Source organism: Dipodomys merriami, unplaced genomic scaffold, assembly GCF_024711535.1.
Source record: "Dipodomys merriami isolate MVZ:Mamm:240054 unplaced genomic scaffold, mDipMer1.0.p SCAF_6, whole genome shotgun sequence".
Lineage (NCBI taxonomy): Eukaryota > Metazoa > Chordata > Mammalia > Rodentia > Heteromyidae > Dipodomys > Dipodomys merriami.
Window position 1 is genome coordinate 56,818,622 of NW_027206179.1, and position 288,358 is coordinate 57,106,979.

A 288,358-nucleotide genomic window follows, 5' to 3' on the forward strand; every position below is an offset into this window, starting at 1 on the left:
AGTACAATTCTTTGAGATATCTTGCTTCAAATAGAAAGTGGAGAAATAAGAATAAAAAGGTTAAATATGCTGCTTGTTGATGAAGTTTCATGACAGATATCATAGCATCTTGACACCTGGATCTCTTTGTAGGAAACTATTCTGCAGTCATAATCAGACACACAGACAACAAATCATGGGCAAGCCTTTCAACGAAGTCTTCTAAGGAGGGATAAAATCATACAAACAATTCACATCTTCGAGACTTGAAAGCATTTAAATGTTCCATAGAGAAATGTAATTATTCATTAAAATTAATATTTTTGAAGAAAACTTGACAATTTAGAAAATACATTCTTTTGTATTTGAACACAACACTTAGATTTACTCAGCTGTGCTTGACCTCTTGAAGGATGCCTCCAAACCAGAGTTTTGATGGTTTTTGTCTGACTCCAGTTCTGCATAGGCTGGCTTCGAACCACAATCCTCTGGATCTCAGCTTCCTGAGTAGCTAAGTGTATAGTCGTGTCATTGACACTCAATATAATGTAACTTATTTGTATTCATGTAACCTATTACACATTATTTTTGTTGTTACTTATACAAAGCAGTTTTAGATCCACAAGTCAGATTATGAGTATAATGTATCTTGATCAATGTCACCCTTCCATCCGTTTTCCTCTTCTCTCCTACCCCTGTCCTCAGGTTATGTAGTTCAAATTTTATATAACGTACATTGATTATAATGACTTTGCATTTGCTCAAAATATACTTTTTAAACAGGCAAGTAGAAAGGTTATGTTCATTAGCACTGTGAAGCACATTGAATCAAAACATCCTTACAATTGATGTCATGACAAGGGATGATGTCATGACAAGGGATGCAAAGCCCTGCAGGAAGAAGCACCTGAGACAGGTACGTGGAGGCTGCTGTTCTTTAGGGTGGACACTGAGTGGGCCCAGGTTCAAATGAGGGAGGATTGCACCCACATATGTGATTATAAGACACTTTTCAAGCTTCAGAGACAATGCTCACTTACTTGCCAATTTTTCTTAAGATCAGAAAAGGCCTTGATCATCTTCTTAATGATGGCATCATCCACGAATGCATTCCTATTACATCAAGGTAAGATAATGGGATATAGAATTAAATTTTCTCTTTCTTTCTTTCTTTCCTCCTCCCTCCTTTCCTCCTTCCCTCCTTCCTTCCTTCCTTCCTTCTTTCCTTCGTTTCTTTCTTTCTTTCTTTCTTTCTTTCTTTCTTTCTTTCTTTCTTTCTTTCTTTCTTTCTTTCTTTCTTTCTTCCTTCCTTCCTTCCTTTCTTCCTTGTCGGCAGTGGCGCTAGAACTCTGGGCTTGGGTGCTGCCCCTGAGCTCTTCAGCTCAAGGAGAGCACTCTACCACTTGAGCCACAATGCTACTTCTGATTTTCTAGTGGTTTATTGGAGATAAGAGTCTCACAGACTTTCTTGTCTGGGCTGGCTTTAAACTGTGATTCTCAGATCTCAGCCTCCTGAGTAGCTAGGATTACAGGTGTGAGCCACCAGTGTCCAGCTAAATTTTCTTAATACTTCCTCTATCTCAATGAATGGAGAAAGGAAAGGGGGAAGCAATGATAATATTCAATGTACATATGTGAAATGAAACTGGGAAGTTTGAAGGAAACGGGTGGGGTTGGGCAAGATAGAAAATGTGACAGAAGGGTTGACATCAAGCAAAATGCATTGTCCCCATAACTTGACAGGGTGAACCAAAACCAGTTTATACAACTTCTTAATGATAATAATTTAACATTTTTCACATGCTTGTTTTCTTGTAACTTGGCCTCTTTTTTTACATTTTGGGAGAAATTATTTTACATATACTACATATCAATACATACACGAGAAAATAAATTGAAAATCGAGTCCCTAAAACTAACTTGGACATTAGTTCCATGATATATTGTTTCTATGAGCAAGAACTGCACATAATCATTTTTATCTCTATCATCCCTGTATTATCTGTTTTTTTTGCTCAATATAAAACAGGAGTGTTTTCTTGAATCTAGTATTGAAATTAATATCCAAATAAGTATACTGTATTTTAGTGTTCATTTCTTTGACTTCAATGATGCACATTTTATATACCATAAAGACTTATGAAATAATGCTCTGTTTTAAAATGATTAATATAAGCAAACTTCTCTTTGGACTGCTAATGATAATGCAGTTCACAGGACGGTTTCCATAGACTTCAAATAATTTTCCTGTAATTGCTGATTGTTTTGTGAATGACATGAGATCAATGATTGATAGTCACATGAAGCTGGTGAAAAGAAGTCTCACTGATAAACAGAAATGCTTCTTTCCATGGAACATAGCCTGCTTAGAAGACTGACGTATACAATGTTCTTTTCCATTTTGTTTATAAATAGTAGATTCATAGCTACCTTTCTCATTGACAAAATACTAAATTAAAGGAAACTGGTAAAACATCTCTCACTGACATCATGATAAAGATGGTATTTATCATATTTATCATAAAGAAGGGATCCTAAGAGGAAGGGAAGAACATTTAATTTGGTACAAATGTTCAGGTTGCAAAATAAACAGCTCTTGACACTGTGTAGAACATTCTGCCATTATTTTCTTTTGCATGTATTGTGTGTGTGTGTGTGTGTGTGTGTGTGTGTGTGTGTGTGTGTGTGTGTGTTCATGTGTGCCAGTCCTGGACTCAAGGCCTGGGTGCTGTCCCTAAGCACTTCAGCTCAAGACCAGCACTCTACCACTTTAGCCCTAACTCCACGTCCAGGTTTTTGCTGGTTAATTGGAGATAAGTGTCTCACACAATGTCCTGCCTAGGCTGGCTTTGAAGCACAATCTCCAGATCTCAGCCTCCTGAGTAGCTACAATTATAGGCATGAGCCTTCAATGCTGCATATATTATAAAGTGCTACACTCATCACAGTATGTGGAATTATGTCTACCAGGGTTTTATTTTCAAAGGTGAATATACAAATACAATATATAGTAGTTAGCTTTTTTTTTCCAATGAAGCATTCATTAATCAATATTAGCTTCATTGTTTTCTCGACACTTGCTGATCTTTGAGAAAACAGGTTACTCACAAAGAAATAGAAAATACTTGTAGATATACTGCATAAAACAAATTTCCATTTGTATTGTTCCCCCTCACTTGTTAAGCAGAAAGTGAACTTGAAGTTATTATAAATTCATTCATTATCATATCTACAGGTAGATGTGTTTTGCATATTTTATGAATATCTATAGTTTAATGCAATAAAAAATAAAGGACACTTAAAGATCTTAGCAGATTCTTATGGTAAACAAGAAAGCGACAACGAGGGAAGAAAAGAAATAGTATTATTGTTCTCCATTTTCTGGGGAGGCGTGATTGAAATCAACACAATTAGTGCTCTGAATATACCTCAGTACTTTTGAAAGATGGCCTGGAGTTCATGCCTCCAGAAAAGTTGAATATGGATCACGTGGCCCAGACATAAACCTAGGAGAAGAGCAGTGAGCTAGGCAAAAGATCAACTGGACAAATAAAAAAAGTGGTAATATTCCATGCATATCCGGGAAGAATGAAACTAGGAAAATTGAGGGGATGGGTAGGGTTGAGAAAGATTGGGACCAAGATGCATTGTACTCACAAATTGGCAGGTTGACTTGAAATCTTTGTACGACTAAAGATAGTATTAGGAAGCTTAAAATGGAAATACTAAAAAGGATTTTTAAAGGAAGCCTCATGTGTGTGGGTGATATCTTCTTTCCTCATGAAAATACTCTGAAAAGATAAATAGTAATCAATACCTCTGAAATATAGGGTAGTGGATAAACAAGAAGAAAGTTCTTTAATTTTATATGTTGGCATCTGCATGTGGGTGCTCCAGGTTTAGTTGTTTCCATTCCTTGGGAAATATCCTGCAGGTAGGGAACAACACAGATCCTTCTTTGGGTTAGTCCAATGTTGGGTCCTAGAAAGTGTGCAACCTGGGAGACAGTTGTGGTTAATCTGTTGCACAAGCATGAAACCAGTGCAGGTACTTTCTGGGATTTCATAACACCTCACCCATCCAAGGGCTTTGGGGAAAATAAAAGAGAAACAAGTAGTAACCAAGAGTGGAAAGGGAGAGAATCTCTCCCTGTTAAGATTCATTTAGGATGCTGCCGTCTTTGTCTGGGACATGAGGTCGTGACCAAGAAGCCTTCCAGGTGAATATGAGTGACAGACTCGGACACAGTTGAAACAAGTTATGTTACAGCCAACTTTGACCATATTTCCTTTCCACATCCTGATCTTATTTTCGTGTTTGGACACCGAGGAGACTAAGAGCCTTTATTCTGCAATCTCAAATCTTGTATGTTCATGTGAATCACAGACCACACACACACACACACACACACACACACACACACACACACACACACACACACACACACACACACACACACTTCTTGGGGTGTTTCTATCAGAGAAACTTGCCGATTTCCTATGGCTGTTAGGTCGACCAATCTGGAGGGCGGTGGGCAGAAATCTGGGGCTCATCATTTATTCATTGTTGACACTAGCCATACACAGCATCCTTACTCTTTCAAGGGAAGTCTGACACCTTGAGGCTGAGAAAGAGGGTGCCCGGAGTCCGGCACAGCACGAGTGGGCGCAGCTTTGAGAGTTGTTGGGAACAGGGACAGAGAGGAGTGTGTGTGTGTGTGTGTGTGTGTGTGTGTGTGTGTGTGTGTGTGTGTGTGTGTGTGTGTGTGTGTGTGTGTGTGTAGGTGGGAGGGGGGGATACCTTTCTTTCTTTCTTTTTTCCTTGTCGAGAAGACCAGCAGCAGCATGGGTGTTTGTTTACTAGGGTGGGAGCCGAGCTTCCCAAATCGGTCCTGATGCAAACTGAAGTCTTCTATCCGTGAAACGTTCCCCAGAAAGCCTGGAGGTGTGTCTGGCCGGCATCCCGCACGGCGCGGCGGCGAAGGCAGGGGGTAGGTTCTGGCCATCACCGACTTGGCTGGCTTGTGGTCCGCTGTCCTGCCCACTGGCTTGACCTCAAGGGCAACTTGGCTGAGGCTCAGGGAAGGTGGAAGCTCTTCAGGGGCCGAGGGTAGGGCGTGGGGGTCGAGGGCTCAAGGAAGGTCAGCTCTGGACTGCTGCGCGCGCGGGTCCCCTCCACCGAGCGCAGCTGCGTAGGACGCGCGCATCCATCCGACCAAGGCTGTCCCTCTCCAGCGGCTTTAGGTGCGGACCCCTGGGGTGGTGCGCGGGGTGGGGGGCGGTGCTGGCAGCTACAGGGGGAGGGGGGTGAGGAGGGCGCCCTCCCCCACCCCGAGGGCTGGGTTCTGTGCTTCTGGGCTCCAAGTGCTGTCCACCGTGGGAACTCTTCACTTTCTCTCCCCTCCCCCGGGGGGTGTGGGGTGGGGGAAGAGGGGGGTGCGGTTCTGGTGCCCGGCGCACACCTCCCCCTCCTGGAGCGCCCCTCCCCCGCCTCCCCTGCCTTCGCTCTCGGCGAGCATCCTTACTCCGCCCAGTTCGGTGCCAGCTGCGTGGGCTCCAGCGTTCGTGCGTTTTTCTTTTTCTTTTTCTCCCCCCCCCCCCCCGCGCGCTCCCCGTTTGCTTGGAATGCTCCAAAACTCGGCAGCCACGAAGGAAATCCCATTGGCATGTAGCGGGCGGGCTGTCACCAGGGCCAGAGCACTCAGTCCCCCCTCCCATCCCCCCCCCATCCGCATCCGCAGGTTCTCAGATCGCCTCACTTCGGAGAGAAGATTGCAACTTTTTCAGGTAGAGTGTGCGGCTTTCGGAGCGGGGGGGGGGACACCCGGCCCCCAACACGGCCCGGAGGGGCACCTCGCCTCTTTTCTAGGCAGGTGTCCTCGGTTAAGTTTTCTCCAGCCTCCAGGAAAAGCGGGGCTCCATCCAGGGAGGCGCACATCCGTGGGGTGCTTTACTAGTTGTCCAGGCTCTGGAACGCTTGGCGGCTTGGTAAGGCATTGGGGAGGGACAGGTCGGTAACGCTTTCTGGGGTTGCCCTGGGCTGAGCGGGGAGTTTTTTTGGGGAGAAGGGGGCGCTTCTTAGTAGCTCACCGCATCAGGGCTTTAAAACACGGAAGAGGGCGAGAAGTGAACCCCTGATGTGACTTATATGGTAAACAAAGAAGCAGCCGCCACGCCGCGGGGCTGGGGCTGCGGAATGTTGGTTGATTTTTTTTAAGCCTTTTATGCGTTTGTAGAAAATGGAGATCCTGGTGGCCCCTGGGCGCAGATAAAGGGAGCCCTTGGTTCTTTCAAATCTAAACTGGGGGTAGGGGGTGGAGTGAGGGAGGGGGAAGGGGGGAAGAAGGAAGAAGATCAATATCCTGCCCATCGATTCAAGTCTGCGTCATTTTCGTTCTCTACCAGGAAACACCAGCACCGCACTTTGATCCAGGTGGCTGGACCCATCAGGTCCGGTGATTCCCTTCCCAGTGTGTCTAGCAACCTAGATTCCTATTAAGCCAATGTCCCTGTTTGGAACTTGAGCGATTCTCTAGGATTTTTGAAACAACTTGTTGTTCCAGCTGGGAACTCGGTTTTTGTGTGTGTGTCTGTGACTATGGAGAACACTAGAAAGGCTGGGGGATGGAGGAGAGGGGTGTTGGAAGAGCCAAGGGAAAGAAAGGAGAATTCTGATCTTGCCTGCCTATAGCCACAAGTGCTTTCTTAGCAAGGACCTTTCCAGTTCAATTCCACGGCTGTAAAGTGTAGCAAGTTAATGGAGTAAGCACCGAGTGAGAAAAGCTAGAAGCAAGCTTTACTTGTTCTATTACCAAGAGAGAGAAAAAAAATGATATATAGATAGATATAGCTATTCATAGAACAGACTTGTAAAACTAAATTAGGCTCCTGAAATTCATCTAATCTCTGGCTTTCTAATCAGCGTTACCACAGCCCAAAGCATTTCTTTTAAAAGTAAAACTAGGTTGTGAGAGTAGAAGTTGGGTTTGTTCAGCCACCAGTCTACATTGCTGTATTACAGGTTTACTAAAGTTATCTTTGTAATGCTTACGTCTATTCAACTGAACAGTAGGCCAGGAAATAGTTTCCTCGCTTTAACTATTTGGAAGCAAATAGTGATAAGAAAAATAATTATGCCAGAAATGCAGAAATAAAGATTCATCATGTTTTTAAAGAAGTAAAAAGTATATGAATTTGATAGAGTTGTTAGTGAGATCAGCTCATTGGTTCAAGTTAAGTGATTTTGCATGACATACCTGTAAATATCTTGGAGTATTAAAGATTAATGCATATGTAAAGAAAGGATACCTTGTACTCTGTGACAGTAAGAGGGACAGCCTTGCCATGTTCACGGGCTTTACCAAGAGATTTAATCAGCAATCAAAGAATCCACAGGGCTGAGAATCCAGGGACAGACAAATTTATGCCAGTAAAGTCACCAAAAGAAATACAGGTGGGTGGGATTGATTCATAAAAAGTGCTTATGCTTATTGAGCAAATAAATATGTAGTTAGTTAAATCATCCAAAAAGGTCTTGCAGTTTCAAATTTAGAAAAGTTCTCCCTGTTCAGTAAAATCTTAAAGGAGCATACACATTCTTCAAAGCATAAACTACCTAAACTGGAAGGATGGAAAAAGCATGTCTCTATGTAGTAAAACCTGTCAAGTATTAATAATGTTTCTGAAAACCTCGTTGAAAAGCAGAGACATTTAATGTGCCTCCAGTTATTCCCTAAGATAGGAGAGAGACTAGCTAGCCATTATTTAGGAGCTTTAAAACCATCTAATTTAATATTGTTTATTATTCTGTTGCATAGGTCAAGATCAAAATGCATAGAGAAATCTATGAAAGCAATGAGAGTTCTGCCCAAATTTTATGGCCAGATGAGTTGTTGAAATAGTAACAGACCAAATGACGTTTGCTACAACTTAACCTTAATCAGTACAATGTTTTATTCTTTCTGATTAGAAAATGTGGAGTTTTTGATGAGAGCACACATTGAAAACTTTCTTTCCCATGCTCCATGGATTGCCCCAGCTACCGAAGCTAAAAATTTATGTGGTCCAACCTCCTCATTAAGGAAGTTGAAGCTAAATAAACTTTTCAAACAACTTGTTTTATAAACTATGACATTATTTTGTGTTATTATGAATGTGAAATTTTGATGAGATGCTTCAGTTTTTGAATAGCTGTATCTATCAACATTTGAACAAACTAGATGGTATAAAAAACTTGTAATAATTGACCTAAAAATTGCCCCTCAGTTGTAGATGAAAAATAGAAACAATATGTTATTATCGTTTTAATTTTTCTTTCATGACACCAAAATATTAAGATATGTGATTATCATCTAGTCAAGTACCATCAACTTATTCTGTTTTACACATGAGTCAACATCTGTAAGAAAATGACATGCAGATTTTAACCCTACAGAATTAGAAAATACTTTCAAAATTTATTTTGAAAAAATTCTGTCTTATATTTATGTCTGCAATTTAATTGCAGAACTCTTTTACTATAAATAAAACATCAGTTCTGTTAATATATATAACATATATCAGATGCAAAGTAAAATATTTATTTTTTGTAATCAATATAAATATTGCAGAGTTAGAGATATGTGAACACTTTTTCCAGCAGTATATGTTATAAATGATTGTGTTCAAAGTAATAAATGATTTTCAAGAAAGGATAGACATATGAGAAAGAAGAAACAGTAGTAAGATGTAAACCAATGAACTAAATATTTTCTTATGAAGATGTGATTTGTTTATTTTTAAAACAAGCCAGGTGAAGGGAAATGTAATAAATTGTTACATTTCCTTCTTCTAAAAATCGTCACTGGCAAACATTTCATGAGATCAGATTTCAATGCACATCTTCACTTCCTAAGTTGAGTTGTCTGGACTAAATTGATACTGTGCTACTGACTTCTTATAACTCAGAAAAACTTACCGTGAGGTTTTGTTTCTCATTAGACGTAAGATTGAGGAGACAGCCCACAATAAAAATCTTACCTTCTCCCCTTTGTTATACTTGATCTCCCCCTCATAAAGTAAACACTAAAACTAGTTCAGTTCAACCCAACTTCAATTAATTGTTCATTCATTTCCGTCTAGTTATCCTGAAGGATTGCTTTAGAATTATCTTTCTTCTCCTTATGCTTTCTATTTCTAACTCTCCCAGATGCACTGAGATCTCAATATTTTAAAAGATACGAGGATATTTTGACCAGATATCATAGCTGTATTTTTAAAATCGATACAACTATAGATCTGATCTCTAGTACAGCCAGAAAAATAACCTGATGATGAAAAGATACAGTTAGGAAAAGAAACTGTTCATTTGGAAGACTACAAATTAGGGACATTAATTTAAAACTACCTAATTCCATGAACTATTTGGTAAATACAGTGATGTATTTAAATTTTCAATTATTCAAATAATGCTTCTCCAAAGTTCTGCCTAAGTAAGGTAAAAAACATAACGGTTTGGGTATTTGATGTGCTATTACTAAATTTAAGGTGATGTCCATTTAATATTAGCATTTATTTTGTTTCTCTTTACAAAAAAAAATCCATGTCAAAGAATATCTTTTTGTGAGACAAGATAATACACACAGGAATGGTTCTGCAAATAAAATTAGAAATGTTAATTCAAACATTACATTAAAAAATATGCCTTGAATAGCTTTAAATAGCATAGTGAATTCTTCTTGAGCAATGGCAAATGAACTGCAAGGACTGACAGGCATTAATTAAATTCTGCCTGTGGTTTGCTTGTTATATTTTTGAAATATGTTGAAGAAGTCCTACTAAGAAACTCTTCCAATAAATAACACCAAGAGTTGAAATTTAAGGTAGCAGGAATTATTATGAAGAAAGAAAGGAGGAAAGAAGTAAGGGGATAATATTTACTGGCAATAAACATATGCATAGGACCATGCTATTCCCTTGTTATGTTCACATTTATTTTGAAAGTTAAGCATTGTGTTAAGAAAGACTAAATTTCCAAACATCACAAAATTTTGTTGTGAGGAATCTGGGACTTAGTCTTATGTGAATTTGATTCTATAGCCATAGTTTGGGACTCAGAGCACTGGAGAGTTTGAGGCAGGCAGATCTCCTGTTCAGGCAAACTTAAGCTATAATAAGGAGATCCTATCTCAAAACAAAACAAAACAAAAAATACCCCTCCAAATAAAAAGGATGACCACATTTTCACTTAATTCTTGTGGTTTCAAAAACCAAATTAATCTTTCAACAAGATTCCTACATATATTGTACCTCTGCAACTGTTTATTCCTTTAACTTTTCAATTACTGTAACATTAGGCTATACTGAGCTACTTTCTTCCAGAGAAGAAAATGTGAAACAACAGCCTGTTAACTAAAGTTTCATCAGTCTTGAAGGAAAAAGGTCAATTACCTCAAGCAGCTTTTTTTCCCCAAAATTTAGCCTTGCCCTTCCCCTCCCCTCCGCTTCCCTTCTCTCCCTTTCTCTCCACTTCCCTCCCTTCCTCTCCCCTTCCCTTCCTATCCCTTTACTTTCCTTTCCCTTCTTTCCCCTTTTCCTCCTGTTTCTTATCTTTTTGTGGTATTGAACCCAGAGCTTTGCACATGCTAAAAACCTGCTCTGATATTAAGCTCTACCCAGAGCCTCCTACTCCCTTTCTTACTCTTGAATGTGTGTGTGTGTGTGTGTGTGTGTGTGTGTGTGTGTGTGTGTGTGTGTAAAAGAAAGCTTTATTTTCATAGGTTAAATTCAAGATTATAGCTGGGCGCTGGTGGCTCACACCTGTAATCCTAGCTACTCAGGAGGCTGAGATCTGAGGATCGTGGTTCAAAGCCAGCCCAGGCAGGAACATCCATGAGACTCTTATCTCCAATAAGCCACCAGAAAACTGAAAGTAGCTCTGTGGCTCAAGTCGTAGAGCTCTCCAGCTCAAGGATAGAGGGACAGCACCCCAGGCCCAGAGTTCAAGCCCCACAACCAACCAAAACAAAAAAAAAATTTCAAGATTATAATTTTTTCTTAAGTCATAAGATTTAAGATTATAGTTTTGAATTAAAAAGTCTTTTTCTAATCCTCATGACATTTATCTCCTTTTTTATGAGGTATCTATAATAAAGCAGTCACGCTAGGACATGTTAGGTTGATATAGCATTTTATCAATGTTATACAAGGTGTTAAAGCAAAACAAATGTTTCTGTATTAATTTTATATGAAATTATAATTGTTTAATTATTGCAAATTCCCTTGGCAATTAATGAATAAACTATCTTGGTAGCTGGTAACAAATGTTAATGTATCATGATAATTTTTAGACATATGCATGCATTTAATACTGACATGAATACGCCAAAAGTCTACTGAAATTGGAGTAGCAATGTCTTTGAGTAAATGTAATACCATTACAAAAAATTAGCACTAAAATGATATTCATTCAGATAGATAGTTATTAAACATTACTAAATAAAACATGGAATGACTATAAAAATGATACACTGGTAAGTGGATGTTTTAGCAAAGCTATCTCTGGGCCAGAATAGGGCTTTCCTTTTACTCTGTGTTAAAATACTCTCCAAATATTAAAGCCTAGTTAGGACTTAAAGCCAATATTACTAAAAGTTTTCTGCAGATGTCCCACATAAAAATACAAGCAATGTTTTTATTATATTTTGCCTTACAAGTGGGTAAAGCTGTCCTTAGAGCAAGACAGTAAACACTTTTAAGAAATCAAGAGGATGTCCCAAACTGTGTTTGTAACCAAATTATGTTACCATAAATACAATGCTTCTGTTATTAAGAATAATGAGTTTTTGATGTATTAAGTATATCTGATATACTTAATAAATGATATATTGTATCATAGTTGCCTCCTATTTAGCATATATATTTATATAATGAAGCCAGTTATTATAATAATGTTGCCCTTACATGGCATAACAAATGCCATCTTGTTTTTTATGATACAAAAATAACTCTACCACTTATTCCATTGTATAACGTCTAATAAGTGAGTTGCTTCGATAGTAGTAATTACATTTGTCAAATAACGGTGAACTTTTATGTCAGAGACTTGACAGGCCATGGTGTCCTGTTTTAAGTGGCATGAGTCTGTTTTTATCTTCCTTTGATCTTTTTATTCTGTATCATTGGTTTTATTAATCAAGATTTATGGGAAGCATGCTAATAGTCTAATTGATTTTGAGCGCATGTCAACCCTAAATTTGAGGGGAAGTAATACAATTCCAAGCCATTACCTCGTACTTGCTATGACCATAGTTCATGGCAGAGTGTGTTTTAATATTTTCATTTTCACAGAATGTGTATGACTATGAATACTACTCAATGTATGAGTTTTGAATGGAGGAATAAGAAATACTAATGCATGGATGATTGGTGTGTGCTGAGATGTTGTATTTTAATATATTGGTCTTTCAAGTTACTGGTTATACAAGTAGAAATCCTTCACAATACACTGGAAGGATAACAAAAGAGGCTCTGTGCACGTGAAGTGAACAATGGAGAGCCTAGTATGCCTTAGGTATAATCATCTTTATGAGCACTGTGTGATGAAAGATGTCTTTCATGGCAAAGCAAACTACAACTGAAGAGCACCTTGGGGTCCCATTTTCAATAAGTATTCTTATGAAGTAGTTGTAGTTTAACAAACACAGCTGGGTCATGTTCAATTTCATTTAGAACCATGTATGAGTATATATTTGCATATATATGTGTATTTGTTTACATGTATAAAGAGTAGATTACCCAGTTTTTGCAGAATTGTTCCTAAGAGTTATTATGCCAAATAATTAGAGTGCCCACCACTAAGCCACTGTCAGCCTCTAAAATTAAACAGAAGGAACATTGAAAGCTCTGTTCCTTTGAATGTGCTGTATAAAGAGAAAATGTTGGCTGACAGGAAAGACTTATTTGCTTATCTGGTTCATTTTAACCTCACAGCTTAACGTTTTGATTTGTAGTGAGCAAGCTACTTGGAGAGCTGAGATGCACATTTTCATTTAGCACTCCAGCACGTCCTTGGAACAAAGTGAACCAGCAAATGATTTTGTCCTTTCATGAAGAAAAGAAGCTTTAATGGAGAAAAATCCACTTAATTATAATAGAGCTTATACTAAATATTTTTCTACCATGTAAAAACATCAAACATTTCAACTTGAAGAATAAAAATTACTTTGCCAGGTGCCAGTGGCTCATGCCTATAGTCCTAACTGCTCAGGAGGCTGAGATCTGAGGATAGCAGTGTGAAGACAGCCATAACAGGAAAGCTTATTAGACTATCTCCAGTTATCCATTAAAAAGCCAGAAGCAGAGTTGTGGCTCAAGTGATAAAGAGCTAGACTTGAGCACCAAAGCTCAGAGAAAGTATCCAGTCTCTGAGTTCAAGCCCCCAAGTCCACCACAAGAAAAACAAAATTGCTTTGCATTCTGTTGTACTTAGCAATGAAACACTAAGTCTAGGGCTGGGAAGGTGGTTCAGTGGTAGAGTGCTTGCCTTGCATGCATGAGGCCCTGGGTTCGATTCCTCAGCACCACATAAGCAAAAAGAAAAAAGCCGGAAGTGGCACTGTGGCTCAAGTGGTAGAGCGCTAGCCTTGAGCTGAAGAGCTTAGGGACAGTGCCCAGACCAGTTCAGGCCCCACAACAGGAAAGAAGGGAGGAGGGGGAGGAGGAGGAGGAGGGGGAGGAGAAAGAGGAGGGGGAGGGGGAGGAGGAGGGGGAGGGGGAGGGGGAGGAGGAGGAGGAGGAGAGCTTAAGGACTAATGATAATTATCATTAGTCTTACAAAAATATGGGAGAATCTAGTTTAAATTGTAATACTTTAACTCCTGGGTTTTTTTAAATGAACATCTACATTCAGCTGAGAAAAAGTAAACAAGTTGGCTGAAAGAACCCATTCTTGTATATCCTAGGTATCTATGACACAGAAAATCTAATTCATTTCAATTTATTTAAAGAAGTTTTTTTTTTTTTCAAAAAGGTGAGCTACTGCCTTAAAATGGTGTTGGTCTGTAGAGTCAAAGCAAGATCTTCCCATCTTTAATACATAAAAGGATTATTTTCCAAAGACTGAAAGTGATTAGTAAGGTTTTTTTAAGTACTAAAAGACATTGAAATTTAACAAGCCTGCCAGAGTTTACTTTGATTCAAAATAAAATTGACAAGCAAACCAGAGACAGTAGCTTGGGGAGGATTTCATTGACACTTTGCTTCCTTTGCAACATTTAGTAATATTATTCTTGCCCTACATCACTCTTCTCTCTAATGATGGAATTTGCCATTTTCTAATTGGTCCTAGGACTCGGCTGCTCCTTCACTGTTGGCAGGACTATATAAGAGGGATTACTAGCTAAAAATCCACATTCCCTATTACCTCAGCCCTGATGGGCACACACACACATAAGGATGCGATGAACATTTAGAAAATGGTGTCAAGGTTATATTTTCATGGGGAAGGGTAATCTAAACCTCTAACGTCTGATGAAATTCCCTCCATAGACTATTTTATATTGGAGATAGAGATTTCTTCCTGATCTAGGTAGGAGAATTTCATTTGAAGAAAGGATAAAGTGAATCACTGTAGGGAAAGGAATTTCTAAACACTCCTTGGTGTGTAAGAGAAGGGCATTTAGTCTGTTGTCCTTAAGAAAGATGACCGACGGTCCCACTGCTCCATCATAAAGGAAAAATCACAACACAGTTATTTGGGGACTTCCTATTCAGTTTTGTGCTTTACAGTAAAATGAGTGTTCACTAAAGTCCTAAGGAAAAGTATTAAAAATATTCAATGTAAATATTATCAAAACACTGAATAGCAAAATACTTGATATATTACTGATACTATTCATAATTTATTTTTTAAAAGTTTAAGATTTTTATCTTAATTTATTTAATATGTAAACTCAGTTTATTTTTCTAAAACAGGACAGTCTTTTGAAAGTTTAGCAATTCCCTGAAATGTAAATCAACTGCTACAAACTACCTCTAGCCTCAGTGGACTACTTTTGTCTTTATTTCTTACTCAAAAATGGGTTAAAATTAAAGATAAGTTAAATAAGTCATTAAAATAAAACAAAACTAAAATTCCCATGTTTTAGCACATATGCTTCTTTTGTTGAGCTGATGATACAGGGGAGGCTGTGATTAATTGTTTTTCCAACATAATTATAAAATAGTTTATTCTATAAGAAACTTCATTCTGTAATTACTAAGTGCTTTTTAGATGGCCTGAATAATACTACTAGGCTTTTCTGAGAAGAAGAGAGATTTTTCTAGTGCCATTTGAGTGTGTATTGGCAATGAGGTTTCTGGGTCTGACATTTTAATCTTATTTTTAAATTACATTCATGTTTAGAGTGCTCCCAATTGGAAATTTCTTTTTTTTCCCATACTTTGTAATATACTATTCAGTTGTCACTTGATTTTCATCCTCTCTGATAAGAAGTCAGCTGGCTTTTTATTTTACTTGTTTCATTTTTATTTTTAGTGGTTTTTGTGTTTTCTGTAAGTCTTCTATTTTCAGCAATTGTACAGGAATGGGCCTAGATAGAATATCATGTATTTCTTTTATTATTATTATTATTATTTTTATTTGTGAACATACTGTACAGAGGGGTTACAATTACATGGGCAAGATAATGCGTACATTTCTTACCAAGCATTGCAGCCTCCTCCTTTGTTTAACCTTCACATCCCTTTCCAGCCTCCCCCCTCCCTCCCCCAAGTCCCAATCCTTCTCCCCCCCCCCCCCCAGACATTGTAAAGCTCGTTATGGACATGACAACTTTTCTTTTGCTTAACCTTTGGAGCTTTTAAAAAATAAGGCTTCAGGAAGTGGAACTGTAGCTCAAGAGGTAGAAGGAGTAAGAGAGCTTGGGGACATCACCCAGGCCAAGTTCACATGTGCCCGCGTGCGCGCGCGCGCACGCACACACACACACACACACACACACAGGACTCTGTATCAGTCATTCAGAACTATTTTGTTTTTCAATACAGTTTTGGTGTTTCTCTTTCTTCCACCATAGTGTCTAATTAGACAGGTCTAGGCCTACGTCATGTTCATATTATCTTTCAACACTTATTATAATGCTGTTTGTGTGCATTTGTGTGTGCACATATGTGCACACACACATGCACTACTACTGGGGCTTGAACTCAGGACCTGGACACTGTCCCTGAATGTTTTTGCTCAAGGCTAGAGCTCTACCAAATGAACCAAAGCTCTACTTCAGCATATTTGTGCTTGATAAGATTCTCACAGACTATTCTGCTTAGGCTGGCTTGAACTTTGATCCTCATAGCTCAGCCTCCTATGTAGCTAGGATTTTCCCAGCTTTATAGTTTACTTTTTAAATCACATTTTATCTCTGTAGGACAAGTTGACTATTTTATAGCCTTTCTTCCATTCATATATCTTTTTTCATTATACTTTATCTTCTATTAAACAATTTCTGGTTAAGAATTTCTATTTCTATATTTTTAGTTTTTCTTTTTTTTTACTTCTAGGCTGTTCTGTGTAATTTATTTTCTTTGATTTTAGATATATCATAACTCCTATTTATTATCCAATTTCTAAAAATTCTTGAATCACATTTAAAGTTATTTACTTATTTATTTAAATAAATAATGATCATGTCTTCTATTGGCGATCAAGCCCAGAGGTATGCATGGTAGACAATCAGTGGACCACTGAGCTTCATCCCCATCTGCCTATTTTTTCCCCCATAATGCTGTTTTCTTTTTAATTTAAAGGTGAACACTGGGTATCCACATTGACCCCCCCCCTCAGAGAAAATACAGTTCATCCTCTGAAGGCACATAGGTTGAGAGCTAATTATCCTAATCCAATAGTAGACTGGGGTGACTCAGAAGGCAAGTCAATTATGTAAGACTATATAGTTCTGATATAACCCTTTTTCCATTGCATAGGATCCAAGGGCCATGAAGAGGTGAACTGTTTAATAACGTTACTTTTCCCTTGTAGATTTGTGATAGTATCTTTCTGTTGCTATAAACACACACACACACACACACAAAGAGTAAAGATTTATTTTGGCTCTCAGTTTAGCAATTTCAATCCATGATCAATTATGGTAGATGTAGAGAAATTACATCTACTAATGGAGGAATATACCATTAGGATTAAAAAAAATTAGACTCATTCATCAGTGTTTTTCTATTGCCTCTGGAGTAAAATTACTCTTGAAAAGTTATCGTGTCTTCGATATTAGGAACTAAACAACCATTTCAAAACTGTTTTGTATAAAATAAATACATTTTTAAATGCAATCATTTTAATATGGCACAAATCACTTGTAATTAAAATTCCATTAGTAGCTCATATTTTTGAAAGAAAACATTATTAACTGAGCAAAACCTAGAGGCTAAATAAAGCAGAAACAATTTGACCTTTTTTGTCCTTGAGCTGACAGTTCCTCAGGCTTGTAGTTTTCTGAGTAATCTTTATTTTTCTCATTTTAAATTTATTATAAAAAGTAGAGAAAGTGATAGAGTTCAGTGCTCTTTATGGTGCAATTATTACTGGCATTGCTAATATTGCCAAAGGCTTGAGAATATATTTTCTTAGAGTCTCTGCAGATGGAGCCAATACTCTATTAGACCCAGATCATGTAGTACAATGAGCCATCCTCCATGTTATTGTCAACAATATCATTGCAATATCTGATTAATGCATATGCTCTTTGTTTTCATCTGATCCAAATCAGACCCTGTTTTCCCCATGTGGCATGTGGAATCTATTCTGCTTTCTTCATTCGAACCGAATTCTTCACTTTTAGTCTGTGATCTGCAGGAGAAAATCCCAACACTTCCTGGTCTCATCTCAATCCAGATGAATTGGCCATCAGTGCTGAACATTCTGGGCTTGGGAGAATCCAAGTTTGGTTTTGTTTTCCCAGGCCCTTCCAGTTACAGATCAGTTTCTAGTTCAAAGTAAGTTTTAAGTTCAATGAGGGCCCGGTGGGTGACTTAAGAGAAGGATCATTTAGCTTTGCTCAGAAAACAGAGGAGAATTAGATTAAATTCTAGACCTACTACTGGCTGGTCAGCCCAAGTATGATGTCAAGAATTCAAGAATCAAGATTGTGAAGTTTTGTTTTTCTTGTTTTCTTTGGTTTGGTTTTGATTTTGTTTTTTGTTTTTTTGGCTGGTCATGGAGGCTTGAACTTGGGTCCTGGACACTGTCCTTGAGCTCTTTTGCTCAAGGATAGTGCTCTACTACTTTGAACTACAGAACTGCTTGGGGTTTTCTGGTGGTTAACTGGAGATAAGAGTGTCATGGACTTCCCTGCCCAGGCTGGCTTTGAACTACAATCCTCAGATCTCTGCCTCCTGGGTAGCTTGGATTACAGGTGTGAGCCACCAGTGCTTGGCAAGATTGTGAATTTTATCTTTAGCATTACCTCTAATCATCACAGATAGGAATCTATTGTGTGGTCACCAAGAAGTAATACAGTCTCTGAGCTTCACCATAACGAAGCTAAAATCAGACTTCCTTTCTAGGGGAGTATCCTGGCCACCAACAAACTCCAAGATCTATCTAGGTTTTTTTTGTGCTTCAATAGCTTGTTTATTGTCCAGTTGTAACATTTTGTTCTTTTGATCTGTTTTGAGTGAAGCATTCTATGTTTTGTGAAGTAAACAATTAACTTCATGCTTTTATATGTGTATATTAATCTTCCCAGAACCGTTTCTTGATATTTTTCTGCATTGAATTGTAGAGACATGTTTGTTGAATATCAATTGACCTTTGGCATATGAATTTATTTCTATTCTAGATAGGTTGCTCCTATTACATTGCCTTAGTAAGTTTAGAAATCAGATGATGCAAATCCTTTAAGTTTTCTTTAAAAGTAAGATTGTTTTGGATTTTTCTTCACAAATGTGAGCTAGAGTTTCATAGGGTTGGCATTCAATTTATAATTGGTTTAGCAAAGAGAGTCATTTTTAAGTCTGCTGTGAACGTGAAATGTTGTTCAGCTTATTTTGATCCCCTATAATTTCTTTCCATGATATTTCATAGTTTCTGGTATATAAATCTTTCACTAAAACTTATGTGAAATAATCCAAGACTGTATTTTTTTACTATACAGTTTCTTTTGTATATTATAAATGAAATTGATTTATGCATTTGTATTTGAATTATTCATGGACACTCTATAGAGTCTTCAAGATCTTCTCTATCAGTGCTAAATTCATTTCATAAGTTGTAATAAGTTTTGAAGAACTCTTTAAGTTTTTCCCTATAGAAAATTATATTATCTCCATATACAGTTTCACTTCTTCATTTCCTAGCTGTAGGCCTTATTTCTTCCTCTTGTCTAGTCCTTTAGCAGACCCTATAGTACACTGTTAACTCAAAGTTGCAAAATTGATATCCTATTTTTATTTTTTATTTTAGAGAAAAAATGCTCAGTACTCTTTTAGTGATATTATTTCGGGCATCAGTTTTCTAAGATGCCCTTTTACCAAGATGACAAAGTCTTTTTCAGGTCTAGTTCATTGAATAATTTTTTTTGAGGGGGGGGGTCCAGTCGTGGGGCCTGAACTCTGGGCCTGGGCACTGTCCCTCAGTTCTTCAGCTCAAGGCTAGCACTATACCACTTGAGCCACAGCGCCACTTCTGGCTTTTTTTTCTGTTTATGTGGTGCTGAGGAATCGAACCCAGGGCCTCGAGCATGCAAGGCAAGCGTTCTACTACTGAGCCACTTTCCCAGCCCTGAATAATTTTTTTGTTGTTGTTGGTCATGAGGCTTGAACTCTGGACCTGGGCACTGTCCCTCAGCTCTTCAGCTCAAGGCTAACACTCTGCCAGTTGAGCCACAGTGCCACTTCCAGTTTTTAGTGGTTTATTGTAGATAAGAGTCTCATGGACTTTCTTGCCCAGGCTGGCTTTGAACCATAGTGATTCTCAGATCTCAGCCTCCTGAGTAACTAGGATTATAGGCTTGAGCCACCTGGCACCTAGCTCATGAAACTTTTGTCCTAAATTTTCCAAATATTCATGTGGGGCTAACTTGTTATACTATACATATTTTTTTCTATATTGAACTAAACTTGCATTCCCTGAATTAGTATGCTAGACTATCATATACAAGCAGTTGTCCTTCTTTCATGAGCTCTGAGGATTTTGGTTTGAAACTAAACAGAACAGGAAAGCCTGTAAAATTCTGGTTTTCAGTTAACCACCAAAAAGCTAGACATTAAGCAATGACTCAAGTTGTAGAGCTCTAGCTTTGAGTGAAAAATAACTAAGGGACAATGCCCAGGCTATGAGTTCAAGTCTCAGTACCAGAACAACAAAAAAAGGATGATTAAATATTCATTTAAGGTGCTCTTTTATAGTCACTTGCATTCTCTTCTTACCATTGTTTTCACTGCATCTTATAAGCTTAGATATGCTGTTTCATTTTTGTTCATCTCAAAAAATTGCTTCATTTCTGTTATAATTATGCTACTGTAATAATGACCTTTCCAGGATTATTTGTCAGTAAGGTCACTCTTTCTTCTTAACATTACCATTGTACTAGGCATCCTCTCTTCCACTCTCAAAGATTTTTTTTTAAAAGCACATGCCAAAGTGCTTTGATGAGACGAACCTACTTATATTTTAATTTTCTTTTCCATTTTATTATAGATCTGTTGAAAGGCCATGGCCTTCAGTCATGTCTGTAACGAATTTCAAGCTAACTATAATTTGGGATCATAGTTTTGATTGTATGGAACATTATTCCTTCATCGTTGGCTCATTATTTTCTCTCATTTCTAAAGAAAATCAGTCACTGGAGAACAATGGAGGTAAATGGATGGGAGAGGAATGAGACCTTTGAGTATCTGTCAGATGGAAAGAAATCTGCAACCAAAGGGTGTCAAAAAATCTTTGGAAAATAAGCTAAAAAATATTGAAAGCAATAATTTGCAAAACTTAATTTATATAATTTAAGATCTTGTAATATGATGTTCAAGAATTTTTAAAGCCTTATATTTATCACCCAAGGCTAGATGAGTTTTTTTCCTGTAAAACAGTTTGTTCCCTCGCTTAGACACAGAATGAACACAAATGAAAACATAGGTCTTGAGGGCTAGATAAACATTTTTATTGACCTTACCTTCTACATGAACATGGCCTTGCAGTGGACATCTGCTCATCTGTCCCAGATAAATCTACCCCCATTCCATACTAGAGCAGTTCTAGAGTAGACACATTTACCCAGTGAGATGGTGTATCAGTGAAAGTAAAGCCATGTGTCTTGCCCTCAATCCATATTTGGCTATATTTTTTTTGTCAGTTATAGGGTTTGAGCTCAGGGCCTGGCTGTTGTCCCTAAGTTCTTTTGAACAAGGCTAGCACTCTACAACTTTGAACCTCAACTCTAATTCAGTTTTTTGAGTGACTAGTTGGAGGTTAGAGTCTCAAAGGGACTTTTGTGCCTGAGCTGGCTTCAAAATGTGATCCTCAGATCTTAGCCTCCTAAGTAGCTAGGTTTACAGATATGAGCCTCTGGTGCCCAGAGCAGCTAAATTTTTTTCCTTAAAAAATTGATTGTTATAGCCTGGCATTTTTTCTTCTTTCCTTCCCACCCCCCCCCCCCCGCCCCACTCATTGCCAGTGGCTTATGCCTGTAATCCTAATTGCTCAGGAGACTGAGATCTGAGGTTTGAGACTCAAAGCAGCCCAGTCAAGAAAGTCCGAGAGACGCTTATCTCCAATTAACTACCAGAAAATAGGAAGTGGCACTGTGGCTCAAGTAGTAGAGTACTAGCCTTGAGCTGAAGAGCTGAAGTACAGTAGTGCCCAGGCCCAGAGTTCAAGCCCCATGACCAAACAAAAAAAAAAGAAGTTGTAGGAAGAGGTTGCAATCCCATAAATCAGACTATGAGTACAATGTCTCTTCATTAATGTTATCCCTTCTTTCTTTCTCTCCTATTATTCCCATTCCTACCTTCAAGTTCCTACCCTACATAGTTCTGTTCTACCCATTCCTATCCTCAAGTTCTTATCCTACATAGTTCTGCTGTTATATCATGTACACTGTATTTAATGACTGCCCATATCCAGCCTTCCTACCTCCATTTGTGTCCCTCCTCATTGTCCTCCCTCCCCCAAACATGTTGCAGCTTCTTCTTGAACAGTTTAGAGGAGTTATACCATGGGAGTCCTCCTCTAAATACACCATCTTTTAGTCATTTTTTTGTGTGTATTCATACAAAACCTTGTATATGTTATTATGTATGTTTGCATTTTAACTCTAGCTTCCACACATGAGAGAAAATATGCACCATTTGTCTGTCTAAGCATGACTTATTCCACTTAACCTTATTTTTTCTAGATCCTTCCATTTCCCTGCAAATGACATATTCTTTCTAATAGATGAGCAAAATTCCCTTGTATAGATGTAGCACATTTTCTTGACCTGCTCATCCATTGTAAGGCTTCTGGGCTGTTTCCTTAACTTGGACATAGTGCATCAATGAACATCAAACATGCATGTACAAGTGTCTTTACTGTATCCTGATTTTAATATTCTGGGAAGGTGCCCCAGAGAGGTATTGCTGGATCATAGGATAGTTCTGATTAGTTTTTGAGAAGGGATCCTTTTATAAACTAATTAAAACAATACCATAAATAATATTTTTATTTTGTTGACAGAGTCTGAAAAGTATGACCCAAAATATCTATGTTTTGAGACACTCTGTTGTTTTTATCAGTTTCAAACACCTGGATGTTCCAATGGACTAATGATTGTATAAGAGTTAATCACTCTACCTGGTTGATATATATCTAGTTATGAGCATCAATGAAAGCCTAGGAGGGTTTTGAGCCTAGGAGGCATGATTGTAGCTACATGTCTGGATGTAGAAGTAGAGGAGAAAGTCCAATTTTGACTCACAAAGTTCTTATCAAATGTGAAGAAAGGGTGGATGTTTGCACAGTTAGTAATTATTTTTCTGCCAGAGAGCATCTGAACATATAAGATGTCCCAGAAACTATGTTCTATAAACTGATTTAAGTAATTTTACTGGTTTCCTCATGGGTATTACTTTAGATAGAGTTTTCCTTGGATAATTCTCTGGGAATAAAGGCTTAAAACCCTCCAGGAGCTCTTGCCTATAATCCTAGCCTCTCAGGCTGATGCGATCTGAAGATCATGTTTCAAAGCTAGAGAATAGGCAGAAACATCTGTGAGACTCCTATCTCCAGTTAACAACAAAAATCCAGAAGTGAAGATATGGCTCAAGCAGTAGAGCACTAGCCTTGGATGGAAAAGCTAACAGGACAGCACCCATGTCTTGAGTTCAAGCCTCAGCACCAGCATACACATAAACACACACACACAGACCCTTAGCCCTCTTGAAGAATGGGATAGTTACTTGATATGTCCTGATGCTATAGACCACAAGTAACTAACAGAGAAGAGCCAGAGCCCCCTGGAACAATGAGAAGAGAGGAGACACAAGAATTTATGTGTAAGCTTAGAGTTTCTGGAATATTCTTTCTTCCACAAGCCTGATTACTAAGAAAGAAGAAGATAGCAATTATTATCATGCTGACTTCCCACTTTTGCTTTGAAGATCACTCTGCCTAAATGAACTCTGCTTTTAATCACAAATGCAAATCTGTCCAACATAAGTTGTACTAAACTGATGGCTTAATAAGGCAAAGAGGATGCCTATTTCAGACTTGGACAGTTTGGATCTAGAATAACCTGACAAAATACTGAAGGCTTGGTCCACAGCCTGTGATGTAACTGGAAGTGATTAAGCCTTTAAGAGGAATCATCTAGTGGCAGGAAGTTAGGTTAATGGAGGTGTGCCCTTACAGAGCCTATAGGGACCTTGGCTCTCTTGCTTCAACCAGAATGCTCCGCCTCATCAAAGACCTCCAAACAATGTTGTTAACCTACTGTTGACTGACATCTGATGCCAGGAGTCAAATTAAATATTTCTTTCTTATAGGTTGAGTCATATCAGATATTTTGTCACGATAATGGAAAGCTAACACAGATATATTAATGTCCTACAGTTGCCCGAGGATGTCTAGATGTCTGGCATATATGTCTGTAATTAGATATTTGAGTTTCTCTCATATTCGAAAGGGTTCAGTGAGATACTAGAGTCACCAGGGAACAATAACAATGCCAACAGCAAAACAGATTTTTTTAACTGTTCCTTTTGTCTTTAATTAGACAAGGTAAGTATCCTGTGCTCCACAAGAGCTACCTTTTGATTTGTATTGAAATTGAAGCTAGCAGATGGAGATCCAACTGTGTAAGATGTTCCTATTGGCAACAGCTCAATGTATCAAAGATGAAGATAGCAGCAAAAAGTGAGCTGTTAAGCCATGTGTGGTGGCAAACTATTGTACTCAAGAGGCAGAAGTAGGGAGGTCATGAATTCTAGGTTAACTAGGGCTATGTAGTGAGACTGTCTTGAAAAGTGAAGCAAAATTTCAGAGTATGTTGCTTACTTCTGAGATGTAATAGTACATGGGGTGATGGTATTGGGGGTTGAATTCAGGGTTTTCCTCTTGCTAGGCAGGTACTCTTCTACTTGAGCTACGACCCCAGTCCTTTTTACTTTGGTTATTTTTTGTCACTTTTTGTCTAGGAAGCCTTGGACCATAATTCTCCTATATATGCTTTCCACTAGAGCTAAGATAATAAGGGAGTACCACCAAGCTCAGCTTTTAATATTGAGATTGGGGGAGGGAGGTTGAATCAGAAAACTCCTAATCCCAGGCTCTCATATATCTGGGATTACAGTTATAAGGTGCCACAACCAGTTGAGAGATGATATTCTTAACTGTTTGATGTTCTTAAACTCTAATGCGATTGTATGGTTGGTACCTCTAACAACATAGCCAGAATCTTTTTATAGTATACGAGATATTTCTTTTCTGATACTTAAATTCAGAAAACTCAGTAAAGGCATCTGTCCTTTCTACTAGTTTTGATTTTATGAATTTTAGGCTGTGAATTTATTCTTTATTTTTTACCTTACTTTTCATTCTGACACTATGCTTCTGTTGATGACATCACTGATCTCTCCAATATTTTTTTTTGGAAATGTATCTCAACCTCAAGAAAAATGTGTGGTGTTTTAAGACATTTTTTTTAAATTATTGAGTTCACATACAGAGGGGTTACAGTTACATGCATCAGGTAATGAGTACAATTCTTTTTGAACCATGTTTCCCCTTCCCTCTCTTTCTTCTAGTTTTCACTTCCATCCACCCACAAGATGTAAAGTTCATTTTCCACATAGTGTCTAGTGAGTACCACTGTTGTATTTGTTCACCCTTTTTTTCCTGAGAGTCTGTCAGTTTTGTTAATTTTTTTCAAAGAACTGGCTCTTTTCTGTTAATTCTACTTTTTAAAAATTCTCTTAATTCATTTATGATTTAATTTTATTATTTGATTCTGTCTATTGATTTGGGGTTTGGTTTGTTTGTTTTTCAGGGAGCCTGAGGTGCATCATTAAAGTGTTGATTTGAGTTTTCTTCCATTTCTTGATGTAGTCATTCATAGCTACAAATTTTCCTCAGAGTGCTGCATTTGCTATGTCTCAGAGGAGCTAATATTCTGTGTGTTCATTTTATTAAATTCTGCAAATGTTTGAATTTCTCTTCTAATCCTCTCAGTGACCCACTTATCATTTGTCCATATTTTGTTCAGTCTCCATGAGTTTTCTGTGATGGCTTTTGCTACTGAGCTCTAATTTTATTCTATTGTAGTTGATAGGATGCATGGAAAATTTTCAGTTTTTTAAAGTTCACACAGATTTGCTTTGTGAACTAACAAATGATCTATTTTGGAGTATATACTCTGGGCTGCTGAGAAGAATATATATTCTGATGCTGTTGGGTGAAACAGTCTATAGATGTCTATTAAATCTAGTTGCTCACTGTATTTATTTAGGTCTGAGTTTTTAAGTTTTCTTTGCTGAGTTTTTGCCTGGATGATGTATCCAGAGGTGGCAATGATCTGTTGAAGTGGTCAATAATCAATGTGTATTCAAATGCTTTTTTCTTTCATGTGATTGTTTCTAACACATTTATAAGATTATTTCTTTGTTGCTTTGTATGTCCCTCCCCCACAGTATAACCCCTGATTTCACTGTATTTGATGTCAGTATAATTTGTGGAAGGGAAGGGGAAAAACAAATCATTTAAATAGGGATACAGGTGGACCCATTACAAAAATGAGATGTACAAGTCGTTATGTTGAAAAATGAACTTTACAACTTTGGTGTGGGGGGGCAGGGAGGATTGGGGGGGCGAGGGGAGGATGGGAAGGGATGGGAAGGGGATAAGAATGTACTCATTCTTGATAAGAAATGTACTCATTATCTTGCCCATGTAATTATAACCCCTCTATACAGTATTTTCACAATAAAATAAATAAATAAATAAAAATCACAGAGTAGGTGGTTTAAACAGCAAAAAAAACCCATCAATGTGTTTTGGAATATGTGTACTTTTTTTTCCATCCTAAGACTTGAACACAGGGCCTGAGAAGTGTCCCTGAGCCTTTCTGTGCTCAAGACTAGTGCCTTACCACTTGAACCACAGTACCACTTCTGCCATTTTCCATGTATGTGGTACTGAGGAATCAAACCCAGGGCTTCATGCATGCTAGGCAAGCATGCTACCACTAAGCCACATTCCCAGCCTGTATGTATACTTTTAAATCAAGTAGTATGTATTTGATGAAGTTGAGTGATCCATCATTTGGTGCATAGGTGTTTAGAACTGTCATATCCTATAATTTTGGGGTTCCCTTTATTAGTATGTATTGACCTTCTTTGTCTCTCTTTACTCATTTTAATTTGAAGTCTATTTTATCTGATGTTAGGATTGCTATTCCAGCCTGTTTATTGGGGCCATTTGCTTGAAAGATTTTATTCCAGCCTTTCTCTTTGAGGAAAACAACAAAAGCAAAAAACCCTTGAATTCCACATTGAAGGAAGTCAGGTAAAGAAAAATTGGGTTAAGCACCCTAATGCCAAAATTGCTGACTCCTATCTAATTACATTTCTACTTTTGAACAGAGAAAGGCAGCATACAGAAGAGTAGGATAATATACATGTATATATAACAAACAACATTATATATTGTATGTACAATATATAATCTGAGATATACATACCTCAGATGATCACATCAGTACATCCAGAGTATTCAACTTGGAGATTTGTGTTCTCTAAAGATAAAAAGTAAAGGATAGGGGCTGGCAGTTTAGCCCAGCAGAAGGGCGCCCACCTGGCGCGCAAAGCCCTGGGTTCGGTTCTCAGCCCTGGAAAAAAAAAGAAAAAAAAAAGTAAAGGATAGAAGGAGAGAGAGAACAAAGGGAGGGGCTCTTTGCTCAGTGTGTCTGAGATCAGGACTGTTCTGTACTGCAGCTTCAATGGGAAAGGCTCGACTTAGGGCCACTTTTGAGGAAGTACCTCAGTTCAGAGTTGTATGTTGACTCTGGTTGCTCCTGGAGGTATGCAGCAGACTTGGTGTGTTGGGGGCTGGGGAGGGGGTGCTGTACTTGCTGTTGTTTTCTCATGTGCCTCCTTAATGCTTGCTGCACTAAGGGGCATTGCTGTCCACCAGCAAGAGTTTGGGGGAGAGTTGGAAGGTACAGTTTACTGGTACAGGGGTGGAGCTGTGTCCCAATGTTCTTTCCTATGTAGCTGTGGAAGGTGTGGGAAAAGTTTGCTTCTTTCCCCTCTTCAAATATTTTCCCTCCCTCTCAGGCAGGGAATCCAGTCTGGGCTTTCTGGGTCACCATGGGGAGTTGGTCCCCAAGGGTTACTCATAGTTACCAGAGTTGGTGTAGAGCTGGCCAGTGGGATCTTGGTGAGACATCCCTGTCTCTGAGTATGATGGTCTCAAAATCCTCTTCCTGTGCTTTGCTCCTGCGAGGGTGTGGCTCTTCAGGTTTGTTGCTCTTGCATGCTGCCTGGTTGTGCCTTGGCCCTTGCTGCTGAGCAGGGGTCAGCATGCTGATTCTGAAATCTTGGGTTTCTGTGGTGTAATTCTTTATTACTACAATGAGTGTCTGTCTGTTTATAGTTTCATTGGGGTGAATCTCTTGAAGTGATGTGTGTGTTGAGACCCTAAATCTCTGTTTGGTCAAAAGCAAATAGGGAATTTACCTGAAAATATTCTTTTTATTTATTTTTTTACTGTAAATATACTGTACAGAGGGGTTACAATTACATGGGAAAGATAATGAGTACATTTCTTATCAAGCATTGTAGCCTCCTCTTTGGTTTTCCCTTCCCATCTCATCCCATCCTCCCCCCCATCCCCCATCCAATCCTGACCCCACACACCAAATTTGTAAAGTTCGTTTTCGACATAACTACTTGTACATCTCATTGTTGCAATGGGTCCACCTGTATCCCTATTTAAACGATTTGTTTTTCCCCTTCCCCTCCACAAATAATACCGACATCAAATACAGTGAAAGCAGGGGTTATACTGTGGGGGAGGGATACAAAGCAACATAGAAAAATCTTATAAGTGTGTTAGAAACAATCGCATGAAAGAAAAAAACATTTGAATACATATCTTAGGGTTCATTTCCTTAGCATCAATTTATCTGACCTTTTCTGCTTGACTCAGACATATACTAGATATTGCAAATAAGGGAAACCATGGGACCTATGTTTCTTTGAGCGTGGCTTACTTAACTTAATATAATTTTTTCCAAGCCTTTCCATTTCCTAACAAATAGGGCAATGTCATTCTTTCTGATGGAGGCATAGAATTCCATTGTGTATATATACCACATTTTCTTGATCCATTCATCTACTGAGGGGCATCTGGGTTGGTTCCATATCTTAGCTATGGTAAATAATGCTGCAATAAACATAGTTGTGCTGGTAGCTTTAGTGTGGTCTTGTTTGTGAACATTTGGGTAAATGCCCAAAAGTGGGATTGCTGGGTCATAGGGGAACTCTACGTGGAGTCTTTTGAGGAACCTCCATACTGCTTTCCAAAGTGGTTGAACAAGTTTACACTCCCTCCAACAATACAGTAGGGTTCCCTTCTGTCCATATCCCCTCCAGCATCTGTTGTTATAAGAGTTCTTGATTATAGCCATTCTAACTGGGGTGAGGTGGTATCTCAATGTTGTTTTGATTTGCATTTCTTTTATGGCTAGAGAGGTTGAGCATTCCTCATGTGTCTATTGGCCGTCCTTCATTCCTCTTCAGAGAAGTTGCTCTTTAAGTCTTTCGCCCACTTATTTATTGGGCAGTTGTTTCTTTGAAGATTTGTTGTTGGGTGGTTTAATTTTTTGAGTTCCAAGTATATTTTAGATATGAGACCCTTGTCCGTTGTATGGCTAGTAAAGATCTTCTCCCAATCGGTGGGCTTTCTATTGATCTTGCTAGCTATGTCCTTTGCCATGCAGAAGCTCTGCAACTTCATGCAATCCCATTTGTCCAATCTTTCTTTCATTTCTTGTGTTTCTGGGTCTCAATTATTAAGAAAATTTCGGCCTGTGCCCATAAGACCTAGGGTTTTTCCCATTCCATCCTGTAACATTTTCAGAGTGTCTGCTTTGACTCCGAGGTCTTTGATCCATTTGGAGTTGATTCTGGTGCAGGGTGATATATAAGGATCTAGCTTTAGTTTTCTACAAGCAGTTAGCCAATTTTGCCAGCACCGTTTATTGAGGAGGCTGTCTTTTTTCCATTCTATTTTTTTAGCTCCCTTATCGAAGATTAGACGGCTATAGGTCTATAGGTTCATTTCTGGGTTTTCAATTCTATTCCATTGGTCCTGAGGTCTGTTCTTGTGCCAGTACCAAGCTGTTTTGATTACCTGAAAATAATCTTAATCAATTAACTTTATCACAATTAAGAGCACCAAGATTTTTATACAGAAGGACTCAATGAAATATTTTGTGCTTAGGTCACATTGGTTCTGCGATGTAATTGACAGTGATTTATGTAATTTATAATAAATTTCCCATTTACAGTACTTGTTATGACAGAACCTTGGGAAAAATACAATTGGGTTAATATGGGGTCTGCTAGCATTACTGACTTGACTTGCTATCATGATATTTATTATCAGCTGTGAGATACAAAGCCCTCAATAGCAAACTAGAAGTCACAAATTTCAAATTTTTGAATAGATGTAGGTATTGCCAGAGTACCATCCTTTCAGATAAACAAGCATTCTCTTTCAAAATATCATGAAATATCCCAAGAATTGAGAGAAAAATCTCATAGGTAATCTGGGGAGAAAAGTCCCTCTCTAACCAGGTACTAGAATCTTATATTTATTTAATATCTGCTTCAGTAAGTAGGAAAGAAAGTCATGGATTTATAAAAATAAAAGCTATTAATTCAAGAATTTCCCAGTAAAGACATCAAGGGAAGGAGATAAAGTGTTTGTAAAATATGGTAGCAAGGCTGTATAGTTCCTTATCATGTAGGTCAACATGTACTTTTTTACTGATGGAGTAGGAGGCTGCTTAGGGCATGTTAACAGCTCCAGAATTTATCATCATTAAGCTAATTACCACCCAAACACAATACTTGCTGCCTGTAGAGCAGAAGATATTAATTACTAGTATTTATTTCCTCATATACCAAAAATGGTGCAAAACATCTTCAGTTGGATTTCTGTCAGGGCCATAAATTTTCACACACAGAGTATCCTGAGGAAGTTGGCTCTCTTCCAGATATGAGATTCCATTATCTATCTATGATATATGTGTTATAATGTTTGACAGATGAAAATATAATATTACCTTTAGTTAGTAATTATACCCAATTAATTTCTCACTTACAATTTGCTTGTGTAATTTACAGTAAATTTCTCATTTACAGTACTTAGTTGTTAAGAAACACTTGTAAAAAAATACCAAAAATATATTTTCTGTGTCTTTATGTATGAAATCACCTGGACATATTAATCCCAATCCTGACTCCTTTCCTGTAAAACAAACGTTCTTTCTCACAGGGCTGGTAAAAGAACTCAAATATGTGAAAACTCTTTGGAAGAGTTTACTCTTTCTAATTGTCTACAATTAAAATTAAATATTTATGTGTTATTCAGACAACTCAAAACACTTTGCTGGTATTATAGATTCATAAAGTGAAACTTGATGTTGTGAAGAAATGCTTTCTAGCTTATAGAATGCAATATAACCCTTCATAGTTATGACTATTTCTAGTTTGCCCAAGTGTAAATCAGTATTTCCCCCTCTATAAATCCGTGAAAAGTTTATTTTTTTTTCATTTCATTCACTTTGAAGGATTCTTAGTAGTTCACACTGTTGGTAACAGAGAGAAAGAGGGATGCATATGGAGGCTAAAGATCTCAGCCCAGAGGGCTTTGGTTCAGACCAGTTGCATTTGTCCCTAGTTGTGTGACTTTAAGGTAGTATCTTAAATCTCTTGATGTTTTTGTTTCCTTATCCACACATCTTTTGGAAGTGGAGAGAATAAAACCAGATAAGATTTGTAAACAGCCAGCATAGAACCCAGAACATTGCCTACCACTGAACTTCAGTTTTTACCACTTTGGATTTTCTCTGAAAATCTCTAACAAGTTCCCTCCTCCGGCACTGTTGCTGCCTTCTAATGTACTATTCTAGACATCAAGAATATACGTTTTCCGGACTGAACCTTCCAAACAGTTTTGATCTTTAGACTGTAGTCCTCAGGAGTTACTTTCAGTTAGCATGAAATCTACCATTAGCAAGATGAGTATCTACATGGTCTTTAATGTCCCCAAGAATTTCTCCAGGGCCTTAGGAACGGTAGCCCTAATTTTTTATCCAGCAGAGCACAAGACAAACTCTTTTTCCCTGTAGCCACCTTGGTAATATCTCCACCTCATGTGGGTGCATTTGTTGGTTTTTTCAGACCTCAGTCCATTTCTGATCAGTTTCTCCCTATTCATTCTAACATAGCATCAGTTTTGTAAGCACCAATGGAGGCACACCTCTATTTCCAGCTTTTTGATGGTTATTTGGAGACAGTAGTCTTTTGAATTTGTCTTCCTGGGATGGCTCTGAACCATGATCCTCAGATCTCAACCTCCTGATGAACTACATGATCTTTCATTCTGGTTTATTGCCAACCATAAGTTTCACAGTAATGGTGGCCATACCCTCTTTATTCACTTACTGTAGTCTTTCATCATTTTGTGGCACCTGATACTCACTAACTACTCAGTATGTACTAACAGAATGGGAGAGCATGCTTCATATATGTGGAATATCTTTCCCTATTTGGCAAAATCTACTCAGCCATATAGGAAAAATCAATGTCTCTCTCCTAGGTGTTTCTATAACGGATAGCTCTCACAAACACAGAGGATTTTTACATGTTTTATATAACAGGAACAACTTACTTGCTTGGTAGTTTAATAAACAAATTGAGAATTATTGTACACTATAGAAAAATAACTGCATCAGTCTATTGTACTGTGAGTAAGCATATTTATATAAATTTTAAAAAATCTATAGAGCCATCCCTTAAAAAAACTATTGAAACATCTATATTTTTTTGCTAGAAACTTGATGGAGGTTTTTGGTGAATATGACAAAAGACAGTATTTCTGACAAAGTCTAGATTCTATTTTTGACAACCTATTTATCATCATGGACGTTTCCACTTTAGTAGTCTATGTAATTCTTCTATGAAGTAATCTTTTCTTTGACTAGGAAGTGCATGACAACTATATTTATACTTAACCTTCATCTGCTCATGTACATAGCTGATGCTGATCCATTCATTTGTGTCATGCAACAGAGTCAATTATTACAGGGTATTTAATGGGTAACTGAGTTATTGGCTCAGAGAAGTAGGAGAACATAGAGGAAGGAAGTTAAATGCTGCCTGGGGTAGGGAGCACCAGAGTAATTCTCCCAAGATGAGGAGATACTCAAGTCAGTTTTTGAGATTTAGATGGAGAGAACTAAGAGGACCAAGACACAAAACACATGAGGAAAGGCATTCCTAAGTAGCCATTATGTTCTTAAAGACCACGCTACTGAGTAGAACCATTCAATGACACAACAGCCATAGTGTCTGTACATTAATGGCTTGCCATTGGCCCTGGTCTACTTCCTTTCTTCAAATTCTTTATGTACAAGCATTCAGAGCACTTTCTTAATATAAACTGTCACTGTGGCCACCAGATGTTAGTAGTTTTGATCTTCGTTACAGAGAGAAAAAATTTTGAAGACCAGCTTGCAAATGAACCCCATTGTAAAATAAACCCCACTGCATAAAAGTTGTTGGCCTTTAACTACTTTTAGGCTGTGAGAATTTGATGTGTGTGTGTATGTATGTGCATGCATGCACATGCTTGTGTCTGTCAGTGCTAGTGTTAGAACTCAGGACCTCACATTTTTGCTTAGATTTTTCACTCAAAACTGGTGCTCTACTATTTGAACCACACCTCCAGTTTCAGCTTTTTGCATGCTAATTAGAGATGAGGGTTTCTCATATTTGACACACAGTGTACATGTTTTCTCTCATATGTGATAGTTATATCTAAATTATAAATGTATATGAACACATACACAGGATCATATGCATCCATGCACAAACAAATTGACTAAAATATGATATCCATAGGAAAGGAGCCCAATATTATAACTCCTTTGAACAACTAACTTACAGTTTAAGTGAATTCCAGGAAGCTGAAATATGTATTGTTGGAATGGAGCAGGTCAGAGGAAGGGGAGCACATGAATGGACAGAAGAATGATGGGTGAATACATTCATAATATTCAATGTACATATGTGAAAATGGCACCAGGTAATTTGTGGGGATGGTTGGGAAAGAATGATGGAAGGGGTGATATTGATCATGATTCATTCCACTTATAAACTAACCCGCTGAGAGAATACCTTTGTAAAAGCACTTAGAGATAATACAAAAAGATGCACTGTACTTATAAATTGACACCATGAATTGAAACCTCTTTGTGCAATTACTTAAAAGATATAATTAAATTCTTTCAAAATTCAGGTTTAATTCCTTTGAAAGGATAACTCATAGTCCAACAAAATGAATAACAGGAAACTAGTATTTGAAAGGTGGGGATGGGGCCCAGGAGAGGAGCTTAGTTACATGAAGAGAAAAAGTGGGAAAGAGTGCAATTATAAAACTCAATGTATAGTCTACAAAATGAAGAAAATTGAGGGGAATGGTAGTGTCAGAAGGGGTGGGAAAAATGATGACACGGAGACATTGGTCAAGATGCATTGTATTTGCAAACTGATTTGTTGAATTCCAATTCTTTGTACAACCACATAAACATTATATATACACACACAGACACAGACACAGACACAGACACACACACACACACACACACACACACACACACACATATATATATATATATATATATATATATATATATATATATATATATATGTTTTTAAAGTATTAAAGACTTGTCCCTGCAGGCTGGCCTTAAAGTATGATCCTCAAATCTCAGTCTCATCAATAGCTAGGAATACAGGGTGAGCCACTAGTGCCTTCCTCGCTGAGTTTAGACCTTTATTCATTGTTCTTTATACTGGATCATGTCTCATGGCTGCTGCCTTTGGTAGATGTTCCTAGAATTGCACTTAACAGTATCCAGACACTTCCACCAAGGAAGAATGTCATCCTACACACCCACCTACCTGAGACTTTACTCAATGTTCTTTAAGTGCACAAATATATTTTGTTTTATCAAGTAACAATTTAATGGTGTTTTGTGACATATATTCATTATTTTCTGTGTACTAGTATTCCCCATAACACAGATACACTATGACTTAAAGTACAACTGGTTTTGCATCATTATTAATGTAAAAAGAGACTTTCACTTCTAGTTAAGGAATGCAGGTCAAACTTTATATCTTCTGCCCCATACTTTAATTAATGTACAATAGAGCCTGGATTATGGACCTCATACTGGAAATGGTAGAAAGAGAGAGACTCAAATAACTTTGGAAAATAACCTTTTGTTGACATAACTAGGCAGAAGCAATGGATTAACATTGGTAAATTATATCACACACGGGTAGAGCAATTCTGAAACTATTACATACATACAAAGAAGTTGATGTCTTGTAAATAATCAGAATTAGGTTGCATATTGTCAGAAAAAGAAGTTACAAATAAGTAACAGTAAATGGTAGATAGAACCCCATTGTACTAAAATGTAAATTGAACTATCATCACTATTTCTTAAGTGTGTCTTTATGTGTATGAGAAAGAGAGAGAGACAGAGAGAGAGAGAGATGAAGAGAGGGAGAGAGAGAGACAGAGAGACAGAGAGACAGAGAGAGTGCTTACAGGTACTTAGCCAAATGTGTTTGTATGTGTAGGTTGATGTCCCTGTGTGTATTTCCTTGTTCTGTCCACTAACAGAGGCTTGAGTCAATAATTCTCAGGAAGAACATGCATATTCTATATTGAGTCCTAACTACTCTACAAGAGCAGATGGTCTCCTACTACTTCTAGGACAGAGGCAGGGGGAAAATGCAAAATGAGTCTAAAGCATCTTCTATACCAAAAAATCAGAGAAATGCTGAAAAAGAAGTGAAAAGATTGAAGTTCCTAAAATATATTAACAATAGGAAAAGTTAAGGGGTATGAATTAATTCTCCAAAGTGTCTTTACAACAGTTCTGTAAACTGAATTTTTATTCTTAAAAAAGTAGATTAAGCATTCAACAAACTTATGTGTTTACTTATTTATTTATCTATACATTCATTCAAATAAATAAATAACAAAGTTATTCATGCTTTCTTGTTATTTCATTCATGCATTTTGTGGTCCTGAAAATCAGTACTTTCTGCTTGATAGATAAGCACTCTATTACTGAGTTACATCCTAAGCCCAACAATCTTTTCCAATAAGTTAATTTGAGAATGGGTTTTCTTACTGCATAAAAATATAAAATTCCCTAAAAGGGAGAGTCATGTTTATTCTTTTAACACTTACTGACTGAATTTTATTTTGTCTTTCTGGTTAGAAGTCTATGCCTGAGCTCTACTTAATTGCCAGGTATTGATTAAAAGGCATATAAAAGGAATATAGAAGACCTTGTAGTGAGACAAAAGACTCAGGTATGGACTGAGCTTTAAGACTTTAGGCAAGAGATGATCAGTACTAACATCAAGAAAATAAATGACTATTATAAGTGTTTGACTTGTGTTACTGAACTGAAAGATTCACATCCATTTTTCTTTCTATTTACCTTTTTTACTATTTCTTTTTTTTCTTCTTTGAATCACATTTAGCAGGCTATTTAATGCTATACAATGATGATTTTTAATCACAGCTTAAGCAGAGTGGAGGAGTGGAGTGAAAGATGAAAAGTCGAAGCAGTGTGACTTCCTTTTTTCTGCCTACTTTATGAGGAGGGTGACTATAATTTTTACTTACTTTATATCAACCTTTTCCCAGAACACAAAGATGCTCAGGATTTAAGATATTTGCCATTTTAAGGTTATCTTCCCCATCTATATAAAACAACTTCAGAAAAATTTTATGAGTTACACATCATAGCAACAGTAAAATATGTTTCATTTTAGAGCATATTGCTTTATGGATGGCAAAATAAAAAATGGACTGATTAGATAAATGTTCTTCCAGGCTGGGAAGGTGGTTCAGTGGTAGAGTGCTTGCCTTGCATGCATGAGGCCCTGGGTTCAATTCCTCTGCACCACATAAGCAGAAAAACCTGGAAGCAGCACTGTGGCTCAAGTGGTAGAGCGCTAGCCTTGAGCTGAAGAGCTCAGGCCCCACGACTGACAAAGGAAAAAAAAGGAAATTAAATAAATGTTCTTCCAAATAATTTCCTTTTAGAAAAAGGTGATAAAATACTTGATCAATTAAAACATTGTGAAATTGATAACTTATTATTGCATTATGATTTGTTAGTATGTATCCCTCCATTGATAAGTCTAAAATTGTTTATTTAAATTAAAATTTGAAGTTTTAGATCTGAAAAATCAAAGCATTCAATAGGAAGGAAATTCTTTCATAAAGCCTTATGATAAAATGTATATAAGTTCATATTAATTCATACCATGGAATGGATAATATCAATGTTGTGACTGTGAATTTTATTATTTATATTGGCTGGTGATATAAGCATTATTTTTATTTAGTGTCTTGTTCTATTAATCCATTAGTTCACTGAATGAAAACCTATAAACATTTACAAATTTAAATATCACTTCCATCTATTTCCACAAACATCTATATTCCACCCTAAAAGATATAATTTATATCTCTTTATAAAATAATGTTTTATGCCTTCAACTTTGTAAATGAAGACTACAAGAACTAAATTTTACATATATATAGATGACTTGACATTGATCCTCTTATAAACTATCAATCCAGAGGAGCTAGCTTCTTAAATAGTCTGGAAGTTGATTGTTTCCTGCATTCAAAAGAAAACTGTGAAGAGGTGTATATCTGTCCTAGAATATGATTATGTGCTTATATTAAAAAGGAATATAAGCACAATTTAAACAAACGAAATGCTTTCAAATTATTCTCCTAAGGTGACATCCAGAAATGGAGCAAAATGAAATGATAAGAAGAACCATTGAGGAGCTGGGAAGATGGTTCACTTGCCTTGCATGCCTGAGGCCCTGGGTTCGATTCCTCAGCACCACATAAGCCAAAAGAAAAAAGCCGGAAGTGGCGCTGTGGCTCAAGTGGTAGAGCGCTAGCCTCGAGCTGAAGTGCTGAGGGACAGTGCCCAGGCCCAGAGTTCAGGCCCCACGACCGGACCCTCCCGTCCCCCAAAAAAGAACCATTGATTAAATTCTTGCATATCAGGTGTGTTATATACTTTATATCACATTTACTCAGGAACAGGGCTGTGTGTAGATCCGGTTATTCACCTGCACTGTGGTACACACTGAATCTCTAAGAAATGACTGGGCTCAAAATAAGATTGAGATTAAAAACCTAATACTTTGGCTCCAAAACCTTGGCTCCAAAACCAATGTAGCCTTCCTCACCAATCTAGAAGCCTGACGTGAGTTTAAAATCCTTACAAGAACTGCAAAATCACCCAAGGTACTTCAGACCAAAACTTCTGGATTGGAAGTGGCGCTGTGGCTCAAGTGGTAGAGCGCTCACCTTGAGCTGAAGAGCTGAGGGACAGCTCCCAGGCCCAGAGTTCAAGCCCCACGACCACCACCACCACCAACAACAACAACAAGAAAATCTTCTGGATTGTGAATTGTTATTGGATTGCAATGCTATTACAGGAGATGTAAGGTTAAATTAATTCTTGAACATCTAAAAAATTACAAGAGAGGAAAGGTGTATGCTCAAACCACATGTTTTTATTTTGTGTCTTCTGGGAATCATGTAGTGGGATGGATTCAGCACATATATGCACTCAGTTCTTTTAACTTCAGCTCTTGTTGACAAACACATCTCACATTTTTGAAAATCACAAAATGTGGACAGCCAAGAAGTCTTTCACAATTTGATGCACAAAGATACAGACGAAGAAAAGTAAACAACGCAATGATCAGATCAAAAAAAATGTAACCTTCTTAAGAAAATTAGGCAGAGTTAAACTGCATACATTGTTAGATGTCAAGGATAAAGCAGTGCTTAGTTATTGTTACTGAAGCATATCCCCACTTATCAAGATAGCCTCTTAGCATATGTTCACTCAGTATACAATACTTAATCAAAACATCTAAACTAATTTTCATTAACTTTTTCATTTTATTTATTTTTGTATGCTTTTTATTGTAAAAATGTTGTACACAGGGCCTACAGTTACGTGAGCAAGGTAATGAGTACATTTCCTATTGAACATTGTTGCCTCCTCCTTTGTTTTCCCCCCTACCAGTCCTTCCCTCCCACCTCGACAACTACCCTCTATCCAAGCCCCCCCACCCCCCCCCACCCCACCGTGGCTGAAGTTGTAAAGTTTGTTTTCAACATAGTTTTTTGTAGATATCTTTGTTACAATGGGTCAGCCTCAGCCTGTATCCTTATTTAAGCATTTTGTTTTTTCCCTTCCCTTCCCAGAATTAGAGAGTGTATATACAAGATGCAGGGCACCGACATCAAATACACTGAAAACAGGGGTTAAACTATGGGGAAGGAACATACAAAGCAACAAAAAAAAAATCACACGGTACATTATAAATGCGTTAGAAACAATAGCAAGCAAAAAAGAAGATATTTGTGTCCCTATCTTGGGGTTCATTTCGCTTAACATCATCTTATGTGGTCATATGTACATAGCTTTTGGCCTTTTCTGCTTGTTCTATACATGTACTAGTTATTGCAAATAAGGAAAAGCATGGGACCTATGTTTCCTTGGGCCTGGCTTACTTCACTTAACATTTTTTGTTAGAACCTTCATTTTTGTCCTGGATGAATCTCAGACTATGATCCTCCTACTTATGGCACTAGTGTAGCTGAAACTACAGCCATTGGCTTATTGATTCAGAAAGGTATCTCATTTTTTCCCCCAGGGTATCCTTGAACCACAGTCCTCCTGATCTCTTCTTTTTGAGTAGCTAGGATTTGTAGCCATTATCCAACTTGCTGGTACTAAAATTCCTGATATAACATTTTGCACATTTTTTATTGTAGAAATAGTGTACAGAGGGGTTACAGTTACATGAGTAAGGTAATGAATACATTTCCTATCAAGCATTGTTACCTCCTCCTTCGTTTTTTTCCCTTACCATCCCTTCCTTCCCCACTTCCCCAGCTCCTCCTTCCCCCAAGTTGTAAAGTTCATTTTCAACATAGTGTCTTATACATCTTATTGTTACAATGGGTCAATCTGTATCCTAATTTCAGCATTTTGTTAATTCCTTTCCCTTCCCCAAAATTAGAAAGATATATATATACAAGATGCAGGACACTGGAATCAAATACAGTGAAAACAAGGGTAATACCAAGGGTAAAGAACATACAAAAGAAACATTTCTTAATTCTCATACAGCTGTACACACAAAAGGTTTCAGAATATGCTTTAAAACAACTCTTTTACTTCTGAACACTTGTATGGTTGTTTTCAGCAGAAGATTGTAATAAGAATATGTGAATCATTTTTTCAAGTAAGAAAATCATGTATTTATCGCTATCTTGGTGTGAGATAATACCTAATTGATCAAAACACCTTATTGATCATTTATTTTCACTTTTTTTTGGTTGGTTGTGGGTCTTGAATTTGGGGCCTGGGCATTGTCCCTCAGCTTTTCAGCTCAAGGCTAATGCTCTACCATTTGAGTCACAGAGCCACTTCAGTTTTCTGGTGGTTTATTGGAGATAAAACTCTCACAGATTTGCTGCCTGGACTGAATTTGAACTGAGTTCCTCTTGAGTAGCTAGGATTACAGGCATGAGCCACTGGTGTCCAGCTATTTTCACTTTTCATCTAAGCATTCCATCAGTTCATGCTGAGAATCCAGGAATCTTTGAGTATCATGACACTATAAGGATTCTAATTTTGAATGTCTATGGAAAGCTCTTAACTTCCTCAGGGAATTACTAAATGGTTGTAAAATAATTTTAATAAATCGGGAATTGGTTAAACAAAATAATGAACCTAAGTCAATGTGAAACACCATCCAATGGAACTGGAATAGATTGAGGTAGGTTGAATTCCTCTGTTTCCCTGAGAGCAGCTAGGTCCCCAGGAAGCAGAGGAAAAGAGCTGAAGGCTGAGAACCATTGCTGATGGGCAGAGATGTTGTTCCATTGTCAGAAGCATGTCCTTTCATGCCATAAATCAATGCTTTATGTGAGCTCGTGTGGCTCCGGCAATACCAGAACTTTGACTTGCAGGAAATCCATTTACAGTATTAATGAAGATTGATGGAAAACCAACAGTGCTGTTTATGTGCATAATCCTATTGCATCTGCTGAGTTCTCTAAGGCATAGAGGTCTTGAATTTAAAACAACATGTTTGCTGATAAAAATGTTTAAAGTCTTAATTGTTTCAATTATAATTTACTGATAAGATAAACCCCTGGAATAAATGTTTAAGAATCATGATACAACTTTGCATCATTTAAAAAGATCACAATGTCTTAGGATGGAGAATTGTAGAGGATAACAAAATTCTCTGGGCATCAAGTGCATCATAAATCTGCACAATAACCAAATGCCCTGTAAAAGCATCTGCCAGGGAAATGGAATCTGTTAAGTTTCTATGGCAATAGCTGTGTGTGTTGGGGAGAAGTTAGGAGGTGCTGAATTCCTTGAGCATAAGGGATCTTTTTGAAGACTTTATGAAGTGTATTCTCAAGCGTGATAGCTTTAAAAGTTTGCTTTTGACTTGCATAAATGGTGTTTGAGCTCAGTATTTCAAAGGGCATTAAGTGATTGAAGTTTGTGGTAAAAGGGGTTAATATATGTGAGGGAGACAGCCAGAGAGTATGTCCGTCTACGAGAGGGAGAGAGACAAACCTCAGAACCTTGTGTTTGCTAGGCAAATGTTCTACTACTTGAGCCATAACTCCAGACTTTTTCTTGCTTTTGCTTATTTTTCAGACAGAATTTTGTGCTTTTTGCTTAGGCTTGCTTCCAACTATGGACTTCCTACCTTTGCCTCCCACATAGCTGGGGTTATAAGAGTATACCACTACTGGCTAGTTGGCTGAGAGTTGGATCTTGCTAACTCTTTCTGGCCAAAAATAGCCCCGGAACTATGATCTCCGTAGCTGGGATAACAGTCATGAGTCACACACTGACCTTGGTGTTTGTCTTTCTTTGTTGACTCCTGTAGTGAGCTGAGCCTGACCCTTGTCGGACTGTGATTGAGAATTGAAGTGCGTGCAGATTACTTGCCTTGGGTTTGCTCTAGGCCTTTTTTGGACACAAATGAGCAAATATTTATGAGCTTTGAAATGTCCCCTAAGTAGCTGAGAATTCAATGAAAGAGAGACAAGTAGGGCTGACAGCAGTTTCTGTGAGCATTGGCCTGCACTGTAGCTGAGAATAAAAGATGGTAGTAAGATTAGAAAAGACAATGGGGCCTTGTCAAATTAGTTAATCCCTGCACTCATTCATAAAACACCAACAGTAGTACTTTCCCCTTACTTTCTCGTAAGGTACTCAAGCATAAACTAAGAGTTCTGCCATTAGCTTGTTTCATTCTTGTTCTTATAGGTGACTGAGGTTAAGGCAGAATCTAAATCCTTGGAGAGCTAAGCAATAGAACCAATACAGTTATTCGAGACCACTCATTATGGAGGAGTTCTGACAGAACCCTTGCTCCTGTTTGCCTTGGCCAAAAGTTGGGGAAAGGGGATAGAATTTAACCTGAAGAGTTTTTTTTCTTTGTTTTGTTTTTTTTAAGAAACTATGTCTGATTTTGATTTCTCACTGAAATGATCTGCAATTCACTACTCAACTTTTTCCTGTCTCCCTTGGATGCAACACTGCCTGGCTGTGTCACCTTGTTGGAGTTACAAAACTTCTGTGAGCACTTATTTTCTGTGACTTTCCAGAGTGCTTTCATAGCCCCAAATTTATAAATTACCTAAAAAGTTTGGCAAGAAGAAAATAAGAAAAGTTCCTGTTCTTTTTTTTTGTTTAAATGAAGTTAAAAATAATGTAAGAGATGCAGCAGGAAGGTCGCAGTAGAAAGTTGGGACTAGTTATGAGCAATGACAGCTTATTATAGAAGGAGAAATTAGCATAGGCTGAGAAAACACTCTCATCTCTGTCAGTTTAAGAATTCTACTTCCTCTTCTTGTAACTCTTTCACTTCTCAGTGGTCATTGGGAAAAAAATACCTGAGTATAGTCAATCATGTTGACAACGCTCCAAGTCCTTTAGCCATTATTCCTTTCCTCCAAAGTACAATTATAGTGAAGCCTAGCCCTCATTTTGCTCATAAGATCAGTTTTGGAGGTTTCAGCTACTCAAACTTACTATGTATACCTTCAAAGTAGAAAATTCCAGAAATGAATTCTAATTACTACTTCTTGTTTTCCTAAGTCCATAAGTAATTGTTATCTCACAGAATAGTGTGTGTGTGTGTGTGTGTGTGTGTGCGTGTGTGTGTGAGATAGTACTATGGCTTGAACAGGGCCTTGTGCTGTTACTTGGCTTGTTACTCATGGCTAGCACTCTACCACTTGAGTCACACCTCTAGCCCTGCTTTTTGCTGTCTATTTTGGAGACAGACTCTTGGGCTTTTCTTGCTGGGAATCTTGATCCTCTGGATGTCAGCTCCCTGAGTAGTCAGGTGTGACAGTACCTTCCTGAACTAAATTAATTTTCACTGGCTTTTTTAGGTTCTATATTAATTAGATCAGTGAAATCCTTGTCTTTTTGTGCCTGACTTATTTCACTTAACATATTAACCCCCAGTTCCATTCATGTAACCAATGGTAAAATTGTTTCACTTTTAAAAATAAATGTAAACTTGGTGCCAGTGGCTCATGCATGTAATTGTACCTACTCAGGAGTCTGAGATCCAAGGATTTGGGTTTTAACCCAGCCCAGGCAGGAAATTCCTAGAAACTCTTAACTCCAATTAACCGCCAAAAAGCCAAAAGTGGAGCTGTGGCTCAATAGGTAGAGTGCAGCTTTGAGCAAAAAAACCTTGGGCTCTCTGCTTTAAGCCTCATTATTAATAATATTGTTGTTATTATTATTATTACATTATTTATAAATAATTAAGCAATTTTTAGAAATAAGTCATAGTCAAAATAGTTTCACAATACAATAAATGTTTAAATTGAGGAATACCAGAGAATCTAACTGTATAATGTTCAAAAATGGACTTTCACCATAAAACAGATACACTTAAAACTAACTCTCATCGTTTTATTATCTGAACAGGAACTGTACTTCAGATAGTCTTATAGAAGTCCCAATCATATCCTAATGAGGAGACACCAGGTTTGTGATGGAAAGCAGATAAAATTGCCACAGAGCAGAATATTAGTATTTTTTTAATTTAGTAAAACATAGAACTTGAAAGGTGCTAGATTGAGTTAACTAACTTCATTAGAAGAATAAAGTTAGGCTCAGGTCATAATTATTTAAAGTCACATAGTTACTTTTTTTAAAAAAAAGCAAAGGAAATGACAGAAGATTGATAAATAGCATCAGTCAGTTACAAACACTATGAAAGATTGCTTCATTTTCTCAAGTCTTGGCCCTTGAATTCTCTACCATACTCCCTGTCTCTTCTCTGCTTGACTACTTCCTGCCACAGGGAATTTACACCTTTGAGAAAGACTGTTCTGTCTTTGGGCAGATTTGCACATTCAAAGGTCATGGTTTTGTAGAGATGAAAGCTTTGACTTTATCACTTCTAACTATTCATCTGAGTCTTGGCTTTTAGGTTTCCTTTTATTATGAGAGTCCAGCTAAATATTAAGGATAGCAGAAAGCTTCTTTTAATGTCACAAAGATTTATTTTGTGTTTGAAGAATGTTTGCATTTTTACCAAAACGTATTGTGTGCTCTCATCAGTATCTTAAATGGGGTTAATGAAAGACTCACTGATTACCCATAGTTCTCCTTTCTTAGCAGTGTAATGACCTCTTTCCTACTATAGGTTCTCCTATTGTTTCAGTTGCACTCTTACTGTGTTTAAAATTTCACCACATATCATACTATGACTATTTTTCCATGACAGCAAAACGTGCTGCATATTATTTTCATACCCCCAATTCCCCTCCCCCACTAAATATTCAGTAAAACGAGCTCACAGTGTTTGGGATTTGAGTCTATTATTTTTTCCCAACAACAGTTAGATTTATTTTAGTGCATCTATTGCCTACCTTGTAAAATAAAACTCTAGAGTATATTCTTGCAAGAGATATTCCTGGGTAAATGACATGAACATTTAAGAAGACCAATACACATATTTCCAATTCCTTTCCAGTTGAAAGTACCACCAATGGTTTACAGGAGAAGTATTGTCACTACATTATTTTGGACTTCAGGTTTCTTGTTTTGTTTTATTTTGAAATATGATCTCATTTCAAGGCAGTATCTTTTACCTATTGACACACACATACAGTGATACTGTATGCCTTTTCTTTTTCTTTTTGTATTTTTATTTTTTGGTGTCTGAGACTGCCTCGATCTGTAGGTTAAGCTGCCCTCAAACTTGTAATCCACCTACTTCAGCTTCCTAACTCCTGGAATTATACTAGGGCACCATTTTCAGGCTTGTGTCTAATATTCTTCTATTGTATTTCCTTATTCTCTTTATTCGCTTTATTATTTGAGTCTTACTGGTTTTTCCTGAATATTTAGGAGAATTCTATTTCCTATTTACTTTGAATAGTTCGTAGTTATTGTGTTAATTTTGTGTATTATGATTTATTGCAGTAGTAAGAAGTTTTAATGTTAAGTATGTATATCGTGAGTTTTTCTCATAATCATTGCTCTATTATTTTGCTTAGAAACACTTCCTTATCAGAATGATTAAACAATATTATTAAGATTATTTCTTTGTTGCTTTCTATGTCCCTCCCCCACATTATAACCCATGCTTTCACTGTATTTGATGTCGGTATAATTTGTGGAGGGGAAGGGGAAAAACAAGTCGTTTAAATAAGGATACAGGTGGACCTGTTGCACCAATGAGAAGTACAAGTTGTCATGTCAAAAACGAACTTTACAACTTGGGGCGGGGAGAGGACTGGGTGGGTGGGGAGGGAGGATGGGAAGGGATGGGAAGGGTAAACAGAGGAGGCTACAATGCTTGATAAGAAATGTACTGACTATCTTGCCCATGTAATTGTAACCCCTCTGTACAGTATTTTCACAATGAAAAAAAGAAAAAAAAGAAAGAAAAAATACTTCTGCAAAAAAAAATATTATTTGTTTCCTTATCAGTTTATTTTCCTATTATTTAACTGTAAAAGTCATTTAGAATCGACTTTCATGTTACTACAAATGATCCCTTCTAAAACTTCTGAATAGTTACCTCAACATTATTTATCTTTCCCTTGTCTGTTCTGATTGGTCTGCTTCTGTTGTAATATGCAGCTTTGTAATATGGGCTTTGATTCTCCTCTCTGGAAGGAAGGAATGCATCTTATAAGGATGCACACCATCACTACTATTGTGGTTACCATCCACAACAAAGTAAAAATACAGTAACAAATCCTACACCACGCGCAAGCATTTCCTAATGAGTCTAAGTGTTATTTACTCAAATAAAAAAGATTACATATTTATTGTCTATGTGTATTTGAGTGTTTTTTCTATAATTAAAATGTGTATCTCTTCTTGTTTTGGAAAATACTTACCATTGCAACTGTGATTATTTATACACATACATACACAAACACACATATGCACATGCCAAATACACACACATATAAATGCACAAGCACTTTAGAAACTATAGGTCACTATGGACTTCTTAGTTTGGTGATTCATATTTTTGCTTTAGAAAATATCATTCTTAAGAGAAGTTATTTATCTTTCTTGATGTGATCTGGTAAAGTATATATTTGGAAAATATATTGCCCCCATTCCTTCTTATATTATTTCCTTTATGACAATTCTGCTTTCATTATAAATAACAAGTCGTGACATGTTTAATCTGATGAAATGTTTCTGATACAGGAACAGTAAAATATGTGTAGGTAAATCTCTTTTAAATTACACAGATCCATACTCCTAGAAAATTTTAAATTTTACAAAGCTATGAAAAGCCTTAGAGGATAGAAAGAAGAGGCTTAGGGTATGGTAAGATTAATTAAAATAAATTTATAACCAGAACACTAATATAAGCATGAATAAGCTTATAAGCTACAAGCAGAGATGTAATTCTCCACAAATAAGGTAGTATCATCATGTTTGTGATTTTTGCATTCTGAGCTCTTTCACTTTGATAACACTCCCTTGATTTTTTGCCACAAGGGAAATGAACTTCCATTTTTGCACAATGCCTTATTGCATAGCCTTGTGAATAATCTTTGAAATCAGAAATTGGAATATGTTGTTTCTCCAAAGCTCTTCTGTAACGTCTCATTATTTTTTTTTAAAGAAAAGTGCAGCTAGATGCAAATGGCTCATGCTTATAATCCTAGCTACCCAGGAGGCTGATAGCTGAGGATCAAGGTTTAAAGCCAGACTGTGTAGGAAATTCCATGAGTTTCTTGCCTCCAGTTAACCAGAAAAAGTTCTAAGTAGAGCTGTGGCCCACATGGTAGAGCACCAACATTGAGTGAAATCGTTTAAGTGACAGTGCTCACACCATGAAATCAAGCCCCAGTTCTGGTAGAAAATGAAAGAATGAAAGAGGAAAGAAAGAAGGAAGGAAGGAAGGAAGGAAGGAAGAAAGGAAGGAAGGAAGGAAGGAGGGAAGGAGGGAAGGAGGGAAGGAGAGAGGGAGGGAGGGAGGGAGAGAGGGAGGGAGGGAGGAAGAGTGCTTACTCTGAATCCTCTAGCTACTGCCTAGTTCTTCAGACTTCTTGTGGTTTTTTGAGTTTAAAAATATTTACTATCGGGGCTGGGAAGGTGGCTCAGTGGTAGAGCGCTTGCCTTGCATGCTCAAGGCCCTGGGTTCAATTCCTCAGCACCACGTAAGCAAAAAGAAAAAGCCGGAAGTGGAGCTGTGGCTCAAGTGGTAGAGCGCTAGCCTTGAGCTGAAGAGCTCAGGGACAGCGCCCAGGCCCAGAGTTCAAGGCCCCACGACCGGACCCAAAAAAAAAAAAAATATTTACTATCATTCATTGTGATACAGTTGTGCTTAGTGCACAAATTCTGACATGTTCAATAGGGATTTCATTCATTCAACAAACATTTTTTGCACTTCATGGCATTGTGATACAGAGGATGAAAATCTCTTGACTCAACAAAAACCTATCTTGTCATTTCTTTTTTTAAATGTTTTTATTGCAAAAATAGTGTACAGAAGGGTTACAGTTACATGAGTAAAGTAATGAGTACATTTCCTATCACGCATTGTTACCTCTTCCTTTTTTTCCTTCCCCAACTGTTACCCCCAAGTTGTAAAGTTCATTTTCTACATGAAGTCTTGTACATCTCATGTTACAATAGGTCAACCTGTATCCTTGTTTAAGCATTTTGTTATTTCCCTTCCCCTTCCCGAATTAGAAAAATGTAAATATACTATGCAGGCACAAGGCACCAACATCAAATACAGTGAAAACAGGGGTTGTATTGTGGGAAAGAACCTATAAGAGAAACAAAAAAGTCACATAGTATTTTTTTGTCTTATTTCTTTGTCTATACATTCTTTTTGTTGTTGTTGTTGTTGGTCGTGGGGCCTGAGCTTTGGGCCTGGGCACTGTCCCTCAGCTCTTCAGCTGAAGGCTAGCACTCTACCACTTAAGCCTCAGCCCCACTTCCAGCTTTTTCTGTGTACATGGTGCTGAGTAATTGAACCCGGGGCCTCAGGCATGCAAGGCAAGCACTCTACCACTGAGCCACCTTCCCAGCCCTGTCTATACATTCTATATGGTGTTCTGATTCCAAATATGGTTTTAGAGTGAAAATTAAGACTGTATTCATTAAACCAATTTTGTTCTTCATTTAAATAACTTTAATCACATGCAATTTTCTAGTTCAATTCATAGGATTTTCTTTCCAATTTTCTTTCCAATTTTCAAAGCCAAACCCAAACATAGTCTTTGTGGGGTGTGTGTGTGTGTGTGTGTGTGTGTGTGTGTGTGTGTGTGTGTGTGTGTGTGTGTGTGTGTGTGTGTGTGTGTGTGTGTGTGTGTGTGTGTGTGTGTGTGTGTGTGTATACCAGTGTGTGTGCCAGACCTGGGACTTGAACTCAGGGCCTGATGCTGTCCCTGAGTGTTTTTGCTAGAGCTAGTGCTCTACCACTTGAGCCACAGCTCCAGTTATGGAGTTTTTATTAGTTAATTGGAGATAAGAGTCTCAAGGACTTTTCTACCTGGGTTGTCTTTGAACCACAATTGTCAGACCTCAGTCTCCTGAGGAACTAGGATTATAAATATGAGCCTTTGGGAGTCACCTAGTTTATAACTTTCTTTTAAGAGGACTGATGCTGATCTGACCCTATATCATTTTTGCCTTTTAGATTCCATATATATATATATATATATACACACACATATATATATATATATATACACACACACACACATATTCTTCTAATAAAGCAAAGATGTTCATTAAAACTGAAAGGGGGAAAGGAGACTGTCTCTTGACTGTGTTTTTCAATGTTGCCTAAGGGAGAATCAGAATAAGATACTTATAGAGATTTCTAGCCTGTTCTCAGTTGGTTTCAGGTGGATTGCTCAAGATGAGGTCATAATTTGGAAATATTTGTGACATAATAATTGAGCATTGATACATTTAGCAAGTTAAGAGGAGCTGTTTGACTCAGGAAAACTCATGTTATCTCAGATAAACAGATATGCAGAAATTTATTAATATCAACATCTGAGTAACATATATTGGCTTGCAATTTCAGATTTCCTGGGAAAGTATCTCTGGAATGTTAATGTTGACATAACTATTCCTAATGAGGCAGAGGTACCTATCCTCTTTAATATCTTTATGTCTATAAAATGGTCATCTGTCTATATGCTATGACTAGTTGGATTCTTATGATCTGAAGGCTTACATTGTTGGTTAGTGTGTGTGTGTTGGGGATGGGGGTGTTTTGGTCTTGTTGCTTGAACTCAGAGCCTTGGTTCTGTCATTGAGCTTTTTACTCCAGGGTAGCACTCTACCACTTGAGCCACAGTTCTTCTTCTGGACTTTTTTTTTGTGGTTAGTGAAAAATAAACATCTTACAGACTTTCCTGCAAAGGCTGACTTTGAATCACAATCTTCATCTTTCAGCCTCCTGAGTAGCTAAGATTATGAGTGTGAGCCACCAGCACATGGCACATCATTTTTTTAATTATGAAAATTATTGATCATTACCCACTAAAAACACTTCCCATACTCCATTATTTTATTTTTATTTTCTGCCCTTCCTATTTCATAGATGCCCTTGTGATTCTATCCTCTATTTCTATTAACTTTTATTTTTTATAAGTTGAGATAGTATTATATCCAGATCATCATTCTTTTCTCATTCTACATAATAATCTTCAATTATATCTTAATGGTTTCTTATTTTTTTCTATTTTTTGTAATGTTCTAGAGCCTAGTACACAAATTTTAGTCTCTTGGTACATAAACTCTACCTCTTCTATTTTAGGGTATTAAAATTGCTTTCCTAGGATATCTTGTGTTTTTTCCCTCTGCTCCTCTTCCCCCAGAAGGACCAACCAATGACTAAAATCTTATGCCTTTCTGATAATTAGAGGCAATGTTGATGAAAAGCATGTTCCAGAATTGTGAGATATGCATCCATTAATTTACATATCAATTACCATTATTCATGTAGTTGACAATCACTGGGCAGTAAAAATTTGCAGAGAAGAAAAATAGGGAAAATATGAAAGTATCTTGCATGGGCTGTTTCCTAGCTTAATAGCTATTGACTGGAAGTGTTAAACCAATTTTAGGCAAGTGTTTAAAATAATTGGACTTTCTGATTTTATTTCTCTTTCTAAAATGCTGTGGAATAACTCTAAAAGCATAGTCATTAATTCACTAACTCATTAAATTTTAAGGGCTATGCCAAACTGCATGTCATAGTTATATATGTGCAAGCCAGTAAGGAAGGTGTTAAAACTAATCAATCCTTAGAGTTTTATGAAGACATTACAAAGGGCCTTCCTTGTATTTAAAGGAAGGGAAGATAATCTTCAGGCTACAATGCTTCAGATAAGGTTTAAAACTTGGCAGAAATTGCTTGGGGCTCAAACAGAGGAAAAAGATTAAAGGTAGAAATAACTATATAGGAAAAGGCTTGGAGACATGGTAGTCAAATAGCTTGGTTTTCTTGTCAGTGTAATATAGGGTTTTCCAGAGGCTGCCTTGAAAACCACACTATGGAGGGCCAGTACTACATAAATAAGTCAGAGTTTTCCTGTGAATGAAATCAAACCTGGAGGGGCCACCACTGGGAAAGTGATTTAAAATTTTTCATTTTAGAAAGATTCAATGTATGGTATTTTGGAGGATCAATGGAAAGAACTCACTATTTTTGTGAATAGGGGGATTCTTTAAGAAGGATATAGCTCACATCAAAGATGATGTGATCATGAAAGTCCACATTGCAATTGGCTACTGATTACTAATTTGGATAGCATAGATCTGGAACTTGAGAGAGAATGTGGTCTGGCATAATGGATTTTGCAACATATTTTTATAGCCTAAGTGTATATTTCGCAGCATTTATGAACATTAAAAAGTGGTAAAAGATAAGAATCAGGAATTGACAGAGCAAAGTTCCACAAGCAGAACCATGGCAACATAATATTTCTAGGTTACTAATTGAAAAGCAAACCTAAGGAAGTGGTTGAGTTGAGGTAGGAGATGCAGTATAAGATGTGAGTCCTAGAATCTGTCACAGAACAAGAGAAGATAAAGGTAAAGTTTTAGGAAAGTGAGAACAGATGAAAAAGCAGAGAGTAGAATTAGTCTCTGGAATGAAGAGAGAACAACTTTTCTCTGAAATTGGAAGGGGGACATGAAATACATTGATGATAAATTCTAACTCTCAAAGTGAAAATCCAAACTGCTGATTCTCTCTTTTTTTTACATTTTTTATTGCAAAATGCTGTACAGAGGGGTTACAGTTACATCAGCAAGGTAATGAGTACATTTCCTACCAAGCATTGTTGCCTCCTCTTTTAGCCTTTTCTGCTTGTCCTATACATATACTAGTTATTGCAAATAATGGAAACCATGGGAGGCAAGCACTATTTTTTTTTTTTGTCGGTCGTGGGTCTGAACTCTGGGGCTGGGTGCTGTCCCTCCGCTCTTCAGCTCAAGGCTAGTGCTCTACCACTTGAGCCACAGTGCCACTTCCGGCTTTTTCTGTGTACGTGGTGCTGAGGAATTGAACCCAGGGCCCCATGCACGGGAGGCAAGCACTCTACCGCTGAGCCACCTTCCCAGCCCAGAAACCATGGGAACTATGTTTCTTTGGTCCTGGCTTACTTCACTTAATATAATTTTTTACAAGTCTTTCCATTTCCTAACAAATGAGGCGATGTCATTCTTTCTGATGGAGGCATAGAATTCTTTACCCCACTTATTTGTTGGGCAATTGTTTCTTTGAGGATTTGTTGTTGGGGGATTTAACTTTTTGAGTTCCAAGTATATTTTAGATATGAGACCCTTGTCCATTGTATGGCTAGTGAAGATCTCCCAATCCGTGGGTTTTCTGTTTATCTTCCTAGCTATGTCCTTTGCCATGCAGAAGATCTGCAGCTTCATGCAATTCCATTTATCTAACCATTCTTTGATTTGTTGTGTTTCTATATACTTTAAGAAATATGTTTTCAAAATCCTACAACATAGGAAAAAAACAACTAAGTAAATATCTTATTCTGTGCTAATACTTCTTTTTCAAATGCAGCAGTGATACTCATTAGACACCATGTTGAAAATGAATTATACAACTTGTGGGTGGGGACTAGAGGGAAAAACTGGGAGAGAGCAAGGGAAGAGGTTATATTGTGCAAAAAGGACCGTATGCTTTATCTGTCTTGTATCACTGTCACCATTCTGTATATCACCTATATAATAACAATAGCAATACAGGAAAAAGAAAAAAACAATTTAAAAAATTCATATATTGCCAGGTGCTGGTGGCTCACATCTGTAATTCTATTCAGTTGCTGAGATCTGATGATCATGGTTCTAAGCCAGCCCTAGCAGACAAACCTGACAGACTGTATCTCCAATTAATCAGCACAAAGCTAATAATGGTAATAATAGAGGCATGTGTGGCTCAAATGGTAGAAAGTTAGCCTTGAGTGAAAGGCAAGAGTGTGAGGCCTTGACTTCAAGCCTCACTTTGGAAACAGGAAAAAAAAATAAAAACATGTATTGTATTGAGCACCTAATTGTAAATTTATGTGGATTTCAGTTTAGAAGAACAGTCTCAACTTCTCTCTTTAACATTTGAGGATGTAGTATTTTAAGTAAAATATTTTTTGTGTGTTTTTGGCTATTTCACATCATATTTCAGCACAAGTGAAACATAAAGTGTGCATAATAGTGGCCAACACGTAGAAGTTTTCAATCTCCATGGAAACATAAACATGAAGTCATATGGTGAAACACATCATCCGACTAAGAACCACACAAAGACAAGGGAACAAAAACAAGACCGGGGGACCCCAGTCAATGTGACCCAAAGGGAGAAATTTCTCTAGTGTCTCATTCCACAAGTTCCTTGGAATTAAAATTCACTCTATTATCCACTGTACAGGGAGGCTTCAGGAAACATGTCTTGCAATCTACATAGATTATCTATAATTTTTCTTTTCTTATATATCTGATGTTGTTTATGTAAGTATGATTTTCCTAGTTAGTGACAAGTTAATTTTCTTTCCTTTTGGAAGCAATGGCAAAATAAAACTCTTTCTACATCTTTGCATTAAAAAAATAAATCCCTAACACACTTAAGAGAAATTAAATTATAATTAATTTGAGGGTTTCCCACTCGACCCCCACCCATCTGTTTTCTGAGTCTTTGAAACATAATTAGATGAAGATTTTCCAATTTTTTATATTATTAAGGGGCATTGAATGAAAGGTTCTGTCACATTTTGTAATCTTATTACAGACTATATATATATATTTCAATCCAGAAAATTTATTCTGGAAGAGCAAAATGAGGAATAGGCTTTCATTTTAACATTTCAGCTCAAGTTGCTTTCTGTATCAGCTCCTGTGTTCTTCCACTGATTTTTCCATCCAGCAGCAATTCTGTAGTTGCTGATAAGTGTGTCAGCTTTGGAGTCTGTCTGCCTTATCTGTACTTTCCACTTGCTTGTGCATTTAGACAGCGCAGTTTTCAATGTTGAACTTGGGTTGTGTCCTTCTGTTAGGATTCCCTGCACCTCAAGTAATCACAGAGGACAATTCTAGCATGGAAAGTTATATAATCTCCTCATTTTTTTAAGGTTCTTACCTTCAGTTATCATTTCCTCTCTCTCTCTCTCTTTCTCTCTCTCACTCTCTTTTACTCTCTGTTGAAACCCTCATGTGCATGTTTTAATATTCCATTGTAAATACCTAATTTTTACTTACTTAATACACATAAAATTTAAAAGTACTTTAAATCTCTTCAGCTCTCTCAATGGTAAGTTCTTATAATTTTTCAAATCCAAGAGACCAAAAAAGCTTTAAAAAGACCTTTCTCATTGATTCCTGTCTTCTCACCCATTCCTTTGTACTTGTCCATTTCCTCACTTTATGGATGGAGAGCAGATTCTCTAATATCATATCTTATGCTCAGCTTAAATCTGAAATACAGTGTTGGCTTGTAATTTTCTTTCAGCATACCATCACTCTTTTAAAAATGAGCTGTCTTGTTTACATTCACAGATGTTAACTGGATTAAATGAGCTTGCTTATAATTTAGTTAAATTTCCCTTCTTTGTTCTCTTCCTGTGTTCTGGGATTCCTACTGTGCTGGGCATCAACCTGTTATTCTCACTGATGTCTTATACTTTGAAAACGAGAAGTAAAAGGTGGTTCCCCATCGAATTCTTGGTTTGGTAACATCAAGGTCTGATACAGTACATGGGCTGTGTCTGCATCTGCAATTGTGTGTGGATGCACATGTATTTTCATTTCAGCCTGTAATTTGAGGACCTGCCAACCAAAACTTGTTTCAAGTAAAAAAATTATTAGTACTAAGAAAATTTGAATTCAGCTCTAAAAGAACAATTTGTGTATCTCCCCAAAAGTCATAGGTAAGGGCAAAGTGGGATTATAGAAATGGACTTTGCAACTTTGGCTGGGGGGGGGGGAGGGTGGGCATGTGAGTAGGGGGTGTGGGGGGGAGATGGGAAGGGATGGGAAGGGGAAACAAAGGAGGAGGCAACAATGCTTGATAAGAAATGTACTCATTATTTTGCCCATGTAACTGTAACTCCTCTGTACGTTAGTTTCACAATTTAAAAATTTTAAAAAGAGAAAGTTATGTAGCATGCTATAATCAACTGTAAATACTGATTGTTATCACTGTGAACCCCATCGTCTGAGCAAGATCACACTGTGAGGGTCTTGACATTGAAGCCAAATGTTCTTCTGAAGCCAAATCTTCTTCTACTTGGGGCTAAGAAAGAGTTATTGGGGAAACGGGTTACCACTGACTAAGGCAAATATATGAATGCCACTACTGAGGCATAAATGTGGCATTCAGATCACCTATAATTCACTTTAGTATATAAGGATACATTATAACATATAAAATTACACTATATAATAATTATTTAACAATTATATATTATGTATGCTATATGTGTTATATATGATATATAATGTCATTATACGTTATAATTACATAGTATAACACTATGATTTAAGTTTACATTGAAAGCAACATTCAAATCATATTAATTTGCTCACAAAATGAGGTCTATGACTATGAATTAATACGAAAATATATGCAATCAAATTGGGCCATTTATTTTAATTTTCACATAGTAAATATAAAAAAGCCAAATGCAGATTTAACTTACATATCAAACAAGAATAAAATATTTCAAGTAACAAGTGTGAAATGAGCAATTAATTACAATAAAGAAATTGGGTTAAAATATGTTGCATTTTCCACAAATTTTTATCACTAACTAAGCCCTGCTAATATGATAGTAAATTAATGTGGTGACTTTATTAACTCATTTTAACTTTTTTATTTGAAATAATTTCCTCATCTTCATATCTTTACTAAATCTTTTGAATAATACATTTTGTAATAAGTACATCTTGCCTCATGGCTTATTTTCCACCATATAAAGATAAGAAATGTAAAAGATAATCTTTTCTTAATGCACTCCTTCTCTGTTTAATCCTTTTCCAACTCCTTCATTTAGAAAGTGAATTGCTTATATTTATCTTAATAGTTGATATAATCAAGGCATTACTATAATTGTTCATCCAAAATGAATTAATTTACCCACAATAAAACCACACTTTCATCAATGTGTTTCAGGCATAGTGTTTTAATGACTTTAATATTATTAATTAACACTAAGTTTCAAAGCTTACTAACATTAAGAACAGACTAGATAATGCTGAGAAGTATTTGGTCAATATAATTAGCCTCTATTGTTACAGCAGCAAATATATGACTCACACAACTGATGACCAATGATGAACTTCAACAACCAGATCCAATTTGGAAACCTCAGAGAGGAAACACAGCTTGTGATTTCCAAAGTATTTTGCTAAAACTCTCTCTCTGTACTTATGAAAATATGTGTAAATAATTTCTAAAATTCTTTAGTTGCAGTCACAATGAAATGTTTATAGTAGGGTGATTTTAAAATCCCTTGTCAGGTACCTCTTTTTATTCCTTTTACATTAAGGCTTTGTGTTTCTTGTTAACTGGATAAATACTATTTTTATGGACAAAGATGTGTAGTTCACCAGCTAATAATAATAGTGTGGTCATAGATACCATTATGACTTGGAAAGGAAGTACAATCCCTAACAACACATAGATGAAACTAACCTTTGTGTTTTCTTTGTGTCTTTTCAGAGCTAAAAAAAAAAATAGCATGGCATGAGACATGGCTCAGTTCTATTATAAAAGAAATGTGAATGCCCCTTATCGAGACCGCATTCCTCTAAGGATAGTCCGAGCAGAATCTGAACTTTCTCCCTCAGAAAAATCCTACCTGAATGCAGTGGAAAAAGGAGACTATGCAAGCGTGAAGAAGTCCCTAGAGGAAGCCGAGATTTATTTTAAAATCAATATTAACTGCATTGATCCTCTTGGAAGAACTGCTCTTCTCATAGCAATTGAAAATGAGAACTTGGAGCTCATTGAACTGCTCTTAAGCTTCAATGTCTACGTGGGAGATGCTTTGCTACATGCCATCAGAAAAGAGGTGGTGGGAGCCGTTGAGCTGTTACTGAACCACAAAAAGCCAAGTGGAGAAAAACAGGTACATGTGACTTGTTCATTAAATTTGACTGCTAGTAGTATGTCTAGATCAATTTCCCTCAATTCTAAATTATCTAAGCATCCAGTAGTGTGTGTGTGTGTGTGTGTGTGTGTGTGTGTGTGTGTGTGTGTGTGTGTGTGTGTGTGTGTGTGTGTGTAAGGTAAAAGGAACCCTATTGTACTATTGGTGGGAATATAAACTAGTACAACCATTCTGGACAGTCTGGAGGGTCTTAAAATCTTGACATAGATATTCCTTATGACCCAGCCATATCAACCCTGAAATCTACCCAGAATATCGCAAGGCAGAACACCATAAAGACACTTGTATATCCCTGTTCATTGCTGTACTATTCACAATGACTAAGCTATGGAAACAGCTCAGATGCTCTACAATAGATGTGTAGATCCAAAAAATATGGTACCTACACACAATGGAATTTTACACAGCCACTAGAAAGAATAATATTATATCATTTAGACAGAATGGATGGACCTAGAACAAATCATGTTAAGCCAAACCCAGAGAGACAAACATGTTTTCATTCATATGTGGAAGCTAGACCTAAAATACACTGGGACATACAGGATTCTCGGCCTTCACACACAGTGAGACCAATGGAGGAAAGTCTCAGGAGAGGAACACAAAGGCACAATGCCTCTGTGCCTCTTATCATATAAAAGAATATTCATCAAAATGAACTCCAGGAAATGGAAAAGAAAAGTAAGAATCTAAATCAAAACTGTGAAAGTAAGAATTATTGTTAACTACTATATGAACTACCCTTCATATCCTTCCACTGTCCCCACCCCTGTACTTCCTGCCCTGGCTAATCAAAGGTAATTATGAGGACTAAAGAGCAAAACATAGCACCCAGGGCAGACATTGATGAATGGTAAACCGTTCACTGCAATATACAACGTGTTACAGTGTTTGTAGCTGAATGTCTGTATGTGGGTGTCTTTACTCAGTCTTTTATTTTCTAATGTTCTACACTCTTAAACTGATTTGTTTGGTTATTTCTCTATTTACTCTGCCTGCCTTTTCTTGAGATTCTAATTTCTTACTACAGATTTCTACCATCTAATTTTGAGATTGCCCTTTAACATACTCTAGTAGATTCCTTTCAACTGAGTCAAAAAGAAAGAAACAAAATGATCACTAGATAACAACTGAACTCTGCCGAGAAGCTTAGATCAAATTTGCTAAAGGCAAAAGTGTAGCTACAGCTTATTATTATATATAGTGATAGCTTATTATTTTGAGTAGAAAATTAACTGAAATGGCACTCAAATCCAGTGTGCTATGATTATCTATCTCCCTAATTTTTTAAATCACTACTGAGTGGAGATATCAGACAGGAAAGGATAGGAAAATGCTTTTGTCTCTCCATAGCCTTCATTTTGTCTCTGACTTGTGTCTGAATTGACTGTGCCATCTTGTTTCCCAACACACAGAACCTTTCACTTTCCTGAACCAAGGCTAAAAGACTAATTTAAAGAACATTACAGATGTCACAGTAGCTCAAAATCTGTCTTTTCAAGTAAAATCCTTTAAAATGTATGTTATTACAACCTCCCACTATTTCTGCACTATCTGATAACACACAACTCTGCTCTAAATGGCAGACAATGGAGAAGTGTGATGTTATTTGAAAGCAAGCTCTGCTGTCCCTACTCTAATCTGTCCTTCCCTGAAACAATTTTACCAAGGCCTTTGCCATTATGAAGATGAAAACTTTGTGACACAGTGCCTTTCAGCCTTCTCAGAAGCCTATGTTCCATGGTCTACTCTTACGGCTCATCTGTTTTCACACATTTCCCCTTACCTGACCTAAAACACTGATCAAACAACACTCCACAATAATAATAATACTTCTCAGTTCATTGAATTGCTTGTTTGTTTGTGGGTTCTTGGTTATATTGCTAAAACTTTACTGATACAAAAATCTTTGTAAGCCGAGCTCTAATGGCTCAAGCCTGTAATCTTAGCTACTCAGGAGGCTGAGATCTGAGGATCGTGGTTCAAGCCAGCCCAGGCAGGAAAGCCCATGAAACTCTTATCTTCAATTAGCCACCAGAAAACTGGAAATGGCGCTGTAGCTCAAGTGGTAGAGCATTTGCCTTGAGCTGAAAAGCTCAGGGACAGTGCCTATGCCCAGGCCCGAGTTCAAGCTTCACAAATGAAACACAAAGGTCTGTGGGTCCCATGTACACTTACACACTTGAGCAAACCTAGCTTGGTATAATAATCTATTTAATATACTTAATAATAAATAATCTATTTAATATACTTAACATGTATTAAATGTATGTAAAACATACTTCATATTATTTCCAAGTGCTTCACCACAAAGGAAGCACAGAATACTTAGCTGAAAATAACTATTGGGTTGTTTAGCTGAAAATAACCGAGTCCTTTGTGTGTGTTTGTAAGCTAAGGTGCTACTAAGTGTGTTAATTAGCTTTGCAACACAGTGATAAAATGCCCAAGAGAAATGATCATAAGGTGGAAAGGTTCATTTTGCCTAGCAGTTTCAGAGGTTTCTGTCTTCAGTCATTTGGTTTCATTGATATGAGCCTTTGGTGATGCAGACAAATATGGCAGAGAAAATGTAGGAGAGAGAGAGAGAAGCTTCTCACCGAATGGTGACCAGGAAGCAGAAAGGGGAGAGAACAAGAGGAAGAGGTTAGCCCAGGGAAAAAATAAATACCATTCAGGACCCCACTGTGAATGACTTTTATCCTCAAACTAGACCCTACGTCACCTAACAATAGCTCATTAAATTATGAATCTATAAGTGGATTAATCCATTCATAACCTTTCCTCAAAGCCCAACTTTTTAACATTGCATCCTTTGCAAACTTTTAACACCTGAGCTTCTGAAGTTGCGATTCAAATCATAACAATTAGTCACTGTACAATTTTGACATTGTTATATTTTACCCCTAAACCATTGCATTATAATTGTACACCCTCATTTTTAGGTCTGCAAAAGTCACTGTGCCAGTGGTATAGAAAAGTTTAAGTGGCAGGAGGTGTATAGAAGAAAATAGCTACTAAATAAGTGACTCATGTTTATTCATTAATATTCTTTCTTAGTTGTCTTTCTAGAGAGCACTCATCATATACATGTCTATGTCTCTTTAGACAATGTCATCAGCATTGACCAAAGAGTTTTGGTGTCTGGAGAAAGATCTACGTTAGGAGAGAGTTCACTGGAAGATGTTCAACTTCTGAACTCAACCCTAGTCTCACAAGTAGGTCCTGGCTCCTTATAGGCACTTGATCTGAGCCATGATTAGTAATAAAAGGCAGTAAAGGTTTGTAATCTGTCAGGACTCTGAAGAATTCCAGACCATGGGTTTCTGGAAGCATTCTCTAAGATCAGTCAGCTGGCCAAGAATCCTTTTCTATTTAGACATTCTAGAATTCCTTTTCAGTGAAAACATAGAGTAAAAAGAACAATTATATCTTTTTGTTTGAATTTTAGAATTTTGAAAACTCAATTCCAGTTAACCTCAGGGTTCCTGGAAAAATGTATAATGAGGGATTACTTACCAATGTGAAATTTTCTGTTTACATACAATGCACTAGAAGATGTATACACGGCTTGAGCAGTCCAAGCCCAGCAGAGCTGTGTATCTATGATTTGACTTTCTTAGGTAATAAATCTCTTAAAAAAGCTAAGATCTTTTGGAATGACAGTTCTCATAAATCAAAGTGGTTAGTAAATGTGATTTAGTTAGTAAATGTTTTCTTGACAGGACATTTTTCTCTCATAAGGTGTACATTTTAGATAACTCTTGTGACTGTTGAAGGTATCTTTGGTATTATTATAATTCATCCAGTTTCTAGACCCATAGGCATTAACCCCCCAACAATCCACATGTTGTTATTAATAAACCCAACCAACTAGCTACAGTAAATATAACTCAGATAATATTGTCAACAACTGGGACCTAAAATAAAAACAAAAAATCTTGCTATTAGAACATTTACTAATAGCCTAAAACATAGTAAGAGAGTAAACTAGAAATATACTCTTTAAAAAAAACAAATTGACACATATTAATTTCTCGGGAAGCAGATGCATATTCAGATCACAAGGCCTACAAGACTTTAGGCAAGTTGTGTTCTCCTTATGTACATTCACTAAGGAATACTTTTTAGAGGCAAGTTCTGGGTGTTAAAGAGACATCACCAGTATTCTCTAAGCTTAGAGTCTAATTACAAATATAAATGAGAAGTAGAAGAAAATAGGAATAAAGAAGATGAAAGTGGACTAGATAAGAGGAAAATCCAGTTAGTCATTGTGAAGTTTAAGTGACTGGATGTGGTAAATCACAGTTACTGAGAAAAGAGGGGAGAGATTTGAATAGAAAAGAGAAGGTATATTTACAGGCTTATACTTTAGGAAATGTAACACAATCAAGTGAGACAAAATCTATGAGAGAATGTCTAAGGGGCTAAATTGGGCATGTTTAGTTTTTTCATCCATAGATAATGACATCGGGAATATAATTAGAATGTTTTATCAAGGATGAGATCTAGAATGTTGGAAGAGGTGACATTGATCAATACACACTGTATTCATAAACTGCTTCAATGAATGGCAACTCCTATGAACAACTACTTAAAGCTAATACACATATATGTTTAGGAAAAAGAATGGGGGGTAGGTTGAATGCCATTGGTTCACACCTATAATCCAATCTGTTCAGGCTGCTGAGATATAAGGATTATGATTGAAAGCAAACCCTGGCAGAAAGTCCTTGAGACTTATACCTCCAGTTAACCACCAAAAAGCCAGAAGTAGAGCTGTGGGTCAAGTGGTAGAACATTATCCTCAAACCAAAGAAGCTCAAGGATAGTACTCAGGCCCTGAGTTTAAGCCAGGACAGGCACCAAAAAAAATAAAAATAAAAAAGCATGGGATCTAGGATGTATACACAAACAGATACACATATACGTATGTGTATGTAGTACAAACATACACATACAGACATTAATATTAAATGGAAAGATAGAAAAAATAGGGAAGCAGATATCTTCTGTCTTTCTGTGTATTTGATATTTATTTTCTCTTTTAGCTCTTAAACACTGTTTAAACATTTCTGATTAAAAATAATATATCATCCAGGCACCGGTGGCTCATGCCTGTAATCCTAGCTACTCAGGAGGCTGAGATCTGAAGATCACGGTTCAAAGCCAGCCTAGGCAGGCCAGGTTTATCTCCAATAAACTGCTAGAAAACTGGAAGTGGCGCTGTGGCTCAAGAAGTAGAGTGCTTGCCTTGAGCTGAAGAGCTGAGGGACAGAACCCAGGCCCAGAGTTCAAGCCCCATGACCATCAAAAAATAAAAAATAAAAAATAAAAAAATATCAAATAATTTTCTCAATACCATATTTAATGAAAAGATTTAGGTTTTGCCAGGTAATGGAGTCATTGATAGTTAAACATTTCCTACTATATTTAATATAGACCTTCATAAATCAGAAGTTTGAGTTCTTAGGGTTTAAAACAATTTGTGTAAAAAAAAAGAATAGCAACTTGTCTCACCTTTTCTGCTTGTCTCAGACATATGCTAGTTATTGCAAATAAGGGAAACCATGGGACCTATATTTCTTTGGGCCTGCCTTACTTCACTTAATATAATTTTTTCCAAGTCTTTCCATTTGATGTTAGGCGAAATGTACCCCAAGATAAGGACTCAAATGTTTTTTCTTTCTTGCTATTGTTTCTAACATATTTATAAGATGATTTCTTTGTCATTTTATATTCCCTCCCCCACGGTATAACCCCTGTTTTCACTGTATTTGATGTTGGTATAATTTGGGGAGGGGAAGGGACAAAATTGTTTAAATAGGGATACAGGTGGACCCATTGCAACAATGACATGTACAAGACTTTATGTCGAAAAATAAACTTTACAGCTTTGGCTGGGGAGTGGTGAGGGCGGTGAGGGAGGTGGGGGAATGTGGGAGGACAGGGATGGTAAGAGGAAACAAAGGAGGAGGCAACAATGCTTGATAAGAAATGTACTCATTACCTTGCCCATGTAATTGTAACCCCTCTGTATGGTATTTTCACAATAAACAAAACTTATTAATTAAAAAGAAAAGAAAAGAAAAATTTCTGTGGAAATGAAATACATTATCTTTTTCATTTTTTTTTGTCTTGTTTTGTTTTATGTTTTGTTGGTCATGGGGCTTGAACTCTGGGCTTGGGCACTGTCCCTCAGCTCTTCAGTTCAAGGCGAGTGCTCTACGGCTTGAGCCACAGTGCCACTTCCACATTATCTTTTTCATATAGTGCAAAGCATATGTAGCTTTTAGCTCCCTGCTGAGACAGAAAGATGGGATCCCAATCCATTCTTCCTGCTACAGTATTTTAACATTGCACTACTGAATGCTCTGATCACCTTTTTAGTACCTTATTTCACTAGAGGGAATAGAAGAAGACAACTTCTTAGCCTCTTCTCAGTCAGTTGATTGGTTCCTTGACTCTTAATTGTTTCCAGCAGACCTCTCTCTAAAGTTACCTCCTAAGGCAAGACTCCATTTCAGTTTTAATGGTCTCAGTAAATATTTATTAGAAGCAGAATTTGCTTTCCTCCTTCGTTCACACTTATGTTTTCAAACTTTAGCATCTTTGGGATCATTGGTAGATTACCATACCTACAATTGCTGCCACAGCAATGAATGGAATGAGATCCTGAAATTTCTACTTCTTACAAATTCCCAGGTGATTATAGATAATTTAATACCTTTAGATCCAGTGACCTAGAGGATGTTAAAAGTTTCTGAATGCCTACAACCATCTTATTAGATGTATTCTACATCTTATTAGATGTATTCACCTAGACTATGCTAACCTGGTTATTAAATGATGTTTAACAAATAATTTCCTCATTTCAGTCTTTTCCTTCTCTTTGGGTAAAAAGATTTTGATAGACATTATTTTATTAGCTCAACAGTTAAGTCCTAGTGACTTTTACCTGAAAAATATGACTTTAAAACTCTACTATAGGCTGAGTATCATAGTTCGTGCCCCTAACCACAGCTACTCAGGAGATAGAGATTCAGTAGATTATGGTTTGAGATTAAACAGAGCAAAACAGGATTAGTAAAACCTCATTCTAACCAGTAAGATGGGAGTAGTGATATAAGTCTATAATTCAATGCAGGGCCAAAATCAGGAAAATTGAGACTAATTCTAGCCCTAGGAAAAAGCAAGTCCCTATCCCCAAAATGACTAAAACAAAATGAGTTGTGAGCATGCCTCAGGTAGTAGAGCACCTGCCTAGCAAGCAGGAGAATATAACTTTAGCCTCACTACCGAAAAAAAAAAAAAAAAAAACAAGCAAGAAAATGAGATCTACTGCAAAATGTGCAGGGTTTTATAGTCTAGAAGCTTCCTGGAGGTCATGTTATCTAGTGACTTTATTTCACAAAAGAAAATAAACAAGAGAGGCTGGGGAGGTGGCTCAGTGGTAGAGCGCTTGCCTTGCATGAGGCCCTGGGTTCAATTCCTCAGCACCACATAAGCAAAAAGAAAAAAAGCCTGAAGTGACGCTGTGGCTCAAGTGATAGAGTGCTAGCCTTGAGCTGAAGAGCTGAGGGACAGCACCCAGGCCCAGAGTTCAGGCCCCATGACCGGACCAAAAAAAAAAAAAAAAAGAAAGAAAAAAAGAAAAGAAAAGAAAAGAAAGGAGAGTCATTGGCACCTGGGACTTAGCATGAATAAGAAGACCCAAAACTGCCATCCAGCCTTGATGAGCTTGCTTGCCATGAGGATGGGGGTGGTGATAGGATTCACTGGATTTTCATTTTGCCAACAACATGGTAGGGTTCTTGCCTGTATTGTCTCATTTAATCTTTATATCATCCTATGAAAGTATATATGCTTACCCCCATCTACAGATGGGGAAATGAAGGTACATAAAGCCTTGAGTTAGGTAGCTCCCAGATCACACACCAGGAAATATCAGCATTGGAATCCCAGGCTCCATAAATATCACTAACCTTCTAGCCTGGTTCTAGCTATAGTGCTCATTTGAATGGTAATCATCGATTGTGAAGTATAGTGATGCATGCCTGTAATGGTTGTACTTGGGAGAGAAAGTTAGGAGAATCATGTACCAGGCTAGAATTAGGGACCAAAGTTAGGGATATGCTATCATAAAAATAAATACTAACATATATAAATATATAAATAAATTCCAAAATATATAAATACATAAGAAATAAATAGAAAAAAAGAAAAAATGGCTCATGCATGGCTCAAGTAATGGAGTCTTTGTCTAGGGTTTAATCCACAATGCTACAAAAAAACTCCCTTAATGTCATCAATTAATTATTCTAAATTAGGATATGAGTTAGATCTAAAAGAGCCTCAGACTCCACATTATGTATCTGTATCCTGGATATTATAATACCACTTTAAATTTAATAGCTTGGCAAATATCAATTGTTGCCTTTCACACCCCTTTGCCATCTCAGTGTATTAATGAGGAATGTATTGGTCAGAGGTTGGAGCTAGGAGGGAGGTTGCAAAGATGGAAGGGCAAGCAAGAAAGGACAAGAACCCTGGCTTCCTCACATCTGGCCAATTGGAGACATCTCTGAACCTCTCTGAGCTTGGGTTTAATATGGTTGTGAATAGATATAATGTGTTGATCTTATCTCCTCTTCAAAGTCTAGTGACTTTCTAAGGTAACTCATACTACTGGAATTATAATGCTATTATTATAACTGTATAAGCCATGATCTCTGCCTTGCTATAGAATCCCACCTATACTAATAACACAGAATATGCAGCAAAGAATGAAGTTGAGCTTTGATAACTGACCCTGAAGCGGGCAGAACTTCTTTGTTCATTTAATAAACATAATCACTAGAAACAGACACTCAGCTCAGGGATTGCAAGTAAAGAATTTAATTCAGTTTGCTATTTCTCTTTCCACGTCAGTACACATAGAGGATCTTTTTCTTTTTAAAAAGATAGTTTCAGCAGATTTGTTAATATAATTTTGTGACCTTAAAAACACCACCTATTATGTAATCAGAAAATGAGAGAGTGTGAAATAGAAGACTTGCCTTTGCAAGTTAATGTAAATTTATGCCCAACCCAAACTATGTACTGGTAGCATAAAACAAAGCAAAATGTTGAGATGATATGAATAGTAATAATGTAGCCTTGATTACTGCTCAGAGGGGGATGTTCTTTAAACAAATCTAATTTCTTTCAGATTGATGGAATTCACTTTCTTACTAGATACTCTACAACATTTCACTTTCCACTTCCGGTGTTTCTTGGTTTATCTTTAGTGGCTTTGACACACGTAATATGTCTTCCACAGTTTCATGAATTTGATGTACTAATTAGTACAAATTAGGTGTATACCAAAACACAATCAGTGTACAAGTGCTAATCCATGGAGACCTAGAGTCACCCCTTGAGTGAAAGCCTTTTCTTTGAGTGGCACTGGGTACAATCTCAAGGCTCTGTGCTTGCTAGGCAGTTATTTTACCACCTGGGCCATTCTGCCACACCTTTTTGCTTTAGATATTTTTATTATTTTAAATGAAACTACAAAGGGGGTTTCATGATGACACTTTTGATACATGCATACGATTTACCTTGATCAAACACACCAATCTAATCATTCTCACTTAACCTTGCCCAAAACATTTCAACAGGTTTCATTAGAGTGTTCTCAGATATAACAATAACAACTTCAACTATATTCATCCTCACTCACCCTCTCCATTCACCTCTTCCTCTTCTGATGACAGACCTCACAACAGGGCCTATTTTAATTTCCTATCATTTTAAAGTGTGTATTAATTGCAACAAGCAGTTTCACTATGGTATTTTAGATGTGCATATATTATATTTTACTCAGAATAATGCTTCTTACTGCTTTCTCTTCCCTGCTCTACGCAGTCTTTATTGATTGACACCTTTCATTGTGAGTCCTCATGCCATCATCATACACAGATACGATGTATTTTGAAATTATCCACCCCCATGATTTTTCCCCTTTCTACCCTTACTCATCCCTATAAACAGTTGCAAAGTGAGAATCATTATGTACATGCATATATATATGAATGTATAAAACATGTGTGTATGTATATGTGTGTATATGTATACCCATCTATATTTGTATGCTTCCAGAAATGAGTGAAAAAATTTTGTCCTGGCTTGCCTGGACTGTAGTTTTTTGTTTACATTTCCTACAATAACTGGTATGATTGGCACATGCTATGATATCCAGATATGTTTGTTAAAATGGGATTCGATACACATTTTCTGCACAGAATTTTGGCCTGGAACCATGATCCTCAGACCTTACCCTTCCTGAGTAGCTAAGATTTCAGGTATGAGTCACCAGCATCTGGTTTAAACTTTCTTTAGTGATTAACTTAATTGAGGTTTTTTTTTCTTTCTTATTTGTTTTCATTACATCTGGCGATTGGCTAAATCATAGATCTTGATAGTACTTTTGCATATTGTAAGTCTGTAAATCATATAGAGAGTAAAATGAGCCTAAACCACAGGGTAGCAGGTACAGAACAGAGAAGAAGAGAAAGAATAAAATATTAAAATATTCACTTCTCCTATCAAGTTGTTCCTGAATGTAGGACATAATTAAATAAGCCATTGGCCACCATATTTGCTTTATATTCTGAGATAAATTGCCAGTAAGTAAATTCTTCATGATATTTTCTTAGTATAATCATTAACATGAAAGTACTGACAATTATCTCTAAATTTAATTTGTATAATGCAAAGTAGCCCCACAAATACCTCCCAAGTCTGAAAATAAATTAATTCTTATTACTCCACAGCAGGGAATTTGAAAGCTATTCCTACATGGAGCATAGATTGTGTCTAGCCAGCCAGCAAATGACAATCACCAGAGACCTGAATAGTTCTGAGTGAAAGAACTTCTAAATATTGGACTTTGCAGAATGATCAATATTCTAACCTGGTTTATGCTAGTAGGTCATTCTAACCTGTAAAAAATTATTTGCCATTTGTCCTCCTTAGTTATAGATAATCCCTCTGGAATGTGTTCCTTTACTCTTTCTCTCAGTATAACACACTTAGAAAGCCAGAAATAAAAACATTAAATAGTTGTGAAAGCCCATGAGTAAAAGGAATTCAATTCCTTCTGAAAAATCTGCTAAAACAAGAACAGCTCCAAATAGCAAAGCAAATCTGCTAGTGTTTAGGTCTTTCTATTTTATAATATGGAAATGATTGAAAGTACTCTACGTGTGTGTGTGTGTGTGTGTGTGTGTGTGTGTGTGTGTGTGTGTGTGTGTGTGTGTGTACGTATGTATTGGTAATGGAGTTTGGACTATGAAATGTTTCCTGGCTTTTCTTTTGCTCAAGGCTGCTACCACTTGAGCCACACCTCTACTTCCAGCTTTTGGTGGTTGTTTGGAGTCTTCTGGTGCTGGCTTTCAAACTCAATACTCAGAACTCAGCTTCCTGAGTAGCTAGAATTATAGGCTTGAGACCTCTCAGTTTTAGGTAGAGAAACTGAGTCATTCAGGTATCTTGGGAAGGAAGAAGTAAAAAATTGTGACATGGATCTCCAGAGAAAGGGAGATCTGGTAAGAAAGATCTTGTCTTAGACATTTGAGTCTTAACTTTCTCACAAACTGGAAGTGGATTATAGTTCTAGTTCCCTGGGGGATGATGAACATTGAATTGTTAATTGTATTTGTACACACAAAGCACTTTCGATTTATGGTATTTAAGTGTATATGCCATCATTAGAGATACAAAATATTCCTGAAAGTGAATACACTGAAAATGGTTAGTGTCTACATGAAGAGTGAGTTATAAGGAAACAAGAAAGAAAGTGAACTAATCCTGCCCATGAGGCTTTGGAGGAAAGATTCTGGAGAGTCAGTTTTCCTAGATCCATTATAAATGCCATGACTAAGTCTGTACATAATAACATTATGATATAGTGAACAATACATAATTGAGTTTCTCCCTTAAATATAATACACTGAAAGTGAATCATTTAAAATAATAGTGAATCATTTAAGATTTATAATTTACTGAATATCTGTAGTGGTAAGTAGTAATGGGAGTTATAAAAACAAAGGAGGAGGCTACAATGCTTGAAAAGAAGTGTACTCATTAGCTTGCCCATGTAATTGTAACCCCTCTGTACAGTATTTTCACAATAAAATAAATAAAATACAGGTTACAGTAAACTAACACAATCACAATGGAAGGCATTTTGAAAATTTCTCAGAAATCTAAACCTATAACTACCTTGTGATGTAGTGATACCACTCTTGGGCATTTATCAAAAGATTACAAGTCAGGACATAGTAAAAACACTTGCACAACCATGTTCATTGCTGTACTACTCAACATAGCCAAGGTATGGAAATAGCCCAGATGTCCCTCGATGGATGAATAAATCAAAAAAATATGATGTATATATATGTATATGTCATAATATATACATAATAGAATTTTATCCATCAAGAAGAATATCATGTCATTTGCTGGAAAATAGGTGGCCCTGGAATAAACCATGTTAAATGAAGTCAGGCTCAGAGAGACAAAGGGTAGATGTTTTCTCTCATATGTGGAAATCTAAATTATAAATATATATGTAAACATATGTAGACTCAAATGCTAATAGACACAAATATAACATTTAAAATATGATATATGCAGGGGAGGATTCCAATGGTGTAACTCCTGTGGACAACGAATGTACAAAATTAATACTAGGAAATTATGTTTTGATGGTGTGGATCAAGGGAGGGTACTAGATGAATGAATAGAATGAGACTGAGTAAATGTAGTCATAATGTTCAATGTACATATGTGAAAAATGGAGCCATGTAAATTGAGGGGAAGGGAATGTTGAGAAAGATGGAGAAGAATAATGAAAACAGGTGACATTGATTAAGATACATTGTATTCAGAATGACATATTGAATTAAAACCCTTTTGTACAATTACTTAAGGATGATTTTTTAATGTAGGTTACAAATAGAAGTCCAGATAACAGTTTTCAACATACTTTTTTTTTCTTCCATTTTGCTATATTGACTTATTTATTAGAGAAAAAAACAGGGAATGTTTTATAAATCTTTAATTTCAGGAACACAACTAAGGAAGATTTAGATCATTTTGAATCATCAGCACTTTCTTTACCAGTTTTTCATGTGTTAAGAAAGAAGGCTGTCATTTTTGTTATAATTTAGACTCAACACTTGTAATTTCTAGGTCAATTAATTTTGAAATACCAGTTTTGCAAATTATTGTTGCAAACTTTGAGTGACTTACAGAATCTAGTACTGAGAGAGAAGGCTCAAACCCACCAGGAGTGGATTATTTTTATGGGGTGTTTTTATAGGGTGAAGATAGCTGTAAATTATATTATTGATAGCTGTAAGTATATTAGCCACAAATATAACCTCTTCTCCCTGAAAGCTGATGATGTGTTAACAAATTACAACCTTCTTTTCAATTTCTTAATCTCTGAGAGAAACTATATAGATTGTTTGAGCTGGAGTTTGAACTTAGTCATTAAGCAATGCTAATATCAGACTGAGGGAAAAAAAGGTTATGAAACTTCTTATAACATCTCAGCTAACGGCGGGGTGTGGTGACTCCTGCTTGTCATTCTTTCTTATTGTGAATTCCTTCCTACAACCATTTAGGAAGCAATTTGTGAGACATTTTTTAATTAGTAATTTTAATTCACTTAAAATTCTCCAAGAGCCTGAGATCAAAGAAGTGTTAGGGCACTTCTACACAGTCAAGGGCATGGGAAGGAAGAATTTGGGACAATAATATCAGAATGAATACAGAATGAATTAGAAATAACTGTGCACTCACATAGATGTCATCTGCCATGTGTTTCCCATGCTAAAATGTCAGTGAATCTTCATTAGGAGTATATAGAATAGTTTTCTTTAAAATTTCAAATAGTGGATAGATGTAGGTGAATCATCAATATAGATCACATTATCATAACTCAGGGAGATAATAACAAACTGTCAACAATAATTAAGCATTACAGTGGATTAGACATACTTGTGGAATATTCTAAACCTCAGGATAACTTTTAGGATAAGTTCTTTCATTATTTCTGTCTTCAAAAACAAGGCTTACCTAGGCAAGGTGTTTTGGTGCCTGTTCATGCTTGTAATAAGGATTGGGAGAATTGTAGTTTTAAGGTCAAAGGAGCAAAAAGTTAGTGAGATACCACTTCAACCCATAGCTGATTATGGTGCCTTATGCCTGCAATCCTGGCAATGTGAGAGGCCTAAGTAAGAATATCATAGTCCAATATCAACCCAGATAAAAGCAAGACCCTTACTGAAGAGAAAAACATATACAAAAGGGGGAGGGGGCTGAAGACAGGCCTTAATTAGTAACATGCTTGCCTACTAGACACAAGGCCCTAGATTCAAATATAACCCTGCTAAGAGAGAGAGAGACAGAGGCAGAGACCCTAAGAGGGACAGAGAAACTACAAGAGGCAGAGACAAGAGAACAGGCTAATTTGATGAAAGTAAGTACCAGTATAGAAGTACCATTATTCATCTCTCAGTATCTGTAGGAGATCGGATGATTCCAAGACTTTCAGATAAACTCTGTGGATGCTCAAGTTCCTTGCGGACACTGATGTAGTATTTGATCTTCTATGCACATCCTCTTATATGCATTCAGTTATCTCTAAATTACATTTAACATTTAACTGTTGTTTAGACCCACAGTGTCCCCCCAAAAGCTAACATGTAATAATGTGAAAATATAGTAATTTGATCTCTATAGAGCATGATGAGTCTTTTGATGTTTGGGGACATGCTCCTCATCTTTCTCTTCTCTTTCCTGCTGTGAGATGAGACACCCATTCCACTGACTCACTCTACCGTGATGGCTACCTCCCTACAGATCCATAGCAGTGTCCCAGAAAGTCAAATTAACACCTGACTGAAACCAGCCAAACAGTGAAGAAAAACAAACCTTTCCTCTTTATTTTTTTATTTTTTTTTATTTATTTATTTATTTTTCTTTGTCGGTCATGGGGCTTGAACTCTGGGCCTGGGCACTGTCCCTCAGCTCTTCAGCTCAAGGCGAGTGCTCTACCACTTGAGCTACAGCGCCACTTCCGCTTTTCTGGTGGTTTATTGGAGATAGGAGTCTCACGGTCTTTCCTGCCCGGGCTGGCTTTGAACCGCGATCCTCAGATCTCAGCCTCCTGAGTAGCTAGGATTACAGGCGTGAGCCACTAGCGCCCTGCTCCTCTTTATTTTTTTAAAGTTGATTGCCTCCCATAGCAGTTACAGTAACAGAAAACTGACTCCTAATACCTAATACAATAGAAAGGGTATGGACATAGTTGTCATACTGTTGCCTGAGAGATAAAAATAAATAAAAGGGGCCTGGGAACATGGCTGGGGCTAGGAACGTGGCTTAGTGGTAGAGTGCTTTCCTAGCATGCACGAAGCCCTGGGTTCGATTCCTTAGTACCACATAGACAGAAAAAGCCAGAAGCAGAGATATGACTCAAGTGGTAGAGCACTAGCCTTGAGTCAAAAAAAAAAAAAGCAGCAGCAGCAGCTCAGGGACAGTGCCCAGGCCCTGAGTTTAAACCCCAGGACTGGCTAAATAAATAATTAACTATTCATGTGAAGGACAGTGACACATTTTGTTTTTGTTTTTCCAACATTTTCCAACCTGTGGCTGGGAAATTCAGCACGTAGAGGATACCCCAACAATCCCCAGCTCCCATGGAATCACCACTGAGTGGCACTACTCTTACTTTCATACAGCTGTCGTAGAAACCATGCTGTGCAAGCAGTCAGTATTAAATCCTAGGGGTTAAATAATAAGTTAGGAATAAACACACACTCACTAGCAGAGAACACAGTATCTTTGGACTGCCTGTTCGATTTTTCACACTTACTTGTTTAATCGATCCCTTGCTCTGACTGAGCTATTATAAATAAGTAATATTGAAAAGATTGAATAACGTACCCAAATAAGGTTTAAGTGTACATTTCACTTTTTCTTTAAATTTACATTTTATTGTAAAGGTGATGTACAGTGGGGTTACAGTTACATGAGTCAGATTTCACTTTTTCTTTTTTTCTACCCTTCTACCAAATTGGCCAGTTTTACCATCTGACAGCTAATAATTTCAGCCTTTCAACATCATATCTCAACCTAGGAATAAAACTACTTTTTCCCCCCTGGGTAATATGGATTTAAACTCAGGACCTTCAGCATTCTGGTCAAGTGTTGTATCACTTGAACTACATCGTTATACCCTTTAGGTATTTTTTTAAATTTTATTTTATTGTAAAGTTGCTGGACAGAGGGGTTACAGTTACATGAGTAAGGCAATGAGAGAGAACATTACTTGTCAAACATTGTTACCCCTTCCTTTGTTATTCTCCCACTATCCCTTCCCTTCCCAACCTCCCTCAGTCCTCCTACTCCTCCCCCGTATTTTTCAGATACAATCTCCTATTTTGTTGCCCAGACAACCTTTAGGCCATCATGATCCTCCTACCTTCCTGCAATCTGAACTTACAAGCATGCACTACCATGCATGGCTTTTACTTTGAGATAGCATCTCATAAACTGTTTGCCCAGCTGATTTTGATCTGTGATCCTCCTAGCTCTGCTTCCCAAGTAGCTAATGATTTAGGAATAAGCCACCTACTAAGGCAAAATGTGGTTCTTGAATAACAGGGAAAGGTCATTCTGTGTCCTTGACTGTGCAGGAGTGTCCTAAAGTCCCTTCCATTCTGAGACTCCTAGATCATTTTAAGTGGATTATATTGTTTTACAAACTTGCCCTCCAGTTGCCTCCTAGGCTATGGTAGGCAGAGATTGGCAGTAAGAAGGGAGCCGTGGCTGGCACATCACTGGGAAGAGCGAGGTGAGAACAGCACATAGCAAGCGTGTAGGAGATGAATGTCAAGCAAAGCACATGTCCGTGTGACACAGTGATAGTCCTGACACCACACAGGAAGGGAAAGAGACTGCCAGGAGGTTGATTCTGAATTGAAATCTGCACAGACAGACGCTGCCTCCCATGATGGAGGAGCTGATTTTTGAAACATCCCTGTCTCCCTCTTTTAAGTGGGACAAGGATGATGGAACATGGGTAGAGTTCAAGGGCCTTCTTCCCCGCTGAGCAAATCTCTAATCCAGAATATTTTTATCTAGAAATAGGTAGGACTTATGTCACTTTATCTCACTTAATGAGCCTCACAACTATAGGATCCCCTCCCCCCCCCCAACTCACATATACACATTCATCCATCCACATGTGCATCTGGTGTGGGGGGGGGTAGGGGGGAGGGTATGTGCACACATGCACGCACACATGCACTCAAGTACCAGTACTAGGACTTGAACTCAGGATCTGGGTGCTGTCCTAAAGCTTTTATTGCTCAAAGCTGGCAACTCTACCATTTGAGCCACAGCTCTCCATCCTGCTTTTTGATGGTTAATTAGAGATAAGATCCTTAGATCTCAACCTCCTGATTACAGAGGTTACCCACCAATGCCCAGCAAGGCATCTTCGTAATCAAACCAAAATCCAGATGAACTTGCTTTTCCTCACAATGAAGATGGTTTCTTCAGTGTGGAAGAGACCCTTAGTACAGTCCAGTGCAATGCATCTGGCAGTACCTGCACTCTGTGCCACACAGAGATCTCCGCCTAACCTGGAGTCACTCTTTTCTGCCTTGGCCACCTTCACCATAGCTGAGCCACAAGGACAAGTCAGGGTGGAGAGAGAAATAGGAAGGTGAGAAGAATTGGTGGGGAGGAGTATTACAGTCTAGGTCTTCCTAGCTCTCCAAACACACCCCCTTCCTCTCCCCAACTCTTCTCTCTTTTCCCCTGTCAAATGGACATTTCTGTCACATCTTTACTTTAATTTCCACCTTAGATATTGTGTTTAGCAAGTGAACATAAATATAAATCATCACCTTAAAGGTTTTTGTCATTCGATTTTGGTGCTTGAACTCAGGACATCTCACCTTTCCTTGGCTTTTTCCCTCAAAGTTGATAGCTCTACCACTTGAGCCACAACACCACTTTTGGCTTTTTGCTGGTTAATTGAAGATGAGCGTCTTACCTACTTCTCTGTCTCAGCTGGCTTCCCTAGTGATCCTCTGATCTCAGTCTACAGAGCAGTTAGGATTATAGCCAAGAGTCTCTAGTGCCCTGCACAACCTTAAATGTTTGAAGATTTGGTTGTTAAGAAAGCCTCATGGTGGGAAAGTTATCAGGTTTTAATCTAGGCAAAAATGAATCCAAATACTAACTCTACCACTTGATACTTAGTGACTAAAGGTGATGATTTAACTCAAAGCAGAAAATGGTAATCACAAGTATAATGAAGGTGGAAATTTGGTGGGGAGTATATTGGGGTTTGAACTCAGGTTCTTACTCTTGGTTGGCTGATGTTATACTATTTGAGCCACTCATCGAGTTTGGCTTCTTGCTGATTCTTTTGGAAATGAAGTCTCACATATCTGCCTAGACAGATCTCAGCTTCCTGGATAGCTAGATTCCAAGTGTGAGCCACTGATGCTCAGCTGAAGGTTGAACTATAAAATGTTTCTGATGAAATTCCTACTATATTCACATACGATGCTATTATCATGATGCTCATTAATTTCAGAAACAAGAATTCTATTTTGATCTTTGTCTAAACATTCACCATTGTGCCCTGCTCTCATAAATCATTAAGATAGGCCAATGCAGACACAGAAAGCTGCCCTGTTGCATTCTTGGTACAGAACTGCACCTTGTAAATACATTTTTCTAATTTGGGGAGGGGAAAGGAAATAATAAAATATTGAAATAAGGATACAAGATGACCCATTGTAATAATGAGATGTACAAGACAGTATGTTGAAAACGAACTTTACAACTTTGCGGAGGGGGGGCGCGGGGAGGATGTGCGGATGAGTTGGGGAAGTGGGGAGGAAAGAGACGGTAGGGGAAAAATAAAGGAGGGTGTAACAATGCTCAGTAGGAAATGGACTCATTATCTTGCTCATGTACCTGTAACCCCTCTGTACAGTATCATATATATATATATATATATATATATATATATATATATATATATATATATATATATATATATATATAAGAACCACTGTGGACAGGATTCTTAGCTATTTTCATAGAGACTAGGAAGGTGGGACTTTGTGAGAATGGACACAAGAAGTTGACTGTGACCTCAGCATTGCTTTAAAAGTCAGAAGGAAATTGGCTATGCTTATAAGACTACAAAAAAAAGTTTAAATAAATAGAATATAAAATCATTGCACATAAACAAATGACATGGTTTTCTGTCTTAAAAAAAAGGTCAAGTGCTACTCAGCATTCTCAGTGCTTGCAATGAAAAACAACAAACAAACAAATAATAGGTTTTGTAGAGAAAACGATTTGCAATAGCATAGAAAAGGAACAGATTCATTTGGGGAGATTATGTAGTTAAATGGTCAGAGACCAGGAAGAGCTGCAAGGCCTCTCTTCACCAAAGTCATTCTTCTCATGGAAGAAGTTAACTAGAGCACGTTTTTGTTTTTGACCACATGTGAGGAAAAGACTGCCATCTGGTGAAGTTTTGAGGCTTTAAAAAATGCCTGTATTGCTGGGCACCGGTGGCTCAAGCCTGTAATCCTAGCTACTAGGGAGGCTGATATCTGAGGATTACGGTTCAAAGCCAGCCCGGGCAGGAAACTCCGTGAAACTCTTATTTTCAATAAACCACCAGAAAACCGGAAGTGGCGCAGTAGCTCAAGTGGTAGAGTGCTAGCCTTGAGCTGAAGAGCTCAGGGACAGTGCTCAGGTCCAGAGTTCAAGGCCTATGACTGACAAAAAAAAAAAAAATGCCTGTATTTATTTTGAGCATCTACATAAACTCCAAATAGTGGGCATGTACTTTATATTCTTTGTCTTTTGTTTTGGTTTTGGTTTTGGTGCCCACTCTGAGACTTGAACTCAGGGCCTGGATGCTGTCTATGAGCTTTTCTGTTCAGGACTGGCATTGTACCACTTAATTCACAACTCTGCTTATTGAAGATAAGAGTCACACAAACTTTCCTGCCTGGGTTGGCTTCAAACCATGATCCTTGGATTCTAACCTTCTGAGTAGCTAGGATTATATGAGAGTCACAGGCACCTGATTGCATGTATTTTTAAATATATTATGAAGTGTTGAATTTGCCACAATATTTGAAATTCTATCGGAGTTTTATTTTTCTAAGGTACATACTCAAACACATAATGCAAAATTTGGCTTTTTCAGATGAAACATTGAATTAATCAGTTAGCTTCATTTTCTTTTGTTTCCTAGACACTTTCTCATCATTGAGAAAACACGTTATCTCACAAAGAAATACAAAATTCTTGTAGATATACTGCATAAAATAAATTTCCATTTGTATTGTATTCTCTCTTGTTAGATAAAAAGTGAACTGGAATTTTTTTTTTTTTAAATTGTATTTTATTTTATTTGAGAACATACTGTACAAAGGGGCTACAATTACATGGGCAGGATAATGGATACATTTCTTACCATGAACTGGAATTTTTATAAATTCATTATCATATCTACAGATAAATGTGCTTTGCATATTTTGTAAAAGCTATATTCTTTCTATTATTTTTGGTAGATGACTATTTCTTTACTGTGCAACAAAGTTTTATTAAAAGCTCCATGAAACTTGCAAGTTTCCATGAAGTTGGTCTATTTTTACCTGATTTATTAATGGATACCAACGTAGTTTTCCATGTCACCTAATTCATATTAAAATTTCAAAAGAAACAAATAAAAACCTATGAATTATCATGACTTAATTCTGTAGCAAGATCAGGAACAAGGATACTGTGAGGTTAAAATAATGCTAATATCTTCTACTCCTTATAAATGTGATTGAAAGCAAAACTTGAAGAAGTCATTTCTCACTATGTGTCTGGTATTCTAATGGGTCTTGATTTTCCCTAGTATTTTTCTTCCTTAATTGGGTGCTGATTTATATAATATACTTTAAAAAGGAAGTTAAAAAATCTCAGTAGCTCTGTGTGATATCTATGCCTGTTCTCCCAACTATTCAGTAAATGGAGATCAGAGGATGATGGTTTGAAGCAAGCCCAGAGGAAAAACTAGTGAGACCCATTTCAAACAGAGTGATATGTATAGTGATTCATATAGATAATCCCAGTTCGGCAAGAGGAGGGATACTTAGGAGGATCATAGTCCTAGCCCAGCTCCATACCAAACAAATTGTAATAGCCTATCCAAGTAAATAAATAAATAAAGCAAAAAAATGCCTGCAGGTGTGTCTCAAGTGGTAGAGTACTTGCTAGAAAGTGCAAGTCCCTGAATTCAACCCACGGAGGAAAATAAAAATGAATCCCCTGAAGTAGTTGCTACAAACTCATAAATTGTAAAAATATTATATTTTTAATGATTTGAATCATTGATTTAAAAAATCAATGGAAGAGGAAAAATATCCCTCCTTCCTCTTTCTTTATGCATTTCTCCTTCCTTTTCTTCCCTCCATGCCTTCCCCTGTCCTTCCCTCTCTCATTTTTCCCCTTCTTTTCTACCTCCTTCTTTCTCCCTCCTTCCCTTCATCCTATGTATACATTTTGGAGTCAGTTTTCTTCCTTCTCTCCCTCCCCAACCCCATCCATTCAGTTTATTAGCTGTTAATCAGAATCTCAGCTGAACCCTTTGTTATTTCTTTAATTCCTTGAGTCATAGAATCTATGCATATTGTACACCTTTAGGGTCAATTTCTGAGGTCCATAGGTAGATTAATAAATGTAGTAAATTTAAAACACTTTCATCATTAAGCGTGAAGTTAAAACCAGGTTAAGAACAACCTGACAAAATAAGGTCAAACATCAAAAATCTTACAGGCTTTAGTTATGATCACAATTCTGATTTAGATCATTTTTAGGTTGAAAACAAGATTAAGACTTATTAAGAATTTATAAGGGAATATATTTCTTTTGCAACTTGGCCTCTGTGTTCATCACAGGGTTGTGAATGATTACAAATGGAGTTCCACATTCCTATTACCCTCTTGCGCTTGGCAAAGTCAAGGCCCCTGTGTCAAAGACATGATCTTCTTCAGAGATATGGTAATATCTTGGTAAAAGCCTGCAATTGTTAAACATGTATGTGTATATGTGAGTGCATATATGTACATATACATATATGTATATATTGACATTCATCTCTATGTAGGTTGAATAAACATCTCGAAGTATAGGTTTTGGAATCAATTTGCTTTTCTCCTGGTTTTTTCTGATCTTAAAAAAAAATCTTAGTGCAAATAGCTTTTTTAATGGAAAAAAATCATTGAGAAAAAAAATCATGAAGTATCCAGGCAAAATTATTCCTAAAATATGGTTTGAGTTGTTTCTTTGGAAAGTTTAAATTATACTCCTTTATTAGACAGTGAAAGGAAGATGAAATTTAGAACTTTTACGGACTCATCATTTCAATTCTCTCATTATAAATTAAAATATTTCTTTAATACTACTAAGCTTAATTTCCGTGTGTGTGTGTGTGTGTGTGTGTGTGTGTGTGTGTGTGTGTGTGTGTGTGTGATTTTTCATGGTTAATTGGAGATAATTGTCTCACAAACTTTCCTACCAGTGCTGACTCTGAACCATGACTCTTAGATCCTAACCTTGCAAGTAACTAGGATTATAGACATAAGGTACTGGTGCCTGGCTAATTCTCCCACTGGATAGAAAAACTCATAGCTATGGTAGTTTCAGTGTCTTCATTTGTAATATTGTAAAAGCAAAGGCTTCTTTCTTCTCCTTAGAATGGATCTTTCTTAGCTCTCTGAGAATCTTGATGAAATGAATTCTCATTATTCTAGGAACAGATAGACAATGCCATTACTTCTGAAAAGGAAGATGGAGGACAGACATCTTGATAACGCATGAGCCAGTCACCTGACATTTCCGTTTCTCTCTCCTATTCTTTTCAAGGACCTGATCCAGCCATACACCTAATCTTCCCCAGGCAAACCAACTTCCTGTTCCACCAGTGTGCTTCTACCAGCACATTGTATCATTAGGAGACATCAACATAATTCTGTACATTGTTCACTGACAAAAAAAATGTCCCAGGAAGGCTTTTTTTTATCTTCTCAGTTTAGAAGGTGCTGGGAAATAGAAGAAGTTCTAAGAGTGGGTTTTCCATGCCTAGCATTGATTTCTTCTAAGAAGATTAGGTACGGCCAAGAGTCTGCAGTCGTTATGTTATCATTATATTGGCAAGGTCTCTTTCTCTGTACTTCACATTCAGAGAGTTCTTCCATGAAATTAAGATGTGACTTTTGTCTCTATTTCCTGCCTCCTATGTTTCACTGTCCTCAATACTGGGTTGAATCCAGTACTTCATTTTCTACAGTCCTCAGAGTCATGGCCATTAGAAGAATCACAGGCAAGATTGATAATATTCATTTAAATTTAACATATATTTAAGATATAACTTCGTCCATGTAAACTTCATTGGAATCTCATATTCCAGGACTCAATATAATTATATCAACTATCATTTATTAATGCAAATCTATACTGGTTCGTTTCCCACATACCTTCAAAAATTTAAAATTGAAAAATATAAAATGGAGCACAATGAACAATGATCTTGCTAGAATTCTTGATTTATGAAATGTTTGTTTCAAAATAAGCTGTACTTGATGACTTAATAGCATTTTTTTTGTGTTTGAAATGTAACCATAATTGGAGCTATCTGCAAAAATGAAACTACAAAGCAGATGATAAAGTTGATCAAAATAATCCTGTTTAGTCTTGAAGGAAGAAAATGATACAAACTACATTTCATATTTCATCAATCCCCTAAATTGGCACTCTTCCTTTGTGCTGGGCTTGAATAATTAGGAAAAATAGTTTAGCAATGGTTAGCAAATGCAAAATTAGAGTACAAAGTTTTCATATTTGTACATTAGTTATTTTGTGTACTTAAAGTGGAGACAATAATACATGCAGAAAATATAGGGGTGTTGAGCAAATTACCATATGCTTTTACTTTTGTACACTGTTAGAGTGATGCCTTCAAAGCCAAATCTGCCTGGTGATAAATGCATATTAAATGAACGGCAATGGATTCCATATGTAACCCAGTTAAAATATAATGTGAATGCTAAATCTCCTTGAAATGATAGGGATTTGTACCTGCTCAGGATTTAAGCAGATTTCTAACCTCTATAAAACTCTAGATCTGAGAACTAAACATATACTGAATATATACAAAACATACATATGTATGTGGGATTCTAGGAAGGGATTAGAGAGGGGGAGAGAGGTGGGGAGAGGATAAGGAAATAATACATGGTGCATAATCCATTGTGTCTGTGAATGAATGTCAAATGAAACTCGGTGAAATCTGTTGAATAGTAGTGGGTAGTGAGGATGTTGAAGGTGAGAGGAAGTAAGAAGTCACTGATTAAAGTACTATGTGTGCATGAATGAAATCATGAAATCCCTTTGAGCAATTGGCATCCACTAAAATTCATGAATGATGGAAAAGTAAAACAAGTGCTGTCCAGGGCATCGGTACTAGTGGGAAAAAGGAGGGTAACCAGATAGGGTGAAGGAGGTGAAAAGTGCCCAAACACAAAATACTTTATGTCTCTGTGTGAAAAAGAAAATGAACCTTGAAATTAGTTTGTCGGGGGGAGAGTGAGGAAAATAAGGGCTTTGACAGGGGGTGAGGCTAAATATATTGTGTGCATGTGTGGACATGTCAGTAAGAAACCTCCTACACCTAATTGATGCTATTCTTTTTAAAGTAGGCTAGCACTCTACCACTTGAGCCACAGCTCTTCTTCTGGATTTTCTGATAGTTCAGTGGAGATAAGCATCTCATGAACTTTCCTGCCCAAGCTAGTTTGGAATCACAAGCCTTGGATCTTAGTCTCCCAGAGTAGTGAGGTTTATAGGCATGTGCCCAGCTATGAGCATTTGTTTCAATTTATTCAGCAAGCTTTGATGTATTTTTGAGTTCTTTTATTACCATTAATAGTTGTACAAAGAGGTTGGCATTCATCAAAGCAGTTTATGAATTTAGTGCATCTTGATCAATGTCACTCCTTTTAACGTTCTCACCCACCCCTCCCAACCCACCCCTTCCCTCACTTTTCTTAATTTTTAGGTTATGTATTGATTGTTTGCCATGTAACAAAGCAGTTTATGTATGCAATGCATCTTGATCTGTGTCACCACTTCAATATCTCCATTCCCCCCTCCAACCCACCCCTTCCCTTGTATTTCTTCTTTCTGTGGTATAGATAATGAATTCTTGTATGCATTCTCCTCTTTTCCCCCCACTTCATTCTTCTACCTCTCTCCTCCTGGCCCCACCTCCTCTTTTGCATGTATCCATTTCCTGGTACTTATTTCCTTGGGCTTTGACTTAGTCTTTGTAAAGAATTATACTGCTTGCTCTCTCCATAGAATCTATTACACTTCAGTTCATTGATTTGTATTTGTAACCCCTTGCTTGCCACTCAGATTTATAGGTGAGTTCTTGCTACCACAAATGAGGAAACCATGAAACCTATGTTTCTCTGGATATGGCTTACTTTGTGTAATGTAATTTTTTTTCCATTTCCTTAACAATGGCACAATATCATTCTTTCTAGTGGACAAATAGAGTTCCATTGTGTATATATACCACATTTTCTTTCTTTTTTGTCTGTCATGGGGCTTGAACTCTGGGCTTGGGCGCTGTCCCTGCGCTCTTCAGCTCAAGGCGAGCACTCTACCGCTTGAGCCACAGAGTCACTTCCATTTTTCTAGTGGTTTATTGGAGATAAGAGTCTCCGGGACTTTTCTGCCTGGGCTGGCTTTGAACTGTGATCCTCAGATCTCAACCTCCTGAGTAGCTAGGATTACAGGTGTGAGCCACCGGTGCCTGGCTTATACCACATTTTCTTGAACCATTCATCATTGAGGGAATCGGGACTGATTCCATATCTTGGTTGTGGTAAATAATGCTTCAGTGAATGTATGCATATCTTTTAAAAGTCATTTTGTTCTCACAGATCACTTATATATTTTAATGACAGTAGCTTAGTTATGTTGATCCATAATTGAGAAAAATATACCAATAGATTTGATTACCAAGATGAAAGTAATATTCACACTCTTTTCAATAAAAGAAGTTTCCAGGTTTCAACAAAAGCACAACTATGTTTATTGCAGCATTATTTACCATAGTTAAGATATGGAACCAATCCAGAAGCCCCTCAGTAGATAAATGGATCATGAAAAATGTGATAGATAGATAGATAGATGAATTCTGTGCCTCCATCAGAAAGAATGACACCGCCCCATTAGTTAGAAAATGTAAAGACTTCGAAAAAATTATATTAAGTAAAGTAAGCCAGATCCAAAGAAACATAGGTCACATAGTTTCCCTTATTTGCAATAACTAGTATATGTCTAGGACAAGCAGAAGAGGTCAAAAGCTGTGTACATATGACCATATAAGATGATGCTAAGCAAAATGAACCCCAAGATAGGGACACAAGAGGTTTTATCTTTGTCACTGTTGTTTTTAATGTACTATATGATTATTTTTTGTTTCTTTTGTATGTTCTTCCCCGTATAACCCCTGTTTTCATAGTATTTGATGTTGGTGCCCTGCATCTTGTATATACATTTTTCTAACTTGGGAGGGGAAGGGAAATAACAAAATGCTGAAACAAGGATACAGGTTGACCCATTGTAACAATGAGATGTACAAGACACTATGTTGACAGGAACTTTACAACTGGGGAAGGAAAGAAAGGAGTTGCGGGAGAGGGAAGGGATGGTAGGGGGAAAACAAAGGAGAGGGCAATGCTTGATAGGAAATGTACTCATTACCTTACTAATGTAACTGTAACACCCTCTGTACAGTATGTTTACAATAAAAATATATTAAAAAAAACAAAATTGAAACCTGGAAAATAACTGGAATATATATGATAAAGTAAAAATGATTAACATATATAAGAAATATTAAATACAATGAAAACAAGGGTTATGCCGTGGGCTTGATAAGAAATGCACTCATTACCTTGCCCATGTAATTGTAACCCCTCTGTAAGGTATTTTCACTTCACAATAAAAAAAAAAGAAAAGAAACAGTGTGAAATTATCAAAAAAAAGAAACTTTAGTTTAAAAAGTAGATGAGATTTACTATTCAAGAAGTATATAATTCCAACCAAATGAATATTTCTCATATTATGAACTAGTGAACTAAGGTAGGAAAGAAAACACTGTCATCTCCCTTAAAGATATCAATTCAAAATCTTGAGCAAACTATATGAAAGCCTACTGTGATTCTACCTTAACAGTAAAATGAAGAATAAAATTTTTTTTTGTTGATCGTGGGGCTTGAACTCTGGGCCTGGTCACTGTCCCTGGGGATCTAGTGTTCTACCACCTGAGCCACAGCGCCACTTCTGGCTTTTTCTGTTTATGTGGTGCTAAGGAATTGAACCCAGGGCCTCATGCATGCGAGGCAAGCACTCTACCACTGTGCCACCTTCCCAGCCCCAAAGAAATATTATTCTATAGTAGATAAAAAAATAAGCATCTGGCAGAATTTATATCCATCCATGTTTAAAGAAAACAAAACACAAAACCCTTCACAAACCAGAAATGGAGCAATGAAAGGTTTTCCTTAGATTGTTTAAGATTAGCGTTCAAATATGTGGTATATATCACTCTGAATAGTGAAATATCAATAATAAAATAAGGTTTCTCTTCTATCCAACACTATTGAAGACTATGATTTGAGCAATAAAGAAGTAGAAATGAAAAGAACGCAGATGCTAGGAAATAAAAAAGCAGACTCAGATCATTTGTCTACATTTTAAAAGTTAAGCATAGTGTACATAACTTGTCAAGATTGGTAAAAAGATTTATGAAAGTTCTGGTGTAGAATGTCAACATAGAAGCCACAAAGAGATGTTAGATAGTAATCATTTTGTCTATACATTATTAACACCAACATCAGTAAATTACCATAATTTTAAGTTCTGTAGGAACACAATTTTCAACAGTCATATAAATATATGTAAGATATCTCTAGCACTATATTATATGAGAGTTTTAAGCAAAAATCTATAAAAAATTTTTGGTGAAAGACCATTCCTAATGGAAACATAAGTCTCCCTTATAGGCAAATGTCAAATTCTTTGCCCTATTCCTTCATGGCTTTTCCTTCTATCATTGTATTTTCTACTCAGCATTCTTATCATAAATACATACATATGCTGCTTCAAAACTTTATCTTCAATTTGCTGTCATACTCTTCAACATTTCTCTTATTACACACAGGACTAATTATAGAATTCCCCTCACTTCTTTTAACTTGCTTTCTTCTTTCTAAATGCTATCTTTAACTCTACCTGGCTTCAGCCACACACTCCCATGTACATACTCAGAGGGAAACTCTATTCTTGACCATATTGCCTCTGAGATTATAGTTTCTTCCCTACCCTAAATTGAACTTATTTTCATACTCTCACTCCTTGTGAGATAGTCCATCATTCCATTAATAGGTCCTGAGATCAAGCAGTCTCTAACATCGCCCATTCTCATCGTAATGTGGCAACCCTAGCCTAAGGAACAGGGTCAGTTGGTTTTTAAAGAACTCAAGCTTTCAAAACTGTGAGTCAAAGCTTTCCTCTCATTAAGTGAATTAGCTTAGATATTTGTTGCAGTAATGAGAAGCTGACTAATATACCTCTTTTGCCACATGACCTTGCATAACTCCATTTCTGGTTGGTCTCATCTCTGTGTGGGACACAGTAGGCAGAGAGGATTGAAAGAAAAAATATAAATCTGAACCAAACACTTTCCATTGCTTTTTTAAAAAATTTTTTAAATTTTTATTTTTTTATTGTGAAAATATTGTACAGAGGCGTTACAATTACATGGGCAAGATAATGAGTACATTTCTTAAAGCATTGTAGCCTCCTCCTTTGTTTCCCCTTCCCATCCCTTCCCATCCTCCTCCCGCCCCCCGACCCAATCCTCCCCACTACCCCCCACCTCCCGTACCAAAGTCGTAAAGTTCATTTTTCGACATAATTATTTGTACATCTCATTGTTGCAATGGGTCCACCTGTATCCCTAGTTAAACGATTTGTTTTTTCCCCTTCCCCTCCACAAATTATACTGACATTAAATACAGTGAAAGCAGGGGTTATACTGTGGAGGAGGGACATACAAAGCAACAAAGATATAATCTTATAAATGTGTTAGAAACAATCGCATGAAAGAAAAAAAAAACATTTGAATACAGATCATTGCTTTTACAGTAGTAAACATTCCTGCATCCTCAAACACCCAAATCCTTAGTTCTTTTCTTTATCAGGTGATAGCTCTCAATTTCTATTTTGCTAATGGAATCCATCAGGAGAGCAATTCTATGTGCTTTCACCACCATTGCTACTGACCTACCTACACATGTGCCTTAACCTTCTAAATTTCACATGCTCCACATTTCTCTCCTGCTTCACTGTCTATTTTCTTAGTACCCTTTACAGGTCCTTCCTCATCTTCTCAACAAATCTAAATTTTGAAATGTCAAAGAGTTCAAACTTCCAACCACTCTTTTCTATCTCTGCTCTCTTCTCACTTGCCAACTGACATTTGTGTTCATGACTTTAGATACTATTTGTATGTTGATGGCTATCAAATAGACAACTCCACATTTCTTAATGTTGTTCTATCAAATCGATTGAGCAAAAAGGCAAACCCTAATCTTTGTGGTGTCATCAAACCTCTCCTCTGAGTGTGTTCTCAGTAAATACTGTTTTATTTTTTCCCTGGTTAGAATGTCATGTCTAGTCATCCTTGATTTCTTCTTTGGGATGATATTTGTCGTATCTCCAATGTAGTCCATTAGCAAATTTCGTTGGCTTTGCCTTCATAGTTCATCCAATATTGGACTACATCTCTGCATGGAAACAAAGATCAGGAGGTGGACATGACAGAGAACACAGTGACACTGAGAGAGACACCAGACAAAACAATAGTGATAGCAATGGTGATAATTATAACAATTGTGCTAGAGTATGCTTTATAAAATATCATATACAAAATACTTTTATATCCATCTTGGCTTTTAGTGCTTGAAAGGATCCTAAGAAATAGACTGCAGCTATCTCCATTTAATACATGAATAAACTAAAGATTGAGGGAAAGGTATGCTTACATGGTATTCCCAAAATAATAGTCATACAAACTGTCATCTGTTCCCACACGTCACCATCCAGAGGAATACAGTCACAAAAGTCCAAGGACCAATGACTTTTGATAAAGGGTAATTGTCATATAAAACTTGTGAAACAACATGATTATACCAAATGAATGCTGGACTCATTGACTAGAATGAATGCATACTTCATGATTCATATAAAGCTTTGTCTAAACTTGGCCCATTAAACTTATTTTAAATAGTTCAAGAAATAAACCTTTCACTGAAGTGTCACTCAGTGAATTCTTTAATGTACATATGGCATATATATGTTTAATTAAAAAAACATGAAGAGGGCAAAGTCAACAATTCAGAGTCACTGATAAGCATTTTCTAATACTTTAATAGAGTCCAGACAAGTGATGATTCAAGAAGTAGTTTGATGTTTCCTTCATCGTTGAAATATATTTCTCCAGTCTAATTTTAATCTAACATGAAACTACTATTTAATCACTATTATGTAGGCTAGGTGTAATGGTTTACCTCCATAGTCCTAGCTACTCCAGGGACTGATTGGAAGGTAAAAGTTCATGAGACCCCCATCTTCTCCCTTAAAAAGATGGTCATGGTAGTGTATGCTTGTCAACATGGTTACACTGAAGCGTATACAAGATGACTGGGGTCCAAATTGCTTAGGCAAAGAGCAAGGCCCTTTTTGAAAAATAAGGAAAGCAAAGTAGCTAGGGGTGCTTACTAGGAATGAGGGCCTGAGTTCAAAATGTTGAAAGGGCATGTGTGTATGTGTGTACATATCTATTTTTCTATTCATCCATCCATCCATCCATCCATCCATCCATCCATCCATCCATATATCTAGTCATCTATCTATAATCTCTGTCTTTATCATCTATATCTCTACTTCTATTATCATCTAGCTATCTTTATACTATAAATATATAGCTACTATTTATGACATATCTTTACCTTTCAGGAAAGCCATTGCTTAAAATTTAGTAACAAAAAGCACACATTTTAAACTTTGGTATGTGCCACAGAGAAATGATTGTTTTACCTTTCAGATAGATCAAGCTCTATAATTGGGACTGTGTTTATGTGAGGAAAAAACAAATGAAGCTGGCAATACTGAGCGAGACAGTTTTCTGCTCTTTCTCTAAACAATGGCGGGACTGTCACAGAACACCGTTACCTCCCTGCTATGCCATGATTTGTCGACACAGCATGTTCCTACGTTTCATCCTTACTCCTCAGCCTTGTAGGAATTAACTTTGAGAAGTCTTTGATATATTGTTCTCCAAATTTTATCTCATAATAAACAATACCTGAAATAAATATCTAACAGGAGCAAATGGGAAAACAGGAATGCAGCAAAGTTAACTGGCTTTGTCACACAGCTAAAAGAGGTTGCGGTATATCTTCTTATTCTTGGTACTGGAGCTATTCCCAGGATATTAGAATTATGTTTGTTAGAAGATTTTAGATTCTGGAGTCCAACTAAAGGACTGTGTTACCACAGACAAGTTATTTAATTCCTCTCTGGCCTGTCACTTTCAGTTGTATACAGTACATAATACTTACCTCCAAAAAAACTTTTGAAGATTAACTAAGATAAACAGCAACAAGATCCAAGAACAGGGTGTGGTACATGGCAAATATGTGCACAGGTTAAACATTGCCAATGTTACCTTCAACAAATCACAGAACAATTTACAGTATCCATTAGTTAAAATGATTGTTTGCCATATCCTTCTTTATGTGGTTCAAATATTCATGAGATCTCTTAAGCAAGCTTGTAACCTAAATTATCGTCAGATTTTCAAATTTTCTTTGCTACATGGCTCAAACATGTTCTCAAATCTGTGCTGTACCTCTTTGCTGGTATGTGTGTGTGTGTGTGTGTGTGTGTGTGTGTGTGTGTGTGTGTGTGTGTGTGTGTGTGTGTGTGTGTGTGTGTGTGTACATATGTGTACCAGTTCTGAGGCTTCAATTCAGGGCCTGTGTCTCTGAGTTTATTTTGCTCAAGGCTGGTACTCTACCACTTGTGCCACACCACCACTTTCAGCTTGTTACTAGTTAATTGGAGATAATCCTCATGGACTTTCCTGCTTGGGATGATTTTTATACCACAATCCTCAGATCTCAGGCTTCTGTAGCCAGGATTACATACATGAGCCACTGGCACCCAGCTCTTTGCTGGTATTTTTATTTCAAAGCAAACCTTAATTCAACTTACAATGAAAGAATACAGCTATTGAAAATTATACTTACTTTACAGAAAGTAAAATTAGCCATGGATATGAAGTCAGGAATGTTTATACTTGATGTGTTCTCACCATAGGCTTGGGTGAGGATAAAGTATTTTTTAATGTGTCTCTAATGGAAACCATGGGATCAAGAACTAAGCTGGCACAAGTGGCTTACCCTTGTAATCCTAGGTACTCAGGAGGCTGAGAAACACAGTTCAAACCCAGCCCAGGCAGGAAAGTTTGTAAGGAATTATCTCTGATTAACCAGCAAAAAAACTGGAAGTGGATCTCTGGCTCAAGTTGTAGAGTGCCAGCTTTGAGTGAAAAAGCTAAGGAACAGAATTCTGGCCTTGAGTTGAAATGCCAGTACATTCCGCGCCCCCTCTCTCTCCATCTCTCTCTGTCTCTCTCTGTCTCTCTCTCCATCCCCTTCTTCTCTCTTCTTTCTCCCTCTCCCTCTTCCCCCCCCCCCTCTCTCTCTCTCTCTCTCTCACACACACACACACACACACACACACACACACACACAAAATGACATACTGTGCACTTGCTCTCCTATCAAAATCTTTTTCTTAAAAAGGATATTTGTCTTTTCTTGTGGAGAAAAAATATCTTGCCTTCCCCTGTCTCCATTAAAGACCAAAAAAATAAAGTCAAGTTGCTGACAGTTCAACTTTACAAAAGAGCATCATAGGAATTATAACATCTGAGCTGTGTTCTGAATGTTTGGTATAATTGGCTAGGTGGGAGAAAAGGGCTCAAAGCAGCAAGAAAACTGTGAGTGGGAAGGTTGATGCTGAAATGACTGCCCTACAGGATCTACACCAAGTTTGGTACAAGATAGGCTGTAATATACAGGGTTCCCAGAATTATAGAGATCTCTGCTCAGGAAATAAAGCAATTAATGTTTAATGGGTTAATACCAAGTATAATGTCTGATGTAGAAACTCAACTAATATTTACAGAACCTAAGCTGAGGAGCCTTTGTATAAATCATTACATTATGACTCTCCAGCATGATGAAATAAGACCTCAACATTCCTCCAGAATGACCCACCCACCATACCTTCTGCTTCAAATATTCAGTGCCATCCTCCATATTTCACAAAAGTTAGTTACATTCTATTCAACTGTTTGTCTTATAAAAGCATTCAAGTAAGCCATGCATCAGTGGATCACACCTATAATCCTAGCTACTCAGGAGAATCAGCCTTCCCAGGCAGAAATTAACTACCAAAAAGCCATAAGTAGGTCTGTGTTTCAAGAGGTAGAACACTAACAGTGGAGTTCAAGCCCCAGGACTGGTGCGCGCACGCACGCGCGCGCGCGCACACACACACACACACACACACACACACACACACAATCTCTGAATTTGTATCATGAAAAACAATGCTGAAATACAGAGTTCTTTTTGGTATCCATGGAGGATTGTTTCCGGGACCCTTGAAGGGTACCAAACTATGAGTATGGTCAGTTCTCTTGTGTAAAAGGCATGGCAGGGTGTCTACATAAGCCTCCATATTGTTTAAACTATGTTTAGATTAATTGTCATACTAATACAATGTAAACTTTATGCAAATAGCTGTAATGTGTTGTTCAGGGAATCATAACAACAAAGAAGTTCTGTTCACATTTAATATGGATGCATTTTCTGCAATTGTTTCCATCTGTGCTTGATGGAATCTAAGGATTCAGAACTCAGGAAATAGGGAGAGTCTACTGAGTAAAGAAATCTTTTCACTGCTACTTGAAGGAAGGGTTTTTAGAAGTGGAAGCTGAGGATCTCAGAATTTATATAAGTCCCCAGCAAGACCATAATAACTTACATTTCTAACTTTTAGTGAAGGAGCTGTCTCCACTGCTTTTCACATTTGACAGAAGGAGGAGAGGAAAATTGTATTTCATTGTCTTTTTTGTTGTGGGTTATTTTGTGGGATTTTATTTGCATGTGTGTGGGGTCTGTTTTTGAGTGTATGTATACCAGTACTGAGCACTGAACTCGAGGCCTTGGCCCTATACCTAAGCTATTTCAGTTCAAGGCTAGCACAGCACCACTTAAACCACAGGTTGACTACTGACTCAGTCTGGCTAAATGGAGTTGAGAGTCTTGGAGACTTTCTTGCCACTCGTGCGCAAGATGTGTTTGAAATCCAATTCTCAGATCTCAGTTTACTCAGTACCTAGGATTACAGCTATGAGCCATTGGAGCCCAGTTCATCATTATCTTCTTAATTTTCCTTTCTTTGGCTGTTAATGAGAAAGATGATTCAGTTCTTTTTGTTTCTGACTGTTTTCTGTGACATATTTGTCACATTTATAGCTTTCTTTTACTTCTCATATAAGATGAATAGTATGTTTCATAGGTTGCAAATACCTTTTACTGTTGTTTATTAGCTTATATTTGGAGTTTATATGTGGTATATTTGCCACTAAAAGCAAGACCTGTATTATAAAACATGTACTTTTCCATTCTGTGCTCCTGATCTTTATTTACAAATTCATTTCAACCCTAGAGCTACACAGCTATGTTTTATTGTATGCTAAAATTGTGTTGCTTTTTCGATTTTACATTTAAATATTTACTTTATCTCAAATTCACTGTTATAAAGTGAGTTAGAGGCCCAATTTTGTTTGTATTGGGAGAAAATTGTTTTAGGACCATATAAAAATAAATTGCTTACCAACCTAATAGAAATTCTACTTTTCCACATATGAATTTCTTATTTATAAGAAGAAGTAATGGCTTGATCAAAATTCTGTTCAAGTGATTTATATTTCTTGCTATTTTAGAACCATATTCTCTACTTCATAAAATCCATTCTTGGATATATTCCTCCATGTGAACTAATTTAATAATTTTGTTCAACTGCTAAAGAAAACATAAGTTAAGAATCAATGAAATAGTATTAAGTGTATAAAAGCTTAAAAATTGACACCATTGTTATACTAAGTCTCTTTCCAAGACATTTTCTTGCCATTTTTTATTCTCTATGATATTGTTTTGTGGTTTTTGTTCCTCTCATACCTGGGTTTAAACTCGAAGTCCTGTATTCACTCAGCTTGATTGCTTGTAGCTGGTGCTGTACCACTTGAGTCACACCCCAAATTGGCTCTTTGCTAGTTATTTTGCAGAGGGAGTCTCATAGATATTTCTATCTCATAGGTAGGTTTGGCATCCTGAGTAGCTAAGAATACCTAATAGAGTTTAGTTTCTTTAAATTATGATTGTTAAGTAGTTGTCCAAAGAGGTTACAATTCCATAAGTCTCTTATGAATACAAGGCATCTTGACCAATGTCACCCCTTCCATCTTTCCCCCCATTTTTCCCTTTCCCATCTCTGCCCTCCATAGTTTGATTTTCACATAATGTAAATTCAATGTAATGACTGCATTTTCTCACCCGTCCTCCCTCTGTTTCTGTGCACCCCCCCCCATTGCCCTCCTCTCTTCAAACATCCTTCCCTTTCCTGGTATTTCTTCATTTTCCTTAATTTATTCATAACTAATGTACTTTTCCACTGTTAGTAATATTCATTTCAAAATATTACATATACATATAATTTGTTCTTTGTGTTATTTGAATTGATAATAGAGAGAAAAACATGAATATATAATATAATATATGTGTATATATACATATCGATGCATATATGCTTTGAACTGAAAATCTCTTGGATTTTCAAAATGCATGAATTCTTCCAGGGACAGTTTTGTGTCATTTCTTTTTTAAAATTTTATTTTGTTTCTGCTACATAATAACTATATATATATATATATTTATAAGGTATGTTCAGAGGGATTTTTCTATTCATGTAGATATTGTATAATGATTAAATCAGGGTTTGTGAGGTGACAGTTCTCAAAATCTTCTGTTCTATTTGAAATATAAATTACAATATTATGAACAATGGAAACACATTGTTGTGTAGTAGAACACTGAATTTTATTTTATCTGTAACTTTGTACTCACTAATTTCACTCTGTCTTTCCTTCACATCTGTCTTCCATAGTATCTGAGAACAGTTCCTCTAGTCTCTTCCCACAGAGCTTTCTCAAAAGTTTGTTTTGGCAATACTGAGGTTTAAACCTGTACTTAATAGTCAGTCACTCTACTACTTGAGACACACTTCAAATACTTTTTACTTTCATTATTTGTTGCCTGGGACTGCCTGGACTTCCATCCTCCTATTTATTCCTTCTGCATAGATGGCATAACAGATACACAGTGTGTGTGTGTGTGTGTGTGTGTGTGTGTGTGTGTGTGTGTGTGTGTGTGTGTGTGTGTGTGTGTGTGTGTGTGTGTGTGTGCTGGTCCTGGAGCTTAAACTTGCATGCAGTCCCTGAACATGTTTTCCTCAAGGTAGTGCTCTACTACTTGAGCCACAGCTCCATTTCTGCCTTTTGGTGTTTAATTGGAGATAAGACTTTGACACACTGTCTTGCCTAGGCTAGTTTCAAACCACAATCCTTGGATTTCAGCCTCCTGTTAGCAAGGGTTAGAGACATATTCCACCAGCACCCAGCCAAGACCTAACTAACTTTTTAACTTGACTGATCTGGAAGTGCAATGCTCCAGCTCTTAGACTTCTGAGTAGCTAGGATTACAGATGTGAGTCACTGGTCCCTGACTATAAGCAAACATTCACACTAACTGGATATTGCAGGATTCATTGTTCAAAAGTTATCCTCCCTCATTCCTCATCTAAGTAGCGGTGATTCATGAGATGTTTGGTTGTGGTACTGACTGGAATATTTGCTCTTAAAGGTCAAATGAGAGATGTATCTTCTTGATTCCAATAAAAACACAGTTATCACTTTTAAATGAAACAGGAGAATGAGAACTTGGCTGGATGTAAATTTCTCCGGTCACATAGCATATAGATGCAATCACACTGTCCTGAAGATTTTAATAGGTGCAAATAAGATGTTCTGTGTTAGTAATATTTCTGTCATTACTTATTGTCTATCACTGGTGACTTAAATACATTTGTTGCATTTATTATATAAGCTGGAAGTTAGAGATTTCACCAGATATGAATGAATCATATAGCATTGCTTCATTCTTTTAATCAAAGATTGGGGAATCTTTACAAGCCATTATTTCTTTAGGAAATTTTTCTTGCCACTATGTTTTATTTTACTTTTCCTCCATTTCTTATTCATTTCTATCCTTAATTTCTTTTCTTACATCTTCCCTTAAACAAAGAAGATCTGCATGTGTTTGTATACTGAAATCTATTCTTCCACCTGATATCAGTAACCATGAAATATTGTCATTCAATAAATATGAATATATTGGGGATTTTTGTGTGTGTTTGCTGGAACTGGGGCTTGAACTCAGGTCCTGGGGCTCTCTTTGTGCTTTCAACTCAAGATAAGAACCTCACAGACTTGCATACCTGTGTTGGCTTTGAACCTAGATCTTCAGATCTTGGTCTCCTGAGAAGCTCAGATAGCAAGTGTGAACCACCAGTACCTAGCCAAGCATGTTATTATTTTTTAATTAAAAACTTTTCTTTTAATTTCAGGAAGTTTTCCTAACTTTTCTGTTGTCTCTCCTAAAAAAGCAACTCTGTGGTTACTGCTTCCCAGTTAACAATTTCCTATCAGCCTTCAGTCTTCCAGTTCTGATTTTATTGACTTCACGAGCTTAACTTACAGGTATGCCCAGATAAAAGGAAAGCATACCTAGGAACTAGGAGGCAAAAACATTACATCTTTATGTTTGCTAACTCTTAAGTGGAATGTTCAACTCCCTTTAGTTATGAATGGAGGCAGAAATCAATGCTGATGGCAGTTCTTGTCCTGTTGAATTGTATAAATCAACAGCTCTTACTGGGCCACTGAGGTACCTTACTTCTGAAGTTTATATGTCAGTCATCAGTTCAAAATTAGTCAAATTGCTTTCCCTTGATTACCTTCCAATCTTTTACTTGAGTGCATCAATAGGGAAATGTATTTATACTACATCTCAAATGTGTTTTAATTATCTTTTAGATTTAAATTTGTAGCTCACAAAAATATTACGCAATTTGTTTAGAAATATTATTTTTTCCTGGATGAAGATCCACTCCCTGGATGTCCCAGACTTTCAAAGGAGCACGTATAGCACAGAATATCTACCTGTCACAAATTTACAGGCTGGTATATGTAAAGGTGACCATTCTTCTGAAACTACTTCTTATAACTATTTTAGCTCAGATCAAACTATTCATGTGTATAAGTTGTGGCCACTCATATATGGTAGAAAATACAGGAATCTTGACTCTGAGATACCAATGTGAACCTACCAACTGTCAGGAACCAGAAAGTTCCTTGACTCCATAAATGAAATTCCTATTCTGTTTTATGTTTGAGGCAAAAATTTAGTCCTCAAATAATGAGGTTGAGTTGTTCAGTTGTAATTGCAACTCAATGTATCCATCTATATATCAACTCATTCATTGAAGAGTAACCACTTGCTTTTGTCCAAGTGGCTCATGTAAAAATAGGTATTGTATGTATTTGGATTAAAATATTAGATTCTAAATAATTTCAATTAAATGATTTGTATGTGCATGTATACATGTGTGCATGTATATATGTGTGCAAGGACTGACATTTGAACTCATCATCTCTTAGAACTTTCCACCCAATGCCAACACTCTACCACTTGCAGCTTTGGGCTGGTTAATTGGAGACAAAATTCTCTCATATTTGCCTGCCCTAGCTAACTTTGAATGGCAAGTCTCAGGTCTCAGCTTTCTCGTTAGCTACAATTACAGGTATGAGACATAGACACTCAGCTAAACAAAGCTTTAAAAAATAACTTTAAGTTGAAACTGTTTTCTTTATTTCAATTAGAAAGCCAAACCATCCACATTTGAGATAAATTGAGATAAATTTTATATTACTTTTTTAAAGTGTTTTATATATTACATTAACATACTAATGCTAAAAGCAAAAGGAAACTGTAAGATTTACCAAATTTCTTTTTCTTTTTCTTATCTCAATTTTGGCACTTGAATTCAGGGCGTTGAGATCTTCTGCTCAAGGCTAACACTCTACCACTTTGAGCCACATCTTCGTTTTCTTTATTCCTTTTTTTTTTTTGAGTGGCTAATTGTAGATAAGAGTCTCATGGGAATTTTTTTTCTGTCCAGAATTGGCTTCAAATCATGATCCTAGGATCTCAGCTTCTTGAGTATCTAGGATTACAGTCATGAGCTATCAGCAGCTGTCTAAGGCTTATCAAAATTTTTATTGAAGCACTTGAAAACAATATTGTGGGTTTTATAAAACTTCTATTATTATGCTATCAGCAGGGATATATAAAAGATACTTAAATCAGAAATTTCATGTTACAAAGATACTGTTTTACGTATGACTGACTTTAAAAGACTGTCACAATTAAATAAGGACTCCATACAGATCTTTGTATTTTTAGCATCTTGAATTGTATACACAAGACAATACTATTTGAGTAATTTGAATACATTTCTTTTTCATAAACATATGACTTTTTTCAGTATCCTCACAATTTATATTAACAAGTCTCAACTTTAAGGGAATTAGATTTTGGTAAATGTCTCTTCAGAATGAATTTGACTCCAAAACTTTTATACGTGTTTGTAGTTCAAAAGCATACATTCCAATGTCAAAGAGATGGCTATATTTAGGAAAATCTGCTCTACGTTTTGAAATCTGTGACTCAGACAAGAGGTAGTCATTTCATTGTGAAGTATGTGGTTGATTTCTGAGCTCAGCAATCAGCTGATGAGTTAATAGGATCCTCATTTTGAACCAGTAAGTTTAGTACTCTATGATATTACAATGACTAAGTTAATAATGTGACTAATATAATGGCAAGATTGAGAAACAGCTATTGAATAAATACTCGTAGAATAAATAATTGAATAAATAATGATAGAATAAAAGGCAAAACAAACTTACAGTACTACAATATAGGCAACAGGCCTGCACTGGGTTCCAGTGCTTAACCAAGACATCTCCTCAAGGTTACAAAATCCAAGAGTTAAGGTATCAAGTTTGGTAAGTGTTCAGTTTCATCTTTCTTCTGACTAAATAGCTGTCTTCTTTTTGTCCTCAACTGTTGGAAATCACTTAGGAGGCGGTGCTAAGTCACTCTTTTTATAAGGAATGCTTTCATAGGGACCCCTACATGTACTTGTGAGTTTTTGGAACCTAATAACTTCCCAAAAGTCCAACTTTTACAAACTATCCCATTAGGGAATTGATAAAGGAGTTGGGGGGAGTGACAAACATTCTGTCCATGTACCATAGTTTATTTGTACTTTCTGACATATGAAGAAAAACATACAGTTCTGACATATGATGATGATACGTGATAATGTTGTAGGTTGACAAACACATCACAGTTTGATTTGATTTTTTGCATGAACAGTATGGCATTTACTTAAACATACCCAAGTGGATCCCCTTATGAAGAACCTAGGCTTTGAGACTAGATAATAAACTACTATACTGGATATTGTAGGCAGGCAGCCATAGCATATCTGAAGGTGAGTACATAGACAGAAAGGGCATGGCACAAAGTATGCAGAAAGTAGCTCTTCTCAGGAACTGAGTTTGCACAGTGGATACTCCAAGTGAGCCCAATGCTGAAGACACAGGAAGCCCCGGGATTTCACTCACCATCACTCGGCATCTTCTAATAAACTCTATATATTTAGGACACACGATTTTAGGAAAAATACTTTCTATGTGTAGTAATAAATCAGTATTAGCTTATTGTAATTTTTACTTAATAAATATTTGATTTTTTTAACCTTTTAAAAGATATGAATTGTTTCTGTTCTGGTTTTGTCATTTATCTTTGTCTGCATCCATTGTACATAATAGTGGGTTTCATTATGATGTTATTATGCATGTATGCAATATACATTTTTTGTCAGTCAAGGAGTTTGAACTCAGAGTCTGGGTGCTGTCCCTGTGCTTTTCTGTTGAAGGCTAATACTCTAGTATAACCCCAACTATACTTCCAGTTTTGTGGTGGTTAATTGGAGATAAGGATCTGGCAGACTTTCCTGCCTGGGCTGGTTTTGAATTGTGATCCTCAGACCTCAGCCTCCTGAGTAGCTAGTATTATAGGTGTGAGCCAATGTACCTTAACAATATTCAGCACTTCATTATCCTCCCTTGTACCCTTCCCCCCTCTGCTGTCCCTTCTCCTTGTCTCCCATAGCACTCTTTGTAATTTCACATCTTTGCTTTCTAGCTGGATTTCACATATGCCAGAAAATACTGGGTGTACATCTTACCATTTCTGGATTATTTTGCTTCAAGTGATGATTCCCTTGTATGCACCTTAATGCAAGTGTAATTTTTGTTTTTTGGGTCCGGTTGTGGGGCCTGAACTCTGGGCCTGGGCGCTGTCCCTCAGCTCTTCAGATCAAGGTTAGCGCTCTACCACTTGAGCCACAGCGCCACTTCCAGCTTTTTTCTTTTTGCTTATGTGGTGCTGAGGAATCGAACCCAGGGCCTCATGCATGCAAGGCAAGCACTCTACCACTGAGCCACCTTCCCAGCCCAAGTGTGATTTTTTTTTTAAGCCCAATAATACTCCATAGTGGTATGGACTATTTTCTTCACATTATCTACAGCAAAATTGAGTTCAGTCCCCAGTATCAAAAATATATACATATGTGTATATGTGTATATATAGATATATATGTATGTGTGTGTGTACATGTATATATATACATATACACACATAGATGCACATATGTATTTGCTAAGGAAACATTAATTCTTAGCAGTTTTCATTATGTGTGCTAATATTTATCGATTTTGCTGTATGTATGTGATTCATCAATAGGTCATAAAAATAAATCACTATGACAATAATCACAATGTATTTTCCAAAATTAAAGGGAAAAATCGATGGATTCATAGTGATCCAAAAAGGAGAAAAACACATTTTTTTAATGAGGAAAAATATAAGGAGATTTTCTTAGCTATTTTGTGTTGCTGTAACAAATACAGGAGCCTGGGTAAGTATTAGAAAAGAGGTTTTATTTTGCTTACAGTTCTGGAGATAGTTGAAAATCACGAGTCCCACATCTTCACTGGAGAGCAAGGTGCTGCATGTGCTCATGGCATAAAAGTGGAAAGAGAAGGAGCCTCAGCTAGAAAAGGCATATGCAATTAGACCACAGGAAGGCTGACCTGCTTACTACAATCCAGTCTCAAAGGACTAATCCAGCCCTGCAATGTTGAATTCAGACCATATTTTAGCTAAGAGAAATCACTAAAGTAATTAAAATTATATAATATCCATGCATAACATTAATCATAGTTATATATAGCTTATTTGGTTAATTTGTTTGTTAGCAATGGAGCATCTTTTCCCACCTGGGAATTATAGCAGGAAGAGGCAGATGCAGAAAGCATGAGTCCAGCCCACCTGTTTCCACTGCTGCTTGCGATCATTAATCTACACGTAAGGAAAGCAGAAAATAAACACAGGGGGAAAAAAACAAATAAACAAAACATCCTTGAGGAATGAAAAGGAAGAGCCCAGGGAAGACCTCTGGTTTAAAACAACCCAACCAGTTATCAGTGCATTCTTGATTATTGGAAAAGTGACATCTCTGGGAAAGGAAATAAGATTATCAGTTTAAAAAAGAAGAAGAAGAAGGGAGAGGCGGCACTGGTGGCTTATGCTTGTAATCTTAGCTACTGAGGAGGCTAAGAGCTAAGCATCACAGTTTGAAGCAAGCCTAAGCAGTAAAGTCTTTGAGAAAGCCAGAAGTGGAGGTGTGGTGCAAGTGATAGACTGGAACACCAGCTTTTAGCAAAAAAGCTAGAACCTAGGCCCTGAGATCAAGTCTAACACACACACACACACACACACACACACACACACACACACACACACACATTCATCACACATACACAAAGCAGGGAGGAAGAAAAGCTCTGATCAACTTTGAAAGTTTCTATTTATAAATTTCAAGGGCTAGGCAAGATTGCTCTTACATATCATGTCATCCCAGATACCTGAAAGGTAGACAAGATTACATTTTGAAGACAATGGGAAAAATGTTAGTATGACCCTATCTTCATCAACAGGCCAGGTATGAGGGTGTACTCATTTGATCTCACCTACTCAGAAGAGATAGGTAAAGAGGATTGCAGTCTGACAGTAGCCTCCCATTTGAAGAAGAAAAAAAAAAAAACAAAGCAAAAACGAAGTGGGTGGTGGTGGTGCTAAGGGTGCTCAGTAGCACCTGACTGGAAGTATAAGGCTCAAGGTTCAAACTCAAGTATCCATAAGAAAAGGAAAAGAAATTATTTTTAATACCACAATTCAGATGAATAGTGTGCCATTCTATTGGAAATATGTTTCTTCCCTCTTCCATTTTCTTGTTTTTTTTAAAAAAAATATAAGCTTGTCTCTCTTGCAAAAAAAATTAGCAAAAGATTTATGAGCCTTCAACATTGCTACAGTACCCTGTTTGAAGTTCACAGGCTTGAAAAACTGAATAGATATTCACCACCTCATTTTCCTGTCTTTTTCTTTCTCTCCCCTCCCCCCCAGGTACCTCCCATACTCCTGGATAAGCAGTTCTCCGAATTCACACCGGACATTACACCAATCATCTTGGCAGCTCATACAAATAATTACGAGATAATAAAACTTTTGGTTCAAAAAGGTGTTTCAGTGCCCCGACCCCATGAGGTCCGCTGTAATTGCGTGGAATGCGTCTCCAGTTCCGACGTGGACAGCCTCCGACATTCACGATCCCGCCTCAATATCTACAAGGCCTTGGCCAGTCCCTCTCTCATTGCCCTGTCCAGTGAAGACCCTTTCCTCACAGCCTTTCAATTAAGTTGGGAGCTTCAAGAACTGAGCAAGGTGGAAAATGAGTTCAAGTCCGAGTATGAGGAGCTGTCCAGACAGTGCAAACAATTTGCCAAGGATCTGTTGGATCAGACAAGAAGCTCCAGAGAACTGGAAATCATTCTTAATTACCGAGATGACAATAGTCTGATTGAAGAACAAAGTGGAAATGATCTTGCAAGACTGAAATTAGCCATTAAGTACCGTCAAAAAGAGGTGAGTGGTGACAGACTAACTCCATCAAAATGCAAGCAAGCAAGACTAGTCCCCAAGGAAGGAATGGGCCCCTCAGGAGATAGTTGTGAGGTTTGCCAACATTTCTATGCACCTGGAAGTGGGTGATAGACACGGTTCAGAAGATTAGTAATTATCTTCACATTCAAGAGAGGTAATAAGGGTTTCGTTTGTAATGATGTTGTAGTATCTCTGATAAGGTGCACACATTAACTTATGATAAAATTATTTGTAGTATTAAATATGCACATATAAATATATTTCAAATGTGTGTATATATACATATATATACACATATATATACACATATATATAGATATATGTATATATACACAAATTTGAAGTTTCTTTCTTCACATAACCATTAGACTGTATGGATGTATGTAAAGGCTCCTTCACATAGTATAAGGTATTATATTCTAAAAAGCATTGTTAAGTGTAATTAATAAGGGGAAAGTTATTTAGTAAACCAAAAGAATCTGGTCAGACTTTGTTCCCATCCTGTTTCATCTCTTGTTTTGTCAAGAACGAGAAGTTAAAAAGTTAATTGGAGGGCAGTAAGAATTTCCCATAAGATTTTCATAGATTTGTAGTGCTTAACAAGGAAATGTCATTTAACAGTGATGGCTTAGCATTGCTATTTGGTTCTCTTGTCACAATTGTGCTTGAGTTCCCTAAAGACTGGTTATCTCTCTCCCCAAAACATATTGATAGACGCTAATTATGACAGAACAATAGTTGAGAAGCTGAATAGTTGCGATAAAGGAAAAGAAAGAGGGAAGGAAACAGTTCTTTGGAATGTTGTCTTGATGACTCCATGTCAGTTCTGACTGCTTCGTCTGCTGCTACTTACTAAAAACTCCAGACTCAAGGTGCCTGATTTACTTCCTTGAACTTTTCGTGTAACATTTTGACCACTTGAGATAATCCAGTTACCATAGGAACCTAAGAGTCTGAGGTTTTCCTTAACAGTGTAAGAAACAGCTTCTTTTGTGTGTGAATGTCCATATGTGTGTGTGTGTGTGTGTGTGTGTGTGTGTGTATGCGGTCCTGCATGTGCATTTTTTCTGACTCTAAAATCACAGCCAAATTTGAGTCCATCTGAAAATATTAATGTGTTGTCTTAGGTTTAGGGCTGAAGGAGCTGAAAGAGCCAGAACAATTTTAATGTGGTTTAATAATAATTTTTCATCAATTTATCTTATAGTTTTATGTAATATATCAATATTAAATTATTAATTAAGTATTCTGCATAATAATCTACACATTTGCATGTTCATATATCAACATACTGTTATGAGATAAATAGATTAAATAAATAAATTAAAGATTATACCCACTGAAGGTCTGGGTTGTGGCTCATGTATTAGAGTGCTTGCCCAGAGAGTTTGACCACTGAGTTGAAACACCAGCGCTACCCAAGGGCTGAATAAAAAAAAAAAGTCATTGTGTGTGTGTGTGTGTGTGAATTACATGAGGTAAGATCAATATTGTAGCACCAGAATTTGGGCCAGATCTTCATAAGATCTATTGTTAACATAGTCTTGTGGTTTTCTTTCATGGGTTTCCTTTGGGGAGGGGAATTTGAAGAAATGACACCAAAATTACAAATGATTCTTATAAGCTCTTCATTCAGTATTGGTATTATCATATAATGAGACAAAATAAAACTACCAGGATGTTCAGGACACAAAAGAGTTTTGCTTTACTTACCAGTTTCACTTCAGGTCCATTGGAAGTGTGTCAGCCCAAATTTATTATTGCCTGCATTGAATTGGTTCAGGCCATCATCACTAATTTAACCTTGACATTGGTTGCAATGACTCATACAAGCTTAGGTGAAAAGCCCTCATAAATTCCTTTCCGTTAGTCTCATAACGGAATGCTACTAATGACACAATGACATTAATCAACCTATCCAAAAGGAATATGATAGAAACCTTAATATGAGCTTATTCCATATTTTTTATATTTAAATCTGTACCTGTAGTTCATTTTCATATACTTTATTTATTGATTAATTTCTTCTTTCATTAATTGCACTGTATTTCAACATACATTTCATGGAACACAATCTAGACAATAGGCCCGGATACTTGGTTCTGGATAGTGATTCATCTCTCTCTCTCTCTCTGCTCTTATAGAACATAGAGTCTATTAGAGAAGATTTTCTCAATATAAGAAAATATCCATCCCTGCTCAGTACTTGCTTTTTTTTTTTTTTTTTTTTTTTTTTTTTTTGCTTTAGTTCTTTTGTATATAAAGTTAATTTACCTTCAAATCTTACTGGACAAAAAGTAACAAATTCATAGTGACAACCTAACAGAAGCCGCTTGATTGTTTCTATTACTATCTTTTAAGATGCTTGAAACCTTTTCACTAATATGAGGTTTAAATTTCTTTTTTGGGGGGAGGGGGTCCTGTTATGGGGCCTGAACTCTGGGCCTGGGCACTGTCCCTCAGCTCTTCAGCTCAAGGCTAGCGCTCTACCACTTGAGCCACAGCACCACTTCCAGCTTTTTTCTTTTTGCTTACATGGTGCTAAGGAATTGAACCCAGGGCCTCAGGCATGCAAGGCAAGCGCTCTACCACTGAGCCACCTTCCCAGCCCCTTTAAACTTCTTTACTAATGTGATTTTTGGAGGGTGGAAGGAACTAGAAGTATAAGATTGCTAACAAGTAAAAGATAGTTTAAAAAAAAATTAACTAACCAGATGTGACATGAACAAGAAAATAATAATCTCTTAAAAAGAAATGTTTTTAAGCCCATCACATTTGTATCTCTTCCTTTCATTTTTAGAGATGTAGAGATGTCCACAGAGAAAAGAAACAAAAACAAAACTCTTACACAGTTGTTCTGGCAACTCTTTCACTCAATATCAAAGAACTTCACTCAATATCAAAGAACATATTTCCCTGGGGGTGATAATTTTCACCAAGCAAAGTAACACTGTATAGCTGATAGCATTATGAAAAGATCAGGAATAAGATTTTACTCTCATATATGTCCTTTGAAATCAAAAGTTGTCTTTTGTAAACGTATTTCTAGGTCACTCAAAAAGTACTGACTTCAAAATATTTGATTTAGCCAAGAGCAGTGTCTCATACTTGTCTCAGATATACAGAATCAGAATGTGTGTGTGTGTGTGTGTGTGTGTGTATAGATTAGACAGATAGATAGATAGATAGATAGATAGATAGATAGATAGATAGATAGATAGATAGATAGATAGATAGATAGATAGATAGATAGATAGATAGATAGATCAAGGTCAAGGCTGGAGAGGTTAGCACAGGCTGCTCACTGAAAAATAACTAAGCAAAAACAGCTTAGATTATGGTTCAAGTGATATAGTGCTTGGGAGCTATGATAAGGCCGTGACTTCAAACCCCAGCACACAAAGATCAAGAAAAAAGGAAGATATTTGATTTTAAGTTTTCTACTAGGATTATATCCTATATAAATTCTGCTTTAGTATAGCCACCTTGCCTTACACAAGCATTCCTTGGCTTATTTGAAACTAATTTGAGGTTTTCCATCAGATCCATTCTTTAGCCTTTTAGAATGCCTGCTAATTAACCTTGATGTTAGGCAGTTCTGGCCATTCTTTACAGCTCTACTCATTTTATCTCACTGAGGAGCATTTCTTAAACAAACCTTTGTGCACACTCCCTGAGATAAATGTCTTGTATTCTCACCCCTCTTCCCTCTTCATCTCCAGGTTAGGAACACACCTGTCTTGACCACACCTAATATGTAGAAGGTGTTCAGTAGTGAATATAACTGAATAAAGTTATAAAATTTCTCAGTTCTCAACAGTTTCCTGAGGGTTTTTTCCTGATTAAATTTCTATGTTTAGATTAATCACACAATCATTTCCTTATGAATTTAGATCTTAAAATAATTCATATTGTCAGGAATTGATTGCAGAAGTGACCTAGTATTTTTCTAATATTATTCCAAAAAGAAGTACTTACATTAATTGAGTAGCATAGTTATTTGTTACATTACTGTTTTGTGTATTATTTTCTGATCATCAACTACAGAAAGAAGAATCTCATTATTTCTATTCATACCAAAATAGTGTTGTCATAGATCTGTCATTCGTTTCCTGGTAAAGCATTATCTTGTAGCATATCAAAGCAATAGATGTTAAACACCATATTCCTTTGTTAACATGGCTTAGTATTCTTCAAATTCCAAATAAATCTATACAGTATGAACTGTCATTTGTTTGAGGAGTCCGAGTCAGAGAGTGCTAAGTACTGTTCAATGTTGGGACCAGGATGCAAATTCAGATTTTTAACTCCAAAAACTTTGACTCTTTTTTTTTATTTAAAAAAATTCTGTGTGTGTTTAACTCAAAACATTTTTATTCTTATGCTGAGATGAGTCAGAGAAAGTTCCTTAACCAGGGTTAGGAGGGTTTTTTTGTTTGTTTAAATTTATTTTATTGTAAAGATGCTGTACAGAGGAGTTACAGTTACATGAGTAAGGTAATGAGCATATTTCTTGTTGAGCATTGTTATCCCCTCCTTTGTCGAAAGCAACACAAGGTTAGAGTTAACACCACACCCCAATGACACAAAATTAAGGAAGCTGGAGACAAATCAGAACAATAAAGCCATAAGTTTAGAACAGATTCTCCCACTGTGGTTAGGTAACCATAAAACAGGAATGAACACATGGCACACATCAGGATCTGGTTCCTTGGTCTAGGATGGAGAGTTTGAAACATTGCCTCTATATTTTTTTAACGGTGAAAGTCTTACCTAACTTTGGTTACACATGGTTTGTCAGCATTGTGAATTAATTAATCCACAAGCAAAGTGGTCTAGATGTGGAATAATAATGGCAAGGAGTGGAAGACATCCTTTTGAATAAAGCATCCCAACTCAATCTCTTTACAGCATTTCAAATTCAGAGTGGAAAATTTTCCACATAGTAAATACCATGCTTACACATGTTTTTAATACTATTTTAATTCATTTTCATTATCTTTAACCTACACTTAAAAAATTTATTTGCTTTTTTCTTTCACCAAGATTAGTCAGAAGTCCTGCAGCATTCATTTTAAAATTTGATGTTCAATTGGATTTGTCCAATTTGTTCAATTGAACAGCAGAAATGGTCAGATAAGTTGATGTTAGGTGAAATGAACCCCAGGATAAGGACTCAAATGGTTTTGCTTTCTTGCTACTGTTTCTAACATATTTATAAGATGATTTCTTTGTTGCTTTGTATGTCGCTCCCCCATGGTATAACCCCTGCTTTCACTTTATTTGGTGTTGGTATATTTTGGGGAGGGGAAGAGTAAAAAGAAAATTGTTTAAATAGGGTTACAGGTGGACCCATTGCAACAATGAGACGTACAAGACATTATGTCAAAAAACAAACTTTCTTGGTAATTTTATAATTTTTTTTTTGCTGGTAGGGGGAGTGAACTAATTTTGTTATTATTTTATTGTAAGAGTGATGTACAGAGGAGTTACATTTCTTGTCCAACACTATTACCCCCATCCTCATTTTCTCCTTCTTGCCCTCCCCTCAACTTTCTTCCCCCCTCCCAAGTTGTAAAGTTCGTTTTAAACAGAGTATCTTGTTAGTATGTATGGCTGTTCCATTGGTTTGCCCTTTGCCCTTTGTCCTTTGTCTCACCGTTATTTCCCTTCCCTTCCCCAAATCAGATACACATATATACAAAACACTCGGTACCATATTCAAAAACAGTGACAACAGGGGATAAAAAAGGGGGAAAAATGAAGGAAAAAAGAAATTCAACAGTTTCTCACATGAAAACTGGTCTCAAAGTATATTAAAAAATCAGTAATCATTTTTAAATAAAATAGCTTAAAACTAAACTTCTTTTTTTTTGGTCAGTCGTAGGCCTTGAACTCTGGGCTTGAGCGCTGTCCCTCACCTCTTCAGCTCAAGGCTAGCACTCTACCACTTGAGCTACAGCGCCACTTCTGGTTTTCTGGTGGTTTATTGGAGATAAGAGTTTCACAGACTTTCCTGCCTGGGATGGCTTTGAACCACGATCCTCGGATCTCAACCTCCTGAGAAGCTAGGATTATAGGCATGAGCCACCAGTGCCGGGCAAAAACTAAACTTTTTATACTACAAATTTCATATTTAAAACCAGCCAAAAAAACTTTTAAATGTCACTTAGATTTTCAACCTTTAATCTACCTAGTGAGATTCCCAGTAAAATGTCATTTTGTGATTTTGATGGCAGTTAAGGGAAAATAGCAACACTGTGTGTATGTGCATACACATAGCACATATATATTGCATACATAAAATTATCTATATATACATATCTATGTGTACATAGATGTATATAATAAACATATAAATACATTTAATTTAATGTAGTAATGTTTATATGTGTGTGTGTGTATATATATATATATATACAAATATATATAGGATTTTACATATAGTACCTTTACACATAGCATCTTGATGTGTGTGTATATGTTTGGCATGCTGTACAGCGTCTATAGGTATATGTATTACACCTATTACCATCCTTTTCTGAAAATTCAAAGAGAAATGAGATAAGACTATTACTGGCTGTTAGATTAAGACTTTGTAAACGTGTTGGTGAACCTGGTGAACAAGGACTTAGAACCACTGGATTCGGCAGCCTGTTTGGCAGCCACTAGACAGCTTATATGGAAGAGCTGACCTTAAACTTTGCTTGTTTTTTTTTCGTATCCTTCTATTTTACTCTTGTTTAAATCTGGAGATTCTAAACCACCCCTGTTATACTTTCTTGTGCCCAGGATATGCCACATGAGAATGTGGACAGTTTGGGTACTTTGATGTCTGTGGAACATCAAAGAAAAAAAACTTACATGTAAGGATATCCAAGCAAAAAGTCTCAGGAGAAAAGAGAGACATGGTTGCTATGGTAATTATCTTTTATACGCAGTGATTCTTCTGAATTACCTTAGAGTCATTTATGTAATTAAAGGTGTTAGTCACTTTACCTGAGCTTCATTTATTTAGATAACACATATTAGGCCATTTGTATCATATCTAATGTTTCTTACCTGATCTTTTTTTTAAACTTTGTTTATGGAAATTATTTATATCCCTCAAATAAATGTCTTCTCAGACACCACTTTCTCTAGGAAGCCTTCCCTTAGTTGGCTTTTTATTTAGCCTATCACCAACAACATGCTTTAATGCTATTGATTTTCATTTTTACCATTAGTTTCCACATTTTGATGATCAAGTTGAACACACCACCTGTTACTTTACCTCTTGCCATATGTTGTCCACATACTACTAAAAGTTCCTGACGTTGTTGTAATCTTTAGCAAATGCAGATCCAGGGAGAACTTTCCCAATACTTTATCACAAGGAACCCTTCAGTTTGGCACCATGAAACTATGTAGGTGAATGCATGTAAACTTCCACAGTGATCACCACACAAGGTGTACGATGTGGCACTGAATGCATGCATGGATCCTGCCCAAGCCCTCTGCACACCCACACTTACTGCCTGTACTGTATGTTTCACACTAATCCACATGCTCCAATTACTTGTATATTATTTCATCTATAGGCCTTTACAGTCAAAGTCTTGACCCATGACCTTTGCTTTGTTTCATTTTCTCCATCCCAGTCAGGCTGTGAAAATCATTTGGTACATAGTAGGACGGGAAAGATAACCTTCTCACTGGCTGTACATGGTTCATCTGCCTATACTGGTGATTTTGTATTATTTTGTATGGTTGATAATTTTGTATGATGTTCTATGGCTCAAGAAACAAGGATACCAGGTGCTGGTGGCTCACGCCTGTAATCCTACGTACTCAGGAGGCTGGGATCTGAGGGTCACAGTTCAAAGCCAGCCCAGGCAGGAAAGGCCATGAGACTCTTATCTCCAATAAACCACCAGAAAACCAAAAGTGGCTCTGTAGCTCAAGTGGCAGAGCACTTGCCTTGTGCTAAAGAGGTGAAGGACAGTGCCCAGGCTCAGAGTTCAAGCTCCACAACCAACCAAAAAAAAAAAAAAAAGAACACTTAAATCCACACCATCTGAGTATGTAAGACCTTCTGGGAGAATTTTGTTTTATTGATACATAATAAATTGTCTTTGTGTGATTGAAAACAACTATTGTAAACATAGCAATGGCTGCTCATGCCTGTAATCTGAACTTCTGAGAAGGCTGAGATAAGGTCGACTGAGATTTGAAGCCAGGCTAGCAATGAATTTGTGAGACTCTTATTCAATTAGTTCAAGCAGCAAGCTTGGAAGTGGTGTGGCTCAAGTAGAACATTAGCTTGGAGAGAAAAGACAAGAAGAGGGCAAAGTCTGGAGTTCAAACCTCAGAACTAGCCAAAAAGAAGGGGAAAAAAGGAAGGAAATAAAGGAAGGAGAGACATAGGTGAGGAGAGGAGAGGAGAGGAGAGCAGAGCAGAGCAGAGGAGAGGAGAGGAGAGGAGAGGAGAGAAGAGGAGAGGGAAGGTGAGGATGAAAGAAGAAAAGAATTTTATTAAAAAACATGAATTTTATGAATTAGAAGTAATTTCCTTTTCCACTGCTGACTAAGGATATACTGTTAGACACATTATCCTTTGCATTCCTCTTTTCTCAGCTAAAATGGTTACTCTACAAATCGTAATGAAAATGCAGAGATTAGCATAATTCTTGGCATATTTGCTCCCAAGAAAATGGCAATGACAATTGTTGCTGCTGTATTTTCCATTAGGGGTCTGCCATGTCACAGACCTCTAACACACAAAGGTAAGCACGCTCAGGAAAGTGGCCGTACAAGTGTGTCATTTCAGTTAGCAGTGGCAAGGTTGGCATCATCATTTCACATGCTAATGTTTGTGATCAATATTCATTGGTGCCCCATGGGTTACATTACCATTCTGAATGTCAAGAAGTTTTTCCTTCTTAGAGAGTATTCTATGTTAGGATCTACATTGTTACCGAAGAATATAATTGTATTAATTTTATCGCAGCCTCTAAAGTTGGTTCCTCTCCAGCTCTTCCCAGAATAGGTTTTCAAAATCAATTTGCATTGTGAATGATCCACTAGGTTTTCACTTGTCCTTCTGACTTGCATTTTAAAATATATTAGGTCTTCTTTCTGTTTTCCCTTGAACCTGACTGCTTCAGCTCAGAATCATGACCTGTTTGTTATCACAGTAACCCAGACAGAAATGCTAGGCAGAGCTTTGGGTTTTAATACATGACACTTTACTGAGTGTTCTAAACATTCAGGAGACTCAAAGAGAGGGATGAAAAGCAGCCCACTTCTAGTTTAATTTCCTCACTTACTGTTCTGCAGAAGGTACTCACTGACTGAGGGCCAAGCCTCTACCTGTCTCTGCTCAGCATCCGTGAACTTCATTCACCTGCTGTTGCCAGGCAAAGGCAACATGGTCCACTGATTCCATGATGCTCCATCTTGGCTCCTGGGGACCAAACATTTCAGGACCTGCCGCTGTGTAATGCAGGAAGCAAATGACTGTTCCGGACTTGTCAGTCAGCTGACAGAACAACGACAGGTCATTAGGCATTTCATTTAACACTAGATTTTTAAAGCTTGAAATTCAATCCTCATAAGGTTCTTTACAGTTAATTAAGTGGCATATAACCCCTTCCTCCTAATACTGCTTTCCCCCCCCTTCCAAAGATAGATGGGAAATTATGTGTGTCCAAATTATTGTATAAATTTCTCTTTTTTTCAACAGCACAAATTAAACACTTGTTTTAGAAAACACCCATACCTGATAGGTACCTTTAAGCTAGCTACAAAACATTGCTTATATTGCATACTATTTTATACAAATACAAAATAGATTGAGAAATTTATGGTCAAAGAGGTGAATGTATTCATGCACACAAATGTATAAAAGCAATTGTTTTCAATGCAAGCTTTATTGGTTACAAGCATAAGCTAAAAATGATGGGAAGCGAAGGATAGTATCTTTGGAAAAATCCCATTATCTTATTGTGTATTGGATACCTTCACCTAGACTCAGATGAGTTGCTTTTCTATATTAATTGGTACTTCTGATTCCATGATGACTGACAAGCAAGAACCAGCAGCTAAATCGGCCAGTTTTCGTTATGCTGATACAATCACTTAGTTTGGCACTAATAGAGGGTCATTGATGATGTTTCTTCTGCACGGATATTTCACATTTAAATTTCAGGTTTATTTTCTCTGTGGTCATTATTCTGTGACCTGTATTTCCTTGTCACTAAAAAGAATTAAGAACTGATAGACTGGAGTATTTTTTTGCAGTATAGATTTATCCCATTCTATAATACATGGAAAATTGCAAAAACCCAGTAAGTTAACTTTTTGAAATCAATGAAACACAATGTAATTCTCAAGAAACTATAAACCTCTCAGTTGAGTGAGTTTCCTTATGATTTGTGCACCCAAGAGGAATCTCTCTCTCTCTCTCTCACGTGTGTGCGTGTGCCTGTACGTGTGTGTGTGTGTGTGTGTGTGTGTGTGTGTGTGTGTGTGTGTGTGTGTGTGTGTGTGTGCGCTACTAAGGCTTGGCTTGAACTCAAGGTGCTGTCTCTTAGCCTTTTCACTCAAGACAAGCATTCTGCTATTTGAGCTACCACAGCCTTATATCTTGCTTTTTGGTGGTCATGGATAATCTTGCCTGTGCTGGCTTTCAACCATGATCCTGAGATCTCAGCTTCCTGGGTAGCTAGGTTTACAGGCATGAACCACCAATGCCCAGTCTATGAGGGAACACTCTACTTATTGTTCCTCCTCATGTGGTTTTGACGATGTTAAGTCCAATTTTCCTAAGTAGAGGTTAATTATTTTTATGTTTGCATTTGTGGAACTTGAAATCTACAGTAAAGTTCTGTAGGATTCATGCTGTACATCGTGTGACTTCATGATTCATGACTCAGGTGCAGTGTTGAAGCTGTGTGTTTGCAGATGGCTTCTAGGAAGGCACAAGAATAACAACCAAGTGAGACTGTTTTTCATTCTTTGTATTATATACTCGCTTTTTTCTTTCAGTTTTATGAGACACAATCTCTGCCACCCTAGAAAGAGGGGAGCCAAGACACTCCACCTCCACAATTCTACCTTCCTTAATCTGCCCAATTGTCAGTTTCCTGCAGTGTTATTAAAGCCTCCTTGTCATTTTCCATATACCCCTTCTATGTTAAATAGTGGACATTGTTCTTTTTCTGTGGCACAATGGTTTTCTCTAAGCACAATGCTTCTTCCCAGATAGTACTAGAACAGATAAACCTGGAGCCTCTTTTCACCCTCTGTTCAGATTTTTCTGTTTAACAGCTGGTGTGAAGCTGCATACCTTGTAGTCAGTGTTAAAGGAGCAAACACAGGAGGAATCTGTGAAGAGGTTTGGGGTCTCTAGCCAGGAGCTGTCCTGTAGCTGTAGAGATGTTTCATGTTTTAAAAAGCAACTCTGCAGTTTTGTTTTGTTCTATTTTCATTTTTGGCTTTTGGTTGTTTTGTTGTTGTTGTTGTTGTTGTTGCCAGTCCTGGGGATTGAACTCAGGGCCTGGACACTGTCCCTAAGCTTCTTTTTGTGCAAGGCTAACACTCTATCACTTGAGTGCCACTGTTTATGTGGTAGTGAGGAATTGAACCTAGGGCATCATGCATGCTGGGCAAGCGTTCTACCACTGAGCCACATTCCTAGCCCAGGGTTTTTATTCTGTGGCATTCTGTGGGTTGAAAATGAGAAGAAAGCAAGCTGGATGCTAAGTTCATACTTTTTTTCTATAAGTTTCCTAGAATCTGAGAATTATTCTTCCTTAGATCATAACATAGGGTCTTGTAGAGTTACTCTATGAGCTCAGAAAAAAAAATGTCGTGTAGCTTTGCTGAGGCAAGGTGAAGCTTCCTGGGAAATTAGATGGCCTTGAGGCAAAGATAGTAAAGAAAGGGCTTTGGGCAAGAGACACTACTTGAAGATGCATGGAAGCAAAAAAGAGATCCTGGAATACAGAGAGAATGCCTTTAGTATCCTTTAACAGGTCCTTTCCTACCTTGTGGTATCTCTCCAGCTTTTCCCTCTACCTGCCATGTGTACATGGCTCCTTTATCAGGTCTCAACTTATAACCTATTTGGCAAAGACTTACAAAAATCTGATCTAACTGATGTTACCTTGCTATATCCTTTATACCCAGTCATTCAGTGACATCACAATTATTGTTTTGTCTTTGTGGCCCTTATAATGATACAAAATAAATTTATTTTTATGTTTATTTTTCATTCATACTCCCCTTGTATCCAAGTGTCTTTTTTTGGCCTGTTTATTGGTAGAAATCCAATACCTTGAATATATTTCTTAACACAGAGTAGGTGCTAAAGAAATAACGATAAGTTAGAGTGGGGTTTAAATGGAGATTAAAGTTCATTAAAAAAAATCTAAGATGGAAAATTCAGCAAAGGGGTTTTGTAAAAAAAATGCTGTTATTTTATCATGATTTAATTATATAAAATAATGTCTATACTCTTTTCTCAAACTCTTTTATCCAAAGATGATTTTTATCATCCTTCTCTTTATTTATTCATCTATTTATTTAGTTAGTTATTTGCTTGGCTATTTATTTATTTATTTATTTATTTATTTATTTATTTATTTATTTATTTTTGGTCTTGGCTAGTGCTCTATCACTTCAGCCACAACTTCACTTCTGGATTTTTTGGTGGTTAATTGATGATACCAGTCTCAAGTGTTTTCCTGCCTGGGCTGGCTTCCAAAAGCTATCCTAAGGCCTCAACCTCTTAAGTAGCTAGATTGTCAGGGGGGAGCTGTGGTCTCTTGGCTTGCCTTTCTCTTTAAGCCTGATCCTTTGCCTGTCAGTAGAAGGCACTCTCAGTGATAAATTAGAAATCTGAAAGACAACTTTGATTATTTTATCTCTACTCTCTCCCAAAACTGCTTGGAAGAATAAAGGAGAGACCTTGCAAATTGAGAGGTTCTATTATTGGCAGAGACAGCCACTCTTCCAGCCAATAGAATGCAACAGAATGACTCTGTGACTTAGAAGACTCCTCCTAGAAAGCCTCCGCAGCTTACATTCAGGCTCTGCCAGGCAAACATCAATCAGCCTGCCTGAGGTCATGTTGATGGAGCATTGAGTAGGTAATGCTGACCAGTACTTCACTAAGCCTAGCCCTGTAACACTTCCCTTTATTGGCAGGGCTTGTAAAGACATTCTCTTAGGTCTTCCCTTGGCATTCCCAATACCTCTCCACTCATGGAAACGTCCTCTAGCTGGCTACTGCTCACTAGCCTATGCTACACTACATGGAACATAGGAAATAAGCAATGATGCCCTACCTAATGTCTAGACTACAAACTGGTAAGACACCATCAATTCCTTGAAGTCAATCAGTTAAGTTGTAGACCATAAAAAAGTAGGGGCCTGAGTCATATCAAAGCTCATCGGTCCTGTTGTCAGTTGTATTTCTTAAATGTTTCCCAGTGGTTTCTCTCTCTTCCAATCTTAAACTTTCTGCAGGAAATGGACTCTAATGTGTCAACTCTTTTCTTGAACTCCTGATCTCTGGCCCCTTTCCATCTAACTCACACTTCACACAGAAGAGTTAATATAGAAAAATTACCCCACTTAAAGAGCTAATATAGAAAAATTACTGTACTTAAAAAATCTTTGTATCGAAATCAAATAAGCACTATCATGTATTTTGTGGGAAAATATAGATAATATAAAATAAACCATCTTAAGCATTTTTAGTAGATAGCTTGGTGGCATTAAGGACAGTCACCTGACCATCCATGACAAACCATCCTTCATCACTAGAACTCATTCTCTCATTAAATTGAAAGTCAGTGCCCATTGTACAAAACTACCTGGTCCCCAGCTGCTGCTCAGCAACATTTTGCTATCTCTAAAAATCTGGTTACTCCAGCCAACTGATATAAGGGAAGCATTTCTCTAACCCTTCCTTTCTATGCTCTATAAAGTAAGAATTCAAGCTCATCTAACAAAATATATCATCTGTAGACCCTGACTGTACATCCTCATCGCTCCTACTTTTTGACTTACATCTTGTACTGTATAGTTTCAGATACTTGTGTTTCCTCCATGTACTATGCTTTCCTGCTTGGTACTGCATTGCATTTCCTTCTTCTTGTTTTATGGGATGACTCGAAGCCATTTCATTGTCTGTTTCATCAAGATATTAAGCCTCTGTCTTCAAAAGGACCTCACCTTTCCTCTCTTGAGGCCAGCTTGTCTCTCCCTCTTCTATTTCTGGAGCGAGTACAGTTACCTCATTACAAGTCATTGTTTTAAGTCTCTAGCCATCATGAGTCTGCAAGATCCTTGAAGATAAGAGCTGTGATTTTTACTTTGCTATCATTAGCATCTTCTGTTGCACGGACACAGGATCTGTAGTCGCCAATATGTTTGTGGAATGGCAGTCACTCTTTTTCCTCCAAGTCAATCTGCTTTAACACTACCTCAGTGACAGTCCTTCTAAGGGATTTTGTGTCACAGATGACAATCAATGGTGAGGAGAAAAGAAAAAGCCTTTCCACCCTCCATCCCCACCCCATCTATATAAGACTGGTAAATCTACAAGGAAAGACAATAGAAGAGGTGTTTAGTTCCCTTCAGGACTGGGTAGGAATATTACTGAAGTAATATTTAGGTAAATATGTAAAAGCTATAATTTCCAAATGTCTTTCAATTTTTTAATCAAATACTTAGGTCATTAATTATGGCTTGTTAGATTAAGTGAAATCTTTTTAATAATATTGATTTTCAATTTTATTCCTTATATAATTGGACTTTTATATGTTCTGGCAAATGTTATTGATACTGTTATCTTTATGATTAAAGTTGAGGTGCCAAGAAGCTGCAATACTATTGAATTATGATGGGTCTTCTTGTAGTGAACCTTTTTATTTTTAATGGTACTGAATTTGATCTCAGGACCTCATGCTTGCAAGGCAAGTGAGTTATGACTCCAGCTCTTCTTTTTTATTTCTTTTTTCAAAATGATTTTTAAGAAGTTGGATAAAGGAGTCCCCATTTAGCAAAGCAATTTATGAATATGGTATATCTTGATCAATGTCATGCTTTTCAACTTTCTCACCCATCATCCCTTCCCTACTGATCCCTTCCATCACTCTTAATTTTCTAGGATATACATTGCGTTCTTAACTGCATTCTCCCCCTCTTTTCCTCTTCATTCATCTACCCCTTCTTTTAATTTGTTATTTTGGCTTAGCCTCACTTCTTGCCTACGCCATTCCAGGATCATGGGTATCATGACCATTGCTGAAATGGCAGGTACAAGCCACCACACCCAACTTCTTATGCTCACGTGGACTCTTGCAGACTTTTCTGCCCAGGCTGGCCTAGAACCAGGATCCTTCCTATCTTAGCCTCTTCCTAGCTAGATGGCAAGCATGTACCACAGCACTAGGCTAGTTATTGAAAGTCTCATGAAGATCTTTTTCCCTGGGCTGGATTTCAAGTGCAGTCCTCCTAATCTCAGCTTCCCAAGTGGCTAGGAAATTAAGTAAGAAGCACCAGTGCCGAGCTTTTAGTGAACCATTTAAAGTTTTTTGTTTCTCTATAACTTCTTATGCTTTCCTATTTTGGTTTTACTTATGTTTTCTCATTTCTTTAGGGGATCTTGGTTACCAATGTGTCTCTGGCTGGGACTTGGACTCTAGAGGAGGAAGTTTTGATTTTTCTCAGCTTTTCTTGTTAAGAAAGAATAATCGGTATCCCAAGACAGAAGTAGCGTGGGCTCATTAGAAAGCTTCTGTGAGCAGTTGTGTGGACTGAGAAGTTTAGAATCCTGGCCGACCATTTTGAAGAGACAGTAGATCAAAAGCAAAGGGAATTTGTTGTGCAATATAGTGCAGAACAAAGAGATCTAAAAAGAGTGCTAATAATATTCCAAATCAGATTCCAAATGCCAGCATGTTCTTGTTTATAATGTAGTTAGTTTGGAGGAATATCATTTGAGGCTGAAAAATCTAATGTGTTTATGTTACCTTCATTTAATACAAAATATGCACTAAAGTTAACCTTTCCTTAATAGCTCAAATCTTCAGAAGAGACAGTAGTTATAATATTCTGTAAGATTAGGACTCTGTAACCTTTATATTGAGAGCTATTTTGTCCTATTTGAAATTATGGTTGAAGTCTTGTTTTCACAATTTTGAGGTCTCATTTCTGATCAATATGAATTTTTCTGTCTTTGCTGGCCTGCTGTTTCATAGTTTTTGTGCTTCTTCAGATCAACTTTGAATTAGCTAGCCCAGAAATTACTCCATGTCCAAGCATGGGTAGATTAAAAATTCTTTAGAAACTGAGAACTCACTTATAAATAAATAGAATACATAACATTTTAATGATTGAGATGTTTAGAGACTTTGTTTTTATTTTTTGAGTTTTAAAAATATCAACATTGCTAACAAATTATTTGTGAATATTTAACTCCAATCTCACTGTGTGTATGTTTATACAGAAAAGCCATGATACCATGGAATAAAAATGTTTAGTTCCTTAAAGTATAATTAAAGGGTATAGAGTTATTTTTATAAACATTATAGGAAAGTGGTTGAAATTTTTGTGAACATAATTTTATCAGAAGTTATCTAAATTCACCAGATAATCTAAACAACATTCAGCAAGAGATTTTTATGCTTTGAAAACTTTATGGCAGGAGGCTGAAATCTGGAAGATCATGGTTTTAAGCCAAACCAGTTAGAAATGTCTGTGAGACTCTAGCTCTAAAATAACCAGGCTGCATGAATGGTTCAAGTGAGAGATAAATAGCCAAGTAAGCTCTAGGCCCTGAGTTTAAAGGCTGGTATTAAAATAAATAAATAAACACACAAATAAAGTATACATATGAGTAATGAATTATTTGACATATATAAAGAAAGAACGGAAATTCACTCTAGGAAATGGAAACAACAAAAAAGGAAGTATGTAACATATATATGCTATAAAACTAGTAATATGCAAACTTCTGGTTACTAAACCTATCTTCCAAGGTAAAGATACATTACATTTTTAAAAATGAGATCTTCCTGTGGCTCGCAGCTGTAATCCTAGCTACTCAGGAGGCTGATATCTGTATTTTAGTTCAAAGCTAACCCAAATAAAAAAAAGTTTGTAAGACTCTTATCACTTACTGGATCAAGAGGTAGGGGACTACTCTTTTTTTTTTTTTTTTTTTTTGAGGTTTTTTTTTGTGTGTGTGAAAATACTGTACAGAGGGGTTGCAATTACATGGGCAAGATAATGAGTACATTTCTTATCAAGCATTGTGGCCTCCTCCTTTGTTTCCCCTTCTCATCCCTTCCCATCCTCCCCCCACCCCCCCTACCCAAACCTCCCTGCTACCCCCCCCCAACCCGCACCAAAGTTGTAAAGTTCATTTTTCGACATAACGACTTGTACATCTCATTGTTGCAATGGGTCCACCTGTATCCCTATTTAAACGATTTGTTTTTTCTCCTTCCCCTCCACAAATTATACCGACATCAAATACAGTAAAAGCAGGGGTTATACTGTGGGGGAGGGACATACAAAGCAACAAAGAAATCATCTTATAAATGTGTTAGAAACAATCGCATGAAAGAAAAAAAAAACATTTGAATACATATCTTAGGGTTCATTTCCCTAACATCACCTTAGAACAGCTCCCAAGTATTGAATTCAAGCACCACTGCCATCGCCCCTACTTCCCCATAAAGAGATCTTGATATCTATTCTGAATTTTTACAGATTTTTTTTGTTTTCAAAAACAAAGAAACAAAAACAGATCTCTCTCACTGACCTGGCAATCTGAATGGCCCTAGTGAATTGGCCTGCTAATTATGCCTTAATCATGCCTTCATAGTTCACCCATATTGCAGATGTATCAAAATTGCTTTCCTTTTGAAGACTGAATAGCATTTTACATAAATACGTGCCAGGTTTTGTTTATCTGTGAATTTATTGGTGGACATTTGGATTTTCTCCAACTTTTGACTACAGTGAATAGTCTGGAATAGTTTATTAGTTTTAAATGCATCTTTTTTAAAAAATCCTAACTTTGTGTGTCCAAGCTCATTAACAAAGTAAGGTGTACCATCTGTGGGCCGTGATTGTCTATCCTTATCTCTTCTACTTCCTGACTTGAATTTTATAGTTTCAGGTGTGTAGAATTCCTCCCTGTACTATGCTTTCTTGCTTGCTACCCTGGCTCATTTTTCACTTGTTTTTTTTTAGGATGCATGCAGCTATTTCTTCAAGCTGCTAAGACTCAGTCTTCCAAAAGATCCTTCCCTTTCCTCCTAAACTGGTCCACTAAGCAACAACATCCTATTTCCCCTTCCTTCCAGGCCCTGTTATTCACCATTCTACTTTCTGTCTTCATGATTTTGACTACTGTGAGTACTTCATTCAGGTGCAATCATATTAATATTTTCCTTTTGTGATTGGTATATTTCAGGTACCTAGAGTTTAAGTGCATTTCTTTTTAAGGATGAATATTATTTATTACACGTATATGCCTTAGGCAATCTAACAAAAACTAAAGGTAAAAATCTAAATTAATACATTTTTCTTTTCTTGCAAAAGCATACTGGAATTTTGTAGAGTTTGCATCTTATCTGTGAATCTCTTTGGTGGTATTGGTATCTTCAAATTTTTTTCCAATACAAGAATATAACATGCCCTTTCATTTATATATGTCTCCATTAATTTCTTTCAATAGTTGTTTGATGTTTCCATTTGTAAAATTTTAACATTACTGCATAATACTTTAAGTGGGAGGAAGAGTAGGAAAGTTTGTTTGCCCTTTGGGCAGTGGGTATTAAGTTACAATTTGATAAGTGTAAGGAGTTTTGACCTGATATTGTGTAGTGACTCTCACGAACACCTCTGCACAGTATGTTTCAAAAAGGTAGAAGAAATGATATGTGTTCATTATAAAGAAATGATAAATGTGGAGGTGATAGATATGGTTGAACCAATTTAAACATTATACAACGTGTACCTGGGTTGAAATATCACATCACACCTCATGAAAATATGCAGTTAAGTTTTTAACACATAAGTTAGCACTTTAATTTCATTTTTTAAAAACACCTGATCTGAGAAGTAGTTAGGAAATAAGAAGAATGAAATAATTAAAATCTGAGGTTATTTAATGAGTTAATGAATTTGGGCGTATTATACCATTTACTAATGTTTTGTTTAAGATATTAGGTAGTATCATGCTGTGCATCTAGACTGCCCCCTAGGCTGGTATGGTAAAGGCCTGGTCTCCTGCCTGTGGTACTACTAGGAGTTGGTGGAACTTTTGGTAGGTCAGGGATAGTAGGATGAAGTTATGTTATTATTGTGGGCACACCACCAAAGGAAATCTTGGGACTTCAGCCCCTCTTCTCTCTCTCTTTTTGATTTCCATCTACCACGAGGTGAGCAGCTTTCCTCCTTCAATCTCCCTCCACGTATTCAAAAGCTAAAGAGACAACTGATCAGTCACTAAAACTTCTGAAACTGAATGACAAAGTCAACTTACACTTGTCGAATTTTATTGTTTCTGAAATTCTGTCACAGTAACAGGTAGCTGACAAGCACAAGTAAAACAAACTTTGTAGATGCTGCAAATATTTTTCAGTCTTCTTTGGCAATGTGCATAAGCAAGCTATAAGATATAGATCAGCAAGGTGTACAAACTATAAAGGTGCAGGTTGCTGAAAGAGATTGTTCTTCTTTTTTGAATTCTAGATATCTATTCTTAGTCTGTGTCTGGGAAAGCTTTGGTTGAGTCTTCCAGGTCAGGGAGAAGCAAATTTTTGTTTTAGATGTGCCTCCTTGTGATTCTTTTTTGAAATTCTTCCAGATGCTCATCATAAATATTTTGCCAAGCAGAGGCACACATGTTTTACATTAGCCCATGTACCTTTTTTGAAAAAGAAATCACAAAGATCTCTACATTTAAAGGTTACACTTCTCCAATTATGAAATAAGTTTCTCAAGCTGTATCTACATCTACTTACTGTTAACTCTGAAGAGCTAAACATGAATTGCACTTCAAATGTACACAAGTAAAGCTCTCATGAACAATATGGGAAACCTATGCAAACAAAAAGCAAAGAATAAATCCATATCTGAGTAAAGAGTATGTAACATGCTAATTGTATTTTTTTTGCCGGTTGTAAAGGCCTGAACTCTGGGCCTGGGTGCTGCCCTTCAGCTCTTCAGCTCAAGGCTAGCACTCTACTACTTGAGCCCCAGCACCACTTCTGGCTTTTTCTGCTTATGTGGTACTGAGGATTGAACCCAGTGCCTCATACATTCAAGGCAAGCACTCTACCGCTGAGCCACCTTCCCAGCCCAAAATTAACTTGCTAATTGTAAAATATGGACCTATCATTAGAAGTTCAAAACACTGATTCTATTCGTACTTACTGTGGCATGAATTGGGACATCAATCTGTAAACTTTTTGTTTGTGTACTTCTTAAGAATCGATTACTCCAATGTTTTAATTTGTCAACTTTGTACCACTTAGGTAAGATTTCTCATAAGAATGTCTTATAGGAAAATGCCATTTAAAATCAGTTCTTGTTAAATTTCAATGTGGGATATGTAATCTGAAGGGAAAGCAAAACTATAAATAACCTCTGCTCAGCTCTCAATTCTGTTAAAAGACAGACCTGGACCTTTCATTATTAGGAATGACAAATACCTGGCTGGCTATATCCTTGTAGAGTCCAGAGCAGAAAGAAGGAATACCTTTTCTCATTTTGTTAGAGGCTTCTTTGACAATTGTAGGGCTGGTAATGAAGTTCTGTGCTCCAGCATTTGCCAAGCATGTGTGAGGCTCTGTGCTTCATCTCCAGTTTGAATAATGAATTGCAAGATATACCTTGGTTATTTTTCTCTTACTTTTCTAACAAAGTCTCAAAACCACACAAATCATTCTCTTAAAGTTAACTGTCAAAAAAACGTGACATGATTCTCACTGTGTTAAAATTGAGATGTTTACTGCACTGGATAAAATTCCTTGCTTCCTCACCTTCTTTCCTTGGTCTGCAGCTCTCTTTCTTAACCTTGAAGTCCATCAAAAGAAAGCAGGTTGGGTGATCATCAACACCTTCATCTTGGTGACTTCTGCCTTCTTTTTCTTTTCCTTCCTTTTTTTTCCTTTCTTTCTTTCTTTCTTTCTTTTTTTGTCGGTTGTAGAGGCTGAACTCTGGGCCTAAGCACTCTGTCCCTAAGCTCTTTAGCTCAAAGTTAGTGCTCTACCACGTGAGCCACAGTGCTGGCTTTTTTCTGCTTATGTGATGCTGAGGAACTGAAACCATGGCCTCATGAATGTGAGGCAAGCACTCTACCAGTGAGCCACTTTCCCAAACCCTGTCTTCTTTTTTTATTGGTTGTGGGACTTGAATGTCCCTGAGACTCTGTGCTCAAGGCCAGTGCTCTATCACAATGCCACTCCTGGTTTTGGGGTGGTTAACTGGAAATAAGAGTTTCACAGACTTTCTTGCCTGGGGCTGGCTTTGAACCATGATCTTCAATTCTCAGCCCCTTGAGTAGCTGGGTTTAGGCATGAGCCACTAGTGCCTAGTTCTACCTTTTTCTGAGGACTTTCTTGACTACACTTCACTCACCTAAATAATCTAGAATATTCTTCCTGTTTTAATGCTAGATAATCAGCAAGCTTTATTCTCACATGCAACTGCTATCCACCATGTATAGGAATTAGAATAGGGTCATCATTCTATAGGGAAAAATGTTGTAACATATCCTTGATATTCTCAAAGTTATATAGATTCGGTTAAAATCTAGCTACCTTTTTTTTTTTCTACTCAGAAGCCAAATGGCTTAGAATTCTGGTTCAGGTCCTCTTTAGTTCCCTTCAATTTTTGCCATAGTCTGCCTCATGGATTCATGGTTCAAGGTCCTGCACAGAATTGTGGGATCTTGTTCTTTTGCTCTCTTTTTTTCTGGAATTTACTCTTGACTTTCCAGGAGCATTTATTATTCAAAATACTATCCCCATTTCTGCAAGTCAGAATTATTTATATTTTCACAATTCTCATGCCTCCACATAATACCACAGTGGCAAAAGCCTGTTCTCAGGCCCACAGCCTTATTCTATCAGCAAACAAATAACGAAGTAAGAAGTTCATTGAAACTGGGAGGTAACGTCAACTTTTCCCCATTGAAACTGATTATCTCAGCTATGTTGTGACTGTAACAGGAAGCTGATAATCACAACAGAAAAAAAAAAACAAACACACCTTCGAGATGCTTCCAAGTTTTTACTCTCTTCTAGAAGAATCACTGTTTTTACTCACTTTCAGAATTTTTTTTTCTTTGCTCAAGGCTGGACCTTTATTACTTGAGCCCTAGCTCTACTTCCTGCTTTTTCTGTTGCTTAATTGGATGTAAGAGTCTCACCAACATTCCTGCCGGGCTGGCTCAGATTTCAGCTTCCTTAGTAGCTAGGATAACAGGCATGAGCCACAAGCACCCAACAGTTTATTTTTTTTAAATTTTTCCAGGACTATACTTTGTTACTTTCAGGAGCAGAAGCTGGTTTGAATCTTAGTCTGCTAGAGCTTCCATAACAAGATGCCGCAAACTAGGTAGCTCACACAACAGAAATCTATTTTCATACTGAGGAGATTAGGAGTTGGGGATCAAGGTGTGGGTAGGCTTGATTTTGGCTCCTCCTTATCCCGAGTCTTTTCTCCTTGATTTATAGGTAATGTTCTTCTTTTTACATTTGAACTAAGATTTTATACACATTATCTTCTAAATTAAAAATAAATTCAACCAATTGTGACAGAATATACATATCTTTTACAATATCAAGGATCCAGTACAAAATTACAGTTGCAAACTCCCTAACTACAATCACATCTTGATGCAGAGAACTGATACAATTCAGCACATAAAATACACAAGAAAATTTATCAGCCCTATCACTCCTGACTGAGAAACTGGACAGCCCAAGCTTCTCTTGTCCAGTATATGTTCTAACAAATTCAGTTATATGTTACTAACAAATTCAAGCTGGTATGTAAGATAAATTTATTGACATCCTTATTGCTACAAACTATCCACACCTACAATATCCACTGTAATATTAATTTCTAAAGTTATGTATATATTGCTACTTAAATGGATTATAACGTAACTATTTTTGCTAATATATATTTTATTGTAAAGATACTGTACACAAGGGTTACAGTTACATGAGCAAGGTAGTGAGTCCATTTCCTACTAGCATTGTTACACCCTCCTTTATTTTTGCTCTACCATTCCTTTCCTCTCTACCTCCCTAACTCCTCCCTCCCCTCTATCCTCCCCCACACAAAGTTGTAACATAACTTTAAATCAAATCAGAATTATAAACATGGGAGTCTAGATTGAGAATTTTTATTTCCATTATGCCTATGGTCTAATAACCAATTTCTGATAAATTTATCTTAGCTCTTAGGTCTGTCCCTGACTCAAAATTGAGTTAGAATGCAAACTACACCAAATGACTTTGGTTTCTGTTTTGTTAATTGCCAAATCTAAAGTGTTTAGAAACCACCTGGAAATTAGTAGATGGTTCATAGATATTTGTTGAGTACATTTGTCTTCCTATTGCTCTTCTTTAACTGAAACAATGTTATAAAGAAACTCTGACTCAGAAAATCTATACCAACACAAACACAAGGTATTATAACCCTAGTTACTCAGAAGCTAAGAATGGAAGGCTCTTCATTCAAAACCAGTTCCAGGCAGAAAAGTTCATGAGACACTTTCATGAAATAATCAGAAAAAACAAAGGCTGGACCTGGGGCTCAAGTGCCACCCTAGCAAGTGTGAGGCACTGAGTTCAAACTGCCAAACTCAAGGTAGTGATTATTTTCCCTAGAGTACTAATTGTATGTTTTAAAACATTTGCTTTAAACATTCGTAATATTTTTAGCATTTGTATTTCACTATTACAGGCAATATCTTGTTAAAATATTTCAACATCTTTTAATATAGTATAGTAGTAAGGAGTAAACTAATATTTTAAATACCTATTTAAATACTATGAGCTTGTAGGATGGAAATGACACTGTATTCTGTTTAATTCTAATTCTAATTTATTTTTAACTATTATGGAAATATTTTATGATATCTCTCATATGTTCATTTTTTTCTGTGAGGAATTCCAGTAGAAACTATCTTAAATTTCTAAATCCAAGTACTTTGTTGATTAAACTTAACTGAGCATCTGTAGCCTGTACCTGTAATCTTAGCGGAAACTTTGTAAGACTCTTAAATCAATTTAACCATCAAAAATCTGGAAGTGAAGGTATGGATCAAGTGATAGAGGTCTAGGCAAGAATAAAAAGCTGAAGGACAGTATCTAAGCCTTGAGTTCAAGTCCCAATATGGACATACACACAAAAAATAGCAATAATTTTTAATAAGTTTTTTATTGTGAAAATACTGTACAGAGGTGTTACAGTGACATGAGCAAGATAATGAGTACATTTCTTATCAAACATTGTTGCCTCCTCCTTTGTTTTTCCCCTACCATCCCTTCCTTCCCACCAAATTATTTTTTAATTTATTTCTCTTATGTTTGACTGTTAAATGTCACGAAATATTGCAGTGGACATAAGGTATCTCTCAGGTAGCTTTAGCTGTCAGGTTTTATTTTTTTATTCACTATCCACATGTGTTCTTATACTATCCCTGATTCTGCAAACAGACTATACATGAATATAGATTCAATCCTTGGTAAATCACTTTTCTCCCATTTATTCTTCTGTCTTAGTCCTCTGTCCTCTGTATCAACTGAGAAACAACACATGCAAAACTTAGATGTAAAAAAAAAAAAACTTAGATGTATCCAAGAGAAGTAGCTAGGAGGAAAATAAAGTCACAAAAGACAATTTAAAAATAAAAATGCTTTTTCCAACTTCCTTGTTTAAAAATACCACACTTGTTGAGACTTGAGATGATTAAAAATAGCTCCTAAGTAGAGAGATGGTGTTTTTCTAAGATCTGTTTTTCTGACATTTTTATGTCAAAAATATCTAAGGATCAGTGTTCATATTTCATCAGTAATGTCTCCTGTGTCCTTAGGGCAATGCCCCCCCATACAAGTACACAGTACTAAACCACTTCCTGAAGACACTATGAAGGTTCAGAGTTCAACTTTATTTTGAAGATAAAATAAATGCTTTGAAGTTTCTCTGTACAAAATGTGAGTCGGAACTTAAAACCAGGATGCTGTCCATGATCTATCATGAAATTTTAGTGTGAGATGGAAAAAGCCAAATGAGTGACTTCAAGGTCTATTCATTTGTTGTATCCTAATTCAATTCAAAGTGATACTTAGAAGTAAGTTAGATAGACCACACTAAAGCTACCAGCACAACTATGTTTATTGCAGCATTATTTACCATAGCTAAGATATGGAACCAACCCAGATGCCCCTCAGTAGATGAATGGATCAAGAAAATGTGGTATATATACACAATGGAATTCTATGCCTCCATCAGAAAGAATGACATTTCCCCATTTGTTAGGAAATGGAAAGGTTTGGAAAAAATTATATTAAGTGAAGTAAGCCAGACCCAAAGAAGCATAGGTCCCATGGTTTCCCTTATTTGCAATATCTAGTATAGGTATGAGTCAAGCGGAAAAGGTCAGATAATGTGATGTTAGGAAAATGAACCCTTAAATATGTATTTTAATTTTTTCGTTTCTTTCATGCATGTGTTTCTAACGCATTTATAAGATTATTTCTTTGTTGCTTTGTATGTCCCTCCCCCACAGTGTAACCCCTGCTTTCACTATATTTGATGTCAGTATAACATGTGGAGGAGATGGGGACAAACAAGTCGTTTAAGGATTCAGGTGGACCTGTTGCAACAATGAGAAGTACAAAATGTCATGTCAAAACCAACTTTACAATGTCGGTGTGTGGGGGGGGAGGGGGGTATAATTGAGGGGGGGAGGGGGGAGGCTGGGAAGGGAGGTGAAGGGTAAACAAAGGAGGAGGCTGCAATGCTTGGTAAGAAATGTATGCATTATCCTGCCCATGTAATTGTAGCCCCTCTGTACAGTATGTTCTCAAATAAAATTAAATTAAATTAAAAAAAAAGAAGTAAGTTAGATAAATAACGAAGTATCACTGGAAGTTTTTAGCGATGCTATAGAGATGGCAGGAAGGCTATCATTTAGACAAAACCATTCACACATTTAAATTCTTTCCAATTTTTGTTTTCACTTTCCTAAGGAAGTTATATCTGGTCACTAATGAAGTAGTTCATCTTCTCACTTTAATATTCATATATATACTACTTTAAATGCCTCTCTCCACAAGTATGGAATTAAAGACATCACAGCAACACCAAAATCTGCCTCTTCCTAGAAGAAAAGAAAACAGTAGGAATGCTTTTACATTTGTTTATCTCATTTCTCTGATAGACAGCTAGAAGAAAATTTTCCAGTTTCCCTTACACTATAAAAATACACTCAAACACACAGTAACAACATATTTCAAGCTATATCATGCCTATAATCTCTTCAGGAGGGCATTAAAAATCTCTATGTAAATAATAATGAAGATGATGATGATGATGATGATGATGATGATGATGATGATGATGATGACGATGATGACAAATAAGAAAGCTTTAGACATGCATTGACCAGCAAAGGGGGTAGGGACCAAGGCATAATTCCCACGGCTTCTCTGAGTCACTTTGCTCTGTGTGTCATAGGTTGGCAAAACTAATTCCTAGTCAACAACTCAAACTTCTCTATCCAGCTACAGGAGAAAAGACATGCAGAGGTTGTGGGTATATGAACATTCTGTGAGATGACCAAGATTATATTTTAACTGGATGGATGCCCAAGTGTTATGTCCATCAAAACAACCTGGAGTTTATTATGATCCAGGCCACAAGATTTTCTTAAGGAACAGAAAGAAAATAATACATAATCAACTTCAATGAACTCGGTCAGTACAGAGTTGCAAGCAAACCCAAAAATAATGTGAATTACTCTCCACCAAGTAACATCCAGCACAAGCCCATGCAGTCAGATAGGAGAAAGACATAAACTATTATTTTGACACCTGATACTGGGAGAAGTACATCATAATTGTCTCGCTTATTTATTCAAGTAAAAACCAGCTGTTTTATAATCTGCATTTCAAAGAGAAGTTTGTCTACCATTGGAATGTGTACTCTTCACATAGTACCTAATTATTTTCTCTATAAAAGAGAAGACTGTCTTTTTTATTTTCTACCTTTTGCCTCAAATTGAATTCCTATGCTAGTTTCTTGTTGCACCTACATATTGGTCCATGAACTGTGCATATCTCACCTGTAAATGTTGTGTTATTCTCAGCTTTAAAAGAGGAGCGTGTTGCTGGGTGTCAGTGATTCATACCCATAATCTTAGCTCATGATGCTGAGATCTGAGTATCATGCTTTCAAAACCAATCTACGCAGGAAAGTTTGTGAGACTCAGGGACAGTACTCAGGCCTTGAGTTCAAGTCCCAGAATTGAACATACCCACATGCGTGCACACACACACACACACACACACACACACACACACACACACACACACATACACAGTGGAACATTCTAGAAGCTAAGCATAAATATGTCTATCTCTGAGATAATTGAAGAGCTATGAACTATTTTAGGATAAGAAGAATAGGAAGAGTTTTCCTTTCATTTATTTATCCATTCTAAATGCCTGCATGTATTGGTCCTTCACCAAGCAAATATTTGTCCCTTTACACACACCAGGCAATCTCAATGTTTGCCTTTGTGTAAACTAGTCTAGTAGGGAGACTAAAATTTTAAGAAGTGCATTATGAGGTTAACATAAGGAACTAGATCATAATGTCAGATAGAATCAGAACTAGTCCAGATTAACAGACAGAGTAACTACAGAAATGGAGGGGAAAAGAGGTGAGGAAAACTTGAGAGGTTATGAAAAGAATTACTGAAAAGGGGAGCATTTCTGCAGTTGATTCCATGTGATGACCAGCAAGACTCTCCTGAAAAGGAGAAAACAGGAGGGCCAGCAGCAATAGGACCACATCAGGCTATGTTCTCAAAGGAAGCTTTTAAAAATGTCTGATGCAGTATATCGCATTTACATTGGCTCTTTGAGAATATCAGTTTAAGTGCTACATTCAGAAGAGAGTGGAGCCACAATAAGAGAGTGCAAAAAATGTAAGATGGGGGGGGGGAAAGGTTTTAATTATTGTTTAACTATGTGGATAGAAGGCAAGGGAGGGATGCACGAGATGATACTTCCTATAAGAAAGTAGAAGAAAAGAGTGCAGAGATTCCTGTTTAATGTGCCCACCTTTTGCTGGCTGAGTGCTGGCCTCTCCTTCCCCAGGCAAGTCACTCTTTCATTATGGAAATTGGCTCCATAAACCCTTATAATCATTAAGAAAAGTAATTCCTCTGCTTGACCTTCTAGATTGTTCTGCTCTGTCTTGAGAGTTTTATAAATGCTAAACTAAATTTCAAAAAAAAAAAAAAAGAAAACAGACACTGAATGATTTTTAAGGGTAGGAATCTCACTGTCCCCCTCTCTTTTTCTCTTTATTTTTCTCCTTTTCTCTCCTCCCTCTTTCCCCTGTGTAGATCTACACCACTTACTCCTGATCCCATTTAGTACTCTTTTTCTTCTTCAGTCAAACAAGGTAAAAGGAAATTCCCCTAAGGAAACACACAAGTAAGTCTTGAAGGACAAGCACTGGACACCCTCATTTCTCTTGAAGGGATGATGCTGTGATTCATATGGTGAGAAGTCATCTTCAGCAGTCCTTGGAGACTCACAAGATCAAGAGTAAAAGAAACTATTATGACTAAACGTTAAGTCTAGGATTGAAAGTTTGTCTTTTATTTCTTCTACTCTTTAGAACTTGATTGAACCAGCATTATTCATCTCATTCCATTTATTATCTACATCAAGGAATATAAAATAAGCCAGGCTCCTGTGCCTTGTGCCTGTAATCCTAGCTACTCAGGAGGATGAGAGTTGAGGATTGCAGTTTGAAACCAGTCTGGGTAGAAAAGTACCTATCAGACTCTTATCTCCTCTAAACTACTCAAAAACCAGAAGTAGTGATATGGCTCAAGTCGTAAAGCTCTTGGCTCAGGGACAGGATCCAGGCCCTGAGTTCAAGCCCCAGGACCATCAAAAATTAAAAAAATATATAATATATATTATATTATATATAATAGTAGGACAAGGTTCTGAATGAAAGCTTCCAAAATGGAATTACTTCCAAGTCTTAATGAGTTGAGATTACAAGTTCATTTTGGTGTTAGCACTCATTCTAACCCCCTATTCTACACTCTGAAGTCCCAGACAGTAGTGTATCTGATACAATGATGATTTAGCCAGTAATGCTGGCTTTGTGTCCTAGCTTGCCTCCCTGAACCTCAGTTTCCTGATGGTCAAAGGAAGAGCGGAGGCTTGATGACTTTTGTAAGACTTTTCACATCTCTCTAAGAAAGACCAATCTTGACAAACTGATCACAGAAGCATGCGTGTTTGAACATCTATGTGTTTTTATTCCACTTCTTCAACCAAATGCATCTTCAATGTTAGAAATAAAGCTCATATATTTCTTCTTCTTCTGAGAAATAAAGGCAAATCCACAACAAGGGAGGTGTGTGAGAGGTTTGTTAGCATGCAGGACACCTCTTTTACCCACTACCATCTGATACAGCCTCCCCCCACCCCCAACTCCACACATCGCCTGCTCCATCACGTAATATCAAATCCCATGCTCTTGAAGACAATATCAGCAAGGAGGAATTGTAATCTCCTGTTAAAGAATAATGCATAAAGTGATATCACTAACAGATTAATTGTATCATCCATGTCAAAATGCAAAGCATTATCACATTTCTTTGTTTATTTTGTGAAATGAGGAAAGTCTTTAGGATCAAGTCTCATCATCTAAGTGGGTAAGATACTGAGATTTACAGACCTCAATGTTTAATCTCCTTTGAACACTAGAAGCTCAGGACTCTATGTTTAGGACATTCTGATTTGTACATAGGAGAAGAATGCAAATGCCTTGTAGTGTGTTCACAAGGGATAGTAGAAAGATATATGAAGATCATTAGTGTTGATAGCCTGCTTGTCAATTTATAGAAGGGATCATCCAGGGAAATAGGCCTCATCATTCTCTCTGGACCCTATAGACCTTTTATTAACCACCATTAAAAGAACAGACTTTCTTTTCTCAGCCCTCAGTACTCTATGGCTCTTTTAGAGGTTTATTTGGAAATTTTAGAAAATATACATCATTTTGAAACCTGGAAAGCACTTGAAATGTGTCATGATCTACTGTAGCCATTGGCTACAGTAGACCATTGGCTACAGTAGACAGATATGCATTTGAGATGTATGTTTTTCTTTTTTCTTTTTTTTTGAGATGTATGTTTTTCAAGTTGAGGTATGCTGTATGTGTATAAAATGCACAAACAATTCCAAAGGCTCAGTATAAAAATGAGAAAAAGGAAGGAGAGTGGAGGGAAGGAATAAAGAGAGGAGAGGAGACGGTAAGGGAGGAAAGGACAGGTGAGAAGAAAAGAGAGAAGGGGAAAGGAGAGAAGAAGGAAGTGGGAAGGAAAGAGAAGGAAGGGGAAAAGAACAGGCCAAATATCCCAATAATAAAGGTTGATGTTGTTCACATCTTAAAATGAAGTCTTAAAAATATTGAAAGAAATTTTATAGTAAAATGAACACCTGTTTCTTTTTTCCTTTTAAAATGTGTCTATTCCAGCCAGGCACGTGGCACATGACTATAACCCCGGAACTAGGAAGGTTCAGGCAGAAGGATCATACTGGACTATACAGTGAGAGTCTGTCTGAGAAACAGGAAACTAAACAAGACTCATTGAAAATATGTAATTGTATAAATGGTCCACGTATTATTATTTGTTGGGGCAGCATTGTTTCATACTGAGATATTAAACTGGCCAAAAATTTAAGATGAAGTGCATTAAAGAAATTCTTATGTATGGTTTGTTACATATGACAGAGATTCTCATATCTCAAATTTTGGAGACATGAGTATTCAAAGTAGACTTCAAATTTGTTGCCACTTTTGTGTGGAAATTGTCCTCCATTTTTGTTGTTGTTGTTGTTGATTGTGGGCCTTAGACTCAGGACCTGGGCGCTGTCTCTGAGCTCTCTTTGCTCAAGGCTAGTGCTCTGTCATGTTAAGCCACAGGGCCACTTCCAGATGCCATTGGTGTGTGGTCCACTTATTTTGGGAACTTATGCCTCAGTAGAGGGAAAAACATCTTAAAAGATATAGAATGTAGACTCCATTGATAAAGGTGCATTGTATTTATAACCTGACTTGTGGAATCGTAACTCTTATGTGCAACCACTTAACAATTTTTTTCAATTTAAAGAATTTAGAAATCTTTAAATTAGGGGCTGGAGGTTTAGCCCAGCGGAAGGGTGCCCGCCCAGCGCGCGGGCAAGACCCTGGGTTCGGTCCTCAGCCCTGGGGAAAAAAAAAGAAAAAAAATGAAATCTTTAAACTATAATCATCGACTTGTTGATTCCATACCAATTAATTGTTTAATTGCCTTATCATTGTTTATGTTACTTACCAATCCTCAATTACTATTACTTTCACTGCAAAGCCTTAAATAAGCTGTAAAAATATTGTCTTAAATTACTATTGCTGTGCTCATTCCTTTAACAAATTTATTACTGTAGCATGTGTATTTGTAAATTTGCACAAATCAAGCAATGAAAGTTATCAACTAGCAGTAATAATAAACTTCTAGTACAAAAGCACAAATCTTTTAACGTAAGGTTTGTGAAGTAATTTTATCTAAACAGATACAGTGTGACCTTTAAGAACAACTATTTGAGAATTCTTATGTCCACAGCAGGAGATTTTGCATATGGTTATTGTATAAAAAGAAGAATAAAATCTTATTTTAGAGTGTAAAAACAACTTATGCCTTGGGGAAATGGAGAACATCTAATTACATATTTCATTGGATTACATGGATCCTAGAATTGTAACACTCATTATGCCATATGAAAATAGCATTCTCTTATAGTTATACAAAGGGATTGCCATTAACAATGCAGTTTATGAATGCAATATATCTTGCTCATTGTCACCCATTTCAACATTCTCACCTATCTCTCTATGACACATCCCTTCTCTCATTCATTGGATTCTATTTTTAAAAAAGTATTATTGTGGAAGTACAGGGCTGGGAAGGTGGCTCAGTGGTAAGGTGCTTGCTTTGCATGCATGAGACCCTGGGTTCAATTCCTCAGCACCACATACGCAGAAAAAGCCAGAAGTGGCACTATGGCTAGAGCACTAGCCTTGAGCTGAAGAGCTGAAGGACAGCGCCCAGGCCCAGAGGTCAGGCGCCACAACTAACAAAAGCAAAAACAAAAACTAAAAAAAAAAAACAAAAAAAAAAACCTCAACTTATTGTAAAGGTGATATACAGAGGGGTTATAGTTACATAAATCAGGTAATGAGTACCTTTCTTTGTGACTAGTGTAACCCCCTTCACTTGCTTTCTCCAAGCTTTTACCTCCTGCCCTCCCAAATTGCATAGTTCATTTTCAACATAGTGTCTAGTAAGTATCACTGCTACATTTGTTCACCCATAATTCCACCATCTCTGTGCTCCTCCTGTACCCCCCAAACCAGACAAACTTTCAAGTAAGACAAAAGGTATAGAAAACAAAAACAGCAACAAAGCAGGAAAAAATAACATAAAACATCTTGTTTCCATTTCTTGGAATTTGTTTTATTAAATATCATTTTATATGATCATATGCAAATAGCTCCTGAGCCTATCTGATCATTTCCTAGAAATATCCTCCTGTGGTTTCATAGTGACTGTCTAGAGTCGTGTATAATTTATCATGTCCAAGTGTATATTTTTGTCTTTTACAATCCATTCTGTTTAATTGTAGATTAGAAGGTGAATTCTAATTACAACAAATGAGGGAAACCATGCAACCTAGGTTTTTTTGGGTCTGGCTTACTTTGTTTCCCCTTTCCCCTTCTACCCTATTTCTTTGACTCTGTCATACCTCTTTTGAGTAACCATTTCTTTTTCTTAATTGGAAATCTATAACTAATTGTCTATTGCCAGATATTTTAATTTTAGTCACACAGATTCTATACCTTAGAAATAAGAAAGATTCAAGACCCGTGAGGAAGGTCAGGCTTCCCCATGGGTTTTGTTCTAGAATAAATAATAAATGTGTTTGTGAAGAAGAAAGTATACATTTAGTAGTATATTTCTCTAGGAAATAGTTTATACCTATATTTCTAATCTGTGTCCAAAAATTTACATACCAAAGCTGAGAAACACTTCCTATCTTACCTGAAACACAAAAGTGAGAAGATTTCATGTAGTGTGAAAGTCATCAAGAAAGTGTCACTAAAGAGCTTCTTCTAAGACTGGGTTCCCCAGCCCCCCCAAAAAATTGTTTTGTGTTTTGTTTTGTTGTCTTTATTTTTAAAAACTGCCTGTTAAAGCACAATTAGAGACTATACTTACCTTCTTACTACCTCAGGTCTCATGTTCCAGGCAGGGCCAGTGATTCATCTCTGAATATTCGTGCATGTCAGGAAAGTAAAATTGTAATAAGCCATTGAGTTAGCAACAGAATTAAAGCAAGGAACTTTAATATATTAATTCAAAATAATATAGAATTTAAATATATAAAATATACTATATGTTAATGCACCATACCATCATATATAATACTAATTATTATATATATGTGGAGGAGAAAAGGGAGAAAATGCAGACAAGAATCCAAAATATATCCTACAAAATCTTCCTTCATTATATAAATATTTATATAATATATAAATATATGCTCTACAAATATATTTTATATAATATAATATGCATTATATTATATTTCAAAATATTTATATCTGTAATATAAATATCATATATTTATATATAATATATAAAAAGAGCTTTTCATAGATAATGGTCATATTCATTTAGTGAAAAGTAATTTTCTTTCTATTGCTTCAACTTAATAAGCCAGTAATATATATTATATTTTATTATACTTCTATATTATGCTTACTGTGTTGTATATTATTGTATTGTACTGTTTTATATTAATTATAATATAATGTGGCATGTCTTTGACAATAATATATGTCCTATTTAATATGTACTACATAAAATGTGCTGTATATCTTTGGTAACTTCTTTAATAAGCTATCTCTTCCCACTTCTACTGCTATGAGTTGTATCATCTTGGCATGTCCATATATGCCCACACTGAGCCTCAACCCCTGAATCATTCTCCTCATCCCTCATCCCCATTCCCAAACCAATCTCAACAAGGTTGCTGTTCTATTTTCACACATGTACACAAATCATTTTGACCATATTCACTTTCCTTCACCCTCTTCCTTTACCTTCCCCACTCCCACTAGTGCCTACCCCTAGACAGAACCTATTTCACATTCTTGTCATTCATTTATTGAAGTGTATGTTAATTGTTCAAGGGGGTCCCTAAATTAACATCCACATTCTTCTTCCCACACACTGCACTATCAGTCTCGATGTAAACTATTTGAGAATTCTTATGGTATCAGAAAATACTTTTTCTATTGTTGCCATCCAAATGTATTTATCCTAAACAAGTATTCTTCCAAAAAATTCTTGTTTATACCTGAATGTTTGGAAGGAAATGTAGACATAGAGTTAAGAATAGCAAATGGTATTAAGGGCTCACAGAGGTAAGGATGTTCACCATTAAACAGCGCAGCACTTATCATAATTGATGCTATGCTGTGTGTACAAATAGAGAAACCCCACAACTATAAGCATGGGCTCAGGGACACTTTTTCAACATGACAACTAGCCAAAGACTCTGAAACAATTAGAGAGATCAAATGATATGAATGGGAGGAGAAAAGCTTTGGGATAAGGAAATCCTGGAGAATGTGTTTATGGAGAGAAGAAAGATGAATGACATAAGTGAATATAATTTCTCTTTCTCTAATCATTTCACTTACTAAGTTTGGCCTTTGCCCATCTGTTCAGTAATTCTACAATTAAGATTGATTGCCATTCCTTTTAATATTATTTTCCTCTTCATAATTGCAGTATTTTGTACTCATTTAGTAACCCGCCAAGGTGATTGATAGATCCTTATGTTGTTTTGTCTTCAAATGTGGCTACGAGACAGAAATCCAGATAGAACTAGATCTGGCTCCAAGTACTAAATGAGTATGCATTTCCAACTCTCAATGCAAAGGTTATTCTCCATGTTTATACGTGCCATCAAAAAAAATTTTTTTGGGGGGGGGGTCAGGTCGTGGGGCCTGAACTCTGGGCCTGGGTGCTGTCCCTCAGCTCTTCAGCTCAAGGCTAGCTCTCTACCACTTGAGCCACAGCGCCACTTCAGGCTTTTTTTCTTTTTGCTTATGTGGTACTGGGAAATCAAACCTAGGGCCTCATGAATGCAAGGCAAGCATTCTACCACTGAGCCACCTTCCCAGCCCAATGCCATCAATTTTTAAGGTCATGTCTATGTGCTTCAAATGTGATTCCTATCCAGGCTTAGTGTCTCTTTGCCTCTACATCGACATAGTATGGAAAATTATGCCTTGGATTTGGATACAGTTAAAGGTAGACATTCCCATTCTGTCTATACATGTGGCAAAAGATCACTGTGACTAACAAAAAATAGTGAGACCTTTAATTTCTCCAAATTATGTCATAAAAATTCCCCTATTCTTTCCACAAGAGACATCTTGCTTCACTTTGCCAAGATGGTGGATGTTGTTTAGAGACTGTTTCAATAGAAAATAGTTTTTGCTTTTGCCACTTTTGAGGGATTTTATTTTTTCAATTTCCCCTACTGACTATATGATTTATGGAAAGTTGGGAATTTTAAGTTATAGGCCATTACTTGCCATTCTTAAACTCCAAGATTAAGAAGAAAAATGCTCCTTGGTATACCTTGACTTTATTTTTTAAGGAGAAGGGAATCAGATGCCTATGGATACATCTAGAATATATACCATGGCCTGACTGATTTTAGGGAAAGGAAAAAAGTTCAAACTATCTTCAGCTTTCAACAATGTTTTGGGTAAAGTAAAATTACCCTGACTGAAATGTAAGTAAATATTTGGACTACATTTTTCATATTCTGATGCACCCAAAGTTGCATGTTTGGAAGGGGTGAAATTGTTACTCACCGTTGGCAATAATATGTCTGGGTGATGTGAAACAGATAGGCTCTGTTTGCTATCAAGTGGACTTTCCACCACTAGAGAAGAATTCAGCAAGAAATTCTTAAGCCTATATGTAAACCTCCTCATGATACCATTTATTCCGATGAAGAGCCTATGTTCAAAGGAAAAGACTTTCTGGGTAATTATGATGGTTGGTATGTTAGCCAACTTTTTATTGATAAATAATGGAGACAAATATCAACTTAAAAAGAAGAAAAACTTATTTTCGCCTGTGGTTTCCAAGGGCTCTGTCCAAAATCAGTTGATACCATGGTTTCTCGGATTGTGGCAAGTCAGTGCCTCTGGGGGCTCCTATGTCAAAGAAAGCAGCCTTTCTGAGAAAGGGATGTAGTGATGAAATATAATTATTGGGCTTTTAGATAATGTAAGGGTTTGGAATATGTTTGGAGCATGTCAAATAACTTTTAAGTCAACTAAAGAATCCAAAGCTATAGACTAGATATGTACTAGAAAATGTGTAATTATTAATGTTATAGTTTGAATTGTATCCTCAGACATGATATATAACCATCTGAACCCCTAGCACCTGAGAATATGACCTTGTTTGGAAATAGGCAGCAGCAAAGATGTAGTTGCAGTAGAGTGGAATGGGCTCTTGATCCATTATGAGGGGTGTCTTTATAGGAAGAGAGAAGAGAAGATGATGTGGAATGAGTACAGTAGGTAAAAGGCCATGTGATTACAGAGGCAGAGATTGAAGTGATAGTAGCTCCTAGCCAAGAAATGCTGAGACTTGACAGCAACATTACAGACAGTAGGAAGAGGCGAGGGGAAATGCCATCCCCAGTTTGAGAGGAGCGTGTGCCAGTCACTTGATTTTAGAAGCCATGCCTCCAGAACCACAAAAGAACACTTTTATGTTAGTGTAAGCAGCACAATTCATGGTACTTTATGCAGTAGCACTTAAGGTAAGCAAGAACATTTTAATAAAATCTCAGCCACCTCAAAGAGAGGAGGTTTACAATAAAAGTTGTCAAAAACATAAGAAAGGACCTTAGGTGTTTTTTGCTCAAGACTGACATTCTACCATTTGAACCAAAAGGAAGGTTGTTAGGTCAGAAAATTTTCCCACCAAAGTTATTTTTATATTCAGTTTCCGTTGACTCATAGGTCAACTTTCCTTGAAGAGTTTCTATTGGCAGTTATAGATTTAAGTTGTCAGTAGCTACTTCTCTACAATACAAGAGCTGATTCCTTATTTGCCAATTGTCCTTCACCCAGCCTTCATGAACTGTTCATACATGCTAGGATATTTTCTCTAGGGGATATTCTTATCCAGGCTATACAGACCAGAAAGAGGAAAAGCAACATTTGTGTCCATGACAATAGGAAATGCAAAAAATATGATGATGAGGGGAGAAAAGTGATACATTACTTCTCTCAAGAATGCTTTGGATTGTTGGAAAGAGGGAAGTCTCTTGGGGACTTAGATTAGAGATATGGCAGAGGCTCTCCAGAAACAAGCCAACAAGGAGAGAAAAATGCCAACAATGGTCAGTAGGAGACATGGGTGACCATTGCACGAGAAAGAATTTAAGAATAATTTCTTGTAGTCTTTATTCTTTCCTTCTTTGTGAAAAAAATGATGTCAAAAGCTGATAGAGTTAGAAGGAGCTGATGCTTCCTTTTGGCTCCTTTATCTGGTGTGTTGTTCACGGTCATACTACTTGGAGCAGATGGAACCAGCCCGGGAGTGAGTTATTATGTGAATTTTTCTATTTCCAAAACACATGATATTTTCTTGTCTCCATTGCAAATAAGTCTCATTCCAACCTCAATGAACAGAGTGAACAACTACTTATCATTTTGCCCATTAAAGTTGTCAGTTGTTAAAGAGATGGAAAAGATTTCAGAACAGGGAAAAATACATCAGAGAACCTGAAGAAGAATGATCTAGGACTCCAAGTCTAGAGTTAAAAATCTGTCCATGTATAGGTTCCAATATAGCTGAAACAAATACAACCCTTCACTTACATTACTGCTATGTAGAAATTGGCAAGATGGAGAAGGTATTCTAGTCTATGTCATCAGCTTTTGATTCTGGAAAGACAGCATACAATTGTTCTGGTATATTACACAGACTTGGGCCACTTAATTTTCTCATAAATAGCCAGTATACGTATTAAATGAATTGGCAGAGAGAGAGAAGAATAGCTGCCATTTTTCAATAATAACAGCGTGCCTCCACTTTTCTTTTCCCTTCTGGATCCTTGTCCTGATGGGTGACAGCAGAGTAGAGTTCAGTCTTTCACTGGAGTCTCTCCAGGAGACTTTGATTCAGAATGGAATGCCCTTTTAGAACATATCAATTTTCTGTGCAGAAAATGTTAATGGCTCATTAGAGACTAGAGAACAAGCCCACTCAGAGATGCCTGTGATCTGGACCAGACTTTACTCTTTTCCATCTACCATTTTCATACATTATTCACCTACAAGAATCAATAGTCCAATGTGGTTGCTTCAGTACTATATAATTTTCTGCCTCCACATTTCTGTTCATTTCTAAGAAAGCATCTAGGCAGCAACCTAGAAATATTTGTTATTCTTTTCACCTATTCTCCATAATTATTTGAAACAATTCTTTATATATACCTTCAGAAAATTACTGGTGAATAGGTATAGAATTTGTTGCGACTACTATCCTTTGTGATTTCAAAAGAACATTGCATATTGATTCAACCTTCTGACCACCTAAATCGGCTTTGTTTCTTTGTCAGGCTCAATGCATTTTATGTCAAGTTTAATGCACTCAATATTGGATTTTTCACTTTCTCCTTTTTGTTTAAAATTGCCTCTACTGTTTTCATTTTCCCATTACTGCCCACTCCTCATCACAGCCCAGTTATCAAAACAGTTTTCAATCTAGACCTAGAAATGGTTAAAGAAGTCTAATCACCAACACTGCTAGCTGAAGTTTTATTTACTGTTTGTTCTTCTGATGATGTAGACATATGACATGCATATTGGTATTGTGCTGCTATTAATTGACTCCCAATCTGGAAACCAGAATTTATTGTGCATGTCCAAAAAAATCATTATGCGTTTCGAAGACTGGGTAAGCAATTCTTTGAACTCAGTAGAGCGTAAGGCCTTTGACTATGAAGTATATAATCTGATGTTTATAAAGGATATAGTCATTCTTCTTGATTATTCTGAAGATTTTTCACATCTCACCAAACAAAACAGAATATACAAGTGTCTTAGGGAAAAGTTATCCTCTGAAATACAAAATGTAACTTCATAGACCTCAAAATTTACTTAAATCAATTACTTTCAAAGTAACAGAGTGAGTATTCTCTTGACTCAAGGCTTAGGAACACAAGCTGTCTTTACATGTTTATGTGTCTTACTTTGATGAGTGAATATGAGATAAAGAGAAAGAGGTGTATTAGCTACCACTATTCTAATTGGAATGGTTGAACACATCATCTTCTGAATTCCTCTTTCAGTCACTTCAGTAGTTTTCCCATCCTCAGACAAGAAGGATCTCTTTTTGTTTGTCCTGAAATTGATTGCTTATACAGTACAATAAAGAAGAAGGAATCAAAGAGGAGGTCCATACACCGAAGGCTTGAAGAGAAATAGTAAGGAATATGGGGAAAGATGAGCACTTCAATGAAAGAACCGATGTTCTGCTTGCTTGTATAAGAATCCTATTTTGTTTATGCCAGCAGAACATTCAGGAGTAGTCCCTTTCAAAGGACTTTTCTACTCTAGTCACACCTACTCAAAGACATTCCCTAAACCCATTGCATATTTTCCCACCACAAAGACTCTTGCTCTTCTACTGTGTCTGCCTTGAATTCCTTCCTCTATCTTTTCTTCAGTATCACTGGACCCTTCTATCTTGGTAAGAAAACTTCCTCTCAATTCATATAATACAAGTCAGTCCTACTGAGGAAAATTGTGAGCAGAAAACCCAGGATAAGATATTTAAACATTTCACCATTTACTAGATATGTAATCTTGAAGAGACCTAGAGACTTCTTATAAATTCTTATGTATGTCCTCATCCTTAAAATAAACAAATATTTATGTTGCATCTCAAATTTGTCAACCTGGTTTAGTGGTGTCTTGATTCTGTTTGTGATAATTGATCATACTTGGGATTTATTTCCACCCATTTCAGCTCTTCAGTTCAGAATTCTCATTAAATTGGCATTCTAATTGCCATATTTTTCATATATGCTTTTCCTATTGTTCAACAAAGTTAAATAGATGTTTGCTTTGGGGGTTGAAAAGTATTAGGTATTTATTATTTTATAGAAACATTAAAAATGTATTTAAGTATTGACAAGCATAAGGAGGGACAAAAGTTAAACAAATGCAGCAATGGTATTTGCTAGACACTATGTTGAAAATAAACTATGCAACTTGTGGATGAGGACAAGAGGAAAAACCAGGAGAGATAAGGGGAAAAGATGACATTGTCTATAAGGAAATATACTCATTACCTGACCTATGCAACTGTAAGCCTTTTCACTGTCACCTTTTCAATAACAATGTAAGAAAAAGCAAGCATGGTGTTATAGCCAAGAAATAATAAGCAAACCAAGAAATAGTGACAATAATAATTTTGTTTTGTGTCATCTATATATTGTATAACAAAACATGAATCTAGCCTCTATACATATGTATTTTTGTAAGCTACTATATTCATCAGCATTGTCTATCCACATTTATATTCTGCAATCCACATTTCCCTTCTTTAAAGAGAGTATTTTAACTTTAGTTGAGTCTCGTTAACCACAGAGCAGTGTGCCTCTCATAAGTATAATAACGTTCAGTAAATGAGATTTATTCATTAGAATGTCTTAACCACTTTGGGGTGTCTAAATTATAAACAAAAAATATTAAATGAGACAAAACTTAGGTCTTAAAAGCTGACTCTGTGCTCTTGCTGATAAACTGCAGCCATTGCATACACCACTAATTGTTTTCGCCTTTTTCTTTTCTTTTCCCTACTGTTTTAGTTCGTGGCGCAGCCCAATTGTCAACAGCTTCTCGCCTCTCGCTGGTACGATGAGTTCCCGGGCTGGAGGAGGAGACACTGGGCAGTGAAGATGGTGACGTGTTTCATAATAGGACTGCTTTTCCCCGTCTTCTCTGTGTGCTACCTGATAGCTCCTAAAAGCCCACTTGGACTGTTCATCAGAAAGCCATTTATCAAGTTTATCTGCCACACAGCCTCCTATTTGACCTTTTTGTTCCTGCTGCTGCTTGCCTCTCAGCACATCGACAGGTCAGACTTGAACAGGCAAGGTCCACCACCAACCATCGTCGAGTGGATGATATTACCGTGGGTCCTGGGTAAATGTGTTACTCTAGAAAATATAATACAAAAAAAATAATACGTTACTGCCATGGAATTTTGTTGCTCACCAAATAATATTTATTAATGTCTGAGATAGAAGGATGTTTAAAACAGGTTCAGATCATAGTAGTTCCAAGACCTGATCCTCCAACTAAATGGATAGTTTGCAAGCTGTAGTATCCTTATTACCAAACACAGACCCATGGAAGTGCAGCAGATTTACATAAGTTTTATAATTCCAGATTTCAATAGATTCATCCCCCACAGATGATTCTGCCTTGTCATTCTTTGACTTTGAAAACTTTCTAACCTGATTCAGTGGCCACCGATAATCATTCTAATTTTCTTAATACCTATGTACTTTCTAAAACATAAACATGATTTAGGTGCTGGTGGTTCACACTTGCAATCCTAGCTACTCAGGAGACATAATTAGAGGACTGCAATTTAAAGCCAGCACAGGTAGAAAAGTTTGCTGGTCACGATCGCCAAAATAACCAGCCAACAGTAGGTCTAAAGGTGTGGCTCAAGTGGTAGTTAGTTGAATAAGCAAGCTAAGCAAGCTTGATATGTTGGAAATGAAGAAGTAGTATGACAAAAATTAAAGAATGGAAACAAGATAAATACAAATTACACTGAAGAATTAGAAATATATAGTCACAATGATGTACAAAAAAGGATTTAAGTTTATATCCGTTTCTGTAGTCATCCAGAATTAGAAGAAAGAAACTACATGGCATCTCCTGTCTCCTTTATGTCCTTAATCCAGAAAGATATTTAAATCTGATGCATTTCATAATGAGGGAGAAAAATCTTATTTAGTAAAAAGACACAAGGTTTTTTTTTCCTACTTCTTCTTGTTATTGTAGCCATGATTAAAATTTATATTTTAATTATTCTTTTTTTCTGTATTCTACTGTGGTTTGTTGGGGGGAAAATCACATTTTATCAATTTAGCTCATCATCTTAAACCCCTGTGGTATCATACCCATCTCATTAGGAAGAAATACAAGTTTCATGATTCACAATCTCAGAAATCAGTTTAGATTAACTTCAAAACTGCTGGAAAATGTAGTTAGGGAAAGCCAGCAAAAAAAAAAAAAAAAAAAAAAAGGAAAATATGGCCTTCTGAACTCTGAGCTAGATCTACTTTTCAATTCTAAAAATGATAAATGCCTAAAGTAACAACATTAAGAAAGGCAAGATTTGTTATTTCACCTATGTGTCAATTTTCCTATACTTTAAAAGTTTGAGTCAACTTTAGATCAGAGTAGGTTCTAATTAATCTGAATTACATAAAATCAATATAATCTTGCCTAAATTAGAAGAAAAGTTTAGATCATGTGCAAGTATCCACTTGAGTAAAATAATTATAACCTTCTAGCTGATTCTAAAGACGGATATATTCTGTCACCATTTAAATTGTCTCACATGAAAAGTACATTTCTACATGAGTTGTCTTCATAGAAAATACTTCTTGGTACAGTTCTTACAGAAGCATTTAGGAGGGTATTTTCCATTGTGGACTTATATAGACTATCAGAAAAAGTTTTAACATTTTGTATTATTATTAATCTTTAAATAGTTGTACAAAGATATTCTCATTTTAACCTTCACAAGGCAAATTGTCATTATCATGGTCTATAAAGTTTGTGAATTCTGTGAGCTTTGACAATACAGATTATTTCTTCCACATCAGGTGATGTTTACACTTCTTTCCTAGGCTTAGTGTAGGCTGTTCCCCCTTTCCCTTCCATTCCTCCCTTCCCATTGCCGTCGTTAAGTTGCTTACTTCTTTTTATTCTATGTCTAGTGCAGCTGATTGGCCCCCCTTTGTTGTATGTTGTTTTATTTCCCCCTTATTCTGTGTCCTCCTCCTAGCTTGAATATCAGAAAATCTTGATGTCCCAAATGCAATACACATTTCATTTAGAGAATTATTATAGATGTAGTGCATGGTGTATGTATGTCTAGAATCTATAAAATGACAATGTATAAGACTGCAATAAATGCAGTGTGGTGTGATTGTAATATAAAATAACAATAATGTAACAAGCAAAAAGCAATTCTTGGCCTTATGAAACAATGTTTTCTGGAGGAAAGTTACAATAAACAAACTGACTCACCATCATAATGACATAAAATAGTAATATAAAAATAGAAGTTCTAAACTTTGGATAACTTCTAAAATTATAACAGTCATTGACTACTCTGCATGGAAAATTTATAACAATATATTCCCTGAAAGTTGCCTAAAACAAATCACATCCAAATCACAAGTATATATGAAGTATAAATTTAATGATCAGAGTTATAATTCTAACAGAAACAAGCATGGCTAGAAACAACTCTTCCTCAAGATATTCTGACTGAGGGGGCTAAGTTATCTTTGAATTTTTTTAGAATGAAAAGTTATTTCCTAGTTTAAGAAAAAAATACATATGAATGATCGCTTTGTTAAGCAACAGGACATGAGAAAGAGTGTTTATCACTTAACTCTCTCTAAATAATTATGCTGTTCAGCAAGTTTGGTGAGTTGTGAGTGCCCAATAACTAAGTGCTTTACTAGGTCTGTGATTATAAACTGCTTTCATTGTTATTAGACTGCTCTGAGAAAAAAGCATGAGACTGGAATGCAGGCACTGAGTTCTAGCTCTTAAGTCTATGCAATTATAGAAAGTCACAAATTCAGGATTTCATTGTCTTCACTGATAAAAATGAAAGTTTGAGTGGATGACATCTGTCATTCCAGAGTCCTGCTAACTGGGGTGAAATTTGCTATCACTGAGCTGAAGAGGTTGGTAAAAAGCCATCAGGGTAATAAAAGTGTGACAGAGACAAAAGGGCATATATTAATGATTCATCCATAGTTTCTCATCCAGTCTTTCAATCTGATAAAGGATAGTTTAGTGCTCTTCCATTTTATGCTTCTAGGGTTATACTAAGCAGATGGAAGGACTATCAGATGAGGAAGGGATATGATGTATCGGAATGCATAGTGGTGTTAATTTTACAGCTAGAGTTGGAATTCTGTTTAGGGTTCTCACATCTTATAGAACTGATTTAGATTTACTACCCATGTGACCTCCATCTTGTATAAAAGAATACTTGTTCATTTTTATTTAATCAACTTATTCTACATTTCCAGATACTACCCCAAGTCCATCACACCTCCCTTGAAGAGAACCACTCACCTTAGTTTTTCCCATCTTATTCCTTTTATGTAATGTTTCACTCTTTTGCATAGAAAAGTTCTGTAATGTTAAAGCTTATCTGTTCAAATCAGTATCTCTTTCTCCAGAAGTATGGTTTGCTAGGGGAATTTCTATGATTTTGCATCCTTTGCTATTTCACCCATATGAAGTGTATGGAGACTCATAAACATCAATACTTGATATTCATTATAATGTCAGCAGTATATTTCCTGTGTTCTCTCAGTATCTTTCCTATTGAAGCTCCACATTAACCATTGAAACTGAAATCTGTTGTATATTGTATCTTTATAAGTCAGTCTGCAATGGCTCTTAGAAGTCATTGCTGAGGCATCACTGGTGGAGATGTAACTTTTCTTCCTGAGAGACCATTTGAATGACTTTCACTTTAGACTGACTTATAATGACGGTAACAAGCTTTCCATCAAACAACATCAAGGCACCTTCTTGCCGATGTTTGGAGTCAAGATGACATTTTAGTATATAAAAAAAATCTAAATATAGGCATCAAAGTTGTGATTCTGGTCATTCTGACCCACAGTTCTAGGCAATGGTGATAATAAATCATAGATAATTGTGTTAGAATTCTCTTAAGAGAAATAGGTAAATGCAAGGTGAACTGATACCAATAATATACTTCTCAGGCTGTCAATTATCCAGATAATTAGAGAAAAATTAAAGCACTATTGTAACCAAGTGCTTATATAGATTTGATTATAAAGATGTACTTTCAAGCTTAGAAAAAGGTTTATGAGGAATAAGAAGCCTGGAGCCAGGAGGTAAAACCTGGGTCTTTCTCTGGCCTGCTGAGCCATGACTTAGACTTTTAATTTATTCAGGGGTTGATTTTTTTTTTTTTTTTTTTTTTGTTGGTCGTGGGGGCTTGAACTCTGGGCCTGGGTGCTGTCCCTCAGCTCTTCAGCTCAAGGCTAGCACTCTACCACTTGAGCTATAGCGCCACTTCCGGTTTTCTGGTGGTTTATTGGAGATAGGAGTCTCATGGTCTTTCCTGCCCGGGCTGGCTTTGAACCACGATCCTCAGATCTCAGCCTCCTGAGTAGCTAGGATTACAGGCGTGAGCCACCAGCGCCCGGCTCAGGGGTTGATTTTTGACATACAGTAAATACTATAATATGAGATAATAGAATATTCCTATGAGAAATTCTTATTTATAAAATGAACCTGAAGGGGCTAGGAAGGTGGCTCAGTGGTAGAATGCTTGCCTTGCATGCATGAGGCCCTGGGTTCAACTCCTCAGCACCACATAAGCAGAAAAGGCCAGAAGTGGCACTGTGGTTCAAGCAGTAGAGCCCTAGCCTTGAGCTGAAGAGCTGAGGAACAGTGCCCAGGCCCAGAGTTCAGGCCCCACTACGGACAAGAAAAAAAAAATGAACATGAGACAGGTGCCAGTGGCTCATGCCACTGTACTATACTCCTAGCTACTGAGGATCATGGTTTGAAGCCTGATTGGGCAGAAAACTCCCCATGAGATTCTTATCTCCAATAATAAACTACTCAAAAAAGCCAGAAGTGGCTCAAGTGGTAGTGCACTAGCCTTGAGCACAAAGAGACTCAAAGAAAGCACCCAGGCCCTGAGTTCAAGCTCAGGACTGGCAAAAAACAAACAAAAAAAAAACCCCAAAGAACATGTAAATCAACTAGAATGTTATATGTATAATGTACATATAGATATATATAATGTAGTTATATTTATATATGTGTACATATGTATGCATAATGTACAGGTTTATTATGATAGACATTTTATTACTGGAGATAATGTGGAATAAAATATACACAAAAGAAAAAATTTATACCAGCAATGGCCCACAAGGCTGCAATTTGAAATTTAGCAGAAAATGGCATTTAATGACACTACATTTTCAGTTGTATTGAACTGAAATCATTAAAATTTTGTTTGAATAATAAAGAAAGAAAAAGAATTTATATCCCAGCTATCAGAGCTTCCCAAAGCACAGTTTGGATATTCCTTAAAATTGATTCTAACTAAAGTAACAACCAAATAAATACATGTCACAGCTTATCCTCCTGCACAAAATATGTTTAGAAATTTATAATAATTCTAGATGTAGGCTGTGGATTCAAGTTAGCAAAAAAAGATTATAAAATTGATTACATTTCCCATCAAAGAAGTGGAACTTGGATGACAGTTGTTATATTAATGCCACGGGAAATGTTTGTTCCCATGAGAAAATAAAGTGGCAGCTAAAGTGATCGACAGCATGTGTATGTATTGACATTATGAAGATTCCCCAATTAAGCAGTTTAAAAATGTATGCACAGTGAGCATCATGGTTAGAAGGGTGAACTGAGGGAAAGATGGAACATAGGAAGAGAGCTATGCTCTGTTAAAAAAAATAGATCCTATTGAATTCCTAGGTATGAAATAAGAAAGTTCTCATAATATCTACATTATACATCTTGCCTATAACACATATTTCTGTAGCAATTTATCTTTAGCAACATTGGCTTCTCATTTCCGTGTTTTGCTTTATATTTTAAAAGGTTGATATTAACAAGTCTAAAAATTTCAGCAAAGCTTGCCAAATGGAAGATGTGGAATGAAAAGTGGTTGATCACATTCTCTTCTTAACATTCATAGAGATCAACAGTGGTGCATATTTATATTCTTCCTATCTTGTGACCATTTGTATTTTTGATTTTTGATGCTAAGGAGTGAACCTAGGCTTTGGAGCATGGTGAAGATGTACTCTCTTCTGCTGAGCAACACCTCCAGCTCCCATTTTTTATCTTTAGTCTAATAGTCTTTACAATCATGTGGCTCCAAGTACTCATAATTTCAGCTTTGTAGCTGAAATGCCTAGCCTCCTCAAATAGCTCCCCCAAATATTCTTACAGTTATAAGAAATTTACCTGCAGCTTTTCTTCATTCTTTCTCTTGACAGAGTGCTCAAATCTGAGTGAACTAACTGAGGAGACAGACAGACTTCAACACAGTTACAGAATATCCAGTTATTTTAAAAGAACATTTCCATTCCCAGGAAGCCAGATGGCCATTTCAGTATGATGTATGATCTGTGTTTTTCTATTTACCAGTAGGGGGAAATATTCCAAAGTAACTTTCATAGAGTTTTAAACACTAGCACAGTAAAATCTCAAACATCAATACAGTATTTAGGATATTTACATTGTTTTCTGTGCAGTACAAATACTAAGTTAAGTGACTTGTTAGAGATGAAGTTAATTCTTTTTTGTTTTTCTTTTCTGTCAATTCTGAACTTGAACTGAAGGTCTGGGCACTATATATGAGCTTTCTTGCTCAAGGATAGTGCACTACCACTTGAGCCACAGTTCCATTTCCAGCCCTGGTTTTTTGTTTTTTGTTTTTTTTTTTTGATAGTGGTGATTAATAGGAGATAAGAGACTCATGGACTTTCATGCCCAGGCTGGCTTCCAACCTGAATCATCAAATCTCAGCCTCCTGAGTAATTAGGATTACAGATGTGAGCTACTGGCGCTTAGCTGTAGTTCCATCTTTCAGGACATAAAAATGTAACCACAGTCTAACACAACAAAGATGAAGGCAGAAGACTTTCAAAATATGTCCAGCAGCATGGTATAAGTGGTCCAAGAAAGAGGGTCAAGGCAGGAAAAGAAAATCAAATACAAAGAAAGCAAGAGTCAAACTAAAAGATTAGAGGAATGTTTTCATTAGAATGTAAGAAGAATAGTAATAGTGGTAATAGTATACTGAATGATTGAAATATATATAATACTATAAACTCCACAGTAACTGCACTCCATTTAGCCATACTAAATGATGGTCATATATTATTTCACAGAGAAGAAACAAGATTTGAGAACTTAGATTCCTTGTCCAAGATAAAGGGGCTGATATATAATAACTACTAGATTCCAACTCTAGTATCTCCAGAACTACAGCTACTATTCTATATAAAACACTGACCCAGGAGTGGGAGAGACAGAGCTACACCAAGCAAACAAAACAACCCATTAACATAAATCTAAATGTGTATAGTCCTGGGCACCTTTGTCTCCTTAGATGGTTACACAGATTAAATGTTAGAAGGCTCTGTCTGAGAGGGATGCTTTAAAAGTGTAGCAGGCACTAAGATGCATATTTGATTGAATGTAACATTGAATGTCACACTGGCCAACAAACGAATCTTATCATTACCACCACTTTCATAGCATAACTACTATCATCTCCACTGCCCTAGTCTCCAATATAGCACATACTACATGGAAAACTAGTGCTGAAAAACACAATCTATTCCACAGGAGAAGGAATAACTTCCTTTCAATGACTCTGCCAGCTTCCTTTGTGCTTTCATTTTATTGATGACTGAGATCTAAGGTTAAGTTTCCTTTTTCCTAAGGACATTATTATTGTTTTAATCTTTTATAGCTATATGTGGGCATATAAACATGTGCAGTGTATGTGTAAGTATGTGTATAGTGTATAATATTTTTTTACATTTGATAAAAATATGAAAAGAAATATACTCTATTTTCTAATATGTTGTAAAAATATTCAAGATGTTATCTTTAAGTGGAGCATGGTAATCTCCAAAGTAAAAGAAGTAATATGCACTTACTCATTGGGCAGCTACTGATACTTATGGGAAAAGCGATTTCTGCTTTAAATTTTGTAACAAATTTTAATTAAATAAAATTCTATTTAAAAATGCTACTGCATTACAACAAATTTCTGGATTGATTTTTAGGCTACTATAGTTAAATTCTAAAATGTCAGCTAATTGTAAGTTCTAAAGTTGTTCATCCAAATCTTAAACTATGACAGAATCCTATCTTATGAAACTTTTGAAAGTTAATACATACTTATTTCTGCATTCCTATACTTTTCTCTGTTAAAATAACGATGTCAAAACTGTACTGGCTTAAGTGCTTTTTAGTGTCTTCAAACTTAGACTAAATATTCACTGTCTCATTAAGTCAGTCATTATTCAAGCTCAGTCTGCTAACTAAAATCATATTCACTCTTAATTTTTATAAAAAAATTTGGAATTTGAATTATCATCTGTTAGTTAATTCAGAGACTGAAGAATTACTTCACAACATTAAGGACTGAGAAATAATTCTGGAAAGTCAAATCTCATGCAAACTTCATTCCCAGCTAATATGTTTACTGGGAAGATTCAACTCATTAGAATGTAAACTGAAAAATGGTTTTACTTTGTGTAACCACTCCTTATAGTATCCTATATCAAATATCCTTCCTCTAGTCTTTACCAATATTACTAGTAGATCAATTTCCTAAACTTTGAGCTCTTGAAAAATAAGCCAAAAATCTGCTTACAATTTCAATTCTTTTGTATGTACCAGGATTGGAACTTGAATTCAGAGTGTCAAGCTTCCATTGGGTTTCTTTGTTGTTAAACAAAGTTGGTGTTCTTGCCAGGAGCAGGTGGTTCATGTCTGTAATCCTAGCTATCAGGAGGCTGAGATCTGAGGATCGCAGTTCAAAGCCAGCCTGGGCAGGAAAGTCCCTGAGACTGTTATCTCCAATAAACCACCAGAAAACCAAAAATGGCACTGTGGCTCAAGTGGTAGAGTATTCACCTTGAGCTGAAGAGCTGGGGGACAGTGCCAAGGCCCAGAGTTCAAGCCACACAACTGACAAAAAAAGGGTGTATTCTACCACTTGAGGCACAACTCTACTTCTGTTGGCTGGTTAATTGGTGGTAAGATTCTCAGGGACTTTTCTGGCTAGATTGGCTTTGAACTATAGGCCTCAGATCTCAGCTTTCTGAGTAGCTAGAATTTCGGGTATGAACCACAAACATCTGAATTTGACTCATAATTTCTTTTTTTATGTTTTTTTTTGTTGTAAAAATGCTGTACAGAGATGTTACAGTTACATGAGCAAGATGAGTTCATTTCCTATTGAGCATTGTTGCCTCTTCCTTTGTTTTCCCCCTACCATCCATAATTATTGCAAACAAGGGCCTGACCATGTCTTGAAGAACCAAGGATTTTTCATCTTTTGCTTGTGCCAGTACCCAAGTACTAGGATGAGAGAAAGAACTTAGACTCGTGACTCTGTCCATTCCCTTTGCTTTAAGAAAAAGGAGAAGGCCTTTATGACTTAACTAGTATCCTAATCATAGCTCTTTCTTGGGTCCTAAATCTCTAAACATTATTGTATAGCCTGTGTGACAGGCAGTAATGCTGAGTGTCCTAAATACCTCCACACTGAAGGATTCTCTCAATCAGAGATTCGACTGTGCCTGACGTCTTGTCTTCCAGATCTCTCAAATTACTCCTGTAACCAACAATCAGTCCTTCATTGGGGTCTTATGGCCCTAACATGTCTGTGTCCCTCTTGAGTAGCAGCATAACAGTTCACATGCATCCATTTCCTGTCATATGCACCTAATCTTCAAGAGCACAAGATGGAAAGAGATCAGAATACCACCAACAGCACCACTACCAAATCCCACTGTTTTTCCATTTTTTTCCCTCATGAGCCAATTGTCCAAGTAGATGTGCCAGCAGAGAATGAGGTTCCAATTTCCACTTGTAGAAACCAGTAGACTTAGGAAGGATTTTCCTGGAGTCTCTTTCAACTTCCATTTAGGATATAATGGACCACATCTCTCTCTGCTGTTTTTATTTTTCCATCATAAAACAACAACCATTCTGCCCTGACCTCGAAGCTCTCTTTCTATCATCTTCCCTGTGTTTTATACTGCAGAGACCATGGGTATCTGTCACCATATGGTGATAGAAACATGGTCTTAGGGTGCTTTGGTATGCCCCTAAAGGAAAAGCTTCACTGTAATTTTCTATAAACTGCCTTCAGCCAGGGAACTTGATGGCCCTTGTCTTCATCTTGGTTCAGGTTTTAAGCATAGGCTGGGACCACAGGAGCTGCCTTAATGTAGTGCCTCTGGTGGCGGGGGTGGGGAGAGATATAATGGGAGTCTCCACTGAGAAAAAGATATATTATTGTGACTTCTTTTGAACAAAAGCAGAATTCGGCCTAGAGACTGTGTTTATTATTTTATTCCCTGATTTGAAAATACAACTGAAGCAAAAATTCCAGCGGGGGGGAGTTGTTTATGTTCTTTTTTATCTTCATTGATTTGGTACCCAGCATGAAACTCCATGTTTTAGAGAGACACCCAAGGTCAGATCCCTGCAGCTTTGGGGCTTGAATAAAAGGCCCTTAGTGGATGCTATAGATGATGAGGTGAGTCTTCCTTTGCTGTTGAGTAGAGTATAGTTTAGTATAGTAAGGCTAGACAACCAAGTAATCTCTTTAACAGAATCATACATCCCAAATTTGAAATTGAGAATAGTCTACTTATCTTCTAGTCACAGCCAGCTCCTTAGGGCAGATCGAATACAGCCCTCAAATAGCCCAGGGTGAAAACATCATGGGAAATGTAGAAAAAAATAGTATAAATTTCCAACCACACCAATATTTTAAAAGGAAATTTTCTAACTCATTTGGGACCAGGATCTTTTTTTTCCTGGTCCCTACAGTGTTGACATCAATGTACGAAATGAGGCTTCTACCACAACTATGAGAAATCATGTCATCTGTTTATAAACAGAAAGAGAAATGTTGATATGTTCCCAGAACAGGACAAATGTTTTTGACAGAAGCTCCCTCAAGCTTTGTTCTCTTCAGACTTTTTAGTTTTCATGAATAGTTTACGGTCTCGATGTTCTATGTCGTTAGTTAATAACACCCTCTAGACTGTCTAATGGCTTGAATGAATGTTATCACAAAAGGTGAAATTTGGCAATATATGACGATATGCTTACAGAAGATAAAAAGCAATATCCATCTAATAGGTATATGGTAATGAGAAGAATTTGAAGTAGTATATTGTATCTTTAAAAAATAAAAATTGCAACCCATTATTCAGTCAGTATTGCTAAATAAACTTATCTAGAGCTCACATTAAGTAAGGTCTTAGTTTTATCAGGTTGTTCATTTGACTTTTGTGTTTTTCAGAAGTATGTTTAGAATATGGATGGGTCAAACAGACATAGCTATGTTTCCCTGGAGTCTAAAAGCACCTGTTGTATATCAGAACTGAATCTTAGGAATACTTGTAGGTCATGTGGGATAAATTTCCTATTGATGTTATTTCCTTAACCCCATCTCATAGGATTAGAGTCTTCTCAGCTATGAACATCTCACAAGTTTAAAATTTTGCCTTTTACTGATCTCATAGCTCTCCTGCAATTAAATTACACTTTTCTTCCAGCATATAATTACTCACAAAGTATCTGCAGTTTGAAATTTGGGTGACTGTTAATAGCCAAGTGTTCAATAGCCAAATCAAGCTGGCTTTCTAGTTTAGTAGAACTAGGAATAATAATAATGCAAATAATCCATAAGGGTCAATAAAACATAACTATTACAATCATTTAGCAGATACTTTATAATAGTTTATTTTGTAGCACATACACATGTGAAGCAACTGAGTCATGCATGGAGATGGCATGAACTTTAGAGATTATATAGACTGGTATAGTTTGGAGTACACATAATGGGGACATTTACCATCTGGACTGAAATCTCTACCTCCACTTCAGGATTTGAACAACTCTAATCACTAGACAATTCTTCTTTGTATCAAAATAGAAGAACTTTTTCTATACATTTCCTATAAAAGATCCAATTTCTGAGTTCTGAGACAGAACAAAGTAAGTCTAAATCCTCTTATAAAGGATAGGTGTTTATGTCTGGATTTGCCATTACTTAAACTCAGGACATTGTGTTCTCACTTAGCTTTTTCACTAAGGCTGCTACTCTACCCCTTGACCCATCCCTCCACTTCTGACATTTTGCTGATTAATTGGAAATAAGGGTATCACAGACTACCTTGTCTGGCTAGTTTCAAACTGAGATCCTCAGATTTCAGTCTCTTGAATAGCTAGGATTGTAAGCTACCAGTGCCGGGCTAAAGGATAGATTTTTTAAAATCTCTCATAGCAGCTATTATGCTGAACATTTTTGGTTAACACAGAAGAAAAAGTGATATCTAGTAATTTATAGAATTGAGATGCAATCCTTTTATGGGAAGACACACAATCCACACCTCTTTTCAAATTCTGTTACCTAAAATCTAAAGAGATTAGACTACTTGGCTAAGGTGATTACTAGTTCAACTTGAACCTATCACTGTCTCACCTGTCATTATCCAATTTCTATGACTGTGTCTTCCACTAAAATTAGCATAAAATGCACTTTCCAGACAATGATTGCATACACACAACTTTTGATAATGGTAAATTTTCAATCAAGACAAACAAAATGGACTATGTTATATGATCTCCAGAGTAAGAAAATGCTATACAAGCATACTGCATTTGGGGAACTCACATCCAGTCTTGGCTTTTCCATTAACTAGAAATATAGTGTCACTTACACTGTGTCTTTGATTTAGTCATCTTGTGTAAACTATGATTGCCTATTGGGTTTTAAGAACACACCCAGGTTAGTAGGCAAAAGCACTATGTTTTTGATAAGGGGGAAGTGTTTCCATTCCAAGTGTTTGTTTCTTGTTGCACAAAATGAATTCTAATCTTCTACTACCTCTAAAATCTAGGGCATGAAGAATATCTTATCTAATTCTGACATACTGCTTTCTTCAAAATAAAAGTGTTCATTATGATCATCTCCATAATCAATCCTCTGTCCTAGCTAACTGCTAAAGAGAAAATTATGGATGAATGCAAACCTCAAAAGAAAAGTGAGAATGCAAACAAGAAATTTAGCATAAAGCAGTGATCTATAACAAACAACTTAAAGTACTTCGAAGGTGTTACATTTAAATTGCTTGAAATCAGTCTTCTATCTGGGTTATAAATTTAAATGTGACTTAAAATTAAAAATAAAACTTTGTGGGTAAACTTTAAGTAGCTATTGGTAGTTTTTATTTCTATTATTTCTTTTCCAAGTTTTATTATGAAAAATGTCAAGCATAGAGGAAAAAGTAAAGTAATGCAAAGGATTACGTATATCGTCTATAATCAGTGCATTGCAATGTATATTGTTTTTCTTTATTTTTATCTCTCCCTTTATTCATTCATGAACATCAGGCTCCTCGTTTTTACTACATTCATTCAAATTAAATTATAACACTATGTCTTGGGTTATGTTTGCAGACTATAAAATATTAACACGTATAGTCATGTAATCACCACAGCTTCAAAAACTACGACCCGACCAGCTATGTCTGACCTCATGTTATTTTTCTAAACAGTCTTACTGGAATGTAATGATTCTATTTATTTGATTTAAAAGATTGAATTATTTATTCTCAGGCCTCTATAGAAGTGAGTACGACCGTATAGACTATAGACATTTATGATTGTCTTGTATATGATTGAGAATTGTCTCTTCTATTTACATTTGGTGAAATGCTTCTATCATGAATGGATGCTAGATTTTATCATATTCTATATCTATTAAAATGGTCATGATTTTCAATAATATGTTCATAATATAAATTCTATTCACTGATGTGAAAAACAGGTTTTAGTATGACTTCATTATTTACAGATAACCTATTATTTTGTATGTTATTCTGTCTGACTCACTAATATTTATTGAGCATTTTGTGCATTTCCAAAATATGCCAAAATTTTAAATCAGAATAATAATTGTCTTTTAAATATTCTTTCTTGCTATAGCTTTGTAAGGGCCTGGTTTAAACTTAGCATTATTTATTTCACAACATTTAGGAGGACAGATTAGAAAGAGAGAGGAGCTGAATTTTATGGTCAGAAGATTAACTATAAATTCATCTGCTTTTTAAATTTTATTTTATTTTAATGGTGGTATTCAGAGGGGTTACAGTTACATAAGTAAAGTGATAAGTACATTTCTTGTTGAACAGTGTTACCCCCACCTCCTCATTTTCTCCTACTTTCCCTTACCCTCCCCTGACTCCTCTCCCTACCCCAAGTTGTAAAGTTCATTTCCAGCATAGTGTCTTGTGAGTGTCGCTGTTGCATTGGTTCACCCTTTGTCCTGTCTCACCATTTTGTTATTCCCCTTCCCTTCTCAAAATCAGATAAACATATATATATATATATATATATATATATATATATATATATATATATATATATGACATAGGGTACCAAAATTAAAAACAGTGACAACAGGGGATAAATCCAAGGGGAAAAGAAAAAGGAAAAAGAAATAACTTCACACAGTACATTTTAAAAAAAACTCCTGTTTCCGTATCTTGAAGTTCATTTCGATTAGTATCCTTTTATATGTTATATGTACATACCTATTGAGCTATTGTCAAAATAAGAAAGATCATATTTATCTCTACCTTCTAATGTGCTAGCTCACACTCAGTTTTTAGAAGTTTATTTGAAATGTACTGTTGAATATTTTTTCAATTTTATTGTCAAGTTAATGTACAGATGGGTTACAGTTATATAAGTAAGGTAGAGAGTACATTTCTCATAGAATTTGGGACCTCCTCTCTCATTTTTCTCCCACTCTCCCCCACCCCCCAAGTTGTACATTTCTAACAACAAAGAAAAGCCTCTTGTGTCCATGTCTTGGGGTTCATTTCACTTAGCATCATCTTATATGGTCATATGTTCATAACTATTGAGCTACTCTGCTCATCTTCTAGGATTATACTAGATATATACTAATTATTACAAATGAGGGAAATCATGGTAACTGTTTCTTTGGGTCTGGCTTTCTTGACTTAATAGATTTTTTTCCTTACAAATGGGAAGGTGTTATTCTTTCTGATGGAAGCATATATATATATATATATATATATATATATATATATATATATATATATCACATTTTCTTGATCCATTCATCTGCTGAGGGACATCTGGGTTGGTTCCATATCTTAGCTGTGGTAAATAATGCTGCAGTAAACACAATTGTGCTGGTAGCTTTAGTGTGGCCTTGTTTGTGGTCATTTGGGTAAATGCCCAGAAGTGGGATTGCTGGGTCATAGAGGAGCTCTGGATTTAGTATTCTGAGTAACCTCCACACTGCTTTTCAGAGTGGGTGACCAAGTTTATACTCTCACTAACAATGTAGTAATGTTCCCTTTTGGCCACATCCTCTCTAACATATGTTGTTATTAGATTTCTTGATTATAGCCATTTTAACTAAAGTCTCAATGTTGTCTTGATTTGCGTTTCTTTTATGGCCAGAGATGTAGAGCATTTCTTCATGTGTCTATTGGCCATTCTTATTTCCTCTTCAGAGAAGTCTCTCTTTAAGTCTTTAGCTCACTTATTTATTGGGCAGTTGTTTCTTTGAGGATTTAGGGGGAATTTAATTTTTTGAGTTCTAAATATATTTTAGATGAGGCCCTCTGGCACCCAAATAATTCAACAGTATATATGCTAACAAATTTGAGTATCTGGAAGAAATGTACTGTTGAATTTTTCAGGTGCCGGAGTTTCTTTACCCTGTACTGTGTGAGTTAGTTCACATTTGTTTGTTGGAACTTTTTTTAAGTATATGCCCTCAGGCTTCTTATTTCTTAGTTGAGTAAATGAAATGCTATGATTTTTATCCTTACTCTGCTGTTTTCTTGGTTTTATCCTAATGCCCATGTTCTAATTTTGTACATTTTTCAGTTGTTATCAAACAAGCTATTTGACATTTTATATTTTATTTGACATTTATATTCCAGGTTGTCCTTATCTTAAAGAAGTCTTGTTATATTTTTTAATTACTGTAGTTACTATAACGTATTTATCCTTTTTTAATATTTCTTGATTCTAGGTGCTTTGATGTCATACTCATTAGTCTTTGAAAATGGTATTATGTGGGGCTAGGAAGGTGGCTCAGTGGTAGAGTGCTTGCCTTGCATGCATGAGGCCCTGGGTTCAGTTCCTCAGCACCACGTAAGCAGAAAAGGATGGAAGCGGTGCTGTGGCTCAAGTGGTAGAGCGCTAGCCTTGAGCTGAAGAGCTGAGGGACAGCGCCCAGGCCCAGAGTTAAGCCCATGATGGACAAAAATAAATAGTATTATATATTTTTAATAAGATTATGGAACTAAAATAATGATCACATTGATTGAGTTTTTAAATGAAATGTTTTCTTTTAAAATAGACCCAAACACAGGAGATTTTATACTTTCTCTGGATATATCTTCAGTTATTGCTACGGAGAAATTATTTCAGTAAATGCTATGGTCATCCTCTCTCTAACACTGAGACAAGCTCTCAGTTGTGTTGGCTATTCTGTTTTTCATTAGTGTTTGGAACATTTTGACTTTTGAGAAATACATTTCAAGAAATTTGCTTACATAAAATGTTATAATGTTTTGCATGAGAAAAATATATATAGTATAGAGGAACTAAAGTTTAATTAAAACTCTTGCATTTCATATAATTGACAAAAATAGATAAAATAAAGAGAGGCAGACATAACAGCCTCTTCTAGAATTATAACCCCTCTATATGGTATTTTCACAATAAAAAAGGAATTAGTTTCGTGCTCTCAAAGTCTTAGAAGGTGTCTGAGACCCTGTGTTATTCTCCATAAAAGCAAACAAATATATCTAATAAATAGCCATGGTCTCTTTCAGTTTATTAAGTTGCACACTTTTTTCTGGTGATTTGTTTGAAAGCCACACTTACAATGAACTTTTCTGTAATTGCAGGTTTTATATGGGGAGAAATTAAACAGATGTGGGATGGTGGCCTTCAAGATTATATCCATGATTGGTGGAATCTAATGGATTTTGTGATGAATTCCTTATATTTAGCAACAATTTCTTTGAAGATCGTTGCATTTGTAAAGGTAACTTTTATTTGTATCATTGCAAAACACAAGTCTAGTCTTTAAATTCATATCTTCAAATAATGTTAATCTTTCAGTAAAGTCAACTGGGACTTTAGATATGGGATCTCTCCATTTATTTTTGATAGGTAAAATAGAAAGATAAGGCATACAAAAGAGGGTTTAATAACAGAATTTATCATCCAATTTTCTTGCCTCTAAATAAAATGATGCCTCAAATTTACTCACAATGGGATGCTCTACTTACAATTCTTTCCACTTCTAATGAAATTCTACCTCAAATACTGTTAAGCTTTTGTCAACCAAAATTTTTTATCAGTTTTACTAATAGATAAAACATCATAGATAGGTCAAAATATTACTCTTTCAAAGCATTGAAATTATCATTCCAGTTTAATATGTTTGATAAAATTAAAGCAGAATATAATTTCTTTCTGCACACCTTATTCAATATGAAAGTGCATGAAGTTTCACACACTGATTACTCCCCCAGATTTTGTACATCAGTTTTATTCCCAATCATAAAATTTACCTAAAATATGTTTTGTTCCATAATGACAATTGGTATTATTTTCTGTCTGTGGGGACTTCATTGGAACCAAAGTATTGTCATCTACCCTCTCCTGACTTTCATGTTTTATCTTTTCCTTCCCCTTTTCTTTTAAAGTAATTTGTTTAAAAATGATTCGTGAATTGTTCTTTTAAAAAAAGACAATACATAACTGGTTGCTACATGAATAATGTATGCAATTTAGTGATTTGAACTAGAAAATGCTAATGTGTAAATGAATTCATGTACTCCACTTCCTAAAATAGTGGTCTGAATCTCTGTGCAATAATACAATATGATAGGATTGAAATTGCCTTATGATTGGAAAAGTCATTCTTAACCACATCAGTTCAAATTAAAATTTTACCAATGTTCATCAAAATATGCAGGATGTTAATGACCATCAATTTTAGGCAAGTTGATTCTATTAAGAATGCAAACAAAATCTGGCAATTCTTCCTTTGTTCAATGATACTACAATGACCTTGAACAGTGTAAGACAGCAGAAGATAGCAATTTATCCAAATGAGAATATACATACATGGAGGAGATTGTTGGTCTATGCTTAAGTGCATAACTGTCCAATCTTCTTTCCTCTTTGGTGGTTCTTAGATGAATCAGTGTTATCATTTTGAACCTCTTGCAACTAAATAATAGTGCATGTGGTTTCTTGTAGTCCAATGCTGTCCAGAAAGACAGGGATTGGGTGACAATCACAGTTCTTTAACTTCCAAATGCACAAGAATTTACAGGAAGACTGTCTGAAGGTTAATTCTTTTTTTAAAAAATTAGGACGAGGCTTAAATTTTCACTGCTAATGAACTCCTAGGTATTGCTTATATAGCTAATTTAAGAATGACACTTTGTTCTATCGTGTGGGGTTTTTAATTTTTCAGTTAATATTTTTGTACATAGTTATGGAGTTTAAGATGACATTTGAATCTAAATTCTGTACTGACTTAGTCAGGGTAATAATTGTCATTTAAGTTTGGACCCTTCAAGGTTCTTTCTTCTGGTTCTGTCTGAAACATATACTACTAGGTTAATGCAAACTGTAGTTACTGTAAAGTTCTATAGAGCACAAGAATTTTTTTTATTTTTTTATTGTGAAAATACTGTACAGAGGGGTTACAATTCCATGGGCAAGATAATGAGGACATTTCTTATCAAGCATTGTTGCCTCCTCCTTTGTTTCAGAAAAAAATTATATATGGTAATAACTAAGAAGAAAGACTATCTTCTATTACCTTCCTTGGACACTGAGGGTTGAATATTAAAGACAGACTATGACAAATGTGTGTGCATGTGTGTGTCTACAGACATATAAAAGCATGTACATACACTTTATTTGGTATCTATTTTCCAATATCACTCTAATCTCCCATGTACTCTACTTTTCTTTGCATCTAATAACTCAATTCTACTATCATCTACTTTCAAATTAACTTTCTTCAGCTTCTACATATGAGAAAGAACATGCAAATTTTTTCTTTCTGTGTCATATATCACATTCCATTATATCCTCTGGTTCTATCTGAATTAATTTATATGACTAATATTCTCTACTTTATATATATGTATATGTACACATATACATATATATGTGTGTGTACCCCATTTTGCTTATTGATTTTGCTATCAATGAACACCTCCATTTGTTGACAGTTGTTCTTGGTTATTTTTAACAGTGTTTCAATAATGTTTTAATAGTGTTTCCATACACATGAAAGTGCAGGAACCTCTTTTTCAAAAAATTTTATTATCAAGCAGTTTTACAAAAAGGTTCTAATCCCTCAAGTCAAGGTATGAGTACAATGCATCTTGATCAATGTCACCCCTTCTCTCATTCTTCTCCATTTCCCCCACCCATCCCTATGTAAGTTACATAGTTCATTTCTTTACACAATGTACATTGAATATAATTATATATTTGCTCAACCTTCCTTCCTCCACTCATGTGCCTGCTTTTTTACTCTCCCTGTCAAACTTGCTTCCACTTACAGGTATTCATTTTGGTAGACATTACACTAGTTGTTTAGTGGAGTTATAGCTTTGGATTCCTCTCCGAAGTAGGTTTTGTGGTATTACCTTGAGCACTTGGATGCCTGAGCATTTTACAGTTCAGGAAATGTGCATTTCTTTTCATTTGCTCCTAATCTCCAACAAGAAAGATTACCAATCATTTTTCTTCTTGTTGTGGATGAAGTGTTAGCTAATCAGGGGATTGTTGATGCCTGCAGACAGAATTTTTCAATGTTACTTCAACTTCATTAAGACTGATTTGTTCCTAAATATTACTCGGTCCATTCACTATGTGAAGAACTTGTCTCTTACATTTATCGTCAGTCATTTCACAGAAATAATTACATTTCTATACCTTCTGATCACATCATTTAAGTACCTCCAAAGCTCAAAGTTGTTATGAATAAAACATTTGTTTTTAGAAGTCATGATGTGTTCTTTAGAGCATTGTTACATTTATTTATTTATCTATCTGTTTATTTATTTCTGTACCTGGGCTTGACCTTAGAACCTCATGCTTACTCAGGTTGCCTGCTCACAGCTGATGCTCTACCATTTCAGGCACACACCAATAGTCCAGGTGTAAATGGTTACCTGGAGATGGAGTTTTGCCCATTTTTCTGCATAGACTGGTTTCAAACCTGAGTAGCTGCTATTACAAGAATGAGTCACAGTGCCTTGCTTCATCATTCTTCCAAACTGTACTATGTAGCTCATCAATTCTTTTCTCATCTAGAATGAGGGGAAATATTATTGCTTCCCTCTTAGGACTCACATAGCTATAAGCAACTGTTCAAAGTATTGTAGTTTAATCATATAGCTATGAAGGCTAGAGATTTGAATGTCAATGCTTAAATCAAGAATTAGCTAGTAGAGAAGAGGGCCCTGATCCTTCCTACTGTATTTTACTCTTTAATTAACACATTTTAAAAAAGGAAAATCCTTCATGTTTTAAAGTACTCATTCATACATTTTCTTGCCAGTTGCTGGTAGCTCATGCCTAGAATCCTTGCTACTTGGGAGGCTGGGAACTAAGGATTGTGGTTCAAAGCCAGCCTGAGCAGGAAAGTCCATGAGAGTCTTATCTCCAATTAATTACCCAAATACCAGAAGTAGAGCTGTGGCACAAGTGGTGGAGCATGAACCTGGAACAAAAAAAACTAAGGAACAAGACTTACACCCACGCGCGTGCACACACATACACACACACACACACACACACACACACACACACACACACACACACACACACACACACACACACACACACACAACCTGCTCTGTTTTCTTTTTCTTTTGTATATGTGTACCAATCTTTGAGTTTGAACCCAGGATCTGGGTATTTTCCTGAGGTTTATTGTTTCAAGCTGACACTCCACCCCTTGAGCCACATCTTCCCTTCTGGATTTTGGATGATTGTTTGGAGAAAAAGTCCCTCAGATTTGTCTGCCCAGACTAGCTTTGAACAATGATTCTCATATTTCCTGAAATTACAGGTGTGAGTCAGTAATGCCTGTGTATACATTTTCTATTTAATTTCATGTGCCAAATGTTACTCATCAGTTTTCTGTTACCATAATAAATAGCTGGCTTAATTGATCTACAAAGAGAAAAATGTTATTTGGGCTTACATTTTTGTAAGTTTATACCCATCACTGATTGGTGCTGTACCTTATATATGTGTTAGACAAAAAATCTGTTCGCCTCATGGTCAGAGCAGAAAAGAGAAAGGAGAAAACCAGAGTCTCACAATTCCCTTCAAGGGCATAACTCCCAATGGATCCTGCCAAAGTTTTCACCCCCAAACTGAAGACCAGGCCTTTAACACACAAGGTTTAGGAGACTTCCAATCCAACCATAGCAAGAATTTTAAAAAAAAGCAAATCATATTATTGTCACTTAAGCTTGACTTGCTTTGATTGACTACTTGATTTTCGTAACTAATGCATCCAAGGATTTAAAGATGACTTTATGATCTAGTATTGTGGTTTGCTCCATCTTCCCTTATAACTACTGCCAGGTCTTCATGACTTGGTTCTAACTTCTTCTCAGGTTCATCTCATAGTTCCTAAGCACTCTGTGCCCTGTCTTTGGCAGCTACACACATTTCCTCAAGTGACCCACCTTCTCTAAACACCATGCCTTTGAACATACCTATGATTCTTCTCCCTAGAATGGTCTTGAAACATCTAACATATGTATAAAGCAATCTACCGGATGTGAATGTAAAAGTTTACTGTGCTAAAGCATCACTCAAGAGAAACAAAGTAGTCATTCTGGGGCACATGACAATAAAAGGAGCCACTGCTTTAGAACAGAGTCTCAACAGAAAGGAAGGTTTGTGGGGGTGGGTGGGGGATGGACCATGGGGCAGACGAAAAAGCAAATAATTGAGAGAAAGAGGGAAAATTGTCTTGCTGGTCCTAACAATGCCAGTAATACTTAGAATCGCTTTTGATTTCATTTTCAAAGATTATTAGACAACATGATGCTGCCAAATCTGGTCATCAAGATCCTAAGGTCCACTCCCTTGTGCAGAAAGAATTTGAATTAATGACTGACACAGAGTAGACCCTCAGTGTATGTTTAATGAATGAATACCAGCTGAGGATCAAAGTAATTAGGATTTAAATTTATTCTGAACAAAGAGCACCTTCATAGGAATGTACTAAATGGGCAGACTTGTGAGAGATCACTGGTACTAATGAGGGATACAGGGTCAAGGGTACCTAACTGGAGACAAAACGGCAAGTCAAGTTTAAAAGGAGATCAGAACATGGATTCCTAGAACATGTTGGCAACTCAAGATGTGGTTCTGTGGACAATACAGTCATTGAAGAGACAAGTGATGTGTAACTTCTCTCCTTTAAAAGAGCATTCTGGAGGATGTGGAGGAGATAAGTTTAGAGGCAAGGAGAACACTTAGGAAGGGAAAAAATGAGCCACTCTAAGACAGCAGGGACAGGGATGGAGTGGAGCAAATACATGTGGAAGATCTGACTTTGGATGCTGAGATTTGGGAAGGGAAGATAAGAGCCTTAACAACAAATTTTGAGTTAAATGCTTTGTTGCCTGCCATTCATGAAGGTTGGAGACATAAATGGATCAAAATTTTTGAAGGTCAAAAATTGATGAGTTCTATCTTATATCTATGAGTTTGAGATACCTGTGAGATATCCAAACAGAAAAGTGAAGCAAACAATGAGATTTTGGATGGACACAATATTCATCCCTACCTAATTAATGTTGGGATTCATTAATAATCAATTATTCTATTATAGTAATATTAAATATATTGCTTATTAGACTCTTCAGAGTCTCAATTCAGCAGATGTGCTCCCAAGAGGACATCTGTCAATGACTGGAAAATTATTCTCAGTATCTATGGATGCTGTTACATACCAGACCACATAAGACAACACCCATAGCTACTCAATGAACTGTACAGCTTGGAATATTAATGCTGACATCGTGAAATCACTCCCTATATAAAGAGAAAATGAAGAGAAAAATAAAATGGGACTGTTAGGTGGGAAGTATAGACTGGACAGGTGGCATTGGGAGCCATCACTGAAACTGAAATTCATGGGAAATATCCAGCCTGGGTTAGGATGAGGAGAGAAGAGGCTTGGAAACAAATGATGTTGAAAGTCAGGTACAACAGAGGAAACCTGCAAGGATTCTGCAACAGGGAGGTAAGGATTCAAAAGTGAAAAAACAGTATAACTTTGTTTTTTTGGTCAGTCGTGGGGCTTGAACTCTGGACTTGGGCGCTATCCCTGTGGCTCTTCAGCTCAAGGTGAGCACTCTACCGATTGAGCCACAGTGCCACTTCCGGTTTTCTAGTGGTTTATTGGAGATAAGAGTCTCACAGACATTCCTGCCTGGGCTGGCTTTGAACCGTGATCCTCAGATCTCAGCCTCCTCAGTAGCTAGGATTACAGGCATGAGCCACAGACACCCGGCTCAGTATAACTTTTATAGGTATGTTTTAGAAAGTTGTGCAAAAGAAATAAGTGCCAATTTAGTAGCTCAGTACCCAACAATAAATATAAACAATATGCTTAATGAAGTATTGCAATGATTCTCTATAAATTCCAAGAATATTATGGATTTGTAAGAATTTTTAAGCCAGGTATGGTATCTTATACCTATTATCCCAGCTATTTGAGAGGTGGCAATAAAAGAATTGTTATCTGAGGCCAGACTGAGCAATAGTTGTAAGATTTTATGTCACACAAGGTGGAAATTGTGGCAAGAGACAGATTTAAGATGACCAAAAGTGTGACACCCTATCTGAAAAAGAACTGTAATATCCAAGATACGGTGCCTGCGCAGCAAGCTCAAAGCATTGAGTTCAAACCCACAGGACCACGGTAAAAAGGAGGATAGTGTCTAGGTCCTGAGTTCAAGCCCCAGGACCAGAAAAAAAAGGTGGGGGAAGAGGAAGAAGAGGAGGAAAAGGAGAAGGTGAGGAAGAGAAGGAAGACAAGGAGGAAGGAAAGGAAGAGGGAGATGAGGAGAAAGAAGGAGATGAAGGAGAAGAAGAGAGGAGAGGAAGAGTTTTTTAGTTGCCTCAGAAAACAATGACTATATTTAAAAGCTTGAATATGAATGACAGGAGGAAAATTTTAAAGCAAAGCTAAAAGGAATGAAATCAAGAAATAAGCACTCAGTGTTTACATCTCCATTTATCTCTGACAGGAAATGAGGTTTCTGGATCAGAGAATGGACAAAATTATTTACTTACTTTGCAATTTTAGCATCGGTTCCCTATGCTCCAATTCCCCACTGGGAAACTTGATGAGACCCAGATGCATTTTGTACATGCAAGGGTTTGTACCATGGGGAACAAAATAAAAAATGACAAATCTCAGAATTTATGTGACACAGCTGAGCCAGCTGCCCATCTTTCCCTTGGAGAAAGAGAAAGGCCTTAACCTTTTATGTTTTTAAAGTCTCTTTTAAAAATATTTTATTATCTTTAAGCGGTTGTACAAAGGGGTCGCCATTCAACAATGCAGCTTATGAATACAGTGCTTCTTGTTCAATGTCACCCCTTTCAATGTTCTCACCCTCCCTTCTCACCCTACCCCTTCCTTCACCTTTCTTAACCTTTTCAAGTAAATACATTCTCTTTGTGGAGACAAAGTTCTTAGGTTTATTATCCTGAGAATGTAAACAGATGGTTCCAGGGGAGATGTTTCTAAGTCTCTCAAGGAGTCTCTATAGTACTTTCTCCAAGATAACCAGCAGTGTTTTTTTTTGTTTGTTTTCCTTCAGAAAATCTTAACTATGCAAAACATGAACATATTATGTAACATTGCTTCCCAGAAAAAAAATCAAAGACAGAAGTAATAGATTGAATCCAAGATAGAGAATTATACCTGGACAGAACTTAGTGTCTCATGAAATTTCCTCTTCTGATTCTGAGTTCTCGTGAGAGAATTCACAGAGAAGCGTTCTGTATATATTATGTTGGATTTAAAGCTGGACACAGTCATGTTGTGATAATGGAAGAAACAATATCTGACTGTGGTAAACTGGTGGGAAAGTCAAAGCATGGTAGAGCATCCTCCCTTAGATCTGAAGAACTTTGTATGCTTATACATTGTCATAGTAACTGTCTACTCCTAGCCTCAGAAGCACCAGACAGAACTACTTCCTTATCTCCATGCTGTTAGCATTTTGTGCTGCTCTCTTGGAGCATTTGGTTATAAGAGTTATATATGTCTGTATCTCTAGCCTAAGAATAACTGATGGGAGAAAAAATTTTATTCATGCTACACTATGGGATGTATTATAAGAAGTTCAGAGAACATTGCTGCATCCTACAGAATGCTTTGTATTTGGTACTTTGAAAATTTTGAGATGCAGTCCCAAGCTTTAAGAAAGGTAAAAATAAGAAATAGAATTAGCCATCAATATGCAAACATACTTAAATGTGTGTGTCTTTCAAAAAAGAAGCAGCAAAAGAAAACGATGATCTTGATGTTTAAATGGAAAGATGTCTGGAGTAAAAATTGGTGCTTAATTAAGTGGAAACATGGCATATGAAGTGGAAATAGTTAAAAAAACTAGTTGGTATCTGATGCTCTGAACTCTCATACTGTGATACTTGTTCTAATGAATATGATAAATATCTTATTAGGGTATGGTCTAGTGCTGAATAGCTGTGATCCCAGCTTCTGGGGAGGAAAAAGTAGGAGGATCCTAGTAAAAGTCTGGTTTGGGCAAAAAGATGAGGCCTTATCTGAAAAACTGAAACCCAAAGGGCTGGAACATGACTCAAATATTATACTGCTTGCAAATATGAAGCCCTGAGTTTAGTTCCAAGTACCTATTATTATTATTGTTGTTGTTGTTGTTGTTGTTGTTATATCTTACCTGTTTTCGTTTTTCTTCATTTTGGGCCATTAGCCATCATAAGCTGAAGCTATGCCTAGAAATGTTTGGGAATATTTATCAGAGTTTAAAAACAGAAAATAATTCAAACTTGATTCTTCTACAATGTCACTCAAGCATAAGTCTGAGCATTGAATAATACCAGGAGCTGGAACTATTATTTCTCACCAGGGAGGGAAATACAGGTTCTATTAATTAACTAATGTCCAAAATAGTTCTATTAATTGATGAAAATATATAAAGATCTTCTGTGTTAGTGCCAGTATTCCAATAGGAGTCTTATAGAAACAGAAGTTCTTTTTTCTTGCAGTTTTGATGATGTGCATGTAAAAGAGAATTTAATTTATTGTTCACCTCTTGTGCAGGTTTAATCCCAGGATTTTATGTTACAATAATTTTTGCATGTATGTATGCTATCCTGGAGCTTGAACTCAGGGACTAGGTGCTATTCCTGAGCATTTTGCTCAAGGCCAGTGTTTTACCATTTGAGTCACTTCTCTACAACTAGATTTTTGCTGGTTATCTGGAGGTAGAGGCTCACAGACTTTCCTACCTGGACTGTCTTTGAACTACAGTCCTCAGAACTCAGGCTCTGAGTAGCTAAAATTATAAGCATGAGCCAACAGCACCTGGCATGTAATATAAGAAGTGTATATTTTTTACTAATTTTTAAGAATAATACAAATAATCTCAATAACAAAAAGATACATTTATTGCGCTTTATATATGGTTCAATATCAAGGCAATATTTCAATTAATTGCCTGGCTTTAAAAATCATTGTTGGTCATACTGAGCACCATTGTGTCATTGCTATAATCTTTGCTATTCAGGAGGACTGTGATTCATGTGGGAAAGTTTATTAGATTCTTATCTCCAATTAACCACCAAAATGTCAGAAGTGGAGATATGGCTTAAGTGGTAGAACGTTAGCCTTGAGCAAAAAAAAAATCTCCAGGACAGCCCCAGACCCTGAGTTCAAGCCCAGAACAGGCACACACACACACACATACAATTACTTGTTAAACATTAAAGCAATAAATGCATTTTTCTTCAAATCACATATCTTATTTCATTAAAGATTTCTAGGAAGTTCAGAATTTTCTGTATAATTAATATCATATATAAAATATGATACTAAATAGTGTAGTATAATTTTAGTGACCACCAATAGAATTTCCAAGTGATCTCCTGTTTCTGTCTCCATTGAACCTTGAGCATTGCTATTTCAATGGTAACAAAGGACAATTTCTACCCATAGTTGTATTCTTTTAGAATTGGCAAAGGTGTCAACCATAAATAAACTTATTGATTATTTTTTTTCAAGTCTTACTTCTCTTTTGGAATGCCATGCTCTTAACTCTTCAAGGAGACAACTTCCCATCCATAATTTTTCCTCTTCCTTTTTTCTTTCGTTTTATTTTTATTTTATTTTTTGCAGTTCTACTGGAAAATTCTCAAAGACAACTTGAACAAACCCATTAACAACCACAAATAACACATACAAAACTCAAAGCCCATGTTTGATTAAAAGAAAAAACAAAACGATGAGTTATGAATTAACAAACTTTCTTTTTTGTAGATTCATGATGCTGTCACTGTTTCAGAGAAAATCAATTTCGAGATGGAAAGGTCATTGTACTGGGTTGACCATTAGAAACTATGGGGTTAAAACTTGAAATAATCGTTAGCATGTGTCCGTCTTACTTTGCTTCTGCTTCTGTTTTTCTCCAGTACAGTGCTCTAAATCCACGAGAGTCATGGGACATGTGGCACCCTACTCTGGTGGCTGAGGCTTTATTTGCCATTGCAAATATCTTCAGTTCCCTACGTCTGATCTCACTGTTCACGGCAAATTCTCACCTGGGACCTCTACAAATATCTCTGGGAAGAATGCTTCTGGACATTTTGAAGTTCCTCTTCATCTACTGCCTTGTGTTGTTAGCATTTGCAAATGGCTTGAATCAGTTGTACTTTTATTATGAAGAAACGAAGGGCTTAAGCTGCAAAGGCATACGGTGTGAAAAACAGAATAATGCATTTTCAACGTAAGTTGGAAGACATTTCTGATGGTAATCTTGAGCCAAGTTTAGAGTATACTCTATTGTGAACATAAAAAAAGAAAAGAAAATCCTTGACAAATGAGTGCAAAGGAAATGGAAATTGAAATCATAAATAAATCACAGAACAAAATTAACATGGCTTTGAATAAAAAATGAGTCAGTCTGACATAAGAAAAACAACTACCTGCTATAGGCAGGCACAGGTGGCAGTGGCTTGCACCTATAACACTAACAACTCAGAAGGCTGAGATCTGAGGATTTGGTTCTAAACCAAACAAATAGAAAAATCCATCACACTCTTATTTCTAATTAACCACCAAGAAGTCAGAGGTGAAGGTGCAGCTCAAGTAGCAAGATACTAGTCTTGAACAGAAAAGCCAAGCAATAGCATGAGGCCTTGATTTCAAGGCTTAGTATGCTCCTTTTTCTCTTTCCCTTCCTTTTCCTCTCTCTGGTCCCTCTCTCTTACACACACACACACACACACACACACACACACACACACACACAAAATTATCTGTACATTTAATCTTTATTAAATCACCTTTCCTTTTTAATTACTTCATAAGGTCTATGTATACTCTTTAGAACTGTGGAACATAAAAGAAAATCTATGAAATATTAACAGCTTACTAATACATTTAAAGATAGAATAGGTATAAAGCCAAACATGTTAGAAAACCCAATATTTTTTTAACTTCTCCATATTTCTTCATGTGTTTTCCAGATACTGGATTCCCTTCACATCTCTTGTTTCCTATCTCTCTCTTATTTTCTAAACATCTATTGGCCAGGTATAGTGACTTGTGCTTATAATACCAGTTACATGAGGGACATGAACATGAGTCAAAGACAACCCAGGCAAACCATGATACCCTATCTAAAAATATAAGGTGAGGCCCATGGAAAAAGTGGTGGAATGCTTGCCTAGCATTGCAAGTTTAAACCCAGTATCATCAAAAATAAAATAAAATAAACTCTATATAGATAGAAACTCAAGATTAATCTAAACATTGCTATCATTATGCATGCAAGATTCTCTGTGCTCTTAAACTGGAATAAGCAGTTGCCATATCCAAAATTACCCTCTGTTATTATTTTTTTTGTGTGTACCAGTTTTGGAGCTTGAATTTAGGGCCCAGGTGCTGTCCCTTAGAACTTTTACCTAAAGGATGGTACTCTACCATTTGAGTTACAGCTCCATGTCTGGCTTTTTGTTTGTTAATTGGAGATAAGAGTCTTGCAGACTTTTCTGCCAAGGCTGGCTTCAACCGTCAATCCTCAATCTCAGCTTCTTGAGTAGCTAGGGTTACAGGTGTGAGCCACCAATATCCGACTTGCTGACTTCAAGAGCACCACGTTTAATTCTCCAAAGCTCTGAAAGAGTGTACCTCCCCTATCTGAGCTCTTTTCTGTCTTAACATGATAAATAGAGACTATTGAGCAGATTGAGAAGCTAGGTGATTTTCCCATACACTATAATCCCATCTGAATGCATGTTAATTTGTAGATGACTTTAAAAGCCTAGTATTCATGGTTATCACAGAATTGCATGTACTATAAGAGACAACAGCTTTTCAGTAATTTCTCAACTGAGAGGAAATCAATGTTCTCAGGTTAATCACCTACAGCTAAATTGCTTTTGTTGATTTAATCTCGCATCTGTTTTATCTCAATTCTGATATTTAAAACTCCATTTTAATTAACCAACATCTGTGGATTTGCACATGAAATTTTAATCTCAGCCTTTAACTAGTTCAACTCATTTCAGAAATATATTTGATAATAAACCATGAATCAAAGAAAGCTCCAAACCATCCCATTTTCCCCTGTCTATCCTTGTTCTCAGACTCTTTATCTTTCTATTCTTACACAGCACTTCTTCATTCCCATAGTTCACTCATTCTTGTCATTCTCTTACTTCTCTCCTCTGACCTGAGGCCAAGGGAATGTAATGGATCTTTCTCTGGTAGCTTCATTTGTTTATTATCACCGTGAATGATATCTCATTGTTGATGCTTGAACTCACCTTTCAATGGTGATCATTTCCTTGTTATTTAGTTGCCCAGAGCAATTAGCTTAGGATTTCCCATGGTCAAATCCCACAAACTTCCCTCTTCCCAAATGAAAACTAGGAATCTAACAACACTCCTGGATATTGTCTGCTGGATGGCTGGTCTCCCGGTTCTTGGATGAAGGACCATCAGAGAACTCGCCCCATCTTTCGTGTAACCTTTTTTACTGCATACTGAAAATCCTAATGCACATTACTTGTCAAGACCACCCCAGAAATGACTGTTGCCTTCTGCTTCAGATTCCATGCTTAACTTTTCAGAAAGCACCCAAACAACACCTAAAACTGTGTTGCTTCTCATGTTCTTTTTCCAGTTTCATTTTTCTCAATTTCCAGATGTTTCTCTATTCTACATTACCAAGTTGCATATATATATATTATATATATATTATATATATATATATATATATTTCCATTATGCCATCTTCTTTCACCCTAGAAATGTCCATGTGTTTCCCTTCCACTTGGCTAGATTTGTATTTTTTGCTCCAAATCCTTTCCTAAATATACCTTTGCAAAGAAGCCTTTCCTGTTCTGCCTGGCTATAAACTCTGTCCTAGGCTAGCCTGTGGTCAATGTCTCCTGTCTTGTACATTTCTCTGTATTTTCCTGCCAGCCAATGGACACTTCCTCCCACCGTATTCATGCTTCCACGGTGTGTTCTAATTAACACTGGAAAAACTTCATACCTCTTAAAAACACCAAATATTTAGTTGCTGTGATTATCAAGCTACACAGATCCTGGTAAGGGACTTTCCAAGCACGAGATAAGTGAAGGTGTGTGACAAGTATTGTCCCAGGATTAAGCAAAACACATTTATGTTTATTGGAGGTGAATTCCTAATGTTTGGGACTGGCTAATTAGAGTCATGCTTTATTTCTTCTAATATTACACTTGGGGGTTGTAAAATACAAAATGGGCCTTGTATTCATTTATGCTTGCTCATCATTTTAGTCTCACCAAGCAAAGGAAATCTTCAACTGAGAAATCCGTTCCCTTCTTATGTGTTCTGTTTCTTTTATTTGCTACATATTTTTAAAGGGGAGAAGCTAATATTTTTAAAGTAATAGTTGGGAAATATCTTCAAAGGACAATATATAAAATGTCATCTTTAGGGAAATTGAGTCTCAACGGTCTTCATTTTGGCTTCAACCTAGATTTTGTGCCAATTGCCACTTAATTAAGGTATAACATTATCTTGGGAAATTTCCACAAAGGGAGGGAAATATTAGTCACATTAAAGAGTGTTAAATTTATGGTCTTAATGGATTTGAAGGTTCACTAATGATGCAAATATTTCTGGTAGCAATAGCTTTGAAATGTTAAACTAGGTTGATTTTTTTCTTAAAAATTCTTATCTAATGAAAGAGTAATTCATTTAGAGATATCAATATCTAGGAAAATACTTTGGTTAGGTGAAAACATTCAATAAATCTCACCACTGTTTCATTCAACTGAAAGAAGAGAAAAAGAGAGAATAAAAATCCATATTTCATCACCAAATGTCTTTGATTTTGAATTTCTCTTTTTTAAATTCAACATTTAAAAACATCTATAAACGTTTTACAGAAGATTTACTGATAAAAAATTAGACAGGAGAAATAAGTACTCTTCAAATATAACAAGTTTTTTCTATATCACTGTTTAGAACAAGTGAAAAAGCCACTGTTATGGAATTTATTTGTTAATATTTTATGTAACTTATTATAAAATGTGTGCTATGTAACTTGTAACTTTTTCTAAACTGCTATTCCTCTCAGGAGAAAGGGAGTCGAATTGGTGTGTGTGTGTGTGTGTGTGTGTGTGTGTGTGTGTGTGTGTGTGTGTGTGTGTGTGTGTGTGTGTGATTGTGTGTGTATGTGTGTGTGTGTTTACAATAATGCCCACTATTTGGAAAGAAAGGACAAAACTATTTCCTATTGAATCCAAAGAATGCCCACAAGTTATTAAAAATATAGAACTCATTATATTGGCCAAAGTTATTTTCTATTGAGAAATTTTCCAAGAATCTATTTTAGTAGATTTGGGGTTAGTGAATGAGAGTTGACTTTCTCTAAGATTATTAGAATTTGACATCTGGGTTTAAGCATCCTTCATTCTGACTGAAGTTGATAAGAACAGCATCTTTATTTTTTAAATAAATTTTATATCACTGAATGGCTCCAAAAATAAAAATTAAACTGTATTCCTAGAATCATTTTTTCAATTTGAAATATCAGATCATACTGGGCACCTGTAGTATATGCCTTGCAGACATAGCCACTCGATGCTGAAATCCGAAGACCCAGTTCAAAACCATCCTAGTAGAAAAGTCCATGAAGTTCTTATGTCCAATTAACCACCAAAAAAGCAGAGTAGAGCTGTGGTTCAAGTGGTAGAGTACCAGTCTTGAGAAAAAAAAGCTAAGGGACAGTACTCAGGCCCTGAGTTCAAGACCCTGTAACAGCACACACACACACACACACACACACACACACACACACACACACACACACACACACACACACACACACACAATTAATTAATTTAATTAATTAATTATAAAAGAAGAAACAACTAAATTTGGGATGGAGTCTTACACACTAATTTGGATGTATCTAGTCAGAATTTCTGGGTCATATGAGCTAGAAATTTAAGTAAAGACATTTTGGTTTAAGTATCATGAAGAGAATTATGTTCATTTGATCCTACCAGTAAGGGTAAATGTTAGCAAGGGAGGGCAGATCCAGAGAGTGGAGTCCTTGAAGACTAGGAGTGGACATTTCTACTCTGCGTGTACTTGGCATAATTCATCTACACCTTTGTGCTTACTTATTGCCTGGCCAAGCATCTACTGTTCCCTGTCTCTTAGTGTGCATTGTTGCAAACCCTTGTCACCTCTTCATTCCAAAGGTGCTGACTCTACATCATAAACCCTGTCATCTCATCTCTTTAGGCCACTTCTTCATTATCTTGATATTTCAAAGTCAAACCTTTGTGGAAATATAATCTTACCATTTTTATTTTAGTTCAGTCACAGGCCATGGCCTTTAGTTTACTTTCTTGAGTCACTTTCCCATGGCTGACCTTGTCTGTTGAGGCACAGGTGAGTAGTTCCAGAGTCTTATGTAAGGATTGCCTCTCCATGAAGGTGTGTACATGAATTAAGACACATAGGTTGGAGCCATTAGGAATTGTGATTCATTGGGCTCTACAATTTGATTCGAATCTACTGCTAATCTCCCTAGACCGAAATCCCATCTCCTTACTCATCATGCCAACTGTAAGAAGGTCTTTGCTTTTTTAAATGTAAATAGTATATTAATCATTTTCAAAGAGCATTAAAACTGCCAATTTCTATTACGTAATGTTAATGTATTATCTTGGTCTCCTTGAAACAGACAAATCTCTATTTGGATGTGGATGCTCTTTTGATGATTCTACGTTTCATAGTATGACTTTCAATAAAGTCACCAGAGTCCATTCACTAGCTGAAATGAGTAAAATGTTTCTTGAGATTAAATGAAAATAAAATTTTACTATAAGCATTCTGAGATTGTTTTGCTATCTTATAGGAAGTACTATATTCGGTTTTAATTGTAAACATAAAAGTTTATAACAGCAATTTCATTTTGAATTCTCCTACCACCAAAAGCAGAACCAAGTATAAGAGCCAGTGTTTTTCAAAGCCTCAACTTTAGGATATATCATTCATTTACTACTCCTCAGGCACTTAGGACAAGGATCAACAAACCTTCTGGAAAGAAACAAGTAGTAAATAAATATTCCAGGCATTTCTCTGATGTAACTATTTATGTTGTGATTGTAGCTGGCACAAAATAAACCATAATCCTATATTACTATTATTATTATTAATGCATAATGGTGAGCCATTGTGGTTTATAACATTTTATCTGTGGCTATTAAGATGTGACTATTATATAATATTAAGATTTCAAAATATTCTTCTTCCTCTTTTATTTTCCCCAATCACTTGAGAAAGGCAAAAAAACCAGTCTTAACAGAGTGACTATGCAAAAAACAGATACTAATAAGTACTTTTTCTACCCCTTCTCCTTAAGAAAACTACATGTAGCATTAATGCTCTTGGGAAAATTAAGCTCATCTAGAAAAGTTAATTATGATTTTCTTGATACTTTGCTTTCAATTGTTTCATTTAATTGTTTTTAAGTTTAATTTGATAATTGTCCTAAAATCTTATTTTGCTTTTGATATGTATGCAAATATATACAAATATATTTATTAGTATCATATTCTGTTGCTACATTTCATCAAATAAGTGTTTAATAGAGCCATTGCTGCCACTTTTTCTTTATTCCAGGTTATTTGAGACACTGCAATCTCTCTTTTGGTCAGTATTTGGGCTCATCAATTTATATGTGACCAATGTCAAAGCACAGCATGAATTCACTGAGTTTGTGGGCGCCACCATGTTTGGGACATACAATGTCATCTCTCTGGTTGTCCTACTCAATATGTTAATAGCAATGATGAACAATTCTTACCAACTAATTGCTGTAAGTTGATTTTTTTAATTCAATACTCCTTTTAGAACGGATTATGATTAGCTATATTTTATCACAGAAAATTAAGTCTACAATGGAACCTTTATGTGACAGACCAGGATTATCCTTTAAGTGATCGTATGATGTTTTCCAGAAGTATTATACCATCGATGACTATATTGATCTAGTTTTGTCAAGCTACACATGATGAGAAAAGAAACATCTTGCCAGGGAGTAATTGGTTATAGCAAGAGTAAGCTAGGCACAACTTAGGTTCAGCATTTATCTCTGCAGGGCCCAATGAATTATGCATTGTCTCTGTGCATTTGACCTTTAACCTTGACAGTGAAGAACCAAGTCTGTAAAATAAAAAGGAAGTACTGAGAAAAATCTGGCAAGAGTGAGGGCTACAGGATTTTCACTTTCTTAAATCTTAAGCAATAGACAAGACACTATGTTGAAAATTACAACTTGGGGAGGGGAGGAGGAGGTGAGGAGGTGGGGAGAAAAGCGGTGGTAGGGGAAATACAAAGGAAGGGTAACAATGCTTGACAGGAAATGGACTCATTACCTTACTCATGTAACTGTAACCCCTCTGTACAGTATCTTTACAATAAAAAATATATATTAAAAAAGAAGAAAAGCAATAGAGCAGTGATCTTGAAGTCTCTAGAATAAAATACTGTAATATTTTTATTTGAAACTCTGGAATGTAAAACACTGTAGTAGAAACTAGAAGTACTACAAGAAATGAGACAAATTGAATTCACATGCTGGTTACCTATGCCTATAACTCATCGGTATCATAAAAACGTAAAGGTTATGGACCAGGAAAGTGGCATGCCTAAAGCTTCAGCTACTCAGGAGTTTGTGACTGGAAAAGTTACTGTGTGAGGCCAGCCTGTGCAAAATGTTAGCAAGACCCCATCTCAACAATACAAAGTGGGTATGATGATTCACATCTGTAATCACAGCTAGGGGAAGGTATACACAAGATCATTGGTCCCAGACATAAAAAATTCAAAATGTGATATGAAAAATGACCTAAGCTAAAAGGACTTGGGTAAAGGCTCAAGTGGTAGAGCACCAGCCTAACAAATAGAACCCCCTAATTTAAAACCATAGAACAACTAATAAAAAATTTAAAACTAATCTGAGTTAAATTAATGCATAAAACTAACTAGCACTAGTATAATACATATTTCTCAAGTTTCTTTTTATATGTTAGACAAGAAGCATGTTATAGACAGAATTATTTATTGCCTATTTTTCTATATTTAACCATAATTGTAGTGTAACATTGGTTAACTCTGTGTCAATTTCTTTTGTCAAATAGCACTTGGAATTTTACTTAAACCCTCTTTATGGAAGAAAAATTTTCTTATAAGACACCTGTCGTAAAACATTGGAATATGTTATTTATATTTAGTGTTTCACAGTGCATAACAGTGCATAACAGTGCATAACAGTTCCTATGACTATGCTGAAGTCCTAGAATTTAGGACTAACTCACTGAATATTCAACGGGTAGCTGAATTTGTATCAAGAGAGTGTCTGTATGAGAGAGAGAGAGACAGAGAGAGCTCCATTTAAGCATTTTGCAACCTGAAAATTTTATACAAAGCCTCTCTATATTTGTTTCAGAAGTGCTGTGTCCTTCTCGTCCATAGATTTACAAAATGTAAATTGTACTTTCCGCATTGAGAACAATACCAGATTAGAAAGACTCTACCAAGGTAGTTACAGAGAAGTTACAAGTTATTTGGATTGTATAAAAATGTTAAGTATCCTAACTTCAAGGAACGATCTTACCTGAGAAAGAGGAGTGTAATATTCTCTGGTTGCTTTTCTGTTCTGCATGTTTTTCTAAACAACGTTACCTCTAAGAAGAAAATCATCTCTATCACTCCGCTTTGTTGTTGTTTAGTGCACATGCTATAAACCAAGTGAGGCATGAAGAACCTAGGATGGTCGAACCTCCCAGCATCCCGTGCATAAAGCCTCATTGGGGCAGAGGCAGGTCATACATTTAGCTTTCACCTATCCATAAGAGCAAAACCTATTATCAGGGCTTTCTCTTGTTGTCCTGCCTGGACTCAACTCAGAGCCATGGAATAAATCATTAAAAAGAGGAAAATTAATAATTGTAAGACAGAAGAAATCATGCAAGCCATAATTCAATCCTTCTCATCCACACATTTTCTATGGACCAAATATTTATTGTGTCCCTACCATAGATAACTTGATTTTTAGGCATTGAAAGAACTTTGAAAGGTTCTGTTCCCAATGATAATGAAGTGTGTGGTAGTGACAGAAAAATAAAAAAATAGTTTCAATATTCACAAGAGAAAAATTGACTATACAAGTACAGAAGGGAAAAACCTCAACTCAGGATGAAAGGAGAGAAGATTTTATAATTAATATAGTCAGAGAATCACAAAGTAAGGGTTCTCCTGAACTCCATGTGTTCTTTTATTGGTTCAGAAGAAACCTTACTTTGTGGTTCCCTGAAAATCAGAAGACCAACAAGTTATCTAAGTGTCTGACTTTTTATTCTCTTGAGCCAGTTCTTCTAACTCCCTTTTTCCATGGCTAAAGCAAACAAAACACAGTTCTATTACTATTCATGAGTTGCATAGTTTTCTGTGCTTCTCAAGTTGCATAGTCAAGCATAGCATCTAAGTGTGTTTAGAAAGAAAGGAAGACAGAAGGGAATATAACACAAAAAGGGAAAGTGAAGGAAGCTAAGGCTGCTGTAATTCTGTCTACCACCAGTTGAGCATGTAGTTCCTTGACTCTTTGCACAGCACAGCTGCCCAGTACCTAGTACAAAACTCTTTGCTTTGTGTAGTGAATTCCATATATACACCTATGTCCATGCATACTCTAGATACACCACATGCACTCAATAACACACAGCAGTAGTAGTATTAGCATAGTCTAAAAGCTGAGTTCTCATTTATATGATTAATTGGTTATAGTGAGCCGCTTTGAATTCTTAAAATGCTTATTTTCTGCCACTGATTTCCTCCCAGCTTTTCTGTTTAAATAAGATATACAACCAATTTAAGAAGAGACTTCCTTACCCTCCATTTCATTGCCAGAAATGAACCAAATCCCCCAGTAGGTTAATAAATCAGAGAGATGAGGGGCATAGCCTCTGGCTTATGGGAAATCAGACTCTCATCTAGGCAAATTTGTCTAAGCTTATGATACCAAGCTTCAATGCCATGATAGAGGAGCTCTATTCTACACTTCTCTGTGCCTTTCCGACTATTGGTTGAAAGTGGGCAGGAATGATTCACCAGCCGGGTGCTGGTGGCTTACACCTATAATGCTAGCTACCCAGGAAGCTGAGATCTGAAAATCAGGGTTCAATGCCAGCCAGGGCAGGAAAGTCTGTTAGACTCATCTCGAGTTAACCAGCACAAAAATTGAAGTAGAGCTGTGTCTCAAAGTGGTAGAGTGCTAACCTTGAGAAAAAAAAAAGCTTAGGGAGTCCAGGACCTATGTTCAAGCCCCAGAAACAAAGAAAGAATGATTCACAAGGTACATATCGGCAATGTGGCTCACAAGTGGTAAAGCACTAGCCTTGAGCTGAAGAGCTGAGGGACAGTGCCCAGGCCCAGAGTTCAGACCCCACAACCAACAAAAACAAACAAACAAACAAAGATGAAGCTTTGAATAATACAAAGATCCATTTCTGACCAGAACTAATGAAACAGAGCTATGTGAGTTTACAATGGTAGCTATTCAAGTTCATCTTTGAATCATAACTGACCATGGAAGTCTCTTTAACACAAGATTCGTTTATATATCTGTATCACTGGAGAAGGAAAAATGAGTAAGGAGTGGCGAACCCTGACAGGGTAAGAGTAAGTCATCATCTGAAACATTTAGATGACTTGCCCTAGGTGTTATCTATAGGGTTTTTAGTAAGCAATTTAATTCTTAAGTAGTTTAATTAATATTCCTGACTCCTAGTCAGGTTCAGGCTCGCTCTGAAGTTTTTCTTCCCCTGGGTAATGTAGATACCTTTCAATTGTTGTCATGTTATTTCTGTTCAGGACCATGCAGATATAGAATGGAAATTTGCACGAACAAAGCTGTGGATGAGCTACTTTGAAGAAGGAGGTACTCTGCCTACACCTTTTAATGTCATTCCAAGCCCTAAGTCCCTGTGGTACCTGGTCAAATGGATATGGACACACCTGTGCAAGAAAAAGATGAGAAGAAAGCCAGAAAGTTTTGGAACAATAGGGGTAAGAACACAGCATGTCTGTGTAAGTCCCTTTTTAACCATGTGTTTGGCGATGGTTGTGTTCTTTATTGAATAATGTTGAGTCTTTGGCTTTTTTGTTCTTCCTGATAACACGACATGAGCATTTAGTGATATCTCTGCCATGTCAGAGGCACTGCCAAAGTAGGTTGGCTTGTTCTCAAAGCTGTTTCCTGTAAGAAGGGCACCATAGCTACTTCAAGAGGAGCTGGTTGAACAGGACTGGGAAACTCACACTCTTTCTTGATACTGTGATTTCTAGCTCTTTTATTTGTGGCATGGCTAATTTAAGTCTGTTCCTGGCATGGCTAATTTATGTCTGTTCCTTGAGAGGAGGACATCTATTTCAGTTATTTCTTATCCCTGGTACCTTCCAGAGGGTCTTGCACAGTGTACATCATACCTGACAAATTATTAATAAAAAGACTGAATCCCTATGATAAGTTCAAAATGGTATGCCAACTGTCCATTGTGACTTCAGAATATGTCCAATGTTAAACATATTACATTTACTATGCCTTATATCAAGAGTACTCAAAGAAATGCTTTTGATATTCTGGAAGATAATATTTACTTTGGAAACTTTTTCAAATGTTTAATTATCTCTGAGGAGGTACCATTTAATAAAGAAGTTTATGTATATAGTGCATCTTGATCAGTATGACCCCCTGCAACAGTCTCACCCCTCTTCTTCCCTTACTTTTCTTAATTGTGTGTTATACAATAGATTCTTGGCTGCGTTTTCCTCCCTTCTTCATTTTATTTGCCTTCCCCTTTTCCCTTAGCCCTATGACCCCTTTTGCATGTACCCATTCCCTGGTGTTTTGTTGGGCATTGACCTAGACTTTCTAAAAAGTATACTATTTGAGCTCTTCATACAGTCTGTTATACTTCAGTTCATTCATTTATAACTACTTACATACCACCCAATGTGTTTACTTACAGATTTATAGGTACTAGGTTCTAGCTACCATGCAACAAAGCCACCATCACAGCCATGTTCACTGCAGTATTATTCATTATAGTCAATATATGGTAATCAGCCCAAATGTCCCTCAATGGACAAATGTGGTATATATAAACAATGAATTTTTACTCCTCATTACAACAAATATATTGTAAAGAAATGGAAAGACTGCTGGGTGCTGGTGGCTCACGCCTGTAATCCTAGCTACTCAGGAGGCTGAGATCTGAGGATCGCAGTTCAAAGCCAGCCCAGGCAGGAAAGTCCATGAAACTCTTATCTCCAATAAACCACCAGAAAACCGGAAGTGGCACTGTAGCTCAAGTGGTAGAGCACTAGCCTTGAGCTGAAGAGCTGAGGGACAGCGCTCAGGCCCAGAGTTCAAGCCCCACAACTGACAAAAAAAGAAAAAAAAAGAAATGGAAAGACTTTAGAAAGTTTGCATATTGAAAACCAAGAGTTCAAGAGTTCATTTCTCAAAAACATATGCAGTTAAATGTTTGTTTCAGCCAAACCACTGATGTGAAACAAATCATTTTATATTCTTTTCTCACTTGGTTTCCTAATTTTCTGCATTACTTTTTGTGGGTTTTTTAATTGTTAAATTATTTTTAAGTACATGTACAAAGGAGTTATATTCTTGTAAAATATTTTTGGAACTAATACGTGGATATTCATTAGTCATTTTGATTTTCTATAAGTAATTGCTTTGGAAGTAACTTAAAATGTTTCACTATTAGAATTGCCAAGTCATATCAAGTATCTGATAAATATCCAAAATCTTATTTTATTTAACATAATTGATGACTATTCATCAACCTCTAAGTGATCTTTTTCAACTTTTTAATTCATCTAGATCCAAGCATTGTGATAAACTCTAACTGTCCCACTAGAACCTGGCAAAAATTCTATCAGTCAAAGTCTAAAGAAAAAAATAAGCAAGGACTGAAAATTGTGAGGTGCTTAGGAGAAGCAACTACATTCTTTTCTATGAGTTACTGCCCCTGGACTTGAGAGAGTGAGGTTTCAGAACATATCTGATTGTCAAAATCAAAACTGAGTTCCAATGGTGTCTTATCATGCAAGTTTCATATTGATTTGTGTTCTTTATTGCTGGCCTTGGAAAGGAATGAAATTATTTTACTGCCAGATGTTTGATTTGTCAGAATATGTTCCATTAATATTATTTTTAAAAGTCATTATAGAACTTCGGGGAGGAGGGAGAAGTTGGGAAGGTGGGGAGAGAAGGGATGGTAGGGGAAAAACAAAAGAGGGGGTAACAATGCTCAATAGGAAATATACTCATTACCTTTCTCATATTACTGTAACCCCTCTGTACAGTATCTTTACAATAAAAATATATATTTAAAAAGTTGCTATAGAGTAAATGCATTGACTAGCCTAGTTGGTAATTATTGCACAAATTTTAGATGCCAGTAACTGACCTGGAATTTGGGAATTGAAGGAGGTGCAAAGGTATGGTTTCTATCCTGAGGGCATAGATTGTGATGTGAGGCATACAGGAGCAAGAAACAGTATTATCAGTCACACTGTCATATATTTAACATTTTAATATAGCCGCATGCAAAAATACTTCAAAAACAATATAGAAAAGAATGAATATTATTTTTAAGTGAGGACAAGAAGGTTTCAGGATTCCAAACTCCTGCTCATTCCCTTCCAAATACAAAGTATCCTTTCCAAAATACAAGTAGCCTTGATACTATTCCTCAGTGCATAGTAAATTTTAAATCAAGCACTAGAAAAGTATCTGTGACATTTATCTTATTACTCTTTTTGTGAGTCTTTTACTGGTGAATTTTAATTTTAAAAACATAAAGCCAACTGATCAGAAAAATTATCTTTTATATTTTTATTCTAGTTAACAACAAGAGGCATCTTGGGTCTTAATTTACCATGAAACTTGGTAGAAAATAACACGCCTTCCTCTAAAATGTAAAGATATTCCTCTGGGCTGGCAATAAAAAGAATGAAGAACCATTTCAAGACTTTCTCAACCCTCCCATTGTTGACTGGTAGCTGGAAATATGTTGTCATCATCTCATAGAGGCAATGAGAAGCTTGAAGTTAGGCTATTTCCCAGTCAGATACTAACCAGATGCACCCCTGCTTAGCTCTCGAGATCAGTTAAGATCAGGTTCTCTGAGTTTTCTCAGAGACTCTGCATCTTCTCACGCTTTGGCCATAGACACAAGCAGAGTTTCTACTAAAGGAGTGATTTCTGTTTTTCAGAGGGAAACAGGAAATGATGTAAGTCAAAAGCTGTCTTTTCTACTATTACTGTTCTCAAAATACAGATTTCTTTTGATGTCTCTGCTTCTAAATTTGAATCTTCTGCTCCCAGCCGATGCAACACAAGTTAAATTCAGAGATAATTGATTGCAAACCATTCCTTTCTCCTTTTTTGCCATGTACATTTCCTAACCTTTGTCAGTACATGTTTTGATTCTTTTGCAATTCATGCCAAATTAAATAAATACTGAGTCATGTCTCCCTTCTTCACCCACTTTCTATCCTCAGTTTTACCTTTTTTCCCTCCAGAGGAGGACCTTGGGTAATCTTCATATCTCATAAAACTCAAGAATGTCTAACTTTACTCTTTCTCTGGACTACATTTCAAGAAAGAGGGCATGATAGTTTGATTTATGTACCCATAGCTGAGTTCTATACATTCATTTGTTTTAGGCAAATAAATAATATGTATTATTTGTGAAGAAGTTCTTGCTTGTAAAAGGATTAGGTAAATAAAAAGTAAACTTAGATGGTGGAAACACTTAAAGAGGAGTTGAAGAAGCAAAATAATGCTCAAAAGCAATCGATTTTACTATGAATCCATTTCAGTACGATTAGCTTTGTTGGTGGTTAGATAGAGATAGATATGTAAAGATAATGTTATAGACACATACTGATTAATCAAAAGGTGACCTGTGTACTGGGGGCTCCTGATATCTGAGGATCACACTTCAAACTCAGTCCAGGCAGAAAAGTCTGTGAGACTCTTATCTCTAATTAATCACCAAAATGTGGAGATACAGCTCAAGTGGTAGAGCACCAGCCTTGAGTAACAAACCAAAAGTTGGTAGACTATAGTATTGCATTCCAAAGGGAACCCTGATTATCATTTAGTTCTATCATTTTCTTGGAATGAGAACTTTGTTTTACTTAGAGGATTTCTCCACATCCCTTGGGGACAAAGCAGGGCCTCTCTTTTTCTGGCTCGGGTGTATCTCTATCACCCTCTTCTGTCTCGCTGAAAAGTCTGATAGCTATATGACTTGGCCTTCCATGTTATATATGTGTCCTTTAATGATTTTCAAGCTGCCTGTTAGGTTGCTGTATTGCAAAGCCCTGGTTTAACAGACTGGCTGGCACTGTGCTTTCACAACGTGTGCAACTCTGTTGAAGTTCTGCTGGAAACTGTGATAATATTCTTTGAGGCAGTCCAAGTCAAGTCTCTCCACACTGGTCCTCTTACTAAATCTTAACACCCAGCAGCTGCATAAAATGTCCCATTGTCAGTCATCCTATGCATGTTCCCAGGAAAATTCTGAAACTATGCCACATTATCTGGGAACTCATTACTTGTAGATCTTCCCTTGCTATTTGTGGCTTCCTGATGCTACTGATACAATCAGCTCTAAAAATCTCATTAAGTTTGTTTTTTTAAAATATTTTTCTGGTACTTCCTGTAATAGTGATCTTTGAGTTTCAGGTTAATTAATTGTTCACTTGACTGCTTTATTCAGGAAAGTATAGATGGAGCTGAGGTGCTTATTTGAGCAAAATATTTATGATAGGAAGAAAACCAATTATTGAGAGATAGCCTGACTTTAAGAAATTAAGAAAATCCCCTCAGAGCAGTAGCTGTGGAGAGTACAATAATAAAACAAGAACCATGCTCTAACTTAAGGTCTTTGATATTACTTCTTGTCAGTTTTCTTCCTTAATGTCCTCTTGACATTAAACCATTGCTTCTCAAATGTTAGTGCCTGTGAGAATCATCCAAATCTCATTCTCAGCTTGAAATTTTAGTTGGAAATTTCTATTGAAGAAATGCTAGAGTTTATATCAGATGTGTGTGTGTATGTGTGTGTGTGTGTGTGTGTGTGTGTGTGTGTGTGTGTGTGTGTGTGTCCATGTATACACACCTATCTTTAGGCTTGAACTCAGGGCCCTGTGCCCTATTCTTGAGCTCTTCTTGAGCCACATTTCCACTTCCAGCTTTTTTTTTTTTTGAGTCCGGTCGTGGGGCCTGCCCTGGGCGCTGTCCCTCAGCTCTTCAGCTCAAGGCTAGCACTCTACCACTTGAGCCACAGCGCCACATCCGGCTTCTTTTCTTTTTGCTTATGTGGTGCTGAGGAATCGAACCCAGGGCCTCAAGCATGCAAGGCAAGCACTCTACCACTGAGCCACCTTCCAAGCCCTCCACTTCCAGCTTTGTTTTTGGTGGTTAATTAAATATAAGAGTCTTATGGGAACTTTCCTGCCTACAATGGCTTTGAATCATCCTCATATCTCATCCTCCCAATTAGCCAGGATTACAGACATGAGTCACCAGCACTCAGCAGCTATCTCAGATTTTAAGCTAAAATACAACCTTTTGTGATTGTTTATCAAAAGATCTAGACCAACTTTATTAACATATAGAGATGTCAGTACATTACTTCTTCAATACGTTTAATTAGCAGGAGACATTTTTAATGACAAAGGCACTTTTGCTTAAGGCAATAAGTCAATATCTTAAACCAATGAATAAGGTACTTTGACAAAATCATAAGAAAATTGTTTTTATAATTTCCTTAGATTTAAGTTGTTTCCTCAGTTTTAGCTTTTGATTGAGTATATAGTATAGAGAAAATGGAGCAGCAGTAGATCAGGTAATAAGCATGCTTCAGCTCTAGAGGACAGGTGCTTAATAAGTTACCTAATTCAAGGCAAGAAATCACATAGTGAATGCACTTCTATTACTTATCATCAGAAAAGTTGGAATGCTAACTACATACTTTATTTTTAGTGATAATATGACATATATTTATATAGAGAGATAGACACAGAGATGACAGAGAAATATAGATAGATAAAAGATAGAGATAAGAGATGATAGCTAGAGATAGAAATGAGATAGAGATGATTAATCATCAATTGATAGATGATAGACAGATGGACGGATGGAAAGACAGACAGACAGACTAGATAGATAGATAGATAGATAGATAGATAGATAGATAGATAGATAGATAGATAGATAGATAGATTGATTGATTGATTGATTGATTGATTGAGTTTTCTATTCTTGGTATTTTAGGAGTAACGAATAAAGTCCTGAATATTTGGTATGATAATATGATATTCAGGCATTTTGTATCATTTGTTTTTATTTGCTGTTTATGTAGATGCATGCTGTATTTGGTGGAGAAAGTATGTCCACAAAGAACAATTTTATCGTCTATCCATCTGAAACAGAGTCAAATTGCAACCTTCAGAAAAGGGATCTCATCCTGAAATGGCCCTGTGCCTTTTGACTTTTTCAAAGGAGAGCACAGCAGGCTACATGCTTTAAGGGATTCATTGAGTAAAACAAAACTAAAAGGCATAATTCATGGGCTGAAAACTGTGACACAGACCAAAAAATGAAAATAAAAAATCAGAATGGAAATGAGAGAAAATGACACTGAAAATGGACTGCAGGGAACTAGCTATGTGCAAAGCCTGACATTCCACACAGTAGACCTGCAGAGCATTGGAGCTGAAAAGCAGAAAATGTCACAGCTGATTCCCTGGAGTCCTCCTTCCTAGTTCAAATGCTCTAAAACAACCTGACACTTCCATTGAAACCAAGTTTCCTTGTAGCCGGGAAGGTTTCTATTCCTTTACTATGGTTCCCTGATCAAAATGTCATTCTCCTACCCTAACAAATCAGGAGGAACCTGCAGCCTCTGGCGTATGCTAATGTGGCACACAGGCATGGCCTCAAAGCTTCTCTTCCAAGCCAACCTGCCCAAGGATATTTCCCACCCAGTATAGAGAATTTTCATGTAACACACAAAGAAAAGTGTCAATTTAAAGTGCACCTCTTCCCAGATATTATTCCTACATACACTGCTAAAGAAAATAAAATGTGTAACATACCTAGTTATAAACTAGGTAACCCTACCCTCGTTATTAAGAGGGTGGTTGATGGTTTGGGTCATGGGAAAGTGGTTGATATTCTTGGAAGAGTGGAAGATAGTGACCTCCCATGAAGCTGCAGGCTCCTCCCTCCTGAAATGTTTTTGTGTTTATTAAAGGCATTTTGGTTTTGTTAAATCTGTACAGCAAGAGAAATGAAAAAAAAAAGAGAAAGAACTGGTTCTTCTAGTAAGAAAGGAAAAAAAGAAAAGAAAAATTCCTTGATAGGTTTTTTTTCCTATCTTACACATACAAATGACAACTATTCTAATTCTTCTTGAAATATAGACCAAATTAAAATCTTAGCATTGCAATGTCTTGAAAGAAAATTTATTACTCTTTAGCTACTTAGGCAATGAAATGACTCTTACTCTATGTTTTTATGAACACAAGTGATCAACTTTGCTGTTCCTGGTGTTCCCAGTGATAATTATGCTGTCTTCCCTTAGGTAATAAAACTCTTTGAAAGTCAGCTGATTTTTACTCATCAAAAAGGTTACAAATATCCCAAATATCATTGATGGTAGTTTGGTAATTCTAGTATTTGAGGATGTTACTAAATGGCAAAAAAAAAAAATCACTATGCTTATTGCAAAGGGTGTGTATGTTATAGACTAAATTGTATCCTTCCTGCCCCCAAGTAGGTAGAATTCTTTATCTTAAATACCTCATGTCCTTATTTGAAAAGCAACCATTGCAGATGGAATTAGTGAAGTTAAGCAAGTCATCCTGCAACCAGGTCAGTGTAAGAAAGATGGCCATGTGAAAGATATGGAGACCCAGGAGAGTATCGCATGAGAATGGACACAAAGACTGGAGATGCAGTCACAAGTCAGAGAATGTGAAGCATTAAGTGTGACTGCCAGGAGCTAGAAAAGTCATGACCTATCTTTCCTAACTAATGTTGCTGCTAGATGATTAGCACAGAAGTTAAGCTTTCATAACTGTGTCTGTTGACTAGCAAAGACCCAAATGTCTTGAATCCACCAAATCCATGGTGTCAGCTAAAGTTTCACATAAGAATCCACACTAACTTCCCAACACCAACCAACCCATGAATTCCTAACAGCAGAGAACATTCTAACTGTACCACTGGAAGTCTCCATAATGTGGTCTCTCACTTGGTAGCGCCAGCATATCCCAATCACCAGAGCACCTATCAAAGTCATGTTTTTTTAATATATGTTAATTATCTTTAAGTAGATGTACAAAGAGTTTTCAATTCCACATGTAAAAACCTAACTAAAATGCATTTTGATACATTTTCATCATTCTCCCTTCCATCCATCTCAATCCTACCCTGACACTCCACATTATCTGTTTCCATTTTCACATATGCACATTAAATATTATGGCTATATTCTCTCATCTTTCATCACTCCATTCAGCAGACACCCCCCGACCCATCAAAATATCAGTTTTCTGATATTCATTTGTTAAGTTGTAAGCAAGTGGTGACCCCTTTGGAGTCATCCTACAGAGGAGGACTCCAATATTTTAGTCAGTTTGTGTGTATACATATGCATATGTATGTTTATAATTTAGATATATAACTTCTATTCTTTTCTAGAAGACATGCACATTGCCTAACATGCATGAAGCATTGGGGTCAATTCCTCAGTACCACATAAACAGAGAATGCCAGAAGTGGCTCTGTGGCTCAAGTGGTAGAGTGCTAGCCTTGAGCAAAAGAAACTCAGGCAGGGAAGGTGTTCAGGCCCTGAGTTCAAGCCCCAGGTCTGACAAAAAAAAATAAGACATGCTTACTTTGTCTCTGTGAGCCTGACTTACTTCCCTGAATGTAATTATTTCCAGGTCCATACATCTCCCTGTAAATGACATTTTCCTGAAGGATAAGTAAACTTTCCATATATGAATGAATGAATATATATGAGATAAATATGTATACATTTATATATGAGATAGATATAGATAAGAGATATATGAGATTAAAGATATAGACATATACAAAGATAGAAATCTCACATCTTCTGATCAATTAGTTGGTTGTAGAGCATCTTTGCTGTTTTCATAACTTGGCTATGGTAAATAATGCAGCAATGAACATAGATATGCAAGTGTCTTTATTGAACCTTGACATGTAATCTTTTTGTAAATGCCCAACTATGGTGTCATTGGACCCAAATGTAGCTTCCATGGTAGTTTTACTAGTTTACATTCCCACCAACAGTGTACTAGGGTTGTTTTTTCTCCCACATTCCTGCAAGCATTTGTTGCTGTTTGTAGTCTTAGTTTCCTCATGTGAGATGAAAAAACGTCTGGTGCAAATACTGTCATGGATTATTTCCTCTATTTAAATCATAGGAGCCCATATCCACTCTGTGGTATATTTTCTGTATTTTTAATTTATTTATTTATTTTTAATATTTATTTTATTTTATTTTTATAGTGAGAATACCGTACAGAGGGGTTACAATTACATGGGCAAGATAATGAGTACATTTCTTATCAAGCATTGTAGCCTCCTCCTTGTTTCCCTTTCCCATCCCTTCCCATAGTCCTCCCCTCCTCCACCTGATCCTCCCCCCACCACCCACCAAAGTTGTTAAGTTCCTTTTTCGACCTAACAATTTGTACATTTTTAGTGTCTGGTTCAATTTACCATGTCTGGGTGTAATTTTTTTTGTTGCAATGGGTCCACCTGTATCCCTAGTTAAACGATTTGTTTTTTTGCCTTTCCCCTCCATAAATTATACCAACATTAAATACAGTGAAAGTATGGGTTATACTGTGGGGAAGGGACATACAAAGCAACATAGAAATCATCTTATAAATATGATAGAAACAATTGCATGAAAGGAAAAAAAACAAAAAGAAACATTTGAATACTTATCTTGGGGTTCATTCCCCTAGCATCAACTTATCTGACCTTTTCTGCTTGACTCAGACATATACTAGTTATTGCAAATAAGGGAAACCATGTTTCTTTGGGCCTGGCTTACTTCACTTAATATATTTTTTTCCAAGTCTTTCCATTTCCTAAAAAATGGGGCAATGTCATTCTTTCTGATGGAGGCATAGAATTCCATTGTGTATATATACCACGTTTTCTTGATCCATTCATCTACTGAGGGGATCTGGGTTGGTTCCATATCTTAGGTATGGTAAATAATGCTGCAGTGAACATAGTCGTGCTGGTAGCTTTAGTGTGGTCTTGTTTGTGATCATTTGGGTAAATGCCCAAAAGTGGGATTGCCGGGTCATAGGGGAGCTCTATGTGGAGTCTTTAGAGGAACCTCCATACTGCTTTCCAAAGTGGTTGAACAAGTTTACACTCCCACTAACAATGCAGTAGGGTTCCCTTCTGTCCGCATCCTCTCCAGCATCTGTTGTTATTAGAGTTCTTGATTATAGCCATCCTAACTGGGAAGAGGTGGTAGCTCAATGTTGTTTTGATTTTAAAACCCTACGGAAGGGTTACAGGTACATAAGTCAGGTAATGAGAACATTTCTTCTCTTATTTTCTCCTAGATTTTTCCCTCCCACCCAACCCTTCTCCCAACTAGTTGTATAGTTCATTTTCAACATTGTGCCTAATATCACTGCTGCATTTATTCACACTTTGTCCCCACTGTTTCTGTGTTCCCCTTACCTTCCCCCAAACAGATAAACTTACGTATAAGACCAAAGGTACAGAAATCTAAAGCAGCAACAAAGGAGAAAAACAGAAAGAAAAAAATCGATTCCCTTTTTTGGAGTTCATTTTGATAAACATCATTTTATATGATATACAGTATACACATATAACTATTAAGCCTTTGTGATCCTCTCCTAAGAATATCCTCCTTTGGCCTCACTGTGTGAATATTTAGCGTCTGGTTCAATTTATCATGTCTGGGTGTAATTTTTGTCTTTTACTTCTCTGTCATATTTTTAGTATCAGAAGAAATTCGTGTAGAAATTACTTTGGTTTTATTGTCCACTCTAAGTACCTGCAGAGAAATCTTAAGAGCATATTTCTTCCCATAAGTTCTCATAGTCTTGGATGTCAGCTGAACTCTGTCTCAAACAAGAGTCAGCACCACCCCCATCTGGTGGCACAGTCAAAAAAAAAATTCTCATTTTATATACTCTTTCCACAATATTTTAGTTTTGTATGAAGTTTGAGGTTTCCTAAGTTTTTAATAAATCATGTTGGGATTTTTCATACAGAGGTAACTGTTGCTGAAAATAATACCACTAAAAAACTGATAGTTTATCATTTGTACTTACAGGTCACTATTAAATCATGAAACAACATCCTTTCTAAATGTCTATAAAAGTAACATTTTTCTCCCATGTCTCTGGAGAGAAAAAAAAGGTTTTTTTAAACATTGCTTTTGTTTTCAAAATTCTATTTTATTAGCCTACAATTAAGTATTTAGTAAGAAACAAGACCCAAAGCCTTTTAGAACCAAGATATATTTGTTATCCATTTTGGTTACCAAATTAGTTTCTTTATTATAGGTATATTTCTATTTTTATTGTTTTTTTTTTTTTTTTTAAATTGTATTTTATTTTATTTGAGAACATACTGTACAGAGGGGCTACAATTACATGGGCAGAATAATGCATACATTTCTTACCAAGCATTGCAGCCTCCTCCTTTGTTTACCCTTCACTTCCCTTCCCTGCCTCCCCCCTCCCCCCACCCAATTTTACCCCCCTCCCCCCACTCAATTATACCCCCCTCCCCCCCACACACCGAAATTGTAAAGCTGGTTTTGACATGACATTTTGTACTTCTCATTGTTGCAACAGGTCCACCTGAATCCTTAAACGATTTGTTTGTCCCCATCTCCTCCACATGATATACTGACATCAAATATAGTGAAAGCGGGGGTTACACTGTGGGGGAGGGACATACAAAGCAACAAAGAAATAATCTTATAAATGCATTAGAAATACATGCATGAAAGAAACGAAAACATTAAAATACATATTTAAGGGTTCATTTTCCTAACATCACATTATCTGGCCTTTTCCGCTTGACTCATACCTATACTACATATTGCAAATAAGGGAAACCATGGGACCTATGCTTCTTTGGGCCTGGCTTACTTCACTTAATATAATTTTTTCCAAACCTTTCCATTTCCTAACAAATGGGGAAATGTCATTCTTTCTGATGGAGGCATAGAATTCCATTGTGTATATATACCACATTTTCTTGATCCATTCATCTACTGAGGGGCATCTGGGTTGGTTCCATATCTTAGCTATGGTAAATAATGCTGCAATAAACATAGTTGTGCTGGTAGCTTTAGTGTGGTCTTGTTTGTAAACATTTGGGTAAATGCCCAAAAGTGGGATTGCTGGATCATAGGGGAGATCTATGTGAAGTCTTTTGAGGAACCTCCATACTGCTTTCCAAAGTGGTTGAACAAGTTTACATTCCCACCAACAATGAAGTAAGGTTCCTTTCTGTCCACATCCCCTCCAGCATCTGTTGTTATTAGAGTTCTTGATTTTTGCTGTTCTAACTGGAGTGAGGTGATATCTCAATGTTGTTTTGATTTGCATTTCTTTTATGGCTAGGGATGTTGAACATTTCTTCATGTGTCTATTGGCCATCCTTCTTTCTTCTTCAGAGAAGCTTCTCTTTAAGTCTTTCGCCCACTTATTTATTGGGCAGTTGTTTCTTTGAGGATTTGTTGTTGGGTGGTTTAATTTTTTGAGTTCCAAGTATATTTTAGATATGAGACCTTTGTCCGTTGTATGGCTAGTAAAGATCTTCTCCCAATCGGTGGGCTTTCTATTGATCTTGCCAGCTATGTCATTTGCCCTGCAGAAGCTCTGCAATCTTATGCAATCCCATTTGTCCAACCTTTCTTTGATTTGTTGTGCTTCCGGGTCTCTATTCAGAAAATTTCGACCTGAGCCAAGGAGACCTAGGGTTTCTCCTATTCCATCCTGTAATGTTTTCAGAGTGTCTGCTTTGAGTTCAAGGTCTTTGATCCATTTGGAGTTGATTCTGGTGCAGGGTGATATATAAGGATCTAGCTTTAATTTTCTACATGTAGTTAACCAATTTTGCCAGCACCATTTACTGAAGAGGCTGTCTTTCTTCCATTCTATTGTTTTAGCTTCCTTATCGAAGATTAGATGGCTATAGGTCTGTAGGTTCATTTCTGGGTTTTCAATTCTATTCCATTGGTCCTGAGGTCTGTTCTTATGCCAATACCAAGCTGTTTTGATTACTATGGCTTTATAGTAGAGTTTGAAATTTGGTATTGATATTCCTCCAGCAGTGTTCTTTCCGTTGAGGAGCGTTTTTGCTATTCGGGGTCTTTTATTGTTCCATATGAATTTTTGGACTGCCTCCTCTATTTCCTTGAAGAATGAGGGTGGAATTTTGATAGGTATCGCGTTGAATTTGTAGATAGCCTTGGGAAGTATTGCCATTTTCACGATGTTAATCTTGCCAATCCAGGAGCATGGGAGGTTTTGCCATTTTTTAAGTTCTGTGTTGATTTCCTTTTTCAAGATTTTAAAGTTTTCATCATAGAGGTCCTTCACTTCTTTGGTTAAGTTAATTCCTAGGTATTTTATTTTTTGTGGGGCTATTACAAATGGAGTTGCTTTCCTAATTTCAGCCACACTTTTCTCACTGTTGGCATATAGAAAAGCCATTGATTTTTGGGGGTTAATTTTATAACCTGCTACTTTGCCAAAGTTTTGAATCAGCTTGAGTAATTTGGGAGTGGAGTCTATGGGATTCTTTAAATACAAGATCATGTCATCTGCAAAGAGGGAAAGTTTTATTTCTTCTTTCCCTATTTGGATCCCCTTTATGTCTGCATCTTGCCTTATTGCTGTAGCTAGGCATTCTAATACTAGATTGAAGAGAAGTGGAGAGAGTGGGCATCCTTGTCTTGTTCCTGAGTTAAGAGGAAATGGCTTTAGTTTTTCACCATTGAGTATAATGCTGGCTGTAGGTTTGTCATATACAGCCTTTATTGTATTGAGGAATGTTCCATGGATTCCTAATTTTTCCAGAACCTTCATCATAAAGGGGTGTTGGATCTTGTCAAATGCTTTTTCTGCATCTATTGAGATAACCATGTGGTTCTTATTCTTGCTCCTGTTGATGTGATGAATAATATTAATTGATTTGCGTATATTGAACCAGCTTTGCATCCCTGAAATGAATCCTGTTTGATCATGGTGTATGATTTTTTGGATGAATTGTTGAAGTCGATTGGCCAAAATTTTGTTGAGAAGTTTTGCATCAATGTTCATCAAAGAAATGGGTCTATAGTTGTCTTTCTTTGATGAGTCCCTGCCTGGTTTTGGGATGAGGGTTATGATGGCTTCATAGAATGTGTTTGGTAGTGAGCTTTCTCTTTCAATTTCATTGAAGAGTTGGAGGAGTATTGGTGTGAGCTCTGCTTTGAAGGCCTTGTAAAATTCCGCTGTAAAACCATCTGGTCCTGGACTTTTCTTAGCTGGGAGGTCTCTTATTGCTGTTTCTATTTCAATGCTTGATATGGGCCTGTTAAGCTGGTTTAACTCATCTTGGTTTAGTTTTGGCATGTCAATATTTGCTAGGAAAAGGTCCATTTCTGTCAAGTTCTCAAACTTATTAGCATAAAGTTTTGAGAAGTATTCCCTTATAATGTTCTGAATCTTGGTTGTTTCCGTGGTGATGTTTCCATTCTCATCTCTGAGTTTATTAATTTGGGTGTGCTCTCTCCTTTTTCTGATAAGGTTTGCTAAGGGTCTGTCAATTTTGTTAAGTTTTTCGAAGAACCAACTCTTTGTTTTGTTGATTCTTTCTATAGTTTTTTTGGATTCTAATTCATTTAATTCTGATTTAATTTTGATTATTTCTTTCCGTCTACTGGATTGGGGTTTATCTTGCTGCTCTTTTTCAAGGAGGTTTAGATGTGTCATTAAATTGTTAGTTTCCGATCTCTCCAATTTGTTGATGTAGGAGCTCAGAGCTATAAACTTTCCTCTGAGTACTGCCTTTGCTGTGTCCCAGAGGAGCTGGTAATTTGTGTGTTCATTTTTGTTGAATAGCATGAACATTTGAATTTCCTTTCTAATCTCTTCCATGACCCACTCATGATTCAGCAGTGTGTTGTTTAGCCTCCATGTGATACCGGACTTTCTTTGGTGGCTTTTGGTGTTGAGTTCTAATTTTATTCCCTTGTGGTCAGAGAGAATGCAAGGTATAACTTCAATGTTTCTGAATTTAGACAAGTTTGCTTTGTGGCCTAAAATGTGGTCTATTTTAGAAAACGTTCCATGTGCTGCTGAGAAGAATGTGTATTCTGATGCTGCTGGGTGAAATGTTCGGTAAATGTCTGTTAAGTCTGTTATGTCTGTTTAGATCTGCGGTTTCTCTGTTGAGTTTTTGCCGAGTTGATCTATCTAGTGGGGAGAGTGGTGTGTTAAAATCCCCAACGATTAATGTCTTTGGATCTATCTGGGATTTGAGGGAAAGTAGTGTTTCTTTGATAAATTTGGGTGCTCCATTGTTTGGCGAATAGATATTTAGAATTGTAATATCCTCCTGAAGGAGAGATCCTTTAATTAGTATGTAGCGACCTTCTTTATCTCTTCTCACGAATTTTAATTTGAAGTCTATTTTATCTGATATTAGGATTGCAACTCCCGCCTGTTTATGAGGGCCGTTTGCTTGGTAGATTTTGTTCCAGCCTTTAACCTTGAAAATATGTTTGTTTTTACGGGCAAGATGTGACTCCTGCAGGCAGCAGATAGAAGGGTCTTGTTTTTTAATCCAACTAGACAGTCTATGTCGCTTAATTGGAGAGTTCAGTCCGTTAACGTTAAGAGATAGGACTGAGAGGTATTTGGGAGTTCCTGCCATGTTATCCACCTTCTTGGGGGCTGTGAAAACTGGGTTCTTCCTAAGGTTCTTGGATTCTCAGTTTGTGTGCAGTTTCTTGGCCTTTGTTGCGTTCTTGTTGGTTTTCTATGTGTAGGACATCTTTAAGAATCTTTTGCAGGGCTGGTTTGGTGGAGATGTATTGTTTCAATTTTTCTTTGCTATGGAAGGTTTTTATTTGGCCTTCAGTTATGAAGGAGAGTTTAGCTGGGTACAGTATTCTTGGTTGATAGTTGTTTGTTTTTAGGGCATGGCATACGTCATTCCAGGCTCTTCTTGCTTTGATTGTCTCTGCTGAGAAATCTGAGGTAATTCTAATTGGTTTCCCTTTATAGGTGATTAATCTTTTCTCCTTGACAGCTTTAAGGATCTTTTCCTTGGTCTGGGTTGATCCTGTGTGGATTATAATGTGACGGTGGGATGTCCTATTCTGGTCTGGTCTATTTGGGGTTCTAAAAGCTTCTTGTATCTGAATAGGCCTATCTTTTTGTATGTTTGGGAAGTTCTCTGCTAGGATCCTGTTAAACAAATTTCCTAGACCATTAACTTCTGTTTCTAGGTGCTCCTCTACACCCATTATCCTTAAATTGGGCCTTCTGATGGTGTCCTCCAGGTGTTGGATAGACCTATCATATTTCTTGGTCTTGTCTTGGATGGTTGTATGTTCTTTCTCTATAATATCTAGGCTGTCTTCAATCCCGGAGATTCGATCTTCTGCATGGTCTAACCTGCTGTCAAGACTCTCTACTTTGTTTTTTATCTCTTTTCCTTCTAATTGGTCAGCTTTGATGGCTTCAAGTTCTTTGTTGAAGCTCTGTTTTAGGTCTTGTATGAATTTCTTTACTTCCTTAATTTGGTGTTCAGTGTTTGTTCTCAAATCACTTAGTTGATTGGTTATGGTTTCTTTGGACTCCCATTCCTTCTGTTGGGTTCCATTCAACATTCCCTTTGTGGTCTCCCTGACTTCCTTCAGCTCTTTGTTAATGGATTCCATGAATGTCTTTAGTGATCTTTGTGTATTCTCTACCTGGTCTCTTAATTCATGAATTACTCTTTGATTAGTTTCCTCCCTTCTGTGGGATTCCTGCAGTTCTCTTTGAGTGTTCTCTGCCTGCTCACGCCATTCCTCCCTTTCTCTTTGAGTATTCTCAAGTTGTTCATGCAAATCCTGTATCAGTTTTTGAGAAGCTTCCTCACGCTTATGATATTCCTGTATAAACTTCTGGGATGCCTCCTCTCTCTCCCTATCACGCTCATACAGAGTCCTTTGTACATTGTCAAACTTCTCATTTATCATGTTTGCTATTAGTGTTTGTAGAGCTATTTGGGAACTCTCCTCTGGGTTATTCTTTATCAGTTCTAATCCCTGATTATCAAGGTTGGGAATTGAGATACCCGAATTTGCCATTTTTCTTGTGTTTTTCCGGCTTACTCGGCCCATTTGAGATAAAGATTGCACCAGTTTTGTGCTAGAACACTATCTTAAGGCAACCATCAACCAAAGTTTGCATTTGTACAGTCAATAGTCTACAGATACAATCTAGTTCAACAGATACATCTATTCAACATCAAATGACTATATGTTAAAGGACTTCGAACCGCAGAAAAGAATTTGGAAAACCAGAAATTATTAGGATTAGTGAGAGATGTGGGTAAAAAATAGGAATAGATTGGTGTGGGGAGGCACAAGGAGAGTTAACTATGTCCTACTCACAGTGCAGGAGATGGGTTGGGTAGGATGCAAGTAGAGAGAGAGAGAAAAAGAAGAGACGGAAAGGGGAATAAAGAGAGACCAGAAAAAGAATAGAAACGTAAAAATTGATGTTATTATAGAGGTTAAAAGACCGTCTATTTAGAGAGGAATGTGAATATGTTCAGAGAAGGGGAGGGACATTGAGGAGATGTGAAAAGCTTTAAGGGAGAAGAAAAGATCAGAAGTTCAGTAGAGCTAGATAAAAAACAAAAAGATAATTAAGAAAGAAAGAAAAAGAGAAAGAAGACAAGAAAAGAAAGGAAAACTCTCATTCACGTAATTCTGAAATAAAAATTATAAGATGAGAAAAAAAAGTTACTGGAAAACAATTATTTTTTCAGAAGAGGCAAAAATTAAAGATTGATAAAAGTTTTAGAAGGGAAAAAAATTTATATACATATATATATATATATATATATATATATAAGGTAACAAAAAACAAAAAACAAGCAAAAAAAAAGAAAAGAAGAAGAAGAAAAAAAGAGAAAAAAAAAAGAAAAAAAAAAAAAAAAGAAGAAAAAAAAAAAAAAAGTCTTTTGATTTTTTTTTTTTTTGGGGGGGGGGAGGAGTGGGAAGAATCCTGTATCTCCCTTTTGTCTGCAACCAGTCTCTTGGAGTCTCTGGTCAGCTTGAGGTCCTGTGGCTTGATTGGTTTCTTAAGTCGGTTGGTTGGAAGAGGCAGAAAAATGCTCTGCTTTACCCAAGATTTTGAGATCCCCCTCCCAGGTTAGTTTTCTGGGAGGGTGGTCTGCTTTGAGAGTCACAAAAGAGGGGGATGTGGTGATGAGGCTAGGTTCTGGGTGGAGTTGAGGCCTTTCAGCAAACAGTAGCTTTTCCCTGGGGCTATTTTGTGATAACTCACAGCGCCCAGCCTGGAGCCATTCTCAGGGTTTCTGTTTTTCAATTGATTGTGGTGGCTGCTAGAGGGAGGGGCAGCCTCTGGCTCTGGTTACCCAGTGAGGCTAGGCTGGCGCCTGTGCTGGGTGACTTTTCCCTGGATGGAGCTGAGTCTGGCAGGTCACTTCGGCGTTAAGTTCTTGTGACCTGCTAAATGACTCATTTTATTCCAAGGCCTGAGCTGAAGCTAGCAGCAACTCCGAGCTTTGTCGGTATCCAAGATGGAGATCACCGGTGCTGGGGGGGGAGGGGTGGCCTTCCTTCCTCTGCTCCCTGAGGAGTGAGGATGTCGGGCTTGTACTCACGCCGAGTCTTGGGTCCTGGGTCGTCTCTGGTGCCGAGTCTTGGATCCTGGGTCGTCTCTGGTCTGCAAGCTGCAGGGTGAAGATGTCCACTCTTTGTTGGTTCTTGCTGGTGTTGAGTAGAATCCGCTCGGCCGCTGCGTCTGGCTCCTTCGTCCCGGACTCTCTGTGTGAGCGCTTAGGTATGGTCTCTGCCGCTTGCGACCCTGTCGCCGCCGCCGCCGCCGTGGCGGCTGCTGGCGACCACTTGCCTTGGCTTCCCCTCTCTTGTCTAACTCTCTGTCCTGTGATGGCACTCTTGGTGTGATTCTCTGGCTTAGGACTGTTCACTGGAACTCTAAAGCTGCTTTCTATGCGAGAGCTTGTTCAGATTCCAGCTTCTCCTCCGCCATCTTCCCGGAACTCTATTTTTATTGTTTTGACCAATATTTCCTTAAGGAAAATTATAAATTTTAGAAATTATAAAATCTTAGAGTCATGTGTTATTTAACTATTGACAATAGAATTTTTTTCAGTCACTCAACAAATTCTTTCTCCATTCTCTACTACAAAATCACCATTCTGTACTAGCTCATTTCTTCCCCCAAAACATTTTATTCTCTTCAACATTTCTCAGACTCACATTTTTTAAATAATTAGACATAGTTAACACTATGTCTGCAAAGCTGTTTAATTTACCCTATCAAATATAGTCAACTAAGTAAAATAAACAATCCTCTCAGTGAACAATTGATTGAAATTATTATTGGGAGCTCACTACTTTTAAGATTGTTGATTATGTATTACTTGTTATAAATAACTTCTTAGCCTTGCTTTGTGTCCATGAATGTTAAACTTTTTAATTTGATATTGTCTATCTCTATGCCAACATTATTTCTAGTGATTTGAGGTGAACATCAGAGATGACTAGCTAATCCATTGTGTTTATCACATATTATTAGAATCTAATTTCTACCACTGTTAGATTCTACAGGCTAAATGTCCAAACATTATACATTAATGCTTTATTGTTTTTCATTTGCTCTTTCTTCTGATTCATGTGGAACATTGTCCATAGCTATAGCCCATTGACTATTAAAATTCTCAACCTAGAAAAAAAGGAGAATTAAAACATTCTTCATGCTTTAAAAAGTGAATTATTTTCTACAATGGTTATAGAAAATTTAATAACTGAAAAAGGAAATGTCTTTTTCTTTTTTCAGAGGCGAGCTGCTGATAATTTGAGAAGACATCACCAATATCAAGTAAGTTATCCTGGTATTGGATCTTGCAATTTACATTAGAATGAAAAGCAAATCTGATTCACCAGAGAAATCTTATTTATGCACTGAATTAAAAAATACTTTTGTTTTAAAATGCCTCAGGAAGTGATGAGGAACCTGGTGAAGAGATATGTTGCTGCCATGATTAGAGATGCTAAAACAGAAGAAGGGCTGACAGAAGAGAACTTTAAGGTAAACCTTTCAGTATTTATCCTAGTGAGAGTAAGGAACCAGCCACAGCATGCTGAGAAGCAGAGCTGTCAACTCAGCCATGGGAACAAGCTGGCTTCTGTGCCTTCTTTTATGAGCTCAGGACCTGAACACTCTCCCTTAGCTTTTCTTCCTCAAGACCAGCATTCTACCGATCTCCAACCACACCTCCACTTGTAGCTTTTCTGGTGGTTAATTGAAGTGTCTTGTGGACATTTTTTTTTGCCTAGTCTGGCTTTGAATTATAACCCTCAGATCTCAGCCTCATGAGTAGCTAGGATTACAGGTATGAGCCACCGACACTGGGCTCTTTTCTCAATTAATGTTCTTCTGAATTTTTTTTCTTTTTGAGTGTTGAAATTTCTTCTCAAACTGTTTTGAAATACATGTGTCAAGGGGACTTAAGTTGGAGGCAGAGAAAATCCTAAGGCCTGATGATCTCAGCCATGCTGACTGACTGATGTCTCAGCCTAACTGCTAAATCCAACACAGTTTTAACAACCAACATGGTGTAACCCTAAGAAACGCTTTTGGGATGTTCTACAACAGTATGGTAGCAGGGCATTTAAGTTCTGAATTTAACTTATGAACCTAGTCTTTCTACTTGAGTTTCTTTTTCAAACAATTCTTTCAGAAGAAATAAGTACAATCTAGTCTCAACTCTTTCTGAATATATTACACAATATAAATAAAAATATGTGCATACATATAAATATATATACACATGTGTCTATGCATGCATATAAATATATATACATGTGTATATGTATATAATGTATACAAATATGTGTATATAATATATAGGTAAATATATATCAATTTATGTATGCACATGTGTGTACACATACACACATACATAAATACACAGATATTTAGAAGAATGCTTTAAGTTCAATAAGATCTTTTTAAAAAGAAATGAAAAGGTATAAAACTAGCTGCAGAGAAAGCAGCTAGTCTGACAGAGACTAAAGCAGTCCGTTTTGTAAGAAGGAAGATAACTTGTGAAACTTTAAAGGATGGACTATAAATGAAATGAATTTCAAACTTTTCTTTGCCACCACAAAAATCTAAGTTAGAAGGTTTAGTTTGTTTGTTTTGAGGGTAAGGTTGGAGAGAGTAGACTACTGAGAAGGCCACTCATAGGTTAAGACTGAAAACTCCATTGCCCAAAGAAATAGCAAACACAGAGCAAGGAACCCAGAAAATATCTGTTATGAAGTAATTTGTAGGACAGACTCAGAGTTTGAGGTTCAGTTCTCACCTAGGTATAGAGTAAGTGGAAGTAGCTGCCAATTCTGGGAAAGGTAAGCTTTGCCTTATTTTATTTTCCATACTCTTTGAGGCAGAAACATCTATGATTTTTAAAAAAAAAATTTATTGTCAAGGCGATGTACAGAGGAGTTGCAGTTACATAAGTAAGGGAGTGAGTACAAAAGCATTCTTGAGAGAGAGAGAGGGAGAGAGCGCACATCAAGTGACTTGACAAGAAATGAATACTTAGGAGAGAGGGTATCTGAAATTGCAGGCCTGAAGAAAACCAAAAGAATCTACTGTGCTGTGGCAGAAAGGACAGTTGCTCCTGTTTCTTCTGACAGCATTCTTAGGACATTTCCTTGTAACTACAAAAAGTCCACTAATGAAATTAATTGTCATCCTAATGACAGAGTGCTGGAAATTTCCAATAGAACCACAGCTGAGCAGATTCCTAGTTCTTTAAAAAGAGGGGAAGACAGTTTAGTCCTATCATCTGTGAAACTGGGAAGTGATATTGCCTGATGTTTATTTCATTTTTATTTATATTTATTTATTTATTTTGAGTCCAGTCGTGGGGCCTGAACTCTGGGCCTGGGCGCTGTCCCTCAGCTCTTCAGCTCAAGACTAGCACTCTACCACTTGAGCCACAGCACCATTTCCGGCTTTTTTCTTTTTGCTTAGGTGGTGCTGAGGAATCGAACCCAGGGCCTCATGCATGCAAGGCAAGCACTCTACCACTGAACCACCTTCCCAGCCCCTTATTTCATTTTTAAAATTTATTTTATTCATCTTGTTTAGGTTTTGTGCTGGCACTGGGGCTTGAACTCAGAAAGTCTAGCGCTTTTTTTCTGATTAATTGGAGATAAGAATCTCTGTGATGCATATAGCGCTTTTTTTTTCTGATTAATTGGAGATAAGAATCTCTGTGGTGCATATGCCCAGGCTGGCTTCAAACAGCCATCCTGTGATCTAAGCCTTCTGGATAGTCGAGATAACAGACATGTGCCATTCACTGACTCTCAGCTCTGCTATTCCTTTGAATCACCACCTTCATTGGCCATCTTCCATTTGCCCTCCCCTAGGAACTAAAGCAAGACATTTCTAGCTTCCGCTTTGAAGTCCTGGGATTGTTAAGAGGGAGCAAACTATCCACCATCCAATCCGCCAGCGCCACCAAAGAGTCTTCCAACTCCGCGGACTCAGACGAGAAGAGTGACAGCGAAGGTCACGGTAAGGACAAGAAAAAGAACCTCAGCCTCTTTGACCTGACCACCCTAATTCATCCGAGGTCCGCAGCCATCGCGTCGGAGAGACGCACCATCAGCAATGGCTCTGCTCTGGCGGTGCAGGGCCCACCCAGGGAGAAGCAGAGGAAAGTGAATTTTGTGGCTGATATCAAACACTTCGGGTTGTTTCACAGACGCCCCAAACAATCCACGGCGGAGCCCACGACAAACCCCATCTTCTCGGTTTCAGAAGAAGTGGCCCGGCAGCAGGCGGCCGCGGGACCCTCTGAGAGCGGCATCGCGCTGGGATCGCGGGGCCTCGGGGCCAGGGGGGACCCCAACCTCCCCGGCCTCAGTGAACAGTGTGTGCTAGTGGACCATAGGGAAAGGAATTCGGACTCCTTGGGTGTGCAGATGAGCAAGAGAGTGTGTACGTTCACGTCCGAGAAAGTGGTGGTGGAGGACACGGTGCCCATCATCCCCAAGGAGAAACACGCGAGGGATGAGGATGCCAGCCTAGACTACGACTTGCACCTCAAGGACACCGTCAGCCACGAAGACTATGTGACGACCAGATTGTGATGCCCACAGGGGAGAGGGCGGTAGGGACTTGTTCAACGTTCAATGAATCAAGGCTGACTTCCACTTTCTAGCATCTATGAGCTGTGGCACATGAACCCCAGGATATGTTGGAAACGAGGTGGAAGTGATCAGGAATCCTTCTTGCTGTGAAGCCTGCTTTTGCTTTCACCATTTGTTTTAACGACTGTTTGCGTTTTGTTGTTCTGGGTTTGTTTGTTGTTGTTGTGAATAAAGAAAACGCACCTTGTATTCTTGTACCGTTGCAATCACCCACAGAAAAATTTTTAGCTCTCTTTTTTCAATTAAAGCAAATGCAACTTACTTCATGTAGTAGTTGACTCCTATAATAGATATTTTTGTATGGAAAGAAAACATTGTAGCTGAACTATTAGAGCTTTTCATAACTTCAAAGGGGAAGGGGGGAAACGGATGATGATTATTTGATTAAGGATTGTCCCCCCCAATCCTACAGTTTGGCTTTGAAATTGAACTATCATTTCATTATTTCCAAAGAACATGTAAATAACAATAGAACACAAAGCAAGCAAGGCTTTAGTAGATGGGGCTAAAATCGAATGTTTTCTAACAATGAAAGTCAGATTTGTAGATGGTCTTGGCGTATCATTTCAGGAAGTAAAAGAAATGTTTTTGTCTTAATAAATTTTGTTGATTGGTGATTTTAATAACATTTTGTCCAAATAAAGCTTGCATCTCTAGTTTTAAAAAAATTCTATTTCAGGTTCAACTGATGATCAGCCTAAATGTGAGTTTGGGGAATAACAATTTTGCAAATGTTGCAGAATTTCTAATTTAGAGAAAAACCACAGTAAATTAAAACAGTTTGTCCTTAAACAAAGCAACATGATTACATAATCATAATATTCAGCTGAAAATGAATTCCTGCTAACAACCTAACTCTAAGAGAAGTTGAACTGCAGTCACACAATCAGTTTCTCTGTCTATTCAAAAGATTTACAAAAGTTGGTAGTTCACTAGGTTTTCTTCAAAATTTTCTCTCTTTAAAATTAAGGTCACTCAAAACTGTATTCTTAATTTTACTGGTAGATACAAAAGGAACATAGTTAATCCCTATCTTTACAACATTGATAATTCATGGTCTCTTCTATTGTTGGCAAGATAATTTAGCTAATACAATTTAGCTAAGATAATTCACTAAACTATGAAAAGGAAAGAAGTACATACACCAAATATAAATATGAATTAGCAATCTCCTTTTTAAAATGTAATTTTATTGTTAGTATTAACATGTTGCACAGAGAAGTTAAGAGTACAGGGGTAAGTAGTACAGTGATTTTTAGTTTCCACCTTTTGTTCCTGCCCACAAATTGCCTAGTTTATTTTCCTCATAGTGTATACTGAATGCCATAGATGTATTTTTCACCCTTCCTCCCTTTCTGCACCCCTTTTGTCTCCCCATAAAGACAAAATTAACAACAACAAAAACCAACAACAACAACAAGACACGTGTTTCCATTTCCTGGAATGTATTTCAACAAATAATATTTTAAATGTTCAGAGGAATTTAAAATATATTACTTAAAGTGTATTGTCAGGGTTAGTTAAGACTCCAAAGGAAGTTTCCTCACGAAGTAAGTTCAAATTTATTCCAAATAAATAGAAAATAGTGTCTATATTACTTCAAAACAATTACTTCTGTGAACTACAGAAATGGTAAATTTAGCATAGAATTTACCAAAAGCTATTTGTGACCAAGAGCACAGTTTCTGATTAGCATCAGTCGAAAATCAAAGATAACATCAAAAGTATGCCAGCCATAGTTCTAAGTATACTAAATTACTAACATGCATAAAGTTCTCTCTGGTAGTCACTGTTCATATCTCCACTTTGCCGATAAGGAAACCAAGACAAGCACTGCCTAAATTAAGACAGCTGGTGATAGAACTGTGCTGTGCACATTTGCACTCAGGAGCTTCGTGGAGCTCGAGCAAACCAGGATCTCAAAAATGTGGGATTGTGATGGCCCATTCAAAATTCTGTATCTTGAGAAATAATGAGTTGGGTAAAATCCATAAATGTATATCCCTCCTCAAATGCACCTTTTATAGAGACAGTCACACAGTAGAAGTAAAAATTGAAAACAAATGAATAAGAAAACATCAGACTAGGCACCTATAATCCTAGCTACTCAGGCAGCTGAGATCTGAGGATCATGCTTCTAGGCCAGCGTAGGCAGGAAAGTCCAGGAAACTCTTATCTCCAATTAAGCACCAAAAAGCTGGAAGTAGGAATATGGCTCAGGTAGTAGAACACCAGTCTTGAGCAAAAAAAAAGCTCAGGGACAGTGCCCAAGGACCAGAGTTCAAGCACCAGGACAGCAAAAAGTGAAAAAATAGAAAATAAAATTTAGTGTGGGGTCTCAGCTATTGCCTTGAAACATTCAGAGACAATCAGCTCCTGCATACTGTTAAGTCTGCTTTTATCCTGGGGATTTAGAGTGGGTTGAATAGGTTTAGAGAAATATTGGACAAATGAATGTATGCACTGTTTCAAGCGCATTTTTATCTCTAGGATATTAGGACTCAGACAAAACCCCAAGGCTACTGAAATGCAGTCTCCAACGTTCAGTAATAGGAGAATTACAGGCTTGTTCTTAATATTTAGGAGAATATCCTTGATTGACTTTGCCTCTTTCGTATGTATGTATGTGTATGTAGGTGTATGAAGGTGTATATGTGTGTCTGTGTCTGTGTGTGGTGTTAAAGACTTTATGAATTTCTATTGTACATATTTTATCAGAATTTAATTTCAAACTCCCGCTGTCCTACTGTTGGAAATGTCTCAGGATATTGGGGTGTCAAGTGGGAATAGGGCCACCAACTTGAAAGGAATTTGGCAATGCATGATTTTACGTCGGTATGAGGGCATATTACTGACAGAAAACCAAGGAAGCAAGCACTTTGGGTGAGCACTCTGCCCTGGTTTAATTCCTAACTCCTTTCCCCCTTTTTTTCTGATTGGTCAGAATTTAGGTTTGCAATCATGCATGATTGAAAGGAGTTAAAGGTTTATCTTGAGCAATCAACTAAAACCAGGACCTGACCAAAACCTGTCAAAGGAAACCAGTTCTTACTTGGCTGGCACCCTATCACATGGTGCCATACCTCCAATCCCCTGAAACAACAGTTCTTATGACAGGACTTGGCTTAATTAAACTTGCTTCTTGTAAAATGAGGACTACCCTTAAAACAGCAATGCTTGTGTCAAGCAATCACTTTGACAAGAAAGATTCTAACTCCTACACTAATGACACCAACAATGATAAAAGCAAAGAAAACTATTTTTTCAGTAGCTCATTTATATCAAGGGCTGGAATGCTGATATTTTACAGGTGAACAGGATAATAATGGAATCACCTGTCTGGAGCAGGTAACACTTGTCTTTTCCATATTCCATACTCAGATATCACTGACAAATGCTTTCATGGGTATGAACAAAGTCATTGTCAGTGCCAAATGTCCTAGAAACAAATATGTTTTTGCTAAATATACATTTATGCTATGCAGTACTACTAAAGATGAATAATAATAGTAGAATAAGAAAAAGGATATACTAGAATAAGAATAAAGTGAGAAATAGAAAAAGAAAATAAGGGGATTGCTGGAAAATTAGAATATTTCTATACAACCTTTAAGTAAGTAATTTTGGGTTTCTTTCCATTTCTATTCATGTATCTGTGCATAGAAATTTCTAAAACTGATGAGAGGTTTAAAATTACCTTCAACTTGTATAGAGAATGATACATTTTATGCCCTTGTCATCCTAAAAAAAAGCTTTTTAAAATTATTTTTACTTGTATTTTTATAGAGTTGGATGGAGGAGTATCTTGAAAAGTCAACCAAACTTTAAAGGACTTGAGGTTAAATTCACAGTATTCTATTTATCAAATGTACGTTTTGGAAGTTCCAGTTAGAAGAAAGTATGCCATAAAAATGTACCTCACTATTTATGATAAATGCTGTCTTGAATATTTCTTTGTAAATAAATCTATATTAATTTCAGTAGGGAAATCAATTATTTAAAAGAGATAGTCAATTATTTTGTAAAATGGTGAGTTATTTTTCAAAGTGATTATCACCCTTGAAATTTATCTGTTTTATGTGTTACATATGTATGTATCAAATTTTCTTAAATCAGACATTTTTCTTATTGGTTGTCAATTAAAATTGTCCCCCCTGCAAAAAAAAAAAATCCTTACTTTCTTGCTTTAACCTATATATCAGCATTTTATACTTCAGAGGCCAAACACATAAAATGCACAGTATAAAAAAATTTGTGGGTAATAAGAGAGAAGGAAGAAAAGAATCAGATGAAAAGTTAAAGGTAAGAAAAGGGTCTTGTTATTTTCAAAGAAGCAAAGTCAACTTTCCAGCAAAGAGGAAATATAGGCTATAAACATGAGCGGCCAGTCTAGCATGCAATGATCTCTAATAATTCTGGGGTGTAGCTGAGTGAATAATTATCCAATCTAAAGACTCAATACCAATGGGTGAGATCTTCCCATTCTTGGTCACCTAGCTTTGTGTTTGCATTAGAATCTTCTAGAATATGGATGCTTGCTCAGCATCTTTATAAACCAGCTTAACACAAACCGTCCACACATCTACAATGATTAAAATTTCCATAAAGCCAAATGTCTGGGTATATTGCATCACTGCTGCTCTTAGAGACCCTCCAAAGTTCAAACCTACGAACAAGCATAAAATTTAAAAATACCTTTGGGTCCAATATCACAATTATTAATTATTTGCAATATATAATATTGCACTGTTGTACAATCACTATTACATAGTTACATGCATTATTTTATTTTAAATGTTTGTATTGTATTGTATTGTGTTAAGTTCTACATAAATAACTTGGGAAATTAAGTCTCAGGATACTTACAGCAAGTATCCAAGCTTACCTTCTTATTCTGTTGTTGAGTGGGATGTTGAGACATCCCCTCATCTATGTTTTAACTTACTAAGTTTTCTTTGCCTTTGCCTTAAGTGGAAGATAAGAATTATCTAAGCATTCCTCAAGGAAAACTCAAAATTTATATCATCTTGACTTTTGTCTTGCTACAAAGTTGTTTTAGAAGATTGTGTGTGTGTGAGTGTGTGTGTGTGTGTGTGTGTGTGTGTGTGTGTGTGTGTGTGTGTTCTAGTGCTGGGACTTGAACTCCGAGTCTTGCACTCTTACTGGTTATTTGGAGATAAGAGTCTCACAGACTTATACCCATGCTGGCTTTTAACTGCCACAGATCTCAGCTTCTTGAATAGCTAGAATTACAAGTGTGAGTTATCAGCACCCAGCTAAAAGATTTTTTTTAATCTGGTTTCATATTGTTTTCTAAAATGTACACTGCTTAAGTCAAATGTTGCTTTTTATGATAGGATTATAACAGATGGACATTGGTAACAATGAAAAACACTAAAATTAGGGCTTCTTAATTGAAATATAGAGCTGTGTGATAAAAAGCTAAAACAAGAATAACCAAGGCTGGAAACACACCCACCATCACTTGGTGGCAAATACCAAGAATGTCTCTGCAGATCAAATACACAAGTACAAAATCATCCGTTTCCTTTGCAACTTTGCTGTTCGGTGAGCAGTTACTAGCCTCTTATCTTACAGCTCCAAAGAACTTGAGACAGAACTCCTGTGGGAAGAGAGGTACTCTGTGAAACACTTGCTGAGTTCCAGAAATTCGATGAAAATGATGCAGACTATATAATTAGAGTTTTAGATTGGTTACATATTGAAATCATATTATTTGGGTGGGGTGAATTAATTAAATGAGTTTTATGACATCTTTACTTTTTCATTGTGGTTACTAGACAGTTAGAAACTTAGATGGTTTGCATTTGTAACTGCCAATACATTTTGATTGGACAGACAGCTCTAGGACATATCTATTGGTTTTAGTCATCATTTGGATTACATAGGTAAGATTAATGCATTTTATCTCCCTCAAATGTCAAAGTGGTTCATTTAAAATTTCAGTCCTCTAGAGTCCCAGTCTCATAAAATCATTGCTAATAATTTACAAGTTTTTCATGGTTCTTCCTTGCCTTGGCAAAAGTAATACCATATAAGTACATAGTCATGTACATACAGCTTTTCGTTATTACTTAAGAATTGAATCATGGTTGAAAGCTGATGACTCATGCCTGTAATCCTAGCTACTCAGGAGGTTGAGATCTGAGGACAGTGGTTTGAAGACAGTTCCAGCAGGAAATTCCCTGAGAGACTTTCCTCCAATTAATTATCAAAAAAAGCAAGAAGTAGAGTGTGGCTAACGTGGTAGGATTCTAGCTTTGAGCACAAAAGCTCAGGGAAGTGCTCAAGCCATGAATTCAAGCCCCAGAATAGACACATACACACGCTTGAGCACACGCACACACACAAAACTGAATCATACATATAACATGCAGATAACTTAGTGATTCTTTTTCATCAGACAGAGTCTCATGAATATCTTCTATTAAAATAACAATATTCCAGAGCCAATTTGATTGTATTCACTAGTTGTGGTACCTAATAAAATATATTCCCCATCCTATTTTTTTATCAATTCTAGGGAAAAACATGGTACTTTTAAGTGAAGAAGGATATATAATAGACACCAAGATACTTCTGAGAGGCAAATGTGGTCATTTTTCTCCATTTACAGCCTGGCAGGGTTCATTGGCCCTGTGCATGGTTTTAACAATGACCTTGGTGTATGGTACCACCACCACTTCCATAGTTTCCTCTCACACACACACTAAGTCTCAAACAATTTTGAACTTCTTTCAGCTATTTAAATTGCTCTTTTCTCCACCCTTTGCAAACAATTCCTTCAGCCTTAAGGTTTGAAATAATCACAATTGACTTAATTTATGATCTCTTATAAGTCTAATTGTTTTAGGCCTCGAGGTGTGGCTTGAGCAAAAGAGTAACTGCCTAGCAAGTGCAAAGCCCTGAGTTCAAATGACTGCCAAGAAAAAAAACTAAATAATTAATAAAAAGATGATCTGAGATTTCTAGTAATGAACCGGGGTTTCTCACTCTTGCAATAACAAAGAAATACGTCCCATGCTGGCATTGTTGCAGGGCACCAAACAGCTTCCAGAGGGGGAATTTACTTCCCAGAAATAACTAACTGCTGATTCAGTCGTAAGAAGTCCTGGGTCTTGGGGAAGCTGGGATGCCAATACGTTGTCAGAGCTGCTGTTAAGGAATTGCAACATGTTAAACCTCAGGCATTGGTATTTGACATTTGTGCTTTAAAATATGCCAATTAGCTCTAAAGTGTAACGCTATACTGAATCACTTCTCTGTGGTTCAGTGTATACAACAATTTGGAAAGAGGAAATGAAGAAAAATATAAATGAACAATAAAATACTTTTTAGACCACTGTTTCTTTCACTTTTTAAATTAATCTCTTCAAACACTGAGCTCTCTGTAGATACAAATGCACCTGAAATAAATAATATAGGAATATCTCTGTACCATTTGCTTATTTGCTTGTTTGTCCCAGTGGGAACATCTTTCAGAATTATAGCACAAGAGGCAGATATTAGTATGGATATAATCCACTTGCTTTACTTTCCACACTCTTGTGGACGTACCATTTCTGTGTATGTTTAGCTCTATATCATTATACTTGTGTCATCTGTGTGTGTGTTTAGTTCTATACCAGTTTACCAAAAATACAACATACATATCCACAGCCATACACAAGATACAGAAACTTTCTCACTGCAAGAACAGCTGGTATTAACATTTTACAATCACATCCACCTCCTATCCTTTACCTTTTCCTCCATCCTTACCCACACAAATTTGTACTTCATTTTAAGAGTTTTGTCATTTCAATACAAATATTTGTCCCTGTTATAGAAGCAGAAGTTATATAGTCATTGGAGATTAGTTTTTAAGTCTTTTCAAAATTCTTTGGACCTATTCATGTGAGTTGTTAAATATATCTGTTGTTTGTTCTTTTGTTTGTTATTCTCATTGCTTACTGTCATTTCATGTTGTGGCTATAACCCATTTTGCTTAACCCTTCATCCATGGAAGGATGTCTTGACTCTCTGCATCTTTTGGCTTGAGTATTGTTATACAGGACATAATGTGATCATAACTTTTATTTCTCTGTGATTCTTGTCAAGGACTAGAATGACAGGGTAGTTATGGTGGTTGAAATATTAGAATTTTGGTATATTTGTTAGAATGCTTTGTAAAATAAGAATAGCCAATCTATTCCAGTGTACTACATCATTTACATATACACCTACAACACAATGAATGATTCATTTCCTCTGAATCTTTTAGCAACTAGTGTCATTGACCATTTTTATGTTATTCACTTTGATAGGTACTGATGAGAGTTCATTGTGATTTTTAATTTGTAATTCCCTGATAAATACAATTGTAAGTACTGTGTTTTGTGCTTACTTACTATATATGTGCCATCCTGATGAAATATCTGTTCATGTCTTGCATATGTATATGTATATGTATATGTATACAAGAGAGGGACTGACATTTGCACTCAGGGCCTTGGGCTTGCTGGGCAGGCATTCTACCACTAAACCACTCCTCTCCAGTACTGTTTTGCATACTTTTTCAATAGACTTTCATGTGATTGTATATACTTTCTAATATTGACCTTTGAGTGTTTTTTACATGCATATAACAACTTTCTTGGATTTATGAATATTATCTAGTTCTTCTGTTGTATGTGTCTGTTATCAGCTCTCTGGTTTCCAAACATTTTATTTTAGTCTGGAACTTCTGCTTTTATCCCCTAAACAGTGTCTTTCATAAAAGCAAAATCTGAAGGTTTAGTTAAGTACAGTATTTCAACCCTATATTGCCTGGAAATCCTGAGAACTCTTGGCCTGACTCTTGATCATAAACATTTTCTCTTGTGATTTTTCTCTACAAAATTTAAGCTTGTATGATCTATGTTTAATCAAATTATTCTTTCTTCTTTTCTTCTAAATATTTTAAGTGGCACATAAACAGATTTATAGAGAAAAGTTGTCTTGAAGAATAGGATCACACACTTACACACAGAAGGAATAATGAGGACAATGCTGACAGGCAAATCTGGCAGAAGTGGAATTGGGATGACAAGAAGAAAGACAAATCAATTTTATGAGATAAAAACTGACCCACTTACAGAGTTATAGCCTGACTTTACCGAAGTCTGGCAAAATGTCTGAAGTGATTTTTCAATTCTATTCTGGTTCATCCTGCAAAACATGGAGAAACCATAAAGATGAGAAGAACTGCTCTCATGGGACTGGAAAACAGAAACAAAGTAAATAATTTTCAAAAAAAAAAAAGAAACCCTGTTATATTTTGGATCTTAAGTTTGTCGCCAGCCTATGGTGAGATTTGGGGATAGAGCCTTCAGGAAGGAATTGTATTGTTGGCAGCAGGCCCTTCAAGAGGATGTTAGACCACAGCTACTTTCTTTCTGGTTTCCTGGCCACCATGGGGTACACAGCTTTTTCCACTATATCGTTCTTGTTCACCCTCACCAAGGGCTCAAAAACAAGGTCAACTAACCATGGACTAAAAACCTCTAGTAAAGTGGGTCAAAAGAAACTTAAAAGCTTATTTTTCCCAGGTACTTTGTCACAGCAAGGGAAATCTAGCAACACTCCTGTTCATGAAAGTCAATTGGATTTTTTTTTTCAAATGCCAGTAGCTGAAGTGTGATACAATATACATTTTCAAGAGTAATTATTGACTTTGGAGCTGGGATATAGCTGTAACTGAAGCTACTGATCAATTGTTTAAAATGCTTCTCTTAACTAGACCTTAGAGGCTCATGTCTGTATTCTAGCTACTCAGAAGGCTAAGATCTGAAGATTCCAGTTTGAAGCCAACCCAGACAGGAAAGTCCATGATACTTTTTTCTCCAATTAACCAGCAAAAGACCAGAAGTGGTGGTATGGGTCAAGAGCTAGAACACTAGCTTTGAGCAAAAAAGCTAATGGATAGAGCCTAGACCTTGAGTTCAAGCTCCAATACTCATACACACACACACACACACACACACACACACACACACACACACACACACACACACACAAATGTTTCTCTTTGCTTTTAAGCACATACCAGCACACAAAGATAAAAAAACAACCAGAACAAAAATAACAGCAATATAATTCATTCATGTAGAATTTATTCTCAGTCATAATACCATCTGAATCATATGGGACTATACTTGAATCATTAAACAAAACAACTCAGTGCACAGCAAATATGCAGCCATTTAGTTATTACAAATGTGGTATAAAATTTTCATGTTAATCAGTTCTGAGATTAATAAACTATTAAAGTAATGAATTGTTGACACATCAATCATTTGAAAAAAAGTAATTTCTATAAAGTTATGAATAAGAATTATGGATAAGTCATAATGAGACATCATAGCCTGATATTTTGTTTTTCTGGACGAAATAGAATGACTGTTTAATCAACAGGAATAACTAAAAATCTCTTCTCCAAATAAGATCTGCCACATTTTACAAAGCATAGGAAAAAAATTGTAATTCATTTTTATGATGCGCTTTGGTCTCTAATTCTTCCTTCACTTTGTATCATCATCTCACATTTATTCCAAATTACTGTGTATTTCCCAGTATTTAGTGAGGAGTGTAAGAGGAAGAACACCTCCTATAGCATTCACAAGATCAATTCTAGAAAGTATATTAATATGTTGATCATAGAAGATTACAAGTGTAGAATTGTTCTTATATAGCTGGGGTTTCATAGACTTCATGTCTTTATACCCATCATCCATGAAGCTACTTACAAAGAGACCATGGTGTTCAATGACATATTCATTTTCATTTCCTTTGCCACAGAGATGTCATAAATACAGAGGAGGTGCTATTTTTTTTATCTCATGTTAAGAATAAAATACTGGTGATCTTGTCAATCACTTAGCACCTCCCTATCTTTTGCTCATCAATCTGGTAACTTGTCTTCTGCAATAAGTATTCTTTTATTCAAAAACACTGAGTAAGCACGTATTTTTTCACAGGCACTAGAATGCATGCCAAGAATAAAATGAAACAAAAAAAGAGTGATTTATTTCTTGGGAAATAAAGGTTGAGTTTGATAAGCTTTCCATCACTGTGGAGAAACTGGGTCAAGATTTAGATGAGAAAAGGAGAGGTGGCTGTCATGGCTTGAGATGATGAGTACCAGCTTGTTTCCTGGGCATCACTGGGTGTCATTAAAGAGTTTCACGTAGGAGTTTGTCATGACAAAACTCACTTCAAACCATGTGATTTTTTTGTTTCTTTTTTATTTTTTTATTGTAAAAAATACTGTACAGAGGGGTTTACAGTTACATGAGCAAGGTAATAAGTACATTTCCTATCAAGGATTGTTACCTCCTTCTTTGTTTTTCCCCTACCCTACCTTCCCTCCCCCCTTCCACTACCCTCTCCCGACCAAATTGTTACTTTCATTTTTCAACATCTCATTGTTACAATGGGTCAACTTATATCCCTATTTGAGCATTTTGTTTTTTCCCTTCCCCTTCCCAAATTAGAAAAGTGTATATACAAGATGCAGGGCACTGATGTCAAATACAGTGAAACTGGTATAACCCCTGTTGTCACTGTATTTGGTTCCAGTGCCCTGCATCTTTTATATACATTTTTCTAATCGGGGGAGGGGGAGGGAAATAACAAATGCTGAAATAAGGATACAGGTTGACCCATTGTAACAATGAGATGTGAAAAACACTATGTTGAAAATGAACTTTATAACTTGGGTGGGGGAAGGGAGGAGTTGGGGAGGTGGGGAGGGAAGGGACAGTAGGGGAAAAACAAAGGAGGAAATATACTCATTACCTTACTCATGTAACTCTAACCCCTCTGTACAGTATCTTTACAATAAAAAAATATTTTAAGAAACTCACTTCGAGAACAGATGAAAGGAGATTTGCAAACACTAGTCACATTCACACTACATAATTAGAGAAGTGAAGCTTTTCTGTTCTGAAAAAGAGATTTGTGGAAGCTTACTCAATGGTATGGATCAATTTAACTTCCAAGCTATAGATGATTAACAAAGAATTCTTTTTCCTAAAATAAAACAAGCCGATAGAATTCTAATGAGGGTTATACTTTTAGATTTAAAGACTGAATGTATATCATATGCTGGAGGTTCACTACTATAATCCTGGCTAGTCAAGAGGTTGAGATTTGAGAATCACAGTTTGAGGCAAGCTTGCAGGAGGAAAATATCCTCAAGACTCTTACAATCCATTTCACTATCAATAGAGTCAGATGTGGAGGTGTGTGTGGCCCAAGTGGTAGAGCACCAGCCATGAACAGAAAAGGCTAAGATTTAGGCATTACACTCCAGAAAATTGAAAATTCTCTTAATCATTTGAAGAATAGTTCTTGTGTTTATAGATTTATTAAAATAGAACACCCTATAATTCTCTCATTTATAATTCAATGTCATTTTAGCACAAGTATAGATAGGTTATAATTAGGTATATACACTCATCACCACACTAAGTTTAAATTTTCATTGCCTCAAAAAAGAACCCTCAACCCTTTAGTTGCCATCATTCTACAATGACATTTCAGCCTCATCCGTTTAGAACTATCCACTAACTTTCTGTCTGTCCCTAAAAGTCTCCTGTCATGGAAATTTTTTGACATGAATGGGACCATTTATGCTGTATATGACTTGTTTCTCTGAGCATTATAATTTCAGCAGTACTTATGATCCAATAACATCTTGTTCTATGGATACACACATTGTTTTTATCCATTTGTCTGCTAATGGACATCTGGGTTATTTTCACAATTTGGGTTATTATAAGTAAGGATGCTATAAACATCTGAGTGTTATGTGTTTTATTTCCATATACTTTTGCATTCTCTTGGTTAAAGTATGGTATTAGTGAGTCATATAGTAACTCCATGCTGAGGAAATAAAAGGCCATTTTGCATAATGACTTCTTTATTTTACATTCCCATCAGCAGTGTATGAGAATTTTTTCGCATAGTACTTGATTCCAGCTGTCCTAATAGGTATCTAATGTAGTTTTTATTTGTCTTTCCCTGATAGCAATAATGTCGTGAAACAAATGTTTTTGTTTTTGTTTTTCATTTGTGAAGTCCAATTCATCCATTTTTCTTTTTCCTACATGTGCTTTTGGGTCAGATATAAAAATTCAACACCATAAATACTTAGGAATAAATATTTACACCAATAATTTCTTCTTTTAGCTTTTTAGGCTTCTTTTTTTTATTTCTTTTGAATATGTTGTGGGAGAATGGTCCAATTTATTTTATGGTGACTGTGTGTGTGTGTGTGTGTGTGTGTGTGTGTGTGTGTGCGTGGTGTATGTAGCTGGGTAACAGGGAGGGGGCTACCCAGTTGTCTGATTTGCTACCATTTGTCCAAAAGACTAGTATTTTCCCATGAATGCTCTTGGTACCTTTTTCAAAAATCAGTTAACCCTGACAAAGGATACAAAATTTCAGTTAGAAAGAGTAAGTTCAAGAGATTTCATAGAATTTAATGACAATCATTAACAACTACATATTTTACTGTGCATATATGTATGTATAGTACATATACATTTACATACTACCATTAATTGGGATGTAAATACCATACATATGCATATAGTGTTTATACATATACATAAACATGTATGCATAGTGTATATATGACAAGGATATAACACATTAAGCATTTTAGTCATGTAAGTATATTGTTCTGCATTCATATTTAGCTTTCCATTTAATAGCCATAAATTACAATGAGAAATATTTATATACATTTTTGTCAATTTTAAATGCTACAAAATTGCACTTGTTGGTAACAAGTTTGTACTTATACCAAAGGCAGCATCACCTACTTCAAACTACAAGGAAGTACAAACCTCCAGTGATTCCCTTTGAAGAAGGAACTTTCAATGTGCTGAATTTTATGTATTTATAGGCTCCTTGAGGTTGTTATATATTAAGTAACCATTATATAGCCTACTTCATATAGCTATTTAATTATAATTTGAATGAACATAGAGAAGTAAGAGATATTTAGTAATGACTTATTTGTGTTACTAGCTCTTACAATCAGGATATTTCATGAATCTTATGAGATAGGACAGGAAGAATAAATCTTCTTCCTTTGGAGGATTAGTGCTTAAATTACTTCCTTAGAAAAGGCCATCTTGTTATGTCTTAAAACGAACTTTACAACTTTGGCGGGGTGCAGGGCTGGGGGGGGCGGATGGGAAGGGATAGTAAGAGGAAACAAGGGAGGAGGCAACAATGCTTGATAAGAAATGAACTCATTACCTTGCTCATGTAATTGTATACCCTTTGTGGGGTATTTTCACAATAAAAAAATAAATTAATTAAAATAAATTAAAACAAAATTAAAAAAAGAAAAGGCCATCTTTAGGCTAACTGGTTGTTAGTTGGAACTCTGACATGGAAAGGCCAAGACAGGATAGGCTGTAATAAGAAAAACTAGGTTCATGATATCTGAAGACGAAGAGTACGCATAAAACAAGAGAGAAAGGTAAGAGGGGAGATGGCAGCAAGTTCAGCTGGGCACTCCCAACTCTTCAAGGAAGAAATATTAAAGCTGATACAGCTGACCATGTCTCGTGGACTTTCTCTTGATCTTGTTAATAACAGTTCTTGGTTTTTGAGGTGCTAAGGTTTTATCTCATGGCTTTGTGCTTGCTAGGCAAGTGCTATACCAGTTGATCTATGCTCATAACAATATCACTCGATTTATTTTTTTTGATAGAGTCTCATGCTTTTTCCTAGGCAAGGGTTAGACCATGATCTTCCTAACTCTGCTTTCAGAGTAGGCATCCGTGACTAAATCCAACTTGTTTTGTGATAGGCTGCCACTGAACTTTTTTTTATTTTCTTTTTTTTTTACCCAAGCTGACCTTAAACTATCTCTTTCCCCTTTATTAGCTGTGATTATAGACATGCAACACTAGTCCCAAGCACAGCTTAAAAAGCAAAAAGGGTATTTTGAGGAAACTGAACCATCATAGATCCTGAATCTAACTTTGTCAGCCTTTGTAGCATGGTTTCAAGTTAGTTAAGCTCAGAGCAATCACAATGTCCACTTCTCATTTCCATGATTAGAATTATCAACATGTACAGCAGCATGTAGGATTCATTTTTTACTTGTTGAAAGGGCACTACATGGACAAGGAATTTGGTTACAATCCTATTTGAAAGATAGAAACAGTTACCACCACATGAAATCAAATGAATAAGTCAGAATTTTCTTCTTTGTCTATTGGTTTTAGAAGCAAGAATTTCAGTTGCCACCTTTATCTTAAAGCCTTTCTTGGTTCATCTATAAAATGAGGAAAGAGAAACTTACTACTCTGAACCAACTGCTAGTAGTGGTATATGAACAGAGATCATTAAAACATAACTGAAAAACAGAAATATAAATTAAAAGCAGTTTTCAAGTATAAGAAACGGTGTGTGCAAAACTTTTCCCCTATTGCATGTCTTAAGGATTAAGTGGTATGAAAGTTCTCTCTCATACAACCTGAATCAAATAAAATGGCAAGTTCCCTTAAGGAAGCTTCATGAGCCACAGGATCAACCTGATCTAAAGTATTAGTGCGGCTAAACAAAGAAAGTGTCTGTCAGAGTGGAGCAATATCACAGTCTGGAAAAAATGCCATTAGAAAAAGGAGAAAAGCATGTTAGAGTGGCTTGTAGCATCTCCTATGCACCTGCTGCTCTTGAAGGAGCAGGATTTTTAGCTGACCAACTTGGCTCATTCAGGGTTGAGCTGTTTTGACTGTCTGATCTTACTGCAGTTCCCCTTCTAGCTTTATTTGAGAAAAGAATCACTGGTAATATTAATTCACACTCCTGGTTTACACGATAACCATAAGCATGGAAACATGAAATAGGCATCTTGGTTGTACATATTAAGCCAGTGAACTCGGCAGTGGTACTCAGAAAACACTATGTTGGAAACTAACTATACCACTTACAGGGAAGGGAAGTTGGGAGGGAAAACATGTCGAGAAAATGAGGGAAGCGGTGACATGGTTCAAAAAGAAATGTACTCATTACCTGACTTATATAACTGTAACCTCTCTCTGTATATCACCTTTACAATAAAAAAAATTTAAATAGTTCACTGAGCTCCTCAGGCTGTGAAGAAATGAAAGCATGCTCCAGATAAGTACTAAGGTAGACACCGAGCTTGCAGGCTCCTTAATCAAACTAGAGTCAAGGACAATCAGCTAGTCTTTCCCAAGAGATGCACATGTGTGCATCTTTAGGCACATTTAGTGTTCTAACGTTAAAGGCATTAAAGATACTCGTTATCTTTGTCAACTCTTGTTTTCATGTTGCACTTAGACTTGCCTAATTTGCTTAACACAAATATTAGAAAGATCACAAATATTATATACTACTTGGCCTGAGTCCAAAATCAGAAATGTACAAATTAAAGCTAAAGGCTTATGCCAGTAAAATGTATGCATAATTTTAAAGACCAATTCAAATAAGAGATTGAGAATATGGGGAAATCAAGGACACCGGGTCTTTAGTCCAGATCATTAAATAGTTCAAAATAGTTCAAAGGATAAACAGAATGAACAGACCCAAGCAAACAACCTAATGAGAGAAAAGGAGTAAGAGAGGATTTTTCAGGAGAAAACAAGTTACATTGAAAATTGTTTCAAAGGACCAAAAAACACAAAGATAGAATTTCTTTGAGAGAAGATAGGTTCATCCATATAATCCCAACACTCAGGAGGCTGAGACAAGAACATGAATTCAAGGTCAGGCAGGGCTACATAACAAAGTTCAGGTCAGCCTGAACTACAAAGAGATACCTTATATAAGTGGTAGAAACATAGATGAGAGAGAGAGAGAAAAAAAGAGAGAGAGAGAGATAAATGATGATCATGATGATGATGATAAAAACTTTTTAAAGGAATTTCTCTGAGAATAAGAATGAAGAACAAAACAGGTTAAAGAAATTAATATGGGATTCCTGAGGGAAAGATCAATAATCTATACAGTACATTCAAAATTTTAAAATATTTGTCTTCTAAATTCTTGATGTCAAGATAATATGATAGGAAGTGGCGCTGTAGCTCAAGTAGTAGAGTGCTCGCCTTGAACTGAAGAGCTGAAGGACAGCGCCCAGGCCCGGAGTTCAAGCCCCACGACTGACAAAAAAAAAAAAAAAAAAGATAATATGATATACAGGCAATAAACTATAAGAGACGACCAAAGTTGGATATATAGAAAATTGTCAGAAAAAAATATTATTTTGAAAGGATAATGATTTTTAAATATTCATTTCTATGCTATAAGAAAAGAGTTGTTCCAGAGTTAAAAGTAGAAGTGCTTGGGAAAGAATCAAAAGAGAATTGATGATAAGGAAAAATAACACTAAGGGGAAACAATTATATAACACAGATATAAAACAAGGTATTTCTGATGAGTTACAAGATTTCCTAAAATAGCTGTTTTGCCAACTTCTTGGTAGATTTGAGAAAAGTATGGAAGCATTATATACTGTGCTGACTGGGTGTGAAATTCAGCCTATTTGTATGTTTGTTGGTTGGTTTGTTAGCATGTAGAGTCTTGCGATGTAGCCAACACTAGACTTGAACTCTCAATTATCCTGCCTGTGTGTCACCATGCCCAGGATTCTCTTTCCTTAATAAATTATGAAGAAAAACAAGTGAGAGTTTTAATGAGAGATCTTGCCTATAAATGGTAGTCCTATTAAATAGAAGCAGCCCCATTGTTGATCTCTTTTAATTTTTTTCAATCAGCAGCAATTCTTTCTTTCTGTAAACATATTTACTGTACTTTAAATATCATATACCAGCATTTAATCATCCCATCAAATTATCCTCTTTTTTGAATTCCTAGGATTTGAATTTAGGACATCATGCATGCTTAACTGGTGCTTTAACACTTCATCCTTGCCTCCATTCCTGCTTTTTTATTAGTTATTTTTGAGATGGAGTCTTCTGAACATTTCTTCCTGAGCTACCTTTGAAGTGAGTAGCTAGGATTATAAGAGTATCCATTGGCACCAAGCTAATTGTACTACTGATTTTTATTTGCTGCTTAGAGATATGGAAAACATTAAAGCCTGTTAAACTTAACTTTACTTGGAGTGGCCTCAGGAATCAGACTATAAAACCCCTTCACTATCAGGGTGAAGAACAAACTGGAGGAAAGCTCTTGGAGCAGGAAATATGGTGGGAGCAATAATAGGGAATATAGTGAGGCTAAAGGACTAAAATGAAAAACATTTTGTTGTTAGGAAAACTCTAAAAATATCACAAAGTTGAGCAGGACTTAGCTGGGGGAATGGAAAGGGTGTGTAGGTAAGCCATGCTAAAAAGCAACTGCAGTGCTGGCCTCCAGTGGCTTTAATCTTACTCAAGGGACTGAGATCAGGGGAACTCAGATTCAAGGAGAGTTTTTGAGACCCCCCCCCACCCCACCCCTTCTCAATCAATAGCTGGATGCGAAATTGGGCTTTTGAATCCTTGCTACACCGGAAGCTGAGATTAGATGGATTGTGATTCAAGGCCCACCAGAGCAGAACAGTTTTTAAGATTCCAGCTCAATAGAAGAAACTGTGTATGATCATCCCCACTCAGAATAGGCATGATTATAGTCTAAGCAGACACTGATACAGGAAGTGAAACCTTGTGTTGAAAATAACCAGCATAGAAAAGGGCTCAGCAGCAATTCTTAAGGTGTTGTTAACTTAAAGGGATTTCAGTCTACTTCTATTTAGGACTTTGATGTATAGGAATGAGAATCCTGGGAGTTTAAAATAAGTAAGCCAGATGCAAAGAAACATGTTTCATGGTTTCCCTCATTTGTGGTAACGAAGATGTTCCTAAATGTAAATAAAATATACAAGGAAACATACTGGATGATAAAAGGAAAATAATCACTATGGGACATAATAACTTATACAGGTCTCCTGACATTCATACAATGAGACCAAAGGAGGCTATTCTTAGGAGAAGATCACATAGGCACAATAGCTATATGCATGTGACCATATACAATAATATTTACTGAAATGAATTTCAGGAAGTAGAAGCTAGTTTGAGGGGTGTTTCATTCTTTGTTGCTGTTGTTGTTTTTATTTCCTTTTATCATTTTTTTCATTTGTCTGTCTTTGGGAGGGTAAGAGGACGTCACAGAAATGGTGGGACAAAAAGAAAACAAATGAAGCAGTGTTATTCACTAGACACTGTGTTGAAAAGGAACGATGCAACTGGTGGGTAGGATGGGAGGGAAAACTGGGAGAGAGCAAGGGGTGACATAGTTCAAAAAGAAATGTACTCTTTATCTGACCTATGTAACCATAACCTCTCAGTACGTTACCTTTCCAATAAAAATAAATAGTTTTTTAAAAAAGATAAGTACAAAAAGGAGCCAAGGAAAGGCAAGTAGGAGGAGAAAGAAGACCAAGTTAATATTTCTTGTGATAATCATTCGTTTTATTATAACTTTCACAGAGTTACATTCAATAAATCCATTCTTATCTTATTCAAAACTGATGGAGAATTTATTAATTGACCATATATGAATTGAATATATATATATATATATATATATATATATTGGAATTCCATGCCTCCATCAGAAAGAATGACATCACCCCATTTGTTAGGAAATGGAAAGACTTGGAAAAAATTATATTAAGTGAAATAAGCCAGGCCCAAAAAAACACAGGTCCCATGGTTTCCCATTGTTTTATTTACATATTAATACTATGCTGAGAATAAAATTAGGAGGCAATTCTGAATACTAAGTTATCATATTTTAAGCATATAATTACAATCAATGGTGATTGCTTACTCTTTCATGAGAACTTGTCAAAGAACCATCCTGTAAACAGTAAACAAAGTTTTCTCATTAATTTTCTTACTCTACAGAACATTTAATAGTGAATGACCATTTAACTCTAAAGAAATCACCCTGAAATTAGCTCCAGGAGGAATCTATGCAATTTAAAAAAATTGAGTATATTATGACACTAATGGCATTTTTGTTATAGATTATTTGAACCCTTGTGTTTTCATTTAGTAATAGCATGTTTTTATATGTGTGTGATTGTTCTGGGCTTGAACTTAGGGCCAAGGCACTGTTTCTGAGCTTTTCTGCTCAAGGCTAACACTATACCACTTGAGCCACAGCTCTCCTCACATTTTACTAGTCAATTGGAGATATGATTCTAACAGTCTTTTCTTCATGGGATGGCTTTGAATCTCAATCCTCAGATCTAAGCCTGCTGAGCAGGTAGAATTATAGGCATGAGCCACCGGCACTTGGAAGAACAATTTTAATAGTCATATGCCTCCTTTAATTTTTCTCAGCGATTTCTGCCTTTTTTGAATCTCCATGCTGTGTTCACTGAGTGTCAACAACCCTAATAAGCATTGCCAACTTTGATAAAGGTTTCTATCATTTGATTATTCGGTCAGAAATGCATATAATTGCAGCAAATGAAAAGTCAAAAGGTACAGAAGGCAAAAATTAGCTTTGCTGTAGAATGAGAGAGAGAAAATTGCAACAATATTAGTCAAGGCAGATTCTCTTGTAATTACATGATGTTTTACAAAGGTTAATTGCACCGATTTAAGCTGAGAACAAACTTCAATGCTACTTTTTAAAAGATTTTTATACACAGTCCTTTGCCCAATTTTAAAAATACAATGAGTATCAAATTCTTGCCCTTTCCTGATAAGATGACTTCAGAATTGGCTCTTGGCTGGTAGAAAGAGGAACAAATACAGGCACATTTGCTCCTTGCCTGTCTCTTTGTTAGTGTCCTTCAATCTTATTTACTAAGGTCACTAGATCTAGAGATGAGCGATGGCCTTTTTTCCTCCCACATTCAAATGCTCTTTGACCTGACTCAAATAGAAAAGCAATGGCAATCACCACCATTTGTAGCAAAAGCTAGTGCAAAGATCATCTCTTTATTTTCAGCCTTTCACTTTCTGTTAAGAGGCAGATGAGATCCATGTGGGAATTGCTCTCAGATGAGACCAACAGCCTTGGAAAAATGTTCACCTCATTAGCTCTTGCTTCATGAGTAGGAGAATGAGAAGTGTGAACTTCGGTCAGGAATATAACTCTAGTACTGCAGATATTTCACATATATTGACTCTGGAGTTTTCCAAATACTGTGTTATTCCCATCATGTACATGATGAACTCGAGGTCACAAAAGGTTCAAAAGTTGTCAGTGTTGAATAGCCAGGAGAACTGTGCCAGGATTCTCATTCTTTATTTCACATAACTGATTCTGGAGTGTTATAGCATTCCAATTCTCTGCCATTTTTATTTATAATATATGTTTTCTGGGTTTGGGTTCTGCTCTCTTCCATTCATATTTGTCAATAAAAACCTGGAGTTTTAAAACTGGATAGTGCCACCAATGAAAAGAATCATAGAGACCCTGAAGGACTCCTGACAATTTTTTCCTTACAGATTGATTGGTGATATGCTTCTGGGTCCAACAACTGGCTCAAGAATCTCCCCTGGGACCTGGAGGCATAGTACAAAGCTGTATTTTACAGCTTTCTCTTCTGTCTCCTGCAATCACATCTTCTATATCCTCCTAAGCACCAGTACCAATCTAAAAATGTACCACAATCTAGAGTCCATTTTTCATAGATTTTGATAGAGCTTTGTTTTACAGTATAAAATTTATATCATGATAGTGTTGTACCAGAATCCATCACTCAAGACTTAAACTAACTTAGCCTCATCAAGATTTTAGTTGCCATAGTCATAAAGGGAAGGTAATCATAATACTTGATATCCACTAACATTAAATGGCTGACAGTGCTTTTGAGATGTGAACACTGAGGTAAACATGAGTTGTTGGCTCTGTCTTTATTAGATTCCATTTCTAGAAACATACAAACACAAACATAAGCATGCATGCAACTATGCATATACACTTGGAGAAAACAAATATGACTACTTTCACATGAGTATTTAGGAACAGACACCAGAGAAAGAACAATCTCAAAAAGTCATTGTTATTGTTTTATCACTATGGAAATGGATAAACACAGTATTACATGAGTACAGAATTGAATAGTACACAGCTAAATTTACATATAATTGCATGAATACATTTTAAGACATTTTTGTATTTGTCATAAATATAACACCTATGAATATTATATATATCACAAATGTGTATATATGTATACCAGATGTATAAATTCATAATGTGCACAAATAAAAAAGACTATGCTTTTCTATCATATACTTATATAAAGTTATGAGTTTCTTTAGGAAAGAGAAGATGTTTATGTTAGAATGACTTATAAAATTGAAATAATAATGTAAAAAAATTGAGGCACCTTCATCTCCCTTGTGCCTGTTGCTCTATGAACTAAGAAATATCACTAATTTCAATCCCAAATCCCATGAAGGAAAAGAAAAAAGGGACCTGGAAACACACAGGAGTCAGAAAGGAGAAATAATACTGCTGAAATCAGCTCTCCTGTCTTCAACAGGGACTGTGGAAGGTATATTGTGACACTTTACAAGTCCTCTCAATAATATGGCCATTTTTAGCATATGAAAAATGTCACCTTCTTTATATACACAATGGAATTCTATGCCTCCATCAGAAAGAATGACATTGTCCCATTTGTTAGGAAATGGAAAGGCTTGGAAAAAATTATATTAAGTGAAGTAAGCCAAGCCCAAAGAAACTTAGGTCCCATGGTTTCCCTTATTTGCAATATCTAGTATATGTCTGAGTCAAGCAGGAAAGGTCAGATAAGGTGATGTTAGGAAAATGAACCCTTAGATATGTATTTTAATGTTTTTTTCTTTCATGCATTTGTTTCTAACGCATTTATAAGATTATTTCTTTGTTGCTTTGCATGTCCCTCCCCCACAGTATAACCCCTGCTTTCACTATATTTGATGTCTGTATAATTTGTGGAGGAGATGGGGAAAAACAAGTCGTTTAAGGATACAGGTGTACCCATTGCAACAATGAGAAGTACAAGTTGTCATGTCGAAAACGAACTTTACAACTTTGGTGGGGGAGGAGGACTGGGTGGGGGGGGCAAGGGGGAGGCTGGGAAGGTATGTGAAGGGTAAACAAAGGAGGAGGCTGCAATGCTTGATAAGAAATGTACTCATTATCTTACCCATGTAATTGTAACCCCACTATACAGTATGTTCACAAAAAATTAAAATTAAAATTAAAAAAAGAAAAGAAAATTGTCACCTTCTTTAATTGATATCAGTACTCATATATATAATAGTATATATTAGATATCCTATATATACTATATAGTATATACATCATTATAAATATATAATATCAAGTATATAATATAAAAATATAAATATATAGTATATAGTATATATAGCATATGTATATGCATAGTATATATTTTATAAAATATATTAAATGGCTATAATTTTCACACAGATATAAATATATATATATATAATCTATTATATATTTCCATTTATATGTTTTCATTCCAACTGAATGATAAAGGAATAGTACAAAAGACTGCAAATAATCTGTTCTTATTTGTTTGTTTTTTGTTTTTTTGTTTTTTTGGGTTCTAGTCATGGGGCCTGAACTCTGGGCCTGGGCTCTGTCCCTCAGCTCTTCAGCTCAAGGCTAGTGCTCTACTACTTGAGCCACAGCACCACTTCCGGCTTTTTTCTTTTTGCTTATGTGGTGCTGAGGAATCGAAACTAGGGCCTCATGCATGCAAGGCAAGCGCTCTACCACTGAGCCACCTTCCCAGTCCCTTATTTGTTTGTTTTTGTATACCGATCCTGAGATTTTGAACTCAGGACCCAGGTGTTGTCCCTGAGAGTTTTTGCCCATTCTTCTACTTGAGCCATAGCTCCCCTTCCAGATTTTTGGTGACTACTGGAAATAGAGGTCTCACAAACTTGCCTATCCAGGGTTGACTTCAAACTGCAATCCTCAGATCTCAGATTTCAGCCTCCTAAATAGCTAGGATTACAGGTGTGAGCCACTCCGACTATTTTTTATGTTTAACCACTAAAGATTTCAAGCTTCAGCTCTCTTTTTTCCCTTCTTCCTTCATATATAGATGTGCCAGTAAGAAAGTCTACAGAGCTCAAATCATGGAAACCCAGGCCCTGTGGGAGATTACTCACTGTAATCCACAATGCTCACTCCACTAAAAGCCTTGTTCAGTCTGACTTTTCTTAATTTCTGAAGCTACTTCTTGAACACCCTGGTGGCTATTCTGACACAAAAGCTGAATTGCCAAAAGTGACAATAATTTCTATGCCTTCTGGATGTATATGTTCATCTGTTTTGACATTCAGACCAAATTTAAGTAGCGGAAGTCATCTTGATCTACTCCAAGCTAACTACAGATTTAAAGAGAAATGAATGCCATCAGACACTATCTCCATTCTTTTGGTCACTCTAGTCATTCTCCTGTCCTGAGGAGCCCACAGAGTAAAAGGAGGCTGTGAAAAGAGATTCGCATTGGTCCTCTTAGTCTTTCTCCTCCATATTGCCATTAGACCTGGAGGCAACAAGAAAACAAGTTTGTTTTTCTCTGTTTCATGTTGAATAAAAGAAAAATAGTGCTTAAGCAAAATAAAGTCATTTCTAAGCCACAGGGGATATATTACTATGGTAACATGATCCCCAACAGAAATAGCAACAGTGATCTTGATACACTCATAGGATTGGTTTTCTCCTGATAAGCTTCATTGGGGTAGAGATGAGACCCACAAAGCTGCTGGGGAGAAAACCTGAGGTACAATTTAATACAACTCATAATGAGGTTATGTAAAACTTTACCCTGAAAATAAAATCATCAGAAACTCACATTCCAGCTGCGCATTTCAACTATTGATAAGGGGGGGGGGGTGTAGTTGAGGAGGTGGGAGGGAAGAGATGGTAGGGGAAAAACAAAGGAGGAGGCAACAATGCTGGATAAGAAATGTACTCATCACCTTGCTCATGTAACTGTAACCCCTCGTACAGTATTTTCATAATAAAAAGCTTATTAAAAAAAGAATTTTAGGAGAATAGAATAGAAACTGTCATGTGTTCTTTCTTTTACTTCATTAACAAATGGCCATGTCTCTTGGCAAACAAACAACAAACATGAAAACATAACTGCAACAACAAAACAAATACCTTGTACCTTTCTAAGAAAAAAATACAAAAATATGAGACTTTAAAAAATTCAGGTTATACACATTGGCAAATAAGCTTTTGTGTTTAATTTATATTTGTTCCCTTTTGAATGTTTTTACCACCAATGACCTAACCATACAATCCTTTCAGTAAAATCATTTAGTGAGTATTTTAGTTTTCATTTCCATTCATCTTGCTCTTTCTCTGGAGTCAATGTTTAAGCTAGAGTGACTAGTAAATATCTTTATGTAATTTCCTCCTTTTAGAGCCTCAGTCTAAGAACTCCAGGTCTTCTTTTATCTCCTTTCCTGTTTAAAACACACTTTTACATACAACCCACTCCATGGTGAACAACAACAACAACAAATACTCTAGATGTTTTTCCTATTGGTTTTCACTATTTGTTTCTTTTTTTTTTTTCTTTTTGCATGAGAACTCCCTCAGCCCTATCACTTTGCCTGTCAAAACTGAAAGGTCCTGTCTAGTGAGTACCATGCATCTCATTTGACATAAATATGGAGCTGGCAATTTGGAAAGAGATTTTTTAATTTTTTTTATTGTAAAGATACTGTACAGAAGGGTTACAGTTACATGAGTAAGGTAATGAGTACATTTCCTATTGAGCATTGTTATCTCCTCCTTTGTTTTTCCCCTATCATCCCTTCCCTCCCCACCTCCCTGACTCCTCCATCTCCCCCTTCACCTTCCCCAACCCTCCACTGAAGTTGTAAAGTTCATTTTCAACATAGTGTCTTGCATGTCTCATTGTTACCATGAGTCAACTTATATCCTTGCTTCAGCATTTTGTTATTTCCCTTCCCCTTCCCAAATTAGAAAAATGTATATACAAGATGCAGGGCACCAGAATCAAATACAGTGAAAACAGGGGTTATATACCATGGGGAAAAATACAAAGGAAACCCCAAAAATCACGTAGTACATAAAAAAAGAAATAGCAACAAAGGAAAAAAAAACCTCTTGGAAGAAGATACTTGTTTACTCTCTCCATTTCCACAAGACCTAAGATGTATTACACTCAGAACTGACTCAAAAACTCTCTCCTACTCAGAAAATAATTCTTAAAACATCTCTGAGGAGTTGAAAAGACAGATATTATTTGCTGGCTATTCAGCTAAAGAATTGAGCTGATGACTGAAAACAGAGGGATCTGACCAGGCCTTCCATTTGACTTCAAAACTAGAAGCTGCCTTGAAATATATACCACTTTCTCTCTCCTGAGCTCAAGTTTCTAATTTCAAATGTCTTATTCTAAGCACTTTATGTTTAATCAAATAAGCCTTGAAATCTTCCAGAATGAAGTCTAGTTTCCATGATAGAATGAGCTGATAAGATAGAGGAGAGAACAGAAAAAGAATGTTGAGAAAATGACCTTTGCTAAGAGAGGGACATGTTGCCTCTCACAGGTTTGTTTCCAATTTCCCCTTTTTTCCAGTTAAATAAGTCAAGTAATGAGTACATTTCTTTTTGAAAGAAAAGAAATTTCCTCATTTTCTCCCAACATTGTTCCTCCTGGCTCACCTATCACCCCAAGTTGTATAGTTCATTTCCAACATAGTGTCTAGTGAGTACCACTGCTGAATCGGTTCACCCTTTGTCTCACCATTTCTGTGCTTCCCCTTCCCCTCCCCAAATCAGATAAATATACAAGACAAAGGGTACAGAAACAAAAAACAGTAATGGAAAGGAAAAAAACACAGAAGAAAAAAAGGAAGAAAAGAGAACTGCACTGTACTTGATTTTGGGACCCTGCATCTTACATATACGTTTACCTAGTTTGGAAGGAGGGAAAGGGGAATAACAGAATGCTGAAACAAGGACACAGGATGACCCATTGCAACGATGATTACTCACAAGACACTATGTTGGAAATGAACTTTACAACTTGTGGGGGGGAAGGAGTGAGGGAGGTGTGGATGGGAAAGGACAGTAGGAGAAAAACAAAGGAGGGGTAACAATGCTTGACAAGAAATGTACTCATTACCTTACTCATGTAACTGTAACCCTCTGTACAGCATCTTTACAATAAAATTTTTTAAAAAGAAAAGAGAATTGCAAACAGCATGATAAAAAAAAAACTCTCTTGTTTCTAATTCTTGGAGTTCATTTTGAGAAGCATCATTTTGTATGGTCATATGGACATAGCTATTGAGCCCTTCTGATCCTCTCCTAAGAATGTCCTCCTTTGATCTCACTATGTGAATGTTTAGAGTCCAACATGTCAATTGATGCATGCAATGCATCTTAATATGACCCCTTCCATAATTCTCCTCCACCCTTTTCTGTCTATTCCACTCCTCACTTCAAGTTACCCAGTTCCATTTTCACATATATACATTAAATATTACAAGTTAACTGTATTCACCCAGCATTCCCCCTTTAACTTTTCCTAGCAACGTGTCACCTTAAACCAAGATCACTTTTTATTTTAATTCTAATAGTTTTATTTTGTGATTCTTTTAATTTTTAATATATTTTTTATTTTATTGTTAACATGCTGTACAGAGGGGTTACACTTACCTGAGTAAGGCAATGAGTACATTACCTGTTGATCATTGTTACCCCTTTCCTTCCTTGTTGTTGTCCCACTATTCCTTCCCTCCCCCATCTCCCACACTCCTCCCCTTCTTCCATCCTCCCCCCAATTGTAAAGTTTGTTTCCAAGATCCTAAACTCACTCATCTGAGTCTTAAACATAATCTAATGGCTATGCATGGTGAAGCATGTGTGTATTCTCAGCTACTGCAGGGAAGAAGGAAGGAGGATCATGTATCATGACTTGCCCAGGTGAAATGGGCAAAACTCTCTCTAAAAATAGCTAGAGCTCCAAGGAAGGGAATTGTGGCTCAAATGGTAACAAGTGCAAGTCCCTGAATTCAATTCTTGAAAAAAATTAGAGCTGATAACAGATCAAAGTATTACTGCTTCTCAGAGGTGTGGAGCTCACGGCTGAGGGCTTTCTGTCCATGATCAGGAAACCCTATTGCTTTTAGGCCCCTGGTTTTGGTGGTAGATGTGTAGTGGCAGGGAGTAACCCAACAAGCAAATCAGATGATGGCTAGGAAGCAAAAGAGAATGAGGAAGGTGCTAAAGTCCCTTGGAAAGTATGTCTCCCTAGGGACTTAAACATCCCTTCCCCTCACCTCTTAAAGGATCCACCAGCCACCCTGAGGAGAAAGTCCTCAATATGTTTAACACGTGGGCATTTAAAAGATATTTCACATCCAAACTACAGAAACGTATCTTTTGTGAAATTCTATTTAAGAAAATAATTTTCCATCTAGGAGAATTTCAGGCATGCAAAAAGTTGAAAGATATTAGAAAGATAAAGATTCAGAAAAGGAAGACTAAATGGTTCCACTGATCTCTAAGCATCTACCCACTGCTGGCTGGGAATGTGGCTTAGTGGTAGAGTGCTAGCCTACCATGGGTGAAGTTCTGGGTTCGATTCCTCAATCTCACATAAAGAGAAAAAGCTGGAAGTGGTGCTGTGGCTCAAGTGGTAGAGTGCTAGCTTTGATCAAAAGAAGCGCAGGGCCCTGAGTTCAGGCCCCAGGACTGGAAGAAAAAAAAAAAAGAATCTAGCCAGTTGGAGTTTTTCTTCCCACTGTTTTGTTCTCATTTCTATGCTTTTTATTTGATGATTTGAGCCACCAAACATCATCTTTACAATAAAAATACATACTTACATACATACATACATACATACATACATACATACATACATACATACATACATACATATGAAAGAAGATGATCAGATTACTCAAGGGTATGAGTGGGCCTGGAACAAATGGGGGCAAATGATAGAAGAGGTGACACAGATCAAAATGCATTATACTTATAACCTTATTTGTGGAAGTAAAACCCCTTTGTAATGCTGTTTAATAAAAACAATTTTCTAAGAAGAAAAAAACCAATCTGAAAATTAGTCTATTATATGTTGAACTAATCTCTTAAAATATGAAATGTATCTTCGATTACAAATGTTTCATCTATTTAATAGATTTTTTTACAAGCTAAATCAACAGGTAGCTAAACGCATCTATCTGAGTAAGCAAAAAGCAACAAAATGCAACTGGTATATACTGTCAGGATTGTGTGAACTATTGCTTCTCAACTGATTTGCTATTGTTTCTTGGTGAAATAGTGACTTTTGTTTTTATTGGGTGGTAGCCTGGCTATCCATACTTTTTAAAGCGTTTCTGACTATTCCAGTGTACAGCTGAGCTTGGCAGTGACTGATTTAGATATTTTATTTCACAGTGTATTAGAGCTGGATAGTGGTAAAATTGTTTTCTTCCCTTTGTGAATATGAAGTTTTTATACTGTTTTAATATTAACCAATAGAACTACAGAGCAGCTAAAACTCAAATTTTTAAATTTGAGCTACTTAAATTTTTAATATATATTCAGCTGCTATGCTTTTTATTTGCTATTTTGATGATAAATTCTCATAGGAATTAGGTTAATCATGTCTGAATTATATCTACAGGAGATGCATCTTCTTCAAGCTTGGAAAAGAAAAAAGCTAGTTTTGCCAAAATTTACATTGTTCTTAAAGTAATAGTTTAAAAGAATAGCAGTGAAAAATTGTCAAATGATACCATAATTTTTTTAATTCTTTGCTAGATTTTTATATCAGACAATCATGTGTATAACACTTAAATAAAATATAAATAAATATTCTTAATATATACTTGATCACTAGCACAAAATTAACAGCAAGACACTTAATCAAAGATGTAGTGGTTAAAATATTAGGTTTCTAATTGGCACAAATACACATAACACTGTCCAAATCACAGGAAATAAGAAAGGAATAATTCTGCTATGAAAATTATTTATCACATTCATGTTTTGAGAAGGCTTGGAGACAGTGCCACATTGTGTTATCCTTTGTCATTTCTGTAAAATCAGACAAAAATCAAAATATTGGATCCTAGACTTCACTAAGTTCAGAATAAGTTTCAACAATACCTGAAGACTCTAGGATAAAACACATCTCAAGAAAAAGAACTCTCAAAATAAAACCTGATGACAAAATTGGATGAGAGTCCAGCAAAGGTAAAGGAAAGGATTTTAAAGCAGAACATTTCCTAGAGGACTCTTGTTTTAGAGAACACACAATTATGAAAGAATCAGAAGGCCAAAGCCACAGGGAACTTAAGCTGTTGGAAAGGTACATAGGTAACCAAAGAAAGCTTTCTGGTTTGTTGTCACGGAAGGAAGTGACTGGTGGCTAGCACACATAAGGCTCTTTGCAATATCTTAATGATAATTTGCTTGATGGATAAGAATTACTGACCATCGGGTAGGCAAACACACTATATTTGTTATTATCTAAGTCAGGTGCCAAGGAAATCGAATACTTAATGGCTTTACTTAAGGCAACTGGAATCCATTTACCAGATAACTTCTATCTCACCTACTAAGCATGATGCAAAGAGACTGATAGATGAATGCTACTGAACTGCAATACACAACAGTATATGAGAGATGTACTGCAAGACAGCATACAAGCAAATGGAATTCAGATATTGAAGAAGAAAGGGGAATTGTAATTGCTTTCAGTCACGCCGCTTTTGTTTTTTTTGGTGATTAATTGGACATGAGTTTCATGGACTTCCTTGCCCAGGCTGATTTCAAACTGCAGTCCTCAGCTCTCGGCCTCTTGAGTAGCTAAGATCACAGGCATGAGCCACCAGCACCCAGCCCATCATTGTTTCTTGATGATTTTAACATGCCTTGCTGAAAAAGTAATATAAAAATATTTGAAAATAAAATTGATCAGGATGTTGAAGATTTAACAAACAATATCTAACAATTAGTTTCATTGATAAAAACACTTGATCCAACAAATGTAGACTATATATTCTTTAACATAATAGGGTATGTAGACTAGTCGTTCTTTAACTCACATAATATAGACAACTACAAAATCATAATTTAAAAAATCCACAAATCAGAGAATTGGATATGATTGAAATCTTACAGAATATGTTCTGTGATTACAATGAAATTAGCTAGATGCCGCAATATAGTGGTTTATGTCTGCCCTAGCTACTCAGGCAGACATATTCTGATGACTACACTTTGAAGCCAGCCCAAGCAGGAAATTCTGTGAGACCCTTATTTCCAATTAACCACCCCAAAACTGGAAATGGAGCTGTAGCTCAAGAGTTAGAGAGCCAGCTTTGAGTAGAAAAGCCAAGTGATAGAGTAAAGTCCTAAGTTCAAGCTCAGAACCAGAACAAAAAATTAAAGATTAAAAAAATAATAACCAGAAACCAGTGCCAATAAGATAGATATACACAAACTATCCATAGGTGCATAAAACAAGATAACTATATGACATCACATTTGTTGCCATAAATTCGTATCAGAAAATTGTTTCAAATCTACCATGTGTGATAGCATTAAACAGTATAAAATACTTGCTGAATAAACTTCACTGAAAAATGAGTGTTAATTTACAGTTGCAGAAATTATTTGTAACCACTAGAGGTCAGACATTCAAACCTGCAATAGAATTCAAATTTGAAAGTCATTTGATTTCCAATTCAAATTCTGATTTTCAAAAGACTTCTCAATTTTCTTTGAACATTAAGCATCTTCTGCCCTTTCCAAAAGCACGGCCTCAGTGGATAGGTGTTTTATACTCTACTTAATCCAAGCTGTTGTGTTCTGAGGAAAAAGGTCATCCAGGAATTTAGAGAGCTGGCGGGGGGGGGGGGGGGGTTCTTATGCCTTTCTTTTCTTTTTGTAAATTAAGTTTTATTGAAACACTGTCAGTATGTTCACTGTAGTCATTTACTTATGTATTCTCTAAGGTCTGATGCCTTTCTAAATACAAAAGCAACAATCAGGTAACCATTTCATGTATAGCATTCAGCAGATTTCAGTGTGCTTCCACAGTCTCTACGGATTCTAAACCATAAATGATTAAAAGACACTAAAGAAAATGAATAATAGAAATATATGACAGCCTCTGTAGTAGGTTTGGTACAAGAAGAATGGGGAGAGTGAATGTAGAGTGTAAAGGAAGGTGACTATACTTGAAGTACTTAATATGTTGCATGAAAATAACACTGAATTCTTTGAAGAAGAAAGCAGAGGGAATGAAGAAGATTGATAGAGGGGGAATTGGAACAGGGGACATTTTATACATATATGGCGATATCATAGTGAACCCTCTTGTACAACCAATGTATGCTAACAAAACAAAAACAAAAAGAGCCCTAGCTACTCAGGAGGCTGAGATTTGAGGATCCCAACTCAAAGCCAACCAGGGCAGGAAAGTGGGTGAGATTTTTATCTCCAGTAAACTAGTCAGAAAAAGCCAGAAGTGGCACTGTGGCTCAAGTGTTAGAGCACTAGCGTTGAGCAAAAGCAGCTCAGTGATAATTCCCAGGTCCAGATTTCAAGCCTCACGACCAAAAAAAAAAAAAGGCAGACTCAAGGAATTAATGATTGTTTTCTCATTTAAAGTTCAAAGTTACTGTAACTACCATTGAAATTGTTCTTTTAGAAAAACCACACAATGAGTCTCTGTACCCATCTAGTTTCTCTTCCCCTTCCAACCTGAACTAGTTGTTCACTGGGTTCTAGGACACCAGGAAAGAAGTACAGATTACAGATTTGGCATGAAGTCCTGTTGCTCACTGAATTCCCCTTTTCCATACATGTGTGTCTCTGGAAGAACAAAAATATTATGAACACTCAATATTTGTTGGTAGGAAATGGAAAATGATCTTTTTCAATTCCCTTGGCATGGGACCAACACAGTACCTCAAGGTTGCTTTAAAGATAAAGCAATCTTAGTGAATGAAAACCTTCATCAAATGCACACATTTTAGAGAAGCGGTAACTGTTATGACTAAGGTTGAGTGAGGAAAGCAGAAGACCTCAGGATTTAGAGGGATAGCCAAGAAAAGAAAGCTTGGATATTCCACTCAAATCTACACTGGAAATTACTCAGGGAACACTGATGGCTGCTAAAGTTCATAAATAGAGCGTGTTTAGAATTTAATGCGTAAGATTCATTGTAGGAAAGCAGGAGTATTATGACTGACAATTGAGAAAGAAGATCAGGTGTTACTTTTTCTGAAAGGAAGTATGGAACCTCCTAAGAAATTATGTAATGCATTTGTTACATCACACACAAAAAAAGATGAAGAGAATTGAAGATTGTGTTAGACCTGAGCAGATCAGCAGAGAGAATACCTCTACTCATAAGCAAAGGTCTAAGCCTGGGGCCTGAGATTACTCCTATTTCAACGGGAAAGCATCTAAGAAATATGAGTGAATGATTATGAATTATAGTGTTATCACAATTCTGACTATCCTTTCATCAAGCTAAATATATTGGATGGATGTTAAAATTCAAGAACTGAAAGAAATGGACACTATTCAGTTCTTTGCTTTCCTCTCCCTCTTCCTCCCCCTCCCCCTCTACAGCCTCTCATTCTCCCTCCTTTCTTTCTTCTTTCTCCTTCTCCTCCTTCTCTTTTCTCTTCCTCCTCCTTCTTCATCCATGCCAGTACTGGAGCTTGAACTCAGAACTTTATGCTCTACCACTTGAGTCACCCTCTACTTCTGTTGTTTGATAGTTAACTGGAATAAGTCTATCAGATGCCATGTCTGCCTGGGCTGGCTTCAAGCTGCGATCCTCAGCTCTCAGCCTTCTGAGTAGCTAGGATTGCAGGCATGAGCCACTGACCAAGAGTTCTTATAACTACAACAGTTATCCAGTTATCTTATAATCTGAGCTGAAAGAATATCAATAGCAATTTAATTTGTGGACCAGAGAAAGATGATGTCTAGAGTCTTAATTTGAACTAAAACAAAGTTGTCTAGATGCCAATATCAAGAGTGCCAAAGGTAAGAGACAAATACTGTATAAACATGTGAGGGGATCAGTGCATGAAATCAGAACCACAAAATGGTTATTTCCCATTGCAAGTTTGAAGTAAAAAGAAAAAACAATCAGCCATAATTTCTTATGTGCCGTTCACTATTCTGGCAGTGTAGAAAGACACAAAACATGAAGCTATTCATTTTTTGACTAAATATATGCAAATGAAAGGACTCGAGTTTTGAACTTTTATCTGAGTTTAAACATCACTTAATTGTCGGTGCTCTGCACCAGCCTTAAAAACTTTCACAGAAGGGACACATATAAAATAGCTAAAAATTTTATCTGAATTCTGAATTGATTGATATTTTAACAAAAATAAAATACCACTCATAATTTGGATCTTATTCACATATTATCTGCATTTTATTTACATTTATCTGTATTTCCATTTGTTTTAGAAAATTAAAACATGCTTGCAGAAACATTCTGTACTTCAGTTTGCCCACTAGAGGGCTCCAGAGAAACACCAATAAATAGCGCTAATAGAAAACGTTGTCAGTGTCTTAATTGCAAAAGGTAGTCTCACTACCTGAGGGTGAAATGATTGTATTGCTTGACTACCTAGTATGAGTCTTCCGCTTAGTGAGCTTTTAAAGGAAGTAAGAATCTAAATGTACACAGAGAAAATGCATACTACCCACATTTACCCTAAAAAGCTTTTGCCTGGCTTTTAAGTGAGTTAATACTAAAAATACATCTTTTTTTGTTTACTTGGGGTGCAGTTTATCATATCCTTCTAGGCACATAATTGCATTATCTTTGATATATTAGACCAGAGAAGGCTTAGAAGTTGCATTAAATGGATTGAAGAATATCAAATTGGGATATCCCACTTCCTTTTGACTTTACAATGTGCTGGCACAAAGAACCAAATTGATATATTATTGCCTTTTGGCATTGGTTTCTTTGTTTGTTTGTTTGTTGTGCTGGTACTGGGGCTTGAATTCAGGACTTCTCTCTGGTCTTTCCTACCCACTGCCAGCTCTCTATCACTTGGGCCACAATACCTCCAGCTTCAGCTTTTTGCGGATAGTCTCCTAAATTTCCCTATTTGCGATGGCTTTGAACCTGGATTCTCAGATCTCTGCCTCATGAGTATCTAGGATGAAAAGCATGAGCTACCAGCACCTGGTTATATATTGCCTTTTTAACCTCTGTAAGTTGGCCATTGATGTTCAATTTAATTTAATTTGAATGTATATTTTAGATAGAATGAAACACAAAAATTGTAGTTATATTGAGGTCTTAAGACTGTGGATTTGCTTCAGCAAATAATCCCTCACTCAAAAACAAAGACCTTGCACATATTTGGGGATTGTCTTTCCTTTTATGGGACTGTTCACCTAGGTGCTGGGGAAGTCTGGAATTCTCACCTCATAGGTGCTGAGGTACTGAGCAATGCTTTTCCCAAGATGGCACTGCATTGGTTTTCTAGTTTTACTGTGCCTTACAAGTGTATCTTACTAACCAGGAGCCAGTGGCATGCACCTGTATTCTAGGTACTCAGGAGGCTGAGATCTAAGGATCAGGGTTCAAAGTCAACCTACACAGGAAAGTCCATGAGATCCTTATCTCCAACTAACCACTAACAAAACAGAAGTGGCGCTGTGACTCAAAGTGGTAGAGTACTAGCCTTGATGAAAAAGCTCAGGGACAGTGCCCAGGGCCCTGAGTTCAAAACCCAGGTTTTTTGTCAGTTCAACCAAAAAAACCAATGAATTATTGTGTCGTACTATATCTTACTATGTATAACTTACACACAGGATAGGGGCAGATTGAAGTGGCACTCAGGAACTGTTTCCAAAATCCCATAAACTGTAAATTGAAAATTAGGGAGTTAGAAAAAGTATATCTGGTACAAATGATCACTTTAGATCTTTCAAAACCAAAAAAAAATACTAATTTTAAAGTATCTGTTCAGGGTTTGAGTATCCAGATTTGTTGATTTCCTAAGTCCATGTCTAATTCTAGGCAGAGTAGGGCAAGGTTCAAGCTGGTTAAAGGAAGCCTGGTATCACAATGACTTCACAGTCTCCAGAGGCTAGGAGGCAACTTGTGTATTTGGCAAACTGCCAGGTAATTGGCATCCTGATGGCTAGAGACAAATGGTCTTGTCTTTCAGACACATCATTATTTTCAGTTACATAATAAACCATTTCTTCTTTTCATTCATGACTTAACATTTCTAGGTCAGGCTTGGTAACCCTGGAAAGTCAGAAATAATTGTCACAAATCCAGACTTTCCCCTGAGTACTAGGAAAATCCAAGGTCCCGCAAGACTTTTGTGGAAAGAAAAAGAAAAGGCACTCTGTGTGTGTGTGTGTGTGTGTGTGTGTGTGTGTGTGTGTGTGTGTGTGTGTGTGTGGAGAGACAGACAGACAGACAGACAGACAGAAACAGAGATAGAGACAAAGAGAGAACTTGACCTTTGATGAATACTCTGAAGGGGAAAATTATGTCTTCCCAAGGCTTTCCCATCTTTCCTAGGACTTTTCTTCCCATGTGCTCACTCAGCCTACCAGACTGTTCATGATGGCTAGGGCGCAGTCATCAGCCTTGTATTTCTTCGCACTATTTGGCATGTAATATCACACTTCCCAACTGGCCTCGGCTTCTTGAGTTAATGGTAGTATGAGCTTTCCGTCCTTACCTAAAATTTTCCTTCTCCTTGGTTGTTCTCCAATCACTAAATTTGCAAGTACTTTATGCGCACAATCTGGCTCTCATTTCCAAGACCCTGTTAGATGTCATTACTAATCCTAACCGTAAATATTTGTTGAGCGCTGGGCTGTGATGGCCTCCAGGGGTCTTTGGTAAGTTCCAAACACTTCAATGTTCAGGACGGACGGATGTGAAGCTCTGAGAAGAAAGATTCAACCGTTTCTTTGTATTGTATCAGCCTATAGCGTGCTTTTAATAAAAAGCAATCCTCTGTCAAGGGTGGGAAGATTGTGGTCATCTTTTCTCAAGACTGTATTGGGAGGGAATGTTCTAGCAGGTAAATTTATTGACATTGGAGTAGAACTTATTTTTGTGAAGACACTATGTTGAAAATGAACTTTACAACTTCAGGGCAGGAGGGAGGAGTTGGGGAGGTGGGGAGGGAAGGGATCGTAGAGGGGAAACAAAGAGGGGGTAACAATGCTCAATAGGAAAGGTACTCATTACCTTACTCAAGTCACTGTAACCCCTCTGTACAGTATCTTTACAATAAGAAAGTTTTAAAACATTCTTCTATCCTCCTCTATAAGCAACGGCTGACCACCTGCACTGTGTCCGGTATAAAACTAATTGTGAGATCATGCAAGCCGGAGAAAGACACATGAGGTTAGAATGATTCCACTTAGTAAAACATGAATAAGAGATCATTTCTCCCACAAGAAACCAGAGGAAAGGACAGGAATTGACCTTTCATGTTCTCAGGCCTCCTTGTGAAGGATCCGTACCCATTCAGGACCTTACGACATCAACATTGGAAAAGAAGCCTCTGAGTCACATTGTAGCATGTGGTTTGCTTTCTTAGTCAGCTATTACCTGGCTGCAGAATTATTTTAACACTTGAAAGCAGAGCCCCACAGGAAGGCTAACATACAACTCTTCGGATACTCAGAGGGTCTGTGGCCTAATCAGGTCCCCTCTTAAAGCCCATGCATCTGGACAGTGTGGAGAGTTCAGTTAGAATGTCTCTGCATCACCAGGGAGAAAACAATATCCATGTGCTGCACAAACTACCACAAAACATACCGGAACCGAACCACACGTTCAAGCTGAGAGGTAGTGAAGTGTGTCTCTTTGAGGAGGTAAATGATCACGTTCAGCCTAATGTTGATCTCTGACATTCAGATTTCTTTTAGTCAAAGCTTTCTTTTTAAATCCTCTCTGTCTCTCTCTGTCTCTCTCTGTCTCTGTCTCTCTCTCTCTGTCTATCTCTGTCTCTGTCTCTGTCTGTCTCTCTCTCTCTCCTTTTTTGGTAGGTCATGAGGCTTAAACTGGGGGCCTGGGCACTGTCCCTCAGATCTTTTGCTCAAAGCTAGTGCCTAGTGCTCTACTAGTTGAGCTACAGTGCCACTTCTGGTTTTCTGGTGGTGAATTGCACAGACATTGCTGCCTGCTTCAAACCCTGATCCTGAGATCTCAGCCTCCTGAGTAGCTAGGATTACAGGCTTGAGCTGCCAACACTTGGCTTACCTTTCCTTTTTGTAATGAATATTTTTATTACCTTTAGTCCTACAAAAGAGTTGCCATTCAACAAAGCAGTTTATGAATACAGTGCATCGTGATCAGTCACCCTTCCAACATTCTCACCCACCCCTCCCACACCATCACTTTTCTTAATTTTTAGGATATATATTGGATTGATTTTTACCATTTGCCAACGAAGAAGTTTATGTATATTAAATGCAGCTTCTATGTCATCCACCTCCCTTTCTTTCCACCCACTTTCCCTTATTTTTCTCAATTCTCTGATTGTATACAGTGAATCAGTCTCCTTTTTCCCCTTCAGTCACCTATCCCTCTCCTCTTAACCCTGCCATGCCTCTTGTAATAACCCATTTCCTGGTATGCTTAAATAGTATAATTCTTCCAAAAGACAAAATCAAAGCCCAAGATCCAATGCTTTTAACATTTCATGGGAAAATGATAAAAAATAAAATAAAAAGCCCCGTTGGTTGTGAATTCCAGGGTGAAGCATTAAGAGACTTTAGTTGTTCTGGATAAAATAACAAGAAGGATCCTCTTGGCAATAGCCCTACTTCTAAATATGTATTTAATTATCCCATTATTTTTGGATTAGTAGTACTTGTATGCAATCGGGGCTGCCGTGGTATGGTCTGGTGGTTATCAGTTCAATATTCTGCCTGGAGAAACTCCACATCATGTGAACTATGTAACATAAAAAAAAGCAACAAGGCACAAATGTCTTTTTTCTCCCAGCTTTACTTTAGGGAAACATGCCAAAAGTAGATGATATATTCCACCCATTCACTGAGGATGGGAAAGAAAAAGGAAATGGGAGCTTTCATTGTTCAAGTGGGTTGTAAGGAAAATGTGAACTTTCCCATATGCTTTGTCAGCAACTTCGACTTCTGATTTCATAGTCTCTGCAAGTTTTAAAAACTTGCACAGTTTTAAAAAATTGGTTCATCGGATCTTTTGTAGTTATCAGATTGAACATTGTTTCCAGAGGGAACATTCACCTTGCGATTGTTGTGTGGGATGGCTGTGACAACTGTGATTTAAAAAGAAAATCAAACATTAATGTCACTTCAGACTATTCCATAAAACAAAGACAAAAGCATGTCCATAACAAACTTCTAATGTACTACAGGATCTGGCTAAAATATGAATGTGCCACAAGTGGCTGTTTTTCATGCGATTAAAAATAAAATCCCTTCTTTACAGTGAGACAAAAAGCAACTCAGAGTCCTCAGGAAATAGAAGAAACTTAAACAGATTTTCTCTCTGGCAGCTTGAAGTTGCTAATGTTTCTTGGAAAGCATTCAGATTCCCAGGTTGATACACACAGCGTCCCCTCCCACAGCCCTGCCATGTATATAAACTCTGCTCTCCAAAGCCCATTGCCAGTTCTCTTCAAGGATTAACTGGAGAGACTAAAGATGATTCCTTTCTTAGCCACATTTGCTCTGCTCCTGCTGTGCACTGTTAACCCTGCAGTTGCCAATGGTTATTATGACAAGGTGTTGGCTCACAGCCGGATCAGGGGCCGAGATCAGGGGTAAGTTATTGGCTTGTTTGATATACTTCTTCCACCTTTACCTTATTAGATGAACAAGACTATATACAGTCCCTTATATGTATACTTCAAAGTGTGTTTTTCTACTTGTTCATGGCGCTGAGAGGAGCAAATAATGACTATTTTATGATTTATATTATGTATTTAAACCAAATTTTATTTGGTTTATTGCCAAAATACCTTGAAGTATTACTGCTTTATATTCACTGTTCACCTAATGAACAAAAGGCATTCCTTTACAATTCAGTTTACTTGTGTTTTCAATTCTTTCCAAAATTCTGGAATGGAATTTTCAAACTTAAAGTATCTTATGTTAGAGACAATCATGTGAAGAGCTTTGAAATAGCTCCTGTAAATGTCAGAGCACATTTCATGTAAATTAAATATGAAGGGTAAATACCAGGCAATGTGACTAGTTCTCTTCCTTACATGTCTGACACTACTCACTTCAAAAAGTGACTAGGTATGACTTAGACCTGACTAAGTAACTTTGCCAGGCCCTTAGACTTTAGTGGATATGGGCATTTGTTCCTTTGTCTCACAGTAAAAAGACAACTTCCAAATTGTTAAGAGAAAAAAAACCCACATTTAGAACTGTGGGAGAGGATGATTAGACTTACTGCTTCCATTCACAGAAATATATCTTCCTTTATGAATCTCTCTTGTTCAGAAGTTAATTGGAGTACTGTTATTTCTGTAACTACCTAGGAAATTAGAGAGTTAGAATATCTGTGCATAATAAAACTTGGATCTTTTGATCTCACATTCCAAGAGAGTCTGAAGTCATCCCCATCCTCCAAATGAGTTTGTGTGAAAAGACACATTAAAAAGTATGTGTGAGTATTCCTCGTAGGTTAACTTTTTGAACTATTTGGTTTTAGACTCTCAGAGAATGATTTCTCCCACCACATGTACATCCCCATAGAATTCAGCAGGATTGGACCAGGAATTAGAATTAGATTTGTTCCACCTAAAGCTACATCTTTAAAAATTAAATGCATAAATTAACTTTTTTTAAAAAAGCATCTGACTAATCACTATGAAAATGTAATCACCATTAGAACATTAATTCTTTCTCTACCCTCCATTTTCCAGCCCAAATGTCTGTGCCCTCCAACAGATTCTGGGCACCAAGAAGAAATACTTTAGCTCTTGCAAGAGTTGGTATCAAGGTGCCATCTGCGGGAAGAAAACGTAAGTCCCATCTTTCTTACCTGCCAGTTCCACGGATAACAATGATTTACATGCTTCTTGTTGTGTATATATATATAAAATACTTCCCAAATTGCCATCTTTTAAAAGAAGAGATCAGATGGATGCCAGTGGCTCATGCTGTAAGCCTAGCTCATCAGAATGAGTCTGAGGGTCACGGTTTTAAGCCAGCTCAAACAGAAAAGCCTGGTTAATCTCCAATTACCCATCAAAAAGCTAGAAGTGGAGGTGGTATTGCTCAAGGGGAAGGACAGCAGACTTGAGCCAAAGACTACCAAGAGCATAAGGTTCCAAGTTTAAACCCTACCTGGTACCAGCGGGCATGCACACACACACACACACACACACACACACACGCACGCACACACACACACACACACACCAAAAATAATGGAAAAAGGAAAAAGAATCATATATAGATAAAGAAACTTCCCCTTGCACTACTACTAGTGGAACTCAAATTTCTCCCCAAATCCACGTGTTAGAAGCCACACAGAGGCAGATCACATGACAATGTGCTTTCCTATGAAATCAGAATGAAAGACAGGTTACGCTGCTTCTCCTCTTTTCTCTTCCTTCTCCCTGCCTTTTATATCCTACTTGACACACTTGCTTATTTTACCACAAATATTGGTGGGAAAAATAAAGGTGCGGGAGATATAAATGGCAAGAACTGCTTATGTGGTCCAAATTGGTCATTTTACAATGAGAGAACTGAGTCACAGGTAGGATAGGTAGCTAAAGCATAATATCTATATATCATCTATCTATCAATACCTATATCATCTCCCTATCTCTATCTAGCTCTGTATCTATAGCAATACCTATCTATCCACATATCTATCTATCTATCTATCTATCTATCTATCTATCTATCTATCTATCTATCTATCTATCTGTATATATCTATGTATTCTTCTAAGAAGAAATACAATCTTAGCTGGGTTATGAATCCCAATAGCAACCTAAGTCTAGGAACCACAGGATTTGGCATCTGGTATTCATTGACTTCACAGATTTGTACCGGATTTTAGTGGGGGAGAGGGTAACTGAAGCTTGCACTCAGGGCCTGGGCACTGTCCCTTCACTTTTATACTCAGGCTGGCACTCTACCACTGAGCCACATTTCTACTTCTGGTTTGTTTGCTAGTTAACTGGATTTAAGAGTCTCATGGACTTTCTTCCCTGAGCTGACTTGGAACCATGATCCTCAGATCTCAGTCCCCTAAGATCTAGGATTTAGGATACAGACACAGGCATGAGCCACTAACACCCAGCTGGATACTTTCTTGACCTAGACATTGTTCTTACTCACTTGCAGACATCTGCTAGGTTTGTGAGTCATTCACACAATTATTCTGCAAGTCTGTGTTCACAATGGTATTCCCACCCTTCTAGTCAGCCTTCAGTTGGGAACTCTAAGGCTCTAGATTCTCCTTTGTTCTTTCACTGTAGAATATTGTAAGACATATTTGGAATACACACTAATTACAAAAAGAAAGGGCATGCACTCCAAATTTTTAGGGGGGAAAATTTTATTGCATCCTTCCTGGAAGCTAAGGAATATGCTGTAATCATACTTTAACTATCTAATTATATTAGAAATGCCAAAGTTTATGTAGAACATAAGCCAAGATTCTTTCTTGTGTTCCTTTAAAAAAAATCCTGCTTCAAAGTTTGGCCTCTTACCAGAAATGTAACAGTGTCTCCTTTGTTAAATTATATTAGCGAATTTTCCCCAAGCGCTTTATTTTCACAAGCACTTTACATCTGTGCACTGAAGTTAACGCAAAGGCTAATTTCAGATAACCAGAGAAGTCAATCACACTGACAAGAAGAAGGCCTGGCTTGCCAACTGCTCACTTCTCCTACAGTTTCCAGAAACATCTTTAAGACTTTGTATATCTGTTGACAAAATTGTTTGCCTTCTGATTGAACTGTTGCTTTGGAAATTTTAGGGAAGTAATGAGAAAGCCTAATAAGAAACAAGAACTGTCCTAGATTTAATCTACTGGGCACAATATATATTGGTCCAGTAACAAAGTGCTCTGTAAATGCCCTATAGAATGGAAGTGCCATTTTCCATTGCCGTTCTATGAAATTTTGGTTTCTATTCCAAAAATGAAGGTAATAGAAAATAATACAAATGAAACAACAAGTTTCTCTCACTGCAGAAAAAAGAATTAAGAAATTTTAAAGCTTATATTAACATAATGAAATTAATAGTTCCATTGATCATTCAAATGACGTAACATTATTTATCTGCATTAGAAATCAAATTTTATAGAGTATCACCACTCCCCTGTGAGCACAAATTATTGATACTGAATCCATCTCTAATAGTTGAGACATCTTTCTACCAAGTAGTGGGATTAAGATTCTAGAATATTTCCCCTTCAGAGAGAAGTCAAACTAATATAAATATATTGGTCCCAGAATACGGGAATAAAACAAAATCGTAGAAATAAATGATATATGTGTAAGTTCGCGTCGAATATATCCTAAGCATTTATCCATTTTAATGTTTCTTTTCTGTAACATATAGGACTGTAACATATGAATGCTGTCCTGGTTATATGAGAATGGAGGGAATGAAAGGCTGCCCAGCAGGTAAAAAAAAAAAAAAAAATCAAACTAAATTTTCTGAATTAAGTGAGAAACTCGTCTTGTGGGAGGAAAAAAAGTTGAAAGAAAAGGTAGAGAAGTCACTTGTATGTGTGTGCATCTATGTAGCACCATCATAAATCAAAGTTCTCCAACTCTTTGTCCTAATTATGTGTTTATTATAATGATAAAATATTGTTACACACTCAATGTTGGATAATACAGAAGAAGCCTAATTTGAATCTCAGTGTAAAGTAGTTCAACTGCCCCTCAATAAAAAGTCTCTACAAAAATCCCTTTTGTAAGCCAGAAGCCAGTGACTCACACCTATAATCCTAGCTACTCAGGAGGCTGAGATCTGAGGATTGTAGTTCACAGCCAGCCTGGGCAGGAAAGTCCATGAGACTCTTATCTTCAATTAATCACAGAAAAAGCTGGAAGTGGTGCTGTGGCCCAAGTCTTAGAGCACTAGCCTTGAGCAAGAGGAGACCAGGGACAGCACTTGGGCAAAGTTCAAGTCCCAGGACTGGCAAAAAGAGAAAAGAATCCTTTTTGTTGGACTTGTTTACAACCATGGCCCTTGCTACTTAGCAAGGTAACATCTTCCCTAGTTTGAACAGCTGCCAACTAGAGAAGAAAATAGCTTATACATTCCCTCTGGAATTTTAGACATTTAAATATTAATTCTGTCATCTCATCTAAGACTCTGAACAAATGTAGTAACTGTTTCCTCCTTGATGAGTGTTCGAAATTATACCAATTATCAGATAAGATAAGGTCAGAATAATAAGCTGGATGTACACAAAAGATATATCTTTTCAGATTAGCATTTAAACATTAGTCTCTTTTGTCACTCAGAATAAACATTCTGAAAGTGTTACTTTCCTCTGTTTTCTTGATAAAATCAAAATGAAAAGAAGCTGGTCAATATATTGCTTTTCAAAAACCCCAAATTTAAATAATGATCAAATGACTTACTATCTTCTAATCAATAAGATAGAAATTGTTACCTTTGCCCTCATCAAAGAGAGCTTTGTTCTTGTTTTTTTGTTTTTGTTTTTGTTTTTGATAAAATAGAGATATCTTCTAACAATTAGTATTGCCAATTGACACCCAAAGAGACTAAATGTTGATTCAAGGGGATAGTTTTAAATTAATTTTTCTCTCAACTTATATGATAAAAGAAATAATAAATTAGGAGTGGATTATAGTACTTAGCACTGAAAAGAAAGACTTTCTCTACTGTAAAAGTGATATATAGAGGGGTTACAGTTACATAAGTCAGGCAATGAGTAGATTTATATTTGAACAGGGTCACCCCTCTCTCATGTTCTCCCAGTTTTTCCCTTTCCAACCCCTTTCCCCTCCCCAAGTTGTAAAGTGAGTATCACCATTGAATTCATTCACCATTTGTCCCACTGTTCAGAATTTCTCTAAAATGGCTGATTCATGGAAATGTTATTGCTGGAATTATTAATTAGATGCATGTGGCGGGTGTAGAATTCAAGTGATTGGAGAAAGATATTCTGGAAATATTCTCCTAAGCCCTTCTCTGTTTCCTGATTCTTTCAGTTATGCCTATTGACCATGTTTACGGCACCCTGGGAATTGTGGGGGCCACTACAACTCAGCACTATTCTGATGTATCAAGACTGAGGGAAGAGATCGAAGGAAAGGGGTCCTACACTTACTTTGCACCGAGTAATGAGGCGTGGGACAACTTGGATTCTGTAATTCCCTATTTTTATTCATATATTTAATGTCTGCTCTTCTCATTTCATTTAAATTGATTAACTTAAGTATTAATAGAAATCTTCTATCTTTCCATTTGCAAATACTTGAGAATATATGAATGCGTCAGTTATTGATGAAAGTAAAGCACATTCCTACAGGCATAAATAGAAATAACTCCCCAAAAGAAATACAGAATTTTTTAAGAGAAATCAAGAAGATTGTAAGCAGGGCTCAATAGTAGAGTGCTTGTATAGAAAGCATGAGGTCCTGAGTTCAAACTTTAGTATGGCCTAGATAAACAGATGTACAGAAAGAATCTAGACTAAAAGAATATTTCTTGTTATTGTTATTATTAATATTATCATACTTTATTCCTTTCCTCTTTTTGGTAGTGAAAAATACATGTAACTTCAAATATTTGGTGGAAATGCAAATTAAGAAGCCTAGTGAAATTTGAAATCTATCTAAAGCTATATCAATGGCAGTTCAGGGATTTTCATATGTGTAAATATGTATACATAGTTATATGAACTGCTGGAATCAATACAGTTGATTTTCAGACATGGTGTAAAGTCTAATGTACAGCACACTCAAATGACACAACTACCAAATCTGTAGAGCTAGTATATAAATACCTGTTTTCTATTTATAGCTTTTATTTGGTATTAATATAGATTGAAAGTTCCTATTGCAGTATTAATATAGATTGAAAGTTCCTATTGCAGTCAGATACTTACTCACACATAGGCATATTTCTCTAGCCATTATTTCACCATGTTAGCTATGTGGTTAAAAGCTTGAGTTGTAGCACTCTACCTTATGGTTACTCTTCCCCACATCTGTATCTTCTCTAGCTCCCCTTGATTAGTCTTCTTCCCTTCCCCAAGAAGAAAACATTAAAAAAAAAACTTTTCTGGGAACTCAACTCCACTCTTTAATTGCACTTATGATGACTTTAGAGCTTGTAGCTATGAAATCTGTTTCTTGCTCTTGTTTTTCCCTGTAAAATCAAGCCATTTCTAATGTCTATATTCATACCACCTACACCTTGAAGTGAGATGTATTCAATATGCACTTGATGTTCTTTCATTCCATAAATATGATTTCTTCTTTTTCCCCCATAATTGGCAGAATCAAACTCAATGTGCAGAATTAAACACTGTACATCATTTTCATTTCCCCTCTCTACTTCTTACAAACTATTATAATCAAGCCTAGCTCATGTTTGATCTATAGTTAATACTATTAACATTCTTATTTCCACAGAGCTTTGCCACTCAATCAGCTTCTAAATGTTCGTTCTAATTTCTATATTGCAATGTAAAGAACCTTGCAGTGGTTCTTAATTGCCAGTTCCATTTACTCCTTACTCAGGCATTAAGCACTTTTTCATTATTATACTAAATACCTTAGCAGATGTCTTCTTCATGTTATCTGGGAAACATAAAAGTGTGGGTTAGCAAAAATAGACAACATCTGTTCTCTCAACACTCATCCTACATTAATCAGAGGACTCAGAGTGGCATCAAAGCATTCCTATCCATTTAAGCTTATCTACTGTTGCATGCTTATCTCTAAACTAAGAATAGCTGGCATTTCTCCTTTGACTTCTAAAGCCCTTTATTTTTACCACTGTGCTAAAATCTTGATTTACTTTTGCCTACTGTAACCATTATGTTGAGTTTTCACCTTGCTTACATTTTCTATTACATTGCAAACACCATGATCTAGCACATAGCATTGATGGTGGTTGAATTCTTGAATTTGTTATGAAATAAGCATAACATCTTTATTAAATCTTGAGTGTTGTATGCATTTCTGTGTTTTTTTTCCTCACTTAAAACATTATCTGATAATGTCAGGTTCCTCAAGATTGCCTTGTCAACAATATATTCATTAAAAATTTTGCTTTATCTCTGAAAATACCTAAACACTCTGATAGTTCCTAGACACGCATACAACTTAAATTTATAAATGTCTTTAACCAAAAAAAAATCCTTAACCAATTCAAGTAATGTCATTTTAAGTATTTTTATCCATTTTACTTTGTCAACTATAATGCATTAAGAAAGTAACAAGAAAGTGGAAATAGAGTGATAAACAAAGGAGAAGGTAACAATGCTCAAAAGGAAATGTACTCATTACTTTATTCATGTAACTGTAACCCCTCTGTACACTATTTTTACAATAAAAAACATATTAAAAAAAGAAAATCTCAAAAATCTGATAAACTAGCACAGACATAAGAAAATAAACTTAAACTTCATTTTTTTCCAGGATATCCGTAGAGGATTAGAGAACAATGTTAATGTAGAATTATTGAATGCCTTGCATAGCCACATGGTTAATAAGAGGTTGCTGACCAAGGACTTAAAACATGGCATGGTTATTCCTTCAATGTACAACAACTTGGGGCTTTTCATTAACCATTATCCTAATGGGGTAAGTTTCCTTTGTAAACCATACATTACTCAATTTGTTTTCTTAATTGTGCCTGTCCCTTTTGTATAATGTTCACATAAATTATAAAATTAACATCACATGAAATAGCTATATTAAGACTTCCAAAATACAGGGTATTTTCAATACAGTTACTGTCTCCTACAAATAATTGTGAAGGATGAGTTACATTGGCAGTTCACTAACAGTAGAATTGGATGTCCTAATATAGGAACATTTTCCTAGTTGATGTGTCTCAAATCATTTTTATAGATAAGCAATAAAGGATCATCAGAGGACAATCCCTAGCTACTAAGTATACTGATTGCCCTTCTCAGGGTTTGGGTCAGACTCGGTGGCAAATTGCCCACAAAATCATAAGATTCTTTCAACAGTCAGATTCCCAGGGACAGAAAATTCAGTATTGAGGCAATAGATAGCAAGTCATTGCAAGAGAACTCATTATCCTGTTGCAATAATTACTTGTCTCTGTCACAAGTTATTTTAGGATGAATTTGAATTATTTATATAACCCTCTGACACATTAGAAATAGTTTATGATTATTTCCTTTGAAGAAAGAACAAAAAATAGTTTGGATCATGGTTCTAGATATACTAGTTATAGCTCTTACGTCCTGAGCCTGCATGGTTTTCTCTTAGTGGTTTGTGTTTCAGAGATAGCAAAATGTAAGTCAGATTCCACAGTATTTGCATTCAGAATACAAGCTCCTTCATCTGTACTTATTGGGGGGAAAATTAGGAATGATCGTGCTGTTAGTGTGTAGCTCTGAGTTTCAGTGGATAATTCTGGCTTTACAAATGATTACAGGTTGTCACCGTTAACTGTGCTCGGGTCATCCATGGGAACCAGATTGCAACAAACGGTGTGGTACATGTCATTGACCGGGTGCTTACACAGATTGGTACCTCCATCCAAGACTTCCTGGAAGCAGAAGATGAACTTTCCTCTTTTAGAGTAAGGACAAGGATTGTTTCCTTTTGTGTCATTGAAGTTACTCCCTCCCCTTTCCCTGTTAAAATTCAAGAACAACAAAAATACTGCTAAGCAAAACTGATGGAAAAAGTAACAGGTATATTTCATAAGGTGGGAAGATTTACATTTTCTTCAGGAGATATCATCTAACCTGAAGTAATAAGGAGTAGGGTATGATTGATCAGTAATGATTCCTTTTGTGTGTCCATCTCAGTTCTTGTATGCACTGCTCTAGTTGAATATTGGCAGGGTTTCCCCTCTAGAAAACACAATTTGAGGAAAGTTGGAAATGAATGGAGTGTGCCCAAAAAGTAAGGCTGAAATATCTAAAAAGAATGAACAAGGTGTAGATGGAAGTTTTCAACTCCCTTATGACTGCTAGGGCAAATGTGTTATGATTTTCTTTTTGATTTTTCAGTGTGCCTGTGTACTGTCTCTAAGATCACATTTGTGTTTCAGACAGCTGCCATCACATCTGACTTATTGGAGTCCCTTGGGAGAGATGGCCACTTCACGCTCTTTGCTCCAACCAATGAGGCTTTTGAAAAACTCCCCAGAGGGGTCCTAGAAAGGATCATGGGAGACAAAGTGGCTTCTGAAGGTAGTACAATGTTTTCCTCCCTGAGAAGCCATCCAGTCCTTGGAGAAGAAGGAGATGAAAAAGAGACAGGTTCTTTTTCAAGAACCAAGAATAGAATCAGGAAAGACTAAGGATAAGGAAAGACAGAAAGTGTGTATTCTGAGGGACACTAAAAATACCTTTAAATATTCAGGTGCTAGTGGCTCATACCTGTAATCTTGGCTACTTGGAGGCTGAGATCTGAGACTCATGGTTTAAAGCCAACCCTGGGCAGAAAAGCTTGTGAGACTCTTACAATTACAATTAACTACCCAAAAAAAGCCAAAAAATGGAGCTGTGGTTCAAGTGGTAGAATGTTAACCTTGAGTAAAATAGCTCAGGGACAGAACCCAGGCCCTGAGATCCAGCTCCATTATCTGTACTGTATACACACACACACACACACACACACACACACACACACACACACACACACACACACACACCTTTTTTTAGAAGTTCTTGAAAATGTAGATTGAAAAATCTTCAAATATCAATATCAAGATCTCAGTCTTAGTGCTCTTTTGAAAAACTAAGTAGCATTAAATACATATATATTTACATACTCATCTGTGTATCTGTATTTATATGTAAATATATCCCTATGTATGTGTGTATATTTATTTGAGGATATAAGTCTATATATAGCATAGTTAAGGCATAGATCCCTCAAAAATCCTTCTAGAAATCATCTTTATTTTGGCTACTAGTAGATACCATCCGTACAGAATTGTCTCTCCTCCAACCTTTACCAAGTTCATTGCAAATTACTGACAGGTAGTTAGTCTGTCTCTTAGAAGTAGCTAGTCTCTTACCTCCTGCCAAGCAGAGCTGATTCTGTTGAGGAGTTCATGAGGGCAAGAGGGGTGGAACACATAAACTGTTAAGATGATTAAATCTTCAGCTACTTAAAGATAATAATAAATATAAAGAGTAGTAGTAAATATCTTTAAAGAGAGAGAGCTTTGACTTGCTGGGCAGTACTGTACGACTTAAGTCACAACTTCAACCCTCTCATACTTTAGGGCTTCCAAACATGTCGGGGTTTTTTAGATTCACATATTTCTTCAAGGAAACACATCTTTTAAGAGTTCAATGATATTTCCCTTCTTCTTAAAGATTGCTTTTTTTCTGTAAATCTCTACATCAGCTCTCATGAAGTACCACATTTTAAATACTCTGCAATGTTCTGAGGCGATCATGGGAGGAGGTGTGTTCGAGACCATGGAAGGAAACACAATTGAGATCGGCTGTGAAGGCGACAGCATCACAATAAATGGAATCAAAATGGTGAACAAAAAAGACATTGTGACAAAGAATGGTGTGATTCATTTGATCGATGAAGTCCTCATTCCTGATTCTGGTGAGCAATAGTTTCCTATTTCCTTAGCTATCAATTATGGTGTCTCATGAGTAAATGCATGCTGAAAAAAATGCATGTGCAGTACAAAGAATGGAATGTGAAGCACAAATGCAAAGTGACCTGTGAGCTAGTAGAGTAATTAGCAGGAACCCTGGGTAGCTCTGAGCCTTCCATGCATGGAAGGCTGTCTAACATCTACTATTTATAAAGTGCCAGAGTTTTTCTTAGCAACAATTTTTTTTTTAAAAAGGGAAATGGTAGACAAGTAAATGAAGAAATCATGATTCTCCAATGATAGAAAGAAAGTTCTATGGTTATCAGTCTCTCAAAAGGAAAATTGGAGCTCTTTTTCCTAAGGAAAGGCAGATATCTAACTAGATTGATGTTGCAGTAAATAGCTTATTATCATCTCAGGATGATGATAATATCAATGATGATGTGGTGATGGTTTGTTTTACAGCCAAACAAGTGATGGAACTGGCTGGAAAACAGCAAACTACTTTCACAGACCTTATGGCTCAATTAGGTTTGGCATCTTCTCTGAAGCCAGAGGGAGAATATACTTTGTTGGCACCTGTGAACAATGCATTTTCTGGTATGTGCTGGACATTGTTGCTTCTTCTTTCCCTAAAACAGACCTTTATCCCTTCACCATGAGTATTTGCACTAACCAATAATAGATGTTTGACAAAGTGCTAGTTTGTACATTAGCTACATATACTTAGTGTGAATACCAAACTGTCTCTATTAAAATGTCCTTCATTTCAAAACATTGCATTTAAACACTAATCGTAGACTGAGAGTGAAAGTTTGTAATATAGTATGCATTTTTATTGCAAATCGGTATTTCCAGCACATATAGGATGTAGAAAAAGCTCTTAAAAATAAATCTCATTATTGGTTTATTTGATACCAATATAATATTTAGAAATAAATAGGAATATTTTCCATTCCAGTTTGGAAAGTTTAGATATCAAATTATACTTTAAAAATGACATTGATACACTTTAATATCATGATATGAAATATTGTGCTTTTTCACCTAATAGTTGATATTGACTGCGAATATTTACATAGTGCAAATTGGCCCCTTTACCAGAAAAATGATTCCCCAAGGAAATCTTTAAATTTTATTATTCATATTTTAAAAGTCAGTCTTTTATGTTAAATTGTGACATAGAAAATTATTGAGTAAAACTCAAACTTCTAAAAATACTATTTTCTTATTTGTAGTGATATTTCATATATTTTGACATGTATAAGTTTAAAATGTTTGAGTGCCTTGATTCTATTGCCAGTAATAAAGAATTAAGAAATGACTCATCGGGCTGGGAAGTTGGCTCAGTGGTAGAGCGCTTGCCTTGCATGCCTGAGGCCCTGGGTTCGATTCCCCAGCACCACATAAGCAAAAAAAGGAAAAAAGCCGGAAGTGGCGCTGTGGCTCAAGTGGTAGAGCGCTAGCCTTGAGCTGAAGAGCTGAGGGACAGCACCCAGGCCCAGAGTTCAGGCCCCACGACCGGACCCCCCCCCCCAAAACAAAACAAAACAAAACAAGAAATGACTCATCAATAATCATTCATGCAGCTAACAGACATTTAGTTGTCAGAAAAATACTGTGGCCTTTTCCAACAGCCACTATGAAAGTGTGGAGCCCAAGTAGAGATTCAGCCCAGTGTCTAAACTGCACTAAACCATGTTAAAATAATCAGAGGTAATAGGTCACAGAGTTTCCAACTGGTGAATCAAATTGCTGGCCTTGAACATTTATTTGACTCTTCTAATGTATAAGTGTGCCACATCAATATTCACTTCATGTTTATCTCATACCTAAAGAAACTCATGTTTCCCATATATCTTTCTTCATGAATTTACTCATAGATGATACTCTGAGCATGGATCAGCGCCTTCTTAAATTAATTCTGCAGAATCATATACTGAAAGTAAAAGTTGGGCTTAGTGATCTGTACAATGGACAAGTACTGGAGACCATTGGAGGCAAGCAACTCAGAGTCTTCGTGTATCGTACAGTAAGTGAATCAGAACACCAAGCATCCAGATTGGTCCAAATGTCACATGATCCACTCTTGTCAAAGAATTGTCATGACAAATACTTGCCACAATTTTACAAATGTGACTTCAGATAAATGTCCATAGAAAAGTCAGGGAATAGGATAGGCTGGGTGCAAAACAACTGTGGATAAAGTATACCAAAAATAGTATGCATTAAAAACTCAGATAATCAGCAGTTATTCCATTAAATAAATAACTTATTTTCTAGATTGTTATTTAAACTCTAAAATGTAATAAAAACTCTTCAAAACTATGCTTTTTATTTGCACAGTAATTTATACCTAACAAGAAAGTTATTATTATTATTACCAACATCATTATCTTTAGTTATACAAAGGAGTCACCATTTAACAAATCAATTTATGAATGATAATATAATGCTTTATTTTAATATAATCATCCAACAATAGGATGACATTCGAGGTATATTTTTATAGACATAGACTTATGGAGTCCATAAAATGAGCCTAAAATACATCAACCAGCAGAAATATTTCTAGAAATACTTTTTAATCAAAATTACAGTGCAAATACTTTTGCTGTTCAATTTCTGTCCAGAGCACATGGAGTTACAACTAAAAATTTCTTTGGAAGTCAAGTATTTTCCAGAACTTATTATTGTACTCAGAGACTATTTCTATAGCTTCACAATTCCAAAGCACACATTTTTATTAAGGAAGCTTCGCTTTAAATGATGAATAATTCTGTATCATAAACAAAAAAGAAAATATAATAAATTTTTTTGTCAGTTGTGAAACTTGAACTCAGGGCCTGGGCATTGTCCCTGAAATATTTTGCTCAAGGATAGCACTCTACCACTTAAGCCACAGTGCCACTTCCAATTTTGAGTGGTTAATTGACAATTAAGAGTCTCACGGGGACTTTTATACCTGAGCTAGCTTCTAACCAGGATCCTCAGATCTCAGCCTCCTGAATAGCTAGAATTCTAGAGGCATGAACCACCAGTGCCTAGCAGGAAAATGTAATTAATATTTTTAAACTTTTTTTTTTGGCTGGTCATGGGGCTTGAACTCTGGGCTTGTAGTTAATATTTTTAAGGACCAGTAGAGACACTGAAGCCAGCACACTTCACATTTACTATTGACCTATTAAAAAGGGTCTGGAAAAAAATAGCTCAAACTTGAAAAGAGATTGTGGAAAATGTAGAATTGAACTCTACAAAACTTCTGTAACTTGCTGACCAAACTGCAGGTCAAATGTCTAAGGTAGCTGAACCTGTATAGAAAAGCTGACTGGATAAGAAGTCTGAAGTCAGTTAGTCTGACAGAGGACATTTCCTCTGGTCCTCAGAGGTTATGACCTCTCAGAAAAGCCAATTCAATGGGAAATTTCCAGCCACCCGAAGGACACCTTGTATTGTTCTTCGCTTTGGTAGGCTGTTTGCATTGAGAATTCTTGCATGGTGAGAGGAAGCAAGCAGGGAAGAAATGGTGTCATTCATATATTCAGAGAAATCATCCAACCTGCAGATAAATCCCTCCATGAAAAACTAAGACAAGACAAGCGTTTCAGGTAAGCTTATTAACTGCACCTTCACACACACACACACACACACACACAATTACTGCCATATTTTGTCTCATAATTATTTTCCAAAAAGCCTTGTAGTTTCCAGTATTAATAAGAACAGAATTTAGCATAAAAAGTCCATAATAGGTTTTAAGTTTGTATGTGCTTTGGTCTGCTTTCTGTAATGCCATAATATAACTTTTTTTTGTCAGTTGTGGGGGCTGAACTCTGGGCCTGGGTGCTGTCCCTCAGCTATTCGGTTCAAGGCTAGTGCTCCACCACTTGAGCCACAGTGCCACTTCTGGATTTTTTTCTGCTTATGTGGTACTGAGGAATCGAACCCAGGGCCTCATGCATGTGAGGCAAGCACTCTACCACTGAGCCAACTTCCCAGCCCCCATAATATAACTTAATGAGTAAAATAAATCTGATAGGCTGAACTTCTCTTTGAAAATTTCCTTATAGTGAAATTTTATATTGTCACTTTCAAATTATATTACATATCATGTAATATACTAAATGATCATATATTAAATGATATATTATTTACAGTGATAATATATATTAGAAAAGATGATTTGATAGAATACTAAAGGTTTTTTTTTTTTTAAGAAAGTCTCTGTTTTACAATAAAGCATGTCCTTGACAAGTAAATGTTTAAATAGGGATACAGGTTGACCCAGTGTAACAATGAACTTTACAATTTAGGTGGGGGCTGGAGGGGGGGTAATGGTTATGGAGGTGGGAGGGAAGGGATGGTAGGGGAAAAACAAAGGAGGAGGCAACAATGCTTGGTAAGAAATGTACTAATTACTTTGCTCATGTAACTGTAACCCCTCTGTGCAGTATTTTAACAATTAAAAAATATTTTAAAATTAAGTCATTCTCTATTACAAAATTTTCTTAGGAGGTAGATTGCACTGGAAATATATATTAAAATGTGGAGGTTTCTCACTCCTGAATAAGTAGAATCTATTTTCCTGTATGCATTGTGGTTGAATATACCCAAATCTAAATCTCCCCCCAAATGAATGCATCTCCTTTCTGTTTAGTGTTTTCCTCAGCCTGCTTGAAGCTGCAGACTTAAAAGATCTTCTAAGTCAACCTGGAGATTGGACCTTATTCGCACCAACCAATGATGCTTTCAAGGGAATGACAAACGAAGAAAAGGAAACTCTGATCCGTGAGTATAAGTGACTACTAGCTATTCACCCTTGGGTTTCAGGATATAACTTTTTCCTCAAGCATTCTTGTTCACTCCAACATTAATCCAAAACAGATTCCCCTCCTCTGTATTCTTGGCAAGCTTCAATTTCCTTTAATTCCACATGGGATGTGTGAGGAGCCTTTCATAAACTTACTACCCATGTGTTTTTATTGGTGAAAAGACAACCAAGGACATAATAGGAAAGAAATAATCATAATGCCAAAACTAACTCAGTATTTTTCTCCTAGTAAGTTGCAGAATATTCTGATCTCATTGGAATGATTAATGCAGCATTGATATCAACTTGAGAAAATAATGACATTATAAAAAAATGCAGTGTTGGGAAAATAAAATAAAGCCCAAATTTTTGAGTTCCTTTGTACTTATAGTATCACATGTCAGAAAACAATGATATAATAGTAAATAAATATGAACATTTTTTTCTCCTAGGGGACAAAAATGCTCTCCAAAACATCATCCTTTATCATCTGACACCAGGTGTTTACATTGGAAAAGGATTTGAACCTGGTGTCACTAACATTCTAAAGACCACACAAGGAAGCAAAATCTATCTGAAAGGGGTAAGCTGTCTAGAATGAATTTATAGTAATGTTTAAATATCATTAAATTATCCTAATGTCCATTCTTTATTAAATTTCTTCCTGACATCTTATATTTGGCTAGGGAAATGAAACACTTCTGGTAAATGAATTAAAGTCCAAAGAATCTGACATTATGACCACGAATGGTGTAATTCATGTTGTGGATAAACTTCTCTATCCAGCAGGTTGGTAATTCTTGAATCCATTAATGGAATAAGACTTTTTTATATAATATAAACCTAGGTTTTTATTTCACATTTTCTTACCAATATTCACTTAATATTCCTTCAATAGACATACCTGTTGGAAATGATCGGCTGCTGGAAATACTTAACAAACTGATCAAATACATCCAAATTAAGGTACAGAATGATATTTGGTTTATTTTCATACATTAAACAGATATCATAGTTTTAACATGAGACTAAAAATAGACATTAATGTGTAAATATACATTGGGCTCTGATCTTTATTGCTTAAGTACTACTGAACATCCAGTAAGGAAATAACTCTCGGGGCTGGGAAGGTGGCTCAGTGGTAGAGTGCTTGTCTTGCATGCATGAGGCCCTGGGTTCAATTCCTCAGCACACATAAGCAGAAAAAGCAGGAAGTAGAGCTATGGCTCAAGTGGTAGAGTGCTAACCTTGAGCTGAAGAGCTGATAGAGATAGCACCTAGGCCCAGAGTTCAAGCCCCACAATCGACAAAAAAAGAAAGAAAGCAAGAAAGAAAGCAAGAAAGAAGGAAAGAAAGCAAGAAAGAAGGAAAACAAGAAAGCAAGAAAGAAAGAGAGGGAGGGAGGGAGGGAGGGAGGAAAGGAGGAAGGAAGGGAGGAAGGAAGGGAGGAAGGAAGGCAAGAAAGAAAGCAAGAAAGAAGGAAAGAAAGAAGGAAAGAAAGAAAGAAAGAAAGAAAGAAAGAAAGAAAGAAAGAAAGAAAGAAAGAAAGAAAGAAAGAAAAGAAAGAAAAGAAAGAAAGAAAGAAAGAAAGAAAGAAAGAAAGAAAGAAAGAAAGAAAGAAAGAAAGAAAGAAAGAAAGAAGACTCTTCACAGTTTTAATCAACAAATCCCTACTTAAAGCTAATTGGGACAACTAGCATCTTAAGTGTGATAGAAAAATATTAAGTAGAATTGAATATAGTCTTTAAGAAAAAAGCTGACGATGTTGTTGGAAAGAAAAGAGATATATAAGCAACTAAACTCTTTATATTGTCAAGATTTAACCATCAATTACTTTTGATACTAAATATGATGGAAAAATAAAGAATTCGATAGATATATTTAAATTTGGATTAAGTATTATTCTATCATTTTACAATGCTGAGTAACAAATCCAATAGTGTCTCAGCATCTGCCCTGATAGTCAGAAATTAGGAAACGATTTATTTGAAGGCTTCATTTCTATTCTATCAAATGTAATAATAGTAGCCTAGTTATTTTTATTTTAGTAAGAGTTAAGGAGACAACATGGTTTCATTTACTGAATTTTATGTAACTAAACATAAATGTTTATTTCCAGTATGTTCGTGGTAGCACCTTCAAAGAAATCCCCATGACTGTCTATAGTAAGTATCTGATAAATATTGTCTACAAATAAGTGGCAAGATGTAAAACAATCATTTTCTTTGCATTTGCAAAGACTTGATAATCTGGTATTTAGAATTCCACACACCAGGGTATCTCCTTCCTTTGGAAACAGAGATTGAAGTGTAGGAGAAGCTTTCCAGCCTTGCCCATATCCTTATATTCTTTTGAACCACTTTCCTACTCATAAGAAAACTAAAGCGAGAGGGTATGGCATGGATAGAACGCCTGTGTGGCTGAGAGAAAATGTATAAAAGACATATAATGGGAAGAGATGGTAAAATGGCACAATAGTTACCTAAAAGTTTGAATGTGTGAATATAATAACAGCACTGATAAATAACAAAACCTTTCTTTCTTTTCTCAAGTCCTGAGCTATGAGAAGGTGTGGCAAAGATGAATAATGTTTATGAGGTAGCAGTACAAAACCTCTTCCTTTACAAAACTGGACTAACAAACACACAATCTTCTAGATTCCAGAGTTCTTTTATCCCAGATAATACCAGATTATCAAAGCTCAACCTGTACTGCTTAACAACAGAAGAGCATTTAATTCTCATAAATATCACTCATAAAGTGTTGTCTTCATTGTAGCATTATCCTCGGGCCTTCTTTCTTTCTTTCATCGTAGCTTTCAAAGCAGAAATTCTCTTCATTTTGTTTTGGCTCTACAACTAAATATTCAAAATGTACCAGTAGCTAAAGTATTATTAGAAAGTTATTCTGTCTCATATTATGAAGATCCAGTTATTTAATTACTAACATTTTACACTAGATATTGAGAAGGAACAAAGCCAAAAAGGAGCAAAACAAAATGTCTGCTACTCATATTGATTTAAGCTCTGTGACTTTACCATTCTCAATTCCATTATCAAGCCAGCTTAATACTGTCTCAAGGATTTAAATAGAACAGTGATGATCCAGCCTGGTATAAATTCCAGACTGGAAGTATATAATTTTGTCAAAATCTATTTTACCATGAGTTAAAGGATCCTTATGGGCTCTATTCATCAGACATGCTATGTCATCCTTTACCACCAAAGACAGATATGAACAAGTTTTTTAACATCTATTTTTCCATGTAGTCTGTTCCTTTCCATATATGGAAGAACACTATTTTGCTTATCATAAGCCAAAATATTACTAGAAATTTTGAATTACCCTTTACAGAAGTTGTCTCAGTCATAGGTCATTATCCACATTTAAAAATATATATATTTAAGTTTAATGAGTCTTGCTGATCTATTTAGAACCCTTAATCAAACTGACAGATGAATTACAACGTTGGATGTCTCTATTACTCCTATCAGAGTAAAATACTGCCACTAAACATTTCAAACAGTAGAGACTAAATAAACCAAAAATTTAATTTTTTATGTCCATTTGTTGGTTTCTCTCTAAAGTTTGTAATTTCCTTGGTGCATATGACTCTTGTCCTGCAACTAATATATATGTATATATTTTGAGAATTCTTTTTCTCCAATTTTGTTTTTATTATCTATCATTAGTCATACAAAATAGTTACCATTCAACAAATTGGTTTATGAAAATAATGCATCTATTTCAATGTCACCATTTTCATCATTCTCTCCCATCCCTCCCAAACCAACTCTTCCCCTCAATTTCATGGGACATGCATTAAATATTGTGACTGCATCCCCTCCCTTAAATTGTATTTTGCATGCTTTTTGTATATATTATCAAATATCGAGTATTTGAAGTGCAAGAGACAAGCATCAGTAAATCCTTAACTCTATTTGTCAAGAAGATTTAATTCCTCAGAAAAGAAATATTAAAATAAAACTACCAATTAATTAATTATACATCTTAAACTTAATTCCTTTACATGATTCTAAAAAATTAAAGTACAAGAAATTAATCTACTTTAATAATAACAGTACAAATCTTTCCTTCATTTGATCCTCATGGGAAGTTACTTCTGAGACAAAACTATGTGTGGGATAAATAATTAAATACATAGATTGGAAATGTTTTAGAATCTCCTAATTTGAGATTAAACCAAGATTTAAATACAGTCTTTATAAGGGGCCAGATCCTACATTGGTTTTAAAAGTTGATAAAATAAATATCTCAGAACAGGAGATAAAAATCTGACAGAAACCAAGTTGTGATAACATTTTAGCTCTTAGGAATCAGCATTAGTCACTAATGACTAATTCAGCTCTAAGGCATCTTCTTACACAGTATTACCATCTTTTATGTCTTCTATTCCATTCCTGGGAATTTACTCAAAAGATTAAAACCTAGGATGCAGTAAAGCCACCAGGACAACCATGTTCACTGCAGCACTATTCACCATAGGCAAGGTATGGAATCAGTGCAGACACTCCTCAATGGATGAATGAATCAAGAAAATGTGGTATATACACAGAATGGAATTTTGCTCATCCATTAGAAAGAATGGTTTTGCACCATTTTCAAAGAAATGGAAGGACCTGGAAAAATTCTGTTAAGTGAAGCAAGTGAGGCCCACAGAGACCAAGGTTGCATGCTTTCTCCCAAATGTGGAAGCTAGAATTAATTGATAAATATGTAAGTAAATACTTTGGGTGGTACACATATGTACCCAAATATGTTACCTGAAATACAGTAGATTCAGTGGAGAACTCAGTGTAATGCCTTAGAAAATCTAAATCAACGTTCAACAGAGTAAACAACAGGAAATTGATACTTAGAAACGGTATGGTGAAGGACAGGGAGGTAGACAAATGAAGAGATGAAAGTAAGAAAATGTAATTAAAAAATTCAATGTATATCTTACAAAATTAAGAAACTAAGGGAAGGGGTGGGTTGAGAGGGATGACTGAGAATGTTGGAAGGGATGACATTGAGCAAGATGTATTCATAAACTTCTTTGTTGAATGGTGTGTGTGTGTGTGTGTGTGTGTGTGTGTGTGTGAAAAGACAGGAATGAAAGAAAAGTCTGTAGTTTGACAATTTTTCACTCCAAAAACACATTTCTGCCTAAGTTAACCTGTATAAACAAAGTCAACCAACTTCTTGACTACTTTAAGTAAACTTTGTATGCATTATTATCTCACTTAGATTGATGACATACATTTAAAACACATATCATGAAATTAAAAACATAATGAACCCACTAAATATAAAAATTAAAGATATTTTAACATTAAAATTAAATTCTGACCATATCATATTTGTTGCATAGAGCTCATGTTGGCTGGCTGAATTTCCCTCTTCCCTTTAAGCATTCTGAATTCCTTCTCATATTTTTCCTTTCTATATCACTGTTATTATCAAATGCATGAAACATTTTGTCTCTATTTCAATACCCTTTTTAATTGAGAAAAGTTCAACAATGCAATTGAAGATATTATGAATTGCATGGAATTAATTCTTTGTCTTCTGTTACTATACAGCCAATTTTCAAGAAGTACAAAAGAAGGTAAAGAGCATTAGTTCAGAATGAGATTTCTAGATAGAATTCCTAATTTAGTGACTTTATTTCACTGGAACAAATCCACGTCATGACTTCAGAGCTCAACACCTGAACACAGAAGACATCAGTTACATACTGCGCATATTTCCTGTAGCTAACTGCCTGAACATATGACCATATTTGATGACTCAATACCCTCTGAGGGCAAGAGAAAAAGTACATCATTCATTTTACTTTTGTATAAACATCATTCATATTCCACTTTCTATGATTTCAGCCACTAAAATTATAACCAAAGTGGTGGAACCAAAAATTAAAGTGATTCAAGGCAGTCTTCAGCCTATTATCAAAACTGAAGGTAAAAAAAATAAATAACTACTATACATGGTTCCTTTACTGTGTCAAAATTCACATCATCTACTGATGTCTATGAATGAATCTGCATTCTTCTTGAAACTAACATGCTAAATATTTCTTTAAAAATGGCATGCTCATGAAACTACAGAATGTGTAGTACAAATTATTTAGCAATGTAGATGGTGCATTTCTAATACTTTCAGTACATTTGCTTGTATTTGATTTCATTAAGTTCAATTGATTTCAAATTAGCACTTGTGCCCAGATACTCACTAAAAAAAAAAATAGAAAAAGAAAAAAAAGTCTTGAACATTTCTACCATATGTTCCTTCAGTGACTGTGGTTTTTCAGTACCTTTGTTTCTGATCTCCCCAAAAGTCTCTTTTGTACTATTATAAGAATCTTGCTTCACAATGAGCAACCTTTTTTTTTAATTATTCAACTACTTAAGAGAGCATAGAAGTTGTACATCAATGGAAGCTTTTAAAAATGCAACCAACATTGGTGTAATGTACACTGACAATTTATAAGAAAGCAAATAAATTTACTGAGAGATAAAATTATAGGACCAACATTTTTAAACTTAATCAACAGGCAAAGAGATAATAACTTTGTTAATGAGTCAAGCCTTAGAATCTTACATTCCATATGTGATCATATTGTTATCTATGAAAAACTTACTTTTCTCCTGATGTTTTGGACTATAAAAGCCACTTTTCTCTCCACTCTCACTGTTCATTTCAGCCAATCCCAATGTCTTTGACATTATCTTAATTTCATGTATTTTAATTATCTCCAAGGGTTAAACTTCAAGCATTTCTTATTTTCTATGTTATTGTATCATGATGCGTACCTTGCCAGAGAACAAACTTGGTTATCTTTTTGTCCTATAAAAAAAAGAAACTATTTGAAAAGAGGAACAGGATATGTCTATAATTTCATCTAAAGAAAAAGATTCTTGCACTCATCTTTGATTTTCATCATTTCTTTCTGTGAATTAAGATAGTAACTTTGAATACAATTGTCTTTATGTTCCTTTGAGTTCCTTCATCTTTTGAATCTTTATAATAGGGTTCTGTCTACCCTCTCATTGTTATTTCAGTTAGGAGCATAATGAGTATCAGTTTGTTGAATCTAGAGTTCTCCCATAATGGAATATGGATGCAAAAAATCGTGCTACAAATTCACTAACAAGAGTTTTGTTCAAAGATTCATAGCTTTTACTTTCCTTACCATAATGAAGGAAGCAAATATTCATCTTGACAATCAGCTCTTAAGATTGCTACTAGAGTTTCCTTCTCTTGTTAGGAACTTTATGAATTCATTGATGAAATTTGGGTCCTGTCTAAGTACCTTACACTGCCAGACATAATTTTGAGGTATCTGGCTTTTTCAAATAAGTAATTAGTCAAATTTTAAGATTAACTAGATATCTTCTTATTTCTCCACCTTAAACTCTTAGGGATACTTTCATTTTGAAATTTCTCCACCTTAAAAACCTGATGTCATGTCTATTCAGTAGCCATTGGCCTCATCTATGATGGCCTGGAATATTTGTGCTTCGACAGAACTGTATATTTGTTTCTATTATTTGCCATTATTCTATTTAATTCTGGGTATTGGTATATATAGACAATGGATGGACAAGAAAAATCTAAAGATAAGCAATTACTACCACATTCAACTATTGAAAGGTATTACAGTATGAGTTAAATGTACTGAACCATGTTTTTCTTACTCCTCTGTGAAAGATTCTTGATTAACTAATGTAGTAATTTGCTAACATTCAAAATGATTTTCTCTGAGAGCAAAATCATTTTGCAAGTCAAATGTGACAGCTGATTATCTTTGCATTTGAAGACCTGTTTTTAATTAGTTAACTTTTCATAGTTTTCATATACAACGTAAGTACTCTAGTCCAATTTCCCATAAAACCTAAAATTCTGCATCTTAAAGGTAAGTGTATAACATTTTCTTATTTTCAGTCTTATTTTATTTAGGATAAAAATGTAAGGTCCTCAGCCAGATGTTGGTGGCTCACACCTAGAATCCTAGCTATCACGAGGCTAAGACCTAAAGATAAATGTTCAAAGCCAGATGGGCAAGAAAGTCCATGAGCTTTTTCTCTCCAATTAACCACCAAAAAGAGAGATGTGGAGGTGAGGCTCAAGTGGTAGAGCAACAACCTTGAGTGAAAAAGCTTAGAAATAGCACCCAGGCCCTGTGTTCAAACCCAGTACCAAATACACACATACAAAAAATTGTAAAGTCCTGAGACATTAAAAAATCTTAACTAAACTGGTGAGTCTCACCTATAATCCTAGCTACTCAGGAAGCTAAGATCTGAGAATCATGGTTCAAAGACAGCCTGGGCAGGAAAGTCTATGAGATTCAAATAATATACTCAAATAACAACTCAAGTGAAATATTTTTGCTAATGACAGAGAAGTAGAGAGGATTAATCTGATGAAGTAGGATCTAAACTAGTAATAATTAGTCCATCAAATTTGTATGTATGTGATTCACAAAAGTTGTCACATCCAATATTTTCATATTAATATTATATCCAATGTTATCATTTGCTACAAGCAGTAGTGAGTGGGTGGCTTTGTACATCAGTTTAAACGCATAGACAGATGGAAGTAGTTATATAGCACACTAACAGAATGAACCATTTGTGTTTATAAGTATTGCCTAATCAAAAGATAATGAGAAATGTTTAAAACTGATTTTGTAAAACCTGAAACACTTTGATATCTGAGTAACACCATATGTTGAAATTAATTTCCTGTTCTCGTAAACTGAAAGGATCATTGTAACACAGTGGTATGTCTCCTATTATACCATCTCAGGACCTGCAATGACTAAAATCCAAATCGAAGGTGAGCCCGAATTCAAACTGATCAAAGAAGGAGAAACTATAACCGATGTGATCCGTGGAGGTGAGTGATCTGTTTGCTCTAGTAGCATCGCTGTGACTATTCATCCATCATTACAGTGCATCTAGATCAGTGTCATCCCTTCTGCTGGGACTGTTTTAATATAGTGTGTGTGTAGAATTATTGCACATCCAATTTTTTCTTTGTTTTCATTTTATATCAATGAGGGTATCACTTTCAAAGCTATTATCAGCAGTCAGTAATAAAATAAGGCTCTTATTAACAGTCAGAAATGAAATATAGTTTGGCTTTGAGGAGTCTACTTGTCATTAACATTATATATTAAGTCCCTAGTTTCAGTGAAAATGCCATTAGCTCTAGGAAAGTATATTGTGTTATGCAATACAGTGTTTATGTTGATGCTAACAGAAAAAAAAAGTATCGTGTACTCAGAAGAGGCAAATGGCATTTGTTTAAGACTGTTACTAAGCCACTGTCAGGTTTATTGTAGGACTTCTTGTTCAGTGATGGAGATTTGGCTTGCCAGCTTCCCTCTCCCTCAACTAAGATTAAAAACCTAACCATTGCCTTGCAAGACTTATTACTAGCAAAGGAATTCATTTAGTTATGTCCCTATAATGACCAGTATCAAATTTTAGATGGTGATATCGTAAGGAAAGTATTCCATCATTAAAATATCTATCGTAAGAAGTGAGTACAGATACCATACAGGGTAAATCAAAGATATTTTTCTTCCCCTACTTTCAGAACCAATTATTAAAAAGTACACAAAAATCATTGATGGAGTGCCTGTGGAAATCACTGAGAAGCAGACACGAGAAGAACGAATTATTACAGGTAATTCTTAATTCTGTGCACAAAAGGGCACTAGATGTACAAAAGCTATATGATAGTCAATTCTCAAATATCTGCAAGATCATCTGAAAACTGACTAAACTTTCCTTGTGGAAGTTGGTAAAGTTACTTCATTTTCCTTTTTTTGGCAAAAATACTATGCTAAGTAGGTAATTTGTGTTGTACTTTGAATTGGACATTTTAGACATAGTACAAGAATGTTTTTTTCATTATGTACATGCATACATGCTGTAAAATATTCTACCTTTGCTTTACTGTTGTTTATTCTAAAACACAAAAGATTTTTTATGTATGAGCTTCATTAAACTTAGGGTCCATATGTCCACTTACAAGTCTATATAGAATTTTGTTCAAGTTTATCTAAAAAGTTGATGAAGCCGGGCACTGGTAGCTCACACCTGTAATCCAAGCTACTGAGATCTGAGGATAATCCAAACTACTTATGATGCTGAGATCTGAGGATTGAAATTAGAAGTCAGTTTGAAGAAGCAAAGTCCATGAGACTCTTATCTCCAATTAATTACCAGAAAACCAGAAGTGGAGCTTTGGCTCAAGGTGGGAGAGCACTATCCTTAAGCTAAAGAAGCACCGGGACAGCACTCATGCCCTGGGTTCAAACCTCACAACTGACAAAAAAAATAGTTGATCAATAATTTTACCAAGTTTTTGTATCATTCTTTCACCTATAAATAACTTGAAATTCTATTTTATATGTATGCATCAGTAATCAGAAAATAGGCTCTGTGGCACATATTTTTATAAATTAATGTTCATGGAACACTGATGTGAGAGCACTCACATGTAAAATGTCCATAGCTACTTTCACACCTCCATAATGACAAAACTGGCAGGTGCAATTCAGACCCCATGTTTCACATTACTGACTTGCCCTTCACGAAAGCTTGGTCACCCATGTTTTAGACTTTTAAAAAGTGTCTTTTCTTTAGGTCCTGAAATAAAGTACACTAGAATTTCTGCTGGTGTTGGAGAAACAGAGGAAACCTTGAAGAAACTATTGCAAGAAGGTCAGTATGCCTACCAAAGGAAGAATTTACATTTCAAATGTCTGTGCCCACACCAAAAACAAATCTTTATATCCTTGTGTATATTGTACATACTATCATTCCTTCCAACATTCATGTTCCATATCAACATAAGGAAGAGATCTAAACATACGTATGAAATGGAGCCATGTTCCATATCAACAGAAGGAAGAGATCTAAACATACATATGAAATGGAGCTTAAAATGGTATCCATAGTGATTGTTTGGTTAGACATTGATAGACAGTTTCATACCCCATCTCCCCCCCAAAATTGGATAACAGCACTAAAGACTGAGAAAGAAGTGAATGTTGATCTGCAATTCTTTATTGGGCAGAGTTTATCACATCTCTCTCTTATCTATTTATTATATAAACCAATTTCTGCTATAAACATATATCCTCTCAGAGGTCACCAAGGTCACCAAATTCATTGAAGGTGATGGTCATTTATTTGAAGATGAAGAAATTAAAAGACTACTCCAGGGAGGTTAGTAAAAGGGTAACTAACCCATTTAACAGGTGCTGCTGGTTGAGTTCTTCAGCTTTTTAAAGACTGGGCATAGAGGTTTTTTTTTTTCATTAGGTTAAAACAAAAGCAATTTCAGGTATTGTCTTAGCAAATCAAGTGGCTTAAGTATTAGTTACAAAGAATTGATGCCTAATTTATACAGTCTTTAAAAAGTTTTATGATACAAAGCTAGGGAGCATTGAATATTTTTTTTGCTTTAATATGGACAATTGTGAGGATCTTTGGAGTATATGGGAAAAGGAATGATTTTTAAATTATTGCTGCTAAACAAGCCCAAATTTGACATTTTAAAAAATATTTTCAAAAAATATATTCACTGCTCCTGTAACACCAATGGAGGCATGTTGGGGATCTGTAAGTGCATAGATATGCTTTTTAAAAAACAATATTCTTGTGATTATCTATTTCTTCTAACCATGTGAGTGAAATATAAATTATTTTATACATGAAATTAATCTTTCAAGTGTGGAATGTTCTTCATCTAGGACATTCAATGGACCCTACTTTCAAAAGCAAAAGAGTAAAACAAAGAATTCAAAAATTCTAAATGACAATTTTAAATTTTTCATTTTCAATAGAAATATATCCATCTGAAAAATAGAATACCCAAATCATAACTAAAATAAAAATAAACCCTAGACATTCCTGTAAGATCTAACACAGGATTTACTAATCTATCCCCAATTACTCAATTCTCTACTACAAAAAATTAGAAGGAAAAGGTGAACACATTATGCGCATTGAATTGAATTCTTTGATTTTTACTTTTCAGTCCTTGCCATAGTGAGCAGCTTTGTAGAATGGCAGTGCTTGTTAGAGAATGAATGAATTAGTAGATGTTCCTAGTTGTATTGATTTCTTTCATTTTAGGGTTGAACGGTGGGTGAGTATATTTTCTCCTCCTTTTATAAGGTTTTCCTAATAAGTCCATTGTTAAACACAAGTAAGTACTCAAGAGTTGATTCAGTTCTAAAAGATATCCTTGCTACAAGACAAGAAATGGATGCTCTCGTTTTAGTGGACTCCTTTCTTGGATTGTATTTCTGTTCCTTTCAGAGGTTCTTTAGGTTTTCTACACACACCCATCAGGATTTCTTTTCAAATATGTCACATCAAACATTTTATCAAAATATCTCTAAAGCATACCTTCTCAGAGAAAAGAAGATACATGCTTGTGTGGTAATTGGACACACTAGCTTTCTTTATTCAGCCATCTACAGTCCACACTCAGACAAACAATTATTTCCTCAACTCAATTCTAAGAGACGAAGATTTACAAAAAGTTGTAGGGCCTTAAGATTATGTCATGAAGGACTGGCTTTTCCCATCAGCGTTAGGCCAACTGACACATGCCCCAGCCATGCTCTTCATTTGAGGACTCAGAACACTCAATCTGTTATGTTTGGGCTGTGAACATTGCAACACACAAAGTTCATCTTGATGACTTGGTTGCACATCCCAATCACCTCAATCAGGACTGATAACACAGAACATGTCTCTTTAGCACTTACACTGTATCTCGTCACTGAGATGCCTCAAGTTTCTGAACACACAAAATGTGTACAATGTTTCATGCTTATCATGGGCAGAACTGTATATATTGAGACTATCAGCAATTGTAGGAGAATGTTAGCCATAAGGGAAGAGAAAAATTCATTTGGGTAGGTTTTGTAAATCTGCCAATATAAACATATAATAACTTATCAATTCTTCAGAGAACCTGGAACGTGTTTTAAATCTAGTGTCAAGCTGAGTTCTGACTTGAACAGGGATTTGACTGACTTCAACCATATTCCCTTCATGTGAAAAATGAAAGTGACCATGTTACTTGCATCTTAAATGAATGACCATATGAAAAAAATCTTGGAATAATATTCCACATGCAGTACTGCATAATACTACTTCGGACAACACTTACTCTGACAGCAAATATTATAATCAAAAGTAATGTCAAGTGGTATTTGTAACAACAGAAAGCTTCACACCCTATTTTAAATTTCCAAAATCATAGTCAAGTAAAAATAAATTAAAAGGGAGCCACGCACGGGTGGTTCACGCCTGTCATCCTAGCGACTAAGAAGGCTGAGACCTGAAAATTGTGGCTCAAAGCCAGCCTGGACAAGAAAGTCCATGAGATTCATCTCCAGTTAGTAACCAAAAGGCCAAAAGTGAAATGTGATCAAATGATACAGCGTCAGGCTTGAACAAAAGAAACCAAGGAACAGGGACCAGTGTCCTGAGTTCAAGCTCCAATAATGGCACAAAATGAAAATGGAAAGAAAATTTTCAGATAATTGAGCAGAAATATTTTGCATGTTTGAGAAAACATGTATTTGAGAAGAAGCATTTGTGCCAAATCCTTTGGTGATTGGCTTGTCTTCTTCTTACTTGAACAAAAGTGATTGTAACAAAAGTGTTGGAATCGCTGAGAACCCCTGGGAGCAAACCTTCACTATGCACTTCATGTACACTTTTCTTCTAAAATATTAGTCGCTTTTCACCTTTCTTACTTTGATATTATCATAGTAAAATGGTCACAAATCTTGTTATATGCTACCAGATTTTGGATAGGAATCTAAGTGTACTTGCCTAATTTTGAAAAATAGATTGTATATGTGTCCCTTCTTTCAATTGCACAATAATCCGCTATGTGGACCCTAATAAATTCTTGAAAATAATGCTTTTATTCACTAAGTAAAGGTTGGGAACAAAGAACCAAAACTACTCCTAAAGATAATTCATTGCTTGCACTTTATCGGATTTCAAGGAATTCATAAGAATATACACAAAAGAAAATTTCAACTTTCTTTCTGAGTACTAACATATAGAAAATGAGAAGTCAAAGAAAAACTAAGGAGAATGACAAAGATGAGTTGCTTTCTCTGGGAGATACTTGTGTTTATGTATTCTTTTCTCAAAAGGTAATTCTTTTTATTAAAAGGTCAAAAAGTACATAAGTCCTTTACTCTGCGAAAATGGCACAAAAAATGGGACTTCATATGTTTGGTACTTAATGAAGATTTTTTGTGTTCTATAGCAAGCAAATCACTGTTCTTCATCTATATGAAATGCCTTATAAGGACTGTAAAATTTGCTACTAAAAAAAAAGAAAAAGGAAATCTTAGTTAAGTGGTAGCTATTTAAAACCTTATACTTTTGTCCTTAATTGCGGTATTCAGACTGATTTTATCTATAACTGCTAAGCATTGCTCATTCTAAATTTTTAATTTTAGACACACCTGCGAGAAAGATACAAGCCAACAAAAGGGTTCAAGGTAAATATATTGACTATAGTAATAGTGCATGTGGCTTATCTTACAAGAAAGATCAAGGAAGCTTTTATTATAGCTTTTACAGCTATTTTTTTCTGTCAGAGAAAAGTTAGTCCAGTTAAGATATGAACTATTTTGGTGACAAGTATCAGGAGAAAAATTGCTCATATTCTGCATTATTCATAGAATCAAATTATTTAATAAATAAACACTTAAAGATAACATGAACATTTTCACATAAATGAGCCTATTTCAAGAGAAGGAAGACTTAACCTTTAAAACTTTATGAGATAAGGTTACAGTTGATGTTGTAAATAAATTAGAGCAGTACAATACAGAAAAAAAGGTTAATATAACGGTTAATAATATTTTGATATAATTTACCAGACTATAATTTTCTTCATAATTACATTTATGCACACTTTCTATTTTGTCCTATTGTAACTCAAAACACTGATAGAGTAAAAATTTTCTCTGTGGAGCCTAGAGTAAACAAAAATTTTGGAACTGTAAGTTTGTAATTCTTGAGATAGTTACATAGAAATAGCAAAAAGAAGTCACAAGGCCTATTAATGCATTATAGGCAAATCTGATTTTAAGCTAATTCAAAGTGTAGAACTTTGAAATTCAAGGGCCCATCTTTACAATGATTTTAGTTTGGGGGGCATTTTTTCTCACTGAAGAATTTATCAAGGATTTTTAATATTTCTTTTTTTATTCTCTTTCAATAGCTGTACAAAGGAGTTGCCATTTAACACAACCATATGTGTAGACAATTCATCTTGATCAGATCAGTGTTACCCTAAACATCCAAACCCATTCAAATTTCCTGAAGTATTTAGTGTTTTTATTCCTGATTGCCAAATTTCAAGTTATTTTTTATATATTATTAGCCAAAACAAAATCTTGATTTTTATCACCATAAGCTAAGGATACTATTAAAAGAACATAATTGAGATAAAGTTTATAACAACTGCAGTATCCTTTGATAGATACTTGTGTACAGAATATCACTTTCTTAATCTCTAGTTTTACTATCTTTCCCCCTCATGTATTGTGTCTTTTTCCTAACAGGATCTAGAAGACGATCAAGGGAAGGTCGCACTCAGTGAAAAATCCAAAAGCCAGATGATAAAGTTGATGCAATCCTAAGTCAACAATATGCCCTTCAGGAAAATGTCAGGAGAGCTGTGTTGACTTAGAGAACTGTAACACCAGCAAAACAGCAAACCATTCACTAATTCCGCACACACATTTAACTGTTTTCTGAATGAGAAACATGGGGGTAATGTTGGAGTTAGCCTCCCATGGGATTAAAATCTGAAGGAAACATAATACCTTGTAGGTTTTTTTATTTGTCTTAAATTTGACATTAAAGTTCTGATTAACTTTCAGATCCATCCTAGAAAGTCCTTGTGAGTCCATGCACTACAGTTTAAAACTAAAATTGCTGAGCTGTAATCATAGTGAGAAGATTGAGCTTGTAATTTACGTAATGGAGATGCCATAAGCATTGTTTACCTGTCCACAGGAAGTTAAGTTATAAAACTAGATGCTCAGTATAAAACCAGCAAATAGACAAACAAAACATTTCACAACCAAGAGCCTTACACATTTCTAATACAATGTGGGTTTACTAGTAAAATTATGCTATTTTTTACAATTTTATACTCTCAAAATGTTTGTCATATTCTTCTTACAGCACATATGTTTTAATCTCAAACACTTCAATAAAACCATTTAGGTATAAAGAGAATTACTTCAGATGGAGTAATTCAGAAAACTCAAGGTTTAACTTTTTAAAAAAGCAGTTCAGACTTGGGGACATGACTTTATACCTCTTTTATTGTGAACAAATACTCAATAAAGGAAATTAAAAGTAGTGTTTCTGGAATTTTTTCAAACTGTTACGTTATATAGTCACTACACAATGAAACAATCATTTGATACTAACAGACCACTTTTAATATAACCTTCAGGAATGCTAATTTGTAAGGATTCAAAAGATGAAGCAGTTTCATCTAAAGGAAAAGAGATAATCAATTACCCATTTAAGTACCATGGTTTATAATTAGAAAAACAAACAGTACTGCCTAATCATTTCTGAGGTTCACATATTGCTTGTCACAGAGATGCCCTTTCTAAAACTTACAGTAAGCTGAATCAATTGTATGACAAAGGAGGGGAATATTTATTTTACTAAGAATAACAGAGAGATTGACTTGATCTATTCAAATCTCAGTGAATGTCATCCTCAGCTTGGACTGGATGAAATCAATAATATCCATCAGATAGTTTCTTTAGTAATGAGGCACTGAGTGGTGATAGAACAATTGAGGAGAACCTAACTGACTTTGGCTAACCAACATAAGTCAGAGAAACTTCAGTGTATCACTAAGTGCCACTGAAAACCTAGAAAGGTTTTTAGGTAAAGATTATGTGTTAGAAGAGTAGTTTTGTGAGGAACTATGACAAAAGTTTTACTGAAGAAGTGGTCAGAAGTTCTTGGTTTTCCAGAACTGATCCAAATTTGATGAGATAATGTCTACCATTTAGAAGAAAATAGCCTATGGAGTCAGTGCTTATGTACAGAATCTGAACTGGAAGGAGTGTGGTTCTGATTTCCCCAAAATGATTCAGACAATGTGGTCACATGTGGTAGCGCTGGCAGACTAGGCGGAAGTATCATCAACACAAATGGCTATGCCAGACACTGCTTTTCTGTGATCTAGATGAGAATAGGGTCATTACAAAGAATAAACCATAACTTAGCTCACTTATTTAACTCCTTCAGGATTTTCATTTCATAATAAACCAGATGTTCCAAAGATGGATTTCCAACAGTGCTAATCTGGGGCAATAAAATGGCATTGAGTGTTTACAGGCTGACTTTAAAGTTCTGTGATTTTACTATGGAGTCGGGAAGCAAGGGCAGTATTGCTCAGTATGCATACGTAACGTCTATTACATCCTTTTAACATGTAAGTAGGCTTAGAAATAAAGTTGAAAAGGAGTTACTAATAACAATAAAATAAATTTAATGATAATATAAATCAAAAGATCAAAATAACCAGGCACAGGTGGATCACACCTGTAATCCTAGCTAATCAAGGAATATTGTTTGAATTCAGTCCTGGCAGGAGCCTGTGATCCAGAGTTCAAACCCCAGTACCAGCACACACACACACACACACACACACACACACACACACACACACACACACACACACACACACACACACATTAAAATATAAGAAAATAAGAAACAATAATTTTGCATCCTAAAATAAAGGTTTTTAAAAAAGAAAAAGCAAATATCAATATTATGCAAACACATTCTAAAAGTTGATGTAGGCACAGTTGCACACAACACTTTAACATCTGTAATTTCTGAAGAGACTTACAGTCCACAGGTTCATATGACATTAGTGAGTTTAAACCATTCTTTTTTCTTTTTGGCCTTGAACATTTAAATCAAAGCATCATTCAACTGACATCATTTCCATTTCCTGAAGATAAAAATGTGGGTGCAGCAAGCATGTTTTTGCAATTATGCTGACTCTTATTTTTTTATTTTATTGTTATAATAGAGGTGATGCACAGAGGGATTACAATTACATGAGTCAGGTAATGAGTACATTCCTTTCATGCAGAGTCTTCTGCTCCCTCATTCTCTCCCAGTTCCTCCCTTCCATCTCCACCCACCTCCACCTCACAACTTGTGTAGCTCACTTTCATTAGCCAGCTCTACTGCTGCACTTTTTCACACTTTTTTAGTTTTCAGCATATGGATGCCCAATTTTCTCAACACTATTTGTTAAAGAGGCTATTATTTTTCTACTGTATGTGTTTGGCTCCCTTATCAAATATCAGATAACTGTAAGTGTATATGGTTATATTTCTGGGTCTTCTAATCTATTCCATTGATTTTTAGGTCTATTTTTGTGCCAATACCAAGCTTTATTATTATTATTATTATTATTATTATTATTATTATTATTATTATTATTATTATTATTATAGTTCTGTAGAAGGGCTCCACTGTGGTTCAATAAAAGGTCCCTACTCGAGTCCAGGACTGGGACAGATGTGGGCCTCGGAGGTGGGGGCAGGCTCCCACAGGGAAGTGCAGGAAGATTGTCATCACTTGAATTCTGGACTTGTGCTCTTTCAGGACCTCGACTAGAGTCTACTTCCCATGAGGTAAGGGACTGTGTTCAGGTCTGTAGGACAAGTGAAAGTCTTAGGGGATGTGGATTCCCAGAGGACTAAGCACAGAAATCGGTCCCCTTTGAATTCTGCTGGCCCACACTTGGGTCCTGGTCTGCTGCAGTTCAGATCCTAACCTGGCCTCTATTTCCCACAGGGGGTGGGGGACTGAGTTCAGGCCTCCAGGGTAGGTGTGAGGAGATTGTCCCTGATGTCTTTTAGCAGGTCAAGTTTTCTTTCAGGCAGCCAGCGCTACAAAGGACGCAGGTTCCTAGCCTCCAACCAATATTGGTTCTAGTAATCTTCCACAGGAAGCAGAAGGGAAATGAGGAAGGGCTCTGGCCTCGTTGCCCTCTTCAAGTATGGTGTCTTTTCTTGGGTAGTAGAGAATGGCCTGGGCCAAGCATTTTGGGGCTTCCGCCATTTCTGATCTCCCGTGGGAGGGGTCTCTAGCAATTCTGGCTTTGGTTTTGAGCTGACCCATCAGTATTGTGGAAGTTTTTTGCGTTTGGATGCGGCAATCTCAAATTGCTGATCTGTGTCTCTGTCTGCGCTGGTCGGGCTCCTGTTGCGGCTGCTGGGCCACTCTTTTTTTTTTGTTGTTAAAATAGCGTACAGAGGGGTTACAATTACATGGGCAAAGTAATGAGTACATTTCTTATCAAGCATTGTTGCCTCCTCCTTTGTTTCCCCTTCCTATCCCTTCCCATCTCCACCCCCTTTATCCCCCCCACCCCACCCCAAAGTTGTAAAGTTCGTTTTTGGACATAACATCTTGTACATCTCATTGTTGCAGTGGGTCCACCTGTATCCCTATTTAAACGATTTGTTTTTTCCTTCCCCTCCACAAAGTACACCAACATCAAATGCAATGAAAACAGGGGTTAAACTGTGGGGGAGGGACATACAAAGCAACAAAGAAATCATCTTATAATTATGTTAGAAACAATAGCAAGAAAGAAAAACCAATTGAATCCTTATCTTGGGGTTCATTTTACCTAACATCAACTTATCTGACCATTTCTGCTTGTTTCACACATATACTAGCTATTGCAAATAAGGGAAAGCATGGGACCTATGTTTCTATGGGCCTGGCTTACTTCACTTAATATAATTTTTTCCAAGTCTTTCCATTTCCTAACAAATGGGGCAATGTCATTCTAGCAATCCCACTTTTGGGCATTTATCCAAACGATCACAAACAAGACCATACTAAAGCCACCAGCACAACTATGTTTATTGCAACATTATTTACCATAGCTAAGATATGGAACCAACCCAGATGCCCCTCAGTAGATGAATGGATCAAGAAAATGTGGTATATATACACAATGGAATTCTATGCCTCCATCAGAAAGAATGGCATTGCCCCATTTGTTGGGCCCCTCGAGGCTTAGCCACTTGCGGGCACCGGATACGGGGTTGGGGCATTTTGCAGTTTTCCATCCGTGTGTGTTAGGTATAAATTCTTGATTCTTACGATTATCTGTTTATATTTTTCTTGTTGTCCATCTCTTGGGGGGAAGTGCATGTTAGGTCCCTAAATCTGTTGGATTGGAGAAAGCTAGAGTGATTCTCCATTACTTCACCACCATCTTGTCAGATATCTATTATGCTGACTCTTATATTTGCTTTTAAATCTTTTCCTCTGCATAAGTAACCTACGAACTTTTGGGTGGAGCATACCAGACTTACAACTGTGGTCACAGAATAAATCTATAAATCTATAAATCCAAGTATTCTTTCTCTACTTTAGGTTGATGGTTTCTGCATCAGAATCTCCTAAGAGAGCTTTACTTATATTTCAGGATCCCCACTCCCATCAAACTTAAACAAAGTTTATTTTCAAGGAAGCCACAACGACTTGTGAATTAGAACATATAGTACAGATGAAATGGAATCATATTTGGTTAAAAAAGATGTAACAAAAATGAACCCCCCAAAAAGAAATTCTTTCATGATCCCATTCATATGTATAATATGAAATTTTACTTTCACAGAAGAAAAGACTAGAACAGTGGTCACCAGAGGCTTTGTAAATGTGTGTGTGTGTGTGTGTGTGTGTGTGTGTGTGTGTGTGTGTGTGTGTGTGTGTGTGTTGTTTCAGTCAGGAGAGTAAATGTAGTCCCCAATCTTCCGTTTTTATACAAATGCAAGCTCCTTTGCTATATAATTTGCTTATGTTAAGTCCATTTAATAATCATGAGCTCACATTTAAATAAGAACAACCCATGAAGCATTCTAATTGTAAGAAAAGTTTGATTGGAAAATGTTGATGGGGTGCATACTAATAGAGCATAATAGTAACAACAAACAGAATTAAACTTGCAATATTTTTCTACTGTGTATATTCCCAAACACACATATACTATGAAAAATTTTCCAAAGAAAAATGGAGTCTAAATTTTACTCATCATCTCTTTTTATAAGCATCTAGAGAGTTACTTTTTTTCATTTATAAAGATTGGAATTTTTCTTGAATTTTTAAGTATTCATGTTTCTTTTTTATTAAGTTTTTATTGTGAAAATACTGTACAGTTACATGAAGAAGGTAATGAGTACATTTCTTATCCAGCATTGTTGCCTCCTCCTTTGTTTTTCCCCTACCATCCCTTCCCTCCCACCTCCTTACCCCTTTTACCCCCCCCCCACCTAAATTGTAAAGTTCATTAAATATAATCACTGACTACACTTCTGTGGGGTCTCTGTAGAGTCTTATGCAACATATAATAAATATTCATTGATGAAATCTCGACAATAAATCAGAAAGGCTGGTGATTTTCTAACCAACCTAAGTTCCAGAAACAACACGTAGAAAACAAGACCATATGTGAACAAAGCTATTAGTTGACTTTTGTATTTAGCAATAAGGTCAATAACCATTGCATTTCCTAAACTTTCAAAAAAATGATGAAGAAAATTCTAATGTAAGTTAATTAGGAAATTTGATGAAGGTTAAACATTTTCATATTGTATCATTCAAGTGCTTGGTATTTAATTTAAAGAAGGCTTGAGATTTTAAGAAATGTTTCCTAAGAATGATTAACATTGGAAAAGACGCAAAATTTATAAATCATGTAGAAAATAGGGATCTAGCATACTGGAAAGAAATTTACAACTGAATTATTTCTAAATATTAGTCCAAGTTTAATTTGTTTAACTTTGAGAAAGGCTTTCATTAAGCTATGTTTTTACTGTAAAAGTCATTTCAGAGCTTTCTTTTAACATATTAGATTTAGAGCATTTGATTTAAAATGAACTTTCCTGGTTATTCCTGCTGTAATAGAATACAAGTAAGTTTATCATGAAATACATGAATACAACTACTCTTGCTAGGTTGGTGTTGTACCACTTGAGTCACATTCCCAAAGCTTTTTATGTTATTTCTCAGGTAGGGTCTCACATGCTTTTATCTGACTGGCCTAGCTGTAATCCTCCTTACACCTTTCATATATAGCTGAGTTTACAGGCCTATCACATCATGCATTTTTGTTGAGATGGATTCTTGTTAACTGTTTTTCCCAGGTTGACCTTGAATTATAACCCTCCCTATTTAAGATGGAACAAACTGATATTTCTTCATTGGAGTCACCCTGGTCAACTCATACCCTGAAATGTTTCTGTTCTATACAATATCAAATAACTTCGAAGCAGGGCACATAAAGATCGCTACACAATTCTAGGAGATAGATGTAATGATTTTTAACCTGCATTTTGGAGAAGAGAAATCTACCACATAGTACGAATTTAGGGTCTCAGTTCTTGATTGCATGCTAGACCCTAAAATTTATGAACAGAAATATATTCTATTGGATTTTAATATACTTTCAAGATGTTACTTTGAAAATGATATTACAATGTAAATACAAAGAGAAATCTTTGCACATTTATGTTGCTTTTCACAAGTGTGGGAATTTTGTGGTTATTTAATGTATAAGTTGGTAGAGGCCAGACACTTGCCTAGCCTATTGGTGGTATCGTGTGCAGACAATAAAGCTGATAAAAGCCTCAGATAAAGCTGTGAGAATTGTGTATGCATGCGTAGTTGCTTACAGGAAACAATCTCAAGACAACAGGAGAAGCCAACAACTTTATAAACATTAACTAATCTCATTTTTTAAGCCAAAAAAAGCAGCTGCCTAGTGTGCTAAAATTACTCAGCTTCCGAATATGGGAAAACAAAACTAAGAGCAACTAATCAACTCTATAGTTCTCAAGAATTTCATCACGTTAAGTATATCTGTTTGCTTTGATCTTATCTAAAGACATCTTTAATTTGAATATCTCAAGTGGTAGTTTTATAAGACCCCATCTGCTGTCTATTTTTAGGAATAGTTCAAGTTCTATCTCCAGCTTTTATATGACACATTTCCATATACAATTGGAAAATAGCTAGCATCAAAAGACATAGATGCATCATGTTAATGTGTCCTATTTTAGTATGCAAAAGTTGATTTTATTATTCCTGTATTTTTTTCCTGTGTTAAAACTACGGTCTTCTGAGCAGGGCATGTAAGCTCCTGCCTGTAACCTTAGCTACTCAGGAAGCTGAGATCTGAGGATCTAGGTTTGAGCCAGTGCAGGCAGGAAAATTCTTGACACTATCTCCAATTAAACTCCAAAGAAGCTGGAAGGGGAGCTGAAGCTTAAATTGTAAAGCACTATCCTTATGCAAAATAACTCAGGGACAAAGTGCATGCCCTGAGTTCAAGCTTCAAGGCTGGTTTAAAAAAAAAACCAAAAAGAAAAAAAAAAAAAGAAAAACCAACACTTTTCTTCATAGAAAACTGGCTAAAAGATTGGATTAATACATGGGTACACATGAAGATTTACAAACTGTCTTAATATAGAGTATAATTTCTAGCCTGAGCCTCCAGCTTGCTGAATTTTTTCCCTCGTTTTTTTTCCAAATGTAGCCTTTGCCCTCATTATTATCTTTTGTATCTTTATGGATTATTTTCTGAACTATACCAGCTGTCTCTCTACCAGGAGTCCTACTTTTCACACCTCTTTGGCCTATTTCTTTTGTAAAGCTTTAACTCACTTTTATTCCTAAAACCCGCGTCACTCTACTGCTCAGTGACTGAACTTTTTCACTCAAGTGTATAAAGAACTCTAAGCTTCTATTCAAGAATTCAAAAATGCCCTTTGAAAGTGAACATTTGCTGAACCTCACATTAAGCCTTGACAAATACTTTATATGCCAATATAAATTAAATCACTCCTGGTTTCTTAGATGTTCTGGGTGCATTATTTCCCATATTTCTTCTCTCTTTGTGTTGAAGGCTTAGCTCAAATCCCACATCGTCTATGTCATCGTTGGTCCCAGCCAACCATCCTTCTTCTGATCTACCATTTATCTATATTTTTTTATTGTGAAAATACTGTACAGAGGGGTTACAATTACATGGGCAAGATAATGAGTACATTTCTTATCAAGCATTGTAGCCTCCTCCTTTGTTCCCTCTTCCCATCCCTTCCCATCCTCCCCCCACCCCCCCACTCAATCCTCCCCACCACCCCCCCCACCAAAGTTGTAAAATTCGTTTTTCCACATAAGGACTTGTACATCTCATTGTTGCAATGGGTCCACCTGTATCCCTATTTAGACGATTTTTTCCCCTTCCCCTCCACAAATTATAACCACATCAAATACAGTGAAAGCAGGGGTTACACTGTGGGGGAGGGACATACAAAGCAACAAAGAAATGATCTTATAAATGTGTTAGAAACAATTGCATGAAAGAAAAAAACATTTGAATACATATCTTAGGGTTCATTTCCCTAACATCACCTTATCTGACCTTTTCTGCTTGACTCAGACATATACTAGATATTGCAAATAAGGGAAACCATGGGACCTATGTTTCTTTGGGCCTGGCTTACTTCACTAATATAATTTTTTCCAAGCCTTTCCATTTCCTAACAAATGGGGCAATGTCATTCTTTCTGATGGAGGCATAGGATTCCATTGTGTATATATACCACGTTTTCTTGATCCATTCATCTACTGAGGGGCATCTGGGTTGGTTCCATATCTTAGCTATAGTAAATAATGCTGCAATAAACATAGTCGTGCTGGTAGCTTTAGTGTGGTCTTGTTTGTAAACATTTGGGTAAATGCCCAAAAGTGGGATTGCTGGGTCATAGGGGAGCTCTATGTGGAGTCTTTTGAGGAACCTCCATACTACTTTCCAAAGTGGTTGAACACCATTTATCTATATTTAGTATTGGATCTCGCATACCCTTTTTGTGTCTCAGGTAATTGTTTGTCTTGCATCTCTATTGAATGACTTCACATAGTAGATATAAAGCTATACTTTCACACCATTTTTCTACAAAGTTCTGAAGTGCTACATTTTCCCTTCATCTTCACATTTCACTGTGGCTCCTAAAATTTTTGTGTTTCATCTAGATTAATGTTAATGAATAGCTATTGAAATAATTTCATTTGTTTGTTCCCATATTTATTGAATGTTTTTGACTATCTCTATTAAATTAAAATTATACTGTTTCCAGTTGTGAGTCAATGCAATTTCTCACTATCTTTAATAGTCATTCCTGAACAATAAAGCTGTAAAACAGCACATTTGGAGTGGGGAAAAAGGCTTTAGAATCTTCTCAAGCTGTTGTTTATCTGTACACATCTGTTGGTGGTTATTAGTCATAGGAAAATGTCTGAGCATTTACATGTTTTATTTAAGCTCTTCTTCAAAGTTACTCCATGTTGGTCAACCATTAGACTCCAACTGCACTTCTTCCTTCTATGTATAAAAAATAGCTTCCTGCTTGTTTTGAGATTGCTAAAGTGAGAAATCCCATTATAAATAGCAAGCTTGAACCTAATTTTGAAAGTTCAATATGGACTACTTTCCCTCAGAAAATACTGCTTTGAAATCAATGTACACTTTTCCCCATGTTTTGACACCAAGGGTTTTTTTTTCTTTACACTGTTAATATATAATCTATTATTTATAGTTGTTACTATTCACTGGAAAATGTCTGAGTGTTTTGTTGAAGCTCACCTTTAAGTTTACTCCATGTTGGCCAGCCATGGTTAGACTTACACTATACTTTATAAAGTCTTAAAATTTCCCAAATCCAATTGTATATATCAAATAATATTTTGGACAAAGCAGTTTAAAATTTAAATCAGACTCTCATTAGAGTTTAAGTAGACAAGCAGACTAACTAGAATAAAAAATACCATTTGTGTACATTTTGCTTCGTGGATACTTTTAAAATGATAGAATGGATTAGGTTAGTAAATAAGTTCGATGGGAAGAAGAGGTATACCCTTGGAAGACCATGAGTAGTTGGGGTTTAGTGTAAAAAAGAATTAGAGGATATGAAAAGATGGGGTAGACAGAGAAATGGGACAGAAACCAAGATCATAGTTTCAAGGAATGCAAACATTTCAAGAGGAAGGGTGGTCAGATGCACTGTTCAATGGCAGAACAGAAAGCATGAAGACAGCCAATTGCCAATGGCTCACCCTTGTAATCCTAGCTACTCAGGAGGCTGAAATTTGAGGATTGCTGTTCAAAGCCAGCCCAGTCAGGAAAATCTGTGAAACTCTTATCTCCAAATTAACTACCAAACAAACAAACAAACCCAGAAGTGGAGCTGAGGCTCAAGTAGTAGAGTGCTAGCCTTGAGTTCAAAAGCTCAGTGTCAGTGGCACAAAAACAATGAAAGCATGAAGACAGCAGTACACTCACTGACTGATCATTCCAATAGGGACATCACTGATACCTGGCAAGGACAGAATCAAGAAAAGAAGCTAAGAGTAAACAGATAATAAATAAAAGGCAAAAGAATTAAGACAAGAACAAATATGCTTACCAGAAGGAAATTATAAACATTATGCAAAGCAACACAGTACATATTATAGAATTGTCAATGGAAATTTTCTGAAATGCAAACAGCTTACATATATCTGAAAGATATAATGAAACACATGTGTCCTGTTGAAGTAAATACGAATGTAAACAATATTCTGTTTCCATCATCTTTTCATTGTCACCCTCATGATACTATTTTTCTACCATATTTTCTTACCTAGAATACTTTACACTCATCTCTTACTGCTTCTAGTTTCCTTTCTTGGTATCCAT

The 288,358-nt window shown here is 36.4% G+C and overlaps 2 protein-coding genes across 9 annotated transcripts; both read left to right on the forward strand.

Annotated features, from left to right (window-relative positions):
* Positions 1 to 4,721: 4,721 nt before the first annotated feature.
* On the forward strand, positions 4,722 to 209,781 carry Trpc4 (transient receptor potential cation channel subfamily C member 4). 5 transcript variants are annotated; one of them, XM_070002920.1, is made up of 11 exons: positions 4,722 to 4,969; positions 56,616 to 57,024; positions 101,154 to 101,672; positions 143,003 to 143,339; positions 160,214 to 160,353; positions 171,063 to 171,376; positions 177,788 to 177,983; positions 182,039 to 182,233; positions 202,415 to 202,456; positions 202,577 to 202,666; positions 205,021 to 209,781. In XM_070002920.1, the coding sequence occupies exons 2-11, from the start codon at positions 56,647 to 56,649 to the stop codon at positions 205,744 to 205,746; spliced, it is 2,937 nt and encodes a 978-aa protein (XP_069859021.1). In that variant the 5' UTR covers positions 4,722 to 4,969; positions 56,616 to 56,646; the 3' UTR covers positions 205,747 to 209,781. The 5 variants fall into 5 exon arrangements, with proteins under 5 accessions (XP_069859021.1, XP_069859022.1, XP_069859020.1 ...); XM_070002921.1 differs by lacking the exon at positions 4,722 to 4,969 and adding an exon at positions 5,147 to 5,222; XM_070002919.1 differs by lacking the exon at positions 4,722 to 4,969 and adding an exon at positions 5,681 to 5,765.
* Positions 209,782 to 245,540: 35,759 nt separating this feature from the next.
* Positions 245,541 to 277,914, forward strand: Postn (periostin). Of its 4 annotated transcripts, XM_070002924.1 has the most exons (23): positions 245,541 to 245,681; positions 246,795 to 246,893; positions 249,457 to 249,521; positions 251,088 to 251,245; positions 253,527 to 253,691; positions 254,518 to 254,664; positions 255,142 to 255,283; positions 256,452 to 256,664; positions 257,125 to 257,259; positions 258,543 to 258,691; positions 260,131 to 260,267; positions 261,317 to 261,447; positions 261,922 to 262,052; positions 262,156 to 262,258; positions 262,368 to 262,435; positions 263,589 to 263,634; positions 267,352 to 267,432; positions 270,284 to 270,373; positions 271,079 to 271,168; positions 272,134 to 272,211; positions 272,638 to 272,718; positions 275,994 to 276,035; positions 277,107 to 277,914. In XM_070002924.1, the coding sequence occupies exons 1-23, from the start codon at positions 245,563 to 245,565 to the stop codon at positions 277,142 to 277,144; spliced, it is 2,508 nt and encodes an 835-aa protein (XP_069859025.1). In that variant the 5' UTR covers positions 245,541 to 245,562; the 3' UTR covers positions 277,145 to 277,914. The 4 variants fall into 4 exon arrangements, with proteins under 4 accessions (XP_069859025.1, XP_069859026.1, XP_069859028.1 ...); XM_070002925.1 differs by lacking the exon at positions 272,638 to 272,718; XM_070002927.1 differs by lacking the exon at positions 267,352 to 267,432.
* Positions 277,915 to 288,358: the final 10,444 nt, after the last annotated feature.

Bases quoted from the DNA above. Each gene is read 5' to 3' on its own strand.
- Trpc4 (XM_070002920.1), top strand. From the start codon at position 56,647: ATGGCTCAGTTCTATTATAAAAGAAATGTGAATGCCCCTTATCGAGAC. The intron at 171,377-177,787 runs GTAAGTTGGAAG...TCTTTATTCCAG, and splicing joins CAGAATAATGCATTTTCAAC to GTTATTTGAGACACTGCAAT. The intron at 202,457-202,576 runs GTAAGTTATCCT...AAAATGCCTCAG, and splicing joins GAAGACATCACCAATATCAA to GAAGTGATGAGGAACCTGGT.
- Postn (XM_070002924.1), top strand. From the start codon at position 245,563: ATGATTCCTTTCTTAGCCACATTTGCTCTGCTCCTGCTGTGCACTGTT. The intron at 258,692-260,130 runs GTAAGTGAATCA...TCGCTTTGGTAG, and splicing joins GAGTCTTCGTGTATCGTACA to GCTGTTTGCATTGAGAATTC. The intron at 270,374-271,078 runs GTGAGTGATCTG...CCCTACTTTCAG, and splicing joins AACCGATGTGATCCGTGGAG to AACCAATTATTAAAAAGTAC.